Source organism: Sylvia atricapilla, chromosome Z (assembly GCF_009819655.1).
Source record: "Sylvia atricapilla isolate bSylAtr1 chromosome Z, bSylAtr1.pri, whole genome shotgun sequence".
In the NCBI taxonomy this organism is placed as follows: domain Eukaryota; kingdom Metazoa; phylum Chordata; class Aves; order Passeriformes; family Sylviidae; genus Sylvia; species Sylvia atricapilla.
The window spans coordinates 8,473,070-8,760,015 of NC_089174.1; the positions used below are offsets into that span (position 1 = coordinate 8,473,070).

Below are 286,946 nucleotides of genomic sequence, written 5' to 3' on the forward strand. Positions count from 1 at the left end.
CCTTTTCCCATGCTGTGCCAGGGGAAGGGATAGGGCTGGAGGGAGGAGGATTTCTGCTGTCGCTGCTCCTGAGCCCTGACAGCTGGTTTTCCCTTGGCACTGTGCATGACTCTTCTTCAGGAAGCACACGATTGAACTGACATTAATATTAATCCTGTTCTTCTAGACTAGGCTTGTGAAAGTGACTTTTGACACTTTCTAGTAATTAGGGAGAGAGTGGATGTGGTAAAAGACTCTTGTGAAGGAGAGAAGACAGGAACCTGAAAGGATGCATAATCCTCCCAGAGCAAAGATGTAAATTACCAAAGTAGCTTTTATTGAGGAAAAAACCCTGTGTAACCAGCAGGAAGGCGGAGTGAGGGCTGAGAGGTGTGAGGAGCCTTCACTCACTCTGTCAGGGCTCTTGGTCACTGGCCTGGGGACTGCTTCCCAATCCCAATTCTTGGCAGAGCTGAGCCTAGAAGGGAGCTGCTTTTGCTTTGGGCACGATGCAGTTTGGGTGGGAGACAATGAAATGTGGGTGCTGGATGTTCTTTGACCCTGGATAGCCATTTTTAATGGAGCTGTTGTTTGCTGTTTGTGTATCTAAGAGCAGCATCAGATTAGATGTGTTTTGCATGAGGAGAGCTATTTGCTTTGATATGAGCTTGTTGCTCTGCTTCTGTGTTTGGGGCCTCAGTTTGCTCTTAAAAGTTGATGGAAGATGAGACTTTTTTTGCTGCTGCTTCCAGCTCTTCTGTTTTATCTTCTCTTGTCTGAGCCTAGAAAGATTTCTATTTTCTTCCCCAGATTTTATTTATTTTTAGCTAACAACACTTTTCTTAAGTTGTCTACTTTCTCCATGAATAGATGCTTTGGGAATGTCAACAAAAGAAGTTTAGCGTCACTGAGCAGTGCTGGAGATGCCAGAGCAAGTGGTATCCCTCAGGCCTTTGCCTCCTGGCTTTTGCCCCATCCTGGTGAATGAGTCAAGGTGCTGCTGAAGAGGGTCTTGCCTTGTGCAGTGCTCAGAGCATCCCTCAGCATCTGTCCCTCTGCAGCAGGACATCTCCAGTGCAGCAATGGGGCCTTGTGCTTTGCCTCTTGCAATGGAGAAAGGATGGGATGGGGACACTGCTTGTGCAATTTAAAAGTCAGCTCTAAAAAGCCAAGTAAATCATTATAGTTGTGTCCTTCTGCAATTACTGTTGTTGCTGGGGATACAAAAGGGTAGAAATTGCAGGCAAATAGCACTGTTACGTTCCAAATTACTTTTAAGTCTTTATGCAAATTACAAGCCTACCCTCCTTGATGTTCTGCACGCATTGCTCTATTCACCGTCAATCCACAGCCTCAAATTCTGTCTCTGTTTTCCACCTCCCACTCCATCTTTCCTGCATGCCTGTGGCTCCTCACTGCTGTGGGCAGACAGGGGACAGCAGGGCGAGGCTCGGGGTCACTCTGCTCAGCCCCACCACATCCCTGTGTGGGAGCTGAAGCAAACACTCTGCTGGCAGGCAAGCACAGCTCTGGGGAGCCCTGCTCAGCAATCCAGGCTCTGCCTTATCTGTCCTTTCCTTTGGCCAAGCTGCTTGCTCAGGACAAATTCCAGAGATGTCATCAGTTTGCCCAAACTTTGGCTGCGGCCGTAATGATGCTTTGAGTCGGTTTCCTCTCCTAATTCCACCTCCTGCTTTTCCTGTGCCTCTCCAGGGACTGATCTGCAGGTGTGCATCCCGAAGGGCTCCTCCACGTGCTGCTCCAGGAAGATGGAGGAGAAGTACCAGGCGACCGCCCGTGGGAACATGGAGCAGCTGCTGCAGTCTGCCAGCATGGAGCTGAAATTCCTCGTCATCCAGAACGCTGCCGTCTTCCAGGGTGAGTGCTGGGGGTGCCCCAGTCACCTGCAGGAAGAGGCAGGTGACTCTTCCTCATTTCTGCTTCTCTTCCTCAGTGATGGGCAATTCAAGTGGTTGGAAGCTTTCTGTTCACTCGTTTTCATATGTTTGTAGGTGTTATGTATGCTTGTTTGTGATTGGTGATACACCTGGTTTGCTGTATTTGCTATATACAGTGGGCTCAAAGAGAAGATCCCAGCTCTGCAAGGCTGGTCTTAAATATTCCTGCAGCTGTAAGAATGAATGGAAATTTAAAGGCTAAACTTCTCGAGGTGCAAATTAAAAAAACCCAAAACTACACCCAAAAAACCAACAAACAAACAAACACCCCCCAAAAAACCCCCACAAAAACTAACAAAAACAAAACACACCAAAAAACCAAACCAAACACACACACACAAAAAAAACCCCAACCCCCCCCCCCAAAAAAAAAAAAACCCAAACCCAAAACACCTCTCCAAGAACTAAAATGTCTGCTCAAGTATCATCCTGTCTGACTCTGTCGGTCGCCAAATATGGGTTGCAGTGAGGTGATGTGGCTGTCATGTCAGTGTAATGCTCGGTGAGATCTCAGCTGTATTGTGTATTGTCATTGTCACCCACTGCACAACAAAGTTGGTTATTCTGCGGGAAAGGTGGCAGAGGCTGCTGGTTCCCAAATGTGGTCCCTGGTGCCCCACGGGATATTTGAGTGCTTGGTGCCCTGCTGTCTGGGGCAGCTCTCCTTCTAATGATAAAATGATGGTTTTGTTTGTTTGCTTGTTTTTTTATTTGCAAAATGGATCTTTAAATATTTTTTTTTTAGCGTGAATACACGCTAGTTTGTGCCACTTAAATCTGCAATCATTTTTTTTAGGGCCTTATGGTTAATGTGCGGTGAAATGATTGCTTATTTGTTGACTGCTGTCCTATTGAGGTTCCATCGTTCTGTATTAATGGTGTTTTTGCCTGTATTTAAAAAAGAAGTCATGGGCAACCAAGCATTTTTTCCCCTCATGATGATATTTTTGCAGAATAATTGATTTATTTTTGTTTATGCCTCGCTATTAGCAAGACCCGAGGCCTGCTGAAGCCAGTGAGATCAGGGCAGAGCTCTGTTCTGGGCCACAACTGGCTGATGAAGTCTAATATGTTTTTCTTCTCAGTGTAAGATCAAATGAATTGCCAAAGAGATAACAGCACATTCCCCCCACCCAGTAATTCTTAATGCAGTTACCATTAAGTTCCAACTCTAATAACCAGAATGGAGTAAAACTAATGAGAGATTGGTTTCCTAGGCATTGGAAATGTGGGCCAGTTTCAGAAATGGTGGATAACCTGGATGGAATACAAAGTGGCTGCCTCCCTCCTTCCCATTTGGTAGAAACAGCAACATTAGTTTTTATTGTGTGTGGGAATCACGCCCTGTGGAATTGCAGGTTGCTCACAGCAGTTGGGTGCTCTGGCTCTGAACTTTCTTCCACTTCTGGAGAGAGTTGAATCCATTGCTTTGATTTTATTATTTCCCCCTGGCCGCCCAACTTTTAAAAGCTGTTATTTCCACCCTGGCCCAGAGACCTGTGCAGGGTCTTTGAAGCTGAAGTTATTCTGAGAAGCCCTGGTATGTGGAATTGCCATTCATGGTAGTGGGGGGAAAAGCATTTAATTGAACAGTTTCTGACCACTTCTGCTTATTAAAAAGCTCTAAAGTGACTAAAAATCACTTGCAATCCCATTGCAGAGGAGGAATTCCTAGCTGGAACCATTGAGGAGCTCAGTCTAATTATCTTGTATGAAGTATTTTGGACTTGGAAGGACAATTCATTAGACTTCGAACAGCATTTACTTTTGTTATCTTTAAAATTAGTCTGAAAGTTTTTAGAACACTTTTTAAAACAGGTTGGTATTTTGATTGCTGCTTGCTTAAGAGTATTTTGATGGCTGCAATGCCAGAGGCTGTTCCAGCTATGGAAATTGTGCAGGATGCCCCTGGCAGGGCTGTGAGGGTACTCAGCTACTGGGGAGATGCTGGAGTGGTCAGGGAGGAGGAGCCTTTAACCACAATTGGAGCCCCAGTGGCACATGAACATCTCCTGCAGGTCCTGGGGCAGATTCCCTGTGGCTGTGGGAGCTGGGAGTGTAGGGATGAAATAGCTGGAAGCAGTGCCAGCTCTGGGATGTGCTCTGGCAGGGAAGAGAGCTCCCAATGTGTCTTGCTTTGGGTCAGACCCCCCAGTCTGGGGACCCAGTCCAGAGGATGGATAATTACACCCCTCTCCAGAGGGGAGAAATGTGTTGGTATGGAAACACAGCTCAGCCACTCATATGAAAAACACAAATGTGAAATCCTTCAGAGTTAATTTCAATATTTTTACCCTGGCATCTGAAGGGACTGCTAGTCTGACAAGGAGGATCTCACCCAGATGTTATTATTTTGCACCAAATTTAATTTCTTTCTGCTGAAGCTAGAGCAACATCTCTGCTGATAAAGATCAAGGGAAATTGTCTGGCATTTACAGGAAATCTCATCCAGGCCTATCTGTTACAATGTTCACTTAGCAAAGTTTATTAGATTATTAGTTTTAGACCCTTGGGCTTTTTCTTTATTGCAGTTAAGAAGGAAAAATCCCAACCAAAAAAAAAATCCTCTCTTCACTAAATTTAAATGGTACAATTAGCTCCTGGTCTTATCTTGCAGGCATTTTTTAAAATTATGAAGATGATTTAAGTAGTGATTTAATCTTTTGGAAACTTGCTGCGTTTGACAGTGTTAAAATGGATTGTGGCTGCCTCAACTGCAGTTAAATCTTATTCCAGGCTTTTTTTTTTTTTTTATGAGCATTTTTTTTTCGCTTTCCCCTGGCATATCCATGCTGGTGCCTGCCTGTGTGGGCAGCTCCTGGTTGGGGTTCTCAGCTCTGAAGCTGGGATGAATCCCATCACCTCAGAACTGCTCGTGTGTCTTTTGTCACCTGATATTTAGTATTGCAAAATGTTCTCATCCAAACTAACCAGTACTTAGTGCAACTCACCTGCTGGAGAGAATGGTGAGAAACTTGCCTATGGTTTATTTTCTACCATTTGCCTATGGTTTTATTTTCCCTCTTTTTCTTCTGATAATAGTTCTTTGCTTTTTTTTCAGTGGGGGAATTTCTGGCACTGCCACCATCTAGTCTTTTCCTGTTGAAACAACGACAACAAAAAAAATCCCTCAGTGAATTCTGCTGATTTCCTAAATACTAAATATGAATAGCTTAACTTTGTGAAAGGTAAACTTGAGCAGGAAGATACCAGTGTGGCTGTTCTTTGTCTCTTTCCCCTCACTAAAGAACTCTATTCCCTAGGGTTGGCTTGTGTGCATGTTTATCAGCTTGATTCCTCCTGCTTCCCAAGCTTGGGAATTTGCTTTTGAATGGTCACTTAATTTCTTGCCCTACATATTGGCCACATTGCTCTGTGGATAACAGAAAATTAAATCTCTAGCAACTTCTCACTTGCAGCTTTTGTGGTTCGTTCCCAGCAGTTCTCTGTTCAAGGGAAAAGGTGCTTGAAAAAGTGGAAAGATGGTGACACAATTAAGCACAGAAGGACCTCTGAGAGAAGCATCTGCACCCATTCTTTGTGTCAGATTTCCTGGTAAAGTGCCCCCTCCATCAAGTGAGAAGAGCAGGAGCAGGAGAGCTGACTGTGAGGGGCTGCTTCTGCACAGTGAGCTCCTGGGAAGAGCTGCTTTCAGTATTTTAAATGATTGCTCAAATAAGTGAACAGCAGGATCTCGTGCTGCCTCTCTGCAGCTTCTTCTGTTGATGCCAGTCCCATCCTGGAGGGAATTTTCCGTCCTGGAGCTGTTGGAGCGTGTCAGTGGCTCTGTGATCTCCTGGCAGTGGCAAAAATCATGAGATGCACAATGTGGCTGTTCCTGACCCTAAACTGAGCTGCTCCAGTGCTTCTGTGGGTGCAGAATTTGCTTCCACCCACTTCCCAGCTAGCTCCTGTGGGGCTGCGCTGCTGCTGGAGCTTTGGGAATGTGCTGGATGGTGGGAAGGTTAGGAGTGTAGTAACCCGAACTGAAAAATTGACTGGGATGCTGCAGTGAAGGCCTGGAGGGATAAATTAAGACCTGGTCTGTTCCTTGAAAGGCAATGGCATCTTCCCTTCTGCAGGTTGCAGCTGGAAAGTAACAAAAACTGTGTCGAGGGAAACTTGCAGGAGCTACAGGGATTTGAGGGGATTTTGGGATGTGCGTTTCACAGTGGTTTCTAGGAAAACCATAATGAGTCAACACCAACAAACCTGCCTGTACGTGTCTATTTGCTTATTCGTGGGAGAATCCTGTTCCTTGTCTCCTCTGGATAGGGCCCTTGGTGGTTCTGGCAGTGCAGATGCTGTGGAGAGGAAATAGATCCTTCTCCCCTTGTGTGCTGTGGTAGGATAAAGGCAGAGCTGTAACTCTTAGTCCTACCAGGCAGCTCTGAAGGCTGTAAATCCTCCATTAGGCATAAATGCAGCCATTTTGGTTATTTATAGTTATTTACACTATCCATTCATATCTGTCAGGAATGAAGGCAGTTTTGACATTGCAAGCTTCTATCAGGTTATCTTTAATCAGTTTAGAGGCACCTAAGCCACAAATATATCAAATAGCTGATCCTAATGTTGGAGTCCTCTAAAGTATGACTGAATTATTTATTTTGTTATGATGAAAATGTCTGGGCTTTATTGGGTTTTCTTTGAAGAACTTGATTCTGCTTGAAGTCTAGAAGATAAAAGATTAGCGATTGTCTCTCCAAGTTTCTCATTCCAAATCCTTCAAGGCTTTTCATTTTTCACGAGCCTCTGTGACTACTTTAGAGTCAAGGTGAGGGAGCTGAGATTTCTTTTATTCTATTAAAGAGGTTTAAGTATATAAAGAATTTTATCTTTACTAATTATGCCTTGCACAGGTAAATGCAAGATAGAGGCAGCAATTAGGTGAGAAGAGATGGGCTGTGTGGTAGGAGCTTCTGCACATTAATCACCAAGAGGGGTCCATTGATACCAGCACTGCCCAGCAGAGCTTGTCTCTTATCATCTGGAATAGTTTAATACTCCAGTGTCTTTAAGCCAATTAAGTTTTGATAATTCAGGAAAGTCTTTCAGTTGGAAGAGCCTTGGGTGGGCTTTGGCAGCGCATTGTTCTGCAGATTGTTCCCCTTGGTGTGTGTGGGGAGGGAGGAGGTGATGTGGGGCAAGTGGGAGAAGTCTCTTACTGGGAAAGTTAATAACTGTTTCTGAATGTGGAGGTGGGAGGTGCTGGGACTCGGGAGGTTTTGGAGTTTAACCAGCCCTGCACTGGGGAGATGTGACCAACAGGTTACAGCTGTGGTGTGTGGATGGGCTTGGCTCTCTAACCAGTGTGCAGGGCTGCACAGCTTTTCTAAACAGGAGAAAAGTGATTACAATTAGCTGAATAAATGTATGAAATGATGCTTAGCAGGACTTCAAAGTGTCCTGAGTGGGGTGGTCAGCTTAGTAGCTTCAGGTGAAAAGTGCATGTGAAAATGTCAACTCCTGCTTGTGGGCTTGTAAAATATTAAGCTGACATTTTACAGTGGACTCAAAGAAAAGATCCATTCCTTGGAAGAGAATATTAAAACTCTTATTAGGCTTTACAAGTAAATAAGGTCAAGAAACAGATCTCTGTATCATCTTATCATTCCTCTTCCTAATTAGTCCTCTGCTAACTGGAGTATTGCTGCATGCAATCCTTCTGTGGTGCGTCTGTCTCCAAAGATAGAAGGCAGCCCTTCTTTACAAAAGCTTTTTAATTTGTTGCTGCTTTAATATTTTCTTTTTTTAATAACTTGAATTTAAAATAGGAATTGTCTCACTGGGTCAATTCAGGCTGGTATTCTGACTTTGGTGGGGCTTCCTGCCAGATGCTTTGGGTGCACAAAGTTTGTAGTGGAAAACTATGGTGATCCATTTACCAGGTCGAAAATGACGTTCTAAACCAATGATTATGGGTAGGTGGAAATAATGTCTGCATAATGAGAGATCTCTGGTTGTCAGAATTGGTCTAGGGAGGTAATGTTTCCTTTCAAATAACCAGAACTTATTGTTCATAAATCACAGTTAATCTGTTTATTACACCAGCACACGAAGCTGGAAGTCTGGAGTGTGCCATAATGCTTAGCTTTAGGAGCAGAGCTGTAATAGTAGCAGCAATTTCAAATTATTTGGAATTGGGAGATCAGCAAAATGCGGGAGTTTGTGGAGGCTCTGGGCATTAAAAATGACTGCTGAGGATTGATGAGTTTCTTTAACAAATTGTAAAATCCATCATGCAGGAGTTAGGGCATGAAACTGCCCTCCTGAGCCACATAAACCATGGCTTTGGAAGAAATGCATGACAGTGCATGCTACCGGGAAGGGATATTTTGAAAGATGTTGGGGTTTGCTTTTGTTTCTTCCTCTCATTGCCAGAAGTTTCACTGTTAGCACAGCACTGGCGTGCAGCTCACTGGGCTCTGTGTGTGCTGGATGGGTCTTCCCTCAGAGGAGCCTCTCAAAGATGCTGAGCTTGAGTTGTGGGGCTGCCCTCCTGCCTGGGCTCCCTCTCTCCTGCCTCAGCCAGTGCTGGAGTGGTTCCATTTCCCACCATTCCCCAAAATCCTGGTGCACCTTGGACAGCCTTGCTCATAGCTGGAGAGCTTGGCTCTGGGGTGTCTCCTTGCAGGAGGGACCTCGTTGGCTTTTGCTGCTGTTTCCTGCATCCCTCCTTGAGCTCTGGGATACATCCCCACACCGATGGCCGCTCGTGCTCCCACCTGCATTTCCACACACCTGTTGGCTGCTGCAGGAAGGTTCTGTTCTGCCCTTTGCTGAGAGTCACCAGCAGCCCTCTGGCAGGTCCACAGAGGAGTTATAGGTGTAGTAGGAGATATCCCTGTCCCCCCAAAAAAGTCCTTGCTTTTGGGGTCTTCATGGCTTGAGGGGTGCAGCAGTGGGGAGCTGTGTGTGGTTGAGATCCCTCCCTGTTCTTGCCTCTGTTTCTGCCCTGCAATTAAACACTGCTGATGTCCTTCCCCTCATCAGTGAAATGAGGCTTGGAGGTTAATAAGGGGCTTTTTGTAAATGCCTGTGTGCTGCTCCAGCAGGTTTTAAGCACTGCACTTGGTGTCAGGGCTTAGGGGCCCCCAGTTCAAAGTGTGTGTAGGAGCTCCTGGGTGCTTGTGCCTTCTGCTGTCCCCTGATGCTGCTTTTCTGCTGTGGAAGAGGATGGTGCTTTCCTGCTTTTCCTGCAGGGTGAGGGAGGATCTGATTGAGTGCACCTTGGGGCTGCTCCCTGGAATTAGTGCTGCAGCTCCATATGGACCTTTTGGCTGGGGAAGTTGGAGGGTGACAGCCTTGCTGGGTGTCATTTCCTGCAGCTTCTCCATGTTTGTGTGATGGTGCTGCCTCTGTCCCATGTGCTCTGAGCCACGCTGGCAGAACAGGATGCTCTGCCTGAGTGTGAGCTGTGAGACAGCCATGCAGTGAGTTCCTTGGTGTCTCCTGCTTCCACAAGTGGGCTGTTTTCTGTAATTACCTTTTGGAGCTCCAAGTTATCATCTTTTGATAGTTCAAGTACTAACGTTCTTTAAATGCCTCCCAGTGCTATAAAGCAGTCAAATGATGTCTCTTTAGCTTGCAGTAAGGTGATATAAATGTCATGTTACCCTTGAATGTGGTATTTATAGAACTGCTTGGTGCTGTTGAATATTTGTGTTTTATCCTTTGTGGTTCCAGTACAGAAATGGGCATAGCAGCATCGTCCATCACTTGTCCTGAAAGGATATATAGAGGCATTCTCATCCTGAAAAGTGCTTAAAATGCAAACAAGAGCTAGTTTGCATTTGCTGGGGAGGGAAGGGGGAAGGAAGCCAGTGCCCAGCAATAAAGACAGGGGCTGTCTCTGTAACGAAAACATTTTGCTAGATTGTCATCTGCTTCACTTTTAAAGCAGCAATAAGATATAGCGATAAAATGGCCAATGGTGCATTTCATCTGAGGGAAATGAACTCTTGCTGAACCAATTAAACTGTCAATACACTGTGGTTTCATGTTCCCCTGAGCAGACTGGGTCACCTCAGGTGTGTTACTCACTCTGACTTCACCACTGATGTAAAATCAATTTTAGCAATTTATAATCTTTCATTCTAGTGTGAAAGTATATTAATCTGTGAAAAACACCACTCAGAGAGTGAGGACAGATGACAGCTTTCCTCATGAGTGTGTATGGCTGGCTGTGCCTCTTGGATTACCTGGTGCATGAAACCAGTGTAACATTTGGACACTCTGGAGGCACTGAAAATCCAGTTTTCAAGTATGGGGCTTTATCCTTAAAATGTTCAAAAAAGCATGGCAGCGCCTTGGTCAAACTTTTCACTACTCGTGTGAAATTAAGTTGTTTGAGATTGGCTTTATTCCCTCAGCCCAGAAGAGGCAGAGCTTTCCACATCACTTCTGGTATCAAAGAAGTGCTTGTGGCAGATCTGTGGTATTACTCACTAGGAAGTAAAGCAGATACATCTGGTATGGATGGTGGAGAGACACTGAGGGGTGTGGGATCTTCTGTATTTGTCCCTGTGGCAGCAGTGTCTGAATGTTTGAGTTTAGGTTTTTATCCTGCAGCTGTGGAGGGAATGCAGGCTGGACTGTGTCTGGTTAGGACTACCTGGAAAAACCCCTTCCATCCAGGTGCACTGGGATGCAGTACCTGGTGTTGTGTCTACTTGCTGCCCTCAAAGTGCAGGTGTCATAGGAATCATGGAATCATTTAGGTTGGAAAAGGCCTTTAAGTTCATTGAATCCAGCCCTTAACCCGGCACTGCCAAGCCCACCACTAAACCTTGTCCCCAAGTGCCACATCCACGTGGGTTTTTTGAGCATTTCCAGAGAGAGTGTTAGACTGTGCACTCCACAGCGGTCACAAATTCAGTGGCTGGGCTAATTTAGGTGTGTTTGATGAGTGCTGGGTTGTGTCCTGTGTCACACTGGCTGGTCAGAGGACATCTGTGTTTGTCTGTGGCATCCAGGGATGCACAGAAGACAAGTGAAAATTCTAATGTGTTAAAGTAAAGCTGTTTCCACGAAGTACTGCATTTAGGAATTAATGCGTCTTCTACGACAGATTAAATGTAGGAAGCACTGCATGTTTAATCTGCTACTGTTAAAAAAATCCCCAAAAGTTAATTGGAAAAAAAAATCATCTGAATGTGTGCTTGGGAGAAAAAAAAATCACAGACCTGTTGGTTAGCAAGTGAAGATTAAAAAAACCTAACTCTCTGAGACAAGGCAAAACAAAGAACAGTGTAGATCAATTGCAAATTAATTCTTTTGCTGATTATCTCTTCCCAAATTTGTCATCTTCAAGTCAAAAAATCTGTGGCTGAGTGCCATAAAGAAGCAATTTTAAAAGCAGTAGAGAACAGTAAGGCTGCCTCTAGGATTACAGCTCACAGCTTTGGAATTCAGTCCTTTTGAAGGAAATTGGTGAGGAACTGCAGTAATGCAGTGTATTTGTATTGGTCAAATTCCTATTATGATCACAGTGAAAAATGATGCTACTTTTTCTAGGGAAAGGAAATTAAATAGGCATAGTAATCCATGTAAGGAGATTGGTTTACATTAAAAGGAGGAAAGAATGTGAAGACTAATCAGATCAATGTATGCTCTCTAATCTATCTCATTAAAAAAATAAAATCAAATTGCTACTGAATTATAAGAAATATATTGAAATGACACACATGCTTTTACTGCCTTTTAATTATCAAATTATTTCAATCTGCTTGAGTCTGCCATGTAAGTAGGCTATCAACTGCTCTTAAATATTGGCTCATAAATTCAAAATAGTTCTTTAAATGGAAGAAAATATCATTCCTGGTCCTTCAGCTGAGAATGCCAGCCCAGATTATGACAGGGTCATTTTGACTGGGGAAATCTGTGCTGCTTGATTTAGGTGCACAGCTTCCCTCTGGACGAGGCTTTTAGGGTTGTTATTTATGCTGTAGTTTGTCAGGGGAGTGCTTGCTCTCCGATGTCCAGCTGCACAGCCATGATCCACCTTCTTATGAGACCCATGGGAATGGTTGTGTACTTAGTGAGAGCTGGATGGAGGCCCCTGAGGTGGCCTGAGAAGGATTTTCACAAGTGATGTAAGGCATTGCCCCCTCCTCAGTGGGGCCGTGGTGAGCAGCTGCTGGGTGGTTCTGCAGCTAAGCCTCCTCTCGTGCAGATAAGACATAAAAAATAAAAATAAAACGAAGTGTTGTCTAAAGAGAAAAATGACAAGCAGAGAGCTGAATCTCTTGCACAGCATTTCTGCTTCCAGCAAACACTTCAGTCATGAGGAGCTGGCCTCTGCTGTTATTTTGTCGGTAAGACACATTGAAAACTTGGACTTTTTTTTTGGCTGAGAGAATACAGAAGCCCAGCAGTGGAGAGTGGTCTTCTGCCCAGCTGTTTGTGGAGGGCAGGGTGATGGCTGTGACTTTCTCTGTTTTGGCAGAAGAGCTGTGTGTGCTGCTTGCAGGGAGGATGGTGTTTGACCATCAGGCTGGCCCTGCCACTGGACACACAGGAGTGGCACATGTGAGACTGACTGTGGCTGTCCCAGCTCGAGCAGAGAGCTGGTTTTGGGGTGAATTAGGGGGAGAGAGGTGGTTACTCTTTCCTATGGGCAGGAGGATGGCGTGGCTGCTTGGTGAGCTGTGTGCTGGACTTTACCCTCTGTGGAAATGAGGGGCAGCAGCAGGAAGATGCTTCTGGGCTGCTGATGTGCTGCTGAACACTGGCAGGCTCTGCAGGTGCCTGTAGGAACAGTCCAGCACCTCCTGGTTTGCTGTAGGTTCACATCTGCCCAGCTGTGCTGGGTTCCTCTGGCAGCTCCCCTGGATTTGGGACTGAGGAGTTCTTGTCAGGTGGCAGAGGGGAAACCGCACACTGCAGGGACCAGGAGGTCACACTCCTGCTGCAGAGCTGGAATTAATGAAAAGAGTGCCTGTGTTTGGAGGGGTAGCCTTGAAAAGGTGGAAAGATTGGCATTGAAGAGCAGCACTGCTGATGGAGCCTTCACTGTCCTTGGGAATGAGCTTTGTGATTTCTGAAGAAAGACTAAAGGTATGTTTGCATACTGAGCACCTCCTCTGTGTTTGTTGAGAGATGCCACCTGTATGTTGGAATTTGCAGCAGCTTTAAAGGTGGAGGTTATAAGCTACTTTTTCCCCTTTCTTACTTTGTTCATAGGGTGTTTGTTTAGATAATGGACTGGAAATTATATTAGTAACCTTGTACATCACATTTTGCTACCAGTGAGGAGTAAACAATTTGACATTTGAAGAAATGGTTCATTTTCTAAGGGATGTGATTCAGAATCTGCTTCTTGAACTAATGGACAGTATAATGCTATTTTTTACTACGTTGCATAGATTTTTACCTTGAAGATGCTCTATAAAGTGCACTGCATTACTAGTGTTAAATAAAAGCAAATGCTTCCCATCAAATGCAAAGGCAGTGTTTGAACTGGAGAGAGGTTGAAACCCATTTCTTTGTCTAGCTTGTGATGCTTCACTGTGACATAAGCATGAAAAATAATTAGACTCACTGGTAAGCAAATATTTGGTCCTGAAATGCATCTTGAAGATACAGAGCTGGAAGAAAGTAACCTCTCCAGATGCATGTTGATCCTCCTGGATTCGTCTCACACCAGCATCTAGATCACAAAATTGTATGCAGGAAACTACATCAGAACAACTTTTTTGAGGGTGAAAAGTTTATAAAGATTGTGGACAAACCAAGCAATCTCTGAAACCTCAATTTTGTTTCTTATGCATTGGAATACAGCCTTTAATTATAGCATCATATGTTTTCCCACAAGCTTCTTCCTTTGTGTAAAGGCACTGAATGAATGTCCCTTAATGAGTCGTTTTCTTTCTCCTTGTTGCTTGATGTCTATTTTTGAATACTTTTAAATGACACCTAAAGATAGAATTCAAAATTTTCAATTACGTGTGAGTACTTTATTTTCATACTGCTTTTAATTGCTCAGCACTGAGCAGAAGAACGTTTCTTTCACAGAAATTAAAATTCAGAAGGACCCTAATGAAGACCAAATTTTAAGTTTGTGTTCACTGCAGTGTAACAATAGCTATCCAAGTTCTAGGTCTTGGGTTCAGCTTCTTTGGTTAAAGCTGGCTTTTACACCACACACCTTTTGTCCTCTGAAACTGGCAAGGCAAAGAGCTGGAGGGGTGGTGTACAGCTTTGAGTACTTGCACTTGGTCTTCAAGTTAATAAAAAGAGGCATTAATGCAACAGACCCTAGGCTCTCTTCTAAAAAGTGGAAGCTTTCCAGGCTGTAAATACAAAAAAAAAAAAAAAAAAATCAACTCTTATTTTTTCTCCCACCTCTCAAGGCAAAAATGGTTTGGATCTGGGTCTGTTCCTGCAGATACAGCAAAAGTGTATTAAATTCGACCACACCCCCGAATTGTGACCAAAAAGTTCATGTTTAAACAGACTTGAATAAAATCCTGTCGAAAGCTGAGTTCTGTTTCAAAGTCTGGTAGCTGCTTTAGCTAATTAAAGAAAAGGTCAGCAGGATTTCTTACTGTAGGCAAAAAAGGGAAAGATAAAACTTTCTTCTCTGCCTTGTTCCTAGAAGCAGTCGAACCATTTTGGCTGAAATTAAAATTTGCCTGAGGCAGACAAAAGGCACATGGAGTTGCAGTCCAGATGGCTAGAGCTTGGCAAAATTATAGGTAAGTAGGAAGAGGGTCTAAAGATCAGAAGCATTAGGCAACTGTAATAAACAGGACTACCAGCTCTTCCTGTAATCAGTTATGATATTTAATCTAAATGTCTCTTGCAGAAAACTCTTTTGCTGTTCTGAAGTGTGCTCATTCATTCAGAGATTTGGAAGGTGCTCAAAGTTGCATTTAAAGTGAGTTTGCTTGTAGAATGTGAGAGGGTTTTTTATCCCCTGGATGTATAATGTTAGGAATTGTGTCCCTTCCTCTCAGCTGGATCTGTGTGAGGTGTACCTGCTGTGGCCATGTAGAACTCAGGTGCTTGTGTTGTTGTTTTATTAATATGTAGTCTATGTAATAGATGAACAAAACAAACCTTGATCAAAAGCAAATCTTTCATAAGTTTGAGTTTATTACTTATTTGCTGATGCATTTGTAATGAAAGGTTTTGTTCCGATCTTGTAAATGGCTCTGCCTCTTTTTTCATTTGTGTTCATGATGCTGCATGAGTCAGTGTAAGCAAATTAAGGGGTGTGTGGGTATTTTTCCATTCAATGCCATTTTCAAAACCCTTTGGGGACTGACACAGCAAAGGAACCTACTTAGTTCATGGGCTGAAAAACTATCACCTGTTCAAGGACTTAAATCTAAACACTATGAATGAGCTGGAAAATGTTTAGAATTCTTTAGTGTGCTCACAGGAGAGGAGAAATGGAGGAAGGAAAGAACAGATGTGATTTTATCTGTAACAGGAGCTGCAGAGAAGATGCTGCAGTAGCCCAAGTGGAGCCTCATGTCACCCTTTTGAGGAGAAAGTGCTGTTGAATTCTGTCAGTAACCTTGATGCTTGTGGTTAATGGGACAATAAAAAGGTGTAAGGACCCTCAGCAGGCTGGAGCAAAGTTCCATTTGGAGCAGGTGGTCCAGGGGAGTGTTTGAATCACTGTCCCCTGAGGGATTTAAAAATCACGTAGGTGTGGTGTTTGGGGACATGGTTTAGTGGTGGACCTGTCATTGCTGGCTCAGCAGTTGAACTTGATCTTAAGAGGGCTTTGCCAGCCTAAATGGTTCTGTAGTTCCGTGATTTTTCAGCAATACCAAAATGCTGAGTTGCTCCGGGTAAGAGACAATCTGCCCTGTTTATACACGTTTTGGTACTACTGGCCATCAGCCACAACAAACAATGAAATTGGGTGGTGACCTGAGCCCTTAGATCTTTAGGGCTGTAAAACTCCCGTGGAAATGTGTTTGGTGCAATGCCCGTTGTGTCCCAGCATTTCTGCTGAGGTTCCCCTGGGGAAGCAGAGATACATCTCCTTTTGTGTTTTTGCAGAGGTCTGAAAGTGCACATAACTCACTGTGATGTATTTGCAGGCTTCAGGAAGGGTGTTTGTGCACGCACTGGAGCTGAGGTCGCAGTAAAACAGCAGCAGCTGAGCTCAGGGGTGAAAGGGGACAAGAAATCAGGACTCCCATGTGGTTTTTTTCTGAGGATGACCCACTGTGTTGTCTTGGACAAGCACTGAGGGAAGGCTTCAGGGATCCCTCTGAGGGACAAGCAGGGCCCACACAGCACTTTCCTTCATCCTCTCTACAGGCAGATGCAATTTTGGGTTGCCGCCTCTGCATGCAGAAGTGTCAAAGGAAGAATTTAAGGCTGATTGAGCACTGAGGATCAAGCCTTGCCACTCTGCTCTCCTCTGGGCTTTGCCTGCCCCTTCTTCTGAGCAGCATGCAGCTTTCCAGCCTGCTCTCAAGGCAGAGGCATTTGGTTTGGTGCTCCTTGTGTTTAATTCCTGTTTGGTTTTCTAACCAGGCAGTGGCTGACACTGCTTGGCTCCCTGTCCCCCTCCCACTCCTGTCAGTGCCCTGTCTTCCTCTCCCGGAGTGAGATGGTTGAGGAGGTCATGCAGTATTAATAGGCAAGCAGATCTCTGATTTTGTTTCTGCTTATGGACTCTGACATTTCTGACGTTTTCTGAAGTGTAAAATGTTTCTGAAAAAAAAAACCCCAACAACTTGGCTTTCACTGAAAAATTAATTATGTTGGCACTTTGCCCGCTGTGGTGGGCTTCTGTTGGAGGACAAAGCCACTGACATAAGGTGGCAAGAGTGAGGTGTGGAAGGACAGCAGGAACATTAGGGAGAGGAAATCTGCATTAAGGTAAAAAGATCTAATTAAGCATGGATTATCAGGGAGAGATGGAAACTCTTCAGAAGGCGTTACCTCCTGTGCCCTTATGGTGTAGAGCTAACACACATCCGGGTTTATTTGCTTCATAAATTTGTTTTTTTCTCTAATTACAGTTAACAGACTGTGACTTTCTCTGCTCCTCTGGGGTGTTCTCTGTGTCTCTGTTCCCCTCCATGCAGAGATACACCTCGTACAACAAAGTGTGTACAGCTCCTTGTGTGCTGCCCTGGGAAGCATGTGGGAGTAAAATGGGGAAAACCAGCTGGGTTTGGTGCATGCATGCATTTCTTAAGAGTTAGAGATTCAGTAAAAAGCACAAGAGAAGGCAAAATACCAAAGGGCTGTGCTGTTGATCCTTTGTGACCTTTTCAGTGTTGGTTTTCCTTTTGTCCTTTGAAAGGAAGGGATCATCAGGGAGCTTCACAGTAGGACTAAGGAAAGGATAATTCAAGTTCTTGCTGAAATCTGGGATTAGGGACAGCCTGTCCACATGAATTGCAATGAGGTAGCATTGGCTTATAAATACACACACAAGTGTTTCTACCCAGGCCCTATTTGGGACAGTGGAGATGGTGTGTCTGGTCTTGCTTCTCTCTGGGGCTTGCAATCCAGGTGTAAACAGGTGACAGCAGTTGAGTATGGACAAAAAAGGGGATGTAAAGAAACAGGTGTGTATTGATGAACATGCAAAGAGCTGTGGTCTCAGCATCACCGCAAAAATAAGTAAAAAAAAAAAAAAAAGTGGGAAGGAAGAACCTGAATGTAGAGAAATAAGTAGCTTTGCCCATGGCTCTTCAGGTGTAGTGGAGTGTGGGAGAAAAATTCATCAGACAGTATTTTCAAATTTCCATTTTGTTTCTTCAAGTGGTCTTCAAGAAGAAATGGAGATAGAATATGGGCTGATAGCATGAACAGGAAAAAGGAATAGTTATTGTACTTGGAGCTTGCTTGGCCATTAGTATTCTATAATTTTCCCCCTGCTTCTAATGATATGAGGAACGCTGGATACACTTAAAAGGACACATGTCATCAAAATAATATCTGACAACAGTCCCTTCACTGCTTATGATGCTTTTGATTGTTAATGTAGATAAAATGTAAATGATCAGAAGATAAAAACTCCCTTTTGTCTTTCTAATGTTTTCATCTGCCTATTAAACAAATTACATGGGAAAGTGAGTAGTCTGTTACTTAGTACAGTGGTGTCACCCAGATACTTTGAAATGCTTGATGGTATAGAATGAAGTGTCCTTGACTTGGTTATTTTCCTAGTAGTAATGACATTCTAGGCTAAAGTCATACTTGCTTCTTCAAAATGCAGTTGCCTTGTCCTTACTGGGTAATTCTAGTTTCAATGCATTGTGGTACTGTCTTACAGAGTTTTATGTCAGGATTTTAATAAGAACAAATGGTGGAGGTGTAGAGCTGAGTTGGGTTCTTTCCAAAACCCTCTGCAGACAGCAGTTCAAAAAGAGCAGAACACTTTACTGGAGACTGGAGTCTCCAACACGAGCAGCTGCGAGGCTGGTGCTTGGTCAGGGATGAGGATAGGGCTGGTCTGGTGCTCCCAAGGGCCAGCTGGAAGGGAAGACCTGTACAGGTACCTCCAGTGGATGCAGGGAATGGGCTGGAGCTGTAACTGGGAGCTGCTTGTTTCCGTGAGCAATGTGGTAAACCTTGGTCATACATCTGCTGCTGCTGTGTCACTGCATCAGGAGGTTTTATGGGCATTTGTGGCTGCCCTGGGGCGCTGCCCAGGCTGGCTGTGCTGCAGGTCACTCAGGAATAGCAGCACAGCCAACAGTGAGGAGGCAGTCCTGAGGTTTCCTCGTACAGAAAAAAAGTTCCAGATGCCTCAAACTCAGAACTACTGACTTAGAAGTCAGCTCCCTGTCTCCCACAAGGCTTGATTTGCCCTTCTTGATGCAGCAATGTTGCACACAGTTCCCTATAGCATGCCTGTTTTCTTTAAGGAAAGAGCAATACCATCTGCTGTTGCATTGTAATCAGTCTTGTGCTGGGACAGCTGGGAGATGTAAGGGCAGTTCTTCTGCTTTCATTTGGTTCCTTCTTTCAGGAAAACTGCAGAAGTGTCCCTGGGTGCATGGGGCACCTTTTTTGTATTCCCTTTCCATTTCAGTGAGGGTTACATCCAAATGGAGCAAAGCATTTGCCATCCACCCTCTGCAGACGTTAACATTTCACACTTCCAAGCCAGAGTCTTCCTTTGAGAGCTGTGCTGGCCTAGATAAACACTAACTGCGAGGATTATCTTCCCTTTGAGGTTTAGGGTGCTTGGAGCCTGTGGGATCCTGCCTTGTGTTGACACAGGTTGCAGCTGGTCAGAGGAGAGGCTGATTTTCAGCTGTCGGGATGGGCTGGGAAACTTTGCACGGAGGGAACCTTTGGAGTGGTCTCTGGTTATTTGCTTAATAGGTGCCAGCTCTTGGATGCTCATCTGAAAACTAAAACAAGCATCTCTCCTTGACATGTCACCAATGAACGCACACTGCTGATTGCCATGTTGGGGAAAAAGCAATTTTTCATAGTATTCTGCACTGCATGTATTTTTTTTTAAGTAGTTTTTTGCTTTCCTGTAAAATGAGGTGAGCAATTGCTCTGTATTGACAGCTGGCTTGTAAATCAGCCGCTCACTTGCCAGAGGAGAATGTGGAAATGCCTTATAAGCACTTTCATGTTTTGTGATTGTTTTAATTCCAGAATATTTAGAACCTCTTTGCATTGGTGCAAAGTAAACTAAAACATGGTCTCTGACAGGTGCCAAGACAAGCATGGCAGGAATCTCTCCTCTGAGGGTCTCAGAAAGGGATTTGCAGAGAAACTGCTGCAGCCCCCAGAGGAACAGCATTGGCTTTTTGAGTTAATTTCATTGTTTAAGGTCAGATTATGTTGATCTAAATCATGCAACTAATTCCATCAACAAGCAAGACTATTTACATAGCAGATGGAATTTAAGTGCTGCTTCTCCTGCATCTCTCCCTGGTTTTGTATTTAGGTTGCACCTGAAAAAATAAACTGGTGTCCATGTTAGGAGTGAGTTTATTATACTTACCTTGTTGGAGAGGTGTTGAGCTGGGTATTTCCCTTATGGCGACTTACTTTTTATTAGTGTTTTTATGGCCCTTGCTGTGGTTGCCATTCATCTTATTTGACTTCAGAGCTGGTCTTCCAGTTGCTCTGTTTCTTTAATTACAGTGAAATGAAGCAGCTTCTTCTCCACAAGAAAGCAGTATAGAATTGCTGTCTTTTGTCCTCCCTCCCCTGCTAGCCAAAGTCCTAATTTGTAAATATTTTTCAGTGCAAAATGCAGCAACAGTGGCACTGTGTAGAGAATCCAAGGAAAACCTCAATTTGAGAACTGGACAGAAAAATGCACGCTGGCTGAAAATACCTGTTTCAGGGAAAAAAAAAAAAAAAAAACAAAACCCAAATGTCACAGCTTCAATTTTTCATATGCCCAAGCTGCCACCTTTCAGCTGTCATGAATCATGGAGGTCTGTGGATGGGTGCTTTGCTCATGAACAGTTTTCCTTGAGGCTGAGCCTTGTGCATTCTTGTTTTCCTTTTTGCTTTATTGCCTGGTACCCTCTGGAAGTGGTGTGAAGGGGACAATACCTCCGCAGGCACAGCAGTGGTGTCCCTCTGACTGCTCCTTCCTTTGGGGCTCAAAGCAGGTGCCAGGGCACTGATGTGACTTTTAAGGGGGTTTGTGGCTTTGTGCAAGACTAGCAGTGTGTCAGAGGTGTGCATGTGGCAAAAATCTGGCTGTCAAAGACAGGGACCTGAAGAGGGATGGGACAGGACCGTGTTAATTTGTTGTGGTGCTGCAGCCAGGGGTCTCTTGGCATCCACAGGGTCAGCAGCTGCCCTGATGCATGAAAATGGACATGTTCACTCTAAAGCATAATGGGCAAATTTGATTTGTTTGATTTTTTTTTTTTTTCTCCTCTCCAATTTTTTAATCACTCCTTCTTCCATCTTTGAGCTCAGCACTGGTCCTGAAAGGGACTCACTTTTCTCTTTTACATTGCTGTGAAACTTGCCCTGTGGCTTGCACACCTCTGACTCTACACAGCACAAACATTCCTCTCTCTGCTGCAGCTGTTCTGTCTCCTCCTGACAGGTCTGGGTCCTTTCTACAACCTGGTGAAATATAAATGAAGAATCTTACGAGTTTTAAAGTTTGTCTCAAACTCTGTGCTGTGCTAGGAATAGGGTCCATGAGTAGATCTTCCACACTCCTCAGATAAACTTCCTCTTTACATAGATGAATGGATATAACCAATGTCCTGATAGGATCTGATCCTTTAGTAAAGCAATGATTACTATGAAATAGACTTTTCCATTAGTAGAAATCTTCTTCATCTTCCTTTTTTCGGTGTTCCAGTTGGAACAGTGTGTTTTCTTGGTGCCTGCTTCTGTCTTCCCTTTCCTTTCCCCGAAAAGGAGAAGGAAAAAAAAATACCCCACAAAATTCTGGAGGAAATTCACAAAATTCTGAAGCAGTAGTTCAGATTGGTTTATTGTATTCAAGGCATTGCCATCTCTTTGGATGGGAATTTCCTTGCATTTCAAGACTACTAGAGGAAAGCATCACCCTTTAACAGGAGAGATGTGGTAGGAGACCTGGCTCCAGGTAATTGGTTTTCCCCATGACAAGCTGGTCACCTGCCCAAACCTGTGTTTCCAGAGCTGCATGGTCAGGGAATTGCTGCTCTGTTCTTTGGAGGGTGATGACATTTTCTTGCCTGTTTGAATTTCTGGATAAATAAGATGTTAAATGGAGCTAAAGCAGCATTCTGCTCCTGAGAGCCAGGACTGAGATTTTTTTTTTGTCTCAGTTGAGACTGTTTTCTCTGGGATTGTCTTTCTGCTGGAGCCCTGCTAAGTGTTTAATAGGTGCACCAGCTTCTGGGATTACAAGCATTTTACGGGAACCCCCACTTTGTGTACTGATATTCCCCAAGGGAAAGCAATGCTCAAGTGTTAAAAGACTGGATTCTGTTTCGCCCACCTCATATTATTGCTACAAATAATATTATTTTAATGGAACAAGGATCCATGTATTAGAGAATCTGTGGTGTTAGCAAAAAAATTAAAGATGCATAGGAATTGTGATCATGCTACAATAATTGCCTCAGTGGTAACATTAATGCTTTTTCACTTCACTGGCTTCTTGTTGATTGAACAGCCCTTTTCTGTAGGCTATAAATCTCAATGGCTCTACTAATAAAGAACTAAATAGTCTAATAATGTTTCCAAATGTAGCTTAGCTTCACTGCTTTAGGTGAGTGCAATCTTTTGTCCAAACCCCAGTTCAGTCTGGGAGGTGTGATTGTGTTGTAGCTTCACAGTGACTTACTTACAGCAATGTCTTTGTTACTGACCTCTTTCCGTGGGAGACAAGTTCAAAATTTAAAAACTGATGATGTACTAAAAGAGAACTTTTAGTAATTTGAAATGGGAGATCAAGAAGCCCAGTGAAATGGACCTGTGAGTTTGCATTATATCTGAAGTCCTGTTTTGCATCACCACCCTCAGTTTCACCACTCATTGCTCTGTTTGGGTGGATGCTGCTGCAGGCAGAGGCACCTGGTTTGGATGGTGGAAGATTGGGTAGAGTTGGTTTAGGGCAGGAGAGCCCTGGGCACGCAGAGAATAAAGATTTTGTCAGTCTTGTGCCCTTCTTCAAAGCAGAAAATAGAAGCTTCTTCCAAGCACGTATGCCATCTGCCTGAGCCCTTGCTGGAGAGGGTCTTTTCTTCTGGAAATGTTGGTTATTCAAATTGTCGAGAAGAAACATTTAAAAGGTTCTTAACTGCAGTTTAAGATCTTATGAATGGCTTTTCTTGCAGCTATAGCTGAAGTAAAGCCCCGAAGTGTTAGATGGCGCTTTTTAGCTGTCACTTGAAGGGATCAGCAAGTGTTTGTCACTTGGAATCACCAGATTTGTCAGATTTGCTAAGGGATAGCTTCCTGGGGAGTCAGAGAAATGAGACACTTGCACACACAGCTCTGGCTGCCATTTGTTTTCAACTCCAGTTGGCATCATCACCCAGCAGCACTAAATACAGCAGCAGCTTTGGATTTCTTTAGGTGGTGGTGTTTGTCTTAAGCTCAAATGCTTACCAGTCCAGCATACTAGAAATGCCACAGGAGTTCAGCCTCTCAGGAAATCAGCAGGAACTTGCAGTGGTGCTTCTGGAGCTTGGCACTAGTGGGGTGATGCTGCTCCCACAGCACTCTTCTTTCTGCAGATTCAGCAGGACCTTTCTCTGATGGAGTCACTTTGCTGTCTGTGGGTTTAGGCTGACACAAATTATTGTTGCTGAATCAAGAATGCCGTGACCCTAAATAAAGCCTCTTGTAGAAAACACCCTGGTCTTTTAGCCCAACAAAAAAACCTGTCTCTTCTGCAGGCAGGTGCTGCCTCTTCTGAAGCTTCATTCTGCAGTTCTTCTTGCACATCTGCTGGTCCCTGGGCTGGGGACTGTGGTCTGTGCAAATCCCCTCCTTCCAGAATCTGCTGTACCTGCTGCGGAGTAAACCCTGGGCAGGTATGCAAAAACCCATCTTATGGGGGTCCTTGGTAAATGGAATTATTTTTATACTTTTTTTTTCCCCATGTGTGATGAAGAGTCAGTTGCGAAGCTGGTAGGGGGATGATCTGGGACCAGCTGGAAGATGGGCTAAAGAGTGACAGATGCAGAAGAATGCTGATATCTGATGATGGAATCACGCTATCCAGTGGCATGGTGTGCCCTTCTGGTGGCAAACAGTGCTGCAGTGAGTTAATGCTTCATCCTCCTGGAGCAGGGCCCCAGCTGGGCTTTTCTGAACTCTGCTTCATCTGGTGGGTTTCCAGCTCCTTAATGGACTGTGAAGCTCAGCTCCTTAAATTCTTCTCAAGCCTGGCTGTGACCTTTCGTGGCTTTTCCTGTGTGCCTCTAGGATGTGGCAGACTAGGAGACAGCCAGTGTTTTTCCAGGAAGCAAATCTGCAGGTTTGTAGGCTGTGCAGCACGGGCAGTGGTGAGATTCACAACGGGACCAACACCTTTGGTGGGCCTAGGGGGATTTTACACTCTCTGGAACATGTTTGTGCTGCAAAGGCAAAACTCTGGCAATGGACTAAACCTCCCAAGCACAGGGGAGGCAGGAAACAGACCAACTGCTGTAAAAGTCTCCCTTTGGAGTGTTTTCTTAGCAACCCAGTAACTGTTCTGGCAATAGATGATAAACGAATGGGGCTTAACTTTTAAGAGATAATGTTAAGCTTCCACAACTGGGCATTGTGCTGGGAGCAGCTAAGCACAGCGAGCTGCTGTGCCTACATAATAAGGTTTTTGATCTGACGAGTTCTGCTGTAACTTCAGAGCAGGCTGGCAGGAGCAGAGAGGTCCAGGGATGAAATCTGTGCCCAGGGGGTGCCAGGAGGCTGGCTGTAAGCAGCAAAGTCCTGCAGGGGACATAGAAAATGAGCGATTTATGCCTCATTCCTCTAGGTTTGGGTTTTTTTTTTTTTTTTTTTTTTTTTTTTTTTTTTTTTTTTTTTTTTTTTTTCCCACATCTAGGCAAGCTTTTGCTGCAGTACCCTTGGAGGTGTCTACGTGCCTTTACCTGCTTGCAGGTAAAGAGTGTCTGCATGTGAAAGTCACCAAACACATCCCCTTTGCCTGCAGAAGACAAGTTGAAGCTTTGCAGATATACCCAACGTGCCTGGATAAAACATAGGGGAAAGTCTGTGAATAAGCTCAGCCCTTGGTCTAGCAAAGGGTCTCTGAGCAATGCCAAATGCTGAACCAGCTTTGATAGCTAAATTGCTTTAGCTGGCTTTAATGTTTTCATTGCTTAAAAGAGGCAGAGGATAGGCTTTTTTGATGTGCTGGTTTTAGAGGTGTTTTTTTTTTTTTTTTTTTTTGAGGGGAAAGGTGTTGGTTGATAAAGTGCACAGAGAAATAAATTTCTTGTACATGTCTGAAAACTCCTTATTTTTTCTGCATTCCACTTTCATCTTATATTTCCTGTCAATTTATGCACTTTCTGATAAATGTCACCTTTTGGTGTAAAACAGCTTGAATATTTAAAACACGGCATTTTGATTAGCTAAACTATAGATTTGCTTTGACATGTCATTTCTTTTGTTCTAAAATGCCCTGACAATTCATATCTGTGGCAGCCAAACAAGCAAATTTATGTACAAAGCTATTGTTCATTCCTGAAATTGTCAACTGCTAAATGAGACGGAGTTTAAGCATTTGATTTCCCCCCCTCTTTGCATGATGGGAGGTCCATTTCTCAATAATGAAACCAGTTTTCTTGCAAAAATTCAATTAAATGAAATATCAAACATAAATCAGAATGGAGCTTGCTTTGAGTTCCCATATGTGCCTATTGCTGCAGTGATAACACTGGAAAAGGCATTCATTCTTCAAACTGTGCTTTTTGTCACAGTATTGTTTTTCTGGAGGGAAAAAACCTCACATAAAAATAACAATGAAAAACAGAAGTTCCTTGGGCCACAAAGCTGGTCCTGATGTCCTCAAACTTAGAGGTGTGGCAGCCTGTCCCAGGACACAGTGGGACTCCTGTAAGCAGGAAAAATTTTGGAAAATGCTGTTTTCCTACCCTCAGGGATGGCTCAGACCACAGTTGTTCTCCATGTGCTGGAGACTCATTGCAGTGTCATGTCCGTATCTTTCTAGAATCCCTGAAATTGAACATCTTGTTTTGAGACATTTCAAGAAATGTTAATGCCTTTATTTCATACATTTGTATCAAAGAGGAAAGTAAAGCCCTCCATTGAGTTCTGATTTCTGAAAATCTTTGCTGCCAGAACCAATGTGAGGGTTTTTTTAAGTCTTTTTTTTTTTCTTTTCTTAAAGTTTAAGGACATTCCAGTGAACTCTTAGTGTGAAAAGAGTTTTTCTTTTTCCTGTGTTAGAATAACATGATATAAAAGGCTAACAAAGAAAAGTAGGTGTAAAATACTTCAGATATATCTTGGAAAATCTATTTCAATTATGTTCTGTGTGCTTTTAGTGGAGACAATAAATCCTAAAGAATTAAGAGAGCCATAAAGATAAGTGTTATAGGAGAGTACGTCTCACATTTCACCTTTGGAAATTAAAATATTTGCTGTGAAATCAGACGTTATAAGGGTCACTGCTTTGCTTGTGGTCATTAATAGCAGGAGGTGACTGTTGGAAGAGCTAAGGGAAGCTACTTCCCATAACATGGAAATTAAATGTGCAATTTACTGAAAATTCTCTTCCTTGTGAAATGGCTTGCTAATGCCAGGCTCTGAAGGGAACTTTCCTTTTTATTTCAAATTTGCATTTGGACGGACCATCTAAACTTGTATCTGCCTTGCAAGAAATGTTGATTACATTAGCATAACATGAGGTCACTTTTCTGTTTGTCCATCGCAGCTGGGCAGTAAGGAAGACAAATGAGTTGTTTCCAAGATGCTAATGTTTGTGAGTGAGAGCACAAAGCAGCTCAGATCACAGGTGCCACTCTGCTGTACCTGTGTGTGCATCTCCAGGGCTGTCTGTGGCTGGTAAATGCTACTCTGCTGCTGCTCAGAGGAAATTTTTATGACAAGTAACTATTACTTTGGACACCTACTGACACTGCACTCAAAACCACCCCCAGACTTTATTGTAACAACATTTTCCACCAGAAAGACAGTAAAACCAATGAGGCAGAGCCTGCCTGGCCTCCTCCTTCTGGCTATGGGAGAGTTGTTGCAATGTCATAAATGGCCTAATATGTCTAAATGTGAGCTCTGTAGCTGACTTTAGGCTTTTGGCTGTTCCCTTTAGTGCTCATCTATGGGTCACCATCCTGTGAAACACAGCTCTGGGTGCTTCTGTGCTAATACTTTATTTTTTAACTCCTCCCTGTATTGCTTTTGCAATGAATATTTCCCAATATTTTGCAATGAATATTTCCCAGTTCATTTGCTCATTGGGGTGGATCAGAGTCCCTGGAGCAGGGGTTTGTGTGTCAGTCAGTCTGCACCACTCAGCACAAGCACCAGGGCTGGTTCTGTGGCTCAGATCCCCCATCAGATGGGAGGGTCACAGGGTTTGGAGAAGAGCTTAGCTCCAAAGTGGTGATGGTGGTTGGTTTTTTGTTCTCCCAGGGAGCAACCATCAGTGTATAAACATCGAGTTGTCATGGCTCACATGATCGCTTTCTGAAAAGTTTTATTCCTGAGACCCCAAGGTATTGGCTGTACTGGGATGGGATTTTACACCCTGCCTTGTTCTGCAAGAGCAGTGATATCCAGGAACACAGCAGGACGTTCCAGGGACTTCCTTACACTGAGTGGTCCCTGGGGGCTGCCAGGCAGCAGCTGGGCTGACAGATGAGCATCTTAATCCCAGGAGTCCCTCACTGCCACAGGCTGGTCAGGAAATACAACAGTTGGATATTGTGCTGGCAGTCCCAGGAGATGGAGATCTGTGTGCTTCAGCCTGCTCCTTGCTACGCTCTTCCAGTGAGGAGGGGAATGAAGAGATGCAGCAGGAATTGCCTTTTTCACTTAAATCATCTTTTGCCTTTGCATCCCATGTCTTGTAAGCTTCATACCAGAATTATTTCTTGTAGGTCTCTGCTCATGGATGACTTGCTCATAGGCAGGTCTGTGAAAAACACTGAATTTTTTTTGACAAGTGGGGTAGTCTAGTCTCAGAAGAGATATTTTGTAGTTTCTAGGCTCTGGATGCCCCACCCCTTACATTTTTCCTTTTTTCCCCTCCCTAATGACTATTAAAAACAAAGCTGCTCCTAGATGAGTTGTTTGGAGAAGCTTGTTTTAGAGGTGTGTTGCTGATCTGGGGTAGAGAGGCATCTATTTAACCCTGTTTAGAACTGCATCTCAATGGAAAGCCATACAAAGAATGGGGTGATTGACTGAACCCTATCAATAGACTTCAAACTACCTTTACTTTATTCAAACTGAATTCTAGTTCGAGCCATACAGTTTTCTTCCAACACTAGCCTTTTTTATTGTAGTTTTCCTCTGGATTTCTTGTAGTTGTCTTGCATGCTTCTTAACATCTGGCACAGCCGAGTGGATTTGACATCCTGTTAATATTACACCATTTGATGACACAGGGCAGAACAAATTTCTGCTGTTTTATGTATGGCACTGGGCATCAAATGGTGTAATATTGTGCAGTCTTGGGTGCTTTTCTGCTGTGCTGCTGCCCATCCCAGTGTGTTTATCCATGTGACTCCTGATGGAGGACATCTCTGGGCTCTTGACTGAGCTAACTGAACCTTCTCTCCAATTTTTCAGAAGATCTTGAACTGTAGTCTTGCGTTCCAGAAATTTGAGGGGGGTTTTTTTGCTTGAATTTTTTTTAATCTCCTCTCCAGTGAGGTCCTAGGAGATCTCCCTTTTCCATCAAAGGGGGGAGTGGGAAGTAGGAGTGCTCCCAGACAGCCTGGGGTGCTGTGCCCCTCCCCTCAGTAGCAGTGCCTCTTAAAAACACACATAGTTTGGGTGTCTGCTATGTATTAAGCAATAAGACCAGAAAAATTATTTGCCAAAAAATCCTGTTTTATGCCGAGTCTGCTTTCTTTCCTTCCTTTAATGCTGTTAACTAAGAATGGCCTTTTTAATGTCGAGGATAATGACCTTCAAGTTTTGTGCTGTCCCCCCCATCCGTGTCTGCCCAGTGGGACTGGGGGATGCTGTGTCAGCCCTGTGCCCTCCACCAGAGCATACTGAGTGTGCTCACACCCTGCTCTGGGGTCCCCTCCCATGAGGATGTGTCAGCCTTACTGCCTCTTTCTAAGGCTTCCTGTGTGCCTCTGTTCATGTGTAAATAATGGCCAGTCTGCAGAAATGTCCCTGGATTTGTTCTGTCCAAAGCCACGGGTTGTAATCTGCAGACCCCATCCTGGGTCTGCTTCTGAAGGAGCCGTGAAACTAAAACCACTGGCTTGTCACTTGGCGTAAATTTGCTGCCCAGGTGCTGTGTGTCTGTTATTTTTTTATTATTATTACTATTTTTAATGTGCAGAAAACGGAACCATGTGGGATGCTGAGAAGAGCTGTGCCTGGTGCTGTGCTTGGTCTCAGAGTGACTGTGCCTCGGCAGACCTCTCTTTCATGTTTGCATGTACAAATGAAACCTGTGATTCAAAGTGGCCCAGCCTGCACTGGGCTTTATGAATCAGTGGTGGGAGAGACTAAAACATTCATGTGGTGAATATACAACCTGAAATGTGGGAGACAGTGCAAGAAATTCAGTTTGCTGAATGGCTGGAGGAGTACGGAGTTACTGTGTGCTCTGGTCCTCGCTGGGCTTTTAACAGAGGTGTAGGAGGAAAAAAATCTGCCCATTGGGAACCTGCTGTCTAGGTCTGACCTCTCCAGTCTGTTCACTGAATAATTTAAGCTGCCAAGAATGTCTGGAGCTCATCTGGTCCAGCTGCCTCCTCAGGGCAGGGGTTGCAGTTTCCAAGTTACCTCTGCAGCTCGGAGCACTGCCCCAGCCCAGGGGCTGGCATCTCCCAGTCCAGAGAGCTTTGTCTGCGTTTGGCTCTCTTTCCCTGCTCATGGTCTCTCTGTTTATTAGTCCTGCTGGCTTTTTGCCTTGCTGTGTTGCTGTTTTCAAAGATGCCTTCTCCCTGAATTCTGATTCACACACTAGAGTTGCAGGGTTGGTATGAAGAGGTGATTTGCTGTTGATTTACTTGGTGCTGTTCATGGGCATTAATTTTTCTCTTCAACATACTGAATTAACTTGGGTCACTAAGTTTACAGGGGGCACCAGTTAAACCAATAGAAGCAGCTTGAAATGATTACCCAATGCCACATGCAGAATACACGAGTTAACAAAAATTATTTAGAGCTCATAGGGCTCGTAGGGGATAGTAATGTCCAACTGCACATAACTCTGAAATATTAAGCTTGGTCATGGCATCGTTAAATGAGATGAATCTCTTTCTCTGACACCATCCTCCAGTGAGCAATGCCTCCAACAGACATGATGCTAATGCAGAAGTGTTTGATATTTGAGGTGATATATGAACATTTTGAGGGTTGTCTGCTTTGTGGAGTGCATCTCCTACTTCGGAATTCCCTCAAACACAGCCTCCTTGTGTTTGTTCTCAGCATTGGGAAGTTTGTGTCTTCAGTTCCTCATTCCTCATTAATGATGTACACAAGTGTCAGCAGAGCCTTTCTCTCGTGTTTGTTATTTCTTGCAGTCGTTGACACAGAGGCATGTGTGATAAAGACTCATCAAAGTCATCATTACTCTACAGTTATCTGCACTGAACTGTCTGGTTTGTCTGTAAACCTCTCTTTGATCTGAGCCTGTTTCTGGCTACATGCCTCATTATTTACTTTCCTGTGGCACTCCCTTCTGAAGAGCACACATCTCCTCTTCTGTTTAATTCATGATCAAAATGTATTAGTGCTCATATTTACCTCCCTTTTTAGCACAGTATACAAAACAGTGACAAAACCCAGCCAGCCTCCCAGTGCTGCTCCTTGTGTTGATCTCAGGCTTCAGCCCCTCCAGCTCATGTCTGCTCCCAGCCCCAGGACAGCTGTTGTGGAAGGGCTGTGGGTCTGTCTGTCTTGGCTAATCACTGGAGGCACTGCAGGGACAGCCAGGAGTAAAGCCTGGGCTCCTGACTGCCTCCTGGCATATCTCAGAATCCCTGTAATGAATTGGATCTCATGCATAGCTCTGTGTTGCTGGGGAAAACTGACAAAGAAGCCAACGCCAACTCAATTTGTCTCTTTCAGTTGTACTGCGAGAAATATGTGAAAATATGTATCTTACGTCTCTTTTGTTGGGAAGGGAGTTACAAGATGGGAGTGAAAGGGGCAATCATCCCTCTGTACCTAGCACTGGGGAAGGCTGCACCCTTTCTGTGGGTTCAGTTCTTGGCCCCTCACTATGCTGAGGGGCTGGAGCAACTCCAGAGGAGGAAAGTGGAGCTGGAAAAGGGTACAAGTCTGGAGCACAAGTCTGATGGGGAGTGGCTGAGGGATCTTGGGTTGTTTAGCCTGGAGAAGAAGAGGTTCAGGGGTGACCTTATTGATCTCTACAACCACCTGACATGAGGCTGAAGCCAGGTGGGATTTGGGCTCTCCTCCCAGGTAACAAGAGGCAGGATGAAAGGAAATGGCCTCAATGGCATCAGTGAAAGTTTAGATGGGAAATTGGGAAGAATTTTCTTCACTCAAAGGGTGGTCAGGCATTGGAACAGGCTGGTCAAGGAAGTATTGGATCACCGTTCCTGGAAGTGTTCAAAAGGCAGGTCAATGTGGCATTTTGGGGACATGGCTTAGTGATGAATGTGGCAGTGCTGGCTTTGTAGACTCAGTCTTAAAATTCCCTTCCAACTAAAATGATACTGTGATTCTCTACTCTTGTCCAGGCAGATGTCCCACACCTGTCCACGTGTGCAAAGCTGGCACCCAGCCCTGTGTGACCCCACAGCATTGTTGCCAGGCAGCTCTCCCACAGCCTGCAGTGGTCTTGAGGAGATGACTCCCCGAACCTCCACCCATAAATATCGCCTAAACCCAATTATGTGAAACAATTGCTGTTGCTGGGTGGAGGCAGGGGTGGCTGCCCAGGGATGTGGCTCCCAGCTCCCAAAATCCGTTTGTTCAGTGTCTCCTTGCCTGCCATTGCAATCAGCACGTCGGGTGTTCCGTGATTGTGTGTGGGAGAGGAGGACTGCAGGGAATTCTGTGGAGACACAAGAAGGTAACGTTGAGCATCACCACCCAGAGATTCGGGCACTCTGTGTTCAGCAGCAGCGAGTTGGTTACACATGCCTGTGAGTTTTCACTGTTCTTTTTTAAATGAAAAGGAAACCTTTAAGTTAAGGGATGCAGACCAGTATGAAATGAAATTCTGTTAATAATGTAATTCCTCTCGTTGGTGGTCTGAGAGTTTGCTTGCTGGTATTTCTATCCCCTCCTCTTTTATCTTGGTTTGCAGGTAGATAAAGGTGTTGTTGTTCTTTATCTGTATTGAAGGATTAAGACCCCAAAAATTTATGTTCTCTAATGTAAAGGCTGCAAATAAACACAGTAACTAGTTGGGTGCTGTTGAATGCTGTGATAATTACAGAGCATTAAATGACATTTGAGATAAAATCCCTTATGAACACACAACGGCTGTCAAGGTCAGGGTTTAGCAAAGCTTGTCATTCCCATGCCTTAAAAAGCAGATTGCATATCAAGTCCCAAATGGCCTCCTAACAGTGCAGAAGCTTTTTCCAGCCTGCAGTTGCACAGAAGTTTGATCATTTCTCCTGAAATTAGTGAACCGTTCATGAAGTCAGGTGCTGTTGTGAATTTAGCTGTTGAAGAGATTGTTTAATTCCATTTGGACACTTGAGAGCTTATTGGTTAACAGGAGTGGTAGCTTTATTACAACACTTGGTATGCTGTTAAGGGAAAGTTTGCTGCTCCCAGCTTTATACAATTAGACAAGGAAGAGAGTTTGCTTTTTAATTTATTTTTTTTTTCTCACCTCAAACAAAGCTGAGCCTGGGCAACAGATGGGAGAGGCTTGAAAACCCAGCCTGGTCTTGCCTTAGACTCTAGGATGTCAGGAGATAAATGAAATGAGTCTGCCTTGTTTTTGTTAAATGCCCTTGATTTTTAGCCTAATTACTTCTTTTTTATTGCTTTGGGTGGGCACAGAATGAGCACAGGCTTTGGTCACCAGAAACCCACTGCTGCAGAACTACGTGCCTGTCTGTCCCAAACCTGGCTCCCCTCTGTGCTGCCTTTGGTGCTCCATTTGCCTTCATCTTTTCACTTCTGAGCAAGGTTTCAGCCTGCTGCAGGAACATCTCCTGTGTGTGCTGCTGGCCAAGGGGGCTCCAGGTGTGCTGAGGGGGGACCCCAGACTGTCCCCTGCCTCCCCTTCACACCTTGCTGAGCCTGCTGCCGAATTTCCCTGTGTGCACGGGACGTGATGGCACTTGGAGGGATGGCATGATGTGTGTCACTGTGTGCCCTTCCAAGTGCTCTGACAGCTCCTGGGAACAGTGCAGCCCTTCTCTTGCTGCCCTCTGGCTCCAGCCTGGCTGTGCAGGAGCTCTGGCTCAGCACAGCAGAGCTGGCCGTGCCCAAGAGCCACGTGCTTTGTAACTCGGTTTATCCAGGCTGAAGAGGATTGTGCTGCTTCTGCTGTCACTTTGACAGATGTTTGCACTTCACAGGCTGAATGGACTTGCTGTAGTTACATTTTGACTGAGGTATCGCATAAAAAAAAATTAAAATAATAGGAAAATCCCAATAGCACAACTTGGCAGGGTCGGTATGGCTGGTGGAGGTGGGGAAGGAATCAGCAGTCCTGGGCAGCATTTTCTCTCTGGATAACCATTTCTAATTTTAACAGGGTCTGCAGGCACTCGCTTTGCTGCTTCTGCTGTTGAAGTCGTGCTTTCTGAGCAAGCTGCTTAATTACAGGGGTTTAACTCAAGTCTGTTTGAAATGGTTTTTTTTTTTTTGACTAGCGGGTATGAAATAGAATTAGATCTCTGTGGAGCATTGAGATTGGTCAGAGCAGAAAGAGTGAGAAAGGAAAGTTACTTTAAAGTGGGATTCTTGGGAAACTTCCATCAAACTTTGCCTGGTTTTTATACCCAAAATACCACTTATGCTGATGTGGCTGGTGTTAGAGAGCAGAGTGTAGCCTGTAATTTGGGCTGCAGCTATTCACAGACCAGGCAGCACACTGAAACAGATGAAGCCAGATGCCAGCTAAATCAGCAGCATTCTCTTCTTGCCTTTATTTTTTGCATTACAGAATTATGTGCATGGGACATGCTTGAATAATAACTATTGAGAAGAGAGAACTCGCCTCACTAATCATGAGCCTAAAACAGAATATTTGTCTCAAAGTTGTTGCTTATACTTTTGCTTTGCATCTTCTGTCTTGTGCCCTGTGCTGCTCAGTGGCTATGGGGCTGTGTTGGTCCATAATCACAGCTCCCTTTTTAAAAAAACAAACCCCTCATTTCAGTAAGATAAGATGAAGAAAGCTTTAAAGCTTTTCAAACCAGAGAGCACATGTCATCGCTCTTGGGATTGTTGGTAAAAATTTATGCAAGAGACCAAAATTAGAGAGAGGAAATGAGAAAATGCCTCCCCCCACTCCCCCCCTTTTATTTTCTGAGTGACTTTAAAATATTCCCTTCCTGCAGATGGCTTGCTGTGCTGGAATGCCCCATATGTGGCATCATGTGTGTGCAATTACACATTTTGTCTTGATAAGTTCGACGTGTTTCTGTAGCTGGCTGTTTGTCAGTCATCAGCTTCAGCTCCCCTCCAAAGAGCCAGGGCTGTTCCTTCTTAATAACATTTTAGATCCTTTTTCCTCTCAGCTGAATGACAGATATTAGCATATTCCTTAGGAGGGTGGTGCTGGGTGTTTGTGCCGGTTGATGGGGTATTGGCAATCACAAGTATTCTGTTTGTCATTTTAGCTCAGTGAGAAAAAAATGTGTCTGAATCTGATAATGGAGAACGCAGAAGCAATGCTGGCAGCCAAACGTCTGCTTTAGCCCTAAATCACTCTTTTCCTAAAAGGAAAACAAATCTGAAGTGTGAAAATACCTTGGAGAGGATCTGGCTGTGGGAACTCGCAGATACTGATGAAACTCAGCACATGGGGTTTATTGGAGTGAATGAGTTTTGTGCATTTATTTGTTTTTAAGTGAAGAAGGCATGTTGTCTTTCTGAATAATTCTTCTCCATGATGTCTGTGATAGCTCTTCTGTCTTGCCTTGCTCGCCTGTCAGCATTACAAGTGGATCCTGGGGGTCTGTTGAAAGAAACCTTGTAAAGGACAAGGTGGATTGCTGGGCTGTGTTGAAATTCCTGTTGCTTCTAAAGTGGCAGATTCGGGTGACTAACTGTCCAACAAACCCATCTGTTTGGGATTTGGAGGAAATATAGGAAAAGCAGGGAAATGCCCGCTCTCTCAGTAGTACAGCATTAGAGCACACAGTGGGAACAGTTCTAGTCCATCAGCTGCAAAAATGATCTCCATCAGTAAATACCACTTTTCTGCACACAGGATCTGTTTCACTCTTCATGCGTGTGCCTGAATTAGGAATAATGCTATTAAACTAACTGTGAGCAGAATGGTGTGTGCAGACAGCAGTGAAGGCTGCTCATGCCTCATTCTGCAAAGGATGCAAAGGGAGGAAATTTCTTTCCCCCCAGATGCAGCTGGATGGGCTTGTCAGACCGTGTTGCAGTGTTAGGCTTTTTGGGCTCAGCTGTCAGTCAGGACTACAAGCCAGAAATTCGTAACCCTTATATGAAAGTTTCTGGTATAGCTCTTCCTCAAAGTAGAGGAAACAATTTTTAGTTGCAGTCACAAGTCACATAGTTCTTGCTGCTGGTCCTTCCCCTTGCTCACCTCTGCCCTGTACCCAGGACAGAGGTGTCTTCTCTTGTCCTCACCTCTTGGTTGAAGGCACCTTGGTGGTTATTGTTCTGGTCCTTTGCTAACGTGAAGGTGTCCCAGGGGCAGAACGTTGGGTACTGCAGAGGGGCAGATGTGCTCCACAGTCCAACAATTCAGAAATTTAAAAATTAAAAAAAAAAAAAAAAGTATGAATGTTAGCAATCACTGGCTAATAATTGCTGCCCTGCTGCTTTACCTCCCCCTGTTCAGCCCCCTGTGGGGGCTGCTCTGATGTTGTGCCCCATTTCTGTTGCTCTTACCAGCTGCAGGATGGATGGTTTTGGGGACAGCTCCTGGAGCTGGGATGGGCTGACACATCTCCACAGCAGCTGAGTGCTGGATGTGAGGTATTTAATACCTTATCTGCTTGAAGGTCCTTTTTGCAGCCAGAATGGTATTAAAGACCACTTTGTCAACAACAGCAATGAGCATCTCTTTGATCCGTGAACTCCTTGCGGAGAGCTGAGGAAGAGATTCTTACCAAGGCAGGTTTCCAGCATTCCTCTTAGCAGCTTATTAGCCCTGGACATTCTTGGATAAAATCACCCTGGCATCTCTCCTGCAAGACTGCAAAACATTTATTTTTCAATGCAATAGGTCTGCAGTTGCTACCTGTGGTGTTGGGTCACCATTTTCCTGTTCAGAAAGTCGTGACAATGAAGCAGTCAAAGGCAACTGGATGAGTGGTGCCTGAGACCTGCATCAACACAGATTTCTTTTCCTCTTTTTTTTTTTTTTTTTTTCTCCCAGCCAGAGCATAAAAGACACTCTTCTTATTCCTCATGGCAAAATCTTCTGCATTGCTTCTGAATTGAGCCCTTGAGAGAAGTACAGAAACAGCACATGGTAGGGATGGGCTGGGAAGGTGGACGTGGAGAGGAGAAGGTTGCTACTGGGCAGCATCAAGCAGATCTTCCTGCATGGGTCAAGAAGGATGATTTCTGGCCTCTCCTGCACTGATGTTGGCAGTCACAGGTGCCCTGTGATGGATGTGGTGGCTGCCCAGGTTGGGAACTGAGCTCTGAGCTTAATGGGCTGAAATCCTGGCAGAGATACTGAGGATGTATCTGAGACTTGGCTCAGCCCCAGGGTACTGTCCCAACTTGCACTTTTTGCCTTCCACATCGAGGGATTTTTATATTATTATCATCAGGCAGCCAGGACTCTTGCAATACGCTATTAGTTGTTTTAATGCTGTTTTATTCGTTAATAAATTCTTTTAGCTGTAACTTTAATCTCTAATACTTTGGTATGGGGTGCCTGGGGAGGAAAGCAAGAATCCAGAAATCACGTGAAAGCTTTTAATAAACCATTAGCCCTTCCTGCAGTGCAGTCCTGTGGGAATTAACTGCTCTGTGCACGAGTGAATTCCCTCTCAGTCTTCCATGGGTGTCATCATTTTGCCCTCAGCTGGCACAGCACATGCTTGACTGCTCTCTTGAGTGTAGTAAATGGGGCATAACTTGTTTTCTTGGGGGACAGGAGTTCCAGAAAACAGACAAATCCTTTAAAAATAATAGGCTCAAGCGTGTCACTAAACCCTTCTATGGTTCTGGGCTGGGCTCCTCCCTTGTCCAGGCAGATGGTGATGGAGCCCCTGCTGAGATATCTGGTGTTGCTGGTTCTTGTGCTGCTTTAGCAGAGCTTTAACAACAAGCTGCATTGAATCTGCGAGCAGTGGAGCCCAAGCCAGTGTGCTCTGCATGAAAGGTGCACCTAAAAAACCTGGGGCAGGCTCCATCTGGGCCATCTGATGGAGCTGGCACAGCAGTGGTGCTTGCTCTCTGTCTCCACTGCTGTGTTTGTGGGATATGTTTTGCCGTTTTCCAGGAAAAGCTTTTATTTGAGGTTGAATTTTTTTTTTCTCTCTGGTGGGGGAGAAATTAATTACCACCCTTGCTCCTCTTACTGCCCTGAGGACCAGAAATAGTCAGGAACTTAATAGTCAAATGGCTTTAAAAACTGGTATCTCTAAATGTCAAGTTAATGTGCTCTGGGAACAGCGTGACTCAAGGACCCGGTATGAACATCAAATTGCATCTGCTGCCACAAAGACTTGTGGGATTCTCTGAGGCAAACACAATGGGGAGATTGAGAGTTTATTTCAGCTTTTTCCAGTCTTTCTTCTAAAAGTAAAGTTTTATTTTTCTCATGCCTGTCCTCGCCACAAATGCAGCCTGAACCTGTCTGAGATGGCAGATTAAAAATGAAACTCTCATGAATGAGAAATGCAGTCTGCATTTTTTATGATGGCGGAAAAAGTAAACCCATTTTAAAATGTGCATATTTTTAAGAAAGTAAATGACTAAGTAGGTGAGATGTAGGTATCAATAAATATTTATTCCAAAGAAGTAATCTCTCGACAGAATTGGAAATTGTCTCATCCTTTTAGGCAATTAAAAATCAATGTTTGTTTTTCAGAGTGGAAGTAACATTTTTCAGTTGCTTTTGGAGCGTGGCCACTGTTGAGTGAAAAGTTTCACAGCTACATGACATTTTTTTTTTTAATAATTGCACTAAAAGGACAGGCTGATTTATAGGATGTATTGTAATGATCTTGAAACGCAGGGGAGGAACAAAACTCCCAGAGTTAATCCAAACGTGAAGTTGTTCTCTGAAAAAGAATTTGGAAATGGGGTCTGTGGTCTCTAGTGGGCAGATGGTGAGTGCTGAGGCTGGGTCACATCTACTCAAGGTGTGAAATTGCTGTGGAGGTTTATAAAATTGAGACAAATAACATATTCAAATGAGCCTTATTTAATCGACCAGGTAAACCAATTAAAACTCTGGAAAAGATGTGAGTACAGGTTCATGACCTCAAATACAGCTGGCATATAATACCTGACTGGCTTAGGTACACCTGCCACGAGAACTTAGCGACCTGTTTCTGGGGATTTGGGGAAGAAAGCTGGTGCCTCCTGAACCCTGTTTGCTGTTTGTCTTTGGGAGCCTTGGTGTCGCAGGCTGTGGAGCGTGGAACAGCACAAGGAGCAGAACAGTGATGACCATGTTGAGATGCTGGCTCTGACCTGTTGTGCCTGTCCTTGGGTGGGAATATTATGCAGTGGGAGCAGCGGGTCCTCTGTGCCCGAGGGGCATCCGTGCAGTGAGTGGCCCCTGTCCCTCTCTAGGCATCCTGGCCATGTCACCCAGCTGCCCCAGGGCTGGTCACCTCTGCCTTCCTGGAGTGGTCAGCCCTGTGTGCGAGGTCGCTGTGACCAAAAGACTGCAGCGCTTAGGGGAGGGACATTTAATTTTGCGGGAATAATCAGAGGGAATCTTTTGATTTCCTCCGACTTACCTTTTACATTTGTGTCGCCTCTCCAACCACGTGCCTGTGCACACTCTTGGCTCAATGGCTTTTTACACTGGCTGCTCTAAATGCATTTTAAAGAGCTGAGGAATGCACACACAGCAAGGTCATATAAATTAATAATTATCTAAGCGCTTCTGCCCTTTTCTGCCTCCAGAAAAGAAATGAGGAGGGAAAAAACTTTTAACTGCCTTTTTTTTCCCCTTTTTTTTTAAATCTCCCAAACTAGTTTTCAGGGCTGATCTGGGCACTGTTGTTTCAGCCACAGCCTTAGGCCGATTTGACTTCGTCACTTCACTGTCACATTGCCTGTATTTGAGCCAGCACATGAATTTTCATTTCCAAACGTGTTCGGGTTTGTAATTCATACAGAGCAAATAGATTAATCACAAGCCATGCAGAACGTGTAATTATCAAAACCTGGAGTACAGAAGAGGTATAAATCATGACAGTGCTGCTTTCCAGCTGCCAATTAAAAATGGGAATTTAAGCTGCCTGAGCGTGGAGGGTTTAGGTTGGGAAGTTTCTGTTTCTGTGTCTTGCAGAAGAGTTAATGAAGAAAGTGCTTGCTCATAACTTCTCATTAAGCAACAACTGGATTTATGAAATACTGGCACTAGTGGAATAATTAGGAGTTTTCTATTATTGATGAGTTGGACTCTTAAAGAGGGACGCATTATCTCAAAGAGTCCCAATCCTGAAGCCTGTGCTGGTGCTCCATGCAGCAGCTGGAAGTGTGCCTGGAGCATGTGGAGCCTGCCTGGGCTCCTGGGCACCTGTGCAGGGAGCTGGGAAGAGGAGCACATCCTCAGGCTGTCACCCAGTAGGGGCTGTGGGATTAGGGACAAAATGTGGGACAGGATGTAAATCTGCTCTCCCTCCTCCTCAGTCACCTGGGGCTCAGTGACCAGAGGAGAGGGACATCACTTGGTGAGGGGTGGGGAGGTGGCACTGAGGACCATCACTGCTGCCTCTGGGCTATCCAGAGGAGAGGGGCTAAAACAAGGAGAGGAGACTGGAGGACAACAAATGCCATTTGCTGCTTTTTTCCCCCTATTCTTTGGTAACATTTTAGTGGTACCCAGCACACCAGGGCCCCTATGCCAGCACCCTGCTGCTCTGGGCACTGCCAAAGCTGTGGCCATGGAGCAGATATCAGGAACCACGACTGTTACTGACTTTTAGTACCAGAGTCCCTTTCCATGTGGAGCCAGAGTTGGTCTGGCACATTCCCCAGGGAAGCCTCAGCCTTCAGGCTCCAAGGCAGCAGGTTGGGCTGATGGAGCTGGGCAGCCCAGGGTTCTCCATCATGATTCCCGGGGACTGTGGGGACGTTAGGCAACCTTGTAAGCCTGTCGTAATTTTAAAGCGTTTTGATAATGTTCCCCTCAGCTTTAATGTTACATATCCCTGCGTATGTTCCTCGGTAATTGAAAGGGATATCGGGGAAATTTGATCTGTCTGGCTTTGACTTATGCTGTCCTTATCTTGGCCTTCGTGTCATTAAGAAAAAAATTGGTATTGATCTGAAACTATACCACTACATTGTGCTGCAATTTTTCTTCCTTGCTAGCAGAATATAAATCGATAAAAGGCAGCTGCTTGCAACGTGGGGCAGATATGATGCTGTCATTTATATATTGTAAATCCAATGATAGCTGATCAAATCAGTGCGTCTGCTGTTCCAAACCTGACATGATTGAATTGTCAATAAAAAAGATTTTACAGTAAGGGAAGTTCGGCTGGCGGTGTAAATGCCTGGAAGCCTCACTAAGTTTGATACAAGATGAAGCAATAAGCTAGGCTATCATTATACAATTCCAACAGCCAAAATATTTGGATACTTGTGTTCTCACATGATACTGGAGATGGGAGGAAACCTTTTATTGCCACTTGTTTGAAGAAGAATTATTCTGAGACTGAGGAATATGGATGGCTTCTCCTGAAATGAAGGTATGTTGGTGAGGACTAAGAGAAATAGTGTGGGACTTATTTGAACTGAAGATGTGCAGGTCCAGGTCATTAGCAGGAAGGTTATCAGTGTTTCTGTTTGCTTAGAAACAAATCTTGCAGGAAGGAACGTGACTAATAGCATGGTAAGAAGAGACTGGCTCTGCCCCTGTGTGGAGTCTCTGTGAACAGGAAACCAGAATATGGTTCATGGTTTTTTTCTGGACTACAAAGAAGACTGTTTTATGATAAATCTGTTCATGAGCCTTTTCTTGGGGGTTAGGCTGGAAGATGCTGCAGCCAGTGCAAGGTGGTGCCAAGCCATCTGAGACCTGATGGAGTTGCTGCTGTAACTTCCCTGAGCTGATTCAATTCCTGCTACCCAAAGACCTCCCTGTACCATTTCTCAGCCCAGCTGGAGAAGAATGCCAGCAGGGAGAGAGGCTGGTAAGCAATCTGCTCCCCTGCATCCCCCAGTGGAGTGCGCTGGAATGGAGATGGAGGGAAAGAGGAAAAGATGCAGAAGATGGAAAGATGCAGTAAAATCTAAGAAAAAACGTGCCTTGCCGCACTCCAAAAAGACCTTGCACATTCAGAGCACATGAAACTCTTGGACACAGCCTCATGTAGTGATTTTTTTTTTTTTTTTTTTTTTTTTGTGACACCATTTGGTGAGACACAGTGAGGTCACATGAGGCTGTGAGATGATCCTATAAGGTATCTGGATACTGAAGGTATCCATGTAGATGGCCACCCATGGGAATGGTTCTGCATCCAGCAATGTGCTGTTTTAAACTTGCTTGTTCTCTTTGAATATATTTTTCAAAGTTAAATGGCCAGTAGTAATGTAAGCTTTCATTTCTACAGATGAGCTTGGACCAACTGCTTCGTTGTGCCAAGAGTTTCCTCTGCCAGGAATGGAGAGCTCTGTGTCCCTGCAATGCTGGCTGCCCTGTGCAGCTCCCCACAGTCTGCTGGATGAAACCCCATTCTCTGCCCTGCATTTCTGCTTTACTTTTTCCCTGCTTGGTAGTTATTCCTGGACCTTGCTGATGGCCGTAGCTTTTAAAGGATGTGCTAATTCAATTGCTTGTGATTGACTGTGTTCTTAATCTCTTTTTTGTGTTTCACCAATTTAGCTAAATCCTAAATCCATTAGGTGCTCTCAGATTGCTTTACAAGTGTCCAGAGGAGGTGTTTGCAATAAATCCAGGCTAATTCTCTCTGCAGACAGGGTTTTAAGGCTTCGGGTCTGGGCTGGAAGAAGAGTGGACTGATGCAGGAGTGGGCTAACACAGGAATGTGAAGGACAAGAAGCAATTTAGCTTCTGCTTCTTTACTTTTTTTTTTCTACCATCTAGTTGATGTTGCTGTCTACTTCACCTTCTTGGTGGAGAGAAGAACTTTGGGATACACGTGCTGAGAAACCAGCTGTGGGGACTCCCAGTCCTCTTTCACAAAAAACAGTGAGGAATCAAAATGATGTTCTGTTTGTAAAGCAAAGGAGGCAAAGCTCAGAGACAAGTCCTCAATATTTCCTGTAATATTCTTTTGCTTATTTTTCTGCCCCTTCTGTATGAGGGTCAAAGTACTAGCTTTGCTAAACACAAACCTGCCACTTACTCTTTTTTTTTTTTTCCCCTGTTCAGTTTGCAGTGCTTTTCTGCTGCTTAAGCCAACAGAAATGCTTTGTTTTAAGACAGGAACTGCAGCTAATAATTCATTCAAGAGCAAAGGAAATTAGCTTTTTCTCCTTAATTTTCCTTTCCCAGCTCTGGAGGTTGGCTCTGGGAGTGCCATCACACCCTGGTGCTGGGGGGAGGAGGACCCCAGCCCCTGCAGGGTCCTGGCTCTGGTGCTGCTCAGTCCGCAGAGAAAACGCCTCTGAATTTCCATTCCTCCTCCATCTGGGAGGAATCATTTGTGGTTTGGGGCTCTTTGGAATGGCATCTTGTGCTTATATACTGCTCGTTAGGTCTGGGGGGAAAATGGCATGTCAGCCTGGGAAACTGGTGAGATGCCCATGTTTTAAAATTGGTTTGCTTTGTTAATATATAAAGGTAAAGAAGGCTGGGACTCTCTCTAATCAGGGAGGGTTACACTGATGCTCTGGAAAGAAAAGGAGAAAAAATGCTCAGGGGTTTTATGGCACTGTATCTTAAGCTAGTCAGTCTTTGGAAGATTTGGGTGTATTTTTGTTTTAAGGGGGAAGTGGAGATGAGGATGAAACATGAGTGTCTTCATAGGAAAGATGAATTTGCAAAATGTTTTGCTGTCTCACTTGAGTGGAAGCATGTGGTTTTCAGTTCCCATAACCTCAAGGCATTACAAAATCATGATTAAAGCCCTAAGAACAATGTGATCAGAATTAAAATTGGTAAGTTTGAAAAATTATACACTGTGAGGTTTTCCTTAATTTATTTTTCTTGTCTGCCGGTGCTACAGGTCATAGTTTCAAGCCTTTCCCCACAGCAGCAAAGGCTGGATTGTTTTGGTTTTTAATTGTAAGCGGAGGTCTTTATGTAATCTGCTCTGTCCAAAGCTGGGGCTGCAAGAAAACAGCAGATTGTGCAAGCTCTGAGAGCAATTCCAGTGGTTGGGAATATATTCAGCCTTTGTCAAAAGTGAAACTTTGTTACAAATGTCACTTATTGAAGTGGAGAGTGTGCCAGTTGGAGCCCAGATGGTATTTATATCCCTTAAATGATAAGGTATGAAAATATTCACCTCGCAAAAAGCAATAGTTTTTACTAAAGGTCACCTTAATAGGTATCTCTATTCGATCTTTTTGGGCAAGAAAAAATACACTATTGATTGTATATACAAATTGGATGATAATTCAGTTAGTGCCTGATGGTGGCAAATCAGGAGCACAGCAGTGGCTCTGGGCAGCAGAGATGTAGATGACACTTCCAGCATCATACAGTGTTACTTTTTTTTTTTTTTTTTTTTTTTTAAGTTGTAGCCTGTTTAATTCATGGTAATGATGGTTAATTCATTCATGTGCAATTTAAAACATCCAATGCAGACTTCCTGGAGACTGCACATAAAACACAGAGGCTTAGTAGGGCATTAGAGATGCATCTGGGTGCCTGGAATACAGAGGATCTTTGCTTCGGCTTGTCTAAGTGGTCTTTGTTTAACTGATAGCTGCTAACTTTGTTTAACTGATAACACATGTTGTGCTGTTACTGCTGTTGGCCTTTTCCCAGTTAAACTGGCTTAAAATGAAAGTGTTTATGGGGAGATTCTGCAGCCCTGGCTCCACGGGCTCTTTGTCTGGGCAGAGGGGGGAGTTGATGTCTGGGGCAGTTCAGCAGAGAGCTGCATGTTTGCAGATTTTAATGGCTCTTGCTCCAGAAGGCTTTTAACACGCTCCCTGCACAGCCACCCTGGGCAGGAGCTGCTTTTTCCATTGCAGGTCTGAGTTTTGCCACTGTGGCTTCACTACACTTCAGGTTTCTTGAGCGTGCAAAATGCTGTCAAATTGGTAACAGGAGGAGGGAGGTTTGCAGCACAGCCTCGGGCTCAGCACAGAGGAAAATCAAAGGAGTGTTTTGTGCCCCACTCCGGAGCCTTTGGAGGGGTCTGCTCTGAGCTGCTGCTGCTGGACATCAGGAGGAGCTTTTCAAAAATCTGCCACCGTGAACGGACTGAGCGTGGAGAGAAGTGCCAGCAGCAGAGCGAATCCATCCCGTCTGATCCCTGGCAGCTTTTCCCTGAGCCATGGACTGAGCCTCCCTGAGCCTGCCTCAGCTGGGTTCACCTGCTTTCAGCTGCCTTGGGGTTCCAGGTGTTATAAATGACTATCATAAAGCTGGCTTTTCGCAAAATGTGTGCTATATGATTAATAACTTTGTAGTAAAGATATAAGTTTTTATTTCTGCTGTTAGTAAAGAAAATTAGGCATAGTGGTAGTAGTGATATAGTGTGCTTAAACTGTCTGTTTGGCTGGGATAACATCCAATGAACATATAAAAAAGACTCTGCTATTGATACACCAACTATCAGCATCTTCCATCTAAAGAAAACACAAACCAAGGCCCAATCTGGAGGTGATAATGAAAACACAACCAAAAAACACACATACTCTAAAAAGGCGAACCCAAAGAGAGGCCATACAAAACAATCCCTAAAATATGAAAACTAGTTTATGGAAAAATATGAATATTCAACAAACTGATACAATAAAAAAGGTATTTAAAGAAAGCCTATAAAATAGCAATTTGTGGACTTGGCTAAATGTCAAGTCACCCAACCGACTGTACTTTACTTTTTTCCTTATCTCCTAATTGTCTTATCTTTTTATTAAAACATATTTCTTAAAATCTACCAAAAAATAAATCTCGTTTTTCACACAGGGAATCTGTGAAGTGTTTGTGATGGGGAGGGCAGCCACAGCGCTGCAACGTGAGTGTTGTTGCCTCAAGTTCTCCTGCTTTTCACCGTTTGCATTTTGTTCTCACGCAGCTTCAAGTAAACTATGTATGATTTTAGAAAATAATCTCATGTTTACATTCTTCTCCTCTGGGAGGAGAAAGATGATTGATGGTGATGTTCACCAACGAGCTTGAAGAGGTGGCTACCTGTGTAGCCACCTCAAGACAATCTTCTTTTGTCTGTAAAACTATATATATTATGGAGTCAGAAAAATGAAGTAGAAGCTCCGTGAGAACAAAATGCAAACAGTGGAAAGCGGGAAAACTTGAGGCAACAACTGTGGTTAGGCATTTTCCAGAAGTGTTTTTTGGGGATGCAGGGATGCCTAGGGAATTGTTGCTCTTCTGCTGGCTCCAGCTCTTTCCCTGTCTCCAAAGGTCCCCCTTCCGAGGGCTCAGGGTGTCCCCAGATGGAAGTGTAGACTGCCCATCAGCTGTGGCCAAACTGCTCTGATGCTTTGCCCTTTTTGCCCTGGCTCAGGGTAAAGCTGTTCTAAGGGACCTCCAGGAAGGTTCTTGGGAAAGGGACCTTCCGAGGGCTTTGGGTCTTGTGTGAAAAGCTGAAAACCTTGGAGAAAAGAAAGAACTTTTGTAGAATGCTATTCATTTCAAACAGGAAAATGGATTTTGATGTAAATATGGGATACTGTCTGCAAAGAAGATGCTCACCCCTCTTTGGTCATGTTGAGAACTAAATTTTTTTCCTGGTGCCAGACACAAACATACAGGTCTCCCTTTCTCTCTTCCCAAGGATCTTTTCCATGGCATGGTGCTGCATGGTGATGGAGCCTAGCTCTGTCTTGGGTTCCAGAGGTTTGAACTCGGATCACAAAATCACTAAGGTCTGAAAAGACTTCCCAGGATCATTGAGTTCAACAATTAACCAAACACTTCTGTGTTCATCACTAAACCATGTCCCCAGGTGTCGTGTCCACATCTTTTGAACACTTCAGAGATGATGACTCCACCACGTGGAGAATGGTTTTGCTCTTCATTTTCATTCCTAGAGGCTGTTAAAACTCTGACTGCTTTGTTATCAAAAAGGATCCATCTCTGACGTGTTTGAACCAGTCAGTAAAGTGCAAACCTGACAGGAAATGAAATTTTTGGTTCTTGACAAGAAATGAAAGAAAAATGGCTTTTCAAAGGGAAATGTTCTTCTGGCAGGAAAAATGGTAGGCTTGGGGTAGGGGATTCTGTCTTTGGATCAGAATTCTCTGTATTTGAACCTAATCTCTTTTCCCCTTTGGTTTTTCTGCATGGATATTAAAAAATCAGGTGTTGATTCCCAAAGCAACTGAATAATTGTATCTAAATTGTTATAATCTCTCAAATATGTCAGTGCTTCCACTGGCAGAGGAGATTTTGGATGGGAGGAGAAGCATTGTGGAGGTTTAGAAAAAGGTGATGCCTTTTCTTATTCAGTGGAGAATGTGTGGTAAAGGGAAGTGTGCAAGCACTTACTCAAAGGCTCAGTAAAAAATAAAATAACTGCAGAGGGGCCATTTTAGACAGGCTGTGATGCAGTGTGTCTTTGAAATGACCCTCATGGGCTCTGCCCTCTCTGTCCAGCAATAAACTAATTCTCAGGACTAATGGTAAAATTCTGCAAGGCATGAATTCCCAACTTAAATAGATTTACAGTGAGTTAATAGATCTTCCAGCATATCTCTTGCAACCTATTTGTGGTGGCATTGTTTTAACATGCACAGTAATTGAAAAAATTGTCAGGATTTACTGTCTTTTCTGACCTGTGTTTATCATACCTAGGAAAGACTCCATAAGAGACATAACATTTGATGTATGGACATAGACCTTGCGTGGAAATGTTCCGACAGGAGTTCTCACTGAGTGGTAATTTTTCCTTGGGAAAAAGGGGATTTTAGAATTATGAGAAGCTAATACTTAACAAATGCCACCAAGAGGGTCACGTGTGCCAAGAGTTGCATAACAGACAAGTCAGAACAGTGTGATGATAAAGATGAACCTTCAGCTTTGGAGGTTATGTATTCTGTGTTGGTTTCCATGTGCAGCCTTTGAAATACATGATCTTTATTTTGAGAGGATAAAATGAAAATACCCTTTGGAAAAGCTGTTTATTTTTTTTTTCCCAGGCCTATTTGTCCTTGCTCCTTTTGTTAGCATTTTTTATAAATCAAAAGTTATATTGATCTGGAGATTATGCGTTAAACCATGTCTGAGCAGTGGTTGCTCTATTACTGAGAAAAGCAGCTGCCATAAAACTTTTGGTAAATTTATCGATCGATACTCTCCATGTTCCTCTTCAGAAAAAGAACAAGCTGAATTTTAATTTACTGGGAACGCAGCTGAACACGTGGCCCCCGTGTTCAGCAAAGGATTTAAGCCTGTGAGGAACTTTCCAGAGATGAATAGTGCCATTACTTTGCAGGGGATTATTCATGTTCTTGAAGGAAAGCCTCTCTGGGACAGGCAGCGGAGCCTCCGATCGATTCCTGGCAGCTGTGGTTGTGAGTCTTACTCTTGAGAGCCAAATTATCATCTCGTGCTCCTGTTACAATGGCTGCCTTGCTCTCACAGGGGGGAATAAGGAGATGATAAAACATCTTCCTTGTAAAATGAGTGTTAATCAAACCAGGGCTTTGAGCCAGGACGAGCAGGATGCAGGAGCCATGTGGAATGCTGGGTGTGGACCAGCCATGGGCTCAGCTGGTGCCACCAGGACATGATGTCCCACCTTCTGCTTCCTCCCTGGGCTGGGACCTGCCCCTGCACCAACTTAGAAAACAAAGTCAAACCCAATCAACAAAGAGAACAAAAACAAACAAACAACCCCCCCAAACAAACAAAAAAACCAAACCAAAAAAACCTCAAAACCAACCAACCAACCAAAACCACACAAAAAACCCCACAAAACCCCCCACACACCCCCCAACAAAACAACAACAAAAAAACCTAAACAAAAAAACCCAACCAAACCACCAAAAAACAAAACAACACCCCCCCCAAAACCAAACCAACCAACCAACCAAACATCCCCTGCACAAAACAAAACAACAAAAAAACCCCGCCCCAAACCAGCAACCCCCTGAAAAAGCCAAGCAAACAACCCCTGCTCAAACAAACAAAGACAACCCACAAAAAACCCAACCCAAAACCCCATCAAACCACTCTCCCCCACAAACAAACAAAACAATATCCAGCTTTCCCCCAGCAAAACCACTGGTGTTTTGAGAGGGCTCCACTCAAGGTACTACAGAGCAAGGAAGAGAAGAATTTGGTCTAGTTTTTGGAAAGTGCTAGGGCTAGAAACTGGGGCTGTGGTTAGGTCTTCCTGGGTTTGTGGGGGGTTTTTTGTTGTTGTGTTTTGGTTTTTTGTGGGTGGTGTTTTTGGTTGGTTGGTTGGGGGTTTTTTTTTGTTTGTTTGTTTGTTTGTTTTTGTTTTTGTTTTTTGGTGGTTTTTTTTGTTTGTTTGTTTTTGGTTTTTTGGTTTGGTTTTTTTTTTTAAAGTATGGATATGGTGCCTGGGGTTTCTGTGCCTGGCATGCCCTGAGTCCTGTTACTGGGGTGCTGCTGTGGCTGTGATGTCCTCTGTCAGTCCCTGTGGTGTTTCATGAGGAGGGAGTTGGGTACCCTGCTCCCTGATGAGCAAGATGCTGCTGAAGTATTGTGTATATGTTCAGTGGATCAGGTGCTGCCAGGGAGCATTGCAGTGTTCGGTTGTGCTCCTGAGGTGATCCATGGTCTCATTACCATGTTAGAAACCTCTGTCTTTCTCTGAGGTGTCTTGAGACAAAACTAGCTTGAAAATCACTGAATTACTTTTGAGAACCTGGGCATTGTTCTGTGTCTTGGAAACAGTGACTCCTTGGGGGGAAGAGTTATACCGATGTTGGTTGCTGTATGTCACTGGGTAAATGGCTTTCCCGAGTTCTGCAGGCACAGGTGGGAAACTGTGAACAGAAATAAAGGGGCTGGAGTGACTAAAGAATGGTCAACAGGTGCCCTGAAATAAGTGCAAGTCCTACGTGTTACTGTAGGGATCAAGAACTGATCTTCTGCCATTTGCTTTTCATGGGACAGTTGAGATAACTTTAAAGAGAATTTGGCCAGGAGAGATTATTAAGGAAGGAATTTGCTGCTTAAATAAATAGTCTGCTCTCTATTGTTGGAGACTTAACAGGCTGATAAAAGCCCTCTGGAATGAAAGGGAGCCTGAAAAGCCCATCTCAGATCTGCCTTGCTCTAAAGTTACTGAGACCAATGCACTTCCAAAGAATTTTTTTCGACTCTTTGAATACAAGCTCAACTTGACCTAGTGCCTTGCTTCATCTTCATCTATTCTGATGAATAAAGGAATTTGCTAGGCTTGCATTTTTTCAGAAGTTGCTTGTAACTTTCAGTTTAAAATAAATGGAAGAACTATGCTGGTGTCCTGGTCTTTAGAAATGCTTGGCTTGTAAATTTGGGTGGGAGTGCATGAAGTCACTTGCCCTCTGCTTGATATGTGTGGCTTGTCATTCATCTCTGAAGAGGTATGCTGCTTTTTTGATACCTTGATAACCCCATTAGGTGGATGTTGCAGCCTCCAATTAATAAAATAAGGCTGTGTGGGTGACCAAGTAATGGGGTTTTATTGTTTTGTTGTAGTTTTTTTATTTTGTTTTGTTGGAGGTTTTTGTTTGGTTTTTGTTGGAGATTTTTGTTTGGTTGGGTTTTTTTGGGGGGGAAATGGGCCTTGTGTTAAAAAATTAAAATAAAACAGTGCTGGATGTGCTTTTGCAGTGGTGAAATGCTTGGGTCTGTGATACCTGCTCAGTTACCCAGGGCAGAGAGGTCTTTTTCCCAAGGTTTTTGTAGCTATTCCAGCTGCACTAGGCTGTGCTCCCTGGCTGAGCACCTGACTTGAAATAGGAGCTGTAGATGGAGTCTGTTGTCTCTGCAGCAAACTGGAGAGGTTAGAGAGACTAGGAGCAAAGAAAATAAGTATTTGGGATAAAAAAATGTGGGGAAGGTGAACTTTGAACTTGAACCTTGAGCCTTATGTGCCCAGAATTTAGCATCAGAATGGAGGCATGGGGAGCATGGAGAGAAGATTATCATCTTTCTCTCATCTGACAGGTTACAGCACAACCTTTACCTCTACCAGAGTGACCTTTTAGCTGCAGATGTGTCTTGCACCCTCTTTCTCAAGTTTTCCAGCTCGTGCTCCCAGGCCTGATTTGAGCCTGCTTCTCCAGACCCTTATTCCTCTTGCCCTTTAATTTTGATAAAGAATCATGTTCAACCACCACTTGCACCAGCCTCGACTGTTTGCATTTTTAACTTTGTCTTTATTAAATTTTCAGGAACCTGTTAAGCATTCACACATCTGTCATGGCACGAAGCGTTATCTTTCTTGGTGCTCAGGAAAACAAATTACACAATGGATGTGTAACCAATATTTAATCAAAAACGCCAAGGCCATGTGTTCAGTCATGAAGCCCCAGGAAAGATTTTACTGCAGAGTCATTCTTGTGAAGTGCTTGCTGTGAGATTTTTTTGTTTTGTTTCTTTTTTTTTGAACTTTCACTTGAAGTGTAGGTTTCCTGTGTTGACTTGGGTGCTCCAAAGGGTCTCTAGGGATCTCTCAAGGCATCCTGGTACTCCTCAAAAAATATTGCTTGTCTGTGGTCCATTCCAGCACCCCGATCCTATCTTTTGGTGTCATGACTTGTGGATGCCAGTGTGGATGCAGAGCACTGCACTGAGCTCCCCCCCAGGTAGAGTCTAGTCCAGGTGAGGGGCTGGATGGAAATGGGGAGCTGTGAGCACCAGCATTTCTTGTTTCCTTGCTTCTGGGCTGGTAGCAGCTTGTGTTGGTGAGCTCTGCTGTCTGCATTAACAAAGATTTTGTGTGCAGGATATAAATATTAAATGGGAGAAGCACAGTGTGACTAATTGTGTAACAGTTGGACTGTTACCTGGACTGGAACAGGAGAGTATTTTCAGGGCAGTTTGAGTGGGTATAATGAGATGGATCATACAGTATTTTTATTAGAAACTTCAGGGAGTGTATTTCAAACTGCCAGGGCACTGTATAAGCTGAACAATTAAAAATAAACGGCTTTGGAGCTTGGCGTTTTGGTAGAAACAGATAATTAGGAGAAGATGCTTTTCTGACAAAAGCAGAATGGTTTGGCATTGGCTGGTGAGCAACACTGGCTTGGAAACTTGTAACTTGGCTGCTGTGGGAGTGAAGGCAGTGGGCATGGAGCTGGAAGGAGCCCTGTCTCACTTAAAGACTGGACCTTTGCTCTCTTGGACTGGTGTTGATGGAGCAAAGGTAGAAAGTGCAAACCTTGATGGCGTAAAATTAAGAAGAGAGAGTAACAAAATTGTTCTACTTTTTGTTATTAATGCTTTGAAGCTAATCTCATAAGCTTGTTAGCTTGAGACCATATATTTTTTGGTGACAATATTGTAAAAGTAATCCAAAAGGCTGTATCATAGTTGGGAAAAAAGCGTTTCCTAAGCTTTAAACCCAAATGTGCTCAGTGAAACAAACCCTGCAAGAGCAGCAGTAGCACCATCTGATGGGTTTTGTAATGTCATAGACAAAAGTAATTATACTGCTTAGAAGAGCTTTTGTCTCCAGATAATGTTGTTAAAAACTCGCGGTGTAGTGTAAATCATAACGGAACAAATCTGGAGGCTGCTCTCATTGCTGCCAGGGGAAATTCTCTTAGATTTTGTTTCCTTTCTGCTCGATATATTGCAAACCTTTTCCAAGTTGGTAAATAAATATTACCTGCTGTTTGAAAAATGACTTGGGGTTCATCTCACCAGTAGCGCCTGTGGCAGCCAGGCTGTTATTGCAAACAGTTGTTCCTCTCTTGGTGAGCTCTGTTGTGTTTTGGGAACACAGACTCTTGTGAGGAGGCTGAAGTTGCCTGATTCATTGGAGATATTAAAGAAGCATTTCCTCTTTTTAGAGTTCACTCACACGAGGATTCCTATGGCTTCTTTTGCCACTTCTGAGCAGTGTCACAGTGAGAGCCAGGTCAAAAAATACTTGTTTGAACTTACAAACACCCAAACTTTTATAATTTCCTTGATGAACATTTGAATTCCAGTCGATGAAGGTTGGTAGTGTTTTTGAGGGGCTGAACAGTTTTGGCTTTTAGATGTAAGGGATTTTTAAACATTTGGGAACCTTTGGCTTGCAGGAAATGCAATGATTGCATTGGGAACAGATTAATTATTAATTTTCCAGTGTCCTGCCTGGACACCCATACTTTTGTCTTAGGGTGAAAATGATTCCTGTGGCCTGAGAGATTCCAGTGCCAAGCTCTCTCCTGATTTGTTATTTGTGTCCTGGGGAGCAAAGGGAGAAGTTTTGCCATCAGCAGGGAAGTGTCAGAGATCAGGTGGAGCCAAGGCAAGTGAAGTCTGGCCAAACCAGAGGCTCTCTGACCCCTGAAGTTATTGCTGTGCCTTATGCAGAGAATTTGGTGTCAGGCCCTGTGAGCAGGGACCCCTCAGGGACAGGCCTGGGGAGAAAACCCAGGACATAAGGAGAGCCATCAAAGCCTAAAAAAAGGACTTCAGCAAATTCACTGAGCTTCAGGAGCTGGGTCACTTGCTGCCCTGGAGTAGTTGCATCATAGATGAGATTCATTGTCAGAGGAGGAGCACATTCATACCTCCAAGGCATTTAAAGTGTGTTTTGTGGAGCTGGCAAGATTTGAAAATGGTGCCATGTGAAGGACAGGGAATCACTGTGTGCCACATTTGCACCCTGTAATGCTCCATAGCAGCTGCATCCTGGGGAAGGTGCAGGAAATCACAAAATGCATCATCATCTGCAGAGGGGAATTCAGCTGACTGCCAGTAATCCTTGTCGACTCAAGGGAGGTTTCTGCTGCATGGAAATCAGTTTCAGGTTCATTTTACAGTTTGGGATAGTGCATGAGGATTCACCACTCTGCCCCACACTCCTGGAGGAAATGGCCCAGGAGTTCTCTGAGGGAAATGGTGGTGACACCGTGACCTTGTTTAGAATTACTTGCTTGGTTTTCTCCCCTCAAGAAACCTCTGTGCCTTGCTGTTACTGGCTCCTGGTAGTGGAATACCAAAGTTGTAGTTCCTGCAGTATGACGAGATATCTTGGTGGTCGAGATAAGGCTGTGTGTGGGGACCCAAGTTTTTAAGCAAACAATCCTTCTCAAAAATGCAAATGGGACTTGTGAGCTCAGCCATGGTGGCAGCTTCCCTGCTCAGAGAGAGTTTGTGGTTGCAGGATTTATGTGTCTAGATGTCAAGAAACAGGAAAATCAATGTTGTAGGTGCAGTTCTAATGCTCAGCATGTGCTGAGGGGTCCATGGGTCACACATGTCTTTGCTCCCTTCCCAGGTGCCCATGGATGATGAGCTGCTGGTGCAGCAGGTTTTGCTGTGCAGCCCCTTCACCTTTGCTGAGCCTTGGCCAAAGAGGACAAGACAGAGAAGGTCAGCTGTTGCTGTTGAAAGCTTGTCTTTACAGCAAAACCAGAGCAGCACATCCTTGGAGGGGCAGTGTGAAGCCCATGGCACGTCCTGGTGGCTGAGTGCCAGAGTGGACCCTGCTGTCCCTCTCCCAAGGGTCACAGTGGTGTGTGGAGGTGGCTCCAAGTGGTGCTGGTCTTCGGTGAGCTGGCATGGGAGGCAGAAGGAGGACAGACCTTGTTTCACCTTTCCAAACACCTTTAGCTGCTTGTGAGTCAGCCCTTGCTGAGCTTGGAATTGGAGGTGCACATCTGTAGCTGCCCCAGCTCTGCAGCTGCCATCAGGTTTTGGCTCTCCCCTCTTCAGTGGGGTGCCGTGTGGGAATGGCTTTCTGGGGTCACTTGTACCGGCTCCTTGAGGCTCAGGCAGCAGCATCACATAATCTCTTAAATAAACCCATCAAGTGGCAGACTGGGCTGGAGCCTCCTGCAGCCTGGGGCAGCCAGTAGGTTAATCCAGAGCTCCTCTGGCCCCTTTGAAGTTTGCTGCAGCTTAGGAGCCAACGAGCTTTCTCAGGAAAGCTGGAATTTTTACTAAGCAGCAGACTTATTATCTGGGCTGAGAACGCAGCGATTTCCTTCTCCTGCCAGTAATCCCCACTCAGGGCACTGTTATGCTCTTTTACAATTTATTTTCTCTAATTGCCGCTTTGCAGCGGCCACGCAGCTCTCCCTGGGCTGTGTTCTGGGGAATTTTTGCACTTTGAAAGGAGCTTAGTCCTTCCCTTCTGGCTGCTGGAATGAGGCAGCATTTCCTCTCCAGGTACTTCAGCAAGAGTCCAGCCTGAAAAATATGTAACAGCCTGTGCTTTTCAACTAGTGACTGATATCTGTGGTCTAGAGTAGGTTCAGCTGTTTCCTTCATCCTTTGGGACTCCTGATAAACTGCCCTTGACCGAGGCAGTCAACAGATGTACAGTACCAGGGCACCAGTGCTGGGGTGGTGATGATGCTCTGCCTCTCATCCTGCAAATGCTCCCTTGGTTTCTTTCCTGAACAGGTGTCTAAGCCACAAGCAGACAGTTTCTCCAAGACAAATGCTGTGAGAAACTGTGCCAAGGTCTTTGCTAAGGTCCTGGTAGACAACATCCCCAGCCTTTCATTGATCCACCAAGCTGCTCACCTTACCGTAGAAGGAGATGAGGTTGGTCAAGCAGGACCATGAACCCACATGGGACTGGGCTTGATGCCCTGGTTGTCTTGTATGTGCCACGTGATGGCACTCAAGATGATCTCACGCCCCCAGGTACTGTCACATTTGCCAGCCTGCAGTCACTTGGGACCTCCCTGGGTAACCAGGGCTGCTGGTAAATGATGGACAGTGGCCTCATGAGTTCTTCTGCCTGCTCCCTCAGTACCCTTGGGTGGACCCCATCCAGCCCCATTTGTGTGTATTTAAGCAGTGTATCAGAGCCCTGACCATTTTCTTCTGGATTATGGGGACTTTGTTCCACTCCCCATCCTTGTCTTCCAGCTCAGGATGCTGGGTACTTGGAGAAAATCTGGTTTTACTAAAGACTGAGACCAAGAAGGCATTAAGTATATCTGCCTTTTCCTCATCCTTTGTCATTGTGTTTCTCTCTGCATCCAATAAAGGATGCAGATTATCCTGAGCCTTTCTTTTGTTGCTAATGTATTTAAAGGAACATGTCTGGTACTCTGCTGTGTGTGCATCTGTGTGTGTACTCTACAGTGATGGAGATTGAAAAATGTGAGCCCTGCTCAGCTGTGCAGTGTTTTTCCCTGCTGAAGTTAGGGGTAAGTCTGATGCTTTGCTTTGTATTCACACTGCTGCGGCCAGACCTGCAAAACAGCTGCCTTAAATGGCAGCTTTTGAAAATATCTTTGAAATAAAAAATAGAAGAGAGAAAAGATTGAATTATCCCCCAGCAGTGAGTTTCAATAATGCCGTGTTATGAGTAGGGCAGATTTTACCAGCAGCAAATCCATGGGTTTTATCCAAATGTTGGGTTTTGTGGGGGATCAGAAGCCTGTGTCACGTCTGTAATGCAGCATCCCCCTGTGTCCCTGTGAGGTTCCCTCGTGGGAGCACAGGGGACTGACCCACAAAGTTTCCTCCCCTTTGAAGCACTCGGAGCCTGGCTGAGGGTCACTGCAGCTGCTGGCAGCTGGGGATTTAGAATTCCTGTAGCCAGTGCTTTCTGAGGAATATTTCAGAATAAGCAACTACTGTGGGAGTTGGGTGGGAGAGATTTTGGATGTATAAGACTTCTTTTTTACAAAGTTTTATTATTTCTTGCATCTATTAATAGGGCAGCAGGAGTCTCCATATGCTTTTATAATCCCTGTTGTGCTTTCTAATGGATGTATGCAAAAGCTCCAAAGCGCATAAAATAGACGCTCTCATCCAGTTATTACGATAAAAATTATGTGCATGTCATGACCTTTAAAGCAGTGGGACTGTGTGTGCATGCTCTTCTGATAGGCCACTGTTCTCCATTCCTTTCTGAAGCCCTCCTCGCCCTAGGAGGTTTGCATAGGAGCTTGGAATATTTTTCTAATCAGCAAAGAGTCTTTTGGCTGTGATGATAACTGGCAGAGCACAGAGGAGGAAGAGTGATGACTTTTTCTAAGGGGAACTAACAGGGAAGAGGGTAAAGGCGAATGGTGAGGCACAGCATGAAAATCCTGGCACCGTCTCTGCTGCTGTCAAAAAAACCCCACTGGCCCAGAAAGTTCTTTGTGTTTTTTGAGGCAAAAGCTATTCTGGTGCTCTTGAGAATAAAGAGGTGGGGGGAAAAAGTTCTGTAATCCATGTGTCCTCTTTAAAAAGACTTTTTTTGTTGTTTTAAAACTTTCAATAGTAGTGCAATCAGCATTTCATACAGTGTGACTGCTCTGCTTGCACAGCCCATTCTGTGTTACACTTGCTGTTGGAGAGCTTTGCCATCCTCTGTCTGGGGGTGAGGAGCAGGATTTTGGCTGTCCTGGTGAGGGAGGCAGGGAGAGAGAGGCCCTGTGTCCTTGCAGCTTTGCATCCCTTGGTCTGTGCTGTGAGGAAGGAAGGATTGCTGTCGCCTGGGAACGCAGATGGTTGTTCTTGGCTTGCTGGGACAGTCCTGGTGTGAGTGTCTGGACCTCACTGTGGACAAAATATTTCAGCAGCATGCCTGGGAGGTGTGCAGGCACCAGATGGGATGGACACACTGTTTGCAGAAGTATATCAGTAATTTCTGATTAGCTCTGATCACTGCTTACACCACAGCTTTCTGCATGCTGGGGTGGGGCACCCTGTTCTTCCAGGCATCCCTGATCAGGATACACCCAGGAAGAAAGAGCTGGAAGTCCTGGAGTCATGATGGTCTTAAAAGCTCTTGGGTAATGCAAGAGGTTACGCAGGGTGAGCAGCAAGGCCCAACATTGCTTGTGACAGTGTTGATACTGAACTCCTGTGGAGATGTGTCAGGCCATGCTCAGCTGCATTCCAGCCTTAACAAATGGGGGAAATAACTCTTACTGCTTTAAAAATTAAACATTCCCTTTAATTATTGAACGTGAATAATTTTCATGCAAATTGAGCCGGGATGTGTATTTCCAGAGTGACAGAGTTGAGAGCAGTTACATCGTGGGGTGTCAGTGACCTGTGAACTGAAAGGCTGTTCATTAATTTAGGCTTTTTATGAATAGTACCCTGGAGGGAGGGACAGGGGCTGGTAGAGCAGGCTGGCCAAAGAAAAAGACTTCAGTTTGCAGTGATGGCCTCCCCTTCTAATGCTTTAAGGTGCAAAGTGTTATGTGTGTAGGTATGTTATCCTTATATAGTGGGGTATGGATATTTTGGAAGCCTCCTGATGAGAAGGGCTATAATTAAAGGAATAACTGTGCAGTGACTGTGGGTGCTTCCCTGCTCACCTTGTGGAGGAGATGTGGGCTGAAAATCCTAAAGTCTTTGAAGGTAGAGATGGGAAAATGCACCATGATTTTTCCTAGCAAAATTTAGTCTCTGTCTAAAACTTGAATTTCATGGGACAGTGTGGGACAACCTGACAGGTATGAGAGCGTTCTTGGCTGGGCACCCACAGGTGGGCATGGCATCACTAGATCTCAGAATTGCTTTGGACAACAGAGCAGCTCACATCCAGGGCAAATGAAACATTGGATCTGCTGCTGAAGTGAGCCAGGTGCATTTGGGAAAACTGCAGCACTGTGGGGGCTTTCCCAGTGGCTTTGAGGACACTTGGTGCAGAGTGCCTGCTGGGGGTTGAGTCAGAATATTGCCTGTGATTAAACTGTGATTAAAGTATTTTCCTTTATTTAATGGAATGTCAGCATTTACTGTTTCCTGATTTTAAACACTGTACAGTTTGTCAAACATTTATCTCTGCCTTAAATTAAGTCTGGAGAAAGAATTCCTGTTAATTTCAAATCAATATGAAAGGGGGGAAAGAAAGAAATTGCAGTCTAGCCCTTTTCTTGAATCAATATTTTCTTTAAAAGCTGAAATGTTAACTAGATCATAGTTCTTTTTTTTTTTGCCATTTTGAAATGTAGCTTCTGTTTAAAGAATTTATGCATTTCCCCTGGAAACTGCTGATGCTGGTGTTTCGCAGCAGGCACGGCTGCCAGCAGGTGTTTGACCCAAGGCAGGCAGGATGGGGCCAGCCTTGGCAGCAGTGATGTGGTAGAACATTATCCTCCCTGTTTCTGAGCTCACCATCTCTTAATGACTTTTTTTTTCTTGTTGTTGTTGTTCTGTTTTGCAGAAGCCTTCGAAATTGTAGTGCGGCACGCAAGAAACTTCACCAACAGCATGTTTAGGACCTACTACCAGAGCATGGGGCCCAAGGCCCTTAAATTTGTTGGAGAACTTTTTACTGACATCTCTCTGTACATATTGGGCTCTGACATCAGCGTCAATGACATGATAAATGAATTTTTTGACAGTTTGTTCCCTTTGGTTTACTCCCACTTGATTAATCCCGGCTTCCCCGATCCCTCTGTGGAAATGACCGAATGTCTGCGGGTGGCCAGGAGAGACCTCAAAGTCTTTGGGAACTACCCCAAGACGATGATGACGCAGGTGTCCAAGTCCCTGCAGGCCACACGAGTCTTCCTGCAGGCGCTGAACCTGGGCATCGAGGTGATAAACACCACTGACCACCTGAAATTCAGCAAGGACTGCGGGCGGGCGCTGCTGAAGATGTGGTACTGCTCCCACTGCCAGGGGCTGCTCCTGGCCAAGCCCTGCGCCGGCTACTGCGGGGTGGTGATGCAGGGATGCCTGGCAGGTGTCCTGGAGATCGATAACCTCTGGAAGGAGTACATTGGGGCTCTAGAGGGGCTGACCAGAGGGATGCGTGGCATCTATGACATGGAGCACGTCCTGCTGAGTCTGTTCTCCGTGGTGCGCGACGCCGTCGTCCACGTGCAGAAGAATGAAGGGAAGCTCTCAACAGCTGTGAGTAGTTCTCTGCAGTTCCCCAGGCTCTCTGCTGTGGCTTGTAAACAAAACCCAAATGCTCCAATTACCAATCTCCTTTCCTACCCCTCTGATCTTTCAAAAAACTTCTGGTAGCGTTTGAAACTGCTGTTTGCAGGGCTTGGGTTTTCAATTAAGGGCTTTGCCTCTTTTCGGGTTTGTTAGAACAGAAGGGTCTGGACTTGCCCTGGGGTATGAGGTTGGGAGCTGAGATGTTACAGCATCATCAGTTTTCCCTGAGTGCTGTGCTTACCCTGCTCTGAAAGGCTGGTCCTGCTCTCCTGGAGTCCCCTGCCTCCTTTACCATCTCTAAAATGTACCTCCAAATAGATACCAAATAGAGGCATCTACATCTATGCTGTAGCACCCCCTGATTTACCAAAGAAGAGCTGATTCTCCATCTTTTAGTAACTTGTTTCAGTTTTAGGCTGCATTTAGTGAGATTATTTCTTACTTTTACTTGACTCTTTAAAAACACAATGTGTGAATTTCTGAGCTTCCTGAGAAACTGAGGCTGTCTTGTTCTGAAAACCCTGCTGCTCTGTTTGAACACCAAGGACAAATGTCCTGTGATACTGTGATGCTTGTTCTGCAGAGATTTTTCTTGAGACACAATTAAGCTGCTCCATGTAGGTAGGGAAGAGTTGGGCATGGGGCAAAGGTGTGGGAGTGTTGTAATAGTTTGCTTAAAGCCAAAGATGATTAAAATCTGACACGTTTCCCTGTTAGCTGCTTGTTCCTGCCATTCTTGACTCCTGTTTACAAAAGAACTGTGTTTTTGTAGGTCACTGTACTACTTGCACTGTAAGTAGCTCTTATCTTTTTTAGAGGGGACCATGGAAATGTATCAGCTTATGGGCTTTGAGCTGTGTGGCACTAAGCCAGCAGCACTTTGTGCTGTTCCCTGTGCTGGCTTTGCTCAGCCACCACACTTGTGCAGGCTGTGAAATAATGTGGTGGCACTCGGGTGGTTTCCCACCAGAGGTAGTTTGGCTCACATGGAGCAAGCTTTCTCCAGTGCTTAAAAAGGGTTTAGGGACCAAGTTACATTGAGTTGGATTGCTCTTGTGTTGCAGTGACCAGGAGGAGTCTGTGCCTGGGCTCTGTGTTGGTCACCTGGGCAGATGGGACCAAGCAGGACTTGTGGGCAGCATGTTAAGCTCCAGGGTACAGTGCAGGACATTGGCTTTTAACCTGCCTGAATCCCTTTCTGCAGAAAATCACAGTTTTACAGCAGCCTGCCACACACCTCTTGTGCAGGGAGGTTCCAGCTGATGGTCAGGAGCAGCAGCTCTGCTGCCATGGAGCCAGGGGAGGTTGTTCTCACATCAGCCAGAACCATCAGTCAACCCTCTCTGGAACAGCAAAGGAACAGAGATATAACTGTAGGTTTATCTTGAATCCAGGTGAAATAGAGAATTTGTGTTACAGCTTATAATGAGAGAAAACCCAGCTCAGCTCTAAGCTGGAATTCCAGGAAGTAAGAATTCTGACTTGGATTTTCCAGGGCAGTAAGAAACAAAACTTACTTCTGTATGTAAAGTAACTTCTGCCTAATCTCAAAAGATTCATTGGCATATTCAACTGTGAGCAAAACCATCCAACATGTTTTGCATCAGTGAACCCACCATGCTTATAAGTACTAGAGCAGAGCAGAAGTATTGTGCTGAAAGGATCAGTGTTTGTTCTCCCATATCTTCCTTTTATTGGCACAAAAACAAAAATGCACTTTTTCTTGGAGGTGTCCACGTATATAGTAAACAAACACAACTGTCTCTTATATTACTGAATATTGACACCTGGATCTGTCTACAGACAATGTGTTCATGGGATGACAAGCAGTAGAGCTACAATCTTCCCACCCTCTGCCAAACCAGAATATAAATTGACTTCCTTTAGAATAAAAAATTACTGGGCATTACAAAACCATTCAGTGCTTTCATACTTGGTAAAGCTGTTGGAATTCATTAGTGCCATATGTAGCTAGGTTCTTACTTAAACATAACTCTTCTTTATTATTTAATACTTCAATGATTCGTTTATTTGCTCTAGAGACATTTTTGTGTTAGAGTGAAGAAGAAAAAATCCAAGCCAAACAAGCCAGTTGCCTGGCAATTGTCACCAGAAAAGAATGGCCACTGGGTTTTTGAAGTTTGTTTTTAAAACACTGATGTTGCTCAGCTAAGAGTTTTATGTCAGACCTGAGCCCAGAGCAACTTTTTTTTCTTTCTTACAAATGAGGATATGAGCTGCTCAGTGGAGAAATAAGGCAATAATGGAAGCACTGACTTTCTTAACTATGGTATTGGGAGGGCTGGGTCTAATAGCTGAGCTGCATCAGGACCTGGGGTAATCTGGGGTAAATATCTTCGTAAGATATCACTTTGTAAATTATAGAATACAGTTTTTTTTTATTTAGCTGTGCTATAATGAAAGTTTCTCTGTTAAACTGATCAGCACATATTGAGTTTCAAAGAATATACCTGGAAGCAAACAGTTATGTTTTCTGTTATTCTGTAAATATGATTCTTTTTAGACACTGTAGTCATACCAGAATATGAAATGCCACAGGGGTTGTCTTTGAAAATGTGGGTTTTTACACTTGCCCTGGCTTCTCACATTTACCTCTTTTATTAGTGACCTTCGCCACCACTGCTTCTGTAGGCAAAGTACAGTTCACCTGCATGGTATTAAGAATAATGACAGGTTATTTAATTGTCATTAAAATCCTCTGGAATTATGGAGAATTTATCTTCCATGCCCGTAGTGATTATACCGTGAATAACAACACCACTGCACTTGCCTGTCCTTTGGGCTTCTTTGGTTTTTCTCAGCACTGGCAGCATTTCTGCAGCAGTGGTTTTGCCTCCTGGTATTTCAGATCCTCAGCCGTGTTACCTGACGGAGCACCTTTTCTCCATGTGGTTGTTCCTTATTCCCCCTTGCCACCCACCCCTAGGCTGAGTGTGGGGGTTCACACACAGACCTGGACCCATTTGTAGCTCAGGGCAGACCTGGCTACAAAGGGCACACGAACTGGAGCCCCAGAGGTGTTGCAGAGCCTCCAGGTAGGTTTCTGAGGAGCTCTGCAGTCCCCAAGAGGAGGAAGTCATACCGCTGCAAATCTGCTTTTGGAAACTGTGCCTCCAGGCATGCATTTAAAATGGGAGCCTGTGTGTTGTTCCTGGTCTGTAAACAGCAGTGCACAAGAGTGAATTCAGTAATGTGGCAGTAAACAGTTCCCATCCCAAGCCTTCCTTTAGTAGCTAATTTGTCAGCCATGGTGTGTGTTAGAGCTTTATTATTTCTACAATTTGTCTGCTTAAAAACTTCACCCCTAAAACCTGCTATTAAAATACTTTATCAAGGAGGCTGACTCTCAGGGCACACTGGGAAAAAATTGCTGTCTTGGCCTATATCTATGTTAATTTTCTAATCTCCTACCTTTTCCCTGGTTGAAAATCTGCCTAGTGTGTCCACCTCTTGTAGATATTTTAATCATGAGTGTAGGGAAGAATGATTTTAATCAGTCTATTTGTGCTTTTTACCACAAACCAAGACAACTGGGAGAGATGCAGTACAAAGAAGCTTAAGAACATATTCTTCTCCAGCACCTCCAAAAGTTAGTGCTTTCTCTGGTACTGGAATTACAAGGGAGAGTCATGGGATCTGATATAGGTAAAAGTTGATCTCCTCTGAGGTTAGAATCATAGAATGGTTCAGTTGGAAGGAACCTTAAAGATCATCTGGTCCTGACCCCCCTGCCATGGGCAGGGACACCTTTCACTGTCCCAGCTTGCTCCAAGCTCCATCCACCCTGGCCTTGGCCATTGCCAGGGATGAGGCAGCTGCAGCTTTTCTGGGCCACCTGTGCCAGGGCCTCAGCACCTTCACAGTCAAGAATTTCTTCCTAATATCCCATATAAACCTCTCTCAGCCATTCCTCCTTGTCCTACCACTCCTTGTAGTAAGTCCCACTCCAGCTCTTTTGGAGCCCCATTAGGCACTGGAGGTGAAGTAAGGTCTCTTGGCAGCTTTCTCTTCTCCAGGCTGAACAACCCCAACTCTCTCACCCTGTCTCCATAGCTCTAGACCTCTGATCATCTTTGCCACCCTCATTCCAACAGGTTCATATCCTTCTTATTTTGGGGGCCTTGGAGCTGGAGGAAATACTCCAGGTGGGGTCTCACCAGAGTGGAGTAAAGGGACAGAATCCCTCCCCTCAGCCTGCTGCCTACACCATTTTTGATGCCACCCAGCTGCCCAGCCCCTGCTGCTCCCCTTGCAGTTGTTGGTGCAGTTCTTATCTGCAGAGCCTAGAAAGGAAAGAGCAGGGAGCTCAGCAAAGGTTGTTTCTTTTTTTTTCACTCAGAACTGATGACTGAGTTTGAAAATCCTATTAAATTGTAAAATTAACCAGAGCTTTGTTCACCCACTTGCACTTGTCAAAAAGAGGGAAGCAGAAAGGTGCTGTAAGGGAACAGCATGCAATTCCCAGTGTGCTTGTCCTGTGAGCAGATCCCTGCTGCTTTACTTTCCTGCAAACACCTTTAAAAGGCTGTTTAGGTCTGGGTTAACTGGGTTAACTACAGCTGTGCTGCTGGGGTGCTGTGGAGGTGATGCCATTGAGCAGGCTGGGTTTGATGTTATCCCAAAGCTGATGGGATAAAGTGCTCACCTCACCTGGCTCAGGGAGAGTCCTTGGTGTGAACCCAGCTCTGATGGCCTTGGGAAGCCTCAGTGTCAGGAAAACTGGACACTTGCTTCCCTAGATTTTTAGGGAATCCTGGCAGGGGGTTCATGAGCATGTTATAAAGATAACCAGGTACTTTGGTTGATTGTAGCACCACAGAAACATTGCTGCGGTGTATGTTCAAAATAGCAGTTCCAGCAGATACGCAGGGTTGAAAATCAAGAATATGTGAATAAAGGGACTTCTGGCACTCAGGAATGAAAATGTCACCCGTTGCCATACACAGTGATTTTGAACATCTGTCAGCACAGTGATGCCAGGCTGGTTTTCCCCAAATACTGCCCAGGAGCTGCTTTTGGGGCTGTCTCACCTGGTGACTTGCTCTGAAGCTGCTTTCCTCAGCAGGTTGCACTAGCATGGGGCTCTGGTGAGTTTTCCTAACTGCTAATGGATTTTTCTGTCTGTACTAGAGCTGGCAAGAGATTTGTGGGGAAAGCTTTGAAATTACAGCGCTGTTTGCAAAGTCCTTCCCTCTGAGATGCCGAGATCGGTTTCTTTGTACTTTTAATGTGGGTTGCTTTTTGTTGGCATCACTCCTGGGAGAGTCAGCTGGATGTACAGCCTCTGTATTTTCAAGTTCTTTATTGGCAAAGTTTAATCCTCAGGCTATTCTCTAATACTCACTGGTAGCTAGCTCCATTTTTCACTTAAAGCTAGAAATACAGGTGAAGTTTTGGGTTTCAGTGATCTCAGACCCCCTCAGAACTATCCCAAGGTGTGTGTACTGTGTATTTTGTTATCCATTTTGTGATAGGCAGTGTAAGGTGCCTGATAAGAGTGTTAAAGCAAGCATCTGTTCCCCCTGCAGGATGAAAATAAACCTTATTATGAGGACGCTATCAGCAGTATTCCCATTCCTGTGAAAAGACCTTGGGAGTACTATGATTAGCTGTCTGAAAAGGTTTCAGGTAGTAAAGATTTTCTGACACTTGGGGAAGCATCTGGCAAAGCACTGAATTTCAAGGTGTTGGTTTTGAGCTAGAAATCCCCAAGTTGGTAGCTTGGCTGGTGCCGAAAGGATAAGGGCAAAAGTTATTCATGCCTGCACTTTTGTAACCAGTATCAACAATTTTGATCCAGCTATTTTGGCACACTGCTGCAGGACTTAAATCTCTAGTTTAGTATTCAAATATACAGTAGCAAATTAGGGGTCTGAATCTCATTCTTGGAAGGGACTTTGACATGAATGCTCTTGACCATCACATGTCTGTCAGGGGGAGTGAGACTCAGAGGTTATTCTCAGCCTAAAGAAAGCTTCACCTCTTGTCTGGCCTGGGGAGGGAGACCACTTGTGTCACAATTAATCAATTAATTCACTGCTAGCAAGAATTTTGCCTGTGAGGATGCAGGGTAGCACATCTTTTGTCCTTTTCCAGTTTGGGCAGAGTGGGACACTGGTGTGCCCTCTTCATTGCCTTGGTGGCATGGCAAGGCTTTGGGTCACTTTGTCACTGGATTGGGTCTGGATGAAGCAGACAGTGTGTGGAGCTCTGCAGAGCTGCTGGGTGGAAGCAGTGAGCAGTGATGCTCAAACCTGTCACCACAAAGCCAGAGGAGGTGGCACTGAACATCAGCAGAGGTTTAATTTAAAAACAGCTTTTGATTTTGTTTCTATTTGTAAATTTTGGTGGGTTTTTTTTGTTTGTTTGGGTTTTTTTGGTTTTTTGGTTTTTTGTTTTTTTTGTTTTTGGTTTTTTGTTTTTTTTTGTTTTTTTGGTTTTTTTTTGTTCTCCCTTTGTCCTTTTAACTGAATGCATTCTGGCCTCTGAGATGTGCCATTCAAGGGAATTTGCAGTGAGGCCACTTTTTAAAATAAAAGGTAGAAGGTAGCTGCTGGCAGCGTCCCTTCCTCTCTGCCTGCACACATGGCAGCACGTGGAGCATCCTTTGACAGTGTGTTTGATGTCCAACCCAACTTTGCACTGAAGATCACGTGAATCTGTTTGTTGATTTCAGTCTTGAGACAGATCACTCAGCTGGTGGCACCTTCATCCTCACTACTCAGCAGCTTAAAAAGAGCTTTTTAAGGCTGCTGCATTTTATGGGTGGGAATATCACAGAGCACCCACTGAGCCTGGCTTGATCTCCCTTCAGATCACATGTTGGCTGCACTGCAAGTGAGATACACACAGGTTTGCCTGTGATGGGATGTCTTGCATCTTTTCCAAGCTGAAGTCAGAACAAGCCTAAAGACCTCATGCAGATTAATTACTGGTTCTGTGTAGCTGTCTGCATGTACTGTGGCTTGGCGTGCTCCTTGTTTTAGTGGAGGAGCTAATTTGTTGTTTTGCAACTGGCTCCCGAGTGTTTACAAAGATATTTGGTTCTGAGATACCCTGGCATCAGTACAAAGAACTCCCAGAGTTAGTGGGGCAGGATACAGTTTTAACAGCTGGAAATGAGGGTACACAGCTTTGCAATGTTTCGCAGCTTTCTCCACTGCACAGAACAGCTTCTTCTCTTCCTCATCTCTTTTCTTTTTCCTGGCTTCCATCACAGCTTGGTTGATCAGCTGGATCTGGGATGCTTTGGGATGTAGGAGAGGAGGGAGCTGGTGGTCCTGCCATGCAAAGCAGGGGATGTCTGGGGTGCCTGTTCCTTCACCTCTGAGCTTCAAGCTTTGGAATTTCAGGCTGATTTTTTAATAAATTGTAACGGTCAAGGACATAATGGGAGGTCTTGAAATAGATTGGATTTAAGCAGAAAAAAAGAAATTCATTCTGAACCAAAGATCACATAATCAGAAAGTTCCCTCCAGGTGTCTTGAGGCTTCATCTTCATCAAAAACTGTGAGAGAGGTGCTGGCCAGGGGAGAAGCTGCTCCTCTGAAAGGGGAGGGCTGGGGCCGTATTTGCAAATGAGCTTTGCAGCTGAACTTCCTTCAGAGTTAAATCAGCCTCATGCTCTGGGTCCTTGCTGAGATTTAGATTTGGTTTACCTGATGGATGCTACAAGCTGGTGTGTGACAGAAACAGGAGACTGTTAGGTGTGGGCTGATCCCCCTGGCTTCTGAGGAGCCCGCAGGGAAGTGATATCCATGGCATGATCTGCCTTTATTCTTATTAAACTCAGTCCCTCCAGATGTGCCATTGCCCTGTACACTTACTGTGGAATGGAGGAGCTGTCTGTGGAATTCTCTGTTGAAACTGCGCACACATCTTTCTTTTATCTGAGAGATTAAACCCCTGAGCATCAGCCCTGCAGACATGGCTCCCTGCTTGCTGCCCAGATTGCTGCAGCCTCCTGCAACCCCTATTAACATAGATGCTTTATTAGCAAAATACATTCTGGCCCATTTCCTTTCCTGAAGAATTTTATCCTTGCTTAGGCCCACAGCTTTGCAACACCAGAGTTGTGCTCACCAATATCCATCTCTCTGTGCTTTTTACGCTAAACCCTCTTTTGGCCTCATTATCCGTGACTGCAGCTTCCACTCAGACCTCCATCCGGGGTCATTCACCGGGCATCCTTCATCTTAACAGTGCTGAGTTTACTTCCAGTGACAGTAACCCCCGTGAGTGTTGCTGCCTTAAAACCAGAACTACCTCCTCCCATTAGCAATGCTGATGAATGAGCCAAGAACAAACCAGAAACTTAAAAGCCACCCTCTGCAAAGCAGAAATAGTGCCCAGAGCTGCCCGGGCGGAGCGGAGGTGTTTTGTTTTGCGCTGGAGAGGATGAGGGGCTGGGTTGCAATGAGTGGTTTGCTTCATTTTGAATTCTCTGCCCGTGTGTGGTGCAGCGAATTATGTCATTTTTGCATCTTATTGTAAAGTGGCTTTGAGGTACCAGGCATGAAAGATGCTAAATACGCTTCGCTGGGAAAAAAAAAAAAAAATTCAATAAACAATTGAGGCAGATTTTTCATCCATCTGCTGCAGCAGTGCACCCCTCATTGCCAGGTCCTCACTGCCTTATCAGGCTGCTGCAAAAAGACTGGTAGCCTTTTCCATCCCTACCTGTTGTGTTGCCCCACTAATGAGCCCCCGAGGGCACAGAGCCTGCTTTCAGTGGGTGAAGTTTGCTGCTAACTGCATTATTCTTCCAAAGACTTGTTTAAGCAAGAGCAGGCTGGCTGCAGAAAGCTGTGCTGATAGCCTACAGCTACTTGGGCAGAGTTATTTCTGTTTAAAAAGAAAAAGAAAAGAAAAAGCAAAGCAGCTGTGGGCAAATTTTGCAATTCTTTATGCAGGTGTATCTTTCTAACCTAATAACTTTTCACACCCAATTCTCTTCCATGATGCTGGCAAAGGTTGAGAGGATGCTCTGAGCCAATGACCTGGAGAGAACCACCTGGAGAGCTGGGTAGTTACTGAGGAAAACTTGGGGGTGACTGATGCTCTAAGTTATGTCTTTCTAAAGCTTATTAACTCCTGGATTGCCCATATTGATCTGTATCACTGTACAAATAAACCTCATGCTGCTGCTCTCCAGGGAGCAGGGTGCAGGTATTTCTGTAGATAGCCAGCTGCCTGTGCAGATATCTAGGTCATCCACCCCGTGTCTCCTCCCTGAGGGACAGCCCAAAAGCCATGGAGCAGAGGACACTTGAGGGCAGTGGGGGCTGTAGGAGGTGATGCTGAGGTGGCTCTGGTGAGCAAAATGGCACCATGAGCTCAGTGCAGATGGGCCCAAAATGGTTTGCTCAGCAGAGGCTAAAAAACATCTGGGAAGGTCATCTCTGAGCCTTGCTTCATGCACTTCCCATTGTTTGGAGCCAGAAGGAAATTTAGTGACTCTCCACATGTAGATTTTGGTGCAAGATGTTTATCTTTTCCACGGGTTGGGGAAATGCCCAGCTTGCAACTTGCAAGGTGAGTGGAAAGTAATGACAATAAACAACAACGCATTACAAGTGTTTAGTCAATTTTTTTCCCATCTAATGATTCTCCTACCTCATTTTTGAATTGTTGTATATATCAATTTATTGAAATTCACTTCTCATAATCAAATACTAGTCCTCTTTTTGATGCTGTTAATAAAGGTGTTGTGGTAAAGTCGAATTAATTTAATTTCTGTCTGCAAAACCTATTGTTGAATGAGTCCCTTTAATACGTTAATCAGACATACAGCATTGTAACAAGGTTAAAAGTGCACACCGATTTCCATTATAAAGATATTCCCAATCAGGCAGAAACTAATCTAATGTTGTAAGTCATTCTGTAATTCAATTGTTCCAACCACAGTACATGTAAAAACAAGATGCCTTACAACAAAGTCTCAAAAAAGCCCTGCAGGTATTTATATCTTTATAGAAAAGAATGATTTACATTTTCAATAAGCCTTATTTGTCTTTGGGAAAAAATGTAATTACTTTATTGAGCAAAAATCTGATGGAAGCCTTTTTACCTTGTTTGCCATGTTTTGGGTATATTATCTTGGTGCTGACCCTTAATTGGATTAGGTTAGGCCTGACTGTCAGGGAGAAAAAACTGCTGTGAATCTGGTAGCTTAAAAACTAAGGAAAAAAATCAACAGATGAATTAAAAAAAAAAAAAAAAAAAAAAAAAAAAAAAAAGAACACAGGGTCTTCCCAAGCATTTTGTTGGCTTGAATGGATTAATTTTACCAGCAGCTAATCTCTGCTGCATAAAGATACTTTTACCATTTTCCCTTAATGATAACTATTATACTTCTCTTTTAGACTTTCTCTGGGGAGGTCCATGGCATGGCCATGGGGAAAGCCTCATGCCCCCCTTGTCAGGAGCTGCATAACGAGTGAGGTTGTTCTGAGCTTTGCTGGAAAACAAATGCTTGTAAATTCAGCAACCTAACTCTTGAAATGGTTTGGAGAGTTTTGGTGGCTCCAGCCTTGTTGTCTTAGTGTTTGGAAAGAGAAGAATGGATGGAGGGATAAAAAAAGTTGCTGCTGGGGGGGTTTTTCCTATTTGAAGAGTAAAATAAGTAGGGTGATGGTAAGGAATGGTGAGTACCAAACCCTTTGGGATAGGAAGGGTTTCCATTCACCATGAGAAGGGAGAAGAGTGTTTTATAGCAAAAAGTACTTGCTGGTATAAAAACCTTTGGGATGGTTTCTGTATGAGCATTTATGGAAATATAAATCTGAAAAGCTGTGTATACCTGAGAGCATGATCTGTGTAGGCTGCAAAACAGGCATTGCCTTTTACCTGCTTGTTTTGATATCACCAGTTACAGCAGATTTAGTGGTAAGCCCTGTGCGCTCTATTTTAAATAAATATTACACTTGCTATTGGATTGCTGAAAGAGAGAGAGAACTAATTAAGGAGATGGGATATCATCACTAAATTTTTCTTCCCTGAGATTTTATGAGCAGTAATTTGAAAAGAGCCATATTAAAGTCATTGAGGAACAAGTTAATGCTGCGTTTCTGAGAATATTGCCCTTCTACTCAAAGATTATATTAAAGAATAAACAGTGTACAGTAGCTAATTGCTAGCTGACACATTAGAATGGCTTTATACTTCTAAAATTGAATCTGTCTGGTAGAAGGGGGGAAAAAAAAGGGGAAAAGTAATGCAGTAACTTTTTAATTATTTAACAAAGTATTTCTCAAAGAATAATTGAATCTGGGCTCATGGCTGCAGGGAGGAAGAGAGACTGGTAGGTATTGACCACATTTGCCACTCAGCTGACATGGCTCCTCTTAAATACCCTGTTACAGGCTATGACTCTGGCTTCTGTTCCAGACTGATGGCAGGTATCTGTTTTTCCTCCCTAAATTAAGCTGCTAGGAATTTATTTTTCTTGGATTGTTCCTTTCTGTAGTGCCGTGGGCACAAACACGGTGCGACATTAAAACCCACAGAAATATGCCAAGGAAACCGATTAACCCAGGGAAGGAAAATAACAAGTGCATGGCAATTGCCTGGAGCTGTCATGCTGCCTGGCTCTGCCCAGTGAGGGTTTTTTTTTTTAAGATCTTCGTAAAAACTGACGATTCCTCAAGCCAATTCCTTGTTTCTCAGTCTGTTGGGATGGGGTAGATTTAATTGCGTGCAATAGGAGGGTCTTCTAGGGACCCATAGTAGAGGTTGTGTATTAGAGCATGCACAGAATAAAGTTGTATAGTTAAACCAGAAGTGGGGCTTGCTGCCTTGAGTCCTAATTTTCTGTCAGGTTAGATGAATCAGTGCTAGTGTTGAAATCAGCTGTTTGAATTTGGGGCATCTTCAGCTTCCTTGGGGAATCAGTCCCAAAGGCAGAGCAGCAGCCTGGGGTCAGGAGCAGCCGTGTTCCCCACCTCTGCTGTGCCACGAGGCCTGTTGGGGCCATGGGGTTCACCAGGTGGACTCCAGGTACTGCCACGTTCTGCTCCTGAGCCTGGCTTTAGTCAGCCTAACATGTTCTGGTTTTCTCTGGATTTTGCTCTGTCTTCCCTTTTGCTCTGCTGTAACCCTCCAGGCAAAGCTGACTTCTCCTTCCAAGAATGAAGCCTAAGTTTGGTTGTCTAAGAAATATCAGATTACGCAGATCTGACTTAAAACCATACTGATGCATTAGTATGCTACAGGGCCGTGTTCCAGGAAATGTCTCCACATAGGAAAACTGCTTAAGTGTGTGCCAAAAATTAAGCAAATCCTTTTTTCTTGACTCCCCCAGTTGGTTGGCTGGGTTGGGTCTGAGCCCTGGCTGGGGCTACAGCTGCCTGCCCTGCAGTTTGCTGCCAAGGTCTAACCACCCCAACTGAAATACCAAATTTTGCTTTAAATATGGAATTTACAAAAATATGGAAGGGAAAGGCTGACTTGAGAAGTTGTGCTTTAACTATATGTCATGGATTATAAAGACAGAAGGAACAACTGTGATCATTTAGTCTGACTTCCTGTCTACCTATAAATAACAATAAACAGGCTTCTGCTGAAACACAAAGCTGCTTTCTTTAGTGGATTAAACACTCTGTGCTGGGGGTGCCAGAGAGAAGAAACATCTTGTTTGCATTATTTTATGTCGGTTTGAAAGGGCTGGACTCAAGCTGAGGTCACAGTTCCTTTGAGAGAAAGGGCATCCTGCGCTGGGAGAAGCTGGGTGCAAGGGTCAGGACGTGGTGGGGACACTGTGGAGGTGCCCTGTGTGCTGCAGCACGTGTGTGGTACATTGGCCATCACATCCTCCTAGGGACAAGGTGGCATGTCCTAATGGGAGCAGTGATTGGAGCCGCAGTGGTTGTCTCTTTCCAGTTCAAGGCATGTGAACACTGACACAGCAGAGGGACGTGCAGATGGAAATCATCCAGCTTCAGCAATTGGCAGCAAGGATTGAAACCCATAAAAAGTCCCTTGTGGTCCCCACTGCTCTGCTGAGCTGGTGCCCCCTCACCCTTATGCAATCTCTGGGGCAGAGCGACGGTGTAACCACGCCAAGTGTCAGGTCTGCCAGCTGCTGTGTCAACTCTGTCACATCCTCTGGCTGAGTGTGGAGCACATCCTGCTCTGTGCCCTGAGAACCAGTCCCATCAGTCTTTTCTAGGCCCTGTTTCTGCTATGAGACCGACCCTCTGCAAAGTATTTTGTGATCCTCTCCATGAAGAGTCTTTTGTGATCCTCTATATGAAGGGTGGCAATCGGGATTTAGAACTAGATGATCTTTAAGGTCCCTTCCAACCCAAACCATTCTAGGAAAAAATTAAGTTATATTTCATTTGAAAAATGCCTCCTTAATGCCTCTGTGGTTCTGTAGCAGTTTGAAGGACCTGGTCTTCAAGCCAGGTGGCGATGGTCTCCAGCACAACCTGGTCTGGTGGCTGCAGGGTCCCTGGGCGTCTGTAGCACACGTTTGCAGCATGTGTTGGGCGTCACCGTGGGCACTGGTGTGACAGGCACTCTGTTATTTTAAGCATTAGTGTTTGTGTGCATTTTACACATTATAGTGTTGCATTATTTAAGGGTGATGCATTATTAAACGTTCTCCTCAGCACGGAGAGTAGGTCACTTCCTCCGATTCCTGTCTCCGTGTGAGTGAGTTAGGATGCTGTCTCTTATGTAATCCTTGCAGCCTGAATAATGGAGATCGTAGTACTGTGGAGCTGATTAATAACATTTAATACTCCATTAATGAGGAATTTTGTTGGAGTGTTCATAGAAGACATCTGTGTTACCTTACTCAGTTTGTTCTTTCTCCTTGAGTGCCTGGAAGCAGAAGAACAATCATTACTTGGCTAATAATTATGTGCTTCCTAAAATAAAGGCTTGTAAATTCATTTTTATGCCCATAATCACATTTTTCTGCTGTGAGAGGGGTGAGGGAGCTGGGAATAGTCTCTTTCCCATCTTCCTGACAAAATGTATCTAATGATTAGAAGCATATAGTAGGAGTGTTTGTCCTAGCCAAATGTTTCTCCACTCCTGTTAATCAGCGTTCGTTTGAGAGCCCGGCGCATTTTTGGAAGGCGATGCAATCACTGGGGCAGTGTGGCAGATTTAAATCAGTAATAAAAGCCCTGGGGAAATTAACAAGACAAAACATTAACCACAGACTAAACATTAACATATATTAGCATTTTTATTACACCTGTAGAAATGGTAAATGTGCTTGGTTACTACTATTAAAAAGTTTATGTTCTATCCCACATCATCGCGATGTATATTTTTGGTTTAAGCCCTTTAGAATTTAATTAAGCGGAATTCTGTAGCAGCGCTTGAGTAATAGACTTCAGGTTCACTTTTATGGTGACTTTGAAGATAAACGGGGCACAAATGCAATCTTTATAATGCTAATAAGACTTGTGATGTGTAGTGGAGCGGGTTGTTAAGAAGAACTGGGGAAGAAGAACCAATTGAAGCAGCTGCCTCACCGAGGCTTTCAGCCTCACTGGTCAGACTGGGTTCCATCACTGGAGGATGCCTGGGGTTTTGTGGGCACCATTTGGTTCCTCCAAAGACAGCATGTCTGTGGTCTCTTGATGTTCTGTGCATACTGCAGCTAATCACCCTCTCAGAAGCTGTGTTCAAATCAATTATAATAGTTAATCTCTTTTCAGTTTAATGTGTGGCTTCTCCCAGAGGAAACTCACGGATATGTATAAAATGACTTATCTGAACTCCAGAGAGCAAAGGAGATTGTGGGAGGAAATCTTCAAAAATGAGGCCATCCCCTTGAGGGGGAAAAATACTGTGTCTTCCTGGAGAATGAATCTATAAGCAGAAGAGTTCATAGAAAAGACAAATGGAAACTCCATGGAAAGTTTAAGCAAAGGTCAGATATAGCAAATTCTCCTTTAGAGCAGAGTGGAGCTCCTGGGCTGAATGAGAAGTGGCAGCAGCAGGTATCCAGCAGTGTCTAATGCACTCTCTTCTTGTCCAAGGAGAAGCTGATTAGCTACCTTTTTTTGTCCTTTTTTTTTCCCCTTCTAAATCATCTAGAAAGTTACCTTTAAAATGTTCTTACTCTTAAAAGCAAAGCTCAGATTGGCACTGAGGATCCCAGTGTGCTGCTTTCCAATCCCTTCACCCCTAGATTTCCTTGCTGATGTGCAAGGTAAGATGTTTTTGCCCTGTGTGGCCACGCTGCCTTGTGCCTTGGCAGCAGAGCAGGCTCATCAGGAGCCTCGGTGGTGTCAGCAAAGCCATCCTGCCATAGCCAGGCTGGAAGTGCCCCTCCATCAGCTGCACAGAGGCTGTGATGCTTTGCACAGAACCTGCTACTGTGGTCACTATTCTTTGATAATTAACCCCAGTCATCCCAGTTTCTGTGGTACCCACCTGGAGCAGGGTTGTGCTTTACACCCCTGCATCAACTCAGCTGGCAGCAGCAGTGGTGGATCAGGTCCCCAGCTGCTGGCAGGGCATCATTCCCTGCAGTCCTCAGGCACCTCTTATTTTAAATTAATGGGGAAGCTTTAAAGTGGGCTGATAGTGCTACTCCATTAGCCTTGTCCCTGTGCTCCTCTCAAATCAATGTTCCCCCTAAAGCAGGGCCATTACAGGCCTGCAGCCCCCAGGGTGTTGGGAGCCAGCTGCTTCCCCATCGGGCACAGGGACTGCCCAGCCTGGGTGTGGGATCTCCCCGTGGCTGCAATAAAGAAGTGGGGCAGAGGGTAGTGGTCCTCCGAAGGCAAAGCTTTCCCCTCGTGGCCTGGGTAACGCTGGCATGGAGGTGGCTAATTAAATCGGGTAATTAGTGAGTCTGTTAATGAGCTGGGGCAGGGAAGTCTTGCTTGGGCTGTTGCAGTGTTGGTGGCTTTGGGGGTTTGTAAAGCTCAAGGCTTTGGGAAGGTTTTTCTTGCCTGGTGTTGCCTTGCAGTAGTTTTTCAGTGGCCTGGCAGATTCTTTTAAAAACAAAGTCCAACTCCTGTTGCCTAAAAAACACACTGGCATTTGATTTACTTAGTAATTTTTTGTGAGTTAATGTGTCAAACTTCAGCCTATTCTGAATTCAGGCACAGCTCTTGCACCGACTATACTTTAGATAAGGACTGGTGTATAATTTCAATCCCCCTGGTAGCATGGGGAGCCTGAGGAGAAGAGCCAGTGGTTCTGTTCTGTCGATTTGCTTTGAATTTCACATTGATATTTGTGTCTTGGGAGGAAACCACATATTAAACACTGTTGCTTATACGACTTTGGCAACTGGATTAGAGATGCTCCCTTCCTTTTGCTCTCCCTTTTGCAGACACACCATTGTGCTGGAGAGCTGACTGTCCTTACTCCTGCCAGAGCAAACAATACCTGGAGAGCTGAATCATCACACTTGTTTCTCCTCAAGGTCTAAGCTTCTATCTGTCTCTTCTCTGACTGGCCTATAGTGGCATTTTTCTTTTCTTTTTGGAGCCTGCTTTAAGAAGGCAGTATTAGGAAGACTAGGAAGCTGTGTTCATGTGTTCCTGAGCCTGCAGTGCAGAGTCAAAAAGAAGGAAAGATTGAAACAGGATTTCTGTCCTGTTGGAGCTGTTGTCCTAGGACTGCTTGTGGCCCAGCAGACTTTGGCAGATGGTTTGTGAAATCTTTCCCTCCCCCAAAAAGCATACACGATGCCGCCCCTGCAAATGAGCAGGCAATCTGTTACTTCTACTTTCACTCACTTTATTTTAAGTTCAAGTCTCAGCCAGGTTTTTGCTTGACTAAATGGTGACAACTATTTCACTGTGACTTTACAAGATGGGCTGCAGGGCTGGGCTTTTTTCCTGAAAAGGTTAGTTGGTGCTTGAATAAATAAATAAGTTAAAAACTTGGTGGAAAGTTTGAGCAGTGCATCCTCCTACCCATAAAAAATTAATCTGCTGTCCTGTGTCACAGCTAACACAATCCTGAATTGTGGTTTTATCTCACACAGGAGGGATGGCTGGACTCAGTGATCAATGTTTTGACTTGATGATCAGCTGCTGGACTCGACTGTAGAGGTCTTTTCCAGCCTTACTGATGTGGTGGATCTTGGAGCCTTGGTAGCCAGGTGCCTCGCTGGGCTGTGAGGATGCAGCTGAGCTGCAGCTCCTGTGCAGGACTTGGGAGCAGAGGGGCTGAGCTCGCTCCAGTGCTGGGTGGGAGATGAAGCATCCCCACTTTGCCAAGTCCCTTTGCTGTTTGATGCACTCTCTCGGGTGCTGCCATTGTTCCTGCTGTCGTTCAGACCCTCCCCTCCCATTCAGCGCCTCTCTGCATCCTTGGGAAAAAAACCCTTGATCCTGGACTTGCTCTTCTCTCAGGGTTTGATAGGTTTTGCCAGCTGAAAGCTGGGCTTTGGAAAGGGATTGAGGGGATTTTCACAGGGCTGGGGAGAATCAAAGGGAGTCATCACAAACAGCAGCTTAAAATATCTGACCTTTTCCCACTTCTCTCCTCCACTTTCTGTGTCCATGCAGAGCGTGGAGTGCAGTGATGCTGCTTTGTGGCATTGCTTCCTCTAAACCCCCTCTCCTGGGGCTTTTGTGTATCTTATGTTTCCCTGGAGGAGGTTTCATGGCAGGTCTCATCTCTGACTTGGGCAGAGGGAAAAGCCCCCAGGTTTCCTGCCGGTCTGTCCTTTACAGGGACAGTGGCATCAGCCAGGCTAGAGAGAGCATGGGACATCTACTCCACAGTGGGGAGGATCTCAGATCCTAAATGCCCTTCTCCAGGTCTCCCATGTCTTGTGATTTCCTCCTATTCCAATCTGCTTGCATCACAGAATTACCTGTAAATGTTATGAGAGGGATGAGTGCTAACAGAAAAACCAAAAGGCAAAGAAAATGGCCCAAAATGTGATCCATTTTCTGAATTCCTCCCTCCCTCTGTTTTTGAAGCCTGCCAAGTGATTTAGGGAGGGCAGTAGGGCTGATACATTCTTATGCAAAACTTGATTTTGGCAAAGCAGAGAGGAGGCAGAGCCTAGGGAGGACATGAGAGGAAAAACCAGGTAAGATGCTGCAGAAACTGCTCCCCTGGCAGCTGCAGGAGGAACTGCTTTGGCAGAGGAAACTGCAGGTTGCAGAAGAACCAGTGGCAGCATCTCTTCTCACTGTGATGTGAACAGAAACTGCAGTGCCCAGCTCCCAGGAGGTTTCTGTTTTACTCTTTGTTTTATGGCAGCCTGAGCAAACAAACTGTGCCGCTCTTGATAATGAAAGAGGTGACATTACTAATTTATTTGCCCACCCAAATGTAGGATGTAATAGAACAGAATTAATCTCTTCTCTTTACACATCAGATGCTTGTAGCTTTGGGCAGCGGGTGTGCTTTTAGCCTCTGGTGTGCAGCTTACTGGGATTGCCTTGATTCAGTGTGGTGTGGAGGTAAATGAGGTGCTGCAAGAAATGGGCATTTTATGGGTGTGTGGTTGGTCCCAAGCCTGGATGTGGGTGATGGGATGAGGCCCAGAGAAAGTGAAGGTGGTGTTAACTGGACGTGGCCCCAGCAATCAACCAAGCTCCTTTCACAACCCAGCATGGATGAGTCCTGCAAGAGCAGCACAGAGTGAATTAAAAGGAGACTTTCACAGTGGCAGTGGTGCCACAGGGGATCAGATGTCCCTTGGTAGTGTCCCAGGGAAGGAAATGGTGGCAAACCCATCCACAGCAAGGCTGCAGCCTTGGCCACTGCTGGATGAGTCCTGGGACAGTGGCCATGTGAGAGTGCTTGAATGAGGTGCTTTGGATTCCTTCCCTCGCTGGTGCAACCAGTCCCAGTCATCTGTGTGCTAATGAGCTAATTTGTGCCATTAGCAGAGCCCTGTTAATCAGGGCCTCCCACGATATGACTGGGCTGTGGCCCCAATGCTTGCTGTATTTAGGCCCTGGGTTTTTTAATTAGTAGTGATGTTTATGATGCTTATCCCTGGGCATCTGCAGTGCAATCTGTGCAGATGCTGAGATACCTCAAGGTGCAGAACCAGGGTCTTTGGATTTTCCTTCAGAGGGGAGGTGTTTCCTAAAAGTCTGACTAGCAAGCCAAAGTTCAATGTCTTCAAATGCTGTGGTTCAGGAAGGAAGGAGCAGGGAACATCTCAAGCCCCCTCCTGCCAGCCTAAGTTTAACTTGACAAGAAGATTTGCCTGCTCAGGGGTTTTGACAGCCACAGGGGCACTTCAATGCCTGACATTTTGCCTGAAACTTCCTGCATTCCTTCCCAGGAGGTGGATATTTATACAAAAGCCAGGTTGTAACCTTAGGACAGAAGTTTGCTTTCAGGTACTTGCTGAGCTATGAGCAAGATGGGGATGACGGGACGATAGCAGCTCACATGCAGGTGCCAGTGTGCATCTCAGCTGTTCTCCTGCAGTCCCAACACCTCCTCACACTGCTGTGTTTGTGTTTTCCAGATCAGCCGGTTATGTGGCCACGCTCAGCAGAGGCAGATTCGATCAGCTAATTATCCAGAAGACCTTTTCATTGACAAGAAAGTCCTGAAAGTGACTCACATCGAGCAAGAAGAAACTTTGTCAAGCAGGAGGAGGTGAGAAGGGTCAGGCTGAGTGTGGTGCCTGCTGGATGGGCTGCAGGAGCAGCCGCCATATGGAATGGCCCTGTGGAAGCAGATGGGAAAGCTCCTTCTTTCCCTTACTCATAAACCTGGCTCTGAGCATCAGAGCTGCTCTGTGGTAGGCTCTGAAGTGCAATGAGGAATCTACATGAATTTTGTCACCTAGTGCACCCAGGTTAATACACCAAATTCCTTGTCTGGGTTTCTTGGGCACTGCTATAGTGTCTGAAATACTTACAAGTGTAATTATAGATAGAAATGGTCACTCCAGCCTGAATTGTTATGTGTTACACCGTATGTAGGTAAGGGGAATGCGTTTCATGCATTTCATGCTTTTGTGTAGTGTTTTGTGGTAGTTCAGAGATGTTAACAGCCTTTTACTGAATATTTTCAAAGGAAGCAGGTGCCTCCACTGCTGGCACTGCACCCTGTGTTTCCTTCCCTGTGTAAGTAGAAGCTGTAATTAAGTGGGCTCACACTGATGTGTCAGGGAACAGCATTTCCCCTCTGGATCTGAAAGCACACCCAGAGATACGCAGTTCTTTTACTTCTTTCTTGAATAAAAGAGAAATCCCTGTGGAGGAGAAACAAGCAAACTTGGCAATTTTTGAAACTGGCGACAGACTAAGCTGGGAGGATTTATCTCTGAAGAGTAACAGGGCCACATTCTTGATACAGTTCCCAAAAGATACAGCACCAGGACTTGCATTCCTCCGTTGTCTCAACACGTCGGAGGTTACACAGCCCAGAATCTGACAGAGATGTCCTTTGAAGACTCTGAAGGCTAATGAAATCTGCCTAGATGAATTACATGGGTTCATACCTGCAGATAGGGAGGAGTTCCTCCCTGCCCTGCAGGGAGCTCTGATCCCCAGGAAAGTTTCCTTCTGCCTGTTCTCCCCAGCTCTGCAGGGGTTTGTGGAAGAGGAGCAGGGCAGTGCCTAGGATGTAAGGACCTGAGTGCCACGGGCAGTGAGGCTCCTGCTTGGGGTTTGCCATAACTGATGATTCGGGTCTCACCTCAGTTTGACTTTCCAAATGGTGTTTGTTGGACCTCTGCCCCACTGCAGGAGATGGATGTAGGAGGTGGTTCATGCAGGTGACTGCCTGAAGCATCCCTCGAATTTGTGCAGAGGGCTGTAGGCTGAATTCCCACCCTTTGCAGGGGCTTTGACTCATCAGACAAATCCTTGTTCGTTTGCATGGGCAGTGACAGGAAGGTCAGTGTATGCAATGCCCGGGCAGGATGTATCCTTATGATTTGGGACAGCTTAATTAACAACATGTAGAGCTACAGTTTTGCGGGGGCATTATAGCAAAGTTTATTAAAACACAGATTCTTTTATACAGTGTTTTGGTACAATGAATAGGATTGGTCGTTTAGAGCACCACATTCTTGTAAACATCTTTACCAATAAGCAAGTTGGAAAAACAACAGGTGTCAGGAGGAGGCTGTCTACAGGGATGGTTTACAAGGATTGTTTTGGGTTCCTCCTGATGATTTCCCTGGCCAGAATGAGTGTTACGTACCTAGCTTTTTCACAGGCTTCAGGACACTGCCTGGAGCCTAAAATCTATTTTCTGACCACTGTCAGTTCCCACAAAGATGTGCTGTGGTGGTCCGAGGCAGGATTTGAGTGACCCTCCCGGGCTGTCCCTGCGGGGGCTTTGGCAGCCCCAGCACGGTGGGAACACGCTCCTCGGCAGCCAAAAGGCAGCACAGAGCACGGGCTTCCTCCTCTTTGTGTCGCCTGCCCCCAGCTGGCTGTCGCGGGCTCTGGCTGGCGAGGGAACCCCACGGAATGCCAAAGCAGGGAGAGATGGAGGGAGCCGGACGCCCCTCTGCACACCAAGCTACCTAAGAGTGCAGGGCAGCGCAGGAGCACTCTCAGGAGCATCCCCCTCCCCAGAGCTGGCAGGGCACGGACAATCCCCCCGTACAGCACACCGGGGATGCTCCTGAGAGTGCTCCCTGCTCCAGGTGCTAATTCCTCATCGTTCCTCTCAGGGAGCAAGGAGGTTGAGCAATAACGTCTTGCCTCCTTCTCACTGATATAATTCTAAGAGGGGGAAATGTGCTGAAACCAAACAACACGACTGTGAGGCTAAGTCTTACACTCCCTGCTATTCATATTATCTTACTTTTGGTGCTATTTACCTGATTAAACCTGCCACTATTCCCTGGTCACAGCTGCTGAGTGTCCCTGAGGGATCAGACCTAGGCTGTAGGGGTGTTATATCTCACTCCCACAGCCTTTGTCACCTCTCTGGCAGCATTGTAGATCCCATAGTCAGCCTGTATTCTGGCCCTCTGGACCGCTGCTGCAGGTGACCAGCTGGAGATCCTTGTTGCTGGGAAGGGAGGGCACAGGGCTGGGATGCAGCCTGATTCATATCCTCTCTGTGTGGTGCAAGCACTGCTCCTGCAGCTCCTCCTGCAACAGAGCCATTTTGATGAGTACAACCTGCCCCTTTGGATGCAGACTGTGACCCCGTGGCCAACCCAGTGCATTCCTTGAAATCATGTCCTTTTGCTGGTGCAGCATGAAACACAGCCTTAGCCGTGTGTACAGATCTGTGCTGAGAATGCCACCTCTGGTGTACCACCAAAAATGCCACCTGCCCTTGCAGCAATGCTGGATGGCCAACATCAGTCACACAAAGCCCCTGAAAGGCTTTTGTTGCCTTGTGCAAAGCAGAGGGGACACTACAGCCTGAGCCCTTGCTGCTCAGCTCTATCCCATGGATGGGTGGCCTGAGCCAGTGGCACCTTTCCTCAGGTGCTGTGAGAGTGCAGAGACTCTGTGTGACTTTTGCCTGGTGCAGAGCTGGGCTGAGGTTCTGCTGCCCCCACATCCCTCCCCATCACCAGCAGTTTTGCCCTGAGAAACATGGGCTTAGCCTTTGACTGAATAACAGGAAGGAAACCCACAAAAAGCTACTTTGCTTCTGAAATAAAACTGATGCTTCATGGTTTGTTTGCACCAAGCTGCTTTAATGTTGTGTTTGTGTGACTACCTTCACTGGTTAAAATACACCAACCTCGTCTTCTCTTCTTCTTTTAACTGAGCACCCTTTTCTTTCCGTTTCTTCCAGGGAACTGATTGCAAAGCTGAAGTCCCACAGCAGTTTTTACAGCAGCTTGCCAGAGTACATCTGCAACCACAGCTCTGCTGTTCAGAATGACACGTTTTGCTGGAATGGACAAGAAGTCGTGGAGAGGTGAATCCCATCTCCCTTGCTCTCCTTCTCCCCTGTCCTGCTTATCTTTTGTTCAGCAGGCACAAGAGCAGTCTGACCAGGACATGGCTTGCTCTCTTAAGGACTTTGTGCAGAGCCAGTGTCCAGCTGTGCTGCAGCTCAGATGGATGAGCGAGGTCTGCTCAGAGAGAAGTGGTTATGTGCTGCCCTCCACTGAGTTTTCTACGTAGTGAAGACTGCATCCATGATGGGATTTGATCAGGGTGGGCCAGAGACAGGACAGCAGCTGCAGCTTGACACTGTTCCCATGGGAGGGTGCACCACAGTCCAGGGATGGCTCCTCGGGAGCAGCAGCAGCAGGCATGTGCAGGATTCATACCATAAAGAGGAAGGAAATGTTAAAAGAAATGCAGATTTTTCTTGCAAAAAACGCCCCCTGGGAATGTTAAATAATGTGGAAGTAGAACTTGGAAATGTTTTTTATAATTATACATAAATCTCCTCTAATCACTCTACTTTGCAAAGCATCCTTTGCTATTAAGTAGTTTGCATAAGGGAAGAAATAGAAATAAAATCAGGAAGTGGTGAAATGTTGAGGTATTAATTATGACTTCTTGATCAGTAACTTCAGGTGGTAATTAACCTGTACTTTGCAATACTGACCTGAAACACTGAATAGACCAAAATAGCATCAAACTCTATTTTGAAAAAAAAAAAGGACTCAACATCTAAGATCACATGCTTAGTAAAATGTACTTATGTTGCCTAAGGAAAAATGTGTCCTCTATTGGTACTTATGTCTGGAAAATTTTGAATTTCCATGCCTAACTGAGATGTTCAATTGGAAAGAAAAGGAATATTTCAATATTGTCTCACTGATGGTTAATTAAAACTCCTAAATCAGGTCTATAAACTCTGCAGCTCTGGAGAGGGTGTCCTAGGGTGAGGTCTTAGCTTATAACAGTTCACTGGACTCATGGCCAGTGGCCCTGGTCTGGGTCCTGCTGATGCCACAGCTGGGTGAAGTGGTAGCAGTGGAAGGGTGTTGAGTCCAGATCCTCCTGCAAATGCAAGTTCAGAGCTATTTGCAGATTAAACCTGACTTCAGGTGATAGAAAAGCCTTCAGCTTTCTGCTAAGAATACCAGAGGACTGTCGTGGGCACAATATGGTATGTCACCTGGGTGCCATGGCATGCAGGGGGGCAAGGCAGGGAGAGGACAGTCTGTGTGCATGAAGGGGGCACCAAGATTTCAGCCCCTGGCTGTTGAGTTAAGGAATAAATCCTCTACTGTGCTTGAAGGGTGCCTTTCCACTCCTCTCCTTGCCCCCTCTGATCTGTTGCTCTGCCAGCTCCTATGAAATTTTAGTGACAGTTCCCTTGCAGGCAGATATTAGAGGTTTTTGCTGTGAGCAGGGAGACTTCAGTTAAATAAAGCTCAACTAGGGTGGTCAAGGGTGCTCTTCTCCCAGGACCCACTTGCAGGATGTTTCAAATAGAAGCAAACATGTAGTTAAAATGATCTCTACTCTGGCTGCTTCATGTGCTTGGACTTCCCAGCTTGGCATCTCTTTCAGGGTGTCTGGGAGGATTCCTGAAAATCAGGAGCATATAAGGTAACAGTGCTCGACTACTCCAAGCTGCCAGTTCCTTTATTTCAATGTTTTCCCCAAGAGGGAGCCAAGCAGCTGTTCATGGTGTAGCAGCTCATACTCAAGCTGTTCTGAGAATGTGTGTTATGTACTGGAGAAATTCTGCTCTCCTGCTGGACTGTTGGTGATCAGACTCCATCCTGCCGCTTTTTGCAGTGAAATTTGCAAAAATTTTGCAAAGAAATTTGGTATGGTTTGAATATCTAGTGTTAATTTCAGGGTGCTGTCCTGGTGCTTGTCCCACATATGCAGTGGCTGCCAGAAAGAAGGATGGTGGAAACATGGTGGGATGGTTCCTGTTGGCATGGAAGGGTACAGGCTCTTTGAAAGGACAAGCAGGGGAAACAAGAATGGGATGTCTATGTCAGTGACCATCTGGAGTGCCTGGAGTTCCACCTAGGGATGGATGAGGAGCTGACCAAGAGCTTTTGGGTCAGGATTAAAGGGAGGGCAGAGACATGTGATGTTATAGTCTAGTTCTGCTTCAAGCTACCTGACCTGGAAGACTGGGTGGATGAGGCCCTTTACAGACAGACATGAAAAGTCTCACATTCACAAGCCCTGGCCCTCATGAGTGACTTCAGCCCTGGTCTCTGTTGGAGGGACAACACAGCAGGGCACAAGCAATCCCTGGGTTCCTGGGTAAACTAGAAAGCTCCTGCTGAATCTGCTGGTCAGATGAAGACCAGGGCGAAGTGATGGTTGGGGGCATTCTGTGCTTCCGTGTGTTTCCATGTCTGGTGCTGTGTGGGCAGTGGATATAAGTGAACTTTGTTGGGTCTGTAAGGTCAGTGTGAGCATCTCTATAAGCATGTCCAGGATTTGATCATGTTCTTGTAGGGATTGTGGCTGTTTACCTCTTGCATTTCTAATGTAGTACCTGAGTGTTCGTTAAGTTAGAAAAGAGCCCTACTGATTTTTCCATTTCCAGATCTCCGTCATGACAAAATTTGTTAGTTATTCTAAGCACTTTTCCTATAATATGTTAAATCAAGCCGGGAATAGCAACCTCACAGTCCTTGCCAGTGCACCCAAGGACTTGATAATACCAACAATGCGTATCCTGCTATTCGATGCAAACAACCCCTTTGGCACCCTGCAATCCTACTCCTGTGGTTTTTCTGGCTTGGTATTTCCTCTGTCCTGTTTATCCCAGTGCTTTGTTACCCACAGACAATGAGAGGGTCTCTCCTCCCTATGGACTGGATGTACTCAATGTCTTTCCACTGGGTCTCACTTCCCAATTTGAGCCTCCAGCCATCCTCTGGTTCCTCCTTGCTATTAAGCCTCTCTGCTCTGACTGAAGGTGGCATGTTTGGGGCTCCAGTGCAATGCAGCTGGATGGAGTGTTTTATCCTGCTTTTAATCCCTTGGTTTTTTTGAGTCTTACTTTGTGATCATTTGCTTTTCCATGTTGCCCCGTCTAATGGCAAGAATTCATCCTCCTTCCCAAAGTTTGACCTGTGGGTTAATAGTTTGGTTGTCATCCCTATTGTAGATTAAGGACGTGGTGCCTCGAAATGACTGCTTGCAAACAGTGGCAACCACATGAAAAAAGCTGATTTTTCTGTAGTGCAGATCAGTGCTTTTGCGTGGTTGAAGAACTTAAGCCGAAGTGGGAAGAAGAAATAAAAGGCAACACTTTCCTGCTTTTCACACTTTTCAGAGTGTGCAAAAACACACTGTGCTTTTATGGGACGCCACAAAGGTTCATAGCAAAAGCCACATTTCACCTCTTGCAAAGAGCCTGTTGAGGGTTCACGGTGCTTGGGTGTTTGTGGTAGCTGGGAACCAGACCTGCTGGATTTTCCTCTGTCTCTGTGCATCCCTGGGCACCTCTTTGCAGCTTTTCTGGGCTCAGTTCCAGGCACTGCCCTGAGACAGACAGGCAGAGTGGGTGTGCAACAGCTTAAACCTGCCTAAACCAGGGTTTCTGTGATGCCCCTCCTTCCCTCTGTCCTCATGCCCCATCCTCTCACCAGACCTCCTGCTGGTGGTGTTAGGTGGTGAAATGTTGTCCGGCCTCTCTTATCCTTATCTCCATCCCAAGCAGAGAAAAAACAGAGGTCGATTCTTATCATCGAAGTCCTGACTGAGTAATTAGCTCGTTTAAAGCCTTCAGCTTAAGTCAAGTAGGTGTTGAGATATCAAACTCACCTCAATTTCTATGGGAGCTCAGCACTGGAATCTCAAAGGTGACTCGAACTTTACATATATAGTATCAGGGTTTTGCAGTATTTAATACTAAAAGCCTATTAAATCTAGAGTCTCGGAGTTTAATAATCTGCTTACATGAGTATATTCTTTTCAAGCTGTTCTGAATAGAATGACAGCAACATCTGCCCACTGCAAAACTTGTAAGCATATTAAGCCTTACTGTTAGATACTGCCATTTTCAAATTTCTCAAGACAAATGCATGCATTAATCTAAATCACCAGCATAACTCTTGTTTTCTTTGTACCAATTCAAAATTAATATATTTTTAGCACCTTGCCAGATTCTCTTCTTCAAGCTAGAAGTCTCGAATTTCCCTGCTGTTGCCAACGTACTGTGGTTTGTTTTAATCATACAAACTATAAACAATGAAAGCACAATTGGAAGCAAGACAAAAAAATGAGATTCTGTATTTGGAACAAAGGAAATTCCATGCCAGCAATAACCCTTTAGTTCATGAAGGGTTTGGTTATTTCTGGCAGTGCTACAAAATATCTGATCCAATGGAATCCCCAAAGAGGGGGCTGTGTAACTTTCCAAGCCCATAAAACACAGCTTTGTAGCAAGTATAACCTATAATGAAAGGATAGCAGGCAAATTCAGTGGGTTATTGAGTGGCCATCTTTATTTTCAGAGTAATTCAGAAATGAAGATCCTGATTCTTCCTCTATCCTGCTGCATGGTCTCGGGTTTAGCCAATTTTTCCATAATGTATTTGTCTTGAACTGAAAAAAGAATAGAGGGAGACTTCAGGCTGTCTGTAAACTCCCACTGTTTTGCTATGAATATTACAGTTCTTGCTGCTCCTTCTTCTGTCCCATCTGCCAGAGCCGGGTGATTACCTGAGACCTCACATTTATGACCAAGCCATCATCTGCAGCACACTCACTGGCTGTAGAGCTTTGTTGTGGGGCAAATGGGAAGAATCAGCACTTCTCTTGGCAGAGAACTGACACGGCAGGATCTGAGGGTGCTCTCAGAGGCTTCCAGGTGTTGATTTTTGGAAATCCAGCAGAAAATGGCTCCTTTTTCGTTAGGTGAGAACACTTCCCACTGAGAGCGTTGGATCCTCCTGTTTGCTTTTGAAGCAGTTCGTTTGGAGCTGCTGGTGGTGTAAATTGACTGCGGCATCACGAGCTCTGCAGTGACTGCAAGGACTCTCTGCAAGCAAGCAAACAAAGCCAGGAAGGCACCTGGGAGCCATATACCCTACCCCTCCCCTGCCTCCTGCACTCCCATGAAATAGATGCCTGCAAATGGTCATGGGATGGTGGGGACACTCACCCCATATGGAACAGAACAGCTGAGGTGGAACTGCACCCCACAGGCAGCCCATGTCTGTTGTGGGGTATGACTGACCAGATATCTCTGGACAATCTGTCTTAAGAGAGGAAACTCTCAGGGAAGGCATTGTCACCTCTTCTTGGAGGCTTGTGGGCACATCCAGCAGTTACACCCTGACTGCAGGGCAGGATGGGTGGGTTGGAAACAGCTTTTCAAGCCTTTTGGCCCCCACTGCTTCCACTGATGATGTGACACTGAGGCTGTGTCACTAAACCAGAAATTAGCAGGGTCAGAGTTGTTGGCTTCACCACTGCACCCACCTTTACTAACCCATGAAAACCAGCTGGAGATAAGAGCTGGGTTCCTGTAAGGAATGTGGTGGGAGGTGGAGGCAAAACTTTTTTTCTCTTTCTCCCCTTTTTCATCCTTTTTGCCTCCTGTGTGGTGAGGACTCGGTGTCACCAGTCCACATGATCTGTAGTAAGTCACAACTTGAAATGAAGAGCAGCTTTGGGAGTCTGAGGGAATGCTGCTCTCTCAAACTCGGTTATTAACTCCTGTGCAGTGAAACCTCTGTGTTGTGTTGTGTCTGTGTTGTGTTTGTCCCCCACTCACTCTCTCTGACAAGTATAATTCAGTGAACACAGGTAGTAGAGAGAGAGCCTGTGAGGGATACTGTGCTGTTTAAACTGGAGATGCATTTGAATAAATAATTTGTAACTGGAAGGCAGGCATAAATTAATTGCAATTTGAATTACATACTTACTTTCCTTTTTCTAAAAGGTGTAATTCTTTATGTTTGACTTTCAGGATTACTTTCTCTAAATCACATGTCAGGTTATTGTAGTAACTCATCTCAAAGCCTAGCAGGGTCGAGTAGTATGAACACACATTTTACACTCATTGCCATATATTTAAATAACATTTGTCATCTTGTCTTCTTTGTTCTGAAATGAAAGCTTGGAATGAGCTGCATTTAGACTGGAGAGACCAAACATTCACAGGAGACATTTGTGGATGGTGGAGAGAAGAGGAGAGGAAAATCCCTCAATTTGACAGCATACTTTGGCATTTATGTCTGGTGGATGAGAATAAGCAGGAAGGGTCTGCAGTTGTGCTATCTCCACAGAAGACTTCAGATTATTGGTGATTTTATAAGGTGGTTGTCTTTAAAGTAATTTTTAATGAGGGCTGCGTATCAGCACATGTAGCAATGTGACATTTGTGTTTGGAAAATACCACGTCCCCAGCAAGAGCCCATACCCAGGGAGCCCGAGCAAGGAGATGCTGCTGACTGACGTTGAGACACGTCAAAGAGAAAAGTATTTTGGACTTTGCTTGTGAAGTGTGAGCCAGACCATGCTCATGTTGCAACACTGATACCCCTTCCACACAGAGACCCCGGGGACTGGGGTGGGGGACTTTATCCACTGTGCATATTTGCTGTTCCATGCTGGTATCAATCACCATGGCAGAGGCATGAAATGGGTTTCATGAAGTGGCGCAGGTGTCCTGCAGGAGGGCAACGTTTTATTGGCATAAGCTGAAAACAGCTCGAGATGGCTCAGTGATTTTTTCCTTTTCTGCACTGACTGGAGGTCATGGGAGGAAAGTGATGCTTTGGCTTTTTATGCCTGCGGGCTCAGCCTTCACCTTGGGGGGGATGCAGAGTAGCCTGCGTGGGTACTGTCCTGGGACCCCCAGCTTGTTGGGGCTGCAAAGGCATCTCTCTGCCATATTAAGGCCTAGCTGCTTGGCCTGAGCTGCAGGGAGGGGTGCCAGCTGCCTTTTCCAACTCCTCTGGCATTTCAGGAATGCAGGTCTCTCACTGAAGCTACATTTCAAAGCCTTTAACCCTTTGGTTGGCTGCATCCCACATGGCTGAATGTGGCCACTCCAGGCGGGTGCTGGGACAGAGAGTGGCACAGCTGAGGGGAGCTGGTGTCCCCTCTGTACCTGAGCACACCAGGAGGTCTCAGCTTGGACGAAGTGTCCCCCAAAGCACCCAAGTCCCACAGGACCGTGTCTCTGGCTGGTGGGATGTAGCGGGTCCCTGTGCATCTCTTTTTTTGCAATACATTCTCAAAGATGTGCAGGCAGCGGGGCCCATTGCCTTACTGCTTCAAAGGACTTGTGTAGTGGTGCAAATGGTTCATTTTGGGTCGGGTACCTACCCTTGTATCTGGCCAGATGGGAAGCACCAGGAGGTGACACTGTTTCTCCATCACTGTTTTAGGGAGAAATCCCTCTGCAAATGCTTTCAGGTTTGCTTCCTTCTCTAGCAGACTCTTTCCCCCGAGAAGGCTGATCTGAGGTCCCCACCACCCCAGCAGAATCTTCTGGAGAACAGTTTCAGGCTCTGGACATGGAGTTATAGTACAGTATTGCTGTAGTACTGCGTTCCTCCCTCCTGTACCACATTGTGTAGGCTACAGAAATCTTCTCTGGCAGCCCTTGTGTGGATTTCAGAAGGGATTTCGCCCACTCAAACCCAAGCTATTGTGTTTCTTTGTATAAAACTGTTTAGGAGAGAGACTATATTAATTTAGGGATGCACCAAGTGGGCTTGGTCCTGCTCTTGCTAAAACCTGTGTGAGTTTCCTGATTAAATCTCTGAAACCACAGGAGACCTTTCAGCAGCGTACTTCTGAGTTCCACCAGTGTTTCAAATTAAATCTACGGTGGCACCGAGGACAGGAATTTCTTTGCCATCTGAAAACTCGTGCGCGCCGCGGATGTTTACGCGCAGTGTCCGGACGCGTTTGTGAGGCCGGCACGGTGGCACTCAGCGCGACAACTAAGCAGCGGGATGAATGGCTCATTAATCTGCTGTCTGTCCTCCTGCAAAGAGCTCGTCCCGAGTGTCAGCAGAGGCGTGCCTGCGGCAGCAGCCTCTTCCCAGGAGATGGTGCTGGCGGCCTGCTGCGGCCCGGCCCCGGCCTGGCCCCTTCTCCCGGCCCCGGCCGTCAGCCCGGGGAGGCTTTTCTGAGCCCGGAGCCGCTGTGCCGCCTTCTGTGCTTCCCGGGAGAAGGCAGCTGTTAGGAAAAGGCGTTTTGCAAAATGCTGGGTCCCAGCGGGAGGCCCCGGGGACAGGGTGCTGGGGTGCTGGTGCTGAAGGCAGGGCTGGGATGGCTGTGCAGCCAGCTGCCCCCTTTTTTCAGGAGTTTCGGGAGAGCTAAGCTGATGAATCTGCTTTGCAATGATGCCTGTACCTGGGAAAGCTGCTTATGCCTGGAAAAGGAATATACACAGGCAATTTTTTTCCTGAGGCACGAACACCTCCTTTCTCCTGTCCCTGTCCTTTCTTCCTGTGTCGTCTCTCCAGTGCAGCATCTGGCAGGGTTGCCTGCCATTACTGGAGATGCATATGGGGAATGCCTGGTGTTGGGGACCCAGCTGGAGGTGCAGAGAGCTCCTGTACATGAAATTCCTGCTCTGAGCTTGCCTTGGAGTGGAAATCTACCTCAGTTCTGTAATTATGTGAGTATTCCAGATCAGGGCAGATCGCTGCTGCACCAGTATAGATCTGGGGCTGCCTTTGCATCCCCACATGTCTGGGTAGATCTCATCCTCTAGTGTAGAGTTTAAGCCAAGCCCCTGAGTATCTCCAAGGCCCTAAGTGTGCCCTGATAGCTCTTGTGGCCAAATGTCCACATGCCTCTTGCTTTATGCCCTATCCTCCCTGAGTTGGCTCCACCATCCCTCCTGCCTCTCTCCACTTCTTTAAATGCCTGCTAAAGTCCCACTTTCTCCCCCAAACCCACGTGAAATGGGCTGACTGTGATTGTCTGAGCTTGCCTGGCAGCATGAGGATGGAAGATTAGCTGGGCAGGGGAGCAGGGAGCTGAGAGACAGGGAGACAGGACTAGGGCTGGTGCTGGGAGCTGGGTGAAAACACGATGTGTAGGAGATGAATGCAGAAAGGAAAATTCATGGTGTTTACCCATGGCACTGGAAAAACAGATGTACAGTAAAGCAGACTGGTGCTGGTGTTATCTCGGCGATCTCACTTTCGGAGGCTGTGCTGGGGTTTGGTAGTGCCTGTCCTGGCTGCCAGCTCTTGGAGATGAGGACTTGTTTTGTGCTTGTGGAGCACCACAGCCCATCATCACTGGGGCTGTGATGAGTGGCAGCAGCCCAGAGAAGGCGCCGGTGTGCTCCGTGCCACTGCTGTGGCTGCCAGCAGGCACTGGTGGTGGCAGCTGATCACTCTGGCCCCAACCTCAGTTTGAGTTTGGTGCTTCTCTTACACTGGAGCATCATCAGCTGTTACCCAGGTTCTGAGTGTGGGGATGTGTTCCTCCAAAGGCAAGTGTGCAGCAGTTCTGTCCCTCTTCTCCTGCCTTTAATCACTCTGGTAAACTTGGTCATTCCATAAATCCCACAGCAATTGAGTGTATATTCTTTCCCAAGTGCTGATGAAAAAGCTGAGGGCAGCTTGGCTGCCCTCCTCTGCAGAGCTGCCCTGGCAGTTTAATCTAGTCTGTGGGAGCTTTGCTGGCTCTCGTGGTACCCGTGTAAATCGAGATACCCTGTGGTGCAGAGCCCAGCACTGTACCAAAGTCAAGGTACGTGCTGTCTGAGCACTTACTTTGATCCCTAAGGCTGGATCTCATCAAAGACTGAAATCAGGATTGTTTGACAACACCTATTTTCCATTAGCAATGTTGACAGCATTAATTATATTCTGATGCTTTAATTCTTTATTATTGAAATCACACATCAGTGATAGTCATTATTTTGCAAGGGGGTTGATGTTATGCTAATCAGCTTGCAGTTAACTGGGTCATCCCACTCATTTTTTTGGCTGTGGGCACAACACTACTGCTCTTGTACTGGAGTCTCTGTGGTCTGCCAAGATTTATTTTAAACAAACATGAGCAAGCCAGAATTTCTGAGCTAGCTTTTTTAGGACTCTTGGGTGCAAGCTATGTGAAAATATTTATCTCTATTGTATACTGTTTAACATCTTCCTTGGTTACTAATGGACTGGAAAGGACTTCATTGTCCTCAAGTGATACAACTACATCATCTTGCTGCTTTGCAAAGTCAGAGCAAAAATGTTTATGGGAATCTTCTGTCCTTTCTTTGTCATTAATAACTGTCTTGTGCACTCTGTTTTGTAAAGGGCTGCTGCCTGTCGTGCAATTTCTTATGTTCTTACTGAACTTTAAAGATCTCCTCTCTATTAGCCCATCACACTGTGGTCTTCTATGTTCTCATTCTTACAGGTACAGTCCCCAGATCACAAGGAATGGAGCAAAAGCTCAGGCTGGCAACCATGAGGTGAAGATGAAAGGCCCGGAGCCAGTGATCAGCCAGATTATTGACAAGCTGAAACACATCAACCAGGTTTGTTGCAGACGTGTCAGCAGGGGTGTCTCCAGAGTGGGCGGTTTCCAAATCAGTTTGGCCTCCCCCGCACTCTCTCTGGGCTCAGACAGACAATCCCAAGTGTCTCCATCTGCAGCAGCTCTGGGAGCCCTGTGTGCAGAGCCCGTGCCACCCTGGCTCTGCACAGCACCAGAACCACAGGGCACACCTCTGGTGTGGTGTGGTTCTGCATGGCGCAGCCTCCCAGGACTCAGCCTGGGTCGTATGTGGATGCTGCAGTACAAGAATGCTTCTGCTGAGCATCCATGCCCTTAGCAGTGGACATCCAGGAAAGATGGAGCTGACGGGGTGTCCTTGAGCATGATGTGCTGGCAGAGGGTCATATAGCATGTACCCGATGTCCCCTCTGGCTGGAGGAGTTCCTTCTGGCATTGCTCATGGCTGGCAATAAAAAGGTCACTGTTTTCTTTGCTGTATCTCCCTGGGCCTTCTCTCCCAGTCAGTAATGGGGCAAGTTACTGTTGAGTGGGGAAATGGCAGAGCTGGATGAGATCCTTTCTGCTGGGGAGGAAGCTTCCTTCCCACTGCCTCAGACCTGGCATCCTTCCTGCGACAAGTGGTATCTTGTCTCTGCCCATTATGCCACGCCAGGCTAGGTCTGTGAACAAGCCCTGCTGCTGCCAGGGAAGTAGGTGGCAGCTCTGCAGGGAATTATTGTGGCTGAACCTGCCCCAGCACTGCCTTGGGCTGGGGTCTGGCTCTGGACTCCATGTCACTGCTCTGCCCTCCGTGTCGCTGAGTGTGGATGTCACAGTGACTCATAGAGGAGATGTTTTCCATAGGCAGATGGCCTGGACTCGCTGCTTTGCCAGGACACAGCACTGAGGGTGAATCCTCAGGTGGTAATACTGTTAACACAGCTGAGCTGCCCCATCTCTCCGGGGAAGGCTCTTCCCAAAGGGGACCTTGCCCAGGGTTGCTCTGGCACAAAGCTCTGGCCAGCAGTGGTGGGTTCCTGGGGTTAAACCCAGCTTTGCTTCCCGGCTGGGTGGGCCACGAGGGCGGCTCTGTTTGGAGTTGCTGGCTTAGCAACTTTTCTGCTAACCTCTGCTTTCCTGCTCCGGGACTGCCAGGGACTGTTTTCACAGCCATTCCCGGTGTAACCCTCGTGCCCTCCAATGCAGGCATGCCTCATTAGGTGCTGTCTGGGAGCAGGATGCAGCGAGGAATTTGGGGTCCCCAGGAGCACCCCACAATGCAGGAGCTGCCATGGGCAACAGCCCTACAGCCTGCTCTGCCTTCCCACATGGTCCCTGTGCTGAGCAGTGCCATCTGCCAACAGCCCATAATTATTAGAAGGGGAAAAGTGGGGGGAACAGCATAATCAGCTCCCTATTAAATGGGGTAGAGGGCAGGCTTCAACCTGCAGGTGATAATGATATTTTGCCATTCACAGTGAGAAAGTTGCACTGAACAAAACATGGTTATTATGTACTTGAAACTGCTGACATGAAGTGGTTGTGAAATGCTGGCTGCCAGACTGGGTCAAGTTAGGTCTTCGCTGAACAGCTTGGGCTTCTGAGGAGTGGAGGTCTGTGGAGTGGGAGACCCTGGGTAAACACTGCTGTGCTCAACTCAGCTGTTTGCAGCAGCAGTCTCTGTCAGCTGCTGCTCAGAGAAAAATTGTGGTGAGGGGGTGAATACAGGCAGCTTTGTCATGATCTCTTATGGTGCTTCCCCCCCAGTGGCTTTCAGTGTCAGGTTGGAATGTGTCGTGGGGGGCAGGTGAGCTGTTTTTGTTTGAACAGCATAAATGTAAGAGCCTAAAAAATGTGAAAAAGCTGTGTTTGAGAAAGAGGAGGAACTGAGAATAAAGTCAGGAGAAAAATGAGAAGTATTAGTGCAAATTAGTTTTGAAGCTTGCCCAGAGAAGCTGTAGCTGCCCCATTCCTGGAAGAGTTCATGGATGGGGCTTGGAAGAAACTGGTCTAAGGAAAATGTCCCTGCCCATGGCAGGGGACTGGAACTACATGATCTGTAAGATCTCTTCCCACCCAAACCAATCTGTAATTCTATGATATGATTCTATTCCTGTGGAGGGTCTGTAGTCTATGGTCAGTAGCATATACGCCAGGAAAGTAACTGTGGAGGTTACTTAAATTTGGGATTTGGGGTGTCAGACCTTACCATCACACTTATTTTCTTGGCTGAAGGAAGTTTTGAGCTCTCTTTCACATCTGGAATGCATCTTGATTGCCAAAGAGTATTAAATGTGGAAGGAGCAGCAGCTCTGGATGAATGATGGTTGTGTCTTTCAGGTGTTGGCTTCAGATTTGGGAAGCAGTGGGAAGTCCTGAGCTGGAGAGGGTTGAAAATCTCCTTATCCAGCAAGCTCAAGCCAACAGTGGCTTTTAAAGATTTTCAGACATCCAGGATCTTTTGGAGAAAAGACCATCTTTGTGGTGCTCAGAGCTGTAAATTAGATTCCCGTGTGACTACCTGTAAATTGTGACTCTTGTACAATGTTGTGGCTTCCTCCCAGCATGTTGTGTTGGAGATACACCCTGGATTTTGTGGGTGTGGGCAGACTCAGGAACCATGCTGTTGTACAATTTTCATAGAGGTCCACAGCTTTTATTTTTACTTGGAGATTTTTGCTAAATATCTGTAATTTGCTGATGACTTCGCCTTTATTCCAGGATGCTCATGCTGCTGGAAGTGTCTATTCTTTCAGTGTTGTGTGTGCAAATTGTGCTTCCTCTTTAGTTCGTGTCTTCTCAAACCTAATTTGGGTAAAAGCACACACATTCACATGAGAAATTCTCATCAAATGCTTGCAGTTTGAAATGAGAACAGGGTTTGTGTATTAGGGTTAAACCCATGGGGATTGAAAGATGTAGAGAAAACCTAACCCAGAGAAAAGGGGAAGGGAAAGTGTCCCAGATGGTATTTTTTTGCTTTGAGCACCTATCAAGCTAAAATAAATAAATGAGTAAAGCACAGTGCCCGAGTTGTGTGCTGTCTCAAGTAAGCCCTTTCTGGATGAGTCCCCCTCAGTGCTGCCTATTCATCACATCAGACCATTTTTGTTTCACCCAAACGTGTGATTGTGGCTGATGCTATTTTTTGTGCATTGGTGGGTGAGATGCTTTATTATTGCCATATTGAAATTTTTTTCCCCCTCAGTTCTGTTAGATGTCTACCAAGTTTTGATTTGAGTTATTTTTGTTGTGTGCCCAGAGGCATGAACAGCCCATCCATAAATATTAGCATTGTTATCTCAGCTGGGAGGCTAAGGGTCACCTTCAGGAAAATGAATTGGAATTGGTTCCTAACTTTTATTTCCCAGAGTGGATGGGGTCTGTTTCTCGCTAGAAGGGTTTTCACTCATCCCTTGAGTAAAGCTATATTGAAACTGAAAGGTTATTCAGTGTCAGCACAGTGTCTTGCTCAGATTTTTTGTGACTTGGTAACATCCCCAGGCAGAAAGCTGTGTGCTGGGTGAGCCATTTCCTCTGGTCACTCCATTTTCCTCCAGCCACGGGTATGTTGGAGTGGCTGACAGATGGGGATGAGCTTCAGGTTTTAACAGCTATGCATGGAGGTGGGAGGTGTGGTGCCAGCATGTCCCACGTCCTGGGAGCTCTGCCACGCTGGGTGACCTCCTGTTGGCCATCCTCCTCCATGGAAGGCTCTGGAGACCTGAAGACCTCTGAAGTCCTCTGAAGGACCTGGGTGATGCTGGCGTGAGGGTGCAGCAGGAATCTGTCGTACCAAACTGGCTAATGTGACACTCTCAGTCCTCCCTCCTGTCCCTGTCTGTCCTGAAGTGACTTTTACATCCTTTGCAGTGCTTTTGGGGCTCTGACACTGTTGCAGCAGATGCTTTATTTCATCCTCAATGCCATGACCTCTTTAAGCTGGTGCCCAGTTGCAGTCTCTTTTTACACTTAGGTAAATCCTGGTGTTTTATCATAGCACTGTCTCGAGGAAGAAGAGCACAATTTTTAAAGAAAAGCAGGGAAGAAACATATCAAAAATTAATGGTAAAATCCATAAAAGGAAACTTAGCTGGGGAAGATGTGTCTTTACAAAATTGAATGGCCTGGAAACATATTGTACATTTCCAGACACTCGAGTTAAGGGCTCATTTAGAATATTTCAGATATACTAGAGTTTGACAGTTCTTTGGTTTCCACATCAAACAATCTGTAATTTATTGCCCCATATAGGGACTGTGTTTTTATCATATTGCATATTTTCTAGCCAGAAATCTAACTACCATATAAGCTCTTGAAAAAATAAACCCTTTGGGGATGGGAATCCAGGCAATATGCTTTCACAGACCCTGAGAAACTCCCTTTGATTTATTTCCTTGGAAATAAGGGGAAGACACAATTTCTTGGAGTATTACAGCTGTTCCCCCAAGCAGGGTCTCACTGCCTTTCTTCATGTGCTCGGTGTAAAGACCCAGTCCTGCAGTGAGCCCCATGTGAAAGAACCTCACGTTGCTCTTAGAGGGGTTTGCAGGAGGATGAGAACAAAATTTAGAAGTTTTACGAGGCACTAAAACACATGACTATACTTGGAAGGAAAAAAGAAAAGAAGAAAAAAAAAAGAAAGAAAGAAAAGAAAAAAAGCGGGGGCCCAGAGGTGTGACTGACCAAAGACAAAATAGACCTGAAGTTCACAAAAAAAGGCACGTCCTGGCATTTCCAGAACCGTGTTTGAAGCTGGTTTGATCAACCAATATGTCCCATATTTGTTTGTAGGTTTAATGGGCTGTTTCCCGGCGGCCTGGCTGCTGGGAGAGGGCATGGTGGAGGTCACCCAGAAGTTAATTTGGAAAGAGGCCAAAAGGCCACAACTTGATTGAATCAAATGTAAACAAAATAGGCCTGGGAACGGTGTGATGCCCTTGTGCCTGAGTCCCCTGCAACCTCTTTGCTCAAAATACAGTGGTGGAGCACCAGGGGCCAGTGAGGAGGGTCTGACCCCACCACAGGGAGACAAGCTCGGGGTGGCAAAGGGACCCAGACCCTGCTCAGGGCACACAGGGAAATATGAAGTTTATTATGGGAGAGCCTGTGGAGCTGGGGACTTCTCAGGAATATATCTCCCCCTTCAGAAAAATCCATTACTTTGACGGATTTGGTGAAAGTTTCCCTGTGCCTGCTAGGCTCTCTGAGGTTTATTATTCCCACTGTATTTTAATTCCCTGATCAGATGGAGCTGCATACTAATTAGAAAAATGTGCAAACTGCCAGATTGTTAAATAATGCAAGGCACAACACTAATCACTTGAAAATACAATATTTAAATTGCACCAAAGCAAGTCACTTTTGACTCATTTTCCACCTTCAATAAGTTTGCACTACAATGTCTGAAGTGATGTATATATGCAACATAATCTATCACGTCCTCAAATGAAATGTTAATAAATACAATAATTACTTGGTCACGCCTTTTGTTCATCATTATTAAACAGTTTGTAACAATTAAAATATTAAAACCACATGTTGTTGAAAAGCAACCAGGCATTGCAATTATTTTTTACTAAGGCTATTAAATGGAATGACAGAAGATTTTTATTTCAATGATAAATGCATTTTAGAATGGATCAGTTAATTCTTCTTTAGTACACAAAATAATCTACAGCTCCACCGAGTCTAGGCCTGGTATTTAAGTACTAATTCCATTGTCCTTTTATCTGTGTCTTGGCTCCCATTAATACTGGGTAAATGCTCTCCCACTCTGTCTGCAAGTGGTACTGTCAGGATTTTGCCAGGGCAGTTAAATCAGGGGAAGAGCAACCCTTGGTAATGAGAATGTAATTAAATCTGAAGGTATCTGACTGTCAGCTGACTTTCAAACCTAAAACCCCTTCTTTCCCTCTTTAGGAAGAGCCATCACCTCCCTGCAGCAGACATCACCTGCTGGGACTCTGTGGCAAACCTCCAGGTTTATTGGAATTGTTGAGGAATGCTGTATCCACAGGTTACCCCACACTGATTTTAAACAGCCAGAGATTGTTTGTACCTGGTGTGTTTGTGTGCCTGTTTTCAAACAGAGGTGAATCCTCAAGTGGTCTTATATCTGTGAGGGGTTTCAGCTTTGTCTCTGTGGCTTCAAGTGTGTCCTGCAGGGACCATCCTCCGAGCAGTGCTATGGAAATCAGCTGTGGAAAAAGCCACACCAACACCTTTAAAGGAGATTCATTTGCCTTTGTGTCCAGAACATGCAGCTGATGCACAGTGGTGCCTTAAAACAAACACCAGATATCCTGTACCAGAGCTGAAGTTTATCCTGTTGTGGAGGAAACAAACCTGAAGGAATCCTTGTGCAGCAAAACCCGGTGTAAGTGGAGCTATTGATAGCAGATTAACAGTTAATTACAGTTATTCCGGGCCTGGTTAATTGTATCAAGTGTCGCCTTGTGCTGTGACTCAGGCTGTAATTTAATCAGTAGATGTCTGAGGTAGGTGTCCTCCCTGATGGGCCCAGTAACAAAGGACACAGCTGTCTGGAACGCTGGGTAGTTTTCTCATGTTTTTCTCCAAAATTTCACTCAACATCAAGGTTTTTAAAATGTGGTCCAGACTGACTGGGGACTGGGATTCAAAGAGGCTATTTTCATTGTTCAGAAGGTAACCTAACCTCTGGTTTTCTTGGCTGCAAAAGAAATCCAGTTGCTTTCGTTCCCAAGGAAGAGTCTTGATAATAATGTTACTTTTGATTCCAGTTTAAGGTGGTGTAAGACTGCTCAGTGGTGATGTTCTTAGGGGCCAGAGGAAAAGGCAGCACTATCAGACCCACTGTGGGCAGAGAGGGCCAGCTGTGACAGGAATTTCCTTCTCCAGCCCTGTGCTGTGGGAACGTGGTGCCCAGCCGTGGCATGGTGTACAGGCAGTGTGGCACAAATGCCGGTGAGATTCCCATCACACCCTGAACTGCTTCATGTGCTAGGCAGGTTGGAGCTGGAAATTTCCCCCATGCAATTCTAACACTTCACCCAAGCCCTGTGCCTGCAGGGGGAAGAGGGCACACTTCTGGCAGGTATTTCCCCTGTGCTGGCAAACCCCTTTCCCAGCCAGTGAAACCCTTTTTACCTGGCTGCATTGGGGCAGGTGTAAATACCCCTCATGTCTCAGGAAGGCTCTTGGTTAATGCTGTTGCTCATTAAACTTCTTAGCTTGGTTTTGACCTGTAACTGGCTGCAGGGACTAGGTTGTGTTTTTGTGCTCGTGCTGCTGGACCCCATGCAATGAGAGATGGCTCTTGCAGCACATCAGACTGAGCAAAGAGAGAAGCTTGGGTTGCAGCAAGATTTGTTGCCTCTCTTGGCTATATTTCCAGGAGTGATATTTAAGAGAAGGAAATATGTTTGTTTGAGGACATGTGTAAGAAGATGCTGCTGATGCAGCAGGGTCAGCAAGGAAGTGAGAGGCAGCTGGCAGTGGGTGGGTGTTTGAGCCATCAACAAATACTGTGATGGGGAGGAAGTTACCTTTTATTTTTGGCAGGACCCCTCAAATGCCTCCTGCCTATTGGTGGGAAAGGAGTTTACTGACCTTTTCCTGCAGCACATAATCTAAAAGCTGTGGGTGAGACTCATATATGTGCATTTCAGGGCTTCCTCTGTGAGTGTTGTGTCTCACTGAGGGAGGGTATAAAGTCACAGCTTTGAACTTAATTTAAACACTTAAGTTGGTTCAGCTGTTCAGTTGGTGTCTGTGCATCATGTGTGGGAGAACCACACCAGGCAGGGCTCCTCCTGCCTGCAGCTCCAGAGGCCTGAGCCTTGCTGTTGTGATGAGTTGCACCTCAGTGTTTCAGCAGTGCCCATGCTGGAGCTTGGATGGTTGGTTCCTTATCCTGTTGGTAGACCATCCTAGGTGCCAATATTGGCACTGAAATATTTGTGGAAATATGTTATATGGAAAACTTGTGTCCCTGGAGTTCATAGATATGGAAAAGTTGTGTTCCCTGGAGGTTTTTTGTTTGGTTGGTTTTGGTTTGTTTGTTTTTGTGTTTGTTTGTTTGTTTTTGCAAGTAGCATTTATGCTCTGAACACAGGAGGAGAGCTGAGACCTTGCTTAGGAGCCAGTCCAGCCATTAGCCATTAATTAGAGACCAGCTGCTTCCTCCTGCCTAGCTAACAGGTTTGGGGGTGCTTGCCATGGAGTCCTCCTCCCCCTGCCTGATTTAAATCGCTGCTGAAATCAACAGCTTGATAATTAACCCCATGCTGGGGTTGTCTCGTCTGATGGGAGATAACTGGCTTATAAGGCAGCTGTTCAGTTCCCTCTGAAGCTCTGTGGACCAGGGGACATCTATCTGAACTGCTTGTAGTTGTTTTTTGGGCTTCCAGAGCCCTGAAGGGAAGTGAATGCAAAAGTAAAGTTTGGAAAGAACAGCCCCTAGGAGGGCAGGATGCAGCCAGGGTGACTCAAACCTCAAAACTCAGGTGTTCCGGCAGAAACCTCTGTGCAACACAACACTGTGCACAAAAATACATGATTTGAGGAGTGCCTCTCCACTGGGAGCTTTTATGGGGGGAAAGGAAAGTGGCTGGGACAGGGGTTTGTGTTGCAGAAGAAGAAGAGGAAGGAAAAAAAAAAAAATCCTTCCTGCCCAGGTCTCAGCTTGCTGTTTCCTACCTGGTGCCAAGGACGGGATGTTTGTCTCACAGGCAGCCCTTCAGACATCCCAGCAGCCCAAGAGCCTGAGCCAAGAGGAAATCTCCCAGCTGCTCCAGCAGCCTGGGCTGGGCAGGAGGAGGCTGTGGGAACCCCTGACTGCTGCACCCCCTGCCTGTGCCCCCTTTACAGAGCCTGATCACCTCTTTACAGAGCCATGGGGCTGTTATAGCAAATGGCTCGAGGTGGTGTGAGACCTGCATGTCCTTCTCGGTGCTCTGACATCCAGGCCATGCCTGCTCAGATGCCTGAAGGATGTGATGGCAATGAGGTGGTTAATTGCTCCACCTCTGCCCATTTTTGTCTTGTTCCTTGTGCTCCTACTTTGCTTGTTGTCTCATGTTTCATCTTCTGGTGATGTTGGGCCTTCCTGAGTGGTGTTTGGGTAGAAGAGTGGGGTTCTGCTCCAACAAAACCAAACAAAATATGGAAAATATGGATAATAGCAGTGATGGATCCTGGCCCATGTAGGCTCCCACACCCCTCCTTCACTCAGCTGCCAACGCCTTGAGGGGTGGCTGCTTGAGAGGTGGAGAAATTGGTAGGTTCTCATTTCTAGTGACTCAGAGCAAGTGGAAAGGAGAGAAGAAGGCAGCTGAGGCTACTGGTAGGAGACTGAGAAACTTTGTGGGGAGAAGGAGCAGGGATATCATGTCAGAGGAAGAACAATGTGGAGAGGGGACAAGATAGACAGCCCTTGCAGGTAGCAAGAAAAGGAGCATTTTTGCAAAACCTTTTCCACCACTCTTGACAGGTGTGGGTAGTTAATGTGCCTCATCAGCCGAGGCAAAGTGAAGAAGACCTGGAAGAGGGCGTTGGCAGTAAATAGCTGCATTCCAATGTTGCTTCTAGGGAAGCGGTAGCTCATGGAAGTCTTTCTGATCTTGAGAGGAATTGGTCCAGACTCCAGCAAAGTGCTGAAGGCACCATCTGCTGCCTGGTCCAACCACATGTTTGATGGTTGGATTATAATATAATTATTGGGTTTTTTGAGTGTGAGGGATGTCTGTGTTTGATGGAAGCAGATGTAGGAAGGGATGCTGAAGGGCCAGTGACAGTTAAGGCTTGGAAAGGCAGAATGGGAGAAGGGGCTGTAGTAGCACGAAGAGGAAAGCAGCATTTCTCCAGCAGTGGTGTAGAGCTCAGGGGATGAGCCAGAAGTAGACAGGGAATGCCCAGAACCCCACAAGGCTGGGCTGGACACCTCAGCCCTCAGCACCCACACTATCCTGTTCCTTCCTACTGCTACACAAAAATAAGCCATGAATAGTTGGGGTGGAAAGGGAAGGAACTCGATATAAGGTGAATGAGCTGATCTTAAAGCCTGAGTAATCTCTTTTTCACATGTGTCCACTGATGAATGAGCTTTTGTTCAGGCCAGGGAAGTGACACCTCCCCTGCCTGGGGGATAGCAGAGGAGGAGCTGGTCCTTGTGCCTGCATTGATGCCAGCCAGGGCTTAACCTCCACGGGAGCATCCAGTCCCAGGCATCAGCCTGCCCTCACCAAACCAGAGCAATCCATAATGCCTTGGTAGCCCCTTCTGCTGACAAAAGAGATTTACTGTCCAGTGCAATGTTAATTACTGCTAGCACTTAGGAATCTTTATCTGTCTTCCTTTACCCATAGGGATGTTGTCAGTTTGGATAGCTAATCTGGAATTAAGCTGATGGTCCATAAAGTAGGGCCACCCTTTGGTCAATAATTCACTGCTGTCACCAGCTTCTTTGCTATCAAGAGAGTGACCAGGAATACTGATTTGCTGGCAGCCAAGAGCACCTCCTCTTACTGTGAAGACAGTAAAATGGGTCCTGCTGTGCTGGTAAACCCTGAGTGATGCTTGGTAGTGATTTTTCCTGTTCTAGGTATTTTGAGTGCTAGAATTAAAGACTAAAACATTTTTTTATGGTTAAGAAGCCGCACTGTAAGCTCAGAGCTATGGTTCACAACTTTAGACACCCGTCAGCATGGACTGGTATCGAGCCACAAAGCAAGAGTGACTCAAGATCAGTGTGTGAGCAGGGAATTCCAAGGCCATCCCTTGCTCATGCTGCTCAGAGCACGCAGGAGGTGCTGTCTGGGGCTAGCTCTGCTGAGTTCAGCTCCAGTAGCACACAACCTGTTATGTCTTGAAGGAGGCAATACTGAGAAATGCAGGACTGGCCTTTAGAGAAGCTGAGAAAATTGCCATGTCCAACTCATCATTTCTCCAAGCACGGAAAATTACTTTTCCATCTCCAAAGTCTGCTTTCACTTTATTTACGTCTGATTAGTGATCATTCTTTGTTCTGCTGAGCTTGAAGTAGGAATTCAATGAGGAACAGGTTTCTGCTCTGCCATGTTTGTGCTGCCAAGGTGCAGTCAAATGGAAGGATCATAAGGAAACCGCAATTCAGATGTTCTCCTCCCAAAATGGGTTTGTCCATCCATGGGCCAACCTTGTGATGAGAAGAGTTGGTGTGCACACGCTCATGTGTTCACTCTTGCTAGACAGAAGTACAGATCCTGGTATTTACAGATATTTTTAAATTTTTAAATATCCTGTTTTCAAATAGAGTGTGGTACTTGGTACCAGGGAACAATGAGTTTCTCTGTAAATGTGTTGCATTTTGCTGCTGCCCAGGAGAGGGAAGGCTCTCTGGAGCTTGGAAAGAAGCAATGAAAAGAATGATGCTGTTGACATTGCATTGAGTTTGTGCTGGTGCACACTCCTGTGCCACACTAAGGTGCCTCTCCACAGTGTGGATAAACCTAAGGGAGCTGGGAAATAGAAATGTGGTGTGGAGGGTACCAGCACTCTCATGAGGGTTGGTTAAATAAAAAAGCATTTGCTAATAAAAGATAATTTTTTCCATGCTATATCCAGGGCTAATAAGCAGAGGAAGTGGAGAGAATCGATTCTGCTGTTGCATGCTTGTGTATGATCAGGCCACGAAATTCAAAACACATGAGTTTTGAAAAAGTCCACAACTTCAGCCTTATAAAATGGGTTCCTTTTTCTGATTCTTGCCTGTGATCAGATAATGACCTTCGTAAGCAAAACAACCCCAGCTGTGTTTCATAATGGGAATATACTTCTGTACATTGTAATGAGCTGTTAACAGGGAACAGTATCGTGTGAAAATCGGCACGTTTCCCATGATGCTGCCCTGATTCAAAAGCCACACATAAATTATTTGGTATTGCAGATTTCAAGGTCAGGATTGGCTGCATAAGATCTAGTTTTTCACCTCCAAACCCCAATGTTTTTAGCAGGCTGGAATTTAAAATAGAAAAAGCTGATCTGTTTGGAATCTCAGGAGTTGTGTGAGAAATACCCTCAGTACTTGTGTCAGGTAGTCAAAAGTGTGTGGCTGGATGGGTGACTGGAGTGAAGAAAGGGAAAATAACACTTTTGCTCCTCCCAAACTCTTCCTTACGAGGCTCCTGAAAGAAGGCATCCCGTGCTTTGCAAGCAGATGTGAATTGGTGAAATTAATTGAGTTTTGGGAGGTTTCTAGCAGAGCCAGGAGCTGGTTTTCACTGCTAGGATGAGTTCCCAGGGCTCCCTTCCTGATGCAAAGCAGCACATGGACACATGGCAGGGGCTCCAGAGTCATTTGTGCACTGAGGCACTTTTTCTGCTGGATGTGAATACTTGATTATTAAGCATATATTACAATTCTGAATATTATTTTAGCTGTAAGTTTAGTCTCCATCCTCTCCAGCTTTTTAGGTTTGATCGTATTCCAGAGGCTTACTGAAAACATGCGAAGAATTTCAGCGAAACTCTCTGGAACACTTCTTGTTAAATTCTTCCAGTCATGCAAGCTAAATTAAATGACAGCTCTGTCCACCAAAAGATTACAAATATCAATCAAGCTTCTCCCCTAAACTCATGAAGGAATTAAATGTTTTTCTAAAAGTCTTTTATTCCCCTTAATAATCTCTTTGGCTGTTCTCTTTACTTTACATATTTTTGAAGTGTGTTGAAAGGGATGATTTCTGCCCTAAAGGAGCACAGTGCTTGTAGCTTGCTGACAGTATTTAATCTGAATTTGTGGGCACAATTTTGGGTATTGCTCAAATTGATATTTGCAATACTGCGGGCTTATTTCCAAAAGGGGAAAACAGCTATTAAACTGTAATCCAAGAAACTTGATGCTGAACTCTTTTCAGAGATGGGAGATTAATGATAAAAAGTATGTTGCAGTTCCCAGTATTTAAGGTAAAATTGGAAAAATAGGACCAGGTGGCTCAGTGGGCTGGTAGGATGGGGAGCTCTGAGTAAAGTGGTTGTAAAGAATGAGGAGTTAAAAATATTTCAGCATACAGTGGCCTGTCCAAGACAAGCTGAGTCATTACCCCACATTGCTGCATCTGTTTTTGTCTGGTCACTGTACAGTTATGAATAATTGTGTAAATCATGCTGGGATGCCCTGGGGTGCTTTTTTAGCAGGAAGGCTCGGCACACCATTCCCATCTGCCTTGTGTTTTAGGCTGTAGGGAGACCACAAGACAAGCCCAACAATGAAAGATGTTCATGGAAACCAGATGTGACTGCCCAGTGTCCCTTGGAGTCCTTCCTGCCAGTGCCCTGGCAATGCCCACCCTACCCATCCCAAGGGTCATGGTTTAAAAGGGATGGGGTTGTAAAGAGAACTGATGGACACCTGGACACCTGATCTGTTAGAACTTGTAGTGAGGAGCAGAGGGAGTTTCTTACCATGGATGGGAGAGGAAAGCCCCACAGCCCCCTCAGAGGTGGGTGGATGTGTGTGCCTGGCCTCCCACAAAGATTGCTCCGGTTTACATCAGCTATGTTGTAAATACAGTGTATTTTTGCCATTATGGTTTAACAAAGAAGAGCAGATATGACAGTAAACTCTTACAGCTGGGTGAGTTGTGATTAAGTTAAAGCTATCTCACTTTGGTGATCACCAGACTGTGTATTTTTCTGCCTCTTACCATGGGCTTTAAACCACAGGACATGAATAAACTGTAATGTTAGGGTACAGTCAGCTCTGCTTGCTATTTAAGGATGGGGAATCTGTGTTCAGTACACCAAATATAATTTCATAAAGCATGCAAACCATCAGGGAGGTTGTGGAATGGTTGATGAGTGGGACTAGGGCTGCTGCTCTGGATGAAGATGAGACATCCAGCAGCATTCCTGGGTCTGGATGTACCAATGGAGTGGAGTGGGATTTCCACCCCATGCCTGGTCTCCTGCTAACTCTTCCATTGGTTTTGTGTTGTGGGCTCTATTTATCCCACAGGGGGCTCCAAAATTTAATTGAACCTCTCTATAGTTATCAGCAGCTGGGGAGGACGTGCCTGAGGATGGAGTTTTTCTCCTGGCAAACGAAAGAGCAGTGTGGCAAAGGGATGTCACGTTCACTTGATCCAAAGTTGGAGCCCACGTGATGTTTCTCAGAAAGTTCCTGTTTTATTGTGCCTACAAAGGCATAGAAATTAAGCTGCTAATTTATGGCGTGCCAAGGAAAAAAGTAGTACTACAAGAAATGCTCAGTTATTTTAATGTTTGAAAACACACAACTGAAAAATCCTGATCTTCCCTTGCTCCCCCACTGAGCTTATTAAATCTGAAAATATCCCAAAGCTTAATTCTCTCTGCCAGAAAGTTTCTCTGCTCTTTTGGGTAAGTCATGAAAGTTGTGTCGCCTGGGCTGCGCGGCGGGGTCCCGTCTGGCTTGCTCTGTTCCTGGGATGCAGAGGAGGGAGGATCCCACAGAACAGTGAGCATCCCACAGAGGAGGGAGCATCCCACAGAGGAGCAAGGATTCTGCTGCTGAACATTGCCACCCCTTCCAGCACCGTGGGCTTGGGTTTTGGCAGTGGTGGCACTGGGTTTGAACTGGTGTGTGTGCTAATTAGTTGCTGTGCATGGGAGACCCTCATTCCACCCCATCTGAGCACTGCTGTGAGCTGGGGGCTTTGTTTGAGGGAGCAAAGGACAAGTGATGGTATAAAGGCTTAGGTGGTTGGCATGTTCAGTTCCTGGGTAAGGTCTTCCCTGAGTTACCCTCAGTGCTCCACTTGCCTTTTTATTTGTTATTTTCTTGTGGTTGCACCACGTTCTGGGAGAGGCCTGTAGATGTCTAAACAAAGTAAAATTCCTGAAAAGTGAACTTAAACCAGCCTGAGCCAAAGCCTGTTGGAGGACATGAAAGCACATCCCCTGAGTTTTGAGGAGATGAGCAGCATTTTGCTGCCTGTCATGGGTGTGGGACTCACCCAGCGTGGTTCTCACACCAGGCAGACTTTGGCACGTGCCAGGGAGAGCTTTGCTGCGGGGTTTGCTGCAGCTGAGGAACCCACAGGGATCTCACATGCAGCCATTTGTTTTTCATTACGTTATGCTCCTCTAATATAAACACTAAGGTATGTGGACATTGCTGTGGACAGGGCGAGCCAGATGCCAAAGGCATTCCTCCAAGGCTGTATAAACTTCAGGAGATAAATATTTTAGAAACTGTTTTCTAAGGCTAGCTTAATAGTTTAAAAATATAACCTAGATTCCAGATATTAAAAAATGCCTTGCAAGGCATGCATACTGCTGCAAGAGATGGAACTAACCAATCCCCTGAAGCATGGAGAAAGGGTCCATGCTTGCAGTCTCTTCTCTGTTACTTACCCTTTTAATTTTTTTTTTTCTTAGCGCTGAGATTAAATTTGAGAAGCTTTTAACAGCAGAGTGGCAGGGATAGAAATTTTCAGCATATATTAACTAGCTGACTCACACTTTTTCAAAGGGGATCTGGGTTTATGAGGGAGTAGCCAGCTGCTTTCAGCAACAGCAAAATCAGGAAAGTCAGCAGAGAGTGGAAGCTAATAGTTTATAATGTGTCTAACCCCTCTGTGTGCTGTGACAGGAGTGTGGGGAGTTCCCACCCGTGTTTGGAAAGTGGTCCTGACCCCATGCTCAGGGGAGGCATTCAAGACCCTGTCTCAAGGATGTGCACACTCTCACTCTTAGTTAGGACTTGGCTTTAAAAGAAAGCATCCTTTAAGAGATGCTTTCATTGTGTCACTTGGCTACCCCAAAGACTTTCACTAGCATCCTCTGTGCTTCAAGAGTGAGAAATTAGATTTTTAGGTTATGTCTGTGGGCTGCATACAGACCTGGGAAATCTGCCATTTCCTTTCATGTGTCATGGCTAAAATGGGAGAGAGTCCCTGAAAGTAGTGAGCTTCCCTGAAGAGAGGTTGTTCTTGCTACTGTTTTTTCCCTTGTCAGGCCTACTTTTGGATATGTGTTTTGTAGCTGACCTCAGAGCCTTGGTGACACTGGAATCTTGCAGGGCTCACGCGATTCTCACTGGGCAGAAGCTGAAGGGAAGAATTACCCAATGTGGTTTTGCTTCCTCCTTTTGTTTCTTCCACTGAAATTTTGTGTACAGCTTTGTCCATGAATGAACCTGAGCTGCTCAGTGCTTTGGCACAAGGAGTGTGTTGGGGTCTTGTCCTGTTTTCCTGGCTCCACTGAATCTTGTCCCACCCGTGTCGCCCCAGCGAGCACAGGGAGGGTGGAGGGAAGCAGCTGAGTGACTGTGGCCCCTCATGTCTTTCAGCTGCTCAGAGGGATGACTTTATCCCGCCGGAAAGCTCCAGGAAAAACCGCAGAGGAGGAGGAGGAGGAGAGTGGAGACTGCGACGATGAAGATGAGTGCGGCGGAGGCTCTGGGGATGGAGAGCTGCGAGTGAGGAACCAGCTCCGGTTCTTAGCAGGTGATGGGGATGGTGGGATTGCAGCAGCTGCTCCTCTGTGGGTTGTAGGTTTTGGTGGTGGTGTGGGGAGCTGCTCCTTGGGATCTGCTCATGTTCTCTTGCTGTGGGCAGCCCCAGTGCCCTCCACAGCCACGGCCCAGAGCCTGCAGACACCCAGAATTGTGCTGGCTGGCTGTGGGGCCAGTCGAGGCAGCAGCTGGAGAGGAAATGCCTCTGCTTTTCCAGGCTGGTTCTGCTGGGGTGTATTAAGGGCAGCCCACTAGCGGGGATTTGAGGCAAGTTGCAAATCTGATGTAGGTCCCAGGGTCACCCCTTCTCTCCTTTCCACTGCTGCCCAAAATCCTGAGATTCGATATTAACTTCTCAGCTTCCTGGAGGGCATCACAAAGTCAGGAAGGCTTGTTTGACTGCAGCAAATGATGGCTATTTCTGATAGAGGGTTTAGAGACCCTCAGTGATTTTTTGCAAATACCTCAGGCTTGTTTTGCAGAAGCGATTTAGGTACTTGGGAGCGTAAATATTGCTTTGCTTGCCAGTGTGAGTCATGTCTTTGGTTGCTCTGAAAATGGCCGTGAGCCACTCCTGGTGTTATTAATGAGGTAGTCCCTGGTCACCCATTGGGAGAAGAAAGCAAAGGATGAGTTGTGACTTGGGCAGTCACATGTGCTGCTGGTGTGGCCCTTCTAGATCCACTGACGACCCTGTGGAGCTCACTAGCATCATCTGCTTGTGTGACCAAGCTCAGGCTGCTGGAGGCTGTGTCCAGCATGGATGAGCATTGCTGAACGTGGTTCTGTGGGCTGGAGGCTTGGCCCAGTTAATGCTGGTTCCAGTGCTATGCAGTGCTCCTCGAGAGACCAGACAACTGAACCTGGATAAAATCAGCTTTGCAGCTTTGAAGTTTAAAAGGCAAATTTGGGCTCCTAAACGAAGCACAGATGTTTATAAATTCCCTCCCCTTCGTCTAGGATAATTAAAATATCCTTAATGAAGTGAGAGCTGAAATATTAAATGCCAGTCTCATATCAAAGATTATTGACACATTATGTAAAATGCATAAAATGCATATATTCAGATATTAAGTAAGGGAAAGAAAAGACTTTTCAAGTCCTCCACTCAAAGTCTGAAAGAGAAACATAGAATTTTGAGAGGGATAAAACAAAATTTCATCCAAGAACTAAATAACAAAGTTTATGTTCAAGAAATACGGGTTATTCACGGTGTCCTGTGCTGAGAGCAGAGATACGTGTTTCATTTTCCATGATCTTTGTGTCACACCTTGATGCTATTTTTAATGTGTTTCTAATTTCCTCTTAAAGCCTTCCCCACACTATCGTCAGTGATCTCTGAATTTGGGTATATGATCCTTTCTGCCTTATTTAGCCTATCTAGGCTAGTTTAATCACTGTATTGATCTCCCTGATAACTTGCCCTCCTGGCAACTTAGACAGCCTCTTGTCACTGTGGTACAGGAACATGCAGCAGGAAAAGAGGACTTGTCCTCCAGTGCTGCTCCTGTGGAGGGTGTTTGCTGCTGCCTTTGCTCTGGGTAAATGTTTAACTTTAAAGCAGTTGTGTCTCTGGGGCATGGGGTTCCTGGCAGGTAAAGTCTTTCGGGTTGCTGGGAGAGTGGAGTTTGTCCAGCAGGGCTTTAAGGCACTGACTGAACTCAGAGCACACGAGCTGTGCTTCCACGGAGACCTTCTTCCTTGCCTGCCCATGCTGTATCCTCTTTTTTTATGTTTTCCTTTAGAGAAGAAAGGTGAGGCTGATATGATAGTGACAGAATCCTATTTCGTTGGTATTGGATATAAACTGTGACTCTGTTGAAGTTTTATGTTGGAAACCAGCCCAGGAAAAGTTGCTGATGGTGTGGAAATACTCACTTTCAACATTTTTGAGAATGATATTTCTTTTTACTTTGAAAGGGTATTTTTCAATTAATTTTTTTCCGTCATATCACATGTACATAGTAAGAAATAAAAGGGACCAGAAACCATTCCACATTGCCCCCCCCCCACTTCCACAAATTGTAAATTTTAGGGTAGCATGCCGATTTGAAATGATGCCAGGCTTTGAAATCTGGAAATAATTTACAAAATGAACTTTTACATTTAATGTGGCTTTATCTCTCTCCTTCCCAAGGTGGTTACCCTGTAATAGAGGCAGAAGGGACTGGGAGTGGCTGGGGTTGTGTTACTGAGCCCCTGGTTTGATCCCCTGCTGGATTCTCTGCAGTTTTAAGGCAGGAGCATGGATGGCAGGCTCTGTTATAGTGCAGTGGTCAAACCCAACCCCTCATCTGAGCATCTTTGACTCCTTCTGTGGACCCTCGAGGTCTGCAGTCAAGGCACACAGGGGTTTTTTGGGTTTTCCTCCTTTTCTCAGGTGCTTTGTTCAGCCTGGGGAAATTAGCAGTGGAGAGCTCCTCCCTTCCAAAGGGTTCCCCAAGCCTTGCAGAAAGACTTGGTGATGCCTTGAGGAGGAGGAGGAGGAGAGGTGAGTGTCTTGGGCTGGCAGCAATTTTGGCTGTTGGTTGAGTGAAAACATTGGCAGGGTTTGCCACCTCTGAGGCCTTTGCATCTCTCAGATGCCATGGGAGTTTCTCCTGCTCCCTGGTGTGGGTGCCACTGGCCCTGCCAGCGAACTGCAAACATCTGCTGAGCACTGGCCTCACCAAGATGTCCCCTCAGAAGGTTTTGAAAATAAGGAGATGAAAAAAGAGCGAAAGAGGGAAGAAAAAAAAAATAGTCAGTCTAAAATACAGACTAGTTTTGATTTATCGCCTGTTGTATAAAATGTAACCTTTGTTTCCTATTTATAATGAGCCTGTAATAACTGGACAGTCAACCTAAACTTTAATGATTTAAACATACTTGTAAACTGTCAAGTCAAAAGTTTGTGAGTGACTATAAACATATGTTGGTGAGCCCTATATGCTAATAAATTCATTATTATGTTGCCCCAGTGGGAAACACGGAGATGGCAGGCTTTTTTTTTTTTCTTTTTTTTTTTTTTTTTTATGATAGGTCTTTTATTGTTTGTCACATCTGCAACACATTAAGGGTTTTGAAGGCAGATGATGTTTACAATAAGGGGGAGGACTGAAAACCTCCCAGCTCAGAGAAAAGTGCATCCTGTTTGTCAATGGAGTACCCATGGAGCCGGCACCCTGGCCATGCAGCTCTAAAAATAAAGCTCTGTGCATACACACATATATATTTATGCCACACCAATGGCAAATCATGTCTGAAAATGAATTATAGTATTTCCCCCCAAATTATGAGTCAGTGCAAATGTCTTCCAGGCTCTCTGTGATGCAGACATGTGTTCCCAGCCTGCTAAGATCAGTCATCCTGCACCAGGCACCCAAAGGAAAAAGAGCCCGGAGTGGTTGGTGCTTTGCTGATGCTCCAGCCACCCACTAATAAGCTCACCTCGGCTGTGCTTACTCCAGATGCCACTTGGAACCCAAGAGGTCATTGCTAGGGAGCCTGAAATTAAAACATGGATGCTGGACAGGCTCCTGTGCCAGGTGTGGGCTTTATCAAATGCTGGGGGAGAGAAGGTGCAGGCGTTTCAGGGGCTTTGCAAAGGTGGTTTGCTCAAGCTCACCAGTGCTCCTGGGCTTCTCACAAGCTTTTCTGTGAGAAAAAGATCTATTTTAGTAGCTGAAGCACCCAGAGAACATTCTGAACAATCCAGCATACTTGGGGAAGGGATTGGGAGTTTGAGGAGAAGATTTACTCTTTCAAAATATCTGTGTTAGGCAGCAACAAAAGTTGTCTTGGGAACAGATGGATTTGGCAGAATTAAGTAGAAATAGTTTGTCCTGGGAAGGGAAGTTGGCCTCATCCCATGAGATATGTAAGGATAGATATGTGCAGTAAAAATATATAAAGATGGCTCTGGAAGTTTGTGTGTGTGAAACAGCTCCTCTGCCTGGCTGCTCCTGCTGCAATAACCTGCAGTTAGTTTTGCTCTTGGCTGTCCCTTGTCTAGCTCTAAGGGGGAGAGGGAGTCTGTAGTTTAAGCCCCCAAGGAAGCCCCATGTTTTCCTGCACCCTGCCCATTTGCTGCCAGACCCTTTGTGTGTTTCCAGCAATTCATGCCATACCTAGGTAGTTTTTGAAGAATCAGCACAGTCTCCCCCTTGACTCACCCAGATCTGTAACTCTTTAATAACTTCTAGCTTGCTTTGCCACTGATTTATCCTCTCAGCAGGGCCTTTTCTGTGTGCTCTCATCACCAAATTACAGGCTTGAGTATTTCCTCTGGGCTGGCCAAGTGGGGTGTTTCCCCAGGTGGAAAGGCTGCTTTTTGTGGAAAAGGTAGCCCCTTTTTCCATGTTACAAAGGCATGGCTTTTGGGAAACTGGAATTCCAACTGTGAATTTTGAATGCACGTCACAGGGCAGGAGAGGTCTCTGTGTTTGTGTGGGCACAGAGCGGGACCCCTGTGTTTTCTGTCTTGCACCATGTTTTTGGAAGCTGCTCTGCAACCCCCGTGACTTGGAACTTTCATCCCGTTCTGCTTTTTAACAGCTCCTAATGCCCAGAAAAGCATTCCATGTTTTTGACGTCTCAGTGCTGAGATGTTCCTGCAGCTCAGCCTTTGGCAACCTTTCTCCCCTCACCCTGTCTTCCCCCAGGTTTGTTTCAGGAGGGTGCCATCAATCAAAGCTCCCTCCCTGAGGCTGCTCATCTCATTTTGGGGGTCAAACATGTACCAGGGGTTTTCCCTGTGACTGGCAGAGGGAGAGGCCAGACAAGGTCACTTTGGGTGCTGCCCTCCTGGTTCCTGCTGCTCATTTCTGTGGGAAAAGTTCCTTAGAAATGAGCATTTGTGCTGGAAAGGGGGACGTTCCCAACCTGGGAATAGCAATCAGAGTCTGCTGAGGCTCACTCCATGTGTGTGCTGGGCGGCAGACCAACACTAGTTAAACTGTTTACAAGATCATGTATTCCCATCCTTTATCACAGTGATCTGCCAATGCCTCTGGGGTGCCCCTATCCCAGCACCTGTATCTGCTGATGCTGCTCTGCTCCATTTACTCCTGGGTCTTGGGCTCTTCATCCCTCTGCTGAGGCAGGCTTTCTCAAATACCCGAATGACCTCTAAAATTCCCCTTCCACAGGTGGGAGACATCCCCATCTGTGTGGGTTTTGCTGACAGTGCAGGCCCACGTGGCTGCAGTCCCATCCTGACAAACAGCCTGCAGGCTTGGATGGTCCTGCTGACAAATATCATGTGTGCAGTACCAACATTTACTGTGTGTGGCTCTGCTCAGCCTTCAGCAGGGCTGGCCAGGCCTTGGCTCAGGCACCAGGTGAGCAGGGTTGGATTGACACAGCATCTTCCATGGGGTTTTTTATCTGCTAAAAGCTTTAGGACTTCTAACTATCCTTTTAGTAGCAGAAACTTACTTTTTTTTTTTTTTTTTTTTTTTTTTTTTTTTTTTTTTTTTTTTTTTTTTTTTTTTTTTTTTTTCCCCTTCTCTAAAGAGAGTGCTCTTGAGTGCTTGACTGAAGCAAGAATAGCAGAAACATGCTGTTTTACAAGACGTTCATCCTGTCCCAGAGTGAAAAAATTATAGGGCCAAATGTCAGTTAGATTATCCTGATGGAAGAGCTGGAATTGTACCGACCAAAACAGTGCAATAGCCTGATTATTGCTTTTCTGTTTCAAATGTTTATGTTTATTGAGGTTTTCTTTTAATGAAGATCTGGTTCAAAGTCAAGAATTCCTCATCATCATCTAAATAAAAGCTAAAAGATGGAGAGGGAGTCACATGTAGCAGTTGACTGACCCACTAATTGAGTGGCAAGCTCATTAATTTACTTTTGACGTCAGCAAAAAAAGATTTTTTTTATTGACAGACTGGGAAAATTATTGGTGGTGTTTGGAGAAGGACTTGTTCATAGCATCCTTCAGCTGGTTGTGCTGCTGTGACTTTTGCAGGCCTCACACTCTACACACTGTGTACATTTTCAAGGGTTCTTGTGGACCTCTGTGCCCTGAGTTCCTCCAAAGAAACACTAATTTCATAACTGAAGAACTAGAAAGTCATCTATCAGAATCTGTACTCTGAGAAAAGCTACATATATGCAAAAAACATCTATGGAATCAGCAAGTAAATTCACTGGACATAAGTAGTCCCATGATTCTATTTGTTTGTTTGTTTGTTTGTTTCAATTTCACTTCATTTTTAAAATTATTTTTAACTTTTTCAGTGTTATGCTTACAAATCCAATTCCAGCTGAGCACTTTGTATCTGGTATTCTTAGGACTTCCTCTGCCTCAGTCCATTCTGACCCAAGGCTAAGAATGATGTACAATTTTTTTAAAGAGCTGATTCAGAGGAGGGGATAGTCATAAATCACATGGTGCATGACATTCCCAGTGTGAGGAGATACTGGTCTAAATCCTTCTTTTGGAAGATGAGTCTGTGGGCTCAGCATGGGTGAGGCTGAATGGCTGGAAACACACTAAAGGTCAGATGAGATGGTGCCTCTGCTATAACACATAAAAGTGTGCCAAGGTCTTTGGAAATCTGTGGCTGCTCATCACTCCCAGATGTTTATAATGCCAGTTTGCTGGCAAAAGGCTCACCCTCTAGTTAGGCTGCACATTTGAATAACAGTTTGTACTGTGCCAGGGTGTCTAAGGAGGTACTTTTCAACAGTGTAATTTGTGAGCTAATGTTTCTTTAAATTGTTACTGAGCACAGCATCTTACATGACTGAACGCCTCAGAACAATTTCAAGTATGCAAAAATGTGCCCAGTTGCAATAGTGATGGCCATATTTATCTTTAAAGGATGATGAATCTGTTTTTTGTGGCTGAAAACACATGAATCCTTGATGAAGTTGGGAAACACAATTCCTGACTTGGATACAGCCTTGCTTTTTGGGTTTGGTTTTTTTTTTGTGGTTTTTTGTGTTTTTTTTTTTTTTTTTTCTGTTTTGCCTTGTGGAGAGGCAAAATAATTTAACTGGTTTTCTTTTTAAGGCACAACAATAAAGGTGTATTTCAGACAGAAGCAGATCAGGTGCTACTTGCCAAAGGCCCAACAAGATAACCTTACCCTGATAGTCAGGGCACCGTATCTGCACATTTTGTTGTACAAAGAGAGGTTTGTCTGCGAGCCTGATAACAATATAACGTGTTGATTGACTTTTCACATAGGAGAGGGTGCCCCTTTCATGAGTGGCTTGGCTTTTACTAATGCCTCGCTGCAGGTAAGCTGATAAGAGAGATTATGGGGATGTAATAAATGAGGCTGTCGGGCACAGTCCAGCTCAGCGTTGTGGGAGAGGGCTCTGGCCCTGGACTCTGTCCCAGCTGTCCTGGCTGATGTGTGGGCCCAGCACTTGTGTCAGTGTGCCAGCACTCAGCTGTCAAGCTGCACAGCATGTCACAAACGTCACAGCACAGGGCTGGGCCACCCCTCTCCTGCCCCGTGCCTGCTGCAGCTCCTGTTCCCAGGAAATGCACTCAAGGCCAGCTTGGATGGAGGTCAGAGCAACCTGCTCTGTCCGTGGAAAGTCTCTGTCCGTGGAAAGTGTGGTGGAACTAAATGATCTTTAAGGTGCCTTTCAATGACAAAAGAAGAGAAGTTCACAGCACCAAGGTCCATCAAAGACTATAAAACAAGTTTGCCTAAAAAGTGTCTAGGGGAAATACAAGTATGTCAATAGCTGAAGACACAATGAATGTTGGGTCAGATGGCCCTGTCTCATTGAAAGTGCATAGGAGGAGGCCCTGGTCTCTCAGCTGTGGAATCTTGAACTGCTGTCCATCCTCTTGCCCTGAAGATGTCCAGGAGAACAGATGATGTTTCAGGTGGATCATGGAAACCCTCTCTTACTGGAAACATTTTGGGTACAACTTTCAGAGCACTTTTTCATCCCTGTAGGGAAGAATGCTCAAATTCTCCAGGCTGCCTTAAAAAGCCTGACCTCTTGGTTCCCCTCTTCAAATTTGAACAAATGTGTTTGTTTTTGTGCAGGTGGTTATTGTGGCAATGACCTGGCAGTGCGAGTTGCAGCATTGCATTGTGGCAGCAACCGGGAGCTCTGGGGAGCTGGTGTTTGCTTAGATGTGGTTGAGTGGGAGTCTGCATGGCAGCATCTCCCTACCTGGGATCCAGCAGGTCCCTACATGCTGCAGACGGCAGCAATTGCATTTTGAAAATTAGTTTTTACGTCTTTCCGTAAATATAAATGTATGTGACTATGAATTAATCAAGCCTGATTAAATGAAGCTCTGAGTTAAATACCTGGAAGATGTTGGGATCTGGATGTAACCTGGATGGAGGAAGAGGCATTACTTGAGGTGAGGTTTTCACAATTAAATCAATGGACAGCCCATGCTGGACTTGGGCACAGCCCTGACTACAGAGCCTGTTGCTGGTTGCTGTTTGTCTCCAGAAGAAAGAAACACAGACCTGCTCAGAAAGTAGCTTCTTTTTTAGTCCTTGCCAAAAAGGTATTGGAAAGGGGAAGAAGGATGCTTCTCTGGAGAAACCCCCTAGGATCCTGGTGTTTTAATCCTTATTTCTTTCTGTCTTCTCACCCCTTGCTTTGCAAGTGAAAATAGTATGAATTTGGGTCTGGCCTGCAAATCACTCATCAGTCGGTGCATTACCAGGACAGGATCAATTACTGAGTCAACACTGCTCCGTGTGCTCCAGAAACAGGGGATCCATCATCTGTCAGGCAGGAGCTCTCCTCGGCTGTTGTGCATTAGCCTGAGCTGTGCACACACATCTGCTGAGGCTGACACCACAGTAACATGAACTGAACCAGGTGTGTTTGCCTGAGCACAGGCTCCCCTGATTCCCAGGTGTATCTCCAGCAGATCCCTGACCCCTCGTGCTGGGATGGATGAGCTGTGAGCTGGAGGAGGGACATCCTCCTTCCCACGCAGTGGCTGCCACATACTGTGCTCTGCCTTCTCCCTCCATTCCTGCCCTGGGGCTTTCACAGCTGGAAGGAGAGCCCAGATGGGTTTCTTCTGGGAACACATTTCAGGCAACCAAGTGGTTCTGGAGTCTGCTGGCTTTGCCAGCTTTTCTGGGTCTCTGGGGCATCTTCCTTGGGACAAAATAAGTACCCTGGCTTCAAGATTTAATCTCCCCTCATGTTGCTTTTAGGGCCAACCAGAAACTTTCTAATGGGAGACTTTGTGTTGCAAACTGCCTCTGCTGAACTGGGAGGCAGTAAAGCATGCTGGAGTTTTGGATGGGATTTTCTTGTTTAGGAATAAACTGAAACATCTTTCGCTGCTCTTGCAGCAGGGAAGTGAAGCAGCAGCAGCCTAAAGCACAAGGTAATGCTGTCTCCTTTCACTCCACAGCAGCTTCTTGTCTGAAAGTCTGCTTGAAATTATATTTTTAATTATACCACAGGAAAAAAAAACCCACCAAAAAACCAAATGAATTGATTGGAATTTGTTGGAGTTGTACATCAACTTGCCTTTTTAATTTATTTTTTTTTTTATTTAAACAACAAAAAATTTGGACGTGTTTTGCTTTTGTTCTGCTTTGGAGCAGTAGCACATTCCCCTTCTTTTATGGGAATGGAAATCTGGCGTGTTGACCAGCTTCTGTTGTTTCAGAAAGTGTCTTCAATGGTATTTGGGGCTCTCAATGACATCTTGCTGTCTGTTCCTGCTTTTCATTTGCTCTTTGCTTCCCCTGGGACCTGGGACAATGCTCTGCCCTTCCCTCCTGCAGGAGGCTGGGCCTGTGCCCACAACAGAGCTTGAGTGAAAACCCACCAGCACCTTCCCTTTCCCACACCTTCCTTCCTTGGAGGGCCCTTTCTGTGTATCCCATATCCAGGCAGGTGGGAGCTGGTGCCTGAAGTGCTGCCTTGGGTCTGAGTCTTTGCTGGGTGCTGAGGGACCTCTGAGTGCCCACGATGCTGCTGCATCCCTTGGTGACTCTGTCATGTGTGGGGAGGGATATGTTGCAGTGGCAGGTACTGCTGGCTGCTGAGCATCAGGTTTGGCAGCTGGACAGATTGCCAGGGCATCTGTCACTGCCTCAGTCCAGTGCAGGAGTCCCAGAAGGATTTCTAAAATGTAAATTACGACTGCAATGTGAGACACATCCTTTTGCTTTGCTGGGTTTTTTTTCTCCCTCCTTCCTGTTTGAATTCAGTTATCTTGAGTCTGTGTAAAATTGCTGGACTCTAAGCTGTTTTGCTTGTGTCTCATGGATACTGGAGACGCTTCCTGCACGGGGAGGCAGACATCTGCTCCAGCCTGTTTTTGGAGTTTTTCTGTGTCAGACAGCCTGCAGTTGGCAGGTGGGAGCCGGTGGTTATTATCAGAATGAGTAATATCCTCTGTCTCCTTGATAACTCTCTGCTGGCTGCTCTGTAGCTTTGGTATGTTTGCTCTTGTCCTCTTCTGGTTCTCTGTAGATCATTCCAGTGAAAAGTAAATAAACAAAAAAAAATGTTGTGTGCTCCCCAAAGCCATCACAGAACACAGCCTGCAGTATCTCTTCTTCTTGTCCACGTAAATCACTGCTAAAGCATGTGCAGAGAATGTGAAAGAATGCATTTATACCAAAGCACTCTCCTCTCCTATTCCCTATAAAAGCAAACTTCCCCACTTGTGCTCCAGTGCCTGTTCTCAGGGAGCATCTAATGCACCATGTCCCTTCTTGACTCTTGTAGCTTTATTTAGGTGTGGCCTTTGGTGACAGTCAGAAAGCTTTGCCCTGGACAGCTGGAGTCTGGCAGCTCTTGTGGGGATGGTGGTCCTGAATCTGCCTTCTCCAGGCATCTCCTTGCTGGTCTGGATTCCCTCCTTTCCACCCCTCATTGGCTTTATTTACCCCAGAATCATCAGGGATGCTCTCCAGCCACTGCAGTTTTTCCTGGGCCTCACACCAGTCCCCCAGGTCTGCTGACCTTGTCTCCAATGAATACATACCAGCTGGTGGGTCAGGTTTTGATCCTGGAGGTTCAGCTGATGTCTTTCCCTCAATTTGGTTTCTCTAAATGTTTTTTAAGGCAGCTTTGAGCAGCTGAAGGCAGCAGAAGTGGTACCTCACCATGTGCAGAGTGGGTCTGGTGCAACCTGGAGTTTTCAGCTGTAAATATTTGTACACTAATGTTCAGTGTAAATAACTGCACTGAACTTGGCCCTCAGGTTCCTGTGGACTTCAGCACCAGCTTGTGTCTCTTGTTGATACTTTAGTGTCTGCTGGGCCAGACACTTAATATTATTAGCAGACACTAAATAGGTCTCTCTTATTTAGTGGCCTTAATTTATTAAATCAGGCAGAAGTGTTCTCGGAAGAGGAGTGCTGGAAAAGGGAGCAGAGCAAGCTGTGAGTTTCTAATTTGCTGGATGAGGCCCCTGGAGATCCATGTGATCTGGTGCACTAGAGGCACTGCTATTGCAGTGAGTCATAAACAGATGTGCCCAATTTACATTGCAGCTTAATACCTTTGTTTTAAAAAAAATTTGGCCTTTTTAAAAATACAAATGTGTTAAAGCAGATGTTTCCAGTAAAACAAATACTTGTGTGATTTACAAACAACTTCCTACCGCCAGAACTCATTAGAAAATGCGGAAAAAAGAAAAATGGTTCTGTGTACCCAAAAAAATCCCAAAACAAGGACATAGCAAGGCAGTATTGCTACACACTGAACAAAAATTACTGCTGTGCTTGAGTTGGAAAGCAAGAGCTTAGAGCCTGATTTCAGTTGCTTATAACTAAGGTTCACCCTGACAGTTGCATACATTAAGGAGCAGAAATCTGTCTGTAAAAATACTTAACCAGCTCCTGTTATGTAGGATACAGGGTAACTGAGACCACTATACGGGTTTGTCTGGAGGCTCCCAAATCCACTCCATCTCACTGAAACCTACACTGGGGGACTGGCTGGCTGCAGGATGGCACTAACCCTAAAGCAGAGCTAACCATTAGAGCCCCTAGAGCAAGCCCTGCTCTGAGAGATCCCTCGCTGGAACATTTCCCCACAGCAGGATGGGATGCACAGGGGAATACTGCCTCTGCCTCTGCTCGACCTGCAGCTCAGGTGTGCCTGTTCCCCGGCTCCTCCCATTTTTTGGGAGGGTAAAGGAAGGCGTGTGCTGAGAAACTCTTGTTTCTGGCCTCTCTGAATTTGTTTCCTGCCCAGCTCCTGCTTGCCCTGCAAGCCCAGCACTCCTGTTACAATTTGACACCCCATGTGGTCTTAATGGGTTTCCCAGGCCACAGCTCCAGCACAGCCAGCACTCTTTGTTAGCTGCAGAGGCTGGCAATCCCCCTTTGCCTTCCAGCTCTCTGCAGCATGGGTATCATATTTTTTTAATGCACTTGTCACCTATTTTATCCAGGTGTTTGTTGGAAAAGGAGAAGTGACAGCAGATGTTTGTGGGTTGGCAGGCTGCTCCTCTAAATCCATTGTGGGTGCCCTGGGCAAATGGCTCGTCCAGCTTCTGAGAGGACACAAAGTCATCCAGGCAGATGGAAAAACAGGGAGACATCCAGCAAGCCTGAATGGAGCAAAGCAGGGAAATCAGGAGGCAGAGAGGGTTTTGTTTCTTTACTAGGGCATTGCAGGGGAGTGACCATGGCCGTGTCATATGTGTGGATTTATTCCAGTGGAAGACACTAACTCAGCAAATGCTGCAGTGCGGATGGTTTCTGGAGCACCTTGGAGCACCCCTGCATGTTGGGATGCCTGCCCATGGATCTGCTTCCTGTGTGTCTGCTGGGAATGCCTCCTGCAGCTGGAGAAGCTGGGAGGATGGGGCTGGAGGATGTCTCACCCAGGAATGGGTCACACGCAGCAGCCCAGCAGCATACAAGGAAGCAACAAGGATGATGTGAGGAACTCCTGCTGCTCCTTGGTATGTGGATATCCCATCAGAGGTATCCAGTTTGTTATCAGGAAAAACGACTGCTAATGTCAGAGACTCTTGGGGAGTCCTTAAAGCAGGGACTGAGCAGATGCCCTGAAGGGTGGCTGTGGGATGGGGCTGCCCCTCACCTGCACAGCTCCCTGGTGTGTCAGCTTCCCGTGCCTTTGCCATAAGGATTCAGAGCCAAACCTCAAATGGCTGCCTTCTCAGGGGAACGTGCTTGGACATGTCCAGGGAAATTGGAAGTATCCTGGGGTCAGGATTCTGCTGCTTCAGGGTGGCTCAGGGCACTCAGAGGTGCTTTCCTCAGCTCTCCTGTCAGTGTCCCTGAAACCTCATCACAACCTCGGCTCAGTTTTAGCCATTAGTGAATGGAAGCTTGTGCTTGGCTCCCAGGGACCAGAAGGTTTCGGTGCTTAATTAATTTCTTCAAAGTGGAGGGTGTAATTAATGCCTGTAGTGTGCTTTGAGACCCTTGGGCAGTGCGAAATCTGGTTTGGTCTATAAAAATCATCACTGGCCAGCAGCACACACCAGCAGCACACACTCATCCTGTCACCCTGTCTGGGGGGGTCTTTTGGTCTCCTGGTGCTGTCTTGTAGAGGGCCATGAGCAGATGTAGCCCAAAACATCTTATTTCCCCTCCATGCTGACAGTCCCCAGTCACTGCAAATTGTCCTGGGGGCAGAGAGCCAAATGGAAAAATAAAGTCCCCTCACTTCTTAAAAAGGGGGCATCTCTGTCTCCTTCCCTGCTGTGCCCACACAGACTTTTGTGATTTGTTCCTGAATTCCCTTTGTTTTTCAGCAGTTTCTTCAAAGAAGGAAAATTATCACTAGTTGCTTCATGCTGGCTTTAGAGTAAACTATCTTTCAAAGTCTAGGCAAACTCAGTTAAAAATTGGTATATTTTGGCAGCTTAGGAGAGCTAGGCAAATTCTCTTCCTGATACCTATAAAGCTTTTTTTTTTTTTTTCTTACTCTCAGCATTGTTTTTGTGGATGTTAAACATGAATATCAAGGAGATATTGAAACAGATTGCAGGTATGTTAAGTTCCAGCACAATCAACTGCCACTATTTTAAAAAGATGCTCTTAAGCAAGCCTTTAAAATTCCCTCCTCATTTATCAGTTTTCAGGTGTATAACTGAACAGAATTGCTCCCTGTCCCACCCCCTCGTGACACCCATTGCTCACGCTCTGGGTGATCCAAAAGACATTTTACACCACCAAGCATTAACAGAAATAAATTAACACTTTAAAAGCGTAAATGTTGTATTTCATAGGAGTCAGGCAGGATATTTGGAAGGGAAAGAAATGTAAATGGAATGAAATTCTTAAGCAAGATTATTGATATGACAGGACTAAAGGGCTTGGGATTCTGTGAAAAGTGCCTCTTTTCATCCCTCTAATAAGTCCATTACTTGCACTCGGGAATATTTTAAGGTCCTTTTCATGCTGAATCTGGACTTGAGCATGCTTTGCATTTCAAGCTTTGTCTATGAATCAGTAGAAGCCAAAGTTATTTCTGCTTTAAAATAACAGGACCAGGGAACAGCTAATCTCTTTTCATTCTGAGTCCTTACATTATTTTACTGGACAGAGTTTGTGTTGGCTACAAAACAGGGCATTCACAAAATCTATGAGAAGGAATTTAGTCTAAGAATGAAGCCTAGATTGCAGTATGCATAAAGACTCCTTTTCCTAAGGCCATTAAGAAATTCCAAATCTGAGCTATTTTGAACAGTGACATTAAATTAGCCTTGCTAATTCCAGTAATTCAAGCCGATAGCAGAGTTTACAAATCTACTAGATGAGGCCTTCCCATAATTACAATCTCAATGTGCTTTTCAGCTAAGGTGAGTTGGCACAAAGAAAAAAAGATAAATAAATAAAAGGGGGGAAAATGCTCTTTCTGTTCTGGCTTTTGAGATGAATATCTCTAAAGAACAGTTAAGCGGCTGTATTGCATCAATAAGACATCCCCTGTCCTGGACTGGCAAGTTCATTTTTATCTCTGATGTGCAAGTGAAACACAGAGGAGAGGCTGGATTTTTTCCCCCTGCTTTGTTTTTTCCTGTTGTCTCTTTAAAAAGGAGAATTCATGCTGCTGGTGCTTGTAATTCAGTTTTTAGTTGTTTATTTACAGGTGGTAATTCTTCCTGGGAAAGAGTGTGACTGGTTACCCTCTTTTGTGGGCAGAAAAAAAAAAACCAAACCCCAACCTTTGGAGGATAAATCCAGGTTAGAGCAGGTGGAACAATGATACAAAGGTGCAACCCTTATTATTCCTCTGTACAAAGATGTTGATTTGCAGATGCCAAAACAGCTAAACATTCCCAGTGTGATGGAAAGGCTTTGAGAATATGTTTTCAAAGCCATAAGGCACAAAAACATGAAACAAATAAAATTGAGTGCATTATTTAAAAGGGTGTTAATTTTATTATAACCAAGCTGAGGTAATATAAGGGCGAACCTAAGTATGCACATCAGCACTTAACTCAGGCTGCAATGTTCATAAAATGTCCTTTTGATCAAGCTGTGAGTGTTTTGATCCTTATTCTATGAGCATCATTCAAAGTGACCTAACTGTAGCTCCAAACAGGCATCTGCAGCTGCAGAAGTCCTTGAGCAATAACAGGTCAGGAACTTGAATGTGCGCTCTGCCGGGAATGCTAATATTGCAATCCCTTTTTGTTGTTGTTGTTGTTCCAAATAAGAAGGAAAGGACAAAAACTCTCACGAAATAAAAATTCCCAAAAGAAAATTGTCCTCCCACCATCAGCTTGGATACTCGAATCAAAATATTAAACAAAATGATGATTTTAATCTATCAGAATAATAATGGCATGGCTGCTAAATAATTTTATATCATCCCCACATGGGTGTTGGACCTTTCTTTCCTTGGTAGCATTGCCACCATTGGCACATCGGTGGTTTTTAGAAGACCACCCTGATCTAAGAGGATGTTTTTCTGCTGGGCACCCACAGGACTGGGTGCAAGTCCTGCAGCTCACAAAACCATGGCAGCACATTGCACAACCACATGGTCCTGGGTAGGGGTGGACCAAAGCTCTTGCAGGAGCCTGGGAGTCATCCCCTCCTCTCCCTGTGGCAGGCAGGTTTCCTACCACTGATGCACTCTGTCCACAGACTCAGGTATATGCAGCAGATTATGTCCCAAAATTCTGCTTATAGCAAAGTATGGTAGGAACAGCTCTGCTATTTTTAGGGGCTGGAGGGAGCTGCTTTTGCTCCCCAAGACTGGGATGATGGATGGGAAGGAGTGAGGTGAGGTGAGGGGCACAAGCAAGACTTTTTTTCTGAGGCAGTGAAGAGATGGGGGAGGCAGAAGTGCAATTCTTGATTTCCAGGAAACTCTTATCTCTAATCTCTGTAAGCTATTTTAGAGAGGATTTTGTGATTTTGAAGGGATTTACAAACTGGATTACATAGCCTTTTTATTTTGATTTTCCACTGTGATTGTGACATTCCTAAGAGAGAGCCATGATTGCTTCAGATAGGATGGAGAAGGAGGCATTTGTGAGCTTGGATCTTGGAGCCCTACTGAGTTGTCACCTCCTTGTTTCCCTGTTTTCTGGGTCCATGGAGGTGTCCCCAGAATAATTTGGATTGTCCCACACGTATCCTTGTCTCTGGCACCTTCTTGTGGCTGTACACGCTGACCCAGGGAGATGCCAGGCAGAAGCCCAGGGCAAATCCCCTCCATCCCTTGCTCCTTCCTTCTGGAGTGGGAGCAGTCAAGGTGGTCTCCTTGATCTCCAGCATGGTCCCAAGCCTGACAGGGAGGCCCTGGGCCTCCAGGAAAGTGTAAATGTGATGGCAGAGGTCCAGCACAGCCTGAGCACTGCAGCCACAGTGTCCTGGTGCTCAGTAGGGATGACACTGGGATTCCCATTGGAACTGCCACCACCATTCAGATCCAGCTTTCAGCACCATCATTCCACCACTGCTCTGGGGTTAGGGTTTGCTCTTGGTCTGGGAGGGAAGCAGGGAGCAGAAATCAGCCAGGGTTTGTGTCAGATGTTACAAGCACCCAGTGAGCAGCTGGGTTTAATTTGGGTCTTTCTCCACAGCCATGCACTGCAAAGCCAGGTCCTGGTTTCAGACTACAGAGGCTGTTCCTGGGGCTGCTTCCAGTGCAGGGAAAATGTCCTGAAGCTGTTAAAATGTTCCAGTCTATGAACCCAAACCTTCTTCTGTATAAAGTGGAAAAGTTGGGTATGGTGATGTTTCCCAGGACCTTCTGCATTACCCCATTTTTATAGGCTAAGTCACTTTAATGTTGTTTTAATGCAGGTCCAGATTTTTTTTTCATTATTTGTTTATTTATGCAGGTTAACACAATGAAAAAAGCCAGGCAATGCTGTTGCCACTTGGCTCCCTTCCCTTGGCAGCTCTCTCACCTCAGCTCCTGCTCTGTGCTAACATTCTCCTGGCATGGATGGGGGAACTTGCTGTCCATCCATGCTGGTGATCCTGGGCAGTGTCAGAGCACAAAACCTCAGGAAGTTTCTCCATGAGCAGAGGCAGGCTGAGCAGAGGAGCATGGAATATCACCATGCCTGAGCCTACCTGCCAGCTGTACTGTGGGCTGAGCAGGTATGTCCCTGCACAACCCAAATTCCTGGGTTTTGACCTGAAATCTCACTTGAGATATTTCCCTTGGCATCGTGAGTTGTTGTGGCCTGGGGGATGTCCAGAAGTTTTTCACTGAGTGTAGACATTGCACAAAGTCTTTGTCCCTTCTGATTGAAGAGGCACATTCCAGGTTGCCTACTTAGGCAGGAATGCCACAAACCCCTGGTCTCTGTGTCCTGGGCACTTTCAGGTCTGGTTTCCACACACAGTGAGTCACAAAAGAAGGTGTCACATGTTCCTGGGTGCCATAACACCACCATGAGCTTTCTAATCAAGCATTGAGAAATATCCTTCTGCCTTGAGGGCTGCTTTTAGTGGCTAACATCTGGAAGACAGTGACCAATGCATTTTCCTTAGGATTGCATTTTGTCAGGTCCTGCTAATACCTGAATGTCCTGAGCTTAGACAATTGAAGGCCAGAATATAGCAAGAGTTTCCTCTCCTGGTCATATCCAAGAGCTTTTGGGGAAGAAAATATGAAGGAAAAAAATTCAGTTGGATGGGAGTACATTGTTTTCTATCATTAGAGAGATTATGAAGCATTTAATTTTGCTCTGCTGCAATTGGGAACCTTACTTCCCAAAATCAAGACTGTACAGAGATGTCTCAGGTGACAGCAGAGTGATCAGAAAGGACTTCTTTGGGATTTAGATCTTGAAGGTCTCCAAGCAGGAAGAAGATGACTCCACAACAGGATGGGGCCAGGTACTGGAGGATCTGCAGGGCCATTGTTTGATCCAGTCCTGTGTTGCTGCCACTTAAATAATTTCACTTCTATTCATACTCTTCTGTTTCCAGCTATTCCTCTTTTTATTTGTTGACTCCTGTTTTTGCAGATGTTTTTGGCTGTGCATGTTTAGCTCCCTATTTTTCAGTGCTATTCTTCTGAGTTCCTATATGTAGCAGGTCTTCTTCTGGACTGTACATCTGGATATCAGACCCAGGTAATGCTGTTTCATCAGCAAAGTACAAGGACTCTGGCACTTCCAATTAATAATGCTAATGAGATTTGTTAATTTTTAATAGATTACATGAGTGCATTTTGCTAAACATGTTCTTGTGGCTCCACTCCACAAGTGCAGTTCAGAAACTCTTTCACACTCTGCCAAGGGGAAAACGAGGAATGCAATTGCAGATGCCACATTCTCTTCAGGGTAGATCTAGGAAAAAAACAAGGAGCAAAGAAGAATGTAACTAGTACATTTTCAAAGTAAACATAGACCCAGGTCCTAAATGATGGCCTTTCCTTGCCACCAGCCTCTGGCCAAGGTGGGGGTAAGGAGCAATTGCTGGAATAGGGGTCATGGTGCGGCTCTTCTCCCTGTACACTGTGCTGGGTTTTGAGGGTGTTTTGTCCCTTCACCCCGTCAAAAGTTTGCAGACATGTGGAGAGACTTTTGGGGTAGTACTGGAGGCTGGAGGGCCAGGGTGTGCTTACTGGCTGCCTCTCGGAACTCACTGCCTCATATACCCCAAACAGCAATCTGGTTACACCCCTGGTGTGGGACTGAGATGGAGCTTCCTCACATCTGGATCCCCCCCCCAAATAAATTTACTGCTGCCTTCCAGAGAGCACTGATCCTAGGGGAACTTTCTCCCCCATCAGTCCTGGGTCTGTGGTGGTAGCTGTGGCCTCTGGGTCGCTGGTGAACATGTGCTGCAGGCCATGGGGCATCTGTGGCACACCAGCAGCCGAGAGGTGGCAAACAGGCACGTGGGGAAAAAGTCTTGGTTTGCAAATCAGCAACCCCAAACCTGATTCTTTTTGGGTTTCTGCCCAGGAAGTTGGTTTTGCCCCTTGCTGCTGAGCCATGCCAGGCTCTCTTGGCCATGTTGCCGACGGCGGCAGGGTGATGTTGAGCTGGAATTTTTCTTCGTCTTTTTTTTTTTCCAAATCCGTATTGCCAAGAGCCGCACCTCCTAAATTGCTGTGGAGGAGGAGGAAAAGCAGAGGCACAAGACCATGCACATGCTGCACATCCATCTCAGTGGTGTGTGCCAACAAAAGCACCATGGCCAGCCCTGGCTCAGCGCTTTAATTACACACCGGCGCGGCCGCACCTACGGCTGGGCTGTTGCAGCTCGTTGTGCAAGAAGACAACTGGCAAACCTGTTGGTGCTCCAGGATTTTAATGGTAATATGCCAGAGGGCAAAACCTCCCTGATGAGCTGAAACCATGCTTGGCTAGGTGTTTGGAAGAGTTTAAGGTGTTTTGGAGAAGGAGAATGTTGGGAATCTTGGCAGTGTCCATGCAGTGGTGTCTGTTGGTGCCATATAACCCAATGGATGGTTTCAGGTGTTGTCTTCAGGGAGGCAGAGGTGTGTTTGTAATATGAGCTGCTCACATGAGAAACCAGATAACTGCAGGCTGAGGTGAACAGAGCTTTTGGTATTCCAGCAGGAAATGTTTGGGATGAAATTGGTGTTTTTCTACATTTCAGGTGCAGACACCTGTGAGAGTGAAATGGTTAGTGCTGTAGAGAAGGAAAGATTTGGGAGCCAAGGACAGGCAGACTGGTCTGTGGAATCACAGGCTCTTTAGCTTCACCTTGTAATGAATGAGTCAACAGTTTGGGCTTGACTCAAAAATCTCTCCCTGTAAGAAATTCTGTCCTGTTTTGAGACAGCCAGTCTACTGCATCTCTTGGCAACTTCTTACAAGTTGCTCGATGCTTAAAACATTAATCAAAGCAACGCACTCTGGAGATTGTCGCTTTCAGTGGCAATGGTAGCATGTGCCTTCCTTAAAACAAACAGTCCTGCAGGAAAGATGCAGGCAGATGCTGGCAGATGCGGAAGCTTGCCAAGCTGCCCTACCTGTCTGTGACATTTCTACTTGGGTTTGCGCTCACTGGAAATGTGATCCTTTCTCTTCACTCCATTCCCTCAGTGTTTCCATCACCTGCAAAGCAGGGCCATCACTCCAGCAGCCCACTTGGCTGAACACACTGGGTTAGGCTTAATGGTTTCACCTGGGTCGGGATCCCCTCACACCCTTCATGGCTGCACTGGCAGAGCTATCATGTGCCAGGGGGAGGCAGTTTTCATGCCTGGCCATCCATTATGGCTCTGTTACTATATTGGGTCCATCGCTGGAACCATCTGCTGGGGCAGGCTTGGCAGGCAGGCAGCCCAGATGCCTGGCTGGGAGATGACATTCCCTGGCTCTGGGCTCTGGGCAGCAGCTGAGCCAGCCTGCAGCAGCAGGGCTCTTGGAGGTCATTTGCCAGACATTTGCTAGCAGCTCTTTGCTTAAGGCCATGTTGTCCTTTTTGGGGTGAAAAGGGATGTTTTGGTGGGCAGTGTTGGATTTGGCAGAGGAGAGCCTTTGTGCCAGTACTCTTCCTCCCGGCTCCTGCTGTGCCAGCTGCCGTGGGACATTTTATCCCAACTCAAACCAAACTTCCTCCCAGCCCAGCCCAGCCACATTTTATAGCTGTCCCCAAAGCCGATGTGGTTCAGCAAGACGAGCTTTCCAATGATTCCTGCTTGTGCAGAGTCAGTATGCCCAATTCCAGCCCTAATCCATGGGAAAATGCCGCTGCTTTATTCTGTGGATGCGGAGAGTGCGTGTCGTAGGGCTGGCGCTGGGTTTTGTCATCCACGCTGCGAGGCCATTGAGGCTGTTGCTGTCCTGGGAGCACAGCGCAGCAGCTTTGTGTTAGAGGGGCTTTGGTTACAAAAGATGCTTCCGGAGGGACCGGCTTGTGTGCGGCTGGAGACCTTTCACCAGCTGTGTGAGGATTCCGGGAATCGGCACGGCACGCTCGGCTTGCACGAGGACGGGGGGAGAGAAAAAAAAGCAGAGCTAATGATGGACTATTATTTTAAAGGGATTATCTAGTCCACAGCCCAGAGGACAAGAGGGACCAAAATGAGTGAAGATTGAATTTGTAATTAGTGCAGATTGTTGGCAATACCCCCTGGACTCTGATTATAAACAGAAACAGATTTTCCTAGTTTCCTGCCTTCCCCCAAAAGTCTTCACAGGCCGAAGGGCCACTTTGTGCTGAGAAACTGATGCCAGTGAATCGGTCAGAAATTGATCAGAGCTGGAGAGGTGGAGATGTTTAATGCAGAAGGCGGCTGGGTAGAGCAGAGGCAGGGGTGTAGCTTCTCTCAGGTTATTTTGCAGCATGAACACAAAGTTTTGGGTGGAAGTGGCCAAAATGGAGTATGTGAAAGGCTAGTTTATGTTACCCCACCAGCCATCCTGCAGCTTCATCCCTGATGCTGAGGCCCTTTCACTCCAGGAGCCTGTGGGAGCAGAGGTGCAGGGATGTGGAGGTGACCTGGTCTAGCCAGGGGTCCTAACTGAAGCTGGAAATCATAATGGAGCCCTCTCAACAACTGCCTGGTTAGGAACATTTGCTAATTTAGATTCCTAGATTTGTAATATGTTTATTATCGATAATATAAGCAGTGGGCAGAAACTGATGCACAGGAAGCTCCATTTGAATGTGAGGAAGAATTTCTTTACTGTGCAGTAACTGAGCACTGGACCAGGTTGCCCAGGAAGGGTGTGGAGTCTCCCTCACTGGAGACATTCAAGAAATGTCTGGACTCAATCCTTGTGCCATTTGCTCTGGGTTGAACCTGCTTGAGCAGGGAGTTTGGGCCAGATGACTCACTGTGTTCTCTTCCAACCTTATAAATTCTGCGATGTATATTTTTAATGTTGTTATTGCCTGGATCAGCTGACCGAGGTCTGTTAGAGGCTCATACTTTTTATTTTCTTTTCCTCTGATGTAGCAAAGGTCATTAGAAGTTAAGTGAAAGGGATTTGCAAGGGTTACAGCTCCATTATTAATACAAAATAAAAGATGTTTGGCTAAATCCATCACACCTAAAAATACAGTTGGCCACAAATAAGGAGTAGGATACAATGGAAGGAACAGTGAAAACAAACGGCACACCCAAGCACTAAACTTCTGAAGCAGTTAAACAAGGTGAGGAAAATAGCACTCTAATCTCTGATGACAAAAGGGTTTCTGTTCCTTTCTCTTTAATTTGGCCAGAAGGGAATAGCGAGAGGATCACCATCCCCATTTGGGTGAAATGCTGTGATTTAAAAAATTACCCTTACTCAAGCTGAGGTGAAATCCCGGAATTTGAAAATTTCCCACGCGAAGAATATGTTTGGAACACTCATTTTGGTACGTCCTGGCTGAACATTTCCAACGGGATTCAGCTGCTGCATTGAGACCGTGCAGGAACTCGAGTCTCATAAATTACATCTCAGAACAAGACTGTAAATGGGGCCATCAAAACCCTTTGTGCTGTTAAGGACCTTGCTGAAACACTCTTTTGTTTCAAATTTCTTTTCTAAAGGGAAGGCAAGAGTAGTTACTCAGTTCCTGGGGACTTTTTTAGTTTTACTAGGATGTCCAGTAAGAGAATATTCTGCCCCAAATACTCTCACGATCACTCGTCTGGGAGCATGTGGGTGCCTGATAGTGCTGTGACCCCACAGAGCATCTTTTAGGCTTCAGGAGCCTTTGTAATGTGTGGAAATACCTTACAAAACACACTAGGGCAGGTTGTGATCCAACACTGTGCCAGGTGAGGAGTCTTGTATCAAACAACCAACTGTTGATTGATTACAAGAAATAATCTGCTGTCATTTTATTAACTCCGAATCCCTTCACTTGTTTTCCAGAAATGAGCTTGGGAAAATAAGGTGGTGCAGGCAGGCTGCTCCCAAACTGCCCTGAAGCTGGAGCATGCCTCGTGCCAGAGGGACTTGTTCTTTCTGTGCTTGGAAAGTCTCCCAGCACATCCCTTTCAAGGTGGCACCTTTCTTCCCCTGCTCTTCCCGTGGGTGTGCAGCCCCAGAGAACAGCAGCAGATCTATACTACTTAGAAAGAAAAGCAGGAAAGCTGTGGGAAAGAGGAATTGCAGTATTTATAGGAATCTACTCCAGAATTCAGTTTACCAGGCGGATTCTGCTTGCACCTGGCCCTTTGTGTGGATGGCTAACTGCTCCCTTTTAGATATTTCTGACCCCTTTTGATGGCTTGGGATGACTCACTTGTCATGCTAACATCGTTCTGCTTTTGTTTTGCAGTGTTTGGGTATTTTTTTATTAAGAAATACTGCCTGTTTGCCTTGGCAGTGGTGCTCATTGGATTGATGTGGCATTTTTTAGATAGAGTGTTTATTCAGTCTCTTGGATTCTTTCTCAGGGGTGGGGTGGGATGATCCAAACGTTTCTAACATGCTAGTGATCCAGGAGGCTTGTAAAAGGCTTGAGCCAGGGTCTTTTCTGATGGAAATCATCAGTTTCCTCCAAAGGTCAGTCTCTGAGGGTAAGACAAACAGGCTTAACTGATTCCCATTTGGGTGACAAAGCTGGACCCCAGAAGGAGATGGCAGAAGGGGAGCAAGAGCCCCACTGCCTTGAAACAAGCATGGATGCACTCACTCAGTCCAGCTAATTGACAGGTTCAAATGCCCCAGGTAGATCTGGCTAATGGCATCTTAAACCACCTTTTTCTCGTTGTTCTTGGCCCTGAGATTTTCTGGTGTCTTGTCTTTCCATATTGTCTGTTTGGACTTCTTTATTCTTCCCTGACCCAGCAAGACAAGGGCAACCATGAGTTACTGCTCAGCAGGTCCCTCGCAGCCAGTGATGGGTTGCCATAAGATTTTCCCTCTGTTAATGTCATGCTCCACTGCCAGGACTATCAAAACTTTTATACTGGATGTTTTCCTGGATTGAAACCTACATGTGCTTCATCTCAAAATCTAGGTGTTGCAACACCAGCATGCCCAGAGTGCATGATCCATTCACATTCCTTCCTTTGATGAGGCGGACCAGGGATGGGAAGTGTTCTCAGTGCTGTAAGAAGCATATTTTGCACACTCTAAGATTGCAGGAATGCAGAGCTCCTCAGGTCCTACAGCCAGGAGGCTTTGGTGAGCAAGGCCTTCTGCTGACTCTGGGTTTGGGGAAGTGTGAAGTGTGTGCCAGGATGCATCCTTGTTGTGCCTGGGGAGCAGACACAATTTGCATTGCTAAACACCCCCTCCAATGCTCAGCTGATTTTCTTTGGGAGTAGCTCTCCAGTAAGGCACATCCCTTATCTCTTTTGTTTTCTTACTGGAGCACCTCACAGTTTTGATTTTTTGGCCTCTCTGAGCACAAGATTTGGTGTAGGGTTACAGAGACTGGTGAGTGCAGGACTGACGAGATGTTTCTAAGCTCTTGTGGTTCATCAAGCCCTATGATGCCTTTGACTGCACCCAGACCCAGCTGCCCTCAGCAGTGCTGCCCCCAGCACCACAATTTTTGGAAGAGCTGGTTGTGCTGTGTCAGAATGTTGACACACACCACCTTATTACTGATCACCTCTCTCCTTCTGCTTTCAGAGCTGGCGTATGACCTGGATATGGACGACATCTCTGCAAATAAGCAGCTTCTCAATCAGCAAAGCAAAGATGGTGCTGCAGTCCCCAGCAATGACCCTGGGAGTGCAGCCACCCACCCCAGTCCTGCTGCTGCCATCACCCTGGTCCTCCTGCTGCTGCTGGGCCACCAGCCATGAGCAGTGCTGGTGGCATCACTCCATGTCTCTCCATGCCTTTTTTTTTTTTTTTTTTTTTAGTGAGGAAGATAATTGGAACCTCTTCTGAAATATACGCACATTTCCAAAAACAGAACAAATTACCTGAGTCAGTTTCTCAAGACTCTTCACAGAAAAAAACCACCCAAATTAAAAAAGTGTTGGTTCATGGCAAAATAGTAAATATCTAACAGTGCTTTTTAAAGATAATCCTGTTTAATATAAGCAGGCTCATATTAAATTGGGTTCCTTGCAGTTTTTGAACACTGATGTCTCTTCCTTGGTTAAGGTGAAGACCATGTTTCATTTTGAGTTGTTCAAACATGCATGGAGTACAGAACACCTATGGTTTATGAAATGCTCTTGGCAAATATCATACCCCTGATCCTAGTTGACTTAATACAGATTTTTTCTGTAGTTCAAGTAGTTTTTGTACTTACTCCAAATTCAAGTCTCACCCCTGGGAATCTGGTCAGGACATATCAGAGAGCATGTGAAGACAGGGGAGAGAGATGCTCAGACAGGAGGAAAGATGCTGTGGAAGAGAACCTGTCATGCACTGGGATTGTGGTGGAGATGTGCTCTCCTGGGCACAAAGCCCACTTGCATCATGGCAAGCTGCAGGTGATTTTGCTGCTCACCTCCCAGCCTGAAGCCTTCAGTGCAGGTGGCTGATCCTCACCAGCATCCCCGTGGCATGTGCAACAACCTGGTTTCATTCTTCAGAAGTGAAGCACCTCCTTTCCCACGGGAAACCTGCAAAAACACAGTTCCAGCCAAAGGACAGACAAATGGGGATATACACGCTGTGCTTTGCAGGGTGAACAATCGCTGTCCAATGTGTTGTGCTGTGAAAGGGGAAAAGAAAAGGATTTACAGGAGCCTGAGGCAGATGAGACTCTTACTCATGTGTTTCTTTGCATGTTACTTACGTAAGCTATCACTAAAATAAAGATTGGTTGCTCTATAAGTGGTGCCCTGGAAGTGTGTGAGACAATAGCCTGTGTTCTACTGGAGTGGGAAGCCTGGGAACACCAACTGTGCCCAGCTCAGGGACACGAGGGAAAGACTTGGCTTGGTCTGATTGAATGACTGGGCTTGGTTTCTGGCCAAGATGGTTGCATATTTCTGGTTAAGAACTGCCTTTACTAGAGTGTTTATATCTGCAGTATCTTAAGCTGCAGCATGTGCACATAGGTGTACATACACCCCCTCACACACACATGCATGCTTCAAATATTTGTGTGCATCAGGCCTCTTTTACAGCAGCTTTATGTTTAGGAGAAAGGAGATTATTCCAAACCATGCAGTCAGATGGTTTGGAGAGTGGAAACTTTACTGAGTCTACGTGGTGGGGCTGACCTGTCTGACTGATTTGAAGCCTTGGAATTGTGTGAAGTGCTTTGGGTTTGTGGCAGGAGAGATGATTGTTCCCCCACTCCTCTGCATGGAGATGGTGACTCCCAGTTTACCACTCCTGATGCAAAGGAGCAGCACTGGGCTAACCCATGGCACGACCTGATGGGTAATTGTTAGAGATCTGTCCTCTGGGTTTCAGAATCCTCATGTCCCATCCACACCAGGGTGAGTGCTGGGGGTGTTGGGGCAGTGCTGGTGACATCTGGTATTCCTGCAAGGGCTGATTTTTTTCCATCCATGCACTGTCAGGTGGTTTTGTATTTTGCATGGTTTTGTATTTTTTATTTCACATGTCCACAAACCAACCTGCTATCCTCTCTGTCTCTTGGGACTGTGCTTGACCCTGGGTCAGAGGGGTCCTGGTGCATGGTGTGGTGCTGGCAGAGGCATTTCTTCACCTTCCTGCTGCTCAGCTCTTGTTCTGGCCCAGCTCTTTGCATCATCTCAGCTCTCTGTGCTGCAACTGGCTGAGCCCATGAGCCTCTGCTCCACCAAAGGGAATATTTTATCAGCGCCACTAGAATTTGAATCGCTTCTTCCCTTCTGATCATTTTCCTTTCATCCCCCGGGAGCGCTGAGGGTGGAAGTGGGCTGCTGGGTTTGTTCAGAGATGATGTGCTGCCTCTGCCTCGCCAGGTATCGCTGGTACCAGTGCAGGGACACCATCTCCTCTAATATTATGTCAGAAATATTCTGTGTGCTGCTGCTTCCTTAGATAAGCAGTAGGACAGGAGGATGACAGCAGTCTTTCTGTACAAGCCCAGTGTGTCTTCTCTCTGAGGAACTGGCTGTGCCTTGCTCTGTCTCACAAAGCCTGATGAGTTCTCCCTCTTGCATCTCCCCAGCACGATGCTGATGCTTCTCAGCAGAAGACCCCTCTGAGGCACGCTGAGCCTGGTTTCCCTTTGCTGTTTAGCAAAGCTATGCTTGCTGGAGATTTTGTTATGATCAGAGATCATAAAAAACAGCCTTTGAGCCCATTACCTGCCAAGTTTCTAAAATAACAGATTATCATTTGAATAAGCAGCTGTTGAGTTTCTGTTGAGTTTTCCCCTGCCCTGGGTTTGTGCACATGTTTTAAGTGGGAGTTTGCAAGGAATGCCCTGGCCACCGAGGTGGAATAGAGCTGATATTAAGTTTTGGGCAGTGTTTCATTCCCATCACAAAAAATAAGGATTTTTTTTTCCCGTTTGTTTCTCTACACCACTTCTGTGTACTGTGACCTGCTTTGCTGTGGGATGGGGCCCCTCCACCAGGAGATGGTCACTGTTACCTCCCCTCTGTATGTGCACCTGGAACTCCAAACCTTGTCCCAAGGTTTGACTGCTAATACATGGTTGAGATTATTTCAATTTTTTTCATTATTGATATTATCATATATTATTAATGAGTATACATATCCTATATATGATAATATGTTTATATGAGTCTAGGAGCAGGGGGCCTTGAGCTGGTGGCAGGTGCCAGGGCTGCAGCTCAGCTGTGCACACAGCACCACGATAGCACCGTGATGTGACTTCGGCACGAGTAGTGGCCAATTCTGGCCAGCAAAGTGTGTCACTAGAGTAAATACTTGGGGTTTTAGCTGAATAGAGGGGTTTATGGCATGAAGGTGCTTCCGTGAAAAAAATACCAAACAATGGAAAAACTTATTTTCAGATAAGTTTTAGCTTTGTGATGAAACCCAAGGCCAGTCCTGAGCTGTCACTGACTCCAGTCCCCATGTTTCCCTGTGCAGAGCCACGGACTCCTTGGTGCAGCTGCCAGCACTGTGTCCCCATAGTGCCTCATGGGCTTGGGACCTTGTGCTGCTACCAGATAAAGGCCTGACAACCTTGGGAATGTTTCCCATCTCAGGTGGTTGAGCCCTCACTCCGGCCAGTTAACCTGGATGCTTCCTGGCCAGTTCTGCAGCTCCTTTAAGCTCCACTGGCAGCAGCTGGGGTGGCAGGACCCTGCTGGCCCCGTGCACATCCCACATGTGGGCAGGACTGAGCAGCATCACCCCTCATGTATTCTGCAAAATAAAAAACTGCATTAAAGGTGAAACTGCATTCCCTGGAGGGGTTTGCAAGCAGCCTTAAAGAGGTAACGAAGCCGACACCTTTCCCTGTGTCTGAGGGTGGTGATGAGATGCAAACATGTGCTTAGCATGTGTAATGTATTTCTGCTAACCACGCATCAAATTATAATTTAAAACCAAAATATTTTTGTTGGATGGGAAGTTCCAGTTCATTAATCAATTGACTAATAGTTTAGTGCTGGAATGGTAAAATCTAACACACTGAACAGCTGCTAGAAACAGCTGGTGCTTACGGCTCATGCTGTTTGGGGAAGTGAAATCTAGAGTGTCTCAGTTTCATTTTGCAGGGAGCTTTTCAGAATTCCTCATTCATCTCCATGAGCAAAGCCCTCAAGCCCTCTGGAGCACGGGCCTAACAAGGATCCAGGGCTGGATGCACTGGGGCTTCCAATTGAAACAAAATGCCCCTTGCATGGAGGATGCAGAGAGCACCATCAGAGAAACCTGGCAGCTGGACATGGGTACGTTCCTACGGATCTGCAGAAGGGGGACACGTGGAATCCTATCCTGTCAGGGAATTTGATTTGCCTTTCAGTCCAAACCAGTGCATGCTGAGCTATGGGCACAGCAAAGGAGATGCCACCAACCAAAAGTGCACTTCCCAGCTGCTCCTCTGCCTTGGAGGGTGGCCTGCTGGTGCACAGCTCAGGGTCCTGGTGGGGTGGCACACTGGGGGCTGCAGTGCAGGGAGGGAGGAGGTGGCTCTTGCACAGCCTCCTCCTGCTCTGCCTTGTTGGCAGCTGTTGGTCCACGGTGAGATGGGTGGGAGGAGAGGGCAAGGGAGCAGAGAGACAAGCAGGCTGCAGCAGGGACCACACGTGGGATGTTGCATACATCTCTAAAGTAAAATATATGAAACCACACACACACTTAAAATGCTTCAAATGGCCAGGTGTGCTTCTGAGATGCCTCTTTCCCATGCTGGAGCACACAGCCCAGTGGTGGGACTGGCCAAGCCCACCAGCCTGCCCTGCAGGCTCTCCATCTCACCTAAGCTACAGCAGCCCAGAAACATCCTTTGGTTCCCAAACACGTGGATGCCTTGGTGGGAATTTCCTTGACCTTTCCAGCAGCACTGCAGCTTAATGATTGACAAGTGCTGCTAAAACTTTACCCGATCACACCCCCTAGAAGCAGGTGTCCATTCCCAGAAACCCGGAGATTTTTAAGTTTGAGCTCCATAGCTGGACACTTGCAAAATCACAAATTCTCCCACCATGTTATTTGTTCCCTTAGCAAGGAGTTACATATGGAGGTACTGGGGGAATGAAATCTGCAGGCAGAAGGGAATGGGGTGAAACTATGACATTGGAGAATCCTTAGTGTGGGAATTTGGGATTTCTCTTTGGGACATAATGAAGGCCCCTATATGAAGGGAAAGGGTGGGTTTTGCTCAGCTCCAGCCTGTGGCTTGCTCATGGGAGACCTCCCTAAGGAGTAAAAATCAGAGGAAAAAAGCAACCCAAACCCACAAACAACCCCCTAAATAGTCTTGTCACAATGTTACTAAGGGCATTCCCTGGAGATGAGGTAACTGAAATTTTGGCATAGGAAGATTAAGCATTGTGGCATGTTTATACAATCAGCAAATTTACTGCCTTCAAAAAAAGTCCCAGAAAAGCAGTGGGTATTAATCAAATATCATTTATTTTGTCAGACATTGTATCCCTTTGAAAATAAACATCTTGGTGTTGTTTTTCTGAGAGTGTGCTAGGATCTGAAGTACACGGCCATGCCTTGAGGCTGCAAAGTGACACGTCCCACAGTCCTTCCTGACAGGTAAGGCCATTCCCTGCAAAGCTCTCATGTCTAGCTCCTGGTGAGGCTTCCAAGGAACCAAGTGCCAGCACTGCAGCCCAAAAGGTTTGGAAAGGGGAAAACACTCTTGCTGGAATGTGGTTTTTCCTCCTGGACAGTGTGTGGTAGGGCAGGAGCTGGTGCTGGTACCCAAGAGCACTTTGTGGGGAAGGAAGGGCCCCAATAGAGATTGTCCAGTGTTATTTCAGATGCTCCTTGGTGGCCACAGGGAAAAGGACGTCTTCTCCCAAGTGATCCAGCACATCACCAGTGTTGAAAACCAGATTTTTCATAGCAGAAGTACAGATTTAGCCTCAACCTCCCAGTTTACTTGCTGTAGGAGCCCAGCAGAGACCTCAGTAACTTCTTGCAATGAGACAACACATTTGGGGATTCTGCTATTTGTTTTTGTTTGCTTTCACTGTCTTCTCTGCTATTATTATTTTAGTGTGCAAAGATGCTGCACATCCGGAAAGGAAATCACTGCTGGATGACAGCAGCACAACCACCCTTCACTCCAGCTCTCTGCAGGCAAATCACTAGAAAGAAGTGGAAAGCCTGCCTGTAACAGCCTGTATTCCTTCAGTGTCATATTATATTACCATCCACCACGTTAGCAATTGGGAAAATAAACACGGGCTGGATAGCAAAGCAAGAGGCTGTTTAATTACAGATGTGAAGAAGAATGACGTTTGTGTACATTCCACCCAGAAGTGGATTAAAGTGGTGACCTTTCCTGTGGTGTGAAACGGGTTTGCTGCGGAGCACAGGCATCCCGTGTCACTTCAAGATCTGCCAGACATTTTGTTGCCCCTGTTGTTTATGGTTAACATTGGACGATGTCTCTTGAATCTGAATCTCAGCAGCTGACAGAGTTTTCTGAGAACTTGTCATCTGGACTCCATCTAGCAAAATTCCTGGTATTGGGTGTATTTGTTCCCATTTGATGGAAAAACAAAGTTTTATGGAAAAAAAAAAAAAAAAAAAAAGGGAGAGAATGGTGGCATTAGTGACTCATGATGTTGAGCTGAAACTTGTGGAACAATGCAGGATTTGGCCCAGGGTCCAAGATCTGTGGTGTAAGTTACTGCTATTGCCTGTCACCGTGTGTGGGATAAACATTTCCTGAATGTGGTAACCAGCATGGACACTTTGCCATGGCAGTGCCACACAGGCATCAGGAATGGCATTGCTGTGCTTAGCTTCCTGTGACCACCACGTCAGAGGAGGGGAATACTATTTCCAACCCACTAAAGTACCAGAATCTTTTTTTCTTGAATCATTCTAGCAGGGTCCTTGCTCCAGATTCTTGACTGTTCCGCTCATGACAAGGATGATAGAACAGGAGGGCAAGGGAAGGGGATTTTTTCCCACTGGTGTCACCAGCCTTGGTGGTGTGAACACCCTGCTCATCACCCTGCTGAAAGTGCAAGCCCAGGCTGGGCACTGCCACCTGAGTGGCCATGGAAGCCCTTGCCAGAGCTTCCAGCAAATGCTGCGGGCTCAGAGGGCCTGCCTGGGCAGTGTGGAGCAGGGAGATGCTGTCTTATGGTGGAGTAAAGGCACTAATTGGCCTGGTTAATTGCAGAGAGGGTCAGATCAGGCCTGTAGGGTGACACTGGTTTGTTAATGAAGGACCTGTGCTGACAAAGGGGGCTGCTCTCTGCCTGTGACCAGCAGCTCTTTCCCTAATTGCTGCCTCTTCCCAAGGCACAGCTCTGAAAGGATTCGGGGCACTGCTGCCCTGAGCTCCCACCAGCCACCCTGGCTGGGTCTGGGGAACAGGAGGCCTTTTGCTCTAATTTGGAAGCATTTGCTGGATGCATTTCAGTGCCAAGGCTGGGATACAGAGCAGTCCTGTCTTCTTTCCCCATGGCACGGGGGTGAGGGGCAACAGCAGCTGTGTGGGGTCAGGTTCTTTTCCTTCCACTGCCTTGAGATGCTCTCACACAGAGCAAGGGACACCGAAGCCTGGGTTTAGGAAATGGTGACCCACTTCTCAAGCCATGGCAGAGGTAATGCCTTTTTGAGAGTCACAACAGGGAGGAAATCCATGGCACCAGGCTCTGCTCTGGCATATGAGGATGACGCTGGGGGCTTGACCAGTCCAGAGGGCCATAACACAAAGCTGCTTTGGGAGGGAGAAATTTCATTAACATAACAGGGATTGCCTTAAAGCTGGAGGTGATCCAGCAGAAAGACTGAACAGGGAAATGAGGCTGGCTGCACGGGGTGGCTGTGTCACACAGCTTGGAGACAAATGTTTAGCAGCAGCATATCTGCTGGTGAAAGAATAACTAGAGACACGGGTCTTGCACCTTTTAAACACTCCGAGTCTGCAAATGTGGAGATGGGACTTGCATGCTGCTTTATTTAGTATTGTAAAAGCTGTGCCACGTTTATGGAAACCACCCTGCAGACACCAAATGCGAGACCGCAAAAAAACAGTTTTTTAAAAAATGTAAAAAAAGAGCAGAAAAATGGAGAAAAACTCTCGTCATCAGAGTCCCATCAGCTCCAGCTCTGTGGCAATGCTCAAGAGGAAGCTATTGCTTCCCCTCACGCTGTTGCTGCGTCACGAGGCAGAAGGGTTTCACCACTAATAATTTATGTCTTTTCCAGGGACAGACAAAGAAGCCCACTGAAGTTGGGGACTAACTCATCCCCCTGTGAGGCCACTGCTTCATGAGGTGCAGGTGACAGGCACAGAGGGGAGATGGCAGAGGGTGCTGTAGGTGGAATGAGCTGAAGTCCCCAGTTTTGAGGGGCCAAGCAAGGGATGAGGGAGAGGCAGGAGCACTGGGGGGTCTCAGCACAGAGTGCAGGTGGGATGTGAGCACCGAGGGAAGGATTCTACTTGGGCACCCAACTGCTCTGTGTGTGGCTGTTGGACTGTCTTGGTGTCACCTCCCTCTGCAGAGACCTCCACAACAGTCACTCACTCCTAGGGGGGCAAAGAGCCCTTGTATGTGAGGCCATGATAATGATAACTGTAATGATAATAACATAATAACAACAATTCTGTAGCTCATCCTGCACACTCACTCAAACCTCTGTGCATTTTCCATGTTTCTCGCCTGAAACTTATTTTTACAGCCTTTGAAGAGTGATCATTTTAAGCATGATATAGACAGATCACTTAATTATTTTCAAGGAGACTGATGGATCCCACTGCCTGATGGGCTGCCAGATTCCATCTCTGCTGACTGTCTGGCAGAAGCTCCTGGTCATTGTGGTCTTGACCTGCTAATCCAATCTCTAAAGGAGTAACTCAAGATGTTCCTATCTGCTGACTGTGGGATAAGTGGATTCCTCTTTTACCACCTCTTTTACACGGCCTCACATGGCATTTTGGTTAACATTCTGCTCTTGATCTTGTTCCTGACAGCGTGGGATGGGCGTGTGGATGGTTTGCAGGGCTGTCAGGAGTGCCTGGACGGACTCTGGGCTGCTGGAGAGGGACTTGCTCTGAGCCCCTGGCTTGTTCTTGTTGCCACTGTGAAAGCCAAGGGAAGAGCTGGCTGCACAAGGGGGACAGCTGTGGCTCAGGCAATGAAATCACTGCTACCAGAGCTGCAAAGGAAGGGCAGAGCAAGTCATGGCCAGAGTGTTTTTCAGAGGGTGTCCAGAGCATGCAGGAGGGACAAGGGAATGCTCTGATGTCAAACCTGCTCTGCCTCTTTTAAGGGATCTCCACCAATGCTACCTGCCCCTGAGTAGTGCTTGGCCAAGGGATTTGTGCAGTTTGTGGTGCTCCATACTAAAATAGTCATGGTCAGACTAAGTGTTAAAACATAATTTTCTCAGTGTTCCTGATTGTGATGAGCCCTGAGGTGCTCACAAAATGGGAAGGTGCTGATGCTTCAGCTCGTGTCATGTTCCCATGCTCTTTTTTCCCTCAGCTGCTCTCTTCCCTGGGGTCCTGGGCAGGTACATACCAATGGTGAGTTCGAGGTTAATTAAACCCTTTGTTTTTATATTTTTTCCACTTGAAAATGTCCCTCTGAGAGAAGCCAGATGCTCCTGCTTTTGAAACATACTTCTGGGGGCTGAAAACATTCCCTACCCCAGCACTGCTATCACAGGGACAACACCTTTCTGCATAACCCCACCTCTGGCAAGACACAGACTGAGGCTGCAACATGTCCCAGCAAAGGAGGAGCCCATTCTGCACCAGGTCCTGCAGCTGAGCTGTGGCTTCGGTGACTGAGGAGCATGTGTGTGTCTCTGGGCTAACAGGCTCTGGGGAGGAAAACACCCATAGGAGCTGGTGTCATTGAAAATGTCACTGTATTGTTATCCCAGCAGTGTCAGAGCTGGTGAATGAGCCAGGCCTGCCTTAGAAACGGAATTAAAATTTAAAGAATTTTTAAATTAAGAAATAATTGTTTTGGATTTCCATTCCTGCCATCTGGTTTTTTTGCATGATTTGGGTGTGAGTTTTCAGTTTTCCCATTGCAGCTGCGGGACTTCAGGGGAAAAAAAAAAAAAAACCCCAAACAAACAAACAAACAAACAAACAAACAAACAAAAAACCCCCAACAAAAAACTTCTTTAAAGAACTGAGACAACAATTTCAAGTGCCGGGCACTTACATTAAATATGTGAAACCTAAATTGCAGGATCTCAGCATTGCTTATGGTTGCTTTCAGGCAGAAAGACCCATGGCACAGGAGAAGAGCAGGCACACACCTACCTGATGCTTTGCTTTCTCAACCGAAACAGAGATTTCACAAGGAAATTTTCCACGGGGAACATTTTTTTGCCCATTAATAGCAAAAAACAGCTGAATGGGATTTTTTTTGCCTCTTGTACAAAAATCTATGGTGACCATCTGCATGGGATCCAGGAGAGCTGGCTGTTTTGGGGTGGGGACAGAGAGGGGAGGGTGCCGCAAGGAGGAGAGATGGTGCTTTTGCACAGAGGCAGTTTTGGAAATGAGGCCTGGGCATGGCACAGAGGGAACATCCTGGAGCTGCTCTTTCAGACCAAGATGGAGCCAAAAGAGTGCAAACTGTTGACATAACATAGCGGCCAGCAGGATGCCAGGTCCCTCCAGTGAAGGGCTCTGCAGAGGGTGTTTTGCAGAGTCTTCACCTCCTCCAAGACACCTTTTTCCAGAGGGAGGAGATGTGTGCCCAGCCCTGCACTGGTCATCCTGGGAGGTTCCCAGCCTGTGCACATGGGGATGCTGAGCATTGCTCCCACATAGGCTGGTGGGAAGTCAAATACGGTATCAAGAAAAGTCCTTTCTCCTTTTTATATTTTTTTTTTTTTCTTTGTGCCTCTCTTAATTCTTCACCCATCCTGGCCCGGATGTGTCTGAAGGCCATGGGTGCTGCCAACCTGCCTGCCGGATTTCCAGGGGAAGGCATGGGATGGGCAGCCTGGCAACACATCAAAGGGACAGTGGTGCTCCTGCTGTCCCCATCCCATGCGGGCACGCTCCGGGCCCCGTGGCGCAGGACCACCCACACCGCCCTGCACATCAATCAGCCCTGCCTGAATCTCCGCCACTGGCCACCTCCCTGACCCCACTATCTCCCTCCTGTTCCCCTGGGATTCAAGTGCAAATGCCCTGGGCCGTGGGCTCTACAGCCCTAGCACCGGCCTCAGCCCTCGATGTCTGCCTGGGCTGATCCGGGATCTCCCTCCAGCTGCGAGACCACCGTGTCCTGACTGATTTACAGCAGGAAACATCGACCCTGCAGGGTAACCCAATGGCTGGGGGAGGCTTTTCCCCCCATCTTTTTCGTCCTTTCTTCCCTCCTGATCAGCTGTTGCAATAAAATGACTTTCATTTTTTTTCCCCCCCTCCTTTCTCCCCAGGTCTATGCCCAAACCGCAATATCGGTTAAAATATCATCTGTGAAAAAAAGGCAAATAATGAGTACATCAAAGCCAGCGGCCTGGGCTGTTGGGTTGGGAGGAGAAACAGGGCTAGGCCTTGGGCCCATTATCTTCCTGATATCTAATGCCACCACTTCAGAATGGAGAAAGGAGCCTTTTTTTTTCCTCAGCTGAGCGTACTGGCCCTGGTGTTTGGGAGCACAAAGGCCGCCATCCACCCCAGCTCTCAAGGCGGACCGTTGACATGTTGCTCTCAGATTTCATTCCTGAAAATCTGGAACTGTATGCTGAACAAATAACATGATCTTTTCCTTCATCTGGAAAGGATAAAAACAATTGCTGGCACTCTGAGCGATCATTCTTTCTTTTCCTCCCTCCCACTTTCCTTGCAAGCCCCGACTCACTATCTGCAAGTCACAACTTGCATATTTTAATTTGAAAACTTAAACCACGGGGAGTGAGGGGCAAGAATGAAGGAGAATGAAAAGGGATTTTAAAAAATCTTTCAAGCAGCAGTGATACAGCCATGAATGTCCGGCAGCCAGTGTGCTGCCCCCAGCCCTGCTGGACGAGGAGGATGGAGCCAAAGGCAAGGGATGTACATCCCTGCTGTGGTATGGATGGTGCTTAATCCGTTTAGGGGCTGGCATGGTGAGGAGGGTTGCACACCCTCTGGGACCCACATTAGTGTGCTACATGTCAGGGCCATCGCCACACAGTCACTTTTAGGAGAGCTAGCACATTATACCCTCTGATGGCATCAAACCTGGAGGGGGACAGGAGTTGTGACCACTGTGGTCCAAGGCAAAGTCTGGTGAGTCCTCTCAAGCAGCAAGACTTGAGCTATCACTCATCCTGCATATCAGTGCCCCAGTTTGCTCCTTCATGGGTTTTGCTTCCAGCAGTGCATTGTTGGAAAGAGGAGGCACATCAGCCTGTCCAGCCAGGTGATCCGGATGGTGAGCAGTGTGGGCTGCCAAGTACCTTCTGCCTGCAGCAGTGGGTGCTTTAAGCAGGTTTTGTTTACTTCCACCTGTGTAGCACACGCATTTTCCACTCTGTGTTTACAAATTCTTTTGAAATAGCCTATAAACAGAATTAAAATAGTGCCTGAGGGTAAAAAAAAATTGTTTTATCATTTTTTTCTTAATATGTAATGTTTTTATTGATACTGAAGCCTGGTACAGAACAGGACTGGGTCATGTCCCATTCAGAACTGGTGCTCCCTCTGCTCTCCTTTGACCTGTTTTACCTTCTGCATCCCAGAATATAATGATATTAAAGGGGTTGGCCACTTCTGCTGCCCTCTGCTAACAAAAACCTCAAAGGCAGTGACGCACATCCCTGCTGGAACGAGGCAGATGTCTACAAACCAAACACTTGCTGGACTGGTGCCCAGGTGAAGTGCTTTGAGGGGAATGAAAGGCCCCAGATGAAGTGCGGGTTGCAGTAATTAAAACCTCTGGAGCTCCCCCTGTAAGCTCACACTGATCTTCCCAAGTACTCAAACACTGCGGACCATCCCAGTGCAGCTCCATCCCAGGACAAGCACAGCATGGCCTGAGCATGGAAACCAGTGCGGCTGGTGGAAACCAGCTGCCTGCCCACAGGTAAAACTGCCATCAGTGGTGATGCCCAGCATCAGAGGGCACTGGGACAGCCTTGCTGACAACTGTGGGTAACAGGCTCCCTCTTCTCCTGACTTGCTCCACAGTGTTTTAGCTGGCTCAAGGCAGTTCAGGTGATATGTACCTATTACTCATTTTTAAGTAGTGCCAGCTGTCTGGGTTATCTGCTGCTCTGAACACGCCTCTCCCTCTCTCTCTCCTTGCCATGTCAGAGAGTATTTCCTGCTGCTTGGGATAGTGCTTGGGGTTGTTCCCTCTGCCCCAGGTCTGCAGGGGCCGAGGTCCAGAGTTGGTGGGGCCACCAACAGCAACAGGGGCCATCTCCAGCCACACCGTGCTGTGCCAGCCACATGTGCCAAGAGCTCTGGGCTCTGCCAATAGCTCAAATATATTTGAGGAGGGTATGTTTTCTCCATGTACAGGAGATACGAGGAAAAAGATAGCGCCAGCTTGAATTGTGGCCAGGGAGGTTTAGGTTAGCCATTAAGAAATGCTTTTGTGCAACGAAATACTGAGTCAGTAGCTGGGACAGACTGCGCAGCCTTGATTGAGGAGGGATTTTGAGAACAGACAGGGAGAGGACAGCTTGAGGTCGGTTTTTCTGGGCCAGGGAGGAAGGCATCAGGTGTCTGATGCTTCTTCCAGTCCTAATCTCTGCAGCTCCAGAGTTTTGTGACACCCCCTGCCCCCGAGATGGGTGATGAGCTTATCTGTGGACCACGAGGCTGCACATTCTCACAGGAGTGTGTGAGCTGGCCGTGTCACTGCTCACAGCACCCACAAACCTCGCTCTGCCCCTGCCCTGCCAGTGCCCACCCTGTCCCAGGCTGGCACCAGCAGGGAACCAATTCTTAGGAGTGGAATAAAAGCAAAATAAATCAGCCCAAGCAGCAATACCTGCTGTAAACATAGCTCAGAATGTCTGAGGGAGGGCTGAGCAGGGGATTGCTGCTGGGAGGGGATGAAAATGCAAGAATGATTTGGGGGCTTGTTTCCTCTGTCATCCTTGAATTGTGCTACCCATCTTCTTCTCTGCCCTGCAGCCACTGGTCCCACTCAATCCCCCTGCCTCGAGCAATTCCAGTCCCACTTCATGGCCATAGGAAGATTATGTGACTGTGGATGTCATGGCTGCCATCACACTGAGAAAGGCCTGGGTGAGGCAGATGCAGGGTCCCATTTCACCTCTCACCTCTCCTGGCAGTGGCAGCCAGTTGTAGGGTCACCTGGGGCAGGGAGGATGGGGACATGTCTCCAGGAATGCTGTGCTATGGAAGATGTGCAGGTGAGTCAGCACGGATCTGGGATGTCAGCCCAGCTGCCAGCATCAATCTGTGTGATGCCACTGAGAGAGTGCAGCCTGGGCACCCTGTTTGCACCCCCAGATGGGGGATTGAGAAGGAGGGGAAGCCATGGCCAGCGCTGGAGCAACGGTGACTGACATTCCCTTGCCAGGAATCTGTTGGGGAATATTTTTATCCTCTGGGTGTGAGTGTGCTACACGTCAGGGCCATCTGCCACAGTCACTTTTGGGAGAGCTAGGAAGTGCAGACATGAAAATCTGTGAAAGTGAGTGCATTCCCGTGCCCTTCAAAGCTGTGTGTCCCCAGGTCTCCTCCCTCTGGTGCCTTGGGATAGGGTTGAGATGGCTTCTTGTTCTTCTGGGGAAAGAGACAAACTCTTGCATTCCCTAAAATGGAGATGGTCTTGAGCTCTGCAGAGCAACCCCAGTGCACAGCAAGTTGTTTCAGACATGGGAAGCTGAGTGACACTCTGGCAGCAGCTTCACTGCACAGCCAGCCTGATTCCCCATCCTTTCAGCATCTTCCCATCTTTCTTCAGTGTGCACAGCCCCTTGCACCCAGTTAGCATCAGCCCATCTACAGAAGGCAACAAGGAGCTAACCCACCCCTTGCCCCAGAGTGGAGCAGTCACTGCAGGAGGTTTCTGTTCTTCTGTATAGGGTGAAGTAGCCCTTGGATAAAAGTAAATGATAAAAATAATAGAGGCATCATCCCCTCCCAAAACACTGGATCTGCTCGCCCTAAAATACTGGGCTGCTAACATTCAGAAACGATTCAGATGCAGACCATCATTTTGCAACTAGCAGGATTCCCCATCCTCATGACAGATGCCCTGGATCAAACATCCCTGGATTTGTGATATCTGGGGTTTTACCAAAGGGGACTGTTTCCACTTGAGCATCCCTCATTCCAGCCTGGCTGCTCTGCCACAAGAACTTGCCTGGTTTGGGCTTACAGTGAGCCATCTCCTGCTGATGAGCTAGAGCTGGGAAGACGTGTTTGTCCAGTTCCCTTTCAACACTTTCTAACCTCCTTGTGGCCCAGACTTTGCTACCAGAGTGTAGGATTTAATCATCCTCAATGATAGCCAGGACGAGGATAGCATTCCGCCAGGTTTTCCTAAACAGCTACATCTGATATCTTTATCCGAATAAAACACCCCAATAAATTCCCTGACAAATGACTGGAAACACTGCAGGGTTGTGGCAGACCTATGGCCAGGACCAGAATTAAATCAGACCAGAAGCTTAAGCCCAATATAAATCCAGAGGGATTTTTGGATGTAATTGGTGCTGCAGCTGGGGCTTGGTGTTCCTCTCTGCTGCCAAGATTTGCCAGTGCTAGAGAACTGCTTCACTCCCGCTAACTTGAAGCTTGATCCTGGGAATCCTGTGCAGCTGGCAATTATTTGTACCAAATTTTGTACATTGCTGATGTGGACTCAGTTGATACCAATAGGGTTTATCATGATTTAACCACACCCCCACGGAGGGTTTGTGCTGGTTCTTTTAGAGTGGATTCAAAGCGGGTTTCATTAAACCAACATAACTTTGCTGTGTGGATGAAGGCTCTGGCAGGAGCACTGTGGCTGGAGGTCTGAGCTGGACAGGAGAGACCACACGGGAGGAAGGTGAAAAGAAACTGTGGAGAAACATGTCTTCTCCGGCTTCTCCTTCCCTACCTCTCCTTCTCTCTGAAAAGATGGCAGAGCTGCAACTTTTTGACTGAACGAGATGACAGAAATTTGAAATGCCGAGTGGTGCAAAGTCCATGGCACACACTGGAAAAGGCTCTGTGGAAATGCAACCTGGGTGATGTCACCTTGTCACCAGTGATGGCTGTGCCAGCAGGTCCTTGCTGCAGCTGGCTCTGCCCAGCCCGGGGTGCCTGCACTGGTGACAGGGACAAGTTGTGATGCCCCCCAAATAAGAGAGGAAACTCACAGCTGAGTGTGAGCAGGTAGAGAAAAAACAGCTTAAAAAGTTTTGCAGGCAGCACTCTGCCAGGTAGGAGAGATGGGGACGTAAGCCCCAGGATGGAGGAGCATCCTGTGTCACCACAGCCGGCCTTGAGACAGGGCTGGAAAAGAAACACAGAACAGTATTTCTGGGGACAGAAATACTAGTGGAGAGAAAAGAGTTTTGGGGGACATGCAAAGTCAGAAGTTTTTGGTCTTTTTAAAACTAAACCATGAGGTTTTTTCCTCTGCTTTTCTCCATCTTTTTCTCCTGGGAAAGGGAAATTGCTCGAGCGGTTTGGGGTGAGGGGGCTGGGGAGGGTCTGCCAGATGTGCAAAAATGCTGGAGAAAGCAAAAAACTCAGAGAAAAAAAATCTCCTTTGAGAGAGGCTACTTTTCTTTTCCTTAAAAAAGAAAAAAAAAAAAAAAAAAGAAAAAGAGTTTTTCATGAAAATTTTCAGGCAGTTCCATTGTTTTGCTCCAGCCTTTGATTTAACTACTTGAGCAAGTATTTGACAAAACCCTCCGTGTTTTTCAGGAGGTTTCTTAAATCCCACCGAGGTATGGGATTATGAGAAACAACAAATGGCAAGCTGTCTCTAACCCCACAGACTTTCTCACTCTCGTTTTCTCTCTCACTTTGGAATAAAAAATGCAGTGCTCCCTGCTGAGTTCTCTTTAAAATTCACATTGTCTCTTCAAATAAAGGCTGGGAGGGTGAGGTAGTGCTTTGAAAACCAGAACTCAGTCATACATTGCAGGGCCAGATCCTAGAGGATTATTCTCTCTCAGGACACTTTATAACTTCATGAGAACTTCTGGCCTGGCTTGTCTCACCAGCTTAGTGTGAGTGGCCCCAGCGGATGGCAGGATGACTGAGATTGCTTTCCATCAGGATGGCTGATGGAGACTTTTTAAACCATGATAAAGCAAATACCTTTTCTTTTTTTCTTTTTCTCTTTTTTTTTTCTTCCCTGTGGTTGATGTGGCCCATTTTCTGTGCAGCCAGGGGATGCTCCCTGCATCCAGGCAGAGGGAAGCCCTGCTGCAGCATGAGCCTCTCCATTGTGGCTGATGCAGGCTGGGCTGTGGTAATGTGGTTTTCCCCTGCTTTTGGGTGGATTCGTGACTGCAGCAGCCTGTGCTGCCCCAAGGCTGTGGTGAGCTGCCAGCATCGCCGCTGGAAAGCTCAGAGCTGGATAAGCATCTTGTTCCTAGGAGAAGTGCCTGGCGGGACAGCATGGCTGTGCTTTGCTCTCACACGGGAAATAAAGAGTGGAGCTTTTTTCTCCTGACCCACCTGGACTTTTGGTAGCAAAAGCTTGGGAGCAAGGGGGTAAAGCTGGCAACTTCCTTTGCTGTTGTTTCAGCCTTTCCTTCCCCATCATGGCAATCAGAGAAACGAAGCTCATAGAGGAGCACTGTATCGTAAACCACTGCACATTTATTTTTCTTAAATGATGCTGTCACCAGGCCATTTACACTGTCCTGGGGCAAATAGATCTGTGCTGAGACACAGCACTGAGCACAGACACATGGACACTGCAGCAGGACAGAGCTCCCACACCCAGGAGACAAGGGCATGGAGACCTCACCATGCCAGAGAGGGAGCAAGGCTTGAGCAGACCCTTTAAGTGACATTGCAGCCTCGTGAAATTATGATGGTGCCTGCCATTCTTGCAATACTATGTCTGCGATTTTTCAGTAAGCAGAAGCAAGGAGCAACTGTTGGACTCTGGTCCAAGGGTTCAGCAAGGCTTGTTTACATCTGTGCATGTATCTGTGTGCGGGGCTGTGGTACGACGGGGAATGACTGGAGCACCTTGATGTCAGTGCTCCTGAGGCCTTGACCCCACTAAACTCTTGGAAACAGAAGATTGGTGGAAAAATGTCGGTTTTGACAAGCCTTTCATGCACACGGTTCAGACCTGTCACAGCGATGTCAAAATTCATCAGCGTAGTGAACCTATTAAACCTGGGGCAGAGCTGAACCATCTACAGCTCCGCTTCAGGAGGCACAGCAAACCCAGGCGCTCCAGCCCCTCCGGGGAATCTCTCCTTCCCTCGCGGGGCACCTCGGAGCTGGCGGGGGTGGGAGCCTGGGTGGCAGGTGGGAACTCCCCGGGCCGAGCGATGCCGATCCCGATCCCCATCCCGATCCCGATCCCGATCCCGATCCCGATCCGGATCCCGATCCGGGCTCGGGGTGCCCGTGCCGGGGCAGAGCCGAGGCTCTCCGCGGGAGGGAGCGCCCGTGCGGGGCCGGCCGGGCGGGCAGCCCCGGGCTCCGCTCCGCCTCGTTGGGCGGGCGGATCCTGGCTCCTGATTTTCCCGGGGGCTGCAAAGGCTTGTCCCGGCCCTGCGCGATCCTGCTTCGCTGCCGCCCCTCCCCGCCTCCCTCCACCCTCCTCCTCCTCCTCCTCCACCACCACCACCCCATGTGCTTCCTGCCGGGCCAAGTTCGCGGAGCGCCGCCGCACGCCGGGCCAGCGGAGCGGAGGCTCAGCGGAGCGGGGCGCAGGGCAGCGGGCGCAGCAGCTGCGGGGCGCGGCGGGGCAGGCTCGGCGGAGCGCCGGCTGCAGCCTCGGGCGCGCTCGCCCGGCCCCGGCGGCCCCTGCCCGCCCGCACCATGCCGCGGCGGCGCGGCTGCCTGCCGCCCCTCCTGTGCGCGCTGGCCGCGCTCAGCCTGCCGCTGCTGCTGGCCGCCGAGCCCCGCGCCAAAAGTTGCTCCGAAGTGCGGAGGCTCTACGCCGCCAAGGGCTTCAGCCAGAGCGAGGCGCCCAGCCACGAGATCAGCGGTGAGTCGCGATCCTCGCTGCCGCCTTTGTGCGCGCTCGGCCCGTCCCCGCGGAGCGCGGGGTGAGCGCCCGGCTCTCCCCAGCCCGGCTCCCCCTGGCCCGGCTCCCCCTGGCCCGGCTCCCCCCGGCCCGGCTCCCCCCGGCCCGGCTCCCCCCAGCCCGGTTTCCCCCGGCCCCGGTTTCACCCGGCCCGGCGCACGGGGCTGGGCTCGGGGCGCGCTGCCCGGCCCGGCTCGGTTCGGTTCGGCTCCCCGGGGCTCGGCGCCCATCCCGCCCGGAGGGTCCCGGCGCGGCTGCCGCCCCCGTGCCGGGCAGTGCCGGGCTGTGCCGGGCTGTGCCGGGCTGTGCCGGGACCGCGCCTGTTGCCGGCCCCGCTCCTGGCTCGGCGGGGCGGGCGCTCCTGCCCTTGGGCTGCCGTTCGCCCCGGAGGGGAGCGGGCGGCCCGTCCCGCCCCGGTGCCCGCCGGCTGCTGGCGGAGGGACTGAGACATGGCTCCTTTTTTTTTTTTTTTTTCTTTCCTTCCTTTTTTTTTTTTTTTTTTTTTTTTTTTATTCTTTCTTTCTTTCTTTCTTTCTTTCTTTCTTCCCTCCACCTTCCTCCCGAGATACTTGCGCATCCCGGGGACAGGAGTGCTCGCAGCCGGCAGCAGTAGGAAATGGTAGCTAATGTGCTCACACCCAAAACATTTTATTCTTTTTGTTTCATCCTTCATCTCCCTCCCAGGGCCGCTGCTTTTATTTCCCCTTCTGAATGACCTACTGGACCGCATTCTCCGCGGAACAAAGGAAGTGCCTTTTTAGCTGGAATCCTCGGAGACCACCAAGGACTCCAGCTCATGCACTGCAATTTCGCAGTACTTTCAACAATAACAAAAATGCATGACTGAATGGCTCAAAAATGTGGAGTGTTGGAGGCATTCATTTCGGTCTGGGACACTGTCACAACACAGACAGACCCCAAGTAAATACCTTTAGACGGCTCATATAGAAGCTGGGGGTAATCTTTAGCATTGGTGTGCCCTCCAGATATGCATACATTATCCTTTTCACTGACAAAATTAAAATCATTTCAGTCGCTTTTGTATTGTCAGACTAATGATATGCATTTAGCCTACATCTGTTTGAATAAAATTGCAGTTTACTTCTCCAAGAAATATTTTAATGAGAAACGTCTGACTGGTTGCAGTTAAAATACTCTCTCCCATTCACTCTGCCTGCTTTGTAAAATGGTCTCTAATAAATAGTCTTGCATTTGAGTCCAGCCCTCATCAGTGCAGGATCAGAATGTGTGCAGACTTCCTCTCAACTCTAGTATTGGGAAGGTTTGACCTAGTCCTAATTTCATATATTGTTGTTTAAGATGACTTGGTGAGCTTTGGAGAATGTCAGGAGTAGATCATGCTGACAGGGCTTCCATTTGAAGCTCTAAAGCTGTTGTCTGTTTGAGAAAAATGATTAGCAAGGTAAGATCATTTGACAGAAGAAGAGCTTTCTGCAATGACAAGCTGAAAATACTGGCAGGGTTCTGTTGCTGTTCCAGGGGTGCAGGGAGTCTGTGTCTGACCTTGCTTGGAAAGCAACAGGTCTTGCAAAGTTGAGTTTCAAATGTAATCCTGCTGTGCCGGGTATTTCAGGGAGGGTGGTGGAAGTCTTTAAAGGAGGCGTGCTGTGTACAGCTTTAAAGTGTGGTGTACCTCAAGTGTGACTAAATTTATAATTAAACCTGGAGTGGGGTGCTACACCTGCTGCAGTTTCACGTTCCCCCTGTGAATTCATGTGGCTTTGGCGTGGGTTGTGTTTAGAGGCTCCGGATCTCCCCTCTTGCCTCTCAGCTGGTGTACACAGATGTAGACACCAGTCCCACTGCTGGTGTTGAACTTCATCAGAGTGGAGAACTTCGCCTGAAATCGTCCCTGTGGGATCAGCGCAGGGCACGGGGTCCCATGGGCCAGGTGATAATGCTGGAGGCTGAGGTCTGGCACCAGGGTAAGAGGTCTGTGGTGTGTATTGTGTCTCCAGAAAAGAGTCACTTGCCAAAGCTTTGATTTCAGTTGGTGTTTCAGGTGATAAGTGGCGTGTTTTCCATCAGGAGAGTAAGTGGTTTGGAAAGGCCGTTACCTGGGCGCCTGGCTATCGGTGGGAACACGATAAATGTGTCTGAGGGAATGAGCCATGTGCTTGGACAAGTGTCCCGTTGGGCTGATGGTGGAAACTGGTGATTTCTGCTTGGTGGCACCTCTCTGCTCACAGAACTGGTGGGGACAGGTTGGGGAGACTTCAGTGGGCTGAACGGAATCACGTGTGGACACATGGATGCTGATGGAATGATGGGCGGACGCATGGTTGTTCATGTCTGGAGTGCATCAATTTCTTTGTTAGATTTTAGTACCGATTTGATGGATTATGCTTTACTCTCACCTTCTCTTAGCAAGTTGCTTTAGATCACAGTGCAGATAGAAACTTCTAGCATCTTTGTGAAAAGGTGCCCTAAAAGCTGTGGCAAATTTGTTTCTGTAAGTGTAGTGATTTCTTTGCTGTCAGGGATTACTGATCCTATAAAATGTTGGCCTTGAATTGTCAAAGTGAAGCAGCTGTGTGGTGCAGGCAATTGTGTCCCTGCACTGGGCTATGTCACAGCAAGTGAAAATCATCCTCACTGGAAGGGCATGGAAGTCATTTGGGGTTTCATAGCACCTCACATGGATTTTTTTGGCCACATTTATTTTCTTCTGGAGCAGTAGATAGGCAAACTTTTTTCTTTCAGGGAAATGCCCATTCCAGCAGGCATTTTATCTTGTATCATTGCTATTTCAGTGGCATTAAAAGGCTGCTCCTTCACCATAATTACCCATGAGTTCACTTTACTATTTATTTAGACCAGGTTTAGGACCTAATTAGAGTACGCATAAATAGCAGGTTATATCTTGCAGAAGTACCTAGGCAATTCTGAAAGAAGCACACAGCTGGTCAACTCACTGCTTGCTTGATAAGAGGTGTAAAATGGGTTATTTGTGGTGTTGGACACAGAGAACTTATTTCCTTTTATGTAGCTTTGGTGTTAGAGGTATAAACACAGACTACTGCTATAAATCTGTGTGGAAGCTTTTAATAATCCATGGCCCTTTGGTGCTGCCTTGTGCCCGAGTGTTTTTCAGTGGCTGCTGCCCCTGTAGCCCTGTGATGAGTGTGTGGCAAAGCTCCTGGCAGTGGCGAGATGCAATCTTGCTGTTGCTGGAGAGGTCAGTGCTTTCGTAGACCTGGTGTCTACACAGCTGGTTTGTGAAACCTGACTCTTGATAGCGTGTAGATAGTAGGTGCTGTGGGCAGAACACCAGACTGTAACTGCTTTTAAGATGGCTTTGACAGTTTCCCGAGGACAAATCACATCTTGGGAAGTTCTGGGTCTCAGAGCCCCACTGGCTTTGTTCAAACTCTACCCAGAATGTGTTGCTCCTTACAGATTCCATGTGTCTCCGAGCTGTCATGGTGATGGGGAAAAACTCCCCGGAGTGACCATCTGAAGGAGCTGCTTCCCCTGGTTGGTCTGGTGAGGCTGCAGAATGAAATGCAAAGTGAGATGGTGTGGTGGCAATTGGAGACCCACAGTAGGTGGCTGTGATTTAAAAAACAAAAAGCCCCCACTCAACCTTTCTTTCAAAAGCCTGCTTCTTGCCCTCAGGTGTTAAACAGACGGGGAAATTCCTTCCTTTTCCTGCTAATTGGAAGAACTAGATGTTTCTTTTCCTGGATTGAATAGGGAAAAAAGCACAAAACCAAACAAACATCTTGCCTGTTGGTGGAAAATGTGGCCGGTGCAGCAGTGTCATCCTGCTCTTGCTGGCACTGCTGTCCTGGCAGTGGTGGGGAGCACAGAGCAAACCTGGAGCGTGCCTTTGCAGTCAGTTGGGTGCAGGCAGCACTCAGTTCTGTCTTAGTCAAGTGTTCAGTGTAGTTAATCTCTGTTTAAACCAAATTATTTGAATAGCTGCATTTATTTGTGAAAGCATTTTTTTTCCCCCATGGCAGAGGAAATCTGTTGACCCTTGATTTTTGGACTTCTGGGACTTTGCCCAAAGTAACTGTGGGTAGGTGTGCCCTGCTGTCCTGCTCCTCACTTGTACCCTGTGCATTTATGGCTGTCAGTAGGTGCTTGGTGTGCTGCCCTTGGTCAGTCAGGAATGCTGCTTTGTTTGCATTGCTGTTTGTTGGAGTTTAACCCTAGCCATCAACCAAGCCTCACAGAGTCACTCGTTCACTTCCCTACCAAAAGGATTAGGGAGAGGACCAAAAGGGTAAAAGGTAGGAAACTTTGGCTTGAGAAAAAGACAGTTCAACAGGGAAAGCAAAAGCTGAGCATGTGAGCAAAGCAAGGAGTTCATGTTTCCTTGGGCAGGCAGGTGTTCAGCCATCTCCAGGACAGCAGGGCCTCATCATACATAACAGTGACTTGGGAAGACAAACACCATCACTTCAAATGCCTTCCCCTTTCTCCTTCTTCCCCCCACTTTATATACTGGCCATGATGTTACATAGTCTGGAATCTTTCTCTGGTCAGTTGGGGTCACCTGTCCCAGCTGTGTCTCTTCCCAATCTCTCATGCACCTCCAACTTCCTCGCCAGCATATCGGTACAAGAAGCAGAAAATACTTTGGCTGTGTATAAGCCCTGCTCAGCAATAACAAAAACTTTACTGTATTATCAACCCTATGCTCAGCACAAATCCAGAAAACAGTCCCATACTAACCACTGTGAAGAAAATTAACTCTACTCCAGCCAAAACCAGCCCATTGTTTTACATGTCAAGTCCATCAAATGCTGCTTTACTTTTTCACATGCTTGTCTTCCATGTGGCCCCTTCCAGCCGAGAGACGGATGCTGGATCCCCTCCAGGCCGGTGTTACTCGGCTGTCTGGCACTGCTGAGCCTGTTGCAGTCGGTCTGCACGAGGCAGCTCTGGACTTGCTGTGTTATGAGAAGTACCAGATTACACCTGGTCATCCTTGAGGTCTGTGTGAAGCTGTGGAGTGACCTGGCCGCCGGCTGTACCTATCTACCATTACTCCAGTCCAATGAAGGCAGTGGTCCTTGGCGGGCAGGGGGTTTTCTACATGTCTTAATGGAGCGATTGCCTGGCCACCCAAGGGTGGGGAAGTGACCACTGAAGAACATCCCCGCGGCAAACACAACTGCTGGCACGGAAAAGCAAATGAGAGAATCGCTCGAAGTATTTTTAGCCGCTCCTAATGTCATTTAGCAACTGGAAACAGCGGGACGGGGTTGGAGGGGAGCTGGCAGCATGCGAGTTTACCCGCGACGATTGCGCTGGCGGCCGTGTGGCTGCGGAGCGGCTCCCGGCTGAGTCACGGCTCCGGCCGCCGCTCGCCGCCGACGCCGCTTTCTCTCTCTCCGCAAATGTGCAGCGCCGGGTTTTGTTCGGCTGCAGCGGTGTCCTAGCAGCGTGAAGCATGTGGTTAGCAGCGACTAGCTTGCAGTGGTCCGGGGCTGAGTGGGAGTATCGTTTTCCTTGGCAGACGCTTCATAGAAAGTTCTGTTTTTTCTGCCAGAATAAGCAGTCATTACATTCCATACAATTCATAGTCAAATTATTATCTATTGTTAAAACTGCCTTAATTATCAGATGTTTCCTTAGACATGTAGCTGTTTTTTAAGAGGCTGAATAGGCGTGTGTACATTGTGCAGAAGGCCTGAGCTGCACAATGTTTCCAGTACTGTTTTGTAGTTTCAGGGAGATTTTCTGTGGCTTTCGTATGTCAACAGGCTTTTTATTCATACTGTAACAGCAGCAGAGCAAGGCCAACACGACAGCGAGGCGCTGTTTTGGGTCTCTGCATTGTCCCCCTGCCATGGTATTTCCTTGGTACCTGTGGAGCCAAGGAAGTTCAGGATGAAGCATCACTGCTGTGTGTGTGAGATGGCTCCGATGGGAGAAGGTTTCAGACGAGCATTTTCTGTCTTGGAGGTGCAGGTAGCATCTGCCCAACAGGGCTGTGACTTCTGTCATGAGGCTGGAAAGGTCTCAGTTCCTTGAGGCGGTGGTCTGTGGTCTTAGCCTGCTCTTGGTGTTGTGTGGTGGCTTGCGCAGACCCCACACTGTCCTGCTGTCCAATTGCCACGGACTGGCAACCCTGGAATCCGCATGGATGGGGAAGGACTGCCAGTTGTTCTCAAGAGGTGTCAGACGTGTGGTTCTCATCTCCTGTCCTCTTCCCACACATAGCCATTCCCATGGATTTCTGTGAATGTGCATGTTTGTTGAGTTGCACAGGCTCAGCCCTTGTCCTCTCCCGCAGGTGTGGGCAGCACCAGGATGGAGCATCAGGATTATTCAGTCTGCTGCAAAATTCTCTGCCTCCTCCCAGAAGAGGAGCAATCCTCAGGGATCTGATTTTTAATTTTTTTTTCTTTTCTTTTTTTTTGGTGGGGAGGGGGGAGGAAATTCTTGTTAGCCAGAGAGGTCAGGATGTGTGTCTCCTTGCCGGCAGCCAGGCTGAGAGTGAGCTGCCAGTCCTGGTCTCCCGGGCAATAACCTCCTTGCATTCCTCACATTCCTCCTGCTTTCTCTTTCTTTTGAGATTATGAAGATAACTTCCTTCTCCCATTGCTAAGCAATTCGAGGACCCAGTAAGTTTCCCTCTTTTTCCCTACGTTATATTGTGTGTTTAAAGATGCCCCATGGCAAACCCCTCTGGTGCCTGGAAAGGTGCAGTTCTTCACTGGGGTTTGTGCATCTCAGGGAGAAGGCTGCTGTGTGTATTCTTTGTTATCATTGCCAAGTGTTTTAATTAAAAGAGATTACTCCTTTGTCGTACCCGTCTTACTTGCTTCCTGATTTGTTAAATAAGTGTTTCATGAAACTATTTTGCTTTTCTAGGAGAGATTTTTGTGTTTTTCTTTGCCTGTGCAGAATACGTGCAGCCTGCAGAGGCTGTGGTTGAAGCACCATGTTTGTGCCAGAGAATTTTCTTGTTTACATCTTTCTGGTCCAGGAAAGGTGCTCAGATAAAAATAGCGTGTTGAGAAGAGGGGACCTGGTGAGGAAGTGTTGGAGGCTTTGTGTGTGCAAGGCTGGTGGCAGCCATGTGGGCTGTTAGCAGGCTTTGCCCCGTGAGGATGTGACTGTGGTAGTTTCCTTAGGATGGTGTTTTCTGTTTGAAAATGGCTGTGGTTGACACAATCATCTTCCCTGCTAGCTGATGCCTGGCAGTCTGTCACCTCTCATGTCTCTGTGGGTCCTGGGAGAGGAGGGAGGTGGGACGGGGTGATGTTCCTCAAGGGCAGCAGTGCATCACCTCACTGGCAAAGTGCTTGAAAGGATGGAGACGGTGCTTAAGAGGTGTGGGGGGGGATATCAGCTGATGGGATCAATCTTAATTAAGGGCTACTCAGTGTTGATTTTAATGTGAAATTAAAATTGAAATTCCTCACCTCCCCAAAAACGCTCTTAGAAATTCTTTTTTTGTTGTCCATCTTCTAAGCGGAGAAATAAAGTCTGTTCATTTTCTGTCTTTCTACTCCTGTTTTCTGTGGCTTACACAACCAGTGGCTGATGGATTTGTGGGAGTTCCCTGTCTTCTCTCTCTCCAAACTTTGGTGTTGGAAAGGTATGTAGATGGTCGAGAGGGGCTACCCTGAGCAAAGGATTTTTGAGGGAGTATTTCTCTTAATGTTTCCAATTTAGAAGCTGAGAATTGTCTGGATTTTAAGCAAATTCAGATGGGAGCAAACAATGATGAAATGTTTAAAATATGTTTGAACATTTTTGTGGGAATAGGAGCCGTTCTTAAACAGGCGAGGCTGCAGCTTTCGGGAGGTGAAAATATGTGGCCCTTACACATTGTCAGCATTGTTGCTGCCTTTTTTTCCCCCCTTCTTTTTCCTTTTTTAAAAATGCTCATAGGAAATTGGCTTTGGTAATTGAGTTTCTACAGAACCACAACATCCAATAGCTGTTCCTTTCCAGGGGTCACCTTCAGGTTAGTTTAAGTAATGTGCAGTCAGTTTAACCTCTTGTGGTTTGTAGTGCTATTCTAGAAATTACTGGTGATTTGGGGTGTGTTAGAGTAACAACTTCACAGGAAAACCCCAAATGTCAGGGTGTCTGGTTTTCAGAGAGCTCTGACCGCTTGCCTTGTGAAAAGCAGGCACCTCGAGGTACAGCCCTTCTTGCATTGGAAAATGCTGTTAAAGCCTTTATGGCCCATTGACTTTCCTTTAGAAAGAAGCTGAAACAACCCTGGGTGATTTGTTTACCTACACTGACTTAAAACATCCTCCTGCTTGGAAGCATCGTGCAGAACCTGTGCTGGATGCTCTGTGTTGGGTCACATCACCCTGCATAGCACTGATGGAGGAGTGGCAGTGCTCTGGACCCCCAAATCCCAGTGTTCAGGGGATTTGCTGGCAGCAGAGGGCCAGCTTTAAGAAATTATGAGCTGGGGCTTTAGCTTCGTAGCATTGACAGTTTGGTATAAAAAGCTCTGTGTTGCAGGCTGTGATGACAGGGGGTGATAAATCACTCTTGGCTGGTACTACAGGTTCTAATAATGGTGTTTTAAAAAGATTACATGGGTTTTAATACAAACTTTTTGCTTCTTTGTACTCTCCTCTTTTTAAAGAGTTGAGCCTGTTTTGATTCAAGCATTCTTGGAACATAAAGATGGAGCCAGGATTTTTACTGGGCTGAAATGCAGTTTTTTGCTTCTCCTACAAACATGAGGATCTTCTTTGAGTGTCTTTATAGCCAACTGGCTGGCAGTGTCCTCTTTGCAAGGGAGCTCACTTGTTTGTTTGTTTGTTTGTTTGTTTGTTTGTTTGTTTTAAAGGTAGCTTTGCCCCATGGAAGATTAAGGACCAAGCAGCTTCACCCAGTTGTGGTGAGTGCTGCTATTAGAAAGAAATTAGTGATAGGGAGAGCTGTGCAATAAGGGGATAAATAACCTCCTGCGCTCTCCTTGACTTTCCTTGGCCCATTCCCACGGGAGGGACAGAGCATTTATGTGATCAAAGAAATGGGCACAATTATGAGCGTGATGGAAAATCAATCCCTTGCCAGCTACGTATGGGCACTCAGGTGGGCTTTGCCTTTGCTCTGAATAATGTGGGCTGGATTTTTTTTGTGTACCTGCCAACCTTAGGGTTTCTGAAGCGTGGTGGTGGCCAGCAGTCCTGGGAGAGCACAGGGTGCCTGGTGAGCCAAGGAAGTGAGGCAATAGTGCCCATGTCCCTTTGCCTGGGCAGAGGCACTGGGAGCAGCTGGCAAACACCCGGCGTGCAGATCAGAGGTCAGAGTGGTGCTGCTGGTTTAGTTTAGACTGGAGGAAAACAAACAGGCTTCCTCCCGAGTTTTGGCTCCGTTCAGAGACAGAACTGAGGGTGCCATAGGGCCATACGCTTTTCTTCTCCGTGGGGGGAGAAATGGCTTTAATAGCTGAATCTGCTAATGATTCAGTGCTGTTTACATAATAATTGCGGTTCGCTTTCATTAGCTCTCATAATGAGATTGCTTTCTTCCAGTGCAATCGCTTGCTGGTTTGGTTTTACATGCTCCTGCCTTCCTGCTTCCTGAGCATGGCAGTGGGATAAGGAGGGAGTGCAAGGGCTCTGTGCCTGGCCTGGCCTCCCTTCCCCAGCTCCAGGCATGGAAGAAAGATCACAAACTGCTCACTGGAAAGGAGAGAAGGTGAAGGAGTTTTGTACTGCTGGGACCAGGTGGTGGTTTGGAGCATCATGGCATCTTACCGGAGTTGGGTTTAAATCCATTTTTCCTGAGGTTCTCTTATCTTCGTACTGAAAACTCTTGGGATTACCTGTTTACGAGGGAGGGAATCCAGTGACCTGCTTCCACCCAGAGGAGGAAGCCAGGCCCTTTTGTCTCCCAGTTCCACCATATCAGAAGTGCTGATCTGTGACAGTGGATGTGCATCATGGACGTTTTTTGTCTGTAGCTGCTGTAGCCTAACCTTGATGTCGTACTTGTTTGCGTTCCATGTTTGAGGAATTGTGAACGGTGGTGATGCTCCCCAGGCTGCAAATGCCTCCCTTCTGCAGCACCCAGCCGCTGTGCCAAAGAGCTGCTGTGAGATAACACCCACTGCTGAGCTCTTTTAAATTAATAATGTCACTCGGAGGAAAACACAATAGCGTGAGTGCTACCTTTTGAGAAGGTAAGGTTGGCTGTTGTTTGGTTGGGTGTGGGGTTTTTTTCCTCTGTAGCAGCAGTAGTGGGTGCATGGGGGTTTCAGAGCAGCCGAGTGCCGGCAGGCAGGACGTGGCTGACCCTGGCACAGCACTGGGCTGGAGCAGAACGGGTCCCCATGGAGCAGTGGGTGCTAGCCCAGGGCTCCCATGGGGAGTGTGGAGGGTCTGTGTGTATGGCTTTGCAGATGTCTTGGGGGATACATGCCCTCTTCCCCTTTGGCTGCAAGTGACTTTCTCTAGAAATAAGCCTCAATTTGTTGCCATTGGTAGATTAAGGTCTCCACTGCTGGAGGGTCCTGAGCAGAGGATGAGTTGACCTTCTTCACCTTTGCAAAACAAAGCACTTTTATGGGGGGTTGGGAAGGGCATGACTGCTTTTGGCCATGTGGCTTCTGCTAATTAACTCGAGTTAATTTGGGCTGGTTGAAGAGCTGTGGCTTGGTGGGTAGAGGAGGCTGGAAGAGACAGGGCTCAGGGCTGCTCAGCCCTGTTGAATCCAGCCCACCAAGGGGATCCTGGTGCAGGCGCCTCGCTAGTGAAAACTCCACATAACTCAGCCCTCCGCATTATTAAAGGCTCCTTTATACCTCTTCTTGCCGTAACTCCTGTGAGAACAGCCAGTCTTTTCAGCAGCCTTCCTTATGGGGAAGGTTCTGTGAGGGGAGCAGCCTGGCTGGCACAGCACTGCTCCTAACCAGCCCTGAAGCTGCTGTTGTAGCAGTCTGGGAGTGTGCAAGGGTGTCAGGTGAGCCTGCTGCTCCTGTCCAGCCTTGCCAAAAAAAAAAAGGTGTGGGTCCCCTTGCTGCCCAGCTGGCTCAGTAGGAGCCTGAAAAATAGTTGTGAAAAGTAGGGGTTAATTTTGTCTGTATCAAAATATGCACACAAGGTTAAATGAGACTTCCTTCTTGTCAATGAATTACGGCTTGAAAATATTTGCATTCTTTCCTGAAAGATTTAGGAATAATTATACAGCACTCAGGGGTAAGGCATTCCCAGATAAACTTAACAACTCTATAATTTGTACTCGAGGCAGGGTTTCCTGTAAATGATAGCTTTGTTTAATTTTACAATACTGCTTCCAAATGTTTGGTGACTATGAATTGCCAGCTAAACTGGACTTGTGAATCTGGAAAGAGTATGTATTTGTTTGTTATTGTAGACAGTAAGAGCTGCTGTGTTAGGCTAAAACTTGGCATCCCCTTTACGAGCTGTAGGCATCTCTCCCCAGGCAGGTTTGGTGCAGTGGGCAGCTGATGTAGGGTGTGAACAGCTTTCCAACTTCTCTATACAAAATTCCTGAGCTTCTCTAGGATCTCCTTCTGCTCTGCCTTTCTTTTTCTGGAGTTGGGAAAGGAACGCTGCAGTCGCAATGCACATACTTTATTTCCATTACTCAAAGCTGGAGTCATGCATAGTTACAGCCAAAGACACTTCAGCAGCTCTGGGGATAACAAGATAGCTGACAGACTGGAATGCGGATTTATCAGGGGTAAAAACTGGCAAAATTCCTTATTTCTGGTTCTTCTTTTTAAATAGGCCCTTCATGCTCCTGCTGCAAGAGCCCACCGCATGTTTAACCCCTAGTGTTCTCCCAGCTGGATCCAGGGATGAGCACTGGCACTGCCTATGTTTCTTTTGGGATTAAATTGCTCAGTCCCACATAGTTCCTAGGTGTTGTTTTTGAACTGCAAAGCTCTTTAAGAAGTGCTTTCAATGGGTTTTTATTTTAAAGTGCAAGCCTTTGCACCAGATGTCTGTCTGAGTGACCACAGAATGTAAATTTTACTGTGTGTTGCCTTTGGACTGGCAGTTAGGGAGACTACTGGGCAGTTAACATAGGCAGATTGTGCCATGAAATCTGCTTTCTTGGATTTGATTCATATTAATTTCTTTCGAAGCAGATCTCTTTATTGGCTTCAGTTTCATTTTGCTGTAGAGCTACTTTACTGTGCCTTTGCTAGGACCTGGAAATACTTACATTGCTATGAGAAATAGATCATACTCAGCTCCATGGATTTTCAGTTATATATATATATTAATATTGCAAGACATTAAGCAATTTCTTTTTGGGGAAACAAGTTATGGCAGAAGGAGCACACTTGGAAGTTAAATAGATTAAATGAAATCCCTCAGTTACAGGAGGGACTTTCAGAAGACAAGTCAGACAGTTTAGGGAAGGAGTTTGGAGTTAAAATTTAACCTTTCCCAGTCTTCCCTGAGCAGTGGTGCAGCAAGACCTGCCTGGAGCCAGCCCAGTGCAGGAGCCCGGGGTGAGGGCTCTGACGTGACCATCTGCAGGGTGGATGGGTTTGGAGCTGGTGGTTGTACTTGTGGCTGGGAGTCTCGACTGGCTGAGAATGAGGAGAATTTCACTTTTTATTGGAAAAGGAAAGAATTGCTCAAGGATTGCAAAACACTTTGTTTTGGAAGAAATGTCATTGTTTGAAAATAGCACAAGAGCAGGAGGGGAGCTGTCCCTAAGCCTGTGGCAGTCTTGGAAATCTTCTTACCTGGGGGCTGAAGTGAAGCTTCAAGGCTTAAGTGTTAGCTTGGAATTTTGTCTGAGGGTGTCCAGGCTGGGAGGCCATACTTCTCCTGTTCCTGCCTCTTTCTTTGCCGGTGTAAGGATGGGGAACTTTATTTTTATTGTTTCTTAGTTTTCTATTTTAAGCGGGAGGGATAGACTTAAGAAAGGAAAGTAAGTCTTGGCTTTTGGACAGAAACGCTGGCGGGGTGGTGGCCAGCACTGGTCTCTCATGGGATAGTTGTTGGCTCCTGGTTTTCTGCCCTCTGTGTCCTTTCTGCTCCCTGCATTTATCTCCTTGGCCGAGCCCCAGGCACATGGATTTGAACCAGCATGGCCATCACGGCTTTGCTGCAGGCTGCTTGGCCTGTTTTGTCTGGGTGCATCCCCAGGACAGGTCTGTCCCCACAGTGGGAAGCTGCCCTGGATAGTCATCCACTGGAGATACCCAGCCCACATGGATTTGCCACAGAGGGCAACCCTCCTGCCAAAACCTTGTCTCAGCCCTGCCAGGATCTCCCCATGTAGCTGGAGGGTTGCTCGGTGCCTCCCCATTGCTGGAGCTGCCCATTGCTCCTCCAGGCTTTTTTTTTTTTTGTAGCTGCAAACTTTATTTCATAGAGTGTTTTTGCTGATGGAAGGTGCCAGGACACAGCAGTGGCTGTGGGGAGGAAGGGGAGCTCCTCTTCTGCTTCAGAAAGACTAACACATCTGGTAAATCCATCCCATCCTCCTAATCAGCCATCCCCTCCCTGGGGCCCACAGTGCCAGGGCTGTTCACCTTCCTGCTGGTGGATGTCAATGGTCCTGCCTGGGAGGTGGATGGCAAAGGTCCTGTTTGCACTCCCTGCTCCCCCCAGGTTGCTCAGGACTGTGCTTAAGAAGACAAAATAAACCCCTTTGCTGCCTGCCAGCAAAACCTCAGTTTTCCCCTGGTGCAGTTGGGTGCTGTAAGCCCAGTGTGTTGTTTTCCCATCTCAAAGCTGTTTGCACAAGCCCAGCTGCTGTTCAAGACACAGGGGATCAGAGCTGGGGTCTGCAGGTGACTCTGCAAAACCAGGGCTGAGGTGTCTCCCAAACCTGCTTTTTCCAAAATACCTAAGAAAACACGACCGTGTTCTGTGGAGCAGCAATGAGAAGGCACATGCTTACACTGTAAAACATGTTTGTTTGGAAGGAGAGTAGGGAACTCAAAAAGCTTTAATTTTCAAAGGTCGAAGTGGCCCCCTGCACTCTCCTGTTGTCATCTGGGATGCTGCTGGCCCTCCTGGGAGGCATTTGCTCAAACAAAGGTGGCAGCACAGAAATTGGCTTGGGAATTGTTGCAGAGATGTTGGGATTTATCTGTGCTGTGGTGAGGTGGAGGAGTGCCTGTGTGAAGCTGGCGGCAGATAAGGCTGGTGTTCGCAGCTGGGCCAAGGAGAGCGGCAAAGATAGGGCATTTTGGAGAGGGAGAGAAGGAGGAATTTTTAATTTTGTGATATCCTTATCTTAATCCTTTCTCCCCTCTCTTCTACCCTCCTTCTCGCCTCGTCCAGGGTAGGTTAAACTGCTCAGCCTCGCCTTTTCCACAAACACTGGCAGGCGGGTGGTTCCAGACCTGGGAATACATTGGGAGTCTGTTTCAGCAGCGGGATGGGTTTTTGGACGTAGGTCGTGTTGTGCTAGCAGAACACAGTGCAGTGCTTGTGTGAGCTGGGTGGCTTCTGCAACGGTACCTGGCTGTTGGAAAAGTAACACTTGCTAGGAGTAGCAGTCAAGGGCTTAAAAGCACGTTTTTCAGGTCAAAAAAAATCTTATTTACAAACTCAGCTGTGGTCTTAGCTCTGAGGTGTTTTGTCCAAGGGGAGATAAAGCAGGGAGGTGGGAGATGCAGGGGATGGTTCTGAATGTTACCAGAGCACAGGCTGTGCTCCTGTGTCATTGCTGCTGCTCCCTGGGTGAGGAGGCAATCACCCCACTATTGGGATCTTTGGGCAAATGTCCTGCCCTGTGCTTGGAGTTGGTGTTTCTTGCCTCTCCAGGCACCATTTGGTTTTTTTCCTCAGGGGGGGAGCCTGGAGCTGTGCCTCTAGCTGGAGGGAGGATTTCCACTGACACCCTCCCTCTGTATGGTGACCCTGTTTCAGGGAGTTTCAAAGGTCCTGGGCAAGTTGCACCTTGGGGTTTTGGCACTGGGCATCTCCTGCCTCCTGTTGTACTGCTTATTTGCCTTTCTCCATGTATTGCTTCAGCCTTGGCCATGTGTGTTTCTGGAGGTTTGTCTTATTTACATGAACAGTTCTCGGAAAGTTCAGCTGAAAAGCAGCTTTTTTTTTTTTTTTTTTTTTTTTTTTTTTTTTTTTTTTTCCTGGGAACATCCAGGAACCACTAGTGTGTGATCTTTGTGTATAAAGTTGCCTTTCTGTGATTATAAACACTGGCCCTAGGATGGATGTGCGGTGGACCTGTTTAGATTTAAACCTGACCCACCTCCTCGTTTTCAGTGCTGGCATTCCCTTTGAGCAACATGTTCTTTCCTGCCTTTTGCAGTAACACACGATGTGAGTTTTTAACCTTTAAATTAGAAAGTCCTATCAAATTGTGGTGTCCTGCTCTAGGCAGCAGTGTATGATTTTGTTTTTAATGATTTTTTTTTTCCATTGATGCAATATCAGATATGCAGATTGCTCATTAATTTCCCAGTAGCCTTTCTTCTTCTGGCCTGGCAAGCCAAGATAGCCTGATAGCCACAGAGAGGCTGTTTCGTGTCCCAGTTTGCCCCAGGGAGCTCTGACTGAGGGAAGGATGAGCTGGGAAGCACAGATCTGTGCCTTGGTCTTGCATCTGTGGTGGAAGAGCTGCTGCAAGATCAAGGTCTGCTGGCTATCCCTCCCAGAGCCCTTCATCTGGGCTTGTTTCCCCAGCCCTGCTTTGCATCAGATTCATGTGAGCTAATTATTTCTGAAACCCCTTTTATTGGTGGCTCTTTCTGGTCCAGCTGTTTGTACAGTCATGAGCAGAGTGAAGACCTGGGGCAGAGCAGCATCACCTTTCTTCCCAGGAAGGCAGGCTGGATCAAGGGGTTGACAGCATCCCTGGGGTCATTGATGAAGCAAGAAAGGCCTTTGTGTGGCTTTGTGTGCAAGGCTGGAAAATGCAGCATTCCAGATTCTTGCTGCTTTACTGGGTGTTCATAGTGTGCAGCTGTGTACTGAGATGTAGGATGGGTTCCTCAGAATTGAGTGGTGGCTGTGATGCTCTGGCTAAGCATTTCTGGGGTGATGACAATTGTTCTTCCAGACTACTGGAAATCTGCTCTGCAGTGGAGCTGCTCAGCCAGAATATTTGGCCCCAAACTGGCCCAATTGTGGAAGGGACTGCCTGTGTCTGGGCTGAGGAGGTCATTCTGTGCTGAACTAAACTGGGGGGACAACCAGGGAGCTGGAATTGTAGAGCAGCAGAAGTGCTCTGCCTTCCCTCTGGTGCCAAAACAGTCCCCGTGTTGCTATGAAAATGTCTTGTGGAAAACTTTCCACTTAGAACTGAAGTCTCATTTATGTCTGCCCAGGACCTGCTCTTGGCCCGAATTTTATTTTCTAAGCAAATGAGACTTTCTGGTCCTTGAGGCGGTGGAAATAACTGCTCCACCAGCTTGCAGCCCACCCGCCCTCAGGGGCCTGGGAGCTGGTGGAGGGTTTTGGCAGAGGAGATGGTTTGTTCAGCAGGAGCAGTGTAGGGCTTCAGTGGGGCAGTGGGCAATTTGTGAGCCTTCTAAAAACTTTATTTTCAGGGGACTGCAGCTCCCCATGTTGCAGTCTTCAGAGTACTGCTGTGCTCCCACAGACCCCTCCCGTCGTCCCTCAGATTGCATACTACAAACTGAATATGAAATGCTTAATAGGAGCCAAACTGCCTTGAAAAATGTGTGGATACGAAATTAATTCGAAAAATCTGGCCTTTTGTGTATTTTTTTTTTTTTTGAGTCTCTTAACCTGCTCTAAGTTCTTATGTTATCTGCACTGTTACTCTGCTTGGCATGCTCTGGAGGCAGGAGAAGGGCTTATTAATGGGTTTTTACATAGATAAATGTGGGTTTGTACATAGATAAATGTGGTTGTGAAGTAGTATTGACACATGGAAATGTTGGTGGATGCTTAGAGAAGGATCAGCTGCTTTGTGATAGCTCTGTGCCAGTTCCCTCGTTCGAATATAGTTATGAAACGCAGTTGTTGCAAAGCATGTTGTTAAAAAAAAAAGGCATATTTCTGTGGCTTAAAAAGAAGAAAAATCAAACCCCAAACCACACACACCCCTCCTTAGTAAAAGTTTTGCGCACATAGGAAACAAAGGCATCAGCATTTGCTTGTCAGAGCTAATAAAGTTTGCTTGGATCTTAATTTTTCTGCTTGATTTCACAAAGTAATTGAAACTTCCTTTTTGCTGCAAGCCCTTTTTCCCCCTTCTTTTCCCTCTTTTTTTTCTAAATATTCTTAAAAGAACATCTTTTGGTCAGTGAGTTGATGGAATTTTGCTCAGGAGGCAGGCGCAGTTTGAGTGTACTTTGCAACTGGTCAGTCAAAGCTTATAGGACAAATTACTTGTGTCTGCAAGTCATTTCCCCAAGTTGAAAACCACCTAGACCAAATAAACCTTGAACTACAGGTTTTATAGGAGCTTTTGAGCATGTAAGTGAGGCTTTTGTAATCGCACTGATCTGATAAAACCTTGAAAACCAAGGTTCCCATAAAGAAAATAGTTCCACTTGAGGTGATAAAAGCCACATCTGGTAAACTTTGCTTGCTACCTCCTGATGACCTGTGAAACAGCAAATAGTCCCCACTCTAGAGGGATGGACAACTATTGGTGCCATACCCTTGTCGTGGAGGGGATGCAACCCCAAAAAAATGTTAATTTGAGAGCAAACAGCCTTTGAAGAAAGAGCCTCTTCTGGCTCATCCTCTGTCTTACATTTGATATTCCATGACTACGGTGTCTTGCTGCTTGCCTCCCGGCCAGCACGGCACAGGGAGATTCAGAGGTTAGGATAAGGAGGGGCCCGCGTAATTGAAAGCAAACAAACAGCTAAGACAAAGAAAGAAACATGAAACAGCAAACCCAAAGCCACAAATAGAAAACAGACTTTCCAGATTGATTAGTTCAAATTTGTTTATTTGAAGTCCCAAAGTTCGCGTTGTCACTCTTTTGAGGTGTCTCTCCAATTTGGCAATATGTTGACCATGTGTTTGCAGATCAGTTTTTCACAAGAAAGACCTTGGTTTTTGGTGTGTTGGCATTGCCTTAAACGTTGAATTTAAAGGAGGGTTGCAAGCTCCAAAGTCGGATTTGTAATTGTGACATTCAGATGCTGCCTTAGAGGTAATTACATTCTGTTAAACTTCTGGTTCATGGAGAATTTTCCTTGGGCTCGTACTTGGTGCTAAGTTGTGCCGCTGATCGCTTTTTTCGCAGGTTTAGGAAGACTGATGCACTCAGTGGGTTTGGAAACCAGTGGAGACTTGGAAAAGTCTGTATTTACTTTTGTGTTTCAGAGTGTTTTGGACGGAGACCTGCTTCCTATCTTCAGTAACAGTTCAACAGTGCAGCTGTAATATATATTAATATGTATTTTATGGATTTGGCTTAAACAGCCTCAAGTCCCCAGACAGAGGAATTACAGCTCCCGCCTATTAACTGTTGGCCATTAATGAGTCGGGTCTAAATGCCTTGATTGTGCCTGAGATTTCTAAGCTGAATCTTTGCATAACATTAGCATGGCAAGAATGCCTCCCAAGGACAAACAAGAACTTCCCAGGCCTTCCCATGCCTCTGCAGGAAGGAGTAAGTACATTTTGGGTTGAACTGATACCATCTCATGCCTTGGTGCTATCAAAGTGTGTGGAAGCTCCCCGCTGCTCTGGTAGCCTGGCTCTGATGTTCTTTCACATCCAGGCACATTGTTTATCTTTAACCAAGGCTTGGATAAACTTCCAAAATAAATGACTGTACTTGTCCAACTCGGTCCGCTTTGGCGTAGTTTTTCTGGAGTGACTCAAACGTTATAAATATGAAAGCAGCTAGGCTTCAAACGCCGCTTTTGGACCAGGTTTTCAGAGTTGCCTCCTAAAGCAGCAAAGGGGATCCTTTCCTTGAAGAAAACCTTCGCGCTTTTTTTCCCCCTCTCCTATTTAAACCCCCCGCCCTCCCCGTCCCTCTTTTCATCCGCGCCCCTTTGTTCACGTCTTGCCTTCCTGATTAAGAACTAATCAGCGAAGATAGATTAGTCCGGGAGCAGCGCGGCCCTGGGGACCCGCGGCTCGGGCGGGTCAGGAGCCGGGCGGCACCGCGGGGTCACCGTCACCGCCGCGGAGGAGGCCGGCTGGGCCGCGCTCCAGTGCACGGAGGAATGCGGTAACAGGATTTAAAGGAAACGTACAGAACTAACGAGGATTAAGGCTAATTGTCCTGCGAGGGGCGGCAGGATGTGGCCGTGCGGGGAGCAGCTCCGTTGTGCTGTGTGTGGAGGGGGGAAGGTCTGGTGGTTCGGGCCTTGCTGGTGGAGGGCTCCGGTGGGTTTTGGTTGGTTTGGTTGCCCTGCGGAGGAACGGAAAAACAGTGGATTGGAAACGAAAATAAAAAGGTTGAGCTCTCCCTTAAAGACTTCGAGGCTGTTAGCGCAAATATTTCTGCAGTTGGTGGGAAGCATGCTCCGAATGGCTGGTTCTGGCCGTGTTTTTGCTGGCTTTGGACAATGTTGCTCTGTGCAGGGAGCTGATGTCCCCCGACTGCTCGTCCTGCGGCTGGCAGGCGGCTCTGGCTGAAGGACTTTGCGTGCCAATGAGTTTGTTTTGAGCAATGCTGTTGGAGGTGTTTAGAGGACCCTGCCTCCCCCCGTAGGTCAGGCTGGTTATCAGGTCTTGCAGAAAGGCCATGGGTATCTCTGAGTTTAAATAAGGGGGGGATTTAAGAAGCAAAAGCCCTCAGGGTTGGTCCTCAGTGAGCCAGAGTGTGTGAAATGCTGTCTGGAGCCATCCATCCATCATCAAGTGGTACTAGAGGGCAGCCAGACCAAAAAGAGTTATTCCCATTGTATTTCTGCGCTTTGGGGAAGATCTGTCCTCGCCTGGAAGAAAGTGAAGTTTGCAAGTGTCCCAGCTAGAGAATGGAGAGATGATACCCTTCAAGGCTGCGGGACCCCCTGGGCAAACCTCTGTTTATTTGCCTTGTGTCAAGGGAAGGGGTCAGAGTTGGGTTTGCTGGACAGGGTCCTGTGATTCTCAGCAGGTGAGGATGGATGAGTTGCCCAAGCAAACTTGGGCCTTGGGTTTTAGCTGTTCCTCATAGAAGCAGTCCAAAGCTCAGTTTTCTGTCCTGCACAGAGGTGCCTTGGGTAACATTTGGGGGTGTGCAAAGACAGAGGAGGTGTCTGATTTCTCAACTGTTACTAGATTACAGCTGGACTTTGCCACACCTGAACCCTTAAAGCATGTCATCTTTTCATTTATACTTCCAGTTGCCACAAGTCCTAAGTCCTGACCACAAAAAACCCCAAGCAAGCAATGCTCTTGCAAATGGAGAAGATAGGGTGTTTCTCCTTGGTGTGGAGCTTGGGCTTACTTTTGCTCCCTCCCTGAGTGGGATTCCTGGGATCAGTGGGTGCTGCAGTGCAGGTGCTAGTGGCATGCAGGGCACTAGAAGGAAGGAAGGAGATAAGGATCTGGTGCTGTGGTCCAAAGTCCAGGCTGCCAGTGCTGTTGGGAAGAGAGCCCTGCCATTGGCAGCTGCGTGGGACAAGGAACTCCCTATCTCCTTGGCTGTCAAAGCAAGGGGAGTAGAAGCAGTCCTCCCTATCCATGTCACTTAAGACTTGGGTGGCCCTTAGCTGGTCCTGGCTTTTTGCTGAGCCCCTGCATCCAGCTTACTCTTCTCCCTGCCCCAAACTACCCAAGGCAGGTTGAAGGAGTGTGTCCTTATAAGTGGAAAACATTGCCCTGCTACTTCTCAGACAGTTGTGTGCTTATTAATGCACTGCCCTTTAATATCGTTGTTTGCAGTTGGTCTTGTGTTTCTGTTTGGGTTTGTTTGTTTCTCTCTCTTTTTTTTTTTTTTGGCCTTCTCTTCTGTGTAAAGTTGGTCTTAAAATTGCAGCAGGTTCTGCAGTAGGATCTCGCATAGGGATTTGGATCCCACAATAGGAAATTAATCTGACTGGAAGTTAATTAACATCTCTCTTGTGCTCCAATTTGTAGATTAGATTATTGTTTGTATAAAGCCTGGGATATTTTTTAAATTTTATTTTGAGTCGAAAACAGGAAATTGTGGCTGAATTCCACAAGCTTTGTTTCTTATTTGAGGAATTAAAAACATCTTTAGGTTTTGGGGTTTCTTAAAAAATTTTTGCTTGGGTCATGGCTGCCAGTTTGCATGCCCTTAGTGCTCTTTCTGCTCTGGAACTCATGGAAATGGTAGCTCTGCTTTGTGTCGTGGTGCACATGTGGTTTTGCTTGTGCAAGCAGGAAAGCTTCACTTCTGTTGAGCCCCTTTGTAACTGATAACATTGGAACGGGGGTTTGTTCTGTGAGTTTTGCCATACAGCCACAGTTCCAGTGCCTTGAGACACTGCTGCTTGCCTTGAAATGTGCCAGTGCCACCGGCTGGGACAACAGTGGCTTCCCATGGTAGTGCAGCTCTCAGATGAGGAGATCTGTCGTACTGAGTGCGTCCACAAAACCATGAATGTCTTACATCCTTCTGAATTTCTTTTGTTTTGGGGGTATTTTTCCGCATAAAGCTTGATTCTCAGAATCACAAAGGTCATCTGGCCAGATCTGGGACTTGCCAGTGGATTACCAGTCTGCTGGCACAAATAGGTGAGCCTGGGTGCATCTCACAAGAACCTACTGTGTGGCTCTGAGATGTGTTTTTGTGCAATGACACTGGAATCAGCTGTGTTGAAAAGGAAAAAAATACTGGAAAAGTGGTTGCTGGCAGCATATTTCTGCTTTTTCCTGCTTTCTCACATGTGGTGCCACCCTGCAGTGGTGTGAGCATCCCTGGAGGTGCTTGGTGGAGGGTCTGGGGCAGGCAGAGGGAGAAGGGCCAAAAATGGGGGGAGAAAATGTTAAGGAGGAAAAATACTCCAATTTAAATTACATTAGTTATGATGGAATCAGTTTTGGTCAAAGGCTGTTTTTTTTCCTAGCAAACAGCTGAAAGCTTTAGGGAAAAGAAAATACAAACAGGCAGGTTTTTTTGCTTTGTTTTGCTTTCTTAATGGGGAATTTGAGGGAAAAAAATGAGAAGTCTCCCAACAAAACTAACTGTCTCCCTGCCACATCTCTTCTGTATGCTGGTCCTTGTGCCTGAGCCTTCAGTAATTCTGTGTATTTGCTGTTCCAAATGGATTCTCTTCCCTGCCACCCCTTTTGCCCCCTTTAATTGCATTAAATTATACTTGGTGAGGTTTTTTGGATCACCCTGGTGAAATCTGCTGGCCAATCTCTGTTGAATTTTGAAGTCTAATTGCGGGCTGTATGCAACTTCTTTTTCCCGTGGCTTTTGCCCTTAGGTAAAGATAAGAGTTACTGACTGCAGGTATTGAGCTTTTTACGTGTTCTTTGGTAGCTGATAGAGGGGCTCAGTCATCCTGGAGGTGAGTTGGTCTATTACCTGTATCCAGCCTCCTCACCAGGGAAGTGAGAAAAAACCAACAATTTTCAGCATATAACTTGACCCTTGTATAACACCACTCACTTAGCGCTGTAGGCAGAAACATGTTATGGAAAGTGTTTCATGCCTGAAGAATTTAGTGATAATAAAGAAAATTTGCATTTCCTAAGTTCTCACTCAGAGATACCAAGGAGGGCTTTTCGGTTTTGTTTTTTTAATTAAGAAACAACTCATGGTTTTCACTGAAGGTTTCTGTCTTAGCTAGAGCCAGGGAGAATCCTGTAGTTAGCCAGAGTTATTTCCTTTTCAGATTTGCTTAAATAATAAGTTTAATTATGTTATGTTTTAATATTCTTTTTCCCCCTTGCCTTATTTGTATATTCAGGTCTTTGTGTGGTTTCGCTCTCTTTTGATGTTTGCAGAAATGTATTATCTTCATCTGTCTGGTTTGTGTTTGGTGTGCCACTAATTGACTCAATATCCTGTTTGTTGGAATGAAAGCAGGCTCTACCATGGCATATTTTTCCAGGGTGTAAAACCTTGCAGTATTTGGGCCACCCTGTCGGGTAGGAAATTGTTGGCTGTGCTGTGGAAATAAGGCAGTGATGGTATTTTTCCTCAGGTGAGCTGAGTTTTAGCTTTTAATGAACTCTTTAAACCTCGCTGAAGGCAAGATCCTGCATCCTCCTTGCTTAGATATCCCCTGCAAAGGGCAGAGGCCCCAGCCCAGATGTGCTGTAGAGAGTTTCTGGGTTTGGTCCTTGGGATCTTCCCACCTGAACTTCTCCACTGCCCCAACCTCAGTTTGAGAGCCGGGCAGGGGAGGATCTCCATTGACTAGTGATGCTTCTCTGGGCTGCTGTGGAGAGCAGAGACAGATCTTTGTGTTTTGTTTGGGGCTGAAGAGCTGGGTCAGGAGTGTGGGAAGGGCTCTCCTGGTCTATCCCTGCTCAGGAGGGATGTCCCAGAATCACTCCAGTTGACCTCAGCAGACAGCGTTTACCCAGACTTGGTCCTTCAGAGACTGGCTCTGTCATCAGGTCCAGGGTGAGCTTTGCAGTGGTTATTTGAACCTGGGTGCATGGATGCAAGAGCCCTCTTTGTGTCCTAAGTTGCTCTTTCCAGTAGAAAATTAAGTTTCTTAATGTGCATTTGGCTTAATGTACACACATGGATATAAATCTCTCTTGTTCTCTGCACTCCCTGACCCTCTTGGCAGTAAATTTGGGAACCCAAAGCTGTCAACAAAACAAAATGGAAAAATACAAGCCAGACAGACCTCGGTTGTATACAATATTTTAAGTTAACTGTAGGTACACACTATGGAAATAATTGGGATTATTTGTTGTGTTGAAGGGAGGTATGTCACTGAGGTATTGTGTGCACTGCCATTCCCGTGCCTGGAAGATGGATTAGCAGCTGAGTTAACAGATGCAGTAGAGCTCAACTGAAAATAGTTCACTGTTGTTTAAGTGTAGGTGAAAGGGCTTTGGTTTGGATATCAAAGAGTGTATTTTGACTGCTTGACAAGTCAAAAACCCCCCCATTTCACTATTATGAGCTTTCTCTGTGAGTTTGGGGAATTTTTTTGTGCCATTAGAATAATCAGCAAAAAACTAAAATGCACATTGATTAATAACCTAAGTGAATGTGCAAGGGAAACAAGTGGCTTTAACATTAATAAGGCAAATAAACCATTTATATAAAACGGTTGCTAATTGGGTGGGATATTAAATATGCTGCATGCTGGCACATGGTGCCAAACTGTGGTAGTTCCCTAACCCTACCAGTCAGCTTTGAGAGCTGACTACATGGTAAAGATGTCTTCTGGCTTAAAAAATCCTGTGTGGTTGGAAAAAAGAGTTCAGGTGAGGATGAGAATCCACGATGGTTGAATCCAGGACCAAGATCTGTGATTCTGAAAAGGCTGGAACCCCATGACTGGATGGAGAGTGGTGCTGGCTGCTGACCTTCATGGTGAGGACTTGAGTTAGGGAGCATGGGGTATACTCACTCTTTTGCTTTTTGGGTGTGAGATCCCAACAGGAGTTACTAACATTTTGAGGAGGGAAGAAAGGAAAACTGACTCTGGTCACATGAGCCTTTAGAACGGGAATGGGAAATGATTGACACTAGAAAATAGGGTATGTTATTTTGTGTCTGGTGATAGATGTAGGGAGGCTGCTGCACAGAGTGCTTCTACTGGAAGTGTGTAGTTGAAATAAGGGTTTGGGATGGTTGTAACGTTATGCACACAAGAGCATCGAGGAAAGTACAGCCCCAGATGTGCCAGCCTGGTTTGCCCTGCTCTGATCAGAGGGTACCAGCAGCTCTGCATCATTTGTAGGATGTGAGCATAGCATTCTAACTCTGCTGCCCTTGGTGGATGTGTCACCACTGTTAGCAGGACTTCAGTGCTGTTTTACATCCCTTCCTTCCTGGCACGCGACCGTCTCCACAGGAGTATTCTCCCCAGTAAAATAAACACAAGGCCGACAGCAGCATGGCTTTAAAGCAAGTGGAGAACACTGACCACCCAGTGAAAAAGGAGAGTTCTGATAAGAGGCATCAACTAAAAATTCAAGTTTGCAGCTTCTGCCAGGAAGAAAGCATGCCTTGAAGCAGCGTGTGTGGCAGAGGAGGGAGGAGGCGGCAGGGCTGCTTTGGTGTTCACAGCTTAGTGTAATTTCACCTGGAAATAGTTAAATGCCAAGACTCTCTGCATTTTGGGAGTGCTTTTCATTATCAGGTATCTAACAACAGTGTAAGCAGTGATTATGCTGTGGCTGTGGCAACATCCTCTAGGGATTACGGCAGCGTCACTGAAGATGGACAAGAGCTCATGGTCCATTCCCAGACGTGCTGAGCATCCCCACATCATTTTATAGCCAGGAGAAGGGGGCATTTTTGGTATTCTGGGTAAATCAAAGGTGATGGGATTGAGTGGACAGTTTGGTAGATGTGTCTGTCTCAATGACTCCGCCGGAGTCATTCACAGGCTCATGCTTTTCTTTCTTCTTCTTGCCCCTTGCTAATGCGGGGCCGGAGCAGCGGAGCTGTGCTCAGGAGTGATGCTAGTGTTTCTTGTCATCTTTGTTGGGGGTTTTGTAAAGCCTAGGTAGCATGTCAATTATATATGATGGGTGGAAGCCTAATATTCTGTGATAATTAGAAGGCAAGTCTAGTGTGAAATTGGATTAGGGTCCGGCATTACAGTCCGGGATTCCTTTGGTAGCTGGTTCAGAGGAAGTCATAAAACTCCTTTAAAGATGACACAGGCCCATGTGTGCTAGAAGGGAGAGGCAGAGCACAAAGGCTGAAATGCTGGCCCCGATTTCAGGTCCTCAGCAGTGTTTGCCTCCTGCTCCTCCACCACCCAACCTTACCCCAGCCTGATTTCTTACAGGGGAGCAAAGTCCAGCAGTAACCTCTCAGACCATAAACCACTTTCTGGCTTGTTTACTGAGCTGCAGTGAAGGGCTGGGCTGTGTGGGGAGCCTTTTAAAGAAATACCCACCCCCTGCCTCCCAGTAAACTGCTCCTAGAGTTTTAGCTAGTTTTGCAGTTAGCCGTCCTTAAAGTATGAATTTGGGCAAGGGGATGAGAAGAGGAGGGAAGGAAGGTGTGCTGGAGACCCAGGAACAGCATTATGAAAGGTCTTGGAAAACCCTTTGCTGAAGAGAACTGCTTTTCAGTATTATGTAGCCCCTAAGTTTCAACTGCTCACTTGTTTAATGAAAACTCATTCTTCAACACAGTGCAAAATAGTTACTTAATTTAGAAGAAATTCTGTGTGCCTGGAGTCTGCTAAATGCAGTGTTTCTGTAATGGCTTAAATCATAATTTTGCAAGATTACCTTTCTGAGTGCATTTGCTTGGATGTGCAGATGGTAACATGTACCATCACATTTCTGTCTTTAAACAGCCACCTTCATTCCCCAGCCAAGGAGCAAGTTTCTTTCATAATTTTTGGCCTCTCTCTGTATTCATATGTATCTTAAAATAAGGAAAAGTCTTGCTGCAGCAGGCCATGAGAAAGATCTGCTGCAAATCCATGTCAAGCTGTGATGATACTGTGCATATGCGGTGGATATTTGGAGTCGATCTCTGCTACTTGGGCTCTTTTTGCCATGCAGCCCCCAATGTGATGATTGCACACCCTGCCAAACAATTCAATAAAAAACCTAACTTAAAAGGAGGCTGTGGCAGAGTTATGTTTTTGCTGTGCTCGCATGGTGATAAATTACAAAAGCTGCCGAGTATTTCACACTCACCAGTAGATGAAGAGTTGCCTTGTATGGGCATTGTTTGATGAGTTTTAATTTGGGAAATAATTATTGCCGAATGTGTCCTTGACAGTGAGTGCACACCATGAGTGTTCTCTACATAATATACATAAACTTTAGATCTCTGCTAAGTATGCCTAAATAGACATATTTTTCACTGATTTTCCTTAGAGGGGTTCACTGCTAGTTTGACAAAGAGCTTTGGCTTTGGTCTTGGCTCCAGGTTGGTGTTTGTGTGTGTAACTGGTCCATGCTCACGTGGAGCTCTCCAGCCTTTCCATTCCCCTGGTTGTAGCACCGTGGTGTTTGAAAGCTGTTTGATGGTGTCTTGCATCAGGGTCTGTCTGCACAGGGTGAGTCCCGTGGATGGATCCTGAATGGGTCAGCTCTGATAGCAGATTTAAAAGCCAGAACATGAGATTTCTTGCACACTGTGCTGGTGTTGATAGATGTATTCTTAGAGATTTGGTTGTGCTAAGGACAAACCTCTGTGTGGGAAAACTGGGACTCCCAGTGTCTTCTAGTGACTTTCCAGTGACATCTCCCACTTCGGCATAAGAAAACTGCAAGAAAAGCAGCCCACAGATCTAAACTTTCTGTTTTTTGAATGCTGGGTAGCAGAGTACATCCTCCTATGATTAGCACTGAGTAGCCAGAGCTCTTCAGTTCCAGACAGAGCTAATTCTTGATCATGAGCCAAGACCACATAGTGCTGACATGACTGAGAAATATCTTCCATAATTAGATTGCTTGGTCATTAATTTTTGAATGTCTGAGTTACATTTTGGAGCATTATTTCTTAATGATCAACCAAATGGGATCTGTGCAAGCTTGATTTACTGTCAGTCGTGCTCTTGCTTGGCTTTGCACGTGTGTCCCGGGGAGACACTGTCAAATCTGGGACAAAGGGGATTAGAGGAAATGATTTGGCTTTGCAACATTAGGCAGGATGGTAACTGTAGTTTAATAATGTAAATAGATGTGAAACTGATACCTGTATTTGTGAAATACAGTGAGCTTTTTTAAATAATAAATAAATTGGAGACATTGTTAAAACCACTGTATTCAGGATTGTAGGGCATCTATGGACAACTTCAGAAGTGTCTGTGAAGTGTAACTGGGAAAAGAAATCCTGCTATCAGTAGGAATTTGCTTTGCTGCTATTCATGGTAGGTGTTGTGTCAGAGTACTTAGTCCTGAATTGAAATTGGAGCAGAGATTGAAGGTGAAACAAAGCAGTGATGCTTGGGCACTTTCTTCTTTTGAGGCTTGCTGGTAAGGTGGGCTCAGAGAGGACTGCCCAGCCATACTCCAGGATGTATTCAGTGGGCAGGATCTGAAAATCTGGGTGCACTGCTTCTTCTTGTTTAAATGACTTACAAAGCTACGTGGAGCTGCCTCCCTTGGAGCTGTGTATTTGCTGCTGGAAGTGCTCCCCTTGTCAGAAAGAAGTTGCCTGTGAAAAAAAGATACATCTGTAAGGAGTCAGTGAGATTTTTCTGTGTTTTCCAAAAGCTGTGCTTAAGCAGTGCTGCTTCCCGTAGCAGACTTTGAGCTTTCTGTAATTGAAGAGCAGTGGATGGTCTTGTGCAATAAATTAGCTGTGTCAGAATTATCTGCTGGTCAAGGTCTCTCTGTAATGCCACAGAAAACAAACAAACCCTGTAGCACAACAGGGAAATAGATTTTAGGCGGAGAGGTTCTCAGGAACTTTATATATAGACACAGAGGTAAAAATATTCATGCCATTTTTTGAAGTGGCCCTGAAGTGTCTGTAAGGAGAGACACTAACCTTTCTGGGCTAGAAAGTCCTGCAGAGTGATACAAAGGTTCACCACCTGGGCAAAAAACATTGTTGGGAAATCTTGCACAAGGCAGGCAGAGCATCAGCCTGTTGAGTTAATCATGGTCAGGCTTTGAACTGTCCAAAACCTGTTTTTGTTTCTCTAAACCCAGTTTTGATGCTCTAGCAGGCAGGATGGATGGCTTTTCCTTAAACGTGTGGTGCACTGCCTGTCAGGAAGACGTTATTTTCTGCACGGGGTGTGACAAATCCTTTGCAGCTCTGACAGTGAGTCTTTGAACCTCCACATTGGTTGCAGGTCCTTGGTGACTTCCAGGGTGGGAGCAGGCAGGGAAGAGCTTTCCCTTCTCCATCTGTTTCCTCAGAATGAGGGATAAGGTCTGGCAGCAGGGTGTCAAATGGGAGAGAAGGCAGCAGCTTACATGTTGGCTGTGTCTTTTAAAATACCATCTGACTTGGAAATAGGAGTTTCTCATCCTGACTGCTTGTTTTGATCGCATCTTCTGTGTTGACAAAGATTTGCGCAATTTGCCCAGATTTGAACCACTTCGGCATGAGCCCACCTACTTGATGTTGGTGCTGTCTTGCGGGGCCTGTCAGAGAGCTGGAGCTGAGGACTGCTGTGCCAAGGGTTTCTCTTGGCCCACAAAGCTTGGCAGTGGTGTTTTGTGGGTGGTGCAGGAAGGGGGCAGCTTCATCCCACACAAGGCATCTAAAAGCAAATTGTATGGGTCCAGATCCTACGTCCAGACTGTCTGAGAGATTCTGAAATGGAGCTGTTGCAGATACTGAAAGGCTTGGTGATGATCTCTCTGACCAAGCCAGCTTGAGCCAGATGACTCCTAGGAAGGAATTATCTTGAGAAAAAAAAAATCTGTTTGAAGTCTCCAAAAACAAATCCCTTGTTACCTCCAGGATAATGACAGAAAACTGCAAAACTAGGAGCTGGGAAATATGAAGTGTTTTCGTGAGCCATTGCATAAACCAACTATGATTTAGTGTCAGTGATAGCTGTGCTTCTGAGAGAGACTACTTCTCCTCTGATTGGATTGGGGAAGGGTGAAGAAGAAAGCACTTATCTGGACAAAAAGGGCCATTGCCACTGATGTTGTGTATCAACTGAATGAACTGGAAGTATTAAAAATACTTACCAAAACTTCATGCAAGTTACGATATACAATATATCTATATACAGGTCGATTTTCTGCTTCTTCAAATTATACTGTAAGGATGAGTATCTGCTTATTCTGTTTATTTATTAACTGGATAAGTAAGAAGACACTTTTTAATGTTCTGGCAGAAAGACAAGGTTTTTTACATGTGTTGCTATAAAGTTTCTTTAAGGAATCGGGTTTTGATGTGCTTGGTCCAGTGCTTGCAGCGATGGGGGTCTCCTTGTAAGTAAATGGTGCTGCAAATCTTCACACACTCTGTCTCATGAGACCTCTTTTCTCTGGCATAGAGAGTCCTTTTAACCTGGGATGTTTTCTTCTCTGCTTTTCAGGTGACCACTTGAAAGTCTGCTCGCAAGGCTACACATGCTGCTCTCAAGAAATGGAGGAGAAGTACAGTCAGCAAAGTAAACACGACTTCAGAAACGCTGTCACAGAGCTTAGCAATCACCTACAAAACATGTTTAGCTCCCGATACAAGAAGTTTGACGGTAAGTGCAGAGACCTCAAACTTTCTCTCCTTGGGATAAAAATGTGAAAAATCCCCATCCTGTTGTTTTCTGTGCAGTTGTTCTGCTCTTTCTCCCCCTTTGCTGGGAAAGTTCATGACTCGGCTCAGGGGGCAGAGCATGCCTTGTTTTGCAATCCCGTGAGAGAGAAGTATTTGCTGATTATGGCTGCTTGTTTCCCAAAGAGAGAGATCTTTCTTTCTGATTAATTTTTTGAAAAGCCATTTTGCTCTAATGTAAGATTGCAGTTGATTTTGTTGGTACATCCCTGCAGCACATGTAATTGTAACGTGCACATCTTGCAGCCCTGATCCACGACAATGGTGATCTTTCCCAGCACGTTATGAACCCACAGGATTTATATCCATCTCACTTTTTAGCCTTTGGGGCTAAGCAGAACAGCAGATAAACAGAGGGTGGTTTTGTGTGGAGGCCGAGTGTTCAAGTGTGATGCAGGGTCAGAACCATAATGAACAAGTCTCGGCTGAGTTCCCATCGCTGGAGTGATGATAACTGCTGACAGATAAGCAAATGACTGGCCTGGGTATTGCCCTTGGGTCCACAGTGTGTCCTGTCAGACTGGCTCTCCATAGGGCATGCCTACTCATGGGAGCTCCAGGAAGAAGCTCCCTTTGGAGGTAGCTTGCACGCAGCCAGCACTGCCCACCTTGCAGCCTGATGCTTTTCCTTTGAGAGCACCTCTGCAGCCAGCTGAAGTTGATGCCTAGACACTGGGCACAGCACCTGGCTGAAGTCTCAGAGCATTTCTTGATTTGCTTTTGAGCTCTTGGTTGGTTCCTGTGCGGCTTTGTAGGTGCCTCAGCGCTCCCAGACACTGCAGCCCCCTGTTGTTTGAGCATCTGGGGAAGACAAGCAGGATGTCAGGCTGTTGCTTGGATTGTCCTTTTTAGCTGCGGGAGTAAGGTGACAGCCCACTGTGTGTGGAGGTATCTGACAAGTCGAGTGGACTAGGTTGCTCACACAGTTCTGCTTGTACATCTCCATCACACTCTGTGGTAAAGGACAGTTCCCCCGTGCAGCTCCTCTGGACATTTGTTCCCTTGTTTGGTCATTGGTTCACCATGAGTTTTCTATGAATATGCCAAAGTCTGTGCCTTGAACCTTCCAGCGACAGCCTCTGCACCACCACAGTGGGTAGCAGTATCTTGCTTTCAAAAGGGATTGGCACTAGGGTCAGAGAAAAAAATCCCTGGGTATGAAATTGCAGTGAGTCAAAGTAGAATTATGCAATCATCTTGATAGCATCTAAATCTGCTGGCTAAATATTTCCCTCTTAACCTCTGTTGTCTCTACCTGCTGGTACACCAAAGGGGTGATAGAGGGAGAACCAAAGTGTCTAGACTTGCAAGCTTATTAAATGCAGAACAAGACACTTAATGAAATCCAGCCCATAGATAAGCTTGTTCAAAGAGACCAGAGGAACAGCATCTGCTTCACCTTAAATGAACGATGAGGCTTTTTGAAATGCTGCACTGAAAACAAAGAGCATGCACGGGTCGCTGCATTGGCATCCCAGACATGGAGCAGACATCTTGTGAGATGCATCTGCCCCTTTGTGGGGGAAGGGATGGCTGCAGGGGGACGTTAAACCAAGCTGAGATGGATGCCTGTCAAAGGACAAGGCTTCAAAATAGGTGAGCTTTGGAAGGCAGCCTGCACAAGCTATTCTGTCTGTGCTCTGTGTTTCTCCTGTCAGCCCCTCAGAGCATCCTCTCTGCTGGTCTCACTCTCACTTTAGCCTGGGAAATCCTTGAGTGGCAGGTCTTGAAGGGGGTAGTGTTGTCCAGCTGTTTTTGAAAACTGGATTTACTGTGCCTGGCCTGCCCCTCAAGGGTGTGTCTCTGCCTCATTTAAAACTAAGGAAGGAGAATTGGCGACCTCCTCAGCCTGTCCCAAAGCCTAATGACTCGTCTTTGAGTGCTGATATCAGAGCTAAATCTTCATTTGCTGCAGACAAAGCTGATTTAGGGATTTTTTAAATCTTACCTGGGGTGGAAGTAGAGATGAACAGATTACCACCCTCTATCATTTACCTCTTGGGCGGCTTTTAATCATGACTGCCTCTCTCCCTCCAGCCCAGTCACCTGGAGGCTGGAAGCACACCTTCCTGCTGGTTGCTGGGGCAGGTTAAGGAGTCTCCCCACTTAGATACTCAGACTCTTCTGCAAAAATGTTGGAGTTCCATGCCCTAGACTGCTGTGTTTTATTTGTTTAGGAGCCTACTGTTGAATGTTTGGCTGCTTGTGGGATGGCGTTTCCTTCCTTTGGTCCTGGTGCTTGGTCATCAGATCAACTGTGGTCAGTTGTGTCTTGGACGTTTGAGTTCCTCTTGCCCTGCATAATTCATCCCACACTTTGATCTAATGTACCCAAACTACAGGAAGGAGAGGCAGTCGAGACCCATATATTTGTCCTGATCCTTAGGGATGAGACTGGAAAAGGACACAATTCCTTCTGGAGCTGCTCTTCTGCATGGGCCCAAGCTCTGATATTACTGTTTGCAGCTCTTCAGGGCTTCTTTATCACTTGTAGCTACATCCATTCAAATCAAAATAAATCTGGTAAAAATAAGCTGTACACTTTCCTTAGTTTAACATGAAATCCTCTGTGCTACAGCCTTGCAGAGTGACTGAGTAGGCAGGATGAGTTATTACAGAGACCAAATCCACTTGAAGTGGAGTGGACACTTCTCTGGCGGGGTGACACATCCCTGGGCTGCGATCAGCCACTCCAGGGTGCATCCCAAACAGCAAACCCTGTCCTCCAGCCCTTTGAAAATATTTGTTGTGGGTTCTCTTGGCTGCTAATCTCCCAGCCTTGACATTCAGGTCTGGGAGGAGAGGCAAACCTGTCCTGCCTCTGTTATGTGCTTGACCTTTGCAGCAGTTGCTGCTGCAGAAGGACAGTCCAAGTGGCAGCATGTCCTTTGGATAGAGGCTGGGATGCCCTGTGGCTTCTGGAGCATTTGCATCAGCTGTTGCTTGAGCGCTGTGTGCTGTTGGAACTGTTGCCAGAATTGCTCTGATCTGACACCAAAGCCATACAGAAATGGATTATCTCCTCTTTAATCAGGAGAATGGAACAATCTGCTGATTTTCCATCCCAAAAGAGCTGACCAGGAGTCGTTTCAGCTCCCAGTGCATAATTTGACAGCATCAGATCCTCCTGTGCATATTTGGTTTGCAGGCACTGGGAGAATTTGTGAGCTCAGGAGTGCCATATCTTACATACACTGTCTAAACATTTGCTTACAGTACAGGTATGTATGCTCCAGGAGGTCTCTCTTGTTGTAATTTAAACCACTAGCCTGATGCCAATGTAGCAGTAAGAGATGTATTTTCAGCGGCAAAGGAAATGCTTTTTGGTTAAAATAAAAAATACTTTGGGGCTTGTGGGGTTCACCATTGCTAAATGATTTTAGAGATGAAGATTTGCTGGTTAGTCTCAGATATGTTTATGGGCTTAGTTGAGAATTTCCTGGGCAAAATTTTCTGGCCATGTAAGCATCTCCCTCCATGACAGTGACATTCATGGGAAAGCTGCAACTTAGTGTGGTGACATCTCATGCCACAGAAGCAGCTATACTAGTCAGGGATTTAAACACCATGTCCTTTTTTTTTTTTTTTTTTTTTTATTAATAAAATGTCTTGTGCCTTTTCTTATCTTCTCAACTTAGTGCCCTCCCTTTCTCTCTCTCAGGGATTAATGACATTAATAGAATTAATGGTGACATTAAGACTGCATAAAAGCTCAGTTCCATGTATTAAATTCAAGCTTTCACCTCTTTTGCCCTTTGAGGCTGAAGTTTTCCACGCCTGGGTCTGTGCTAGCCAACATTGCTTTGGGGAAACTGCTCAGCTGTTTTGAGGAATTGGAGCCAGGACAGGACATAGCCCATAACTCTTCTACAGTGTTTCCGCTGTTCTGTTGCTTCCTAGATAAGATGTTCTTACTTTTTAAAGACACATCCTGAATCTCTTGGAAGACATAACTGTTGTGCCAAGCCTTTTTCTGGAGGGAAAAATAGAGAGGCTCCTTGTTTTTCCTCCCGCTGTATTGCACATGCACTTCTGCTGTTGTACTTAAACCAAGTTGTGTCCCTTTCTTTTGTGCACTCTACACTTAGGCAAGGCAGCAAATTTCTGCAACACTCATTGTAGGGGAGGGAAGTGTGTGAGATGGTCTGGGCCTGGGCTGGGCTGGCAGTAGATTTGGTGTTCCCAATGCCCAGATGACAGGATTTGTGTCAAATGGTACAGCCTGAGCCAGCATCTGTGAAGCTATTAAATGCTGTGTTCCATTTCTGATCCTGAATTTTCCATTAGTATTTAAGATAAAACAAATACAGAAAGTGTAAAATGAAGCCCTTTGGGGACAGTAAGTGGAAAGAAACCAAATCCAAGAAGAAAGAGCTGGCCAGGTGTCCCCAAGTCCATGGTGCACACAACCCCTCTGCTGTACAGGGAGCAGGCAGAGGGGCAGAAGAGGGGTTCCTGTTTGTGGGCTCCATGTTTGTATTGGGCAGGGTAGCTACAGGTGCACAGTTGTGATTATGATGAGCATCTTCGAAGCATCCCAGGGTGCTGTTGACCTTCTAGTGCGAGCCCTGTGTTACTTCTGGGTGCGTTAATTTCTTCCAATAACTGGCTTGCAGCTGAATCTGAGACTCTGGACAGGAGAGCATTGGCCAAATAGCTTCCAAGATCTGCTGAAACTGGAGGAAAAATCCTGGAACTCATTTCTCAGTTATCAGCAATCAGATAACCCATTGCTTCCAGCTGCTGTCTCCAGGTACAAGTTACCAGGGAGGTGTGCTGGTGCAGTGGGATACGTAGCTGGGATGTGTTAGTAACTGAGAAGGACACAGAAGGGACAAGGGAAAGCTTTTGGTAGTCTCCTTTCTGCTGCTTCAGGCAGTGTGCAGGCAAACAGTGAAAGATGAGCCCCACAGGTGCCCAGCCTGCTGCTCCTATAGTTAGAATTTGGCAGCCCATTGGGGTGCTCTGCCTTACCAAAATAACTGCCCTTTGGGGACCTTCATCTTGTGTTAACTCTTTTACTGGAAACTGCCTGTGAGAGCAGAGACCTGGGCCCTCATGCTGCTCCTTTGGCAGGGTCCCCCCATGTCTGTGGCACCCGTATGGGGTCAGTACTGGCTGCCAGTACATTCATATCTGTAGGATGCAGCTCCAGGTGTGTTGGCACAGCTGGAGCACTGAGTAGAGTCCTGGTGGTCCTCTGCTGTGCCAGAGCTGCATGGAGTTTGAGCTTCTGAGCTTCTGTGGGTTTATGGTGGTGGGAAGAGCTCTCCCCTTGCCACCCGCCTTCAGGCAAGTGCGCTGATGACCCTGACATCGTTAAGGTACAAATAATGGGGTGTTTTGATTTATTCTGCCACTGACATTGAGGTGAAGGCACAGCTTTGTTCTGCCCTCTCCAGAAATGGATGGCACCAAACCTCATACCAACCAGGGCAGAAAACATTGGGAAGGGCTGTTGTGGAGAGGCAATCCTTTGGTTTTAGATTGGTGCTTACTGAGGATAGGGAGGGAGTGACTGAGGAGAAGCTGGAAGGAGCAACCATCAACATGCTTCCTTTAGAAAAATCCCACTTGTGGGCTTTTGTTTATGCTTTCCCACTCCATGCAACAACAGTGAAACAAATTGTCTGCTGTCTGTGCCTCGGAAGTTTGTTTATTCTTTGTTTTTGTTCAGCTGGCTCCTCTCCATCTGGAGGTTTTTAAGGAGGTACATATACCACGATTTCTAGTCTTGTTCGTTGAGAAGGGTGATGCTTGTCTGATGGTGGTAAGAACCAGACCTCTATTTTGGGAGGCTTGGAAAGATCCTAAGGTCAAGTTCAAGTTGCTGCAGAAGTAGGAAATCTCATGGGGTGAGGTGAAGGGGGTTCCTGCCATATTGGTTAGGGGGGGAAAAAAAAAAGATACCAGATCTTGTAACTTAGCAAAGACTTCAACAAGGGGCAAAAGCAGTTTGTGTATGGGCTTGGACGGATCAAATACTCTTATGTGATCTCAGGTCAAAGCAGTTTTGGAGGTCTCCCCTGTCGTAAGGTCACAGGTAAACTGCTATCATCCTTTTGGCTTTTTTTCCCAAAAGCAAAGAAGCAGGCAACAGGCTTTGTGCTTGGCTACAGGAAACGTGACTGGTGCTCTCTGGTTACTAATTGTTGTCAACCAGTCAATGAGCTATTGTTTGTCTGTTGAAAATTAACTCTCTCTTCCTCCTTTTGGCACAAATGAGCCACCAAGTCTATGTGCATAGTCCTGGTAGCTGCTCCCTTGGATGCCCGTTTTGGTGATGGTGGTTTGGCTTGGGGGTATGATAACCCACTGGTTCAGGACTGGAGCTATTTTTATTTGTGTTTAATGTACTGTAATGTCTTAGAGTCCAGCTACTCACATGCTGGCTGAACAAATAAGAGGCAGCCCCAGCTGGAAGAGCTCTCCCTGCAAGTGTAATGAGATGAGGGTAACTGAGGTAATGGGAACAAGAAAGACATCCGCACTGTTCAGTAGTGCAGACCCTCCTTACACTCTGACAGCAGTAGGAAGGGAGGCTTGGGAAAACATGTACCTGTGAAATAACTTAGTGGGTGTCCCAGAAAGTTCCTTTGAGTTGGGAGGGTGTGGGAGGCAGCCTGAAGGAGCTCGCTTCAGAATGAAGTTTGGGCTAGGAACTTGGTGTATTGGTACCAAATGGATGTGGGGCAAAAGCTGAAGCACCTGAGAAATCACAGGTGTGTTTGAAGGCATTGAGGAATGGGTGCAGGGAAAATTAGACGTGAGGTGAGTAGAGGGAAGAGCAAACAGTGGAGGAAGAAGAAACAGAGGTGCATTTGAGGAAGAGTTGTTGCAAGGAGGGGGATGGAGGTGCTGGGAATAATGGACCAGTGCTTGGGGAGGAGGCAACATGGAAGCAGTGGGAGAAAACTCAGTATAGCTATGGGAGAAAATGGGATGTATGGGCAGTGACAGTCCCTGAAACCAGGAATGAGGAGGCTGTGAAGTCTGGGCTCATCCTGCTGCTTTGGATGTGGTAGAGCACGATGGGTTAAGAAGTGACCAAGGGCTTTTCTCACAGTTTTCCCAATTCATGGGATGACTTGTTCATGCAGCAAGATGCAGTGTGCTGCTGTTTTTTTCTTGAATCACAGGCAGCAATCTCTACACTGTCCTCCTCCTTCATTGGTCCTTATTTTCTAACAAGCTCAGTCTCAGTGTGAGAGTCCTGCCTAGTGTTGTGTGTTATCTTCTGCCCTGCTCTTCTGGACTCCTACTAGCCTCACAGTGCTCCAGAAACCAGCACTTCTAGAAATCTCTGGTTTTGGAGGTTTTGCTTTTTTTTCCCCAACGTATGAGGATGTGGCCCAGTTGTTTTTGTTGTCTTGACTTTCGCTAATCAAGCAAAGTTTATGGAGATGTTGTTCTTCCCAGATCTGCAGCAATTCACATATTGGGGCTATGGCTGTGACACTGGCAAGATTTAAGCCTGTACTCCTTCAAGCCCTGTGAAAGAGTTCTTCCCATGTCAGTAAGTGCTAACACATGTTTGAAAACAGGACAGATAAACAGCTTGTGGATCTGCCCTGCCCTTCTGAGTTCATATTCAATAAATGTGTTAACACTATGTGTTCATCGGTTTCTCAACACTTCCGGAAAAAGGTTGTTAAGCTAGGATTTGGTTTTCCCTGGTGGAAATTACGAATGCTGTATATGCAGTAAAGGAAGTGAAGGCATATTAAAAATAATGAAGCACATTCAAAAAAAAAATAAAATTTGCTTTTCTCCCTTTGGACTAGGTGGCATGGCTGTGGATGGCTTCAGCCTCCAGGTGAAGAGAGCTGTGGAACATTTGTCTCTTTTCTCCCAAATTCCATTTATCTGTCTGGATTGAATTTTGCTTCACATGGTAGGAGCAGCTGCAGGGTGGAGTTTGGATCTGCAGATGCACCTCTGGAAGATGCAGGCACGGAGCATGCGGGACTGTGGCTTGGGCAGGAGCATTTGTCTGGGAATCCATCTTGCTGTTGTGGACATTTTATGAGTAGACCTTTTAAGAAGAAGATATAATTAATTTCTTTGTGGCAGTGTTCTCACACTAGAAAGCGTAGTTGTCTATACAGACAAGCAAATTAAAGGTTTTGGTAAGACAGACGGCCCTTAATTAGCCATAATCTGGACAATATATTAAAAGTATGCTCAAAAAGCTGGGTGGCAAATTATCTGAAACTAATTAATTGTGCCTATAAAAATTCAGCATGTTCCATATGTGTGCTTGAACCTGGTTTTATTTGTTTTTTGAAGTGGTTCAGTAATTGCACGTCTACCTGGGATCTGTTTGTGTAGTTCATTTGCAAACCTCAAACAGAATAAGGCCAGTAGAAAACTCAGCTCTTAACCAAAGAAACCTGGTGCATGGGAAGTGCAGCATGTCTGGTGGTTTTTGGGAGCAGAAAGGTGTGTGGCAGCCCTGGTGCCTTTTGGAAGGGCACCAGCACACCTGAACATGGCCAACAGATGTGTGTCTGTAGCAAGCACATTGGTTCAGCAGCCTTGCTGAGCTCCTGGGTAAGACTTGACCTTTTTTTGCACTGCAGTTAAGGTTTCCTTCGTTCTATAAAATGTGGGGGTTTTAGGTGCTGAGCCCTGGGTCACTCATTATATGACTCTTTGCAGTGGCTACAAGAGGAGTAAGTGTGGTCCTGTGGAGCACTGTGCCTCTCTGTGTGAAAGTAGAAACATGGTTTGCTCCTGAAGATAAAACAATTGAAAGCACAGCTTTGTACTCCTGCAGTGGTCAGCTATGGATTCAGCCCTGAGGGCTCTCCCTGGGGCAGGGCTGGGGACACTGAGGATGCCAGTGCTCAGTTCCTGACACAGGGCAGGTGGTGGCAGGAGGCAGCTCAGACCAGGCAGTTTTTGCTGCTTTTTCCTTTGTTCCAGTGCATGTATGGAAATGCCAAACCTGTCAGTGGGTGAAGGGGAATGTGCCCCTTTGATGTGTTCATCTCTTTTCCAGGAGCTGCCTTTGTTTTAGATAGAACTGTGCCCTACAGTACTGGGCTCTCCTCAGCAAAAGCCTCTTGTGTGAAAATCCCACTCTTGAGATACCTGAAAATGTTAGCACAAGGAACGGGAAAACACAGCATCCCTTCTTACTTGAAAAAGAAAAAGGAAAAAAAGAAAAAAAAATAGGATTTTCAGGTGACCCCTATGAATCCAAGATCAAAAATATATTTGGTCTGAAAGTCAAAAGAAGTAGATGTGTTGTCTGGAGGTGAAATTTACTGTCTTGCAGTGGGTGGAGTAATTGTGTTTCTTCAATTAGCTCATGTATCTGCAATTTGGAAGAAAGATTGTTTTGAATTATTCTGGCAGTAGAATCTGATGTCATGTGGAAGCACCTTGGGGAGAAGCAGTGCTCTCCTGCACTGGGTTACTGGCAGGGCTGGTCTGCCCTCAAGCTGCAAAGAGGTAATACATCTTATTACTTGAAAAAAAGGAAATTGCGAAGTAACTATGGTTATGTTTCTCAGTGTGCTCTTTTAAAGAATGATTTGTTCAAAAGCAGAGACCTTTCCCCAGGATTTTTATTGCAGAAGATGGCACATACGTCATATCCCATCTCTCTTACCATTTCATGACATCTCTAGGCTTTCACCAATTGGTGGCCACTGAAATTCTATCCTGGAATTCAAAAATGTTAAAAGAATAAGCAGAGCCCAGAGCTGTAGATTGCCTGACTGCAGATTACTGCCTATTCTGTCTCTTAAAGTTAATGGCGTTGGAAGTCTCATCTTCTTTAGAGCATCAAAGCCCAGAGCATGCATAGGATTTAGTTTGCAATACAGACAATTTTTAAAATTGTTTCTTGATGTTAAGAAAGGTTTTGTGGCTCTGGTCCCACAGTGCTGGTTTCCTCAGCCAGGAGCTTGTCCTCCTGAGCATCACCTTGGATGAGGTGACTTTGCATCAGCAGGATTTGGCTGAGCTGGTTGAAGCAGTACAACATGGTCAGCTTGGACCAGAGCTGGCTGTGCCATGTTATTCCAAGGCCTTGTGTGTAGCTCACCCTCTCAGTGTAACCCAGCCCTCTCTGCTGGCTCTGCTCTTAGTCAGGAGAAGCAGGGAGACCTCAGAGCCACGTGCTGCTCTCTCAGGTCAGTTTGTGAAGCCCTTCCCCTCTGTGTGTGTGCCTGTTTGTCGACAAGAGGGGCCAGGCCTTGTCCAGAGAGTTTAAACAAGATAACTGGAGGGAAGAGAGAGCCTGCCTTCCCTCCAGATAGCAGTGCCTGAGAGAGCACTGGCAAAGTATGATTTGTCGTGTGTGAAAAATGTTTGCATTTGACAGCTTTTCACAGGAAGCCTGTCAGAGTGATAATTTAATGAGTACAGATTGCTTGCAACACAGCTGTAAAACGTGCTTTTACAGTGCTGTAAAATAAGCAACCGAGGCCTTTGTGTGTTTGCTTTGTTTGAGAACAAGTCAACTTCTAATACAAATGAAAGGTGGTCATTTATTTTACCCAGCAAACAGTCAAGACGTAAGAGAGGAACCTGCCATTTTTCTTCTTGTGGTGGCAAGGTTAATGCTGGGTTATGTTGGTGTTTGCTAATCAGCTCATTTCTGTGAAGGAGAGAATTAGTATCTAATTAGATAGAGAGAATTACTGGTCAGATTAGCATTTAACTCATAAAAAAGACTTCCAGACTTTTTTCTTTTCCTTGCAGACATCTATGCCCATAGTTTGCACAGAAAAAAGATTATTATTCCTTCTGGCGCCCAAGCTGATTTCTTGATATGGAGATAGAAACTGAGGATGCCGACTTTCACTGTGCCAATAGCTACACTAAAATATATCTAAAGATGTAATTTAATTGTTGCTGCTGACCAGGTTAAGAGTTGTGCGTTGCATGGAGGATGATGCCATGCAGATCCCACTGCTGGGTCCATCATCCCTGCTTGCTGGTCTAGCGTGGCCCTTCATCCTCCGTTCCACGCTTGACATCACCCCTCCAACATCCAAACCCACCTCCACCCCAGGAGCCTCGGGGTGCTGGCAGTGGCACCCAGTGGCTAAGCCACATGCACAGGTCACCAGGGCATCCTGTCTGGCACATCTTGCATGTTCAGGGATACAGGCATGTGCTGGCAGGGCTGGATGCTGACTCCAGGCTGCAGGCACATCCTGCTCCGCCCTTGTCCCCTTCTTCTTTGGGAAGTGGCACTTGAGAACAGGAGTTTTCTGTCCATGAAAACAATGATTGAAGCTTGAGGCAGAGCAACAGCGCTTTGCATACATGCTGCCCCCTTCAGCAGTGCTGTGTTGGTCTTTTGGAAGTGCCTGGTTTTGGTGGGAAGTTTTCATTTCCTCTATTTATCTTCCTTTCGGGCAAGGAAAAGCTGCTGGCTGGAAGGCTGCAGGTGTGCAGGTATTTACTGCTAATTAGATTGCAGGGTTATTTTCATGATAATTAATGAACATACCTGGTTCTAGCCCACATGAAAAATTGCTAAGAGATGAGGAGCGCTAAAGCCTGGATACAGTTTATTCAACTTCAAAGTTTATTCAACTTTGGAGTGTAACCGATAAAATGAGTTTGGGCAGGAGAACAAATTGTTTATGGTAATATGAATGTATTACTTAAGATAACTTTCTTGGCTTTAAACATTGCTTTGCGTTCTTTAGACTGATGGTTGGAGCTATCTGATAAGTTTGCTATCAATATAATTTCAAAAATCTAATTCTTTTTGAAGAGTTTGCTGACACATCTAGCAGGTTTTGTGCCCGGTACAGAAGTATTTAGATGAACAACTTATTTGGTGATACTAAAAGGTCTGAGCAAAGGAAGGAAGTGAGCCTTCAAAATGATTAAGTGAATTAGAAATTAATATACACCAAACTAATCTCTATAGTATAAACTCAACAGAAAAAAAATCTTCCTGGAGAGGAAATGCCAGTCATGGGAACGAAAGTGGAGGTTCCTGCTGATATTGGACAGAGGATGTGTTGGGTGTTTGAAATCAATCTCCTCTTCCCTGGATCATTTCTCTTGTGCTCCTAAGAGGCCACATTATATACAGCCATGTCAGGCACTAAACCCCATGACTTTGTTCATCAGGAACTCATGGAATGTTTCAGTTTTTCCAGAAAATGTTTTCTGTGTTAGGCTTTGTTTGTACTGGAGCACTTTGAAGATGAAAATCTGAACTTCAGCATACTTTTAATGTCTTTTAACAAGGTTTAAATTCTCACTGGGCCAAAATATTCTGCCCCCCCCCCTTTATCACAACTTCTAGCTCTAAGCATTGCTCCTTTGAGGATTTAGAAAACCACAGAGGCATGTTTTATTAAAAAATATTTATTGAATATGAGTCACAGAAAAGCAGAGGTCAGAATCCTCAATTGCTGGTGGCATGCATAAAATAATCTGCTTCCTCACCCGGCTGTGCCCGCTCCCCAGGGTGCTGGTGCTCCCTGTGGGGCTGGAGCTTTGTCCCAGTGGCACCTCCTTGGCTCTCCTTAGCTGTCCCCAGGGGCATAGAGCAGGGAGGCTTTTTCCAAAATGGCTCAAGTGCTTTTGGCCTAGTGGATTCCTCCCATATTTTTTGTTCTGTTTTATCTCATCTATGCCAAATCTCCAAGGCAAAGGCTTTGTGGGTAATTTGCGCTTAGACTCACGTGTCAAGGTTGTGGTGATGTGTTCTTGGAGGATGTGTTCTTTAAACTGCTTCTGCAGTGGTGTCATCATTGGGTCAACTTGTTATCAGTGTTGAAGACACATGTGGCACTGCTAAGACATGGCAGCAGCCACTCTCTGGGCTTTCCAGTGAGTGAACTCCAGAGGGAGAACCAAAGTGGGGATTTGCTTTTAGAAAGTGATAAAGATCACAAACCCTGTCTATCCTTTGTAATCTGAAAAATCTCTTGTTACTGTGGGAAGTGTTTGGTGCTTAGATTTTAAGCAAATTCTGGCATAATTGTCGGTGTTTTCACACTGCCACAAACATCTGAAGTCCCTTCTGCAATCAAGACCAGCTGGTAAGTGGTCAGGCCCTGCCCTGAGAAATGATGAACTTGCAGGATGGGAGAAAGAACCTGCAGGTACATTTTTTAAATTTGTTTTTTAAATGTATTAAAATTGGTTTATTTTTGAGGCTGGTGTATGATAATCTCGGAAAATGAATTGTCAAGAACTGGAAAGAAGGATTAATTTGTGCAAAACATCTGTTTAACAAAACCACCTTTTTTCTGTCCGTTATGTTGTTCTTTGAAATTAGATCTTTTAAAATGCCTAAATGAAAACATCAGAAACTTTTGCACTTTTTTTGTCTTTTTGCTGACTCATAATCATGATATTAATATTTATATCAGTAGAGATTTCACTTACACAAGTTTTTCAGTCTATAGAGAGTTTCAGGGATTGGTTTATGGAGAGAAATCAAAATTTTTGAGATATAGACATTGATGAAAATTTCTGTGAGTGTCCTTTTTCCATTTCAATTTGATGATGGTCTCGTCGTGCTAATCCTCCAGTTAAGCAGCAGTTGCAGGAGTGTGTGAACACACACCCCAGTGCCCGTGTTTACCCAGTCTTCTCTCCCTCTTTCCTAGAGTTCTTCAAAGAGCTCCTGGAGAACGCCGAGAAGTCTCTGAATGACATGTTTGTGCGGACGTACGGCCGGCTGTACATGCAGAACTCGGAGCTGTTCAAGGACCTCTTTGTGGAGCTGAAGCGCTACTACGTGGGCGGCAACGTCAACCTGGAGGAGATGCTCAACGAGTTCTGGGCGCGCCTGCTGGAGCGCATGTTCCGGCTGGTGAACCCCCAGTACCACTTCACGGACGAGTACCTCGAGTGTGTCAGCAAGTACACAGAGCAGCTGAAGCCCTTCGGGGATGTGCCCAGGAAGCTCAAGCTGCAGGTGACACGAGCCTTTGTGGCCGCCCGCACCTTCGCGCAGGGCCTGGCCGTCGCCAGGGACGTCATCAGCAAAGTGTCTGCGGTGAGCTCCATCCCCTGGCTGTTTGTCCCTGTGTCCCTCGGGCAGCATTCTCCCCCTGTTGCCCTGTGTCTAAAGATGGTGGTGGTATTGAGCAGAGGTGGGACTCAGCTCTCTGTGTGGGCTGTGCTGTTGCGTGGTAGAGTCACCTTCTGAGGACACCGCTGCCCAGCTCTCCAGATGGATGCTTTTCTCCTGTCTAGGGAACAACAACAGCAGGAAATTAAATGCCTTCTGCAGTGGAAATAACCATGTTTGCTTGTGTAATGGCCATATCTTCTTCTTAATATTGCCTTTAAATTACAGTGAGTCATGGATGCTACAGGCATCTATTATGGAGCAGCTGATGATTTGCTCCTCGCTCCAGGGCATGGGGAGAGGCAGTTCACATGAGCAAACAGCACTTCTGTGATAACAGTAAGCAAGAGCCATCTGCACAGGGCAGAAGCCACTTGTACTTGATGTCACACATGCAGCACAAGTTACACCTCAGACTTTTATAGTAAAGTCACTTTTTTTGGGGGAATAAAACAGCCGTGATGTGTTGGTCACTTGTTTACCTCCCTCTTAATATAAATCACTTTGGAGTTGTTTAAGTGGGGTAACTGCTTTTTTGTCATGAGATTTGTCTTTTAGTTTGAGTTGTATGGTATAGGGAACAGTCAATAAGCCCCTTGAAGTGATTATGTAAGATAACAAATACTAGTGATTTCCTTTTAAGAACGCAGCTCATTTCCTGTGGCCTGTGGAAGATTTATTGCAATAATTTAATTGGGCAGAGAGTAATTTACTTTCTCTCTACCTGGTTATGGAGTAATAAAACATGAGGCTGAAAGAGCAGGCAGGAGTTTGAATCACCCCAAGTGTCAGGAAAAAAAAAAAAAAAGAATAGCTGCTCAGATACTATTAGAAGCAGAATGCAGTTCTATAGGCAGCACAAACAGCATCCTTAAATGAGATAATAATTCAGATTTCTTTGACTTATGGGGATAATATTAAAATACTGTCTCTGAGGATAGGGGAAAAAAGAAGTGTGCTTCCATGTTAATCTTTCATTAAGAGAAATGAGGCAAACAGCCGGCAATAGGCTTGGACATGTATGGAAGGGCAAAGAATATTAGTAAGGAAGGAGTTGCTTAACTAAAATACCCAGACTCCAGGAATGAGTTGTAAGTTAGCAGTGACAGGTTTAGGTCCTTGGACACCTTGATTCCTCGCCTCATACGGTTGACTCAAGTTAGATTAATGTACTGCTGGTTGAGGATGGGTGTGTGGAGCTCTGTGTGACAAGGGGGGCCACTCTTACAAGATCACAAAACCTTTCAGCCTCAGGGATGCTGTCCTGGTGGAAGGGAGGGGTGATAACAGATGAAATGTTACATCTCTGTGCCAGGCCACTGGCCAAGCCTGCTGGCTCTTGGTTGGGGTTTCAGATTTGGTGGCCCTTGTTTTTGTGGTTGTGGCAGCTCTTGTGGTCAGGGAGTGGGGTTTTTACTGCTGTAGATGAAATATTCGGGTGGGAGGTCTGGCTATTAAGCCTGTGTATGGTGCAATTACTTGATAGGCAGTAAACGTGCATGGGTGAGGGATCGTGTTTATGCTCCATCTGCTCAGAATTCATCAAAACGTCTCCAGACTTGACACGGAACCACGAGGGCTACGGTCCCTGCATCTGTTATGAATCAGTCGTGAACCCGAGGTGGCGTCGTGATTTCTCCTTCCCTTTTGAAGATCCTTGAGTGTAGAGTTGCCTTCAACCTTAGAATTAATTGCATGAGTGTGGAAAGCTACCCAGAGTCCCATGCAGCTGCAAAAATAGCTCACATGCCGTGGACAATCACAGTTGCTCTACTTTCCACTTCAGTTTCACAAGTTGCACTGGAAATCCTAAAACAGATTGACTTTTCCAAGCAGTAACAAAAGTCCCTGCTGTTGAATACCTAAGCTTTAGCTGCAGCAGTAGAAGGAATAATAATGTTTTCTGTAGCATTTTAATCTCGTTCAGTGGGAATCTAACATTGTGTTTCTGCAAGACACAATGGGAAATCCTAGATGTGAGTTTAAAAGCTGATGTTTTTATGCCTGCTGCTCTGCGGCTGTGTTTTGGGCCTTCCCACATTACATATAGATTAGTCTGACTTTGCTGAGCTCTATATAATGATTCCATTGACTTTTCTTCCTTATTAGTTTTTCTCAGGAGTTGTAGTGAAATGACTGCTTATACCAGGGATTAACTTTGGGGATAAATCTTCATTCTTCTTTATGAAAAAATATCCAAAGGAATGCAAATTATGGTACTTTTAATGGTACCCAAAAAATGGTACTTTTAATGTGCCTTGTGACAAGTAACTTAAAAACGTTTAACTGAAAATCTTCAGGAGAAATGCAAACTACTGCAAGGCCCAGCTGTGTACTTTCCCGGGATACTATCAGGAGAGCAAAGAGCACTCTACAGTGCAACGGCCTTGATAGCTTTTTAATGATCCTAGATATTTTTACATCTTCACTAGGGAATTGCATTTAGAAGGATACTGTTCTTGCATGAGTTTGGGAATAAAGGGGTAAGAGAAGAAAGAATATTGAAAAGCTGTAACTACGCTTGATTTCTGAGCCAGAATGCTAGAAAATAATTTTAAATTCAGCCTTGAATAGATCAAAAGATGTACCACTGTGCCGAAATACACAGCTCAGAGAAAACTGTATGGTTTTGAGAGAAAGCACAGACCTTTTTCAAACTGTCTAAACTCCACAATTTCGATGCTCAAGTCTTCACCCCTCAAATTCCCTTCTTTAGACCCAGAAAGTACAATTTTCTAGATCTGTTCTGAACAGCAGATCTGTACAGGATGCTGTTCCTGCCTGTTAGAAATGTGCCCTGCCTCTGAGGTTGGGTACAAGGGGCTGAGACCCTCCAGTGCTTCTCTCTGTCCTGTGCTGGTGCTGGGTGCTTGCTCCCTGACCTTCCTGCCCCTGCCTTCAGGAGATGGAAATCTGCCTGTCTCCTAATCACTCTCTTGCTCCTAGGCTCTGGACAAGCACTGAAGTTAGCCGGGTTAAATTGCTGCCAGCAGTGATATTTCCTGCCCTGGGCAGGGCTGGAAAAAAGGAGCAAATACAAGCCAGAGCCATGAGTGACTGAAAATGGATGAGAACCTGCAACCCGGCAGTTCTCAGGCTGCTGAGATGTTGCCATAATTGCATGCCATTAAACCCACAGCCTGGTGGAGGGTCATGACACCTTTGAGGGCAAAGTGCACTGGGGCTTGTGGAGCCTAGGTCAGCTACAGGTATGGGGGGTGGAGGTCCCTGTTTGTGAGGGAAGAAGTGAAATCAAGGGCTAGGCTCCCTGACAGCATTTTGTAGAGTCAGGAGGAGCTGGGAGGGGAGGTCTGGCTGGAGGGCAGCAGCAGAGGCACATGAAGGCTGAAGCATGCAGCCACCCAGCACTGGATCTCTGTGTCTGTGTCACCATCTCTCTGCAAACCACGATGTGTGGGTGTCACCTTCTGCACTTTGCAGTGGTGGTGAGAGCTTTCTGGAGCCCCCTCAGAAATTCATACTGATAAGCTGTTGGTTTGGGATTCTTTTACCACTTTCCCCGCTTGCCCTTCTGTCTTAAAATTTGAGGCAGAACTGCTGAGAGCTCAGGAAGCTCTCAAATCACCCCCTGAACAAGCATTTGTGTGCTAAATGCCACATGAGATGTAACTGCCTCCAAAGCATCGGGGCCACTGGCAAGAGTCTTCCAGCATATCCTTGGTAACCCTGAGAAAGGCAGCAGCTTGAAAGGCGTGTGCAAGAAATGATGTTTAGTTTGGAAGCACAGTTGTGAGCCGTATGAAATAATGCAGTTTCATATGAGGATTACACCTACTTCCTCATCTGCTGTCCTCTGCTGCTATTAGCAATCAAGAGGAGTCTGCTGGAGATGTTCCTAGTGGGTGGAGAAGGTCAGCTTTCCTTGTATTGACATTTCTGCCATAATGAAGTGTAATGGTAGCAGTCAGGGAGGGAATTTTCTTCAAATTCCTTATGAAGAGAATTGCACAGCGGGGCAGGTGATTGCTTTCCCACAGGTGCTCCAAAGCTGGAGTGGGAGCCCAGTGGCTTTTTACACCCTTTTGCTTTGAGCTGCCTCATCTCATGAATGAGATACCTGTGGAGCACAGGTTGAGCTGTTGGTTGACCTGCTGGTCTGCATGAGCAGCCTGCTGGTCTGCCAGCAACCTGGCTTGTGTGATTTTTGTCATGGGTACTGAATGTGGACCTGCCATTGGCTTAGGTGAAGCAGTGATGAAAATACTAAAACAATGAATGAATAAGAATTAAGGCCTGTGTCATCACAAATAGTAGGGCACCGAGATCTGGTTTTGGTAACAGTTGTGTCCCTTGTAATTACCATTTGAGGATCTAAAAGTTTAATCAGAAATCCAACCTCCCTCTGTGCAGTTTTTGCCCTTGGTTTGACTTAAGGGGAATGTGACTGTAATCCTCTTTCAGGAGGAATTTAATGTTCCTATATCCAAAGGCTAAAATACTTTGCTCGGGCAAGATCCAGCCTTGCCAGGGAAGTGACAGAAATGGAATATGTTGCTTGCATGCATTGAGAAGGGATGGGGGAACAATGCTTCTGCTATGTGGGTAACTAAGAAACAGCCAGAGGAGCTAAGGAGCCCTTCTGGTGTGTAGCAAAGGGACCTCCAAAGAGGCAGTGCTGTCCAGGCAGCGGGTTGTAAGCCACGAGGTCAGACCAAGGGGCTGCCGTGCACAAGGACATTTCCTTCCACATACCAGGGGCAAACATCAATGCAGAAAACAATACCAAGCACTTCTCCACATCAAAGACGACCCTGAGAAGACCTGCCAAGAATGTGACTGCATCTGCCTCAGTTCCAGCCATCTGAGGGCCTGTGCTAGGCTTTCAAAGCATGCTGAAGCAGCAGTCAGCTCAGATTTAGGGCTGGGAGTGCGTGGATAGGACTGTGGATTTGGAGCCAATGGTGTCATGCAGGAGTACTTCAGTCCACTGGCATGGTTTTGGCTTTTTCTTTCTTTGCCCTGCATTGTGGTTCTGCTGCTAATTTTGAAAACAATGTGAGGGATAATTAAGGATGGGTTTGGTTGTAGATGCCCAGATAAATGCCCCTGCTGCTTTGCTCATTAAAGCAAATGGAATGCTCCTCATGATCCTTGGTGTTTGAGGCAGGGAGAGGCTTGTTCCTACAGAGAACAAGCTTGATGTGAAAGGCCCTTTGGTCCCAAGGGCACTATGAGCAGGAGATGCTTAGTGTGGCATTGCTATGTAAGTGTTCAGAGGGAAAGGCATCCACTTGGCTGGCACCCCGAGGTCCCCTGTGCCCCTTGTGGGCTGAGGTTGCTGTTCGGGAAGACAAGCATGTGAATGTTGAGACTGAGCAGCTTGAGTGCCTGGTGGTGTGATTCTCAGGAGCTCTGCTTTTCCTCTTGGCACTGTCACATCTGGAGGGGGGGGAGCATGTAAGTAGGGAATTGAGCATAAATATACTCTTGAACTATTCCTTGCACGAGATAATACTGCAGCAGACATCGCCGTGGGTAGCAAGTGTTGAGACAGCGTCATGCAGTTCCCAAAATCACTCCTAAATGTGTTCCCTCATGCAAGAACTCAGAGGCCCAAATCTGTGGTTGAAACAGATGCTGTGTAAATTATTAATGTTCTAGCACCAGGCCAGCAAAATTGGTTAAATACGTAGTTGATTCCAAAACACTTATATTGGAATATTTGGGGTGGGGAAGCAAACCAGGAGCCTCCCTAGTGATGTTCTGCCTTACAGTGAGCTGAACGTCAGGACCAGTGTGTGCCAAGATGATGTTCTTGCACAACACTGAGAGAAGGAAAAAATGATGCAAGTAGGGTTGTGTTGGTCCCAAAAATCAATGACAACTCACTTGTCTAGGATGACTGCTAACCTAGAGCATCTCATGGGCAGCTTCAGAATATGTTTTTGAAATCATATTTCCATGTCACTGAGAAGTTACTCCTTCAGTCTTTTAGCCAGTATTGCTGTTGTTTTTTTTTTTTTTTGTGCAAAGAAAGCACATTATAAAACAAAAGTAATTTCGCTGCATTTATTTTCGAATTGTTGGGTTTTCATGTTTTCTGGCAGCTGTGCTGCTGGCATGACAGTGCTGTTGTTGTGCAAGCATGGAAAATAAGAGAGCCTGAGTTATCAGTGTTATTATAAATAGTTATTAAAGCTGACAGGATTTTAAATGTTATTATTAACATTCTTAATGTTAACTAGAGGGTAGAATGAGAGAGTATAATATAGCTCTGGCTGTCTGACAGCTGGTGGGAGCTCCCTGCAGGACTGTCCATAGTTGGAGCTCTGTCATCCTTCCTCTAAAGCTATTTCTTGCCTTGGGAAGGAGATGAAAAAGAATCTAGTCACTTCTCTGAACTTTATCTGCTTGAGCAGATCAGTTTATCATGAGTTTTGGTGGTTTTGTGGTAGCCTGTGAATAAGGCATTGCACTCCATAGGTGTGTACTTTGGTGGTGATGTTTCTACCAGAGGAATGCATCCAGCTGCAATTGCCAGCAAGCTGGAAAAGGCGAAGGGTGTAACAGTTTCCCTCATGTGAAACTCCGGAGTGGGATGGGTATGACAAGGTACCAAGAAAAAACAGATTTTATTATGCCAAGAGCATGTCACTTTTACAGGAACATGATTTTACCTTCACCAGTCAATATAAGTTGGGACGATACCCCAACAAAGGTGATGCAAAATGTTTGCAATTAAGCCCTGAGTTGTTTGCTTTTCACTTCATTTTTGTGAGTTGTGTGCTAATCTGTATTTTTAAGGAGCAAGTTTGGAATGATTGGTGCCATAACACATCTGTTAGCAGCTTTTAATCTTCACTTTTGACAAAGCATATAGATATGGACAAATTGTAATTTACATGATGAAACCACAGGGTGATGGATTGCTGCAGTGGTGTGGAACGCCATGGAAAGGAAATAAATTTCACAAGATAAAAGGAAGGAGTGCATTTACTTCTATCAGAAGCTTTTATGGGCTATGTGCTCTGCAGCTACTACTACCTGGGCTCAAATCTACCAGAGTAAATCCCCTCCAGCAAATAAAGCTTTCTTTGGTACTCTGCTTTATTAGAAAGCAGATTACTTGGTTTTGAGGGTCATTCTAGAGTACAGTTTGAATGAACTTGAGTTGCTTTCCAAGATAAACACAACCCCAGAACAAAGCATATCTGGGTTTACTGTTACATACAATGGCGTTTTAAGAGCTTGCACCTGGCGTGGCAGGGCCAACATTAAAAGCTTGTGAAGAATTGCCAGTGCAACATATGGCACACCCCATTGGGAGAGCCAGAGCTGCTCTGGCCTGGGCACAGGCCCCGTGCCAGGGGTTAAGATTCTTCTTGCAGTGATACTCAGCAGCTAAGCATTTGTCACTGTTGTAATGAGGTAAAATTGCTCATAGTGTTCCCCAAAACCCTCTCTTAGAGTGATCTCTGTGCCTTCCTGTTGCATTTTGACACCATAAAATGCCAGTTCTAGCCTGATTAATATGCTGGTTATCTTCCTCTTTACCTGCAACTGTGTTGCACACTTAACAGCTTTCCTGTGGGTTACATCCATAAGTGGCAGTATGGATTGATTTGGCAGTCACTGCAGGCTGGGGTTTGTCTTTTGCTTTGTAATCACTCTCTGCTCAGCTGTGTGTGCAGGACTCAAACCTGTGTGGGGAAGGAAGTGAAACTTCACTTGCTTTTAAAATCATCCTGTGTCTTTGTTCGAAGGACCTAATCCAAGGGACTATTGCATATTGCCTGCTGCGGAATGCAGGAAAGCAGCTTCAGTTTCCCCTGCATCTGCTGGGATTTGTAAAGATCAACCCCTATGGACTGTCAAAGCAGGGGATGCTGCAGGGCTGCAGCCACTCAACCCTTGTGGGGCGAGGTGGGAACCTAAGATGGGAAGGGGCCTCCTGGTTCATGGCTCTGCTGGGTGGGTTTTTGCAGCATGCTGCCATGCAATCCCTTTCATAAAGCTGCAGCTTTCCACAATAGGGCTGGGGAATCATTCCACTGCTGCTGCTCCTCATTCCACTTCAAACTGCTCTAGCACCTGGCCTGTGCTATCAACATTTTCCTAATTTTTCTTCCCAAGGAGAATGCAGAGCACTCCTTCGAGGGCTACCGGTGCTAAGATGACCAGGATCCACTGATAGGTCTCTGGACATAGCATGGAAGTCTTGTCACCTACCGCTGAGTGACACAGAAAGGGATTTTTATCAGAGAAACAACTACTGAACTTGAGCGTCCTTCAGAGCTCTTGTCTCTGGGTGCGAGATGTTATTTAGTTCCCCCTGCCACTTTTTTGTTCTGAAAGGAGTGCACCATCTGGATAGCAGATGATACCTTTACATTTGTCTGTTTCCAGTTTTCCAACTATAAATCATCCGATTTAGTTGGTTTCTGTTGCTTGAGCTCTTAGTATTTGATCCAGCTCTCCTTTAAAGCCATGCTGTCCCAGCAGGGAGCCTTCTGCTGGGGCTCCTGCTCCCACTGTGCCTTCCAAATATATATATAATATAAAATGTGTATATGCTCTGGAGCATCTGAATCAGATTCCACGGCCGCCACAAACAGCTTTCTACATGGATTTTCCTTTTCCTCTGCCAAACAGGCTCTTTGTGGACAAAATAAGGTTAAAGTGCTATCTGATGTTGCTGGCCAGCCAAAATCCAGTGCTGAGCTGCATCAGCTGCAGAAAATTGTCCTTCTGTTTCTCTAACCAGTTCACTTGCCTGCTGAAGAGAAACCATGGTTTTTGTCAGAAACACAGCAGATCTTTATCTGTCATCTGTCTCCATAAGACAAGAGGGTTTAAAAATATGCCGATATTATTGACAAAGCCAGCCTGATTATATAATGCTTTTTCTTTTCTGGTTTGTTTTTGTTAAAATCTGTTGCCTCCTAGTTTCACGGGTTGTCAACAAGTTTTTGCACCAGAAGATGAAGCTTAGTTTCTCCATGGGCGATAGTACAGTCCTCAGCATACGTGTAGTACCAGATCTTCCTCATGCATGTTCATCTCCACTTAGTCCTATTGTCCTCTCTGCTATGAGGTCAGTTCCCAGACCTCCAGCAGATGACATGTGAAGACCATCCACTTCTCCAGCTGTTTGTGTTGAGGGAGTTTGCAGGGATGTTGTTTGTCTCCTCCAGCATGGTCTTGGATCACAGCCTCTTTAGAGCACTTCCCTAAATGCCTTACAAGGAGTCTCAGGTGCATTGTTTAAAATACCAGACATCGCTTCTGTTTCATCAGTGTATCTCTGATTGTATCTTAATTTTCTATTTTTATGTGTGGCTAATTAGGGCTTAAACTTGCTCTTGAGGGAACTTCTCTGTTCAACACTTCAGATGGACCCACCATGTGGTCGGGATGGAGCTAATGCTGCTTTGGACTGGCTGGATGGAAATGGTTTCAATGAATGTTTTGAAGCTGGGCCAGAGAGTGAATCAAACATGAATGACCATGAGTCACTTTGGAAAACGGCCCTGCTGAGGGCTCAGGGGTGACGTGCCTGCTGCAGACAGCTCCACTCACATGCCCAGCAGCTGCTCGGTGGCTCTGAGGGTCCTCCCGGCTTGTCCTCAGCTGCAGGGTTGTAGCTGCCACCTCCTTTGGGTGTGGGGAATGGTGTTACTGAGCGTGATGAGTGCAGAGTATAAATGAACCTGGGTATCTGTCATGTAAATGCTGTGTGGAAGGACCTGAATGTGATATAAAGGAGCTGGTCTCTGTGCTGGAGAGCCCTGCTGGGTGATTGTCCAGGAAGGGCCACAGCCTCGCTGAGGAGGAAGGCATGCTCCCAGTGGGTTTGGTACTGGGATCGTGTCAGACATCCTGTCTTGACATCCCACATTTTTCCTGAAAAATCCCAGCATCATCATCTTCAGCATACGTTCGCAGCAGGGCTCAGAGTGCAGCTTTGTGTGACGTATTTTGACTTGGGTGCATTTTACTGTCTTCCCTGAGCCTGAGTGCAGCCTGTCCCCTTGGGGTGCCTATCGTTGCAGCCCTGGGAGGGGTCCCACATCATACAGGGTGTACTGCACAGTGCAAATAATGTTTTGCAGACATGGGGGCTGTCTCTGTCCCCTGGAATAGCAGATACACCTAAGGGGCTGAACCAGACCCCTTCATCTCTTCCCCGGATCTCTCATCTCACATAAGCAAGGACCAAACAACGATGTCTGACCTTGCTGCTGTCTCTTCTGCACAGCTCTGTCCCATGCACCTTGGGGTAAATGTGTGGGGTTTTTTACTTAAGTGGCTGAGGGCTAATTTTCTTGTCCTTTTGTCTCTTTCTCTCGTAAAGGTAAACCCCACGCCACAGGGTACACGAGCGCTGCTGAAGATGATGTACTGCCCACACTGCCGAGGACTGGTGTCGGTGAAGCCCTGCTACAACTACTGCTTTAATGTCATGAGAGGCTGCTTGGCCAACCAAGGGGACTTGGATGCAGAGTGGAATATCTTTATAGGTAAGGCAGTATAAGTTAAAACTGCATGTAGGTCTGCACTGATACTGTGCCCCTCACCTGAATAGCACTGTGAGTGGTACTGTGCTGAGCTGTAGCAGGTTTTTCAGGTATCTGTGATGGGTATCTTTTCCTTCCACACCTCTGTGTACAGCACACCTTTTGCCATTCACAGTAACCTCTAAATAAATGAGAATGTTGTGCCAGTGACTTTTGTTGCAGCAAGCTTTAGGAAGATGGAGGTGGCATGGGCTTGTAGGCTTGGAATGTTTCTTCTTGCTGGTCCAAGCATGTGTGCAAGCCAGTTTTTCTATGCTGCTTACACCTTGTTGTCACCATACAGCTGTTCTTCCTGAAGTCAGTTTCCTCCTTCAGCAGCCTGGGAGTCTTCTTGCCAGCCATGAACAGCTTTGGGAAAAGCTGTAGGCCTGGATTTTACACTAAATATTGAATAGGACATGTCTGAATCTGTTTTTAAACAGCTCATTTGGTGCTCAGCCACCATCCTTTTGCAGTGTCAGCAGGTCTCATGTGACACTGTGCGAGTGCTTTTGCCATCCTCTTCCTCCTGTTTCTTATTTCTGTTCTCTGCTTATACACACATTCATTGTATAAAATTTAGACTGAAATGTTAAATTCTGCCTTGGGTCAAGGCTCATCAGAATTGGTAGTACATCACATCTTGGGGCACAGGCAATAGATAATGTTAAACGTTTTCATTTGTGCTGCTTTTCCAGGAGGTTTGATTTATCTGTGATCAGGCATCCTTTGGGAGCAGTCGCTTCACTCTAGTTAATGTGTGATGAAGTGCACATGTAAAGTATCTGCTGCTACTGGAAAGGCTGTGGTACTCTTCCCATTCCACTCACCAAAAAAAAAAGAAAAAAAAAAAAAGATTGTTACAAAGAAAAGATTTTTGTTTCACTAAGTTGCAAAATTAAAAAAAATTAATTGCTGCTAGCTGACATTTCAGGCTACATTTATGTCTTGGAACTTGTTTTCCTCTGTTTTGTGCACTGGATTTTCACTTTGCTGCTCATGCCAACTGAATGTGTGCAGAGTGTTACTTTCAGAAGGCATTTTTTTGTGTGTGTATTCCATATAGAGAGCTAAATGTGACACTAAGTTGGGTTTCCAAGTCATTCTCTGGGAGGCTGACGCCCCACCCCCCCCATTCCTCACAGCAGTCTTTCTCATGAGAATATTAAGTATTTCAACTACAATTGTTGCTGAAATAGCTCAAAGCCAGGAGACTTGCAAACATGTAGTCCAAGCAGAATAGAAGAATCCCATGAAAGGGAAGGGCATAATGCCAGAAAACAGACAAAAGCACAAGCAGCTAATTGCTGTAGGTGGTATGTGGCTAAAAACGAACCTTGGGGGAAGCCGGCAAACCCTGTCACACCAGACTGATCAGGGACTGCATACAATAATTAAGATTATTAAACAAGACAAAATAAATACATGTGATTCCAGGCTGGAAGCAGAGCTTTCTTCTTGCAGTGGTTCTTCCTCAAAAGGCTTCTTGCCTGCTTGTTACTTAAGTATGGTATTAAGCTTTGTTACATTTATTGGCAGTATTTGCTTGGTTCTTGCACTCTGGGTTGATGGTTGTAGTGCAGTAGAGATACAGAAAACTTAAGCTGTGCTTTCTTTAGACGATTTAATAAGTGAACAGGTGCTAGTTATGTTGGTTTCTCTCTCAGTTTGCCACTCGAGACAAATTAAATTAAATATATCTGGTGTTTAGGGCAGGGCATATGCCACAAATATCTTGTGTGTGTGTTTAAAGGTTTGAATAATTAAAGAAATAGCACCCCAAAAATTCACCCAAACCACCTCACAAAATCCCAAAAACCCACCTCCGTGGTCTCAGTGAGATTCTGCATTGTGGGTTTAAGTGCCAAGGAAGTTATGGCAATGATTTATTATGAGTCAAAACCAGATTTTGAATGTATCAAATAAATCTAAAAATAGTTAAATTAGAGAACTTGTAGCAAGTGCTGCAAGTGTATATGAATGTGAGTGCATGTGAAATACGCATTTGTGTGTGCTAGTGGGTCTATAAGTAAGTCAATTATGTAAAGCTGGGATGTAAAGTTTGTAGGTTTTTTGAGACAAGAAGACTTTGTAATTCCTTATTTCTCCAAAGTACCATTTAAAGCTGAGGAGTATGAAATAATGAACGAATTGTACTCTTTTCTCCCCTTTAACTATCTAAATTATTTCTCCCTCTATTCCTGACACAATTGTACACCAATTAGACAGGGGTATACTTTGTTTCAAACAGGCTGTTGGGGGGTTGGAGCTTTCCTGAATGAACAGTGTTAATCTCCAGTGCCTTTTCATGATTTTTTTTTCTCCACAAAGGTTTACTCTGCTCAAAGATGTTGAATTCAGGCTCCATATACATATCTGGAGTACTACTTTGTGTGCAAAGAATTCCCCCCCCACCCGCTAAAAAAAAAAAAAGAAAAAAAAAAGAAAAAAAAAAAATATTGTTGTTAATGAATGGTCAAGGTCTTCCCCCTCCTTCCTTCCTCTTTTAAATCAGATCTTGGGGTTAAGACTGAAAACTGCCTTTTGTTCTTCAAGTCAGACAGTGAGGCTGAAGATGTGGGTTTCTGATTATTGGTGGCACAATGAGAAAGAATTGCTTTCCTTCATGAGAGCGAGGTGCTTTGTTGCCAAGGATTGTCTCAATGCCAGTAGCAAGGACAAATGTATGCAAGAGGAAAAGGGTCTTTAAGGGATGGTGCTAGATGGTATGTCTTGGTTGGTTTTTTTTTTTCCACCTAAATCCACTTCCATCTCCCTGTACAGGGAGGAGAGACAGTCTTTGTCCTGCTGTGTGTTTGTAATACATGGCCCGGGTAAATTCTTCACTCTGCCAGAGTTGGGCTTTTTAGTGAAGCAAAGCTGAGCCGCTTCACCGTGGCTTGTAAATATAATTTGCTTTGCACGAAAGCTGGGTCAAATAATTGATAAATCAACTCCTCTCTCCTGCCTATAATGGAAACTCTTTCTCTGGGAGATGAGTTAGTCAAAGGTTGGTTCCTGGAGCTGGAGCTTCCCCTCCTGCGGGCAGCAGTGCTGGCGGCGCCCTGAACCCCAGCCAGCCTTAGCAACATCAGACAGGGCTGCCAGAGGGAACCACTGCTCAACACCACTGCTCTGGGGACACCAGCCAGCTCCTGGTGGGAGGTAAAAGTTTGTAAGATGCCTCCAAAATCAAAACTGTGGATGAGGCAGAGCACCCCCCAGCCCTTGCTCCTCCCCACCTTTTTTTTTATTTCGTTTAGTGTTCCTTGCCAGTATCAATCCCAACTCCAATTACTACTTTCCTTATCTTTTCTTGCCAGCTTTGGCAGCTCTGCTGGAGGCCGAATGCATTTTCTCTATCGGCAGTCAAAGCAGAGGCTGCATTCCTGGGCTGTGATACATGGAACGCCATGGCACCCCTGCTAACAAAGGACCCAATTCGCTCTACATTCCCATGGTCTTGTGGATGGCCTGCCCGGCTCAAAGTTTACAAAGATGCCAAACAGCCAGAAGAATTGGGGTTTATGTTTCCTTTCAGTCTTTCACAAACACTTTATTGATCTGTGGCCTTTCCTGGCCACTCAGAGAATTAAGTAGTTACAAAATGGAATGATTTTTCTTCTTTAAAAAAAAACCCTCCTGTGCATTTTGTGTGTTTTATTATCTGTCTATTCATAATATTTTTATTTGAAATGAGTGGCTTCCTGCACACTGCACTGGGATGTTCTTTATGCACGTGAAAAACCCCAAAAGCTTTGACAGTGATGAACACATTTAAGTTGTGCTCCACTTGTTTACAAAAGTCTCCATTTGGTAGCACATCAAAAGCATTTTTCTCTCCTCCGGCACAATGGTATATTCATGCTAGCAGTCATTACTCAGAGATTTGAAGCATCACTTTATTGGAGCCCATCACAATACAGTCTAAGACTCTTTGTTTCATTTGTTATTACCATCTCCTTATTTTCCCCCTTCCCCCCCCCCCCTTTTTTTTTTTTTAATGCATTTAGTTAGACCTGTTTGTAGTTCCTGATGGTGAAATTCCAGCCATGCCCTGCAAGAATTCTGTCCTTGATGCCGGTGGTGTGTGCCTGCAGAGTGACTGCCTTTCCTGGGGCCTCCAGCTCCACCAGAGCTCACTCCCTAAACACCCACACCTTGGTGGAGCTGAATGAGAGTGAGAGGGGGTTAATTAATGATAGTCCTTTAACTAACACCCAGCAAATCTTTAGAATATAGAGTTTTCTTTAAGAAGTGGATTTACAGGCCAGGAAAGCATCTGCAATTCATGTTGGGAGTTATGGTGTTGGATTATTATTATAATTTTTGTGTTTAGTTGTTGCTTTTATTAATAATAATAATAATTTTACATACTCAAATAGCTTAGTTGTATATTTTTCATCATTTGTGGGGTTTTTATTGCAGTTAATTTAACATGACTTGGGCACTAAGGCAGAGCTATTACTAAATTTTTCAGTATGTAGAGTTTCTTTATAGGACTTCAGCAGATAGCCAGAGCCCCCAGAAGTTTTCTGTTTGTGTAAAGTACCTTCTGCACTTAGGAGGAGGATGAATGTCATGAGAAACATTAATAGACTGAGTATGAAATACCCATTTCTCATTAATGGAAGGGACCAGGCATATCTTAGGAGCAGGGAGGAGTTCCTTGGGGCCAGAGGGGCTGGTCTGTCCTCATCATCTAGGCTAGGAAAATTTGAAGAATTTACATGCAACTGGAAAAAGATGAGTTTGTGGCAGAGCATCATGAAGTGATGTAGGAGAGGAGATCAGCAAATGCTTTGGGGTTGAGGGACGACAGTGAAAGGTAACAGTTAATTAAGGTTGTGATGGGTGAGAAGAGACAAGGGCTTAGTGCCAGGTGTATTCCTGGAGGCACCTTGTAGGGGAGAAGGCTTAAATGCAGTGCAGGGTGAAAGCCTTAATGCCAGTAATAATTGCCCAGAGGAAGCAGTGGATGGTCCAGTAGCTGCTGTGTTTAATGATGCATTTGATGAGGACGTGCATGTTGGCACAGGAGGAGTGACCCAGTGTTGGCTAAGAGACTTTCCATCTCCCCTTGCTTAGACATTTGCCAAATACATCATGAGTGCACAGCATTCATCCTGATCTCACACAGACTCCCTCCCTTGTGCAAATTGTCCATGTAATGCTAGGAGTTGCAATCCCTTGGCTTCCCCAGGCAGGAAAAAGCCTGTAGCTGTCCATAAGGGAAAGATGGTATCAAGGATTGTTTTGGGTCCCCTTGTATGTTGGTGCCTTGTGCTCAAAGCCAGCATGAGGAAGCTGATGGCTTTGAAATCAGTCTTGAAAAACAAATGACACAAGGCAGCCTTTAATAAATGAGCATGGAAAGGAGAGTGTTAGTAATGCTTGTTCTGATGGGAGGAGCTGATTACAGACTGCTGTTGGCAGACTGTGATGGCTTTTGATGTACATGAGCCTGTGCTTTGGTGCTGGCAGCATCTAACTGCCTGGTGAAGGTGAATGCTCTGGGAACCGAGCAAAATGTTTCCTGGAGATGTGTGCTGGTCAGAGGTGACACTGCAGTGGTTAATGTCCGTGTGCTCAAACTGTTACCCTTCTTAATTCTTTTTTGTGAAGTTCCTCCATTAAAAATCCGCATTTTTCTCTCTGTGTGTTAGATTCTCATACATTACAAACCTTTGTTTTTCTCTCTCTCTGTGTTAGATTCAATGCTGCTGGTAGCAGAGAGGCTGGAGGGACCTTTCAACATTGAGTCTGTCATGGATCCCATTGATGTGAAAATTTCAGATGCGATCATGAATATGCAGGAGAACAGCATGCAGGTGTCTCAGAAGGTAAATGGGCCAAGAGGACACTTGGGATTTTTTTTTTATTTTAATGTGTTTTATTTCCCTGTTCTTGTCAATATGTTTTTTTCTTGAATGCCCTCTCAGTATTTATAAAGCTAATGTATTATTTTGGGCAGGGGCTGCGTTGGAGCCTGGAAAAGGGAGGCTCTTGTGACCTTATTTCATAAAGTCCTTTCCTTCTCTCACATAGGTATTCCAGGGATGTGGCCAGCCAAAAACACTTGCCCAAGGCCGGACTGCTCGCTCTGTCTCCGAAAGTGGTTTCACTGCTCGTTTCAGACCCTACAACCCGGAGGAGCGACCAACAACAGCTGCTGGCACAAGCCTGGACAGACTGGTGAGTGCCTGGTCCTGCTGGTGCCACACAGGTGCTTCATACTTAGGTACCACAGTGTATAATATACCATTTTTAACTGATAGGCTTTCTTAATATTCCTTGGCTGTCTTCAGACTCTCTAAGGGGTGTAATCTGCCCATAGCTCTAGACATTAATTACCTCAACCCTTCTGTGTCAGAGAAGTGCCTGTGTTAAAAGCTTGGCTTATGAATAATATGTGTTTGAGAGCAGTGTTTAATTTTGTATTAAAAAAGTAAATCAACCATCAAAACTCACAGCCTGAAGATCTGGCCTGTACATGTCTGTTGTGATACAAAATACCTTCCCAACTTCACTTTTACTGAGTGTTTGGTATTCTGGATTATGTCTTGTGTTCCTTTTTTTCTTTCATTTAATAGGTTACTGATGTGAAAGAGAAGCTGAAACAAGCCAAAAAATTTTGGTCATCTCTCCCTGGCAACATTTGCAATGATGAAAAGATGTCTGTAGGCAGTGTCAATGAGAACGAGTGCTGGAATGGGAGCGCCAAGAGCAGGTTTGGTGATGCTGCTGCCTCTGGTTAACCCTTTCCCTCTCACCCCAGACTTTCCCTATGACCTGATCCCTCTACCTGAGCCCTTTCCTCCTACAGGAGTGATCCCAGTTCACCAAGACAGACTGCTGCCATTATCCCTTTTGTTTTTGTAGATGGAAGAACTGGAATATAACACCAAAGTGTTGTCCAAGCTCTACATGGGAGTTTCTTTTAGAGGAGGGAGCAGAGTGTAGATACCCAAATAGGTCATCTCTCCATGGACTTATGCCCCTTACTAGTTGTTTGTGGAACTGGGGAGATGATCTATACAAAATCCTGTATTGCAGCCACAGAGCAGAGGTGCTTGTGTTGATTGACTGCACTGTTGCCCCAGTGCCCCCAGTTGGTGTTTTCACCAGGAACTGGTTTCTTTGTTGAGCAAAGGCAGGGGTGATGGAGGGTGGAGACCTTCTCCATTGCTGAGGTCAGTGGCACAAGGGGGCCAGTGGTTTCATTTACACTTTTTATGGAAAAAATAGTTACAAAACTCTTCTTTTTTTTTTTTTTCTTTTTTTCTTGTAAGGAAGAAATTGCCAACATATGAGTAAGACAGAGTTTTTCTGTCATATGGTTTATGTAACTGTTTAGCTTTTATTTTGGAAATAAAAGCTTTTTTTTTCCTGTATGCTTACTGAGGAAATAAGCACAATCCAAGATGTTCCATTAAAAAAAACCAAACAAACAGTTGTCTGGGGTTCTAAGTGATAGCAAGTTTTGTGCTTGATAGTTTTGGGCCACAGCACTAAGCAAGACCTCATAACTTGTGCACTGTTTTGTGTGTGCCTAAAACTCTGCCGTACTTTCTAGGGCAATGTTACGGGTGTATGCAGAAATGGCTCTGCCTCCTGAAATCTTGTTTATTAGCAGCTTCTAGGGGCTTTTCTTTGAAGATACCCTCAGTGAGTGCAGGGGCACCAGTATTGAGGAGAGATGAAAACTTGACAGCACTTGGCAAGGAGACAGGGCAGGGTGGATATCCTGTGTGGGTTGGGCAAGAGTGTTTGCTTTACTATTTTCTCCATGACTCCAGTAAAGTCGAAGTTTGGTAGTCTTCCACACTTTGGTCTCAGACTTCTTTGAAACATACAGTATTGATCACAAGTAATAACAAAACCACCTATTATCATCGTCATTGTCACTCTCATGTATAGGAAAGGGTTTGAGCATGCTTTTCAGAGTATGATTACGTCTCACTGCCTGGTGTCCAGGATCAGTAGACTGTGCTAAAAGCTTTTCTCTGTCTTGTGGTACTGATGTTGGCATCATAACTAAGTAATGTTTTCTTCTGTTTAACTGAATCTAGCAAGTCAGGTAATTGAAGGAAAGGGGAATGTGTTCTATCCCTGCTGTATAAGACGATATTCCAAATACCTGTGTCAGGAAATGTGTTCTGTTAGGTTTTGTTGCTCAGTCTCTCTTTTAAACCAGGAGTCTGTGCATGTGCTTGGACCTGAGCATGTACACCTTATGAAGCTGAACATCTTGGCTCTCCCTTTCTCTGATGTGTGGGGCTACAGCATCACAGATGTTTCTCCTGCTGGGGTTATTAGGGAAATTGCATCTCATGTCTGTGTGGTGAGAAGCACACATTCAATATCTCAGCTTGATGGTTAAAGTGCATTACTCAAAGCTAGAATGACAGTCTTGCCTCTAACAGTTACTATAGGTTTCTGTGGGATAACTATGGTCTTGAAGTTTGTGCTCCCAAAAGTGTCATCTAACTGGCATCAAGGCATCTCAGCACCTTGTATTGCTCTGTAGCCTGCAGCGAGCTGATTTATCCTGTTGAACGCCATTATTAATATAAACCCCAGATCTTCTTTTCTTTTCAGTCTGGGGAGAAAATTGTCATTCCCCTGCCCTTGTGTCACAGTGTAAATGAAAATATTGCTTCATTCCACATGCTGCAGAGATTGCAGGGAGGGGAGGTGGGGTAAAGAAGGGCTGTGTGGGGTTTAGCATGTGGAAAGATGCTGTTGGGCTCAGAATATCACCCAGATTTGAAAGCAGGGATGGTATTGCAGAGTTCCCACAGTGTCATCCTTTGGCATGGGACCCTGCTGAGATGCAGCTCAGGTACCAGCAGGAATGGTTTCTTTTCAGGTATGAGTTTGCAGTGACTGGAAATGGCTTAGCAAGTCAAGTGAATAACCCAGAGGTTGAAGTTGACATTACCAAGCCAGACATGGTGATTCGCCGACAAATCATGGCTCTGCGGGTGATGACCAACAAGCTGAAGAATGCCTACAGTGGGAATGATGTCGACTTCATTGACATAAGTATGTTTGCTGTTGTTTGCCTTTTGCTTTTTCTTTTTCCCTTTTTAACTGGATTTCATGCTAACACGGGTAGCTGGTTAGGCTTCAGCTGTGGGTAAGCGTCAGGAGGGTGGGAACCAGCCTCTCTGGCAGGCTGTGTGGGGAGGGGTGTTCCCACAAAGCCATGGAATAGTTTGGTTAGAAGGGACTTTTAAAGGTCATCTAGTCCAACACCCCTGCAATGAGCTGGGACATCATCTACTCCATCAGGCTGCTCAGAGCCCCATCCAACCAGCCTGACCTTGAGTCTCTCCAGTGGTGGGGAACCTACCACCTCTCTGGGCAGCCTGTGCCACAGTGTTTCACCACCCTCATCATAGAACCATTTCTTTCTTATATCAAATCTAAATCTTCTTTCTTTTAGTTTAAAACCATTACCCCTTGTCTTAATGCAACAATCCCAGCTCTCTCAGTCTGTCCTCATAGGAAAAGTGTTCCAGCCTCTGACTATTTCTGTGTCCTTCCCTGGACTCCCTCCAGGAGATCCTTCCTATGCTGGGAACGCCAGAGCTGAATTCAGAATTCCATGTGGGGTCACGAGTGGAGTAAAGGGAGTGAATCCCCTTCCCTGACCTGCTGCTCACATTGCTCTTGGTGCAGCCTAGGATGTGATTGACTTTCTGGGCTGCAACCATCACCCAGATGTGATGAGTGCTCGCAGAAATCACATTAACCAGGGGACCCACACTTACCTCTCATAAACACCAGAACAGCCACACTTTCTCCTTTTCCCCCTGCTGTCTTGTGCTGGCAGCAGAGGAGGACAGCAGGCGTGTTTGTTTCCCCAGGTGAGGAGAGCAGCGGGGAGGAGAGTGGCAGTGGCTGTGAGCTCCAGCAGTGCTCCCCGGAGTTCGAGTTCAACGCCACCGAGGTCACCGGGAGCTCCAACAAGAGTGACAAGACCGTGAACACTTCTGCTGCCACCAGGAGCGGCCTATCACAAGCAGCCTTGCTCCTTAGCATTTTGTTCTTGGCCATGCAAAGACAATGGAGATAATGGAGATAATGGAGATAATGGAGATAATGGAGAATGGAGATATGTGCAGAATAGGGGGAGGGGGAAAAGACTTTTATTATCAAAGGTAGAAGGCACCTGCTTTCACTTTTATACCATCTAGAGACTTCGCTTTTTAAGTTAATGGACAACAGTGTACAGTTTTTACTATGTTGCCACTGGTTTTAAGATACTGATTTATTTTTTTCCCTTGCTATCCTGGGAATAACAGGAATGGGGAGTACCAGTCTATCCCGTTCACCAAGAGTCCATGTTAGAGGTGGATAACAAAAATGTATATACAAGCCTGTAGTTAGCTCTGCATTTGTGTCTTTATCACTTCTTTTCTTTTTTTTTTCTCTTACTGTATTTCTTACAAAAACAAAAACCCCAGGGTCTTCTCTTGGCCTGTAACAAGTATGTGTTTCTGAAATGAGAAGTATCTGTACAGAAGCAGGTTTTATTTATCATGTTATCTTACGAGGAAAAAATAATTGGCCAACAAGCAGAAAATGTTTCATGTAGTCAACTTCCCATTTATCCACATTATGTTAGTTGCCTTATCTGGAGAGAAGTGGAAGTCATTTGTCTTTATTATGTGGTAAAACAGAAGGTGAAGGCAGAACTGGTCATCGTGCCAAGGGCCCCGTTAGCATAGGGCATCCATGCCAGGAGCAGGTTGTGCTTGCTTTACAGGAGCTTTGGTTAAATTGGAAGGGACTACAGAGAATTCCCATTCTGCAGACTCTGAGAAGAGTTGTCATTTGTTCCCCGGGATCCTTGCAATTAGCTGTAACTCCTGTGGGTCAGTTCCCAGTGTGCATCCTCCATGGGAATGAGGCATTAAACTTGTTCAGTTGGAAACAACTTGTTGTCTTGCAGATCCAAATGCCAACGTGTATCTTGTCTGCACGTGTGTTAGGTGAATGCTGTATTGATTTTTTTTTTAATGGTTTTAGTTCTGGTTTTGAGGAATCCTGTGTGGGAGGGCAGGTGGGGAGGGGTTGGATTTGTTTTTGCAAGAGTTTTGTTTCCTCTCTGATGGGGTCAAAAGAGAAGGAGCAGGCACTGTTGCAAGTACATGGAAGCTGAAGCTGGCAGGGCTGAAGATGCCTCATTTTGGGTGTGTTTAGTCTCCTGGGAGCTGATGCCCACCACCTCTAGCTTTTTGGCACTACCTGAGATACCCTCTCTCTACCTGTGCTGTTGAATTTGGAACAGTGTTGTGGGGAACAGCAAATCATGAATAAAAGAAATGTATATTTTTAAGAAAAGAGATGAAATAATTTTTAAAAGGGTTTTAGCAAAAGCAACGTCTTTGAAAGACTCAAAATTATTCTGCACGTCTCTTCCTGCTTTGGATAGCCTTTAGGTCTGGCTGGATGCCTGGATCTGGCCAGGAGAGCAATCCAGAAAAGGTTTGCTCTATTCCACCCTTGTGTCATAAAGGATAATTTTCTATTTTTATATTGAAGCATTAATTACTTCTTAGCTCAGGGTCAGCATTATACTCAACTTTATTTTCACACCAAATTTCTGCAAAGCTATAAAGACAGAGTATTCTTGGCTGATATAAATAATCCTGGAGGCTTAATTTTACTAGAAGTAGCCAGTTATTTATTAAAACATGATGTTAGTAGACTTGGGGATATTCTGCTTAGATTATTTTTCTTTAGAAAATAAATCATGGAACCATAAAATTGAAAAAAAAATTTATGTGTGGGAAAAAATGGATTGTAAATAGCTAAGTTGTCTTGCGAGGAATTGGAAAATGTGCTGATACTTAGAAACTACCTCAGTTCTGAGGAATTTCCTTTCTAGCTTTGAGTGCTATTGCATTTACTTGGTAGAAGTGAATCTGGTCTCCAGTATGTAGCTGAAAGAGTTATCCCTATAGACCTTGTTAGATTGTTTTTAATTTAGAGGGTTGAACTACATCCAGCTGTTTTCTTTCAGCAAAGTTCCCTAACAAAGAGAATTTCTGAATTAAATATTGCTGATGGTTTCCATGACTTTTCCTGATTTGTTTGGTTTCATGGCATTTTCTGATTGCTCTTTAATTATTTAAATGGTTCGAGCCATTTGAATTTTAACCCTGAAATAAACAAACCTTAGATGCACTACCATTGTAAATATATCGCAGTAAGGTCTGACTGGATAACCCTTCTGGCTCATACCCAGCTGGCAGGCCAGCAGAGTTAAATGAAGAAAAAAAGAATAAAAAAAAAATAAAACTTCTTCAGAGCTTTCAGACTGGTGGAACAAAAGCCCTTATGTTCGGAGTGGCTGCCTGCTCCAACATCTCCCTTTCTTGGCATAATTGTTCATATGTAAGAAAGTTGCTTGTAAATTCTCCTGGTTTTGAGCATTTCTGTACGCTTCTGAATTTATATTTAGCCTTTTACAACTAATTGCTCACTTATTGTTATTCCTTAGTTTGGTACAAGCCACCAATGCAAAGACCTCCTGTCATTTTTAAGCGTGTCCAGTTACTTTGTTCATAGAACAAGAGATATCCAGTGTATAAAGGACAGATTTGTCACCTGGGGCTGCAGGAAACAAGAGTAAACATCAATGTAGGACAAAAAAAGTTGTGTTCCTGCTTTTATTTTGTGTTTGTGTGTGAAGTTGGCTCTCTGAAACGAGCTTGTAAACTAAACCATACGGATGGGGATAAGACGTGCTGCTCACTTTGGGGAAGGCGTGTGCTCCCCTCTTTCAGATGTTTCTTGTTTTGGTTTTTTTTCCCCCACATGACCAGTGCCATTATGAGCATGATTGAAAGAAAAATTCCCATTTATAGAATTAATTATTAAAGTTAATGGAGCTGGTAAGTGTGCTTCAAATGCAAAATGAAGCAGAAAGGTGGTGTCCCTGGCAGCATGGGAGGTGCTCACTTCCGAAGCACTGGAGTGAAAAGATGACGATCTTAATAGGACCTGTTTTAGCAGCTCACTGCCTGTCCTAAAATAGCTTCACAGGTGACGTGTGGAGGGGAAAAGGAGAGTAAAAAAAGAGAGCATCTAATGGGACTGTGATCAGTCTCATGTTTTGTGTTCTGTTGGTGCCCCTCCAAGTCAGGACAAATGGCCAGGGCAACAAGAGGAGTCTTTGCACACTCTGGGCAGGGTCCTGCTCTTCTCCTACTGGCTGAGCCAGCCTGGGTTTGTCCTCACAGGCAACACAGCATGTTAATTCTGGAGGGTGCAACCTCTCAGCACAGCGGTAATTTCTTAGACCAGATTGTGCTGTTGTTTCCATCACCATCTCCTAACTGCTTTGATAGATGCCTGGCTGGACCAGGCAAGCCCTTAGGTTTTGTCCTGGCTCCTTCCTCATCATAGCATCTGGTGCTGGGCATCTCAGAGCATGGCACATTAGCATCCCCTCCATTAAAATGGATGCTTTTACTTATCATTTGTCTTGCAGTCATTGCTAGCCCTGTTTGTCAACTTTCTCACAATATCACCCTCTTCCCTCCTACGTGCAGCCCAGTGTGTGAATGTGGCAGTGTCCCCCATTGGTGACAGCAGTGACCAGAGCAGTGACAGCTGCTGCTTGTGCCCTTCACTTGCCAGCACAAAACCATGGCATTTTCTCTTGTCCCTGGGGCAGCCCGTGCCACTGGCACATCTCCACAGCCTGGAGTTGCAGACACCCAGGTTTTGCCTGTGTAGACAAGCCTGGAGCATCCTTGGGACCCTGAGAACCAAGGGCTGGGGGGTGTGTATAAAGCTGGTGGGCATTGTTGCTGCAGGAAATTGGAGCCTGGATAAACCCACCTATTTATTGGAGCAAAACTACTTGTGCTTTTGTATTTTCTTAATTCTGATAGCTTTCTTTTTCTATGTAAGCTCAACTTTGATAAGTGCAGTGTGTCTGCCAGATGTGGTGGCCTGGGGACACCTGCCTGCAATGGTTCATAAGCCAGTATTACAGTTCTGGCCAGGAGGATTGCCTGACCTCTGCTGCTTCTCTTCTTCAGAATGTTCTCTGGGACTGGTGGTAATTTAAAAATAAATAAAAAAAATGTGTAGAAGGGGTGAAAATTGATGCAGAAACACTGCAGTCCTGCTCCCGAATGGTGAAGTGTGCTGTGCTTCATGGCATCTTTCAGATTGCTGGGATTTAGTGGTTTAAGACATCTGGAAGACACAGGTTGGCTGGAGATAATGCAATAGTGGTGGGTTTAGGACCACCTGAGCTGAGTGTGAACTAACCCCAGTAATAGTTTTCATTTCTTGATAATGCTATTTTAGGAATCAGGTTTTCTGGGTTTGGTTTGCTTTTCTCGTTGCTTAATCCTCTGCTGTGGTTTGTTTGATCACTTGTAGCAGTGTAAATTGCCTGGGAAGACACAGCTCTTTATGGGCTTGCTGTAATTCTAGGTTAAGTGTGCTCAAATTGCTGTAATTTGCATCTAATGGATTACATGGATTGAGAGCCCTTTTATAACTGTTGGAGCAAGGAGGGGCTGCCTGCCCTGGGAGGAAAGGAAGGTATCCTGGGCACAGCCAGTCCCTTTGTCCCTCTACTCTGGAAGAAGTGTCCATTTCATGATTCCGGGGATTGGACAGAGTGGCACAGCTGGGGACTCAGCTGGGTGTGCAGGAGAAGCAGGCAGCTGTGGAAAAGAGGCTTTTGCTAAACCCGGAAGATTTTGAGGGATGCTCATGGCAAGTCGTGATGTGGTGTTGCCTTCCTCTGGTTACTATCCCTGTGCTGTTGTGTAGGTAACTGCTGGGGATGTTTTTCCTCCCTGGACCTTCTCTGCCTGGTCCAAAAGGAGACCCTTTTGCTTTTAGCTTGCTCACTGCAGTTTGGCCCTGTGGTTCCTTGTTGCCCTGGCTCCTTTTTCCCAAATCTTTGCTCTTCATGGTGGTTTCTCTTGTGCATTCCCTGTATCCCAGTGTGGGAATGTATCTCACCCATGGACCTTGGTGGTCTCCCTTGCAAGCCAGTCTCCACTCAATGCCAGCCAGAGATTGCTGCAACTGTTGAAACAGAAGTTTTGATATTAAAAGCAACTCTTACTTGCATCAACAAATCTGCTTCACTTGTTAGTCATTGACATAGCTTAGTGGTGGACCTGGAATTCCTAGTTTGAGGGTTGGACTTAATATTCTTAGAGGTCTTTCCCAGTCTTAATGAGTCTATGATGCATTTCAACAGCCAGGTAATGCCTGTCTCCCTGATGGTTTCACAGGAGCTGAGTAGGAGCAGCTTCATCCAAATCACAAAATCTGGGATGCCTGTGCCCCTCATTCATGTATTGCAGCAGTGCAATTCCCCTACACAGCTGCTCATCTCCCCTGTGTCCTGCCACACTGTCTCCCTCCACATGTGTCATTAATTCATGTAATCCGATGCAAATCAATATGCTAAACCCCTCATTAATTGGGTTACTGATTTATACTAATGAGACTTAAAATCTTGGAGAAGGTTGAGGGTATTTGTTTCTCCTCTAACAAGCTATTGTCAGCCCCACAATGGCTGGCCCTTGGCTGGGCTGGTAATTGCCTCGTGACTGTATTTGCACCAACATAATGGCAAGGATGTTAGCAATAGCTGAGACATCTTTTTGTCTGAACAGGAAAGTCCAGGATTAGCAAGGTGGAATGAGTTTGCAGCAGTTCCTGGAAGCCCCTGTTGTGTAGGGTGGCTTCTCTTCACCTATAGCTCAGCTCTGTTGGTTTGTTTCCATTATTAACCTGCTTTTCTTCAGAGCTTAATAAGCCCAGCCATAAAAATCAGGCCTGCCTGAAAACTTGGCACAGTAGGAATTGGCCAGACTTTTATTTTTTCTGGTGGGAAGAACTGATGATTATTTTTAGAAGAAATTGTTTCGTCTGTGAAGTTTAATGGGTTGAAATGCTGTTTTGGCATTCACAAGCCTTCAGACCAGCTTTGTTGAAAACCCCATTTAGCATCACCCATAATACAGCATTGCTGAGGATCCCCAGGGACAGGCAACTGAAACAATAGCCGGAATCTTAGATTTTTAAAGCTAATTGTTGTACACGTTCAGCCATTTCCCCCATGCCACTGCCACACACCACTTGCTGTCTTGTGCAAGACACAGATCTGAGGAGAGTTTGGTCCACAGGAGGCATTTCACTGGTGTTGACAGCAGGTGCATTGCATTTCCAGGGCCTCTTTAATGGAAGCCAGGTTGCAGGTACATACCCACTGGATCCCTGCAGCAGACACACAATTTGGATTTAACCAAGAGTTTGGTGTTTTTTTGGTTTTTTTTTAATGGCTGCCTTCTTTTGTCCTCATAACAGAGTGTGTATATTGGAGCTGGTATGTGCAATCCTAAATATATCATTTCCTGTGTGGCAGGGGTTTGGAGGCAGCTCTCAATAAATGTGTCTTCACACCATCCTTCTGAGTTGGGATGGGAGCCACCCTGCCTTATTTGCAGGTGAGGAGGAGGTGGGCACCCTTATAAATGGATAGTGGAGTAAGAGACTAAGTAGATCTCACATTAACAGTCCTAAGTGACCTTGTTGTTTGCTCTGAATTTCCTGTGTACTAACATAGGCCTTGCTGTGCTCCAGGAGGGTGCTTCAGGTAAAATGCCTCACAGAATGAGACAAGGTGATGACTTCTGAATGGCTCCAGGGCCTTTCATGTTTTGGAGCAAGTGGAGACTTCAGCTGGTGTGCCAAAACCTTCTTCCTTTGTTTTTCTTATAGAAAAACCAATCCAAATTTAGGGGGAAAAACCCAGAAGCACGATCACTCTTTATTCATTGTTAAATTCTTTGGATGGTTGTGCATTCAAAACCACTTGAGTATTGGACAGGAATTTGTGCTACAAAACAGTGGTGGGATTTTCACTTTTGAGCAGTAGGGGTTGGGGGGTCAGTGTTTATGTGGGCAAGCGAGGGCTCTGGGCAAGCCAGAGGCCAAGAGAGTCAGTGTTACAAAGGAGCTGTTGTCTTTGACAGAGGGCTTCTGGAGCCTAGCTGTCTGAAAATAATTAGCCAAATAAATTAGGTGTGCTCCATGCTAAGTACTTCTGACATTTGGCTTCCTAGGGAAAGGGATAATGTACATACAGAGATACCTCAGCCTGTTCTTTGTCCCTGGGAGGGGGCACCCCTGGGGAAGATGGGGGCTGTTCTTTGCACAGATAGTAACAGGCAGGAGGAGCTGTCAGGAGCCTTGTCCTGACCAGAGCGATCCAGAGTGAATCCCCCAGTGGGATGGTGGGTGGGCAGGGCTGCCCTGCTTCCTGCTGCAACAATGTCCTGCCACTGAGGACATGCTTAACTGCAGACTGGTGATTTAAAACGGCAAAAAATTCCATTCCATGAAGGTGTGCTCCACTGTATTGGTTCAGGCTCATCCAGGAGCTCCCAGTGTTTTGGGATTTGACCAAGAGGTGATGGTTAGAAATGAGAGGGAGATGCGAGAGGAGTGCCTTGGGCAGCACTTTGAGCTGTATCACTGCCATGTCCTGGTTTTCTGTCCTTTCTTTTACTCTGTTGTTACTTAAAGTGCATTTGATGACTCTCCTGGTGTTGTATTAGCTGCTGCTGTCCGGAGAGGGGCTGGCAGTAGCATCTTTTGGCCCATGTTCCTGTGCTGGTTTTCTCTACCAAAAGACAGTGAGGGTTTCAGCTCTTTGACCAGCTGTTTTTGACCTCCAGCATTGCAGAGGTGCTTGCTGGTCACCCTCCCAACAGAGCCATGCTCACCCAGCAGAGCTTTTTGCAAGGTGTTTGAGTCCTGCTGCAGGGTGGGAGCAGAGCAGGATGTTTTGGATGGGAGAAAGATGCAGGTGGCAGCCAGCCAGGGGAGCCAGGTTTGTATGTGGGTTTTTGCACTGCATTCTCCAGGCGTTCACAGAAATCAGAAATGAATTCAAAGCCTCTGGAAGGGAGACACCTCCCCCATTATGATTTTGGCTCCATTGCATTGCAGAGGATGGTTTGCTCCCTTCCTCGGTGTCCTGCTCTTGCTGCTCACACATGGAGCATTAAAGACACAGGAATCCCAAGCTGTGAGGAGCTGCTTTACCCATGTGATTGTGTGGTGCATGGAAAACGTGAGTAAAAACCATGACCAAACCTATATAATTATCCTATCTCAATGAACGGAGGAAGCGATGGATTCCACCCTTGGTTTTCAAAAGCATGAAAGGGAAAAAAAAGCCCACCAACACCCCAAACCCCTCCAGCCCACCAGTGGTAAAGGTTGTGTTGGGGCTTCACATCCCCAGGAGCAGACAGGACCATGGCTTGGAGCTGAGCAGGAATAGTCCTGGCTGTGATGAACCCAGACTCCTTCTGTGCAAGTGAGCAGTGAAATGATGTCTCTCCACCACGAGGGTCAGAATCCAGGCTCTGTGCAAAGTCCCTTTCCTCCAGGAAGACAGGGATTTCCAGGACCAGTGTAAGGAGCCCCAGGGCTTAACCTGGGGCAAGCAGGGCTGTGGTAGCATTGGCAGTGCCTCGGCTAATCCATGCAGTATATTCATGGCTCTCCTCTTCTGGGCCCTGCACTGAGACAGCAGAGTGGTTTTAATGAGAGCACAAAAGTTAAAATTGGTGGGGTTTTTTACTTTTAAAAAATTAGTGGCAAGCTGTGGCTGTTCAGGTTGCTATTTTAACTGCTCCAGATGTCGAGCATGGCACAGCCAAGATCAATGCGTAATCCGAAGGAAATACTATTAATTTCAAAGGAATGTTGTCAATATTTAAATATTTTGGAACTTTTTAATATGTAGCCAGTGGTAGTGGTCTAACTGGGCTTATTAACTCTGCTTTTGGAGCAGTGATTCTATTAGCATGAATTAATGCCTATTAACATTATTGATTTTCATTTATTTTAACATGCAGGCCCGTAACGGTACTGGTTATTTTAGATATTCTCTGGGGCTGTACTGAGTCGGGAGCTGTTGGTTTAAGGCCTGATCCCACAAGCTTTTATCCTTCCAGTTCCTATTTAAGCTCTGACTTAGCTCCAAGCCTGCAGAGTGGCTCCTGCTGACTCCAGCAGCAGTCGGATTCATTCTGCTCCAGTCCTGCTTCATCCAGCCCCAGCAGCTTCAGCTTCAGCTGGAGAGAAGCTTTACATGTCTCTGCATGGCCAGGGTGGGTTTAACCCCTGGAGCACACCAGCAGCCCCTGAAATATCCCCTCTGCTCTACCTCCACATCACAGTGGGAGTCAATCTTGGCTCTCACACCCAGCAGCAGTGAGTGGGTTGGACCTGGTCTATATATTAAATTCTATTTCTAAATTAAGCCCAGGTAGACCCATTTCCCCTCCTGCTCTGACTTTTTATGCCTATTAAATATATAAGGCACTTAGTAGGCAAAGGGTTTGTAATGAGGAACAGAGTCTTCTTGAATGTTTTGTTAAAGGTATGGAAAAATACAGAAAGCTTTCAGAAAAAAATTCTTTCCTTTAAATTAGGTTGAAGAACAACTTGAAATAACAGTTGGAGAATGAGCTGTGTCTTAAAGAGCTAGAAACTGACACATTTTTCAACAAAACACAAAGTGCATAACTCATCCTTTTCTTAAGAAAATATCTGTTTTCAATAGCTGTTGAAATATTTTGCTTGTAGAGGTCACACATTTTTAGTGAAAGACGTATCATTTTGGTTAAAAATATTTTTAAAAGCCAAATTATTTCCCCTTAAAAAAAGAAGTTTTAAATCACTGGTGAAATTACAGAGAAGTTGCACAAGAACTGATCAGCCCAGATATAAATTTTTAAAAAGTAGACACTCAGGAAAAAAAAACCATAAAAAACCAAAATGCCACAGATTTTGGTCTGCGTCAGAGAATGTGCTCATTAAAAGGAAATCTTCAGCTCCTTTGTCTGAAGAAACCTCACCCGTTGTTCATGTTTAAGAGAAATGGTTCTAGTTACTGGGAGAGTGTTTGCCTTGCTAAAAAAAAAAAAAAAAAAAAAAAAAAAAAAAAAAAGGTTTGTGTGGGAGATGTTTTACATTTGAGTGACGCCAGAGAGCCAAAATGTGAAGCTGTATTGGCAGTAATGACCACAGGCTGATGTAGCTGGAAAAATTCAGCTGAAAGCCTTTGGGGAAAGGGGAGGGTTTCCCCTCCCTCTCCAGGCAGGGATATCTGAGTAAGGCCAAGCTTTTTCTAGGTGGGAAAAGTCTGGGGCAGGCAGTGTGCAGGGCTGGGGTGCCCTGTCTGGGGGCACATCTGGGCCGCACATCTGGGGCCGTGCACACCTGCCCACCTGTGGCTCTGTGCTATTTCTGCCTGCATGCACTAGATGGCATTGCCAACTTGGCTACGGGGGCTGCGGGCTTCGGCGGGGACTGTCCGCTGGGCTGTTGATGACCATTTGTGCTTTTTTGACTTTTGAGTGCTCTGTGTTAGGGAGGGCACGGTGCTGCCGTGCCTGGCAAAGGCAGATGGAGCCTGGAGCCTGGGCACTGCTGTCGCTGCAGGCGTGGCTGGAGCCCACCTTGTGCTTGTCCCCAGCAGCAAAGGTCCAGCCCGGGTCCCTGCTGCTGGGCACGGGCTGAGCACACAGCAAGAAATGCTCTTTGCTGCTGCCAAAAACCGCCTCAAGTGAGGTGGGTAAATACGAGAAAGGCAGGTCGGTGGGATCTGAAGGAGAAACCTGAATACCAGGGGTGTCAGGAGTTCAGCAACACCTCTTGATTCCCCATTCAGGCTGTTTATTCCCTTTCGTCGTCTCCAGGGAGAGCCTCGCCCCTGTCCTCCCTGTCCCAGTTTCTGCCCTGGTTGTGCTTGCTGGGCTGGGATCAGTAACACTGAGGCTGAACAGAAAGCTGTGGGAGGAGGGTGCACCTGAGGGGTTGTGACCTGGTTCCTTGTCCACAGCAGCTGGCACTGAATGCCTGAAAAACATGAAAGCATGCCAAAACCGGAGGAATTGTAATCCGGGGAGCCTTCCTAAACTGTCACTTGCTCCTTGAACTCTAAGCTGCATTTTAAAGGCCAAAGGTATGTTGCTGGGGTTTTTTTATTGCCTTACATCCCTTTGCAGAGAGCTAACCAAGTCAATAAAATCAAGAAGGAGTGTCTGTGTTGGATCTGCAGCACAGTCAAATCCCTGAAAGCAGGAAACCCACCCCAGGGCAGGTTCTTCAGGGCATCTACCCCACTGTGCAGCTCTGGAATGCTGAACAGTGTGGGAACAAGCAGCCGGAGTTGCTTGGTGCCCCTCTTGTGCTCCAAGACTGTGAGCACCTCCTGCCCTGCCAGTGTCAGCCCCAAGGCTTCACTGGGACAAGTGTGCCATTGTTTGTTATCCTGCCTTGCAGTTTCTCTTGAAAACTAAATCCTGAGTAGCATTCAAGTAAAAGAGAGTTCCTGCTTTTCCCAGATGGCAGCCAGTGAGGAACACGCTCCCTTAGAAACGTCTGCCGTCTCCATCTTGTGTCCTCAGGCGGGTTGGCAGCTTGTTTTTCATTTAGAGTTCCCCTCGGCTGCCTGGGGTGTCCTTCAGGGCACTGGTGTGTGGCTGCCAACAGATCTAATGATCAGCAAAAAATATTATTTGTGTTGTGTTAGCATCTCAAAGTACCCGTGTGACTTTCCATGCTGCTCGGCTCTGTGATCAGTGTTGGCACTGCAGAAATGCTCATGAAAAATGCTCAGGGTAAATCTCCCCCTGCTTCCTACTGGAACCTTCTAAAATCTGGTGATGTGGGAGACTTCATGATGCAACACCTCCCTTTCAGAATACTTCTCTCTGCATGTAACTAAGAGTTTGTTTGTGGGGAGTGCTGCTCACACCACTTTGGGCATTCAAGTTTCCATGGAGAGGGACCTGGCTGCCTTTCCTGCCTGGGAGATGCAAGGCTTGGAGTAGAGCTGCTCTTAGAAAATGAAGTATTTGTGCTCAGTTGAGCCTCCCGGAAGGAGGACTTGGCCCAATTGTGTTGTTTGGGCCATCACAGGACTGTCAGTCAGCAATTCTTGGTTTCATGCCTTGTTTTATATGAGATATTTTGTAGGATCTTTGGCAAGTCTCATCTCTATCCTTTACCCCCTGAGAGGTACAGACATAAAACAGAGAGAACTATGATAGCTGTGAGCTGGAAGTGCTGCTGCAGGACTCTCTACTCCCATTAGCCCTCTGATTTACTGCCCTGCACCAATGGCCCCACCAGTGCCGTGTGTTGACATTTCTGATGGATTATGGCCATTCCCCCGTCAACATGAGCCACCCTTGTGTGCCAGGTCCCGTGCTTGGGGTGCTGAGCAAAAACTTGGTGGCTCATGTTATAAAACTGAGCTGAATTTAAGTTTTGTTTCTCTTTTAGGCAATCGTTGTTTTAGGAGCCAAAAATTCCGCCATCATAATGTATATAAATATAACTGTTGTCAACCTTTTTGAATAACCTGAAATGCAACTCACTTTTTTGGTGTTCCTGCAGACCTGTGTGATGGGACATATTGAGAGAACTAAACATCTGTACCAGAGGCTGTGAGGTGGACAGGAAATGTGTGTTTTTACTGCTCACATAGGAAAGAAATCTCATTAGATTTATGTGATCTCAAACCAATTGTGTTCCCTGTGCAAACCAGGCCTCCAGCAGCACAGCCTGTATCTTTAAGACAATGAAAATAAACCAGCAGCATCTGTAATGTCCTTCTTAATGGGATGAATTAGGAAGAATGTGTATGGGACAATCCTAGAGGCTACTCTAAGCATGAGTGGTTGGAGAAGAAGGGTAGGAGAGTCATTCTTCAGCTTTATTTAAAAAGTTGGTTATGCACATCCATGACTGGGAATGCCAGTCTCCAAACATTCTGATTACTACAGGCACTCTAAGTAGTGTTCATCTGCCAGGTAAATAACAAATTAGATACTCATATTTACAATTAAAATTCCCTGAGTGTTCAGCTGGCCCTCACTCTGCCAGGTTGGACTTTCCTTGCACGTTACTCATTGTCTGTGCCTTGAGAAAATCTCTTAACAAGACTTGCCCTGCAGCTGGCAGGACCACATGTGACTTCATTTGGAAAAGCAGGTTAGAAACTCTTCCCAAAGGTCTGACCCTAAGCTTCCTGTTTAACTCAAGCAATTCCCAGTAAGGTCTTTTCCAGTCAGAACCACTCTTCTAGTAGCACAGGCTTATTTATACTGAGTTTTAGTGATCCATTACATTTCTGCTGTTCTGAAAGGGTGTAAAAGTGCATAATTCTCAGAAGATTAAAAAAAAAAAAGTCACTGCTTTGCTATGGATATGGTTTTCCATTGAGGAATAGTGTCCATTTGCTAGTAAACCATGTCACCCTCCATCTCTCCCACCCTTATGGGCAGGGTTTCAGAACGAAGGAGCTAGAGCAGATCTCTGCCCTTCTGGCACTGAAAGAGAAAAGAGATCTGATCACAAAGGATTAATTTCTAAAAGCAATCTCCAGAAATTAAGTAATAAGGACTAAATTATCCCAGTGATGAACAAACCTGCAAGTCCAGCTTGCAAACTGGCAATCGGAGGCTCCTGGTGCCATATGCCTGGAGAGGGTATTCCTTTTTTGTGGGTTTTTTTCACATATATCAGTGTGATTAACTCTGTTGTAAGTGAGAACCAGCTCCATCTGAATTTGAGGGTTGATGCTAGTGCTTTCATGACAGAATTAATACCTAAAAGTATGTTTCAGAATGTGCTCAAGACATGATCTGTCTTTTAGTGTGTGAGCTCTATCTTAGAATTACAGCTAAACCTCTGCACTTCAGAATCTAGGTGAAGGTTTGATTATCTAGGAAGAAAGAAAAAAAAAAACAAACCCCGAAAACTTAAGCATATGATACTGAACATACAATACTGAGTTTTATCTCAATGGATTTTGTTCATAACCTCCTTGTGGCACTTAACAGAAAATTAGATCTCTGCCACCAAATTCTTAAAGGTATTAGAAAACACTGTGGTGTAGACCTTACCTTCCATCAAATTCCACTCCAGTGACTTTTAAAGAATGCAGCTGTTTCGTTCATTTTGAGTTCTTGCAGACTTTTCCACAGGGGATATTTCTAGTTTTGCAGTTTCCCATCAACCCAGTGAGAAGGGAAAAGAAAAAAAAAAAAAAAAAAAAGGAAAGGCATTTTGTCTTGAGGAAAATCTTGTGTGCTCAGCTGGAGCCTTTCCTGTGAAGCTGCTCTCCCAAGGCCCATGGAGCTGCTGGAAGTTCCCATGGCTGCTCCTGTGCTCTGTACGCTCCAGGCTCAAAGATGCTCTCCTGTGTGCAGATAACATGGGTTGTGTTGTGCCACGTGTGCAGGAGTAATGAGGGTGGATTCCCAAGAACATTGATCAGCAAATGTTCCCCATGCCCCAAAATCACCATGTTTAAAAAAGATAGAAGAATAATTTATGAAGTACTGCAAGGAATATGTTGAGTACTTGTTTTCATCAGTGGTGTCTTTCCAGCCAAGGAAACTCCCTTTGGCTAGATTTTGATGTCCTCACTGTGGATAATGAATAAATGTCTCCTCTCCCTCTGTGTCCACCTGGCATGTGTGCTTTTCTTTAAGAAGCTGGCCCTTGGGGCTGGAATTTTTCCATATTTAGTTCTAACCCAAAATATTGTAGTCCAAATCCAGCCAAAGTATTGGGTGAAGGAGAAGGACATTGGAAGATTTGCAGCTGGAACCAAGGAGCTTGCTGAGCTTGGGCATTGGTCCCTGGCCCAAAAACCCAGCTAGACTGGGGCATGGCTGTGATGTTTTGCCATACCCAGGTCCCTTTTTGGCTCCACCAAAGGATCATGACACAGTGTGACTCTGACAGCTCGTGGCATTTGGATGGGGTGAGGTGACAGTGGGGTCCAGTGGCAACAGTGTGAGGAGCAGGGTATTTCCTTCTGCTTTTCCAAAATAGCTGTGTGTGATACTGAATATGAAATTAAAATGAAAGATACCTTGTGCTATAAGTTCCCCCCCACCTTTCTTTAAATAAATCTATAGAAATGGAGGAAGGAGTGAGAGAGGAGGAGCTTTTGGCCGGTGACTTTGGGAAAACAGGAGATTGACCCTGCAGTGTTGCTGGCAGGGCAGGGAAGCTAAAGGGAAACAAAATCAAATTATTAAAACAAAAAATTGCAGTGAAGGAGAATCATATTTCCTGAAGGGCTTTGCCTCTCCTGGGTGTGGTGGTCTCTCTTGGCGGGGTGTCAGGCTGAGCTCAGCGCCCCGGGACCCCACTTTGTTCTCAGCACATGGGGTGGGGCCACTTGTTTAACCAGATAACTCAGAGCCCCCGAGGGTTCCAGAGGCTGCTGTTTATCTTTCAGAGTGTCAGCGTTAGTCCAGTGCTTCTTTCTTTTATCTGAGATATTTTCATTTAATAGCTGCTAACCAGAAATGGACCCTTCCCAGCTCCCCTCTGGCAAATACCACAGGCAAGATTAGGGGCAAAGTGGAGCTTGGGGGAATGCTGAGCTCTCACCTGCAATGCCCTGGTGCTGGCACAGCTGGGTTTAACCCTCTGGGCAGGGGACCAGATTCCTGGAACAGGAGGATGTTGGAAAAGACAGCTCTGAGTATTGCCAAACTCCTCGAGGAGATTCTGTTGTCGTGTATTTTCTTCTCATGCCGACCCATCTGTGCTCTGGGTTTATTTCCAGTGGGAGTGCTCAGAGCTTAGGCCTGAAAAAATGGGCATTAAATGCAGTGCTGCATTTTATTAACATTAAATACAACCAGGCCTTGATGTGAGCAATGACTCACAGGTCTGGAAAGGTGTGGGTGTTTCCTGCCTTCCAAAGCACCCACTTCCCTATTTCAGCCAAACACCTGTGTGGTGCCCAGATCCTCGTGCCCTCCACTGCAGCATGGATAGACTTCTACACTCTATACTTGTGGTAGGTACAGCAGCTCTGCATGCACATAGGATCCAGACACCAGCCATAACTCCATGAAGATACAGGGTGATGCTTCCTTGTGTGTCTAAAGGAAGGGGCTTGGAGTTTTCGTCTGTTTTCATAAGGAAACAGTGCTTAGATAAAAGAAGGAACACTTTTAACCCAATTGCCTGATCCCAGCCCTGTTTGACATGTGGCTTGTTAACCCAAAGAGATCAAGCTTTTCTAAATTTCATAAAATTAGGTAGCAGAATGGTGGAGAAGGGCTCAAGCTGGACCCTTGTGGAGAAGGTTGTAGCATGAGTCTACAGTTGCCTTCAGAAAGCTGCAGAAGCTGGATTTCCTAAGTTAAACTGTTCATAGGCCTCCTTGTTTTTCTTGTACGTGTGCCTGCAAACAGACCTACATCTATCTTTCTTTCCATTTCACACATTTTCACCTTGTCCTGAAAATGGGATGTGTTGCAAGCAAGGCCCCTGCCTTACAGAGGGACTGACTTGAGGGTAAATAAATGACAGCAGGAGAAGTTGGACATAGCTGGAGGAAAACCTTAGGCCAAGTTTATCATCATGGTTGTGCTCTACATTCCCAGACAGGGAGCAGGGTGGTGTTGAGGCATATTTGGGATTCAGTTGTCTCTGAGCTATTTAATACCTTGTGAGATGGCACAGAAAGACTGTTAACAATGAATCTGCTGCCATTCAGGGCAGCCTTGAGTCATTGTGGTTTAAAAAATAAATTATCATATAAATAGCTGCTTAGGAATCTCAGCCTGAAGACCACAAAATCTCACCAGTGCATAGCTTTTTTGGCTTACGTAGCACCATGTCTACTTGTGGAATATTTTGGCTGTGTGTTGTAAAACCACTTCCTATTTTAAAAAGAGTATTATAGGAAAATAATAAAGTCTATTGTCAGTTACAACTGCTGGTGGTTTCCTAGTGTCTCTCATTCCAGGAGGCTGAGCATATCATAACTGGATTTTTCCTGTCTTTGCTGAACCTGCCCCAAGATGGCACTACCTTTTGGAGACCAGTGTTCCCTGCCCTGGATTCCCAAGAAGTGAGCAGGGATATTCCAGGGCTGGTTTAAGACACTTTCTGAGTAGTTTTTGTGATGGATTGGTGGGTTTTGAAAAGCCAGAGGAGGGTGTGGTGGTGAACAAGCTAACAGTTATGCTCCTGCAGCTGGAAATACCACTGGGATTTTTGATACTGGAAATACCACCTCCTCCTGCTGACTGGCATCCTGCTGTGCTGTCCCAAAGCAAGGCTGAGTATGACCCATTTGAATTTTGTGACTTTATAAAGTGAAAAAAAACCCCCAAGGTCTTTAATGTAGGCATCTCACCCTCTTGCAGTGCTGTGGGTTGTTAATAACTACATCTCCACTGACTTTAATTGGAGCAGGATCAGATAGCAAGAGCAAAAATCCTCCTAAGAAATTTGTTCTGAGTGAACTCCAGCCAGTCAGTTCAAACAGAATCCATCCTTGGGTTTTCCCACTAAGCTGGTTCTGGCTAATAAACTACGTGTTCATTTTAGTTCTATTTTGTTTTGTTTGCTTTTTTGATTATTTGTGACTTCCCTTAGGGGAAAAAGAACAGGCTGGGAAGTACAGCAGTGCCACTGGAGGCTGTGGGATGGTGCAAGTGGTAATGGTCCTTTCAACAGGTTTTTTTTCTCAGATGTTCAGCAAATTTTGCAGTCCCAGCACAGAATGTGAGAATGATGACTGTATCACAAAGACATTTTCCCAGCGTGGCTGAGCTGTGATATGAAACAAGCTGATGTTCTCATGAGAGGGGAGTAAATCCTTGGAAGTGTTATTTTTCTAAAGTTTTATTTGAAAAGTACTAGCATGACCTTTTCTTGATGTTACTTTTTGTTTCTCTTTTTTCTTTGTAAAAATCCTTGTAGGACTGTGATTAGCAAGATAATGAATACCATCTGCTTTTAATCAATTCCTTCCTTTTCTCCCAAACCCTCCTAGTTTCTAATATTAATGGAAACAGATTTGAATACTGGAATAGACTGCTCTGGAGAGTGCTTAGGTATTTACTAGGTGAAAAGTGAAATTGCACAGGTTTATTTCATGGGGCAGGGCATTTGACAGGTGCAATTTTTCTTCTAGATGTGTTGCATGCCTGGTTTATAACCCAAAATTTATACTGACACATGAGATTATAATTCTGTGTTGGTAGGAAATTTTAAGAAGAGGAGGGTTTGAACCCAAACTGGAGCTGCTGCCCAAGGCCTTCCAAAGAGATAATGCTTATTTACTGCCACAGTGACACACTGAGGGGTAAATGTGGTTGACTGGGAAAGCTGGGAAGCAAAGGATGCTTCCTAGGAGGAAAGCAAAACCCGTGGCATTTTGAGTGTGACCCCTCTGTTAGTTTTGCAAAGTACCTAAATGGGACTTGGTAACACAGTTTTCCTCAGTGCCTGTGCACTCAGATCTCTGTTATATTATTTCATCTTGGAAGCCAAAAAGTTTTGAATTCATTTGCTGTCGAGCCTTACCTCAGATCAAACTGGATTTTCCCCCCTGGGTAGGAATCAGTTTGATTTGTGCTTTTCTCTTAGGTTGGAATCAATCATCCTGCTCTGATTTGAATGACCGTTTTACCCCTCCAAAGGTTTGCATTAACAGGCATTCCTGGGATGTTTTCTTGATTGGGTTCAAGGCATTGTGTGTTCCCATCTGTCCTGCCTGATTACAAACCAGCTCTGCCAGCTAATGTTGGCTGGGAAACCTTTCATTTCATGAACTGCTCCAAACTGGGTCCTGAGAAGAGGAATTGCTGCTTCTACCAGACATTTGTGACGAGGTGGTCCTGGCTGTAAGTGCTGGCTTTCTGCTGTGCCCTCCTACGGGATGGATGCACAGAGCAGCCAGGCAGCGTCTGGGGTTCTGTGAGTGCTCTGTGCCAGAGACCTCTGAAGAGACAAGGCAGGAGGTGCTGAGAAGGAGCTGAGTGAGGATCCTTAAAAGCTTGAGGTGTGCAGCTGTGAGTGATGCTGAGTGAAGACTCTGGGCCAGCAGGGGCAGCACAGGTGCTAGGGCTGCTTGGGTTATCTGCCCATACGGTTCCTACAGGGAAGCTGGATCACCATGATGTGAGTGGGTTTAGTGGATATTTTCTTCCCTTTTTTGAAAATGTTATTTACCTTTTCACTGAAACCCTGGATATTCATTCTGCTTCATGGGATACTTGGATTTTGTGGGGCATGGGCGACTGTCTTTGAGCCTAGACAGGGATAGACCCTCCAGTGCCCCTCACCAGGACCATGGCCCCTGGATATTTCAAGGGGAATGGGCTTGTTTCTGTCACACAAGGTGTTCTGAGTGGTGCTGCTGCTGAGGGATCCTGCACGCCTGTACAAGTTCCTGAATTCCAGCAGGACTTTTACCCTGAGGGAGCATGACGTGTACAGATGCTTTGTCCTCAGTCTGGCACGGGTTCAGCCTGGGGTGCCACATTTCTGCCAGTTGCCTTTCCCTTTGCAGGGCTGTTTGGTGGGAGCAGGGCAGCAGCATGTCCTGAGCACCCACGGTCCTGGGGCTCACGAGGTAAAGCACAGACAAAGCAACCTCTTCGCAGAAGCACGCTGTAAACATCTTGAAACAAATTTCCAGTGAAGAGTTTTTGACTTCTCCAGCCTCTCCCCTAATCCCTTGTTACTGGAGCTTTTGGGGTGAGACATCTGAAGCTGCACAAGGACATGCATGTAATGCCTCTGATTAACTGACACAATTGCAGGAATTAAAGCCTGGTGCTACCAAACAAGGCGCCCTTGTTTCCTTTCTCTCTTTACAGGGCCTGGCTGGCGTAACATCTTACATTTCCCCAGGATGTGGAGCCTGAAGTGAGCACGCGTGGGCTGGGATGGAGCCAGGGAGCTGTCTGGGGCAGGGATGCAGATATTGCTGGAGTTTTCCTACAGGTGTCTGATTGTTCTTCTCCAAAGAGCAGGGGGGAAGATTTGCTGCGGGCTTTGCCATGTCTTGGGGAGCCTTCCTGGACAGGAGAACTGAATGAACCAAACCTTCCTCCTAGAGCTGTCACTGGGAGTCCAAGGTGGATGGAATAGCAGGGAGAATAACAGCTGATCCTCTTTGCCCCCAGGAACATGCTTTGCCTGTTCCTTAGGGCTTCTGGGAAGCTCTGGTTATGGTTTGGAGAGGGCACTTTTGGGATACCTCAGGAAAATGCCACCTCCTGGCTTGGTACTGAAAACATGAATATGGAGGCACTGCATGGTGAGGGGAAGATCACGAGTGGCAAAAGTTCCACATCTGATCCTTGCATGGAGGATCCTCCCTGTGCTTCTTCGCTTCATGTGAAGGTCAGGCAAAAACAGCAGCTGTTTTCTCAAGGTTGACTAAATGAAAGCAAGGAGTAGGGGTAGAAAGGAGATAAAATGGCTGTGGTTTGCCAAAATCCCTACATCTGGCACCTACAGATTGCTGATGGGGACAGGCAGAGGCAGCAGTGGCTAAGGAAAAGACCCCTTACTCTTAGCATCTGTTTCACATGCACAGACTTTAAAAAGCCTTCTTTGCTGCCCCGCTCTGCTGCAGCAGGGTGGGTGTGGAGCTTGGAGATTGTTCAAATTCTTGGTTTCTGGTCCCTCAGAGGCTGCTCTTGCTCGCGGCGATGTCACCGCGTGGGAATGCACTTCCCCTGCGCTGGGACATCTCTGGCCAACACCAGATACCCTTCCTTCCTGCCTGCTCCCATGGTGGGGATTATTGCTTTTGGCTTCTCCTGGCTTTGAAAGGCATCCAAAGAGCCTCTTGCTCTTGCAAGCTGAGAGCAGAGACAGAAAGCCTCTCCCTGCCTCACCTGTTTGTGGTTATTCAGCTCCCTCCCTTCACGCTTTGGCACAATAATGGCCTGAAAGTAAAACAAGAGGCAAGTTCTCCCCCCACCCCGGCTCAGAGCACTGAATGAAACCCAGCCAGCAGGGCCTATTGAGACAGCATCGAGACAAATGTCAACTTTAACACAAAGAGGCTTAAATGACTGACACAGAAAGGAATAATCTCGGATCTGTTTTCCAGGCTGCTCCCCAGCATAGCTGTGCTGCAGACGGAGACAATTTTCAGTTCCCCAGGGAGATTGTATAGCCAAAAAAAGATACTTGGTGGTGATATGCTATAAGACTAGGTCATGAGAATGGATGTTTGGAATAATGACAGAATTCATTATAGACAAACTAAATTAACAGAGTGTCTTGAGAAACATATGGGGAGGAAATTGCCACTGAAGCCCTGCAAAGTGTAGCTTTACTTCTCATTGTGCTGGGTTCTCCCAAGGCCTCCATGAAACAGGGCAGGGGGTTAGAGAAGTCATTTTGTGGCAACTCTCTGAATCTGTTGCCTTTTTGTTTGCAAGATGGCTATTTGCCTTTGAATCTTATGAAAGAGTAAAAGTAATAAAGACTCATGAATAATGGCATTGAAATGAAAATATAGCCACCTCTCCCCAGAAGCATGAAGAAAATAATGTCCTAGCTGGTGTCTTGTTGACCTTGCTCAGACCTTAGGAGTGAAGTGGCTGCAGCGTGGGGGCTGCACTCAGCCATGCCAAGCACCAAGAGCATCCTTCCCTGCCTCTGCACTGCAGGTGCCTTATCAGGCACTGGGATCATCCTCATCACCCCTGGCACCTCCCTAAGAAGACACTAGTCCAGCTGCCTGTGGCTGCAAAGAGCTTTGATCCCATTGCAGACCCTTTGGGAATGTGCTCAGGGTCTTGCCAGAGGCTCCACATCCTGGGCTGCCAGAGGGAGCTGAGGAGCTCCCCAGGACACCCCGAGGGAGATGTGCAGGATTAAAGAGCCCTTGGTCCTTTCATTAGGATTAATGAATCCTCAGTCAGTGTCCTCACCAAGGCCTCCACTGCCTGCAGAACTTACCAAAACCTGTGGCTGCCTCTTGCAGTTATCAGTCCAAAGCTGTTCTGGTGACAGCTCAAAGCTCCAGGAAATGTCCCTGTGTCTGAGCAGGCAGTGGCCCCTCAGTGCTTTTGGGTGGCAAACTGCTGAGCAGAGACTTGGAGACGTGGCTGTGGGTTTCCAGCAGGTGAACAGACCTTGGTGCCAGATATCTGCACCCCATGGAAATCTGGAGCACTTGCATTTCTGAACTATGTTCCTCTGTTCAAGATACTGCAGGACTGTAGAAAGAACTCGTAAGGTCAATGAAACAATAAACAGCTGGAGTATAACAGGGTAGCGCTTGGTAGAAAAAAAAATCAGCCTGGAGAAACTCAAGATGAATGACTGAATAAGAAGAAATTTAGGGAGTTTTGCATTTTATATTTATATTTATTCATACACATGTATATAACACCTATATGTATGTGCCTGAGAAGTGAAGAGAATTTCACAAACCCTGAGCAGTGTGGCACAGGAAAGGCAGGAGGATACTCTGCAAGCCAGCACTGGTTAGCCTGGCATATGACCTGTGCTAAGCAAAGGTAAATGTGCCCCCAGATTCAATTAGTAAAGAATTAAGTGATTGAATTTAATTAATGTGGAGCATTATGGAATTAAAATTTATTTTATTCAAAAGAAACCTGCTTTTATTCTTTGTCTCCCAGCAATCTAAGTCAAACTGACAGTGAGGCACAATGCATTTTGAAAGATGTTTAGCTTAATATTTCAGTAGGTCCCAGTGGTAGGACATGGCGAAGAGATTAAGAAAAAGGTAAATGAGCAACCTCAAACAGGAGCTTAATAAGCATCTACTGCAATAGCCTCCCTGGGTCTGGAAGAGAAGAACTACAGTTTAAAAAAATACTATTGGAGTTTTCGTTGTTTTTTGTTTGATTGGTTGGTTTGGGGTTTTTTTGAAGTGGGGGCTGTTCGGTTACTTTTTGGTTTTGGTTTGTGTTTTGGTTTTAAGTTTTCTTTGAAAGCCCTTTCAGAGCTGAAAGGGTTTGGGTCTTGGTTCACTGGAAATCAAAAGAGATATATATGTATATATAGGTAGATATAGATAGACACACACACACACACACACATATATATATATATATACACACATTATCTATCTATCTATCTATCTATCTATCTATCTATCTATCTCTTTTTTTTTCTTCTTTTTTTTTTTTTTTTTTGTAAATTTTTGGCACTTCAACTCCCCACAGCCCCGGAATTTTGGGGAAGGCTTTGCCTTCTCCTGGGTGGTTTGAGGAGTGGGGCTGGGGGGATGAGACAATGCACTAACCCCAGGTTTTCTGCCTGTGCTTAAAAGGATTTGCCCTCGCGGCTCGCTCTGATACGTGTGGAAAAGGAAAGGGACAGGGAAGCTCAGAGGAGCTGACAGGGGCAGAAAAAGGGTGTGAAATTCATACTATCTGGTGTGTCTCCTTTGATGTGTCACGCAGAGATTGTGCAGGCGCTCAGACGGGAAGGGGTTAATGCGTTTCTCAGTAACCATTGAAATGGGGGCTGTTATGGTCTATTTAGGCAATGATCTGTTACAATATCAATGGCATTTTCGATGGCAGTGTCTCCTATTCTTCTATTGAAATCACAATAGCTTTGGAAGTTCACGGCCATGGCAGTCTCAGGGACAGATTTCTGTTCATTTTTCTTTGTTGTGAAGATTTTTCTTCTTCTTTTTTTTTTTTTTCAGAAGTAAATTAACTCACCCAAATGCGAAAGAAGCTTCAAGTGTGTGACCTTTGGACAAAAGCTTCAGATTTGTCATTCTCTCTCCTTAACTTATGCTGTGTTCTCAGCAATGCCTCAATACAATATCTAGCCCAGCTTGGGCTACCTGGCCACAAATAGCTGGGCAAGGCTGGAGTGACAACGTGAAATCTCCATTTCTATGCTGTTGTCAGCTTCTAACACTTAGGGAAAAACGTCAAAGTTGGGGAGAGGTTTTAGCTGCCTGCCTCCCATGCATTTCGATAAAAAGGGAGCCTTCTGTCTTGGCCCCTCTCTGCTTCTTTAGAAACCAGGGGCTAATGCAGTCCCCAGGACTGTCTAGAGAGGTTACTCGCCCAGCCTTCACTTTGATGATTGATGACAGTGGAGAAACTAATGATATTTTATTCACCTGTCAAAAGAATTCCTTGCCCTGGGCAAGGCAAGGCTAGCACGGCAGAATTTTAACGCTGCTCTTTTGACAAAAATGCAGTTATCCCGTTTTCCCTAATATATTATCTCAAAGGAAAAAGTGCTGTCCTGCCAAGCCTGTTGCTCTGAAATGCTGGCCAGGGGAATCTCTCCCACCTACAAAGTGCCTTGAGCTTTGAACATGCATTGGGAGCATGAAATGGGCATTGCAAGTGCATTCCCAGGGTGTCCTGGTGATCCTCCCCCTCAGTGCCCAGGCAAGGAAAAATCCCCAGGGCCAGGGGATATTTTGAAGTATCTTCCCAAAGAAGGCAAAGCACCTTTAGATCAAAGGCATCCTCTTTCCCAGTAACCAGTTCTGTCTTAAATTAGTGATCCCCACCAGACAATTTTCTGGTGTTTTGTCCCACTTAAGTGATTTGGTTTTACTCAGCATTTATATTTCTTGATTCCATGTTATTTACTCTCTTCCTTGCTACAGAGCAAACTAAATATTACCTGTTCCTGCATCTGCCTGTCAAAGGGCTCTTCCTAGGTCAAGTAAACTACATGTAATTGTTAGAAAAACTTATTTTTCCTGCTTCCTCTTAGGTACAGCTGGCTGTGAAGCTGTGTCCAGCTGCACCAGGCAAGACACCCCATCTCATTCTTTCTCACGGTTCAAAGTGAGTAAAATATCTTGGAAATTAGGCCAGCAAAGTCATGGGGGCTGTGAAGAGATATGGGGGTTTTGAACATTGTTTATGAGCAGATTGCCCTGCTAGATGTTTGTCTGTGCTGTATCACAAGGCAGAGAGGGAACAGACTCCAGAGCCAAGTTTTGCTCCAGTTCCCTGGGCTGCAGACGGGCTGCTGGGTGGGATGGTTGGCAGCTGACCACCAGTGAGTGCTGGATGAAATGGGGCTATGCAAGGTGCACTGAGCAAAGTGCTGCCTTCTGGGGAGGGACAAAAGGAACAGGACAGCTGCTCCCATGGGTTAACAGTGAGGGTCTCCCTGCACCTTCAGTGCCATTTCCCCTTGGACAGAAAAGGTAACAGCCTGCTCAGGGTCCCGCTGGATTTGCCAGGGCTGCTTCTGTGGCAGTACACTCCTGGCTGCTTCTTGGCACGTACTTCTGAGCCTTTAATCATCCCCAAATTTGGCAAAATGTTTCCTCGAGGAGACAATTGATAAAGCGGATGAAAAGGGATCTGAATGCCTAGGCAGGTTCAGGTTTTGGAAATCTGGATTCCCGCAGCACGGCTTAAAGTGCAGAGGTATGAAAAGTAAACATTTCCTGTTAATACCAGGGCAGGTAGAGCTGTACAAATGGGATGCCAGCTGCTGTCAACAGCTGAACTAATCTGAAGTACCATTAAAGTTCATAACAAAGAAATCCACTGTTAAAAAAAAAAAAATCTACCAACCTATTTCTATCTTTGCATCTTTGCTGTGGGGTGCTGCTGTGGCTCCTGTGGGCAAGATGAGGGGCCCCCACACATGCAGAGAGCAAGACCTAATGGTGCAGAGCACCTCTGTACAAGGGTGGGGAGGCTTCTCCTCCTCTCCCCAGGACACCATTTTAAGCTATGCAGGGCAAAGCAGAGCTGCAACCTGGTCCTGGTGTGACAAGGGATCCAAGGGAGTTCAATACTGCAGGGAAATGGAGCTGAGGTATCCTTTATCCACTTGGTGTGAGAGGCAAAGGCAGGAGCCATTGCCACCTTATCCTGCCAGAATGCTTCTGCCAGGGCCGTGGTGTGTGCTGGGTTACTGCAAAAGAGATGCTTCCAGGTTCTGGAGAGTCCTTTAGGTGACTTTGCAATATGTACTTCTGCAGCAATTGTGATTAGAGGTAAAATTGAGGGCTTAGGTGAGGTTTGAATATTACCTTTTTTTTTTTTTTTTAAACTTTACTTTGTTGGGTTTTTTCATTCTCTTTTTTTTTTTAATTAGAAAACGTGACTGTCACTTTGAGTTCAGGGTCTGGTTACAGGGACTTACCTCTATTTCACAGCAAGAAATTTGTCTTGACAGTAATCAATGCAGGTTATAAAAGAAAAGAAAAAAAGAGAAACTTCAAGCATTTGCAATGTGAAGGCTCCAATATGCTGTAATTTCAGCTCCTTTTTTTTCACCTCCGTGGAGAATACAAAAAAAAAAAAATTTCTTTTTGATATCTCCAGTGCAATTATGGGGGGAGAAATGAAACTTATGGAAATGCGAGTTGGTGCATCTTAGGGAGGCCAGATTTTGAACACAGAGCCTCTGCAGAAAACATGCAAGTTTCCTCTCTTGAAAGTCTCACTTGGCTCTTTAAGATTCTGCCCTGGGGTGATAATTACCTGTTCCTGTTATTGCCCCTTGTAAAGTCACAATGCCATGATTTATTTTCACTGTTTCCTTAGGAAATGTTGACATTGCAGCAGAAACTTGAAAATGGAGCTGTTTTGCTTCAGAGGAGCTGCCACAACACCGCAGAGGCGAGGAGGAGCTTGGACATGTCCTCACCTCTTGCTGGAAATCCCCGTGAGAAACAGTGCTGGGGTCTGTGAAACAGCTCACTTTGGTTTGCACAAGTTTAGTCTTCCAGCAAGAAGACTGTTATTTCCCTGTTTATTTCCCCCTGGAAGACAGACCCTTGTCAGGGGGTACCACAGCAGCAGACCCACCTCGATGTGTGTCTGCCTTACCAGGTGCTGAAGGCCATGTGAGCATCCCCAACCTGACCTTTGAAAGTCTCCTGCAGCTCCTGCTCGACACCACCAAACTTCTTTTGTGAATGAAAAGCACTGCGAGGTTGATGCTACCTTAATAATGGCTTTGATTTTTTTTTGTTTTTGTTTTGTTTTGTTTTTAATGCGTTTTCCAGCGAGATGGGTTTTGTAACGTTACTCATAACCTGTGGAAAGGGTGTTGGGTGAGAAGTAAATGACTGAGGCAAGTAATTCCCACAGCCCTGGAAAGAGTCACTGGAATACCAGATGGGTTTGCAGGCTGTGGATTTGCCCGAGCTATGACTTTGCATTGCCACTAAGTGGCAGCCGAGTAAAAAACATGGTAAAATTAAACTTTCCTGAGTAAATGTCAATGCAAGGTGCAGAAGCAGAAAGGAAAATTTCTTAAGCTGGCGTTCCTCTGCTCAGCAGTGCCCTGCTGTTTATCCTAGGAAATTAAACCTTGGGAGGAGACAGTGATACAGATATTGTAGGAATACACACAGGGAAGCTGAGTGTGCAGGAGACCCTGACTGTGCAGACGGATGCGTGGGGGACCAGATGAGCAGTTCAGCCAACTTCTACCTCCTGATCTGGCCAGCATGATATCGAACGTTTACAGAAATCATCCAAAAAAGGGTTGGGACATCAGTAAGCAGCATGAAGGTGTGCAAGGTGGGGGTAAAAGCAAGGAATCAGGCTGGTAGTGCTCCCTGTCCCCATTTACTACAAACAAAGCCATCCACAAGCAAAACTGAGCTTCCCCACGTAGCCAGCCCCTGGGTAACGTTTGGCTCTGATGCATTATTAACCATTTTCATTTTTAAGTGGTTTGAAAGATACTCAGGTAAAGCCTCCTGAAAGCAAGGCAGAACTAGGTCAGACACAGAGTGCGTGGGCTTTAATTAGCACCCGTGCAGATTTTTTAACCTTTTGTGAAATTTGGGGACCTCTAGTACCTCCAGTGCTCTGCTCTGGAGCCCAAGCAGAGATGACCTCTTCAGGGAGAAACAGTAATTGGAAGTGTCAGTTATCTGAAACTTTTATCCGAAAAGACAGGATCCTGGGCACTGTGCCAAGGTTCTTACATTTCGAATATTTTAAAATATTTGAAGAAAGTAGCATGCGTGGCATAAATTTTAATGTTCAAAGGACTCCTGAGATAACTTTTTTTTTCCCAAGCATAAAGCAAATATTAGAAAGGAAAGATTACTATCACAAAGTCATCTAAAAATGCCAGGGGGCTTCTGGCTCAGACACCAACAAAATCTGATGCTGTCAAGCTGCTGAATTTCAACCAAGGCCAGCCCAAAGCCAGGGCTGCAAATGCTGGTTCTGCATATGGTTTTTCTGCTCCACACTTAATTTGTGCTTAAGTCATGCAACACCAATCTTGAAGTCAAGGAGGCAGCTCCCAGTCTTCTCCAACATGAAGACCCTGGAGATGCTGCACTGCAGCTGAAGCAGTGTGGATGGACAATGTCTGGGACACAGCAAGGACCCATGGTGAACCTAATACGTGTGGGGTGGGTCAGGGTCTCCCCTTGCACAGGATTCCCTCACTTGATGTGCTTTTCCTCTTCCAAGACTATCCTTGTGTTGGAAGTCCCCTGGGCAGGTGGTAAGCACCAACCCTGTCTCATTTTGCCCCAGCACCTGTGCCAACCTGGACCCTTTGTGAGGCTTGCCTTTCCTCTTTTATTACCTGCACAGGGCTGAGCTCACTCCCATGGATGTCTTACCACCTGCAGATGCTGCTGTGCAGGATACACTTCTAGCAGGAGGTAACCCTCTTCTCTCTGCTTGCTGGTGGATCTAAAACACTCTTTGTGGGGTCAGTATCCATCCAGTGGTCTCTGTCACCGCTTCCTCCCCTTCTCACCACCACTGCACCTTGTTTCCCAGGGTAAGTTACACATGGGGTGACATTTCTGGCAGCGCATTCCCCCAGAACGACCTAATTACTACAGCCCCAAAGGGGCCAGGACTTTCAAATTCCGCCCAGGCTGCTATTTTTTTTTCCAAAGGTCACATCAAGTGACCATGTTTTCACCTTTGAGCCCACCCATTTCCAATGCCACCATTTTTTACCCTTTGGAGGGGAAGATGGGAATAAATTAACCTTGCTCCAAAAGTGATGTTTTTGGAAAAAACGTAAGTAATGCAAGACAAAAGCTTGGCTGAATGTGCAAGATGTGCCCAGGCGTGTGAGCTGGGCTTCCCTGGAGGGGATCAGGAAGCTGTGAGATTTGGAGTGCTGTTTTCTCCAGAAGCTGAACGTTTCCAGCACAAACATGTGCTGCTTCCAGCCTGCCCGGGAGCAGCAGCAGTGCCTGTGGGACAGCCTTGGCACGGGGCTGGGATGGGTTGCAGCACATCCAGGTGCACTGGGAGGTACCTGCTCCTCGGGGAGATGCTGCTGCCACCCTGGGGCTGGCTCCGTGGAGGTCCCTGTGTGTGTGAGGTGGTTTGTACAGCCATAAGGCTCGGGTTCAAAGTGCTGGGCAGGCATCTGTGGGAGCATTATCTGTGCTGTGCAGATGCTGCAGCGTGGTGAGAGCCAAGCACTGGATGAGGACAGTGTGGTGCTGGCAGGGGACTCCTCACAGTGTGCTGCTGGACAGCCTGTCCTGCCAAAATGCCTTCTGCTGGAGCTGCTTTCCCTCAAAACCTGGCATGTTTTCTTTATGGAGCAGCAGGGCCCATTCCAGGTGGTGATCCTGAGCCCTTCTGCTTTTCTAAGTGCTTTTCCCTTCACCTGCAGTCTAAGTTTGCAGCAGCTTTTCCTCTTTTTGAACAGAAACACTGTAGACCAGACTAATCTATTTATTTCTGCTTACTTCTTTTCAAGTGCTGATTCAGACATCAGGTTTCCTCTGCAGTTTAACTCAGGATCCCATCTGGATTCAGTCAGATACTACCCCTCTGTGAAACAAGCAGCAGTAGCTCTGCCAGACAAACTGAAGGCATCCAGATAAGCACAGAGCTAGAGTTGTTTGGAATGTGCTTTTGGAATAGTGGAGGGCACCCCATTTCTGACCAGTTGTGCACCCAGAATTTTGAGAGGAGAGTGGAGCTGTCTCAGGGTAGATTGTCTCCAGCCTCGGATGTCTCCTAATCTCCATTTCTCTCATGAACACACCTCAGAAGCAATGTGCTGACCTCAAGCTCTTCTCCTGCACTGTCAGGTTCCTTTTTATTTGCTCAATGTGTTCATTTCCTTGGAAATCAAATGCTTGGCAAATAACAATTTATCCCATGTTTGAATTTCTTCTGTTTCCCTCCCGGTGACTCTGTCACTGGTTGCAAAATAAGATTTTGAAATGCTTTCTCCTTAACCAACATCTCAGTAGAAATTAGTTACTTATGAAGAAAAAACCCCTCTATTCTAAGGGCGATACAATAATTTTTTTACTGTTTTAACCTTGTCAATGAAGTTCCAAATCCTGTTGGAAAGCCTATGGCACTGTTCTCTGCTGCTGAGCACAGAAGGGGAAATTGCTTTCCACTCTTGAGTCTGCAACTTCTGCCTATTGTATGAAGGTGAACAGAAATATTGCCAGATCATCTTTAAACTCAGAGGTATTAAGGACAGTTTTTCCCAAGACAGGAAGAGTCATCTAACTTCAGATGTGTGATTGCCCCATTATCTTCAAAGGCAAGGAGCTGTAGCTGGAAGTTAGGCATATCCTGAGGTTCCCTCTCCTGAAACAGAGCCTGACAACTTGAGGGAATACGAGGAGCTCAGATTTGCTGTTACCAGTGCTGAGACTTTCCTGTGAGCAGCTAGAGAAGTGGGTGCACACAGGGGCTGGTGCTGCAGTCCCTTTCCATACACAAAGTCAGGGACACTTGCCATGAGCAGAGGGTAAATACACAGCCTCAGATCCTCCAACAGAAAATTTTGAGGTGTTCTGCTGGCCATACTAGGTTTGCATTGGTGTATATCCAAGGTAGTCTGGCCTCAAAACTTCCAGAAAAGAACAACCTACTGGTTTTTTTGCTTGTGGTTTTTTTTTTTTGTTTGTTGTTGTTTTTTTTTTGTTTTTTTTTTTTTTTTCTTTTTTTTTTTTTTTTGTTTAGTTTTTTGTTTTTTGTTTTTTGTTTTTTGTTGGGTTGTTTTTTTTTAATTTGTCAAAGTATCAGTTTGGTTTTGAACATTCATATTTCTTTTCATTGCATGTCTCCCAGCCAAATGACACTAAATGTTGGGCAGTTACTTCATGCAGTTGGGTTGATTTATATGGGTTGCAGTGGTCTCATTAATAGAAAGGTTTATCTCCCCTGTAAATACTCAGGGTTAATTTTTGTGCGTGTGTGTGTAAGAGATAATAATGGGGCAATGTTGATAGGGAAGAATGACTTCTATAAGCACAAACACCAGAGAAATCTCAGAGACATCACATCAGCTGGCAGCAGTAGCTGATCAATCACAACAGAGCATTCCTGTCTTGGGTTGCAGTATGTAACCAAAGTGTGTATTCTGTTTCCATCTGTTGAAACTGGTTAGGGAGGTGTTTTCTTTATCTCTTGTGTTACCCATTCCTCATAACTCCAGTGGGGAGGACGTGGGGGCCTTCTGCTAATGGGCCAGCTGTTAAACCAGGTGGGACAGTGTTCCTTATCTCTTCCACGACCCATCCTCCCTCCAGGAGATATCTTCTGTTAATGGGCCATCGAGGCTCACTCCATGACTGATAAAATTACATCGTCTCACTGTGAAATGCTCCACCCAGTGGGAGGAGCCAAGCATTCCAACCTGGGTAAAACCTGACCGTCAGGATACAAGGACGGTCCGTTTTCTGCTGGATTCCCAGAGGAAGACCACACCCATCTCACCACCACTGGATCTTCAGAGGGAAATGACACCCTTCTACAGGATCATCTCTGTTCCAACAGAACCACACCTCTCACTCTAGGAGGATTTATCTGGACTGCTCCCAAAACCCTGACCAACAGGTCATATTCTGCCTCTGTCAGTGTTTCTAGGATTTTTTGTTTGTTTGCTTGCTTTTTTTTTTGTACTACAACATTTGTATTTTTAATATTCCCAGCAAAGAACTGTTATTCCTATTCCCACATCTTTGCTTGAAAACGCCTTAATTGCAAAATTATAATAATTTGGAGGGAGGGGTTTTACATTCTCCATTCCAAGGGAAGCTCCAGCTTTCCCTGGCAGACACCTGTCTTTCCAAACCAAGACAATTCCCTTGCTGAGGAAGGTCCATGTTGCCCCAGAGACAAAACTCCTTTTGCCACACACGTGCTCAGTTTGCTGGTGCCCTGAGACACGACAAGGTTGAAGAATGGTGAAAATTCACCTGTGTCTAATGGTGCAACAGCACAAGGCCAGGCAGCAGCTGTCCAGCAAGGGACATCTAAACATATACACCATAATGGATGCCTGATCTTCAGCTGATCTCCTACTCCCTCAAGGATACATAAACATGGGTGGTTTGGGTACCACTAGGGTCCCAAGGCCAGCTCTAATCCACCTGACCTCTCACCTTGCCCATGTATCTTCATATTGCAGGATGGGCAGTAGACAGAGGAATGCACTGTGATATGTGCTATTTTGGGGGACTATGGATAAGATACAGTGCAGGGAGTTTGTAATTCATGCCTTTAGAACTATTCAATCAACAGAAGTTTACTTCTGGATGCTTTTAAAGTGAAGGATACAGTTGCACTGTTTGTGCTGCTCCCACATGGCTTTATTTTTGCTTTTGCAAGTTGGATTTACAGATTTCCTTTCTCATTAAAAGTGGTGGCAATATTAAGCCTGAGAATCCTTGATGGATTTCAGACTGAATATTGTGAGTCTTGTATTAATGCAGGCTAGCTGCAAATAAATGAGGAAATCCATTAAGCATGTGGTGTGCCTCATAAATTATTCCATAACACAAAAGTGTTAATGTAATGATGAGAAAGGAAAAACAAGGTGTAGGAGTCAGGAAATGCCGAGCACTGAAAGACCACTGTGATCATCTCTAAGTTATGCATTAACAGCCCTCTAGATAATGAGGGCCATACTGGACCCCCATGGGGCACTGTGAGCAGTGCATATTTATGATTATTTTTTTCAAATGAAATTTTGGAAGCTCATGCAATTTTTTATTTTTTTTAACAGACCACATTTGAACAAGATAATAAATTAAATGTAACACTGAAAAACAAGTAATTGCAATGTAACCAGTGATGGCTTTAGTGAAGCTGTGCTCACTTTCTGACCATGTGCTTGTCCTTTGATGCACAATTGGGTAACTGAAGCTCAAATATTGAGCCAGCATGAGGCACCATGCTCTGTAAACACAAAAAGTTATGTGGGAGCTGTGGTGTAACACAACCAAGTCTGTGCCTTGTGTTTATGCAGAGACCATTCCAAAGTGTAGGTGATTATGAGACTTACAGTAGAAATCAGTCGAATGCATCTGCCTTGCAGTCTAAAAACACTGAACTGAGCATGTGGAGCATTCAGAGCAAACACAGAGAAATGCAGGGTATCACTGAGGTGTGGCTCCTCTCTGCCAGCCACAGAGACAAATGTTCCACCAAGTGTTTTAATGGGCACATTCATTATTTGTGCAGTGATGCAAAGACAGCTCAGCAAACTTGCACCCCCAGAGAGCCCTGCAGTGCCCAGGCACATCTGTGTGGCTCAGCCTGCAAACCTCCCCACTGCCATCATTCCCTGCTCCCTGCCTCACCTGGCAGGAGCAACGCTGTGTCCTCCACCCTGTGCACCAGAGGTTTTTCTTCTGGATAATGCATAGTGACATGAACTCTTTCCCAGGTATTCTCCTGCAGTGGGTTGTTCTAGTGAAGAGCTTGGCTCTCGGTGCTCATCTCCTCCTTTCTGTACAATTTTGCAGCCTGCATTGTCACCCTGCTGCTCCTGGCAGCCCCCTGGTACAGCACTCACCATTAGCAAGGCAAGGAGGCATTTGTGGTTACTTCCAAAGCCTGTAATGGTGGAGGTGGCTGAGGAGGTGTGACCAGACCTTTGGCAAGCAGCTCCCACCTGTTGAGATGTTTCTCGAGCTGGCAAGCACCACACACAGGAGAATGTGGCCAGTCAGGGGGGCTGATGGAACAGATGGAGTGTCTGGCTGTGAGGCTGACAGTTTTTATCAGGTTTCTTCTGCTCCTGGGTCTGAGCAACACAGGAGGTAGACTCTGGGCTGGGGTATCAGGTCTCACTTGGAGCTTCTCCAAGTGCCCCAGCAGCAATGCTGCTTAGTCCCAGGTGGAATTCTAGAATCATAGAATAGGTTTGGGCTGGAAAGGACCTTAAAGATACCTACTTCCAACCACCTTGCCATGGGCAAGGGACACCTCTTTGAACACCTAGGCAGGGTGGTGTGGATTTTTGCAGGCAGCAATTGGACTTTTGGATAGGAGTAGGGCTCTCTGCTCCAAGGGATGAGGTCTTCTTGTTTTGGAGCTTCTTTTGGATACAGAGCTGTAAATGGAAAGTCCCCACCATGGTGGCAGGTGGAAATGCCTTTGCCTTAAAGCATCTCTTCAGACACAACACAGTGGAAGAGGAGAGTTCATCCTCAGTGCTCCCTCCTGCTGCCTGAAACTGCAGCACAATTTTATCTGAGTATCAGGATTACAAAACCAACAATGCTCTGGATTTTGCAAACCTCATCATGTTTAGTAAAAATCAGCTGTGAGATGAGGAGAGTTCTGTCTCTCTGAGTTAACAAAGCGCAGTTTTGAATATCCTGGAACAATCCCAAGGAAGGAAGGCGTCTACTCCTGATCTCTGTAGGTTGAAGGTGCCTTATGGCTCTGTAGGTGCCTGTGGTGAGATGTGCTGGCTGTCTTGGCTGATCTCAGCACTCCTGGGCACCCTGGTGGAGTTGTGGGGATGTTTGCTGAGGGTCTGATGCGCCTAGCATCAGGATCTGTTGAAACATAAACCTGTTTAGAGGGGCTGTAAGTGATACACCTGCTTGTGGTCTGGTTGTGCCTGGACAGGCTGCCCACACACGGTGACAGGCAGTGTTTGATGGATGTTGGCTCCCATGTGCAGGGCAGGCACATGACATTTACCCTGACCTGGCAGGGCAGAGACCCTTTGCAGAAGATGCCACTGAATTAGGGCAGAAGCAGGTGGCCTTTCAGTCACTTACACAGCAGAGATGCCACCTCTCTCCTGTAGCTTTTTTCTCCAATAAATATTTATTTCTGTCCACAAAGCAAGGAAAACCTGGTTTTCCCTGCTTTTCCCTTTGTTGCTGTTGCTCTGTGGCTTTTTTAAGCGCTCTTTATTCCTGGATTTGGGGCATTCTAGCTTTCAAATGTCTCAAGGCTATTGAGCACCAAGGGTTGAAAGATGACCTTTCCCTTGGGGATGCTCATCCCAGAGCACCACATCCTTTGCTGAGGCATACAAGGTTCCAAGTGCTGCCTCTCTTGTACCTGGTATAGTGTGAAGGGCAGGAGGGCAGGTGCTGCCCTGGCCACAGCAGTGGCAGAGCAGCAGGAGGGCGAGCTAGTTCGTGAGATTCTTCCAGCCCTGTGACACCAGCTAGTTCCAGCTCATTTCCAAGATGTCTTCATAGAGTGTAAAGGAATTCTGTGCAGAGAGATAAAATGGTCAGGTGTCTTGCACTCTGTACTGAAGCACAGCTTACAGAAAGCTGTGTAGGGTGATGGATAGCTATGATATATGAAATGTGACATGTTTCTTTGGCAATAACATTAGAAATCCTTGGGTTATTGGTATGAAACGAAAGAAAAGAATATAAATCCATCTGTTGCTGAGTTTCCCAACAAAAGTGTCAGAAGAGCTTTTGCCACATGTGTTATTTCTACATAATTGACACTTTCTTTCCCAGAAGCTTTTGTCTTGCTGTTCATTCTGTGCCCAGAATCTGTGTGGAGATGTCATCAGATGTTGCATCGAAGTAACTCAGTAGCTGAGGAAGAGCAAGGTTAAAACAGGGAAAAGTAATAATGGTTGGATAACTTTGCAGAGTGGAAGCTGCTAATTTGTGGTAGATCAATTATCAAAGTGACAGGAATGGGGAGTCTCCAGTCCACTTTGCTAAAAGCCAGCCAATGTTTAGGCTTATCATGTTTGTCTCTCTCTGAGACATTTAGATGCCTTCTCTTAAAGGACGTTTTTCCAAATGACACTGTTTAACTAATGCAGAATTCCTATGTCTGAAGGACAGTCTGTGATCCAGTCCATTGACTCCTGATTTCATTTAAACTGCAATTCATTATTTTGTTCCTGTGCTCATTCAAGAACCCATTGTTCATTACTCTTTCATCACTCTATGATTGGAACAATTTGTATCTGTCGTTCTTACATTGGCCAGATAATGAAATAATCATTTGTGCATCTACACTGTGTTTTACATTTATTTTTCACAGTGTAATTCACTTTGCAGGGTCATTTTATCATTCTGGAACAAATTGTGATTTTGTTTAAGCATTTGCTAGTTGGTAACAGTCTACGGCTGCCAGCATCAGGAAGTATGTTGGGATATTACTCTCCACAGACAAAGGTGGTAAAATTATGGCTGTTCCATCAGCTAACAAAACGAGCCCACCTTCTAGGGGGAAGGATTCTGATGTCCAAAGTAAACTGGTTTCCCAGAGCCAGACTCCTGCGCTCCTTCCCAGGGTTTGGGTCAGACTTTCAGAGACACAGATAATAATAATGGGTAAGATTACCTCAATAAAATTGAAAGTAGATGATAATGCACCCAGAGCACAATTATGGTGCTATTCAAATGAGCTCCCATACTCAAGGAGGTCAGCAAGGTTATGATTTCTAGAGGGGTCAAGAGATTACAAGAATAAACTAATTATTCTGGCATCAAATAGATAGAAAGGTGATTGCTGATTGGTTAATTCATTTTTCTTCTGTGGATCTATTTCTGTTCAATTAATTAAAATGACACATATGTTATACTCTCCAAATATCACCCACATTATTATGTAAAGGTTGAGTTAGTCATTACATTGGAAAAGGTCAGGACTTGAATTTAATGCTGGAGGGAGATACTTTCTTCCATTTACTCATCATCATTACCATCCAGTTCCTGCTTGGTTGTGGTTTTCAATGAACTTCCTTGTCCTAGGAATGACTCCCATTTCAAGTTCCTTGGAAAGGTGATGGTCTTTGGTGCTTCTTCTTAATGGGTGTGTGGGCTTGGGTCCTCAAGGGACTCTTCTGTCTTCATGGGCTCTTCCTGCAGGAAAAATCTTCTACAGTTGGAGAAGGTCACATGGACATTTATAGGCCTTGTAAAACAGCCACAGAATATTCCAGGTCAATATCACATAGTTTAAACATTTGTTTATGCTGTTTGTGACAGGAATAACTGAGAGACATGTGGCCACGGGATTTGCCAGAGTCTGTAAACATAAATCTGTGGTCGAATTTATAATTTTAATGCCTTATGTGACACGTTTGACTCTAATTTTAATGGTCTAGAAATACTTTTTTTTTCTTTTTTTTTTTTTCTTTTTTTTTAATATATTAATTCTTCTTAGTTACGCTCCGTTAACTGGTGTTTGGTTAACATGTGTGTGGACTGTATTGGCCCTTTTTATAGAGCAAGATGGGGAAGAAATGCTCTGAGACACAAGTTGGCATCAGACTTATCTGGAGAGAGAAAACACCAGCAGAAACAAACTGTGGCAGGGTGTTAAAAAATCACCTGCTTCTTAGGGGAGATACAACTGGGTAACGATCCACGGAAACATGAACATTCCGGATTGCGAAACTTCCACTCAAATTTACGAGCAGCTGTCAGGGCCCTGGTGCTGCTCACCCCACGAGGGGGATTGCTCTTTGCCAAACCATAATGAGCAGATTATGGGTGGTGCTAGGAAAAGGATGGGACTCTCCGAGAGATTGCAGTGCATCATATTAACTTCCCTCTGATGTTAGCAATTCCCCATCATATTGTATTACCAATCACTGTCACTAATATACCATGAAATTCAGATGTATAATGCAGTGTACAACTCAGCCTCTCATTGCAGAGGTTTGTTACCCATAATCCTGCATGAGTCATTAGCAATGTCACTGAACAGAGTAGAACTCATTCACTTCTTGCAGTGTTTCCCCTGCTGGCGAATAACTGACATGTTACACGTGGGCACAATGCTTGATTCTCCAGAGAGCCTTGCCTGTGGCTTCATGGAATATGGGCCTCTTTAATGGGCAATCAGGCCTCCACTATTCCCAGTCTACAGGCCCTGCTGGATGGCTGAGCAGCTGGGCACTCTCATAAAGCACCTATTTGCTTTTCTTTAAATTATTCATCTATTGAAATGTTGTTCATGGTATTTTAAAGGCAGCGTCATGCTAAAAGGTAAAAAAATGCACTCACCAAAAATGAAAGCACTGAAGGGTAGGGTTAAAATTTGGGAAAGAACGTCGATTTTTGAGTAGACTCTGTCTCACCTGCAAAAGGTTTGTGGCCCAAGTTTGGGGATGAGGGTGAGCACCCAGGTCCGTCAGGAACCAGTAGCAAGGCCCAGCACCATCCATTCAAAAATGAGGCACAGATGAAACCCAGCTGTCACTGGAAAAAGTCTCTTAGTTTTAATTGCAGTGAGAATCTCTCTCAAAGCAGGATCAGCAGAATGTTCAACAAGGAAAGGGACTGCTTCATCTTCCAAGGAGAAAAGGGATGACTTTAAGGAGCCTCAGCCTACTTGTTGGGTTGTGATGTTCCCCAGATGGTTTTGTTGACCTTCCCCATGGGGATGTTGGGTGAGTTTTTCTATCTGGGGAGGTCATCCTGAGCTGTGATGCTGTTACCCTGAGTGAGGTGCCCCTTTCAAGCATGCATTTGCAGTTTTGACAGCAAACCATGGGTTACGGACAGGGCTGTGATTGACACTGAGCTGCAGATAATAATTTTGAGAGTGTAGTTTTGTGGTAAATTTTCACTTAGCTTCCATTTCCTCATTTTGCTCCTGTGAAAGTTAAATGGGATGGTGTCACAAGCCTTCCTGAGCCAAGATGTATCACATCTACCATTCCCCTTCGCCTCTGTGCTAATTATCTTGACAAATTGGTTTGACGTGATTTACTTGGAAATTCTGCTGGTCTCTTCCCACCTTCTTATTGCCAGACTTCACACGTAATGCTTGGTTGTTTCACTTGGTCATTTTGCAGGAAATGGATGTCCAGAGGGTCTGTGCCTCCTACAGTCATGGGGGCATCATCCTCCACAGAAATTCAGAGAATGGTGCTGCTGGGTGAACTTCAGAGCCTGCTCCTCTCACAGCAGAGAAGGTGGGTTGGCAGGTCAGAGCTGACAGTGGAGGACACTGCGCTCTGGATCTGCAGCTTGTGTCTGATGAATGCCAGGGTCGTGCTTCCTTCTGGTTCACCTTGTCCCACAGCCGAGATAAAATGTCTGGAAATGTCACTCCCTTCCTGACCTCTAAAAACACTTTAATAGGTTGCCTGTTTGTTCAGTTTCTTGTTTAAATTAAGTAATCCTTTTAACACACTTTATTTTTAGTAACACTTCTTTTGTATGCTTTTTTCCCCCTCCATTCTTGCATCAAGGCCAAGGTCAGGTCAAGAGTTTTTGACTGGGAGGTCATTCTTTTCAAGAAGGCACTCTGACATATTGATGCTGCAGCATTTGAGGCTTTTACAGAGAAAACACACATTTAAATGGCAGGTGAAGTACACTGCAGGCTGAGTGGCAGCAGGGTTGTAAGATCACCCATAAAGGCATGGCTTAAGTTTCTTAATTTTGCCTGAGCAGGGCGGTGTGGAGATGGGGCTGCAGCTCTAATTCCAGCTCTTACAGCTAACAAGGTGCTTTGTGGATTCTTCCAGCAATGGTGTGACAGGCAGTGGTTCCTGTATTGTCAATTCAACTACTTATCCTGCCATTCCCAATTTATTTCATGTAGTCTCTGCAATCTCCACGTTTTCTAGTGTCATGATGGCGATGAATCTATTTCTGTTCCTGAAAGGATGCAAAAGAGGGACATTAAGGCCAATGCAGCTCTGTTAAATAACTTGTTGTCAGGGCATATCAGAACTCCAATCCGGTTTTTAAACAAAACTTGCTAACAAATCTGTTTAAGAGAGTACACAATTCTTAGGAGTTATGCTTGTGACAGCAACACACGTGACATTTAAATGTTTCTCTAAATGACCTGGCTGAGTGCTGGTTTATGACCTGATTTGCACACCAATAGTTTTGCCTATACAATAACCAGGCAGCCAGACTCAAGGTGCAATTAAAAATGAGATCCAAGCTGTTACCAGTTTAAATCAGTGTAAAGACATACCAACTCGGGAATGATAAACCATCAGTGACACTATCAGTAACTTACAGTAAATTAACTTCTGCAGCTTGGCCTGGGCTGAGTGTCAGAGAGCAGGAATGTTTTATCTGGCAGAGGCTGTGATATCTGTGCACGTCTGGATGCTGTGTGATATGGAGGGATAGCCAGAAACTTTCAGGAAAACAATTTCTCATCAGAAAATATTAGTTTATCTGGCCCACAACTTTTGGCAGGGAATTTGAGCTCCAGCAAAGGTTAAGGCATTCGCCAGCCATGTTTGTTATCTGAACTTGATTTTCTGAAGCTGTGTGTGAGTGCTCAGATTTCTGATACCCAGACTGCTGACTCTCTCTCAATACCCTATTCTTCAAAATTCAATTTTGACACTTTTTAAGTTTTGGATCTATTTCTGGCCACCTCTACCAGTGTATCTCTGCTTGGTGTTTAAATGGCAGGGGAAATAGCAAAGAAGCCTTCCCTTTAAATCCCAGTTCAGCTCAGCACTTCTGTAAATTTGAGAATTTACATAAAAACATCAAGACTTTCCTGCAGTTTCTAAATTGGGCTTTAGGAGAAAATGATTTTAAAGAGCCTGAGAGTGGAACGGAGGGATGACTACAAGCCTATATACATCTCACTTCTCCATGCCTGATTTTTTTGCTAAAGTTTTTCAACCTGAAAGCCCAAAGTGCCTCAGAGATGTTCAAGTGCGCCAGATGTTTTGTCCACATTCATCAGCTATGGGGTCCAGGAGAAAGTAGAATGGGAACCATGCCTCAATTTTAGTCATTACTATTGATATGAGTCAGGTTGGGGTTCTGGTCTCGTTCTTCCATCTAACAAATCTTTCTGCCCAAAAGTTGTGCTTGGCCTGGTAGATGTAAGAGAGGCCACAAGGCTGGGCTTCCTTTGGAGCTTGAAATCCAGCAAAGCAAGGGGTGCTTTGGCTGAGTGCACAAGGTTTATGCAGAAGAGAGTGAACTCAGCTGCAGCTGAGGACCACACCAGCACAAACCAGTGAGATGCTCCTTCTCCCATCGTGGTGTTCCACTGTGGCACTCATTATTCTGGGAAGCTGAGGTGGCCAAATGGTGCTTAAATGGTGCAAGAAACAATTAGATGAATTCATGGCAGAGAGATGCAGCAAGGGCTGTTACACACCAGGAGACTGCAAAGAGTCTCTAAGCCCAGATTATTTGGGCCCATCAAAATACCCCAGGCAATTATTGTGTGTTTGTCCTCCTCCTAAGCTTTTCTGCAGACATGCAAAACTATTTGGTCTTAGAGACAGGGTGCTGGGCTAGAGGCACTGGTGATCAGAGTCATTCTCATAAAGAAGGATATGGCTTTAGACAACTCTCAAAGATATGATGTTTGTAGGATCTCTTGGGTAAGTGATGTGAGCTCTCAGTGTGTCTGGGAGCTGTTTCTGCTACAAAGAACCTCAGCTCTCTGATAGGAGACAATTCTGAGGAGGCTGGCAGGCATTCCTGTGTCCTGCTGGAGAGCACTGTGTTTGTGCTGGGCTCTGTATTGGCTCACACTAATAAGGAGAAGAGGACAGAAAGATATAAAAAACAGCAGAGGATTATTTGGCAATTCCAGTGTCACCAGGATCTGATTCCAGCAGTTCAACATAATCACCGAAAGGGGAGAAAATCCAGGAGATTTCACTGGAACTGAGCAAGAGCTTGACAGCTGGCAAATGCTAATGTAAGCAGGCAAGTGGGAGCACGGGGTGGAGGGAGGGTGGTGTCGTTTAGCATCGCTTACAGAAGTGGCATTTAGGTCTGAAGAGAGCCTGTATAAAACATGCCCCTTTCTGCTCAGCTCCCCTGTCCTGTCACACACATCTGCCTGCCAGTCCTGCTGTGCCAGTGGGAGGTTTGGTGCTTGTGGAGTTCATCTCCAAAGCAGCCTTCATTCGTCCAGGCCAAGGAAGCCTGTCTCCTCCGTGGCTGGCTGGAGTGTCAGCACAGGGGCTTAACCTGAGCTGGAGCATCCTCCTGCTTTTGCTGACCCACTGGTTTCTGCCCCAGGAATGGGGATGTAGCAGAGAGCCAGTGACTGACACAGGCTGGCACAGAGCAGAGGTGGCTGTGCAGTCTTAAGACACCAGCAGGTTTTTCTCCTGTGAATTGCTGCTCAAAAAGCCAATTTCTTCTAGGGGAGTAAAGGCTGCTAACATCTCTGTGTGGCTGTTCTGCTTCTTCTACTGACAAAGTTTCCTGGTTCTAACCACTCATTGGTTTCTTGGGACACTCATCATCCAATTTCACTTCTGTCTACTCCCCCTCTGGGCTTCTGGCAGGATATCGTCACCAAAGGAAGCCAAATCTTTTTTTGGAGAGTGGCAAATGTGGCCATTTTTGATGCATTAGAAGTATAGTTCTAACATGAACATCAAACCAAAACCAAAATTATTGCAGCAGCAAGTCAAGTATCCATGCAAGCAAGAATATTGGTTTGGGTTTGATATTCATGTGTAGATGAGGTCTCCCCAGTTCAGTCCATGAGTGCATCAGGGTGGTGTGCACACTCTTTACCCAGCAATATCCTCTTCTGCACCTAGGAGCATTTATCTGGCTATTCTTCTGTCCTGTACAATTAACTATTTAGCATTTGACAGCTCAGAAAAGTTGGATTGTTCTCCAGCAATGGTCTATGAGCACCTTCCACAACCTGATTTTCCAAAATCACCCCTTGGCCTTCATTTCCAGCAGTATTCTCCAGAAAAAGTTGGGCCATGTTTCATTAATGCCAAAATTGTGCTTTTCTGCACCTAAATAATAATTTTGTTGTCTAAGGGCAAGGTTTTTAGGATTTAGAGCTGCTGCTTTGGTATTTTCTCTCATGTTAAATATCCATGCTCGACATTGTGCTTTCCCAGAGGAACAGAAAAAATAGTGAAGGTTGCAACTGCAAACCACATTCCTTTCTCATTTCTTGAGTGGCATTGGGCTATTCAGAGTTTCAGAGGCACCCTTTCCTATCATAGACCATATGTGCCATGGGATACACTCCAGTAATTCTCCGTAGAGGCTTAATATCGAACAGATAAAAGAAATGTTAAAGAATCATATTTACAAGAAACTGTTTTGTTTTGTCAACCATGTTAATAATAAAGTTCTGCAGGAAGAGAACGTCTGGGTTTCTGTAATCCAGCCTGCTTTTCTGCAGGTTACTTTTGGTTTCCTGGGAAATGTTCAGTCTTAAAGATCTTGATGATGACTTGTATTTGGATGTTTCTGCAGTTGTCCCTGAAGCGACACCTTGCCAATGATAGGCTTCAGGAGCTCGTGGGTGTGTTAATTTGAATTAATTATAGCAGCTTTGACTTGCCTTTGCTATAAAATTGACTGGCTTAATTCACCCAACTAGACATTGTCACTATAAAATCCAGAAGGTTTATGAGGATAAAGGTCTTGGGATTCTGGTGACTCTGCTAAACACTTAATCAGACTAGAACTGAAATCAGTCAAATGCAACATCCCATGCCTGTATTGAGGGTTGATGATCACCCATAAATCCAGGTGCATGCAAATCTCAAACACATTATTTGATGTTATTCTAATTCGGAAAGGTGTGGGGGTCTCTGCTCTTCTGGGGAACTGCATTAACTATGAATTTTCACTCTCTGTGTTTCCAAAACCGGCATTAAGTGGTCCTGGCAGGGAGAAGAGAGATGTATGTGATAGTTGTGACTTCACTAAGTGAGAGCCATGATGGGCACAACTTCATCAATCAGCAGGAGGGCTCAGGGAGCCTGGGCTGCAGCTGGAGACCCTGGGCCTGGCAGACCCTCAGGGCAACCAGTCATCCCATGGCAAAGGAGCAGTGCCAGCTGCTTTGGCAAATTAAGATGTAGCAGCAGTCTCCACAAGACTTCTCAGCTCAGGGACATCCCTGTCTTGGATGTGGGGGAACAATCTTGTGCTGAGCTTGGAGGCACTGGAACACCTGGACTGGGAATGCTGGTATGCAGCTACAGAATTTTCCGTATGGTCTGACAAGGAAAAAGCTTAATCAAAGGCCACACATTTCTAAGGGTTATTTTTTACCTTGTGTGCTGATGTTTCCCTAAGGAGAATGTTATGTTGAAATAATAGTGCTGAGCTAGCAGTCTCTCTTTGTGCTTTTTAAATCTAAAATCCAGTGGGTATGGCAGTCAGTGCTCATGTGAGGAATGCATCAAGTGGGTAAAGGCGACAGAGAAAAAAAGCAATTAAAATATTACCATAAGGAAATACACTTTTAAAAGGAGAGAGAGGAAGAAAACCATGGACCCTGGTGGTTAGAGATTTACCTGGGTAGTCCAGAGAGGTTAGACCAGGATTCCTGATTCCTGCTTTCCCTGGGCTATGCTGGCAGGAGTGTGCCCCTGCAGATCCACTACCCTTTGTGCTGGAACAGTCACCCAGCTCTTGTGTATCAGTGGGAAAGTTCTCCATTCAATCCTTCCACCCATTTTTTTCCCTAGCTGAAAAATAAGTAGAGCAGGAAAGAGAGATGAAATTCTGTCAGCAATTCCTGGATGAGCTGTAATGTGAGGCTTTTTACCTGTCAGTGAGAATGGGAGAATTATACACTGTCCTGTCGAGACAGGCTCCAAGATCCTGCCCACACAGGTGTATGGATAATTTCCCTTTTTATATTCTTTACATTTAGACACTTCACCCCAAGATTAAGACTGCTGGTAAGTCAGCTTCATTGGTGCTTGGAACACTGCACTATGTAAGCTGAATTTTTGTACCTAATATGTGGAAGAAATTTTTTGTCTTTTCACATGTGCTTCTCTAGGGCTTTGTCTTCATTATCCTCTGGGTATGTCTGGGATGGTAAAAAGGTCTGCTCCTCTTTTATGAGCATGGCCAGGAGAGTTTCACACAGGCCACACTGCCTCAGTTCTGCAAAGAGAGGATTTCTTCTTCAGAATTAAATGTTTGATTAACAAAACGTATTAATTTAAATCCAGTTGGAAATTAAATAACAACTCTGATGGGAGGCACAAAGTGCCATTTCAAAATATGTCAGAGCAGGTTTGGGCACTCTCTGCTGTATAGAAGACACAGGAATTTGCAAATGTGATGTGTTGCTCCACAAGTTCTCATGGGTCAGTGGTGCAACCATCTCATCCTCAAAGTGATCAAATGATCTCTTTTGCAGGACATAGAAGAGGTGGGCACAATCTGAGCTGAATAAAAACTGAAAACAGCTTATTAAATCCTCATGGTCTTTTGCATGTAGCAAGAGAACTAAGATAAGAGCAAGATAACCTGTAAATGGTTTAATTGGAACAACTTAAGCCTTGTTTAAGCTAAAATGTTTTCCATAATAATACGTGGTGTTCAGTCAATGTAGAGTTGAAGCGTTTGGATGCATCCTGTTTGAAGCAATCCTCGTGGATCTGCCTGGAATTTAAGGACAAATAAGCTATAGGGAAATAGAATAAAGAAGAAATTTCAATTAAGTTCACTGAAATTGAATTGACTGGGAATAGCATGGAATGATGGAATTCAGGATGGATGAGATGTGATAAATAGGAAGAGCAGCCTGAGAGACCTCACTAAGCTCCTCCTCCTCTGTGGCAGGCAGGATGCAGACCTGAAAGTATATCCAGAGATAACTTTGCAGGAAGCCATTCCAAGTGATAGTTTTTCCTTGAATCTTGCTGTATCAATTAGTAATGATTTGTGGTTAGAGTAATTCCATATTTCATTTGTTGTGTTTATTGCATAGGGCATTAACATACTGAGTAATGAACCTGAAGCAGCTGAGTGATTCAGCTGAGGGTTTGCTCACGTGATGGAGCTGGTTGGTGATCAATTTTGTTTTTGTTGTTCAGGAAAATGCTAGTTTTTACGAGCATTCTTTTCTCTGTGTGCAGCTGCAGTGGAAAGCAATATGCTTTAAAATTATTGTATTCTAAGTAGTCCTAGAAGTCCCAGTATTGAAAAAATGAAGCCTAAAAGTTATGTTTCTTATGGGGTTTTACATTCATTTTAATCATATTATTCTTCCTCTTAAGGAGCATCTCTGTGGTGGTCAAAAAACCACAGAAATTGATATAATCTCCTTTGACTACAAGTTTACACGGTAAATCATTTGGTACAGAATTTGCCTGTTTCTTTATGAAATTTAACACCTGACTTTGAACTGGCCTTAAGAATATTTTCTACAGCTCTGCACATAGGCACAATCCATTCCCTGCTCTGGGCATCCTTCAAACCTGTTAGAAATGCACATAAAAATCAGGTGTCAGATATCTCAAGATCAAATCAAATAACCCCACAACCACATGAATGCAATTAAGATAAACATGTTCACAAACCCCCAACAGATTCCAGTCAGCCCAGCCAACCTCCTGTATGATAATTAGTATGAAAGGTGGGTATTTAGCTGTAGCCTGTGTGTTCTATATAAGATTACTAAGGTTTTTAGTTTGTGGGGTTTTTTTCCCTTCCAAATATCTTTTAGGTGTTTGGTGTGCATCAACTAGGGCTGTGGTTTTTTTTTTTTTTTTTTTTTTGGTTTTTTTTTTTTTTTTTTTTGTGTGTTTGTTTTTTTTTGTTTTTGTTTTTTTTTGGTTGGTTGGTTGGTTGGTTTTTGGGGGGGGGTGTTTTGGTGGGGTATTATTATAATTATCTATTATTATTATTATTATTATTATTATTATTATTGGTGGTTGTTGTTGTTTTGCCTTAAGAGTTTTAAAATTTTGCATGTGTTTTTGGCTGTCCATGAGCTCTTGGGAAGACACATATCCATTCCTGATGAGGATCCTGTTTTATTTAGGCTTCCCCATCAGATCTACCTTTAGCCTATGGAGCACTGGTGTTAGTTAAACATCCTGCTGGCTGTAAAGAGGAATACATCTGCAAACCCAGGCTGAGAATCCACATGAAGAAAAACAGTGCAAAGAAAAGCTTATAGTTACAATGAAGGAAACTGCAACTAAAATTTGGTTCACAGGAATGAACCCGTGGTTTGGTTAATGACTAATTGCAAAAGGAGCTACACATACACACGCAGATGAGAAAAATCAATATAGTTGATGAATCCCCTTCTGTTTCACAGTCAGGGATAATTCATTTCCAATGACCCTCAGTATTTATCTGTGTGAGCATCAAATAAGAGAAAGAACACTAACTATACCAAAAAAATTTGGCTTACATAGTAGATCAGAACATCTGTTTCTTACTGTTGGGGCTTTCTGAACTCTTGGAAGTGTAAGAGAATTTAATAGAAAAATTGAATTGAATACACAGTTGAATTGCAAAAAGAAAGACTATTTTATGTATTAAAAAGTGCTTCTAATGACATCTATTTTCATAATAGTGTTTTGTGGAATGAATGGTCTGGACAAAAGCACTGGTAAATCGTCTGAAACAGAACTGCCTGACACTGCTAATGGTAGGTAGCTCCTTGACTTCTTGTTATATGTCTTTCTTGCATTTAATCCTTCTCAGGCCATTATGCAGAAGGACACTGCTTTGCTTAAAGGGTTATCAATGTCACCAGGCACTGGAAAAGATCTGGGCACATTTTAGCCACCTTTTGGCAGGTGGGATTCACATGTCCTTTTGAGCATAAACAGAATATCATTGAGGCTGGAAACCATCAGAGAGGATCCCTGGAAAGGCTTTTCCACTGCTTCATGGTGGTGAATCTCTGTGGGGGAGTTGAGTTATCAGCAGTCACCCCATCACTAACCATGCAGGACATTTTCCATTTTAACTCCTATTTTTGCAACTTTTCCAGGGAAATTATATTTACAGAGCAGGAGTTAAAATCTCCTTTAATCTTAACAGCATCTTTGGGCTCTGCTGCCCCAATCTCTCCTTGTCTCCATCGGGCGTTTCTATAGCAACTCCCCAGGGAGTTTTCCTGTTATCTGGGTGAAGTTAACTGGAAACAAGTAAATATACTTGAGATGAAGTGATGTTGGGGAAGACTGATGAGGCCTTCAGAGCATGATCTGAAAAAAAAACCTGAATTATTTGCAGAACCTTTCTCACTGTAAGAGGCTTGAAGCTCCTGCAGTTGAAGATTTTGCCTGAAGTACACTTGTCCCTGTTGTGCCAGCATAGTCCCAGGTACAGGAACATCTTTCTGCATTGATAATAAAGCATATGGACTGCAAACCAGCCAAGCCTAGAGGTGCCTTGCTGAGGAATGGGATTTTCACAGGCAGTTTGAGAAGATCGATTGTCCCTCTTCCAACCAAATTATAATAAACTTGGTGTCATGTCTCATTAGCAGGCATTTCTGTGTGGTTTCATACTCTGTGTGTGAGATCCATCTCCCAGCTCATTCAGGGGCTGCCAGCGTGAAGCAACACCTTTACCACCATCCATCAGGGGTATAGGGGGCCAGACCTGGCACTGCTGATCAGAGGAGGAGGAGGATGGACCTGGCTAAAGGGATGCCCTCAAAGGAAAGAGATCCTTTCTGCAGCTTTCTGTAAGGAGCTTGCTAGCTGTTGTGGCAGCTTTTCTCTGAATGAATAACCCAGATTATACTGAGTCAGAAGATTTGTGTCCCAGTCAAAAGCCCACTCGCTCCACTCCACCTCCTGCTTCCAGCCTGTGGACCAGACTTTTCCAGGCTGGTGTTGTAGCTGACATTAATGGGCTTTTCCTTTGCATTTTAGACGACCACAGACCAAGCTGTTGGCAGGCCAGCAGCTATTTGAGAGCTGCCAGACCTTTGCTAGACAGTGAGCATCTCTCTTTGAGCTTGACAAGTGTCTCCTGTGGGCAGCTGTGACCTCCTGCTGCTGTCACCCCGAGAAATGGAAAATCTGCCTCCTGTGCAGCCTGAGCTGCAGACACCAGCCGGCTCCTTCCCCTGCTTTCAATTTTTGGATACCAACCGTGTGTTGCTTATCACTGGTTCTGATCCCTAAAGCCAAGGTGCTGATTCTTATCTGCAGCTTCAGCCGGGCTTAAATCTTTATCTTCACTCAGTGAGTCTGAGAGCTGAGTGTGCAGAGACATTATTAGATTATTAAATCAATGACACTCAGGTTATTAGTCACACTCATCCGCATTACCTGACACTGTAATGACGTTCTATTTTTACTTCCAGCCTGCTAATGTCCCAGAGGTACCGAAATTATGACCAGAAAATTAATTTCTTTACGTTTGAACAAGAAATAGGAGTATAGGAAATAATCCCACATCAACAGTATAAATCCTAATGGAATTGTTCAGAAAAGCAACAGGGAAAAGGAGAGGGTGGAGAATGGCGTCTCACATGAAGCCTTCCCTCTGTGCTGCCATGCCAAACTCTTATGGGTATGATGGTTGCTAGTAACTGGGCCAGACTATTTTAGCTTGTAATTCACTTGGGGAAATTAGGACTTCTGAGCTGGCATTAGCGATTTTCCTCACTCAGCCAAGACTTCCTTGCAGAATCCCTCCACCAGGATGATGCAATGGGCCTTGTTTTTTTAGGCACGAAATCAAACCCTGTTAACAGAAAAAAGGCAAGATGTTGTTTATGTTTTCAAAAACGACTCCTTAATCTCAGGCAAATGATTATCCCAGTCCCCAGGCTGAGTTAAGAAGTGAGGTCCAATCTGATGACTCCTGAAGACTGAATTCGATGTTATTTCTGCTTTGCATGACTAGCCATCTGCAAGCTGGGAGGAATCTGTTACGGTGGAAAAACACCACGGGAATTGCTCAGAGTCCAGCCACACCCTTGTCTAGCAGAGCAGTACTGGCCTCTTCTCGCCCCTGCAGCCAGAGAGATGCAGAGCTGTGGCTCCAAGGGCTCTGCTCCTCACTTTGAACCCCTGAGTGGGAGCTGCAGCGGTCTGTGGGTGTGGGGTGTGGACAGTGTGGCTGTGCAGGGTGCTGGTGTGGGGGAAAAACAGGGGGTGGCTGGAAGAGGCAAGCTCTGCGGGGGTACCACAGCACCCAGCCAGCTTTCAGCCAGCAGGGACAACTTCTACAGGGAAAACAGTGGGGAGCAGATGGTGGAACAACACCCCACAAGGGAGAGCCTTTCACACCCTTTCCCCGTGCCGCCCACAGCCCCAGATACTTCCAAGTTCCCTGAGCCTATTGATTACCAGGGACAAATCTCCATATTGCTTAATTATAACTTGGTTTTAGTGCACGTCTTCACGCTGTATTTATTTCATGTTGGCAATTAATTCCAAAGTGTTTGCTGTGCCAGAAACGGAGCAGGGGGACTTTCTGAGATCTTCCACTGAGGAATTGCCACTTGAAAATGGAGAAATACATGTGAGTATGGGTGTGGGAGTAAGTATTGGTGCTACCTGCTAAATGCATGCTGCTGGATGCTCTTGAGAGCAATGTTTGTAGTAGAATTATAATGAGCTGAGTTGTTTAGGTGTAATTAAAAGATGGGAGTGAGAACTTGCGTGGAAATCCTTTTCTCTAAGCTTTGGGAAGCCTGCTAATAAGACATAAACATTTAGCAGCTCAGCTGGAGTATGGCGTGCTCTTTGGTTAAACATTAAAGCGGCATTGTTGAGTGGTTTTAATAAATTAGCTATGTTTTAAATTAAATCAAATAAAATTGGAGGAGTTAGGCTCTAAATTAATGTTGTTTTCACCTGGTGGGGAATGTCCTTTAAATTATGAACATCTTAAAGATAATGAAAATTAAAAATGCCTTTAAGAAATTGCATCTACATGGTTCCCTTTTCTCAGAGAATGGACAGTATTCTGATGATCTGTCATTACTGCCATTGCTAGAACAACAGTAAAATTAGAACCTTTTAGGCTCAGTCTGTTACAACCAACATTTACACATCTTCTAGACAGGCAATGCCCATGTCAAACCTGGCATGTAGAATCTTGAATAGACTGTTATCCTTTTTTATTATTTCTTATCATGGTGTAACATTGCACTTGCATTACCAGGCAAGAAAGATGGGAAAGAAAGTAGATTTAATATATTTGCTGAACACAAGTGGGATGTGGGTATTGTACACCAGCCTTCAGTACTGTGAGATTCCTGCCCAGTTTTAGCCCCTTTGGTTTGTGGGAAAAAGCTCTCAAGGTTTGTAGAATTCCTTGAGAAATTGTGTTGTGAAAATTCTCAGATAGGACAGAGAGGGAGTGCCTGCACTGAAGGGAGATGGAGCACAGTGAGCTCCAAGGGAGAGGGGATGGATGCAATCCAGTTCTCTGGTTCATGGGGAAAAGGGGTTTCTATTCTCATTGCTGCTTAGATGCCTTGTGTTAGATTTAGAGCAGGGGGAGAACCAACACAAACTCCCCATGACACAATAGCCTGTAACTGCTGGAAGTTGTTATGTGCTATTATGCGAAGCCTTTACAGTCTATTGAGTAAATAATCTACAGATTAAAGCTTTCTAAGTACACAGTGACTTGATAGGTAACCAAAGAAGCCATTACGATATGTCATGTCAATAAGAGGAGGATTAAGGTCCCTCACACCAGCTGCAGTGACAGAGTCTATCTGCTGCCAGCCTCTGTGAAACAAAAGCCATCCCCTTTCAAACACTCTGCAGTGCAGTTGTGCTCTGGGGCTGGGGACCAGTGATTAGGACAGGGGCAGCTGCTTCTGCCCTCATTTATTGCCACCCAGGGATGCCTAAGCAAATCAGTGGTGGTGTTCTGTCTCCAGCCTCTCAGGCTCACCTGCTCCTGTGCCACGGGTGGCTGGAGCCAGGGCCATCTGCCATGGAGAAAGGAGCAAACCAGTGGGCTGGGAGTAGCTCCCAGTTCTCTTTATGTAAGTAAAGCAGAGTATTTTCTTTCTGAAATCCAAGAGCAATATGTGTGCAGGGAGCTGGGCTATGAGGCAGCAGGGCAGGAGGATGTAAAGCCCTGTCAGCCCACACAGGGGGAGGAATCAGGATGCTGGGTGGGAAGACAAGGGTTTTTCCTAAGGCCAGAGAGATTTCTGCCTTTCTCCCTCGGGCATCCATCCACCCACTCACCACCCTGACCACCCAAAGCTCCTCTCTCCTTCACTGCTCCCAGCTGAGAGCTTCCCCAGTCCCAAGGGCACCCCGGTTCCTTGGGCACCCTTCCTGAACCTCCTCCTTTTGCAGGGGCCTCCTGGCTAAGGCACATCCAGAATCCTGCCTCCTCCCTCAGCATTTAATTACTCCAGGTTTCCAGTCGCTCTGGTGAGTTTAATATGAGCTATGTAAATTCCTCCCAAGAATGATAGGATTTTGACAGCCTGATTTGCCTCACAGGCATCCTCAAACCAGCTCATTTTCTCTTCTCTGGAATTTTTGAGTGGTCGGGTGGCATTTGATTATCATTGGCTGGCATATCTGAGCTCAGGGGTTGAGCATAAAGATATTTTAAATTTAATAGGTTTAAGATGTCATTATTTCCATGCTGATGAATTTATACTTGTAACCAGAGAAACTTAGAGCATTTAATGAACTTATTTAGATATCATGGTGCAAGCTTTAAACCCAATCCCCAGTATAAAATTAAATCATGTTGGATAAAAACTAACACCCAGAAGCAAAAACTGAACTGGGTAAATGGACGAATTTCAAAAGACAGAATAAATACAGATATAAGGCACCTAGGGGACAGATTTACTAAGAGTTTTTGCACTATTTTCAATGGAGCTTGTAATAGCATAAAAGTGTTAAATCTGATTTACTAGAAAGGATTTGTATAGTGTTTCACTGCCTTTTTCCCAGAGCCATAGCCCCTTGCCATCTCTCCCAGGTCTCTAACAGGAACTCTGGACACAGCTGAGCACTCAGTGGAGTAAGATCCAGCTTTGCTGAGGAGCCTGCAAGCAGCCAGAGAAGAAAATAATGCATCCATTCAGTGATCCAACAGGATTAACAATGTGATTCTATGAAAATCAATTCTCATTCCAAACAGGTCAATATAGAGAAGCCCTGCCAGGCTGGCTGGGAGGTGAGTGGTGAACACAGTGGGACAGTGCCGTCCACCTGCCTTGTGTTGTGGGGGCTTGGCTTTGCCAAGACAAGTTTGAGATCTCCTTCCCTGCTCCCTCATGCTGAGGTTTTCAACAGGATCTTTTAAATCCTACAGAGTTTCAGAATTTGCGTAAAGAAAATGTCCTGTCCTGAAAGGGGGACGTAATTTTTCACCATTCTTGGTCGTGTTGTGTGGGGTGACTAGCCACAGACCAGGTTTGGAAGTGCCATCAGAGTCCTCCTTATTTTTTTTTTTTTTTTTTTTTTTTTTTTTTTTATGGGGAGGAGATGGGGGGGTAAGTGGGATGTGGGGGGTGGGAAGACCAATTAGAGAGCCCAGGTGAGGAGAATCAGCTCTTGATTTATTCCTGAGGACTCAAATTTATTCATTTGAGATGTAAGTACTGATGAGCTGCTATAGTACTGTCTGTTGATATCAAATTCAGCATCCCTATGGAAAAACCATCCTGCCACAGCTATATTTCATTTTAAATGAAGAAGCTAGAGGAGAATGAGGAAACAGATTTAGATGAAATGGGAAGGGATTAAATTAAAAAGTTTAAAATAAACCAAGACAAGTGACCTTTACTATACTACCTACAAGCAGAGATTGTCTATTTAATGCTTCCAAAAGCAGGCAAATGCACCAGAAAGCAGCCAGCAGGACTAAAGCACAGAAGGGAATCACTGAAAGGGCTTAATGGGACTAGATTTTCACAAGATTAATCTTCTATGGATTGATTACATGTAGGAAACAAGGGCTAGGAAAAATGTCCTATATCAATTTTAACAGTGTGTGGAAATTAGAGTAGCAATTCTGCAGGTGCCTGTGCTGGACACTGTCAGCATATTCCAAAATGACCTGGAACAAAGAGACACAAAGTAGTGAGATAGTGAAGTTTGCAGGTGACACAAATTTGTCCAGAGCAGCCAGACCTAAAACAGAGATTTGCAGAAGGATTTCACAGAAATAAGTATCAGGGTGATATGAACTGGCAGGTGAAATTCAGTACAGATAAGTGCAAATTAATGCCCTTGTTAAAACAGGTCTGCCTACATACACAGAATGATAGGTTTTGAATTAGCATTTGCCCTTAAGCAGTAAAATGTGCTGGAGCCTTTGCAGCTGCTCCTCTCCAGAGGCTGGCACCATCCTGATGGCCATGGAGAGGATGGAAGAAAGCTCCAAGAGTGAGGAGCACCACCATGCCAAGGCTAAGTCCCTACACACCCACACCTCTGATCCTGCCTGCAGGTCTGGTGACCCATTGCATAAAGGCTGCAAGAGTATAAGAGGAGGAAAAGGGAAGGCAAAAGATTTTGGACATAGGAGCCAGCCTCTGTGACCCAAAAATCTCCATAGGTTCAGGGCTTTTGCTTGGAAAGGCCATGACTCAAGGGGAGAGGGTGAAGGCCTGCACCATCCTGAGTGATGTGAAGGTGGATAGAGGTGAGCATTACCTGCAACGCAAGAGGGAGAAAGACAAAGGCCTGTTTGGGGAGGAGAGGGCTTGTTTATTTATTTCTTATTTTATTTGGAAGTGCAGCACTCAGCCTAGGGTGTGTCCAGAGGGGGGAAACCAAGACGGTGAAAGGCTTCGAGGGCAAGACTTGGAAGAGGATCTGAGGTCACTTGGTTTGTTCAGCTTGGAGAAGAGCAGGTCGAGCAGAACCTCACCTGGAACAGCCTACAGCTTCCTCAGTGGAGGGAGAGCTCCTGACCTGTTACAGGACAGGAGGAAATGGGATGAAGCTGTGTCAGGGGAAGGCCAGGAAAGGAAAGGCTTCTCCACTAAGAGGGCAGCCAGACCCTGGAACAAGCTCTTGCAGCACCAGGACCATCAGAGGTCAAGGAGCATTTGGAGGATGCTCTTGGTCCATGATTCAGTGTTAGGTAGTTCTGCAAGGAGCAGGGGTTGGACTCCATGACCCTTACAGGTCCCTTCTGATATGATTCTATGGAATTATTCTATGACCAGCAGCCAGTAAAGTGGGTCAACAGTTTTCTATCAGAATAGTTTTCTGAGCTACTTTCTGCTGGAAAACGCTGATTCGATGGGATCAGGATGCTCTGTGGGAACACATCAATGCCATCAAAGCCAACAGCAGAAGCCAGACATCTGCCTGGCCTCCTTGCCTGCTGCCCAGCTGGCTGCCTCTCTGGGACAGCTGGGCCCCTGCACTGCAGCCAGCAGCCCGTTTGATTTTTCTTTACTCCATTGTTGTTCTATTTATATTGCATTTTTTTCCTACATTTTCATCTTTATATTTTATATCCAATGTAGTGACAGCATTAAAAAATCCCCTGTTGCCCATCAGAACATCAGGTGTCAAATCAAAGTGCAAGCCAGTCAATGAGAATAATTCATATTATAATTTAAGTGAGTTTTGAACACACATTTTATGGGATAAAAATATACAGAAATAAAATATAAAGAGTTGGGTTTGAGTTTATTTGTGTATCATACCATATCATATATTAACATAATTTCTGATGTACAAAGGTTGAGCCCATGAAGCCAAAACGATACTTTATATTTAAATCTCTTTCTAACTCACTGGGCTAAATGGAAATGGCATTTTTTTAGTATGCAATTTCAGAATTTCACTCCCTGGGCAATTTCAACATTTTGCAGTGTTTCGTTGCTTCAATTCACAGATGTTTCCATAAAGAACAGGAAGGACAGAATGGATGCTCTCCCTGTTTAGATGAAAATACCTGTTCTCAGCGTGAATCAAGGGTAATGTATTGCACAAAATGACGAGCCAGATTTTAGAGAGGTGGAAAATCCCATCTCTGGGGTAAAATGAGCAAGGAAAGCCCTTTTCCTAGTCAGCACATCCCTAGTGCAGGAGCTGGAGAAACTATGTGGAGTACCCATCTTTGTAACCTGAGATAAGAAAAAATCAGAAAAAATAGGTCACTTTGTGACCTGGAATGATTTCCAAAATTTTTGGTTTGGCTGCAACAGCTAACACATACAACAGAAACCTTTCCTAGGTGAATTTTCCCCATGCTATGGATTGTCTCTGGCTGCTGGTGGTACAAGCCTCCCCATGAGTTAACCAGCCTTTGCTCATAACTAGATAGGCCACTCCTTTCTGAAAGGCTCAGCATGCTTATTTTGATTGGAAAGGCCTAAGTCTGGCCCATACAATCACATGAATGATTTGAAAGGTTGGTTTAGAGGTTGTTTTTCTGGAGAGCTGGTGAGGCTGGACCAAGCTACTGCAACTCGTGTGTGCAGTGATCTGCAGGAGGGCCTCTATCTGCTGTCCTCCATAAGCTTGTGAGACTCCCCAGCCCCCAGGTGCTGGTGGTGTTTCAGGTCATATATGATAAGCCACCACTGTCCCCAGAGCTGGTGGTCACCACCATCATTTTTCTCTTTCTGGGGCAATTATTTTCAATAAACTTGAACAATAGGCTGAGGTAACTTCAGCACAGGGAGCTGCTGCTCCACGGGCCACCATTAGCAATTAAAATTAGATAAGCAATTAGCCTGTGAACTTGGCACTTGGACAACTGCTGCCTCAACAGCTGCAGGTACATCCGAATGTTTGTGGGGTCAGAGCAGTGCCGGTGGGGTGGGATGCAGTGGGATGCCCAGAGGAAGTGCCAGCATCAGGGACTCTGGGATATATAGTGCTATTTATTATGCCTTCAGTTGATTTTTCTTCTCCCCTTCTTCATCAGGGCACTGGTAGGAACAGGAACATGATATCTAATTTCCTAATTTTCCTGTCAGCTCTCTGGTTTTCAAAATGATTGCAGCAGAAATCTATAAAATGAAGATGAGGGAAGCAACCTTAATACCATTGTAAATCTCCAAAATGGATGCAGAAACACAGTACTCAAATAGAAGTAAATAAAAGCAAGGAGAGATTCATTCCAGTTTTCTCCTCTGTAAACCTACTGCCAGCTTGGAATTATTCAGAAAACAACATTTAACTGAGGAAAAAAAGGAACCCTGTAAAATAGTAAAGATTGTACCGTAAAGCTAAGCACCCTCCATAAATCATGGCTGGGAACATTGCTAAGTTATAGGAACCTGCAGATGGCTGTCATTAAAGGGAAAGAGCCTCTCCCAGCTTGGCGGGCTGTGCTGCGTCCTGGTGTACAGCTACAAATCGAGCTGCCTTCATGGGGGAGTTGCAAAAGTGGTTTTAAAATAGGAATTTCAAGCAGAAGCTGTATGAGCCGTTCAACAGGCTTATTGCAAAACCACAGCGGTAATTTCAGGCCTGATTTACAGGAGATTCTAATAAACCTCCCCTGTTTGAAATGATGTGCAATAGTTTATCACTAGTGCCTGTCTGAGGTGGGAAGAGAGGGTGTGGGGCACGGTGCCTCCAGTTCCAAGCCTGGCATTATCTCCATCATAAACTAGTGCAACCCTGTCCAGAGACACGAGGGCTGCTAGACCAGGTAACCTCCTGGGGGTCCTGTCTCCCAGCTGGTGTTTGAGAATGTCAGGACACACCAGTGGGCTCCTTCCCTGCTCTGAACACATTCCTGTGTGCTCACCGGCGGCAGCGCTGCTTTTCCCTTTGGGATGAACTCATTTGGGGCTTCAACTCAAGAAACAGCAGGAGAGATGCTCAAAACAAGCCTGCGAGGCTGAAAATAGCACACACCGGCTGCTACTTCTCTCAAGATAAAGATGTCACCAGGTGAGCTCTTTTAGGATTATATATTAAGCCACACCATGACGCAGCATGAAGACACTCTGCAGCCCCAAGATGAGCATCCCAGGTGTGGAGGGATATCAGTGCCAGTGCTCAGCAACGGGGTGCTGGGGGGATTGGGGGTTTTGGGGGGAGCTGGCTCCCCAGGAAAGGCTTTGCCATGATTCCCAGAGGCAGATCACACTATCTGCTCTCTTGCCAGAGCCCCTATGGAGACTTAAACACCACCCTGAGGCACAAAAACTCCCTGCTGTGGTCCTGCACCAGGAGGTTCAGATGTTGGTCTGGCAATTAAAATATCCAGCATGTAACAGGACCTCCAGGAACCCACCCATCTTTAGAAGGGATGGGAATGTTTTGCCCCAATGAGCCACACTTACCAGAATTCACGGTTTTTCAAGGTCACCATCTCTAACAAGGTCAGAAGCCTTTCCTAATACAAAATGGCATAGCAGCTGATGAGTTTGGTTTTAAATATATCCTACCTCCAACCTTCCAACTTCTGTTGTACCATTCTGATTTTCTCAGCATTTCTGCAGGATTATCATATACCTGCAGGTGCTGGCTCAGGCTTGCTGGACTCACTGCCCACCAGACCAGGGGCTTTCCCAGGTGCTAACGAGACTCCCTGCAAAAGCTGGAGTCAATGTTTTCCAAAATTGTGGCCAGGAGGAACTGTATCCCACAGTATTATTCTTCTTTTCTGTCTCTGGGTGAATTGAAGAACTGCTCACTGCATCTTTAACAACTGTGTTTAGCTCCCTGTCATGACCTCCTTTGTACATCAGTAGAAAAGGCATCACCAGCAGATGCAATTTCTTTCAGTGCTGGAATTGTATTTATTCTACTGGAATTGTACTCCATTTGTCTAGTGGCAAAGGGACGAAGCAATTTATATTGGCAGCACTGAATGTACTGAGATTGGCAGTGCTCAGGCACTCATGGCTTGTTACCCAAGGAAAGTTCAGAGCATACTAATTTATCCCACCACAGAGCAGCAATAGAAGAACTGTACAGATTGGGATCAATCCGTCTTACATTAGTAACACTGTAAACATTTTTTAAGATGGTAAAAAGATCCAATATATCTGCTTTATTCTGTTTCATTGTGAGGTCCAGTTCTTCCTTTCCATCATACAAACAACTTCCAGGTAATGGAAGGGATATTGCATTCGCTATTCACAAATCACACTTTGACCTATTATTTGTAATTTTCGGTGCCTGCTTTCTTATGCAGTGTTCATAAAATGAGATTAGAGTGATTTACAATAGTGAGAAATGGAACAAGACTAAGAGGAGATGTGACTCATTAGACATAATCCTGAGGCTGTTGGAAGGAGCCTGCTTTACTCAGGAAGATCTGCTGCGATTTTCCAAAGCAGTCTAGGAGACTTACATGTAAGTTTGAAGGCTTTCAGCACTGAAAACATGACCCAATAAAACCCACCAGCCCTGATTTTATCTTTTATAGAATCAACCAAGAAATTCAGTTTGAAAGCTCCCAAAACTTCCCTTCCAACACTGTGGTCTTCTTCACAATATTGCTGTAAAACAGTGTCCTTTAAATACTGTGTCACCAAGCTTTTCAAAATGAAGAAGATATTTTTATGTGCATTCAACATACGAAGCACATAAATTACACCCAAAGTGAAATTTATACTTTGGGTGTAATTTACAGTGCTTCAAAATTATCAATATTAGTTATGGCTTGAGTGCTTAGCTGCTGTATCTGGACTTAAGAAAGAGCTTACTTTCCTAATCCAGACCAAAATCGTCTGTCCTCTTAACAGGTATGAATTGGGCTTTACCAAGCAAATTAACAAGAAACAGGGAGAGCACCCAAGGGTTTATTTTAATGAGCAAGGAAATGAACTCCAGCAGAAGCCAGTCCATCTCCTGGAGTCATGGATGGTGTTGGGAACAGGTGGCTGGGCTCCTGTTGGGACATTTGGAGAGTGCTAATAGCCCCTCTGGTTTAGTATCTCCTGCTGCTCAGTTTTCTCTTCTTGAGCACCCACATATTTCTGCCAAATTGTTTAGTGCATCTCCCTAAAAAAAAAAAATTGCTTGTCAAGAAGCAGTGCTTGCTTCTGCTCTCTTGGAGCAGACAGGATCTGTAACAAATGACTCACATGCAATAATTACAGTCTATTTCTTCCTATCTTGCATTGATTATTCAGATGTGGAAAGAATAGCTCTCTCTTGAATAAAAAAAAGCTCTGAAGACCCAAACACTGGATTGCCGATTTTATATTTTTTCTGGTTTTCCCCCATTTCTTTGTTTTTTCAAGAGCTGCTTACAGACATGGAATACTGAAGAGATGAAACATTTATAAACAAAGCCTCCTGTCAGAGTACTTGTAGTTTATGTTTGCTTAAAGGACAATTTTGTGTCACCTCTTTGTATTTTAATAGTCAAAATAAATTTTGCATAATAATTCAACTCCTCTCTGCTGCCTGTAATGACTATATCTGCATTTTTCTGATGGATGTTTGTATTTGTTTCCTATGATTTACATGACCTGACATCTCATATAATGAGCTTCCCAGCACAAATGCCATTTGTGATACTCTGTGCAGCTCTAATCTATCATTTGATGACCTTACAAGTGTTGGGGTCATGGATTCAATCAGTAAAATGTTTCAGGGTGTAATTAATTAATTTCCCCCTCCCCACTCTACAACTGTTCACTTAAAATTTGATGAAAGCGATGCTTTTCTGTAACACTTCTCCAATACATACAGTTTGTTTGTGTAATCAATCACACTAAGTTGGGGAGTTCTTAGTATTCATGGCTTTGTCTTGCTCAAAACTTCCAAATGTTTATTTTCCAGCATAATTTAATAGTTTAATTAACCAAACAACTAGATACTGTACTTTTTAAAGTACACTCATGTTGTGATTTAATAGCACGGTTTTGTCTTTTCTAAAGCTGGGCTGGAGTGTTCCTCACAGGCTGCAGAGCTGGTCGGACTGTGAGTGACACTGCTGAGCTGGCTGTGTCCCATGTCAGCCTTCCAGGACACTGAGCCATGCTGTGGCCTGTGGCAAAGCCTGATGGAGCTGCTGGCTCTCTGCTTTAGGCTCCTTGTCAAACAAAAAGGGGATTTTGTGGTCTTGGTGTTCAGCCTGCAGCCGTGTTGCTTAAGAGCTCACGTGGACATCAGGAGGGAGAGCTTTGAGTGATGGGATTTTTCAGGCCACCCTCTGGAGGTGTATGGCTCTCTGCCAGGAGTCTGTGTGGAACAACTAGCAAAAGATAGGCTTAAATTCCCTATCCCGGAATTAGCATCTTAGAATCATAGAATCATTAATGTTGGAAAAGACCTCTAAGATCTAGTCCAATAATTAACCTAATGCTTTCAGGTCCACCACTAAGCCATGTCCCTAAGCAGCACATCTTCAGGTTTTTTGAACATTTCTAGGAACAGTGAGCAGCCTGTTCCAATGCCTAACTGCCCTTTCAGTGAAGAACTTTTCCTAACATCCAATCTATACCTCCCTTGGTGTAAACTAAGGCCTTTTTTTCTTGTCCTATGACTTGTTACCTGCGAGAAGAGACTGACTCCTACTCATCTACAACCTTCTTGTATGCCATGCTTTGTAGAGTTTTTCTAACAACAGGAGCAGGTGTATTTTTGGGCATATGCAGTAATCTTTTCACCTAATAATGTGAATTTCTAATGTACAAGTGGCTCTAGAACAAAGTCCTCCAGGACCCTGTTGGGAGAATGAGATGCAATCTTTGCCATCAGCACTCAGGGCTAAGCCTCTGGGGCAGCTTGGAAGGAGCAGAAAGCCCTTGGTGGCTTTGAAATGAAATCCCTAAGATGTTCTTATGATGTTAACAAGTTTTCTTTTATCCTATCAAGGTCTTAGGGAACGTTTCTATTGACCATTGAGGCAAAGCAAGACAAAACATGCCGAAATTGAGAACTGGATGCTTACAGACAGAAATCCTATAATGTTATGATTAAACTTCTTTTCAGACAAATATGATTGTTTCTGCAATCCTGCAGCTTGGCTTACTGAAGCCCAGGAAAAAACTTGGAGGGAGAGAAGACTAAGACATGAATGAAAAAATAAAAATTGGGACGATATTACAAATCCACCTAACAGATTTGGGTTGGATGAGGCACAGGTATTTCTTTAAGGCAGAGCAGCCCTTTACTGCAAAGCAGTAGAGTTTGGAAATAATGCTGGTGGCATCTCCCTGACTTTGGTGGTTTCTGTAAAGAGCTACACACACATATTTGTTGAGATTAGGCTCCAACCCAGTTTTTGCTGCTGCCTGCAAACACTGGACCAGGGTGGAGGTGGCCCCCCAGAAGCCTGCCTGTGTATGGAGGAGGCTTTGGGAAGAAGGGATCATGGGGACAACCTGGGAGGTGATTCCCTGACATGGGTTCAGTCACTGCCTTCACAACTTGCTAGAATGATGTTTCTCACTAATTTTGTTTCCTTTGCATTGTTCTGAACACAGTGTGGGTAGTAATTCATAGTGATGCTTGGTTGGAATAATGGACTGAAGTGGTGTGGCAATTTTTTTTGCTCATAGTCTGTAGCCATTCCTCTGATGGAGGACAGGCAGGGAATGCAATGTTCCAGTGTGCTCTGGGGTATCAGGTTAGACCCATCCAGCACCCCAGTGTGTCTCAGGTCTATAAACACACACGCTGGCATTTGCAGAATTAAGGATTAATGTGATGTTTTACTGGGAATTGTCTGTATCCAGCATGAGACATGGTCAACACTGAAAATAATACATGGTCTGAATATATGAAAATACATGAAAATATACAGGTCTGCTGTATAGGTTATAGCCATTGCTACAGTGGAAGAATTGCTGCTGTTGCTGCACAGACTTCTTGCAGTGGTGTTTGGGATAAGTTAGCTATGGAATGTTAGAGGTCAGGAAGGACCAGTCCTAGCAAAGAACTAATTGCCTGGAGGGAAATTTCTTTATAGTGAGAGAGTATAGAAGTAGTATCTGAAACTACAAGAAAGTTAGTGTGCTTTTTGCTATATCAGCAGACTTTAATGAAATTTTAAGGGGAAAAAAATTGCTTCTTGGCTTAAAGCATAAGCTGTATAACTAATCTTTGCAAAGGAGTTTTATAATTGAAATGCTGATGGAACAGCAGCTCTACTGACTCAAACGGTGACCTAACAGTGTCTAACATAAGCATATATGAAGCTGCATAATGCTGTCAGGATCACAAGAGTTCTTGATAATGCAGGCAGGTTGGAAGCTGGGGGTTATACTCCTACCTAAATTCAGTTTCTTTTAAATTGTTTTTCATGATCATTATGGCTTCTGGTTTCTGTGTGACACCGTAAGGACTCAGACTGTCTCACAAAGGACATCTGCTGCAGGCTTGTCTTTGGGAGGCACTTGGCATGGCTTTGCTGCTTGTGGGGAACAGCATTATCCTGTTCTGTCATTTTTTATGAAAAATTACTTTTGAAACAAAAAGTGATTTTAGCACTTATATGGGCAATGTCTGTGGTCTCAGGTGACTAGCTGGGCCTTTAGGAAAGACAGGAGTGCTCTTCATACTGCCCTGCTCAACCTCTCAACCAAACTGTGTGTTTGAAAGACAGAGTCTCAGACAAGTTAGCTTGAGGGCCTCTGAGTCAAGCCAGGAGCTCAGCTTTTCCCAGCTTATCCTGGTCTGCATTTTTTATTTTGGGGTTTTGTTCTAGGTTGCTGGTTTTGCTCCAGTTTGCACAGCCCTAAGGAAAGGACCTTGCAGGGCTGGCAGCCTTGGGGAGACATGCTCAGATCTGCTCTCTGAAATGCAGACATCTAATGCTAATTTTTATTCTGATTTCTCTACATTTTTCTCTTCTCGATGTTAAAAAAAAAAAAAAAACTGTGAAGAAAGAGACATATAAATTACCTGTCTCAGCCTGTGCCTTTTTGTGTGTGTTTCTGATGAATACACACCAACATGCCTTCATTATCTCCCTGTTTTGTACCTACCCGTCAGATATGTAAAATAAGAATCAGTATCAGAAAATCTCATCTTCTTTTTCCCTTTGTTTGAAAGTAGGTGAATGTATAAGCGAGGTGTATATGCATAAAAGCACTGTAAGAAATAGCTTTGGGTTTTTAAACGACAATTTCCTTCTCCAAAATGGAAATGCCAGTGTTTAAGCAGACAAGAAATGCACTGTGCACTCTTGCTGCCTCATGTTTCTCATCCAGGCACAGTGGAAACTTTAGGAAGGCAAAGGGGAGATGGGGCAGAAGCCCATCTTGGAAGAGAGCTGGGAGGCCTCCGGGAGCACCTGGCTGGTGGGAAAGGCAGGAGAGGGCACTGCACAGGCAGGCAGGAGCTGCCATGCTCCTGCAAGCTTTGAAATAATGCCAGTTATTGCTGGCATTGCCAGGTTTCCGCCTTGGTTGTTTAGACCTAGCACTTCTCCTTAATAAAAGCTCACATTTCGTTTTCCAAGAAGATGCATCTCCATGTAAAAGACAGTGCAGGGCAACCAGACCTTCTGTGGTGCCACAGGGCAGCCTTGCTCTCACTGCCTTGGTGTTTCCCCATGGAGACAAGCTCTGATTTGGACTCTTTATGGCTGCTCAAAACATTCCTTAGAGATATTGAGAAGCCATCAATGTCACAGAGACCCACATTTTGCTGCTATCTCCTGATCCTGAGAGCTTATGAAAAATGATGTCCTGGTTGTATCAACTGGTTTAATATTTTCACTTTATATTTATAGCACACACAGTTCTTTCTGTGCCTTTTAAATGTTACATTAAAGTACTAAAAAAAAAAAGCCACTAGCTGTAAGGAGTTGAAGCACAAAAGCACCTTTCCTGCTCTTGTCTCCTATTGTGAGGAATTCGCAAAGCTCTCAGGGAGGCTCTTGAATTATGGCTCTTCCTCTTCCTCATGATGCATGGAGAAATTAAATGTATTATTAATCTGCCCACTGTCAGAAATCGCTGCTCTCTCTCTCTCTCTCTGTGTCAGTGCACAAGGAGACAGATTGACAGGAACAGCAGACATATGCAGAATTGCCTTGCGTGCGCTCAGGCTGGTGAATCACCACATGCTCGGGGTGATGAGATGCTCAGTTTGAAGGGGGCTGTAGAGCCCTGGAGGGGTTTGGTGTAAGATGGAAAACCATGATAAGGGGTTTTGTCCTGGATAACACAATATCCTCCAGATGTTTGCAAGAAACCTTTTCCTTCATTTTTTTTAAAAAAATTATTTTTTTATTAATTTTTTCAAAGCCCACAGGTCTGAGGATGGGTGGATGCACCACATTTTCAGAGGAGTTTGGAGAACAGCCTATCTGAAGTGTGTGGATGCAGTGCCTGCAGAGAGGGCAGTGGGTTGGGTGCAAGCCCCAGCATTTGGTGGTGATGCCAAATGGTGGCCTGAAGAAGCTCAGGAAAAAGAAACATCCCATCCCTCCCTGAGCTGCTTGGTGCGTGCAGGCCATCTGTATTCCTGCCAGGACTCAGCCCTCTTTTTGCTTCAGACCAAACAGTGTGGCTCCATGCCACTGCCTACATCCAGGATCAGGGGGTTGAGTGTGACTAGGATCTCACAAGGCCTGTGGAGAGCAAGAGCCAAGGCAGGAATCAGCAGACAGGAGCATGTCTCCAGTGTGACTCAGCCCCTGTGGGATGGACTCATCTCTCCTCCGGGGAAGCCCGGCAGCACGCACCTGTGTCTTGCCAAGGCTCCTGCTGAGCTCTGCTTTTGCTCCCAAGAGAAGAATGATTTAGTGAGGAATGTGTAAGCACGGGCTTTCCCACGGGGGCTGTGAAGTGCCTCACCTAAGAGGAGGAGTTTTGCTCTCCAAAGGAAGCATTTTGGAGAAGCAGGGATTGACTTTCTAAGGTGAAAACCCACGACTGGGAGGTGACACCCAAATTGTCACAGGTCTTGGTTGATCTCAACACCTGCTGGTGCCCCCACTGAGGAGAGAGCCCTTGGCCATGCTCTGCCCAGACTATCTATATTCCTTCCAGGTTGGGGTGCTGGGATGGGGTGCTGGCATTGCCCAGTGACATCTGTGGGTGTCATAGCATGAGGGTGTTGTTTGCTTGCTCTGCTGTCCTTCTTCCTCCCATATGGACCAGAGTCTTCCATCTATGCCTAGCTCCAGTGAGAATGTTCTCACTCTCAAGTAATACTCAGAAGGAACTGGTTTCATATTATATGAGTCAGCTCCTTAGTGGTTTGATTTTTGAGCCTAGCTGCAGGGATTTACAGCTTCTAGAAAGACTAGATTTATCTTCAAGCAGTATATCTCGCCCCCCTACTCCCACAGATTGGAATATTTTCTATCAAATAGCCTCTTGGAGTGTCTGGGTGTAAAGCACTGCCATGCCATGCCATGGCAGCAAAAGTGACCACGTGTGTCACACCTAAAATGTGCAGCATGATGGCGAAAGGCACACAGAGATCTTTAGCATCTCCCAGTGCCAGTGTAGCAGAGATCCTATCACCTTCTCAGCCCTCCCCTTCATCATACAAGAGTTTTAGCTTGTGATTCTGGGTTGCAGATGACAGAAAACTTTGCCTTTGCTGTGCCTGAGGCTCAGCACAGGACAGTGGCTACTGTGAGCTTGGTTGCAGAGGGGTTAGAAGAGCCAGGTGTGGTGTTGTGCCTTGCCTGCTGTGTGCAACCCTCACCAAGCACAAGGGAAGGAGAGAAGCTATGCTTGCCATCTGAATTGATAATGCTGCTTTTATGGCTCTGTTTTAGTGGTTTTGTGCTGCTGTTTTCCTGCTGGTGCTTTGTTAGCTCTGTTTAGTGCTTAGTGAGGCCATCACACTCCTCAGCGTGTGCAAAGAAATAATTTATTTTTTTTTTCCAGAAGTTCCCATTTGATTTTTGAACCCCTTTGGAGGACGGTCAGGGTGTGTTCCCCTCCTGAGCACCACAGGGTGTCAAGAGGGAAGGTCGTTTGTATTTGTATGAGCAAGTTAACAGTCTGGAGACATGTATTGATGCTAATTGATTTCCTGTCTCTTTTCCATGTCCAAATGATCTGCTATATCACTGCTATAAATATCAATAACCTCCTGGATGAAAAACATGGCACAAAGTCGTAGCCTCGTTGCTGCATGTGCAAAAGGGCAAGAGAACCACCAGCTGCTGATCATCTCCAAGGTCACATACACTCAAGTGTCATAAGAGGCAAACAAAACCGCTGACCCTGTGCAAACTGAAGTTTAGGAGGAATGCAACATATGAGGGGTGTGAGAATGCAGCATGATTTGCTGTGATCTGTCTGGGAGCCCTTTTCAATAGGTGTGTAAGGGTGAGAAATGTCTGTGCTTTTGATGAGACCCCTCTTGATAGTTTGGTCTGCTCTGGAAATCCCAGAGAGAGGATGGGTCCCTCCAATGAGTCTTGCATTAAACCAGATTTCTCATGCTTGGCCAAAAAATTACTTGATATCTCTTGAAGCAGAAACACTAAGTGCTAGGAACAGCCTTTGAACTGCCTGGTAATGACCATACCTACTAAAAATGAGGCTCTTTTGGTTTAACCCCAGCTGGTAGCTCAGCACCACACAGCGGCTTGCTCAGCCCTCCAGCAGGATGATGGGGAGAGAACTGGAAGGGGTTTACATGAGAACTGTTTAATAATTTAAATGTAGTAACAATAACAACAATAGTAACAATAATAATAATAATGGTAATGATAATAGTAACAAAAACTGTAGTGAAAAGGAAAAGAACTAAAAGAGAGAAATATACACTGAGAAAGACAAGTAATGCAAATAAAAACAATTGCTCACCAATTGGTTGGCAACCTTTCTGGCGATCTTGCCCTAGTTTTATTGCTGAGTATGACGTCTCAGGGTATGGAATATCCCTTGGGTCAACAGTCCTGGCTGTGTCTCCTCCCAATTTCTTGTACATTCCCATAGTTCAGCAATAATGAAGGCATGCCTGTATTATCAACACTGCTTCCAGGACAAATCCAAAACACAGCCCCATACCAGCTACTATGAAGAAAACTAACTAGCCCAGCCAAATGCAGAATGATGACTTACCTTCATAAAAAAGAGAAAGTTTGGGAAGCTCTGATAAAAACCTGTTCTCTTTCATTTTTCATTTTGTTAACTTCTTTGGGATCACACGATAGAAGGGAAGATAAAACTTTTCCTAAATTCTCTGTCAATTAGCAAAACCATTTTGACAATTGTAATAACAATCCTACATCTGATACTCATCCTATTAATGTTGAACTGATTTCCTGCCAAATAACCATCACTGATGAAACGTTAAGGGAATTCTCTTCTAGGAAGTGGTCAAAGGCTGCTCTGTGAGAAACAGGCAGGCAGTGAGATGGTGCAGGGCAACTTCCATGAGACCATTGCATGACTGGCTGCTTAATTTTGCAGTGTAGGAAGGGCCACCAGAGGCTCTTGTGGTGTTACTGTTCTGATCCAAACTTAGGAGAGAGATTTTTACACAGATATCTTCAGTAAGGCACTCCTGGTCACCACAAGGTAAGATTACACTGGAGGAGCTGGGATGTGTGGAAGTAACATCTCACTCTGATGGAGAGTCCTAAAAGGAGCTGTATTTCATGATTTTCTCAAAAATGTCCTGAGTCATTAGGCTGAACAGAAATTATTAATCTCAAAATCAGAGACAATTTGAAGAGCCTGGAGAAAAGCCTTCATCTGTCCAGTGTCCAGAGGAGGTGAATGACAAGGACTGGAGCTGACATTTGTAGTCAGAAAGCAATGAAAGGACAGATTCTGGTGAATAAAGAGCTGAAGGAAGGTGAGATAATTTGTATCAGTCAATGCAAGGCTGTGAGAACATTAACATGATTTTATTTTCTCATTAGATTATTCCGGGGATCAATAAAAGCAGTAGTATTGACCTAGTATATGTTGAGGTCCGTAAGCATTTATGATTTTGCAAATTCAAAGTATTGATCAAGAATGATATTTAGTCATTAGGGCACACATTAAATGTTTTAGAGTGGCCAGCCAACATCAAAAATGAAAATTGTTTCTCTAATTTCTTATTCCTATAGATCGGCTCCTGTTCCTAAGCTTTTTTGTAATGTTTTTATCTACAGTATGAAGAAAAAAAATTCTGAAAGTATTGATAAGGTTCCCAAGTGATTTGAAGATTGGTAATGGGGTAAACAAAGAGAGGATCACAGATAGACAACCTAGGCAGCTCACTAAGCCAAGGACAAGCAGGCAAATATGCATTTGAAGGCATAAAAATGCAAGGTCAAGCACTCAGAATCAAGGAATGTAGGTCTGGTTCATGGAGGAGGAGGCCGTCTCAGGAAAGAGAAAAGCAGGAAAGGGATTGTGGAAAACTAAATGCATATGAGTTCCCACTTGTGACTGCAGCTGAAAGACCAGTAAGATTCCCTGGATATATGGCTAAGTATAGTAGGCAGTAGGAGTAGGGAGGTTGTATTACCTCCGGGTTTGGCACTGATGCACAGCTGCTGGTGCTGCGCTCGTTTTGGGTGTCCACGCTTCAGAAAGTACTGAGAAAACTTACAAGATGTTGCAGGAGAGAGATCAGGATGATCAGAGTGTTGAGAAACTGCCCCGTGGAGTTTGTGAGAGTTGTCTCATTTTATTTATAAACTGAAGGTTAAGGAGTACTTTGAATTACCATCAGGGAATTGGAGGAAGGCAGCTAGGTGGTGTAGGCATAGGGACACAGGCAAATTATCTGGGAAGTGGGATGGTGTGTCTGGGATCTGGGGATCTGTCCTGGGTGTGTGCTTCCTTAAGTGTAGATCAATCTCCCCCACCATGGCCCCTTCACTGCCTGATTTGACTCCTAGGTATTTTTAGTGGTTAAAATCTCTGCATGCAATTTTT

At 45.5% G+C, this 286,946-nt stretch overlaps 2 protein-coding genes across 2 annotated transcripts; both read left to right on the forward strand.

Moving 5' to 3' along the window:
* Positions 1-1,698: 1,698 nt before the first annotated feature.
* GPC3 (glypican 3) lies at positions 1,699-134,797 on the forward strand. The gene is made up of 7 exons (XM_066338539.1): positions 1,699-1,857; positions 58,253-58,947; positions 78,431-78,564; positions 81,688-81,813; positions 92,175-92,295; positions 108,550-108,706; positions 133,634-134,797. Exons 1-7 carry the CDS (start codon positions 1,749-1,751, stop codon positions 133,807-133,809), a joined length of 1,518 nt encoding a protein of 505 aa, XP_066194636.1. The 5' UTR covers positions 1,699-1,748; the 3' UTR covers positions 133,810-134,797.
* A 17,507-nt stretch (positions 134,798-152,304) lies between these two features.
* LOC136373920 (glypican-4-like) lies at positions 152,305-219,566 on the forward strand. Its single transcript, XM_066338986.1, is given in 10 exon segments — positions 152,305-152,449; positions 152,452-152,664; positions 182,648-182,806; positions 196,485-196,876; positions 207,267-207,432; positions 213,181-213,311; positions 213,517-213,663; positions 214,062-214,198; positions 216,341-216,516; positions 217,344-219,566. Coding segments are annotated over 10 exon segments (1,875 nt in total). The 3' UTR covers positions 217,553-219,566.
* The last annotated feature ends 67,380 nt before the right edge of the window (positions 219,567-286,946 follow it).

Bases quoted from the DNA above. Each gene is read 5' to 3' on its own strand.
- GPC3 (XM_066338539.1), top strand. From the start codon at position 1,749: ATGGAGGAGAAGTACCAGGCGACCGCCCGTGGGAACATGGAGCAGCTG. The intron at 78,565-81,687 runs GTGAGAAGGGTC...CGTTTCTTCCAG, and splicing joins ACTTTGTCAAGCAGGAGGAG to GGAACTGATTGCAAAGCTGA. The intron at 92,296-108,549 runs GTTTGTTGCAGA...CATGTCTTTCAG, and splicing joins AGCTGAAACACATCAACCAG to CTGCTCAGAGGGATGACTTT.